A 221,332-nucleotide genomic window follows, 5' to 3' on the forward strand; every position below is an offset into this window, starting at 1 on the left:
TGGGACAGAACGAGTGGAAATAAGTGCGTCAGGGATGACTTAGAATGCAGAGTTACGGTAGTTCAAAGATTTGAACATGGTATGAACCTGAAAGTTTATGAGGATGCTTAAGATGTATCCCCAAACCAGATTTTAGTACCAAAACTCGTACCAATTTGCTCTTTTGGTTGAAATAATTAAATTTATTTTAGATATCAGGAAATTTGATTGGAATTTAGGCGTTTTTCGCATAATTCTTGAAATTTAACTTTTCATTATTTCTACAAATTTTGTATTGTTAAGAGTTTAGCAAGCATATTCGGATTCAGGGAGCTCAAATTTATCATGTAGAGTTGATTTTAAAACTAACAATAATCGCAATGAGAAGTGATCAATTTCACCCCAAAATAAGGCCCTTCAACATATTTCTTAGCACTAAAATGACATGTGTTAGAAAATGTCGGTATATGAGCCAATAAGGCTCACCTTCGTACTTGTTTTCCTGCATTCAGTTGGTTTGCATTGTCAACATTATAGAAACCAGACAAGAAAAACCGTGTAAAATAATCAATTTCACCCGAAATCACGGAAACGAGATTTTGAATATTATCCGCTGTGTGCAGTTTAACGGACAGCTGAAACACGAGCTCACTCAACTCTACGGCAAATCAAGTATATTTCAAAATCTAAAGAATGCTAGAAATTTACAATGGGGCGGATATGTTGTCATTGCTACGATGCTTGACAGAAGCTCTGCAAATATGGTGTTCGTGGAGTGCTGGTAATTAGTTGTACAGACCAAGTGCACAACGATTTAGGTTCACGCCGATTATGAAGAGATATTGTAACAAACCGAGTAGTGGGGCCTATAATAAGTCATTCAATGTTACTCATTTGGATAAATATAGGATATGTAATGCACAGCTCGATAGTTGCAACGACTGTAAGTTGTAAACTCGAGATTTGCAATAAAAAAAAGATTTTAGTGTTGTAAACCTTGTGATCCCTTCCTGATTTAATTAGGGTAGAATTAAAAGGAACAAAACTCAACTCTACTATTTTGATTCTCTTTATTGAGATTCTGCTTTGATGCTTCGATTACGTAAAAGAGTCGAGTTTTGCTCCGAATTGCCTACAACTTTTTCTTTTTAAAATTTCTGAAAAGCATTGTGTAATTAGCAATAGCCATTACGCAAATTCAAATGATTTTTATATGTACAGTGTGGATTATTCAATAAAAATCACAATACGAGGGAAAATCTACTTTCAATTTCTTCATTTTCAACGACGGAGTGAGGTAGTTTTGACCAAAACACTGTTGAACACGTCTCGCTTAATAATGCCAAAAAATAAAAGAAACAGGGTCGCGTGTGATATAAACATGTTAAATCATTTTTTAAGTTTAATGAAAAATGCTTTATTATACTCAACAACCGACTTCTTACACTACATTCTCTAAAACACGTATGGTCGCTGTGGCATGCACAAGTTATAGTAAGCCTTCTTGTCCCAGAACTCAACACCCTTCCACCCACACCAGCCCTTCGCTAAAACGGTGCCGATTTCATCCGCCCCAGTGTAATGCGGATCCAGAATCAAAAACTTCAAATCACCCGTATTGCGATCGAAATCCACCCCCAAAATGGTATGAGCCAACACACCACCTCCGATCATGATGGGCGTTCCCTGCGTTTCAAAGTGATATGCCAGTTCCGATCCCTTCATCGCCAAATCCGCACCGGAGCTGACGTGCATTATCTTGGAATCCACCTGGACGAACTCGTTCAGACACATCGAAACTTCCGTCGACCCAATCCACTGGCGAGACCCCACAAATGCGGCCGGTTTATCACCAACCCGGACCAAATACTTCTGAATGTCTTCGTGTGTCGGGATCCGAACGTCGGCATATCCTTGATAGATGAACCATGAGACGAGAGTTTGCAGCGAACGATACGCACAACCCCAGCCGTCGTCGTTGAAGCCATCCTGCATGTAGTGGTGATAACTGTATCTTCCCTGAACCAGCGACATTTTGCCTTCCGTCACTGTGAATAAGAATAGAGGGTAATGATTTGGGAATGTTTTCTAAGAGGACAACACTCACATTGTCGTTTAACTCCAACGTGTGGATTGTAAAGCAGCTTGCTGTTGCCTTCCCTGAATCGGAACTCGTTGGCTTTTCGGAAGTAAGGTCTACTGGTTGGTACTCCAAAGTGTTGATGCACGGACCTTCGTTTGTTTGAAAGGAATTCATCTGAAATGGAAAATTTTTCAATGAGCACATACTTCCTCCTTTCGAAAGTTTCAAGTACCGTCTTCCTTGATCGTATCGCCGACAGGATACACGCAAGTCCAAAAATGTCCAAGACCATCCGGATACACGTGGTAACACTTGGACACATAAATTTGCTGGAACTGTTCGAACTGTTCTAGGAAGCTATGCTCCAGTAAACGCAATGAACGACACATGCTCTCTACTAGAACATCGTAGCACAGGAGAACTTTCGTTTCCTTGTGCAACATACTTAACACGTCCACCTGGAGCGGTACCTTCATTTTACCACATGCTGAAAGAAAAGGCGTTATAAACCACTGCGATCAAGTGTTGGAAAACTCAGTCAAATGGTGACTCTCTTTGAGAACGATCTCTAAAAATAATTAAACCGGTAAAATAATTACCGGTGTGTTTCAACGAACCCTTATCTTCAATTATACATTGGATGTATGAGTTTTACGTAGTGGTTGAAAATTCTTTCGTCTTTTAATGCAATTTTGAATTTTAGTAGATCCCCACATCATCAATGTGCAGTTCTACCGAAGTCAAAATTGCTTTAAAAAACAAAGAGATCTTTAGTTCGCAGATAGAACCATTTGCCATGTTCTTACTGAAATCGACCTACCATTTCTACTATCGATCGTCACATTGCTCGCTTCCTTCGTCAGCCGTTCGTCTTGAGTGTCCTTCGACTTCTTCACCATCATATTGACGTTCAGAACCTGGTACTCTGTAGGAATCACGTTCAACGGCGTCTTTTTCTTACCACCTTTCGAGCCAAAGCCATCGTCATCCGTTTTAGCGGTCATCGCAATCAGTGAATCCACCGTGTCTTCGACATTCAACCCTACAACCTGACACCCAGTGGATCCCCCATTTAGTATAACCCCCGTTCCACTCACACTGAACGCCACATTTCCGGAGGCCAACCGTTTCCGTAATCTGAACGAATTCTCCGCAATAGACTTTTCGTTCAGCTCACAATACAACTCCAAACTGCACTGCAGTCTCAGGAACAGATAGTCCCGGAACAAATCCACCTCGCTAACCACCTCAAAGTTGATGTCCTCCAGTTGACCGTGTTTGAAAAGTGACGCCTTGACGTCCCCGTTGCCGTCGCAGTTGATCAGAACCGGATTGTCCGTAATGTCCACGTCCTGTAGAATTTCGCTCAGATGTGCCTCGGCGTCACTGCACGGTCCGAACTTGATTAAACCGCAAAGGTCAACCTCGGTAGGAAAGTTGTTCTGAGCTTTCCGATAGTTCATGGTGCTCGTCTGCTCCTTGCCCTCGTTGTCTTCCAGTACGAATCCCAGAACGGCGAGCGTACCCTGGGTCATGATGCCGAACAGTTCACCGCTGCATTGAGTCGTCACTTTGGCGATGCGCTGGAAGGATAAACATTGAAGCAAGAAAAACTCACTTTTGTAAGTAAATGAATATTTAATACATTCCTGGGAAGAATTGACAAACAGAGAACTTATGGATTTATAAATGCACATTTCAGCACAACATAATGAATTAGGGAATTATGATGACATCAAATCATCAAGCTGTTTAGTGGAATACCTATAAATAAATGAAAACGGAATACAGTACTACAGCACTTAATTCTACTAAGCCAGCCCAACCTTTTTGGGTCGCGGACCATACCTCAAAAACAATATTGTACGGCGAGCCAATGTTGTCCAGGATTTTATATAAAACATTGTAATAATTTTATTGGAAATTTTCATAGGATTTTGTCAGCACCTCATTTGAGGAACCCAAATGCCAAGGGGTGTAAGTGACATTATGATCGGTTTTGAGTTGAGTATCTTCAGTTTCCAAGTTTTCCAATGGTATTTTTAGGTGATGTTTTCGTTCAACAAGAAAAATAATAATTCGTAGAAGATTGGCTTGTTTTTCTGGCATCCCATACAATTTGTATGGAATGAAAAATTGAAGAAAAAACTTCAAAATCATTTTTTGCAAAACTTAGGGGACGGACACACGCCTCTCACGCCGAGGACCTGGGATCGAATCCCATCCCCGAGATAGTCACTGACAAAAAAGTTATAGTGACGACTTCCTTCGGAAAGCCGTTGGTCCCGAGATGAACTAGCCCAGGGCTAAAAATCTCGTTAATAAAGATATTATTTTTTTTTTTGCAAAACTGGGATTCAATCACTTACACCCTTGCTTGTAACCCCCTCATATGACATTATTTGAAAATCCTGTCCAGTAAGATTGTGTTTGGCTATTTGTCGACAGGATTTATTCGAATGTGATACAAATTCAGTCCTGTTCATTAAACAGTAAACCAGGCAATTGGAGAGATTTCTCGTATATATTTCTCATAAAATTTAGTTGGTTCTTGAAAAATGAAGCGATTCAAATTATTCAAAAAATCAAACAAATCTGAAAGTATCCAGATTTTTAAGCTAGCTATAAAACAACAAGGGGTGAATTGATTTTGACATATCTTGCCTACAGTTTTTATGGCTTGTCGCGTTTGTTGATTCATTTGTCAACAATTTTCACCATGTTTGCTATGAATTTCCAAGTATCCAAATGCTCTTGCTTTTATCTTTGTAATTCAAAAAAACTGCATTTCATTATATATTTTATTATATTATTTTAGGTGCTGTATTGTATGGAACATCGTTATCAATTAACTGATGTCAGTCGGAGTATGAGAAATTGTTGGTGCTGCTTGGAAACTCCCTGGAATAGGGATGAAAATCAATCACTTCTATTTCCGACACAAAGCATAGATGTTAATGTGTCGAATTTGCAATCGTTTTTTTTTTTAATGTTACGTTGACATACGTTACAATGTTAGCATTGGACAGTAAATTCCTATAGAAAAATCAATAGACACATTCCCCGTGGTACCTGTTATTCTCCGCTTCAACACAAACCTTGTTTTGTGGATTATTTGAATCAAGTTGATCATTTTTCTCTAGAATGTTAAAATTGTAGTTCTTATTTGTCTAGGATTTCGACAATTAACAAAAAAGTATTGCATTAATTAGGTCTTGCGAAGTTTTTTTTAAGATATATGCAACGAACATCTATGTCAAATGCTTTCCAAATATTAATAGTGAATCAGCCATCACAAAACTATTAAATGCAGTTCTAAAAAATGCGAATAGGGTGAACCGTCACTGCACATTTTGAAGAATAGAATGACTCTTCCGTGGAAGCGTGGCTAGGTATGCTGTTCCGCTCAAGAAAATTAAAAATTTCTGGGCAAGAAATGGTCAAGAAATGTTCTACAGTGAGCTCCATTTTAATTGACATTTCTTTTCAACATAATACTGCGATCAAAGAAAAATGCTTTTCTTGAGCATTTCTTGCAAGAAATTTCCCACGCATCGTGATAGGCGATTACTTTTCTGTTAAATGCATACTTCTCATTACAGCGCATCTTCAAACGACAATCGAAATTATTCCAGTACCGTGTACCCCCGCTAATTTGAACGGTACCTCATGCAAACCATCGGGGTTCATTTTTAATCTGAACATCTAGTCACCCTAGAATCGTGTTTCTGGTCACCTCTTTAACTGTTTTGTTTTGATTCTACGTTCCACAGCGTTCCATTTCACTTTACTGCGTTCCAAGAGCTAAATGACGTTTGGACCGTTTTTAATTTGAACGATGTGCAAATTAGCGGGGTACAAATTAAAAAGTGTTCAGATTAAATGTGGTCAAACCAACGGGGGTACCCGGTATAAAGTCACTACAGCTTGTGGCTACAATTTTCTCATCAATTTGCTACTATCCACTATTTCTTATTCACCTAAAAAATAGCAACACACTAGAAAAATGAAAAACATTTTTGATATTTCAAGGTCCTCAAAACAAATAAAAAAAAAATATCTGGCCTAGCATCGTCAACAACACAAATTTTCATTTCCACGAAGCTAGCTTCGATCGAGCTTAAAAAAATGTAGTCTAGGCAAGAAATGTCAGAAGGGGGTGATTCAAAATTTATGGCATGCTAGCGCAGAAAGCTGAAAAAATAATGCAGAGATTCTTTAAAAAATAGCTTAACATTGAAAAATATAATATTGTTCGAGTATAACGATCGGGAATCCCTTTGAAGAACCCCCCCGGTGTAGCATAACCGATCTTTAAACGAATTACTTCGTCACACACCTATCATCAGTGTGAAAAGGATCGGCAAATGGCTTAGACGGAGCCAAGAATTATCAATCAAAGATTCCAAATATGTGTATAATTGTTAGCTAGTATAATAAATGTGATTGTTTTTAAATAAAGTGTTTGAATGTGTAATGGACATTTGTAAATAAATTGTGAAATATTAATTTGATGTGTTGAGTGGATAAAACCCCGAGAAACCCTACCATATCGGTCAGCTGACCACCCAGTATAATCGCCGGACGTCCACTTCAGCCACCCAAGGAACCGCTATCCAAAGGCCACCAAATACAGTCCACTCAGAAGGAAGGTAAGGACCAGCTCCCAAACAAATATTGTCTTCGAATGTTCAAACCAAGGTATCTAGGAAGGAGGTAGTCCAATGTATCAGATTTCCTATTCCGCCATTTTGAAATGCCAAGTGACAGCTGGCGAGGTTGTTTGGATATCAGCTGCATGGCGTGACAAAGTAGGTATAAAATGTTTCTTTTACACCCACATCTGTGTGATATACGCGGCAAACTATCTGAATTTCTGCACTGATAGTAGAATGACTATGAACTTACGAGTTAAAGTTACAAGAATATAAACGCCACCGCCAGACGGCAACACCGTGGCACATCCTCTCTTTCATCGGTGGACCGTCGGTGGTGGATGGCTCTCACCCGTAGAACTCGAAATTTCCTCATTTACATGCATTGCATGCAGTTGTTAATCAACTTTTCAAATTTGTAATCATTTTTTCTGTGACTCAAAACACCGGAATTCTCCGGAATACTACCCGAGGAGGAAAGAATAACTCGCAATAACTTATGCATACCATATTTTGGTATCATGCCATAATTAGGTATTGTTCAATTGTCAATACCTCATTTTGGTATTATAATTGTATTTGAAAACAATGTTCAAAAGAATTAAAAAGACTTCCTTTTGGTATTCGATAGGTATTGAGGACTGCTGGAGGCATTGAACTATTATTGAAAAAAATACTTATATATGAAAATCCATCATGTATTATTTAGGTATTAGAATACAGTCGAATTTCGTTCGTTGCACTACGTTTAATTGCACTTCGTTTTAATTGGGCTCCCGTTAAGTGGGCTATAGCCCACCTAAAACGAAGACAAACGTCACTTTCTGACATAAACCCTAATTTGTCAATGTTGGTAGCGCTGAATTTCTATTGTAATCGGTTATTTGACAGCTCAAAACTTAGCCCGATTAGTAAAAGTCTTTCACTAGGTGGGCCACGGGTTTAGTGCAACGAACGAAAGTTGACTGTACCTCTTATGCAGGGCTCAGTCATACCTAATTCAGGTTGTAAGTATTGGAAATTATCTGGTATGGAATACCTCAATTTGGTATTCAGTATTTCTTCTGCTCGGGTATTGTCGCGCGCCCACCAAATCGAAACGCGCGTGTGGGACACGCAACGTATGACTCTTTCCCGACATAACCGTCTGATTACATTCTTACGATGTTTATGAACACAGCGCACTATTTAAATATTAGTCGCGACGCTTGAAGATTTAGAAAAAGTATATTAAACAAATGTTTGTCCTTATTTCTGTCGGATCCATAATACGAAAATTTGATTTGCGACAAAACAGCTCATCAACGCTTGAGTAAATTTTCACTTTACTGTATTTATGTTTGTTTGAGTAAACATTCCCTAACAACCCCATAGAAACGGTAGCGTGAAAACAGTGTTTACAAACCCGACAGCTAGCCAGCTGTCACTTCCACCTGCCCCGCAGCTAACCACACCGCGCACCCATTGACTGCTTAGATCAGTAAGCCTGTCATTATAAAAACCTTGGTTCAAACATCGAGCAAAAGTAAAGTGTCGGATCGAAAAAAAAATTGAAAATATGAAAAAATACATATATTTGTCAAACAATTTTAGACAGTAAAAAATTAAAATCAGAACAAATCCTGCTAAATCAGGACAGATGGTAACCCTATAAAGAATAGGGGTATAAGAATTGGAATATATTTTTTCAATGATAGTTTACATAATAAAGTACAGATCGAAGATAGTTACGGTACGAATAATACATTTATCCAACGAGAATAAATTTGTCATCATAATGCTTTAAGAATTGTTCAAAAAAAGGAAAATATGGACATATTTTCAATTTTTGAGAAACATTGTGTAAGGCGACATATAACTAAAATGAGTCAAGTAGGCTTTGTCGCGGTTCCATATGTTGGCTAAATTTTACATTAAAATACACTCTATGTATTCTGAACCCTCTGGGCTATTTTCCAACACATTTTTAATTGAAAAACCACCTCAATTTTCATGTTATTTGGATGAATAGATCTGGTTTACACTTGCATCAACCTTTTGTGTATGGAAAGTGTTTTATTTTGATTAAAGTTAATTTAATTATATCGGTTCATTCATGCAACCGTTACTTTTCGAATGTTATCAAAAATCGTTTTTCATATTTCTGGGTTAAAAGCGCAAAATCCTCAGGTTTTACATTGTTAATCGATGGATTGGAATAATATGTGCAAGCATATTAAACAAACAGTATCTTAGAACTTGTATCCAATCGGATGTAAATGCTGAATGTCTGAAATATATTTTTGAAGTCGAAAATATACTGGGGTGTCCAAAATAATGAAAAACAGTGCTTCACAATAATTGTTGACGTGTTTTGAACTAAACATAACTATGTGAGCATATCTATCTCATAGCGGAAGGTTTTCGTTTGGCAGGATTTATAAAAAAAATTCTATCATATCCCAAGCCATTAAAAGATCGGATTTTGCTAATGCAGTGAACTCAAATAGATTTTGAGTTCCAATGAAACTATATCACTGAATTAGGGAACACATTGGACACTAACAAAACTTGATTCTCGAAAAAAGTAACTAATACACTTATAAACAATTTTCAAAACTTTCAGACAAAGTTCAAGCCGAACTTTTTTCCTACTTTATGGATAACATCATTCTATTTAAGCAACCTAAATAACCTAAATTTGTGTGAACTGAAGTTGGGGCCTTCCTTAACCGAGTGGTTAGATTCCGCGGCTACAAAGCAAAGCCATGCTTAAGGTGTCTGGGTTCGAGTCCCGGTCGATCCAGGATTTTTTCGTAATGGAAATTTCCTTGACTTCCCTGTGCATAAAGTATCATCGTTCCTGCCACACGATACACGAATGCTAAAAATGGCAACTTAAGCAAAGTAAGCTCTCAGTTAATAACTGTGGAAGTGCTCATTAGAACACTACGCTGAGTAGCCGGCTTTGTCCCAGTAGGGACGTTAATGCCAAGTAGAAGAAGTGAGCTGAAGTTCGTCTAATTACCTAAAAAGTGGGCTATTTAAGCCAAAACATGCCTTTTTATCTGAACTTTATATTGGGTTCTCCGACATTACCGTAAAATCGGGTGTAATTGATCAGAAGGGTGAAATTGATCATCGTGTCACATGATTTTAATTATTCGTAATGGAGCACAAATATCAATGTAAGTTGCAGTAAATGAACGTTGCTTGTCGTAACTATTGTCGAATGGTGTGTTGTGAAGTTTTTTGCGTTAAAGAATGTTCATTACTATGAAAATAACGTAAAATTTCAAAATCATGCACGGTGCAGTATTGACAAACACCTATGAACTTCTATTTATAAGCAAGGATTTGAACATGGTATGAACCTGAAAGTTTGTGAGGATGCTTGAGATATATTCCCAAACCAGATTTCATCACCAAAACGAGTACCAATTTGCTCATATGGTTGAAATAATTGAATTTCTGTGAGATATAATTGAATTCTTTAGGAAATTGCATACATTTAGGCGTTTTCCGCGTAATTCTTGAAATTTAACTATTCGTTATTTATATAAATATTGCATTGTTAAGAATTTTACAAGCATATTCGGATTCAGGGAGCTCAAATTTATCATATAGAGTTGTTTTGGAAACTAACAATAATGGCATTGACAAGTGATCAATTTCACCCCGAAATGAGATCCTCTGATTTTTTATTTTTGAGGTATTTCTTAACACTAAAATGACATTTGTTAGAAAATGTCGGTACATAAGTCGATGAGGCTCACCTTCGTACTTGTTTTCCTGCATTTAGTTGTTTGGCATTGTTAACATTATAGAAAACAGACTAGAAAAACTGTGAAAAATGATCAATTTCACCCGAAATTACGGTACCCGGAAAACCATTACCAGGAATGCAATTCACCAGAAGACCATTTACCGGAGAACCATTATCCGGAAGAACCATTTACCGGAAAATAATTTCTCTACCATGTTGACCTTTTCATTAAAGTCCTTTTAATCGTTTTACGGTCATTCAGGTCAATATGTTGACTTAAAAATATTTGAAATGACCACCAAAGATAATGGACAGTGGAGGCTCTTCCTTCAAAATACATAAGCATCGAAGAGGAGTCTAAGATATATTTATACTTTATCAAGCCAATATGCACCATCGTCAAATATTAACATTTCAAATATGATTCACCCTTCTTTAACAAATGAACTTTTCTTCCACCTTATCTCTGCAGCTTGTCTTGGCTGAACTGGCTAAATATAGCTACAATTATGTAACTTTACTTTAAACTTTTTTGGCAATATGTGTTTAGTTGAAAATTCCTTAATCTCTTTTTCTTGTGATTGTTTATTGTTCTTTCTAGTTCCACACCCTGGTACTGAATTTGGGGTACAGACATTCAGAGATACGGCATTCGGAGAAATATAGCACAATCAAGCAAATTCAAGGGAAAAGTAGGTCAATTGAGGTGAAATATCTTGGAATCCAAAGATGGACGCCACCTCCTTAATCTCGATTACCAAAGCACTAAAGCTAACAGCTGCCTATAATGCTTCATTTTATAGCCTTAATTTTAAGACATAGTTTTACGATCTGTATCTGGCGATTCTTTTTTAATAAAATAAAATAAATTACACGTTCAATGAAATTATATATAATATTCGATCATAGAGCCAAAGTTACGGCAAAATGAAGCTTTTAAGAAAGATCAAGCTGAGGTTGGTAGAATTAACCACCGGTGCACAATTATTTTTGGCCGTCATATTTGACGACTCTCCAGAGCTAGTGCACTTGCAAACTTGTCAAACTAAAAAAGATTGCAAAAATGGTCAGTTGACATAGGCTTTAACTGTAGAAAATTTCCTAGAACAGCTGAGATGCCTTTGTTTCAGTTGAGTCGTAACGCCAGGCAAGAAAAAAAACCTATTTGGTCCATAGCAGTTTGGAGATGTCTTTTGAAGAATTGGTTTCGGAAACTAAGGGAGTCGAGAATGTCCATGGTTAGCGTGACATAATTTGTGCGAAGCATCAATGAAAGAAAATAAAAATTGAAAACAAATGTACTGATTAAGGTCGTTGAAAATGGAAGATTTGGTTTTCCGGGTAATGGTGCATTCCGGTAAATGATTTTTACGGGTAATGGTACATTCCCGTAAGTGGTCTTCCGGTAAAATACATTCCGGGTAATGATATTCCGGTAAATGGTATAGAATCTTTTATTGCTTGAGATGTATTCCAAAAAATTCTTCAGTGATGTTATGCCCTCTAGACTCTTACAGAAATGTATCTAGGGGCTTGTCCATGAATTTTCTTCTTCAGGGATTTCTTAACAACCATATTCAGTAGTTTCTAAAGTAAACCCATCAGAAATTTCTCAAAGGGCTTCTCTAAAAATATTCTCTGTGATAAATCTCAGAGGTAAAGGAAGTCTATAGAAGATTTTTGCAAATAATGGAAATGAATAGGTGGATAGGCGTCGGAAAGGAGCGATGAGATTAAAATTTTATTAGGTGTTGAAAATTGAGCAAGCCATTTTAATGTCAGTAAGCATCGAAGCGTCCTGTATTCTACCTAGCTTTTCTACTGGAGTAAGGTTGGCTCTAAGCTTTGAGCTTTGCTACCAACACAATAATTTCCGCAAATAATCCTCCAACAAACTCCTAGTGAACCATCCTATAAATTATCCTAAATTATGTCTTCAGAAATTCTCACAGCCTTGAAGGCTAAAAATATCAAGACTAACAAAAAACCTCCGAAATTGAATTCAGATATATTTTTTGAGCAATTCCATTTGATTACCTAGTGGCTACTATGGATAGAAGACTCAGCTAAGTAAGTAGAGTAAGCATAGATCTGCAGATGTGTCATCCCTTCTAGGATATAGTGGGATATTTCTTGCAAGAAATAGTCAAGAAAACATTTTTTCGCAGTACGCAGTTGAAAATAAATCATTCAAATGGAGCTCACTGTAGAAAATTTCTTGCCCATTTTTCCGCATAATTTTTCACTTTTCTTGAGCGGAACAGCATACTTAGCTTTAAGCTTGATTTCCTAATGAAAGTTAATTTCTTGGCCTATCTTGGTTGTGTGGGAAAATGTGGCAAGAAATCCTTTTTTCTTATCGCAGTCGCAGTTGAAAAGAGACATCAGTTCAAACGGGAGTCGCTGTATAAAATTCCGACGATAAATTTCTTGAGCGATTTCTTTTGAGCTGCAAAACAGTTTTTAAATTCAAAATGATATCCATTAAAATCTGTTCACTGCAGTCTAGTCTGCAACCGAAACATGGTGCATATATTTTCCAATGATATTCCAGTTTTGTGTAGTTCTGAATCGTTGTTGGAAAGCGGGAGCCCCACGAAAAACTTAGCATTCCACTCTGACGTTACTATGGGACTGCCGCGTCGAAGTTGTGCCATGCCTACTAGATCGTTTGATGTACGATCCGATGCTATATTCTCGAAGTTCTTATAATAAGCTTTTGATTGTCAGCCCTGTTATGATGGGTTAGAAGCCAGGATCCATTACAATGTTCATTCAGAGCCACAAGAGCCTTGAACAAAGAGCTTTTTTTAACAAACAGGATGAAATAATGATGGTTCGTTGATCGTTAACCACTTGTATTGTTGTTTTTGGAAATGTATTCTATGCGCAAAAAAGTGTTGAATCTGTCCTAAGAAAGCTTATTTAAGGATTTGAACTTTAATCAACTCTAGGGGCAAAATGCCAGCTTGTTTAAGAACCAAACCAACCGTTTGAGTTCAAATACTTTTAAAAAAATGCCGTGTCAAAGCAACACTGATATAAAATTTAAAAAAAATACACCTAAAACTGACAACAATAACTGTTTGATCCATGTAAGCTAATTGATTATATATCAATTTTGAGAAATATAACTTTTCTTTATTATTCACATAATTGACGAGATAATTGGGATTTCATAACGACGAGAAGTAACATTATCTTATGAGTTTAGGAACTTACTTTTTACAAAATACCATGTTGATTTTAGCGATGATTCAAAATCCCATATTGCATTCAGCAACGAAAGAAATGTATGAATCGAGTTTTTTTTTCTAATTAATTAACACATCCTACTCACCTTCAGCACAAAATCCGAAATTTTCAATTTCGGTGTCATCGTGGTCAACTAAAATCGGTATATTGATTAAAAATTAATTCACAAATTCGATGTACAGCCCATTCAAAACTCTCGCCAAATAAATACAATCGCCTACTACGTGTCAACAAAATACGCCCGATGAACCGCAAATGCGCTTGACTCGGACTGACAGAGGCAGCAGCTGCATTTTACTGTTTGGCAGCTGCCAGCAGCATCACACCGCCATCGAAGCAGACAAAGCGAAACATACACACGGAGCGAACTGTATTTTATGGCGACAGAGAGAGGCAGAGTCACTAAACTGAGAGACTGAATGCTGAAATGTTTCTCTCCATTTGAATGGTTTTTATGGGATCGAGCTGAGTTCGATGCATGGCTCGAAGCGTAATGAAATAGAATCGGTTTTTATGCTAACAACATCAAGGTATATATTTTTTTTCATTTGGAACTGGTCAGTAGTATCAGGTGATGATGATTATGGTAACCGCATACTAGCAACACTTCCATTATCTCCAGAAAAGTTACTGATGGTGTCGTTCACTGCCAAGTACTGCACATCTTCTGCCATACCAAAGGCATCGTCTACGCGGTTTGGCCTTATTTTCCTGAACATACTTGATATCTGGGATCTAGAAGTTTGACTGAAGCAAATCATGGCCATAATAATACTTAAAATTATCAAAAATATTCCCATGAATTCCATAGCTTTGCAAGAGTTTGATCCGATTGGTTTCGGTGTCACTGGAAACTTGAACTGGTCTTCGTAACCGTCCGCGGCAGTCGACTCATCAGGAACACAAAGCTCCACATAATCAGGACAACAAGTGTTGTCCTCGTTACAATCATTATTACAGCCGCAATGAATCATGCTTCGCTCACCAACGTCACTACTATCCGACACATCTTGGCCGCAACGACCTACACACGAGTCTATTTGAAACATATCATCATCACTTTCGGTAACCGGCTCTTCGGATGTGCCATTACTATTGCAATTACAGCCACCGAACAGTTGAACGTCATCGATTGCTACATCACTTTTGTATCGCATCCCCAACGATGCTTGAATCACGATCTGGAAGCTTTCGTTTTGCTGCTCTAAATCCAAGCAGCCCTCGATCCACGCGTTGCCTTGGTTACCACTCACACTGAACGGTGCGCTTTGCTTCGCCATTTCTCTCAAATTCACACTGAGTGGCTTTACGTAGATAGCGAGCGTGCCTGCGTCACCGAACATATGATAGAATAACCGAAAGCATGCATTTTTACTGTAGTTTGTGCTGTAGATAGGAGAAATGAAACGCGCCGTCTCGTTCATATTTGCTTGCGATGAATCTACCATCATGAAATGACCATTCAACGGCTCTCCTGTAGTGTGATCGTGTGTTGGACCGGTTTTGCGTGCCCGGCGCGACGCATCTCCAGAACTTCTTTCCCAATCTAGCCTGTGAGTGGCTTCACTCTCCCATCCGCATAGATCGCTCACTTCAAAGTCGCAGGCCACTGCCACGGTCCAATTGGTTCGACGACAACTTCCCAGTGAACGATCCCAGGCAGTTCCATTGCAATAGCTATACATAGATCCAGCCAACTTGTATCCGCTGTCGCAAAACAATGTTGCCGCCGCTTTCATATTGTTGTAGAAAATAAATCCGTTATCCACAGCCGATAGATCGGAGCAACCAGGTTCTGCAAAGCAAACACATTATGTTAAACCGCTTACTACGATATCACTTACAAGTGATAAAAATCACTTGTACATCGTCGCAATTACTTCAAATTGTTTTGGTGTCGATTTGAAGTAACTGCGACGATCTACAGGCATTTCTGGTGGTTTTTAAGATCGCCGTCGCGATAAATATTCGCGTAAGGCACAAAACACTTACTGACACAAATCGGAACTTGGGAGTTCCAACGTCCATTCTTACACAAAAGAAGCGGTAATCCCACAAGCGTGAAATCTGCGTAGCATTCAAAACGGAGATACTTTCCACGAAGTCGCATCCGTATGAAACCATTCTGAAACTCCGGTTTCGGACAGATGTTGCTGTAACTGTTCCGCAAGACCGGGCTGTAGCGGCCATCTAAAAGAACGGATGTTCAAATAAACAAACCAAAATTACGAATGCAATTTTCAGCTACCATAAGCGGAAATATCCACAACCAACGCCAAAACCACGAAGATAAACGTCTGCGATAAGCGATCGATGTTCATTTTGCTGAACCTCTACCATTCGACTGGAGGTGCGTCTGAGAACTGAACTCAGAAACTCTTCCAAGCAATCTTAAAGCGTTATCAGCAAAAATGGAGAAAGTTCTGAATGAGATGAAAACAACTACATGTCGGTTTTATCAAAAAAGAATTTATTCAAAATAAGTTACACTGCATGTCCTACGCTATCACTATTTCTTCCCCTTTTTGCTGGGTTTCTGTTCTGCGTCATTGTTTCCGTCGCCGCCTTCGACGGCTTCTTCCACTTCATCGTCCGGGAGGCTAAAATCCAGATGTTCATCAGCCGCTAGGAAGCGTACGTCTTCGAACCCTTCATTACTTCCCAGTTTGCTCTTCATGGATTTTTGCTTCAAGCGATTCAGTACGTTTTCGCCCGAATTGCGCCGGATATGTAGTACTATCAGCAGTATGACGCATCCGAACGAAACGACGCCAATTCCGGAGAATAGAAAAACTCGCGCCAAGTTCGGTTTGTTGTCGCCATATTCCAGTACGGATGCGGGGAATTCCTCACTCGAGACGTCACCGAAGCGTGCTACTAGCTTTAGTACGACCTCTTCGGTAGTTGGGGTAGACGTTGTCGTGGTCGTGGAGGTTGTCGGTCTGCGTGTGCGAACCATGGGAAGTAGCATCGGTTTGGTCGTAGTGGAAGAGGTGGTTGTGATATTCCTAGGCCTTAGATTGTAGCTTTTGGTGGTTGTCGTAGTTGGCACTTTGGGTTTTAATGTGGTTTTGATAGTGGTCGATGAGGAGGTTTGAACTGCTGTAGTTGATGTTGATCGCGGAGTGGTGGGTCTCGTTGAAGTTGTTGTAGGTTTGGTAGGAGTGGTCGTAGGCTTAGTGGTAGGTTGAGTAGTACGAATTGTCGTGGTAGTCGTCGACGTTGTTGGTGTTGTTGTTGGACGTGTCGTTTCTGTAGTTGAAGGGAGTATCTTGGTACTTGTAGAGATAGTCGAAGCTGCAAAGGCCGTTTCATTGAAAACGCATCGTTCGGCATAGTCGGGGCAACATGTTTTGCTATCAACACAGCCTTCAAAGCAATCGCATTGCACGAAGTTCACGCTTGTATCAGGAATGGTTACAACAGACGAGACATTCACACCACATCGGTTTTCACATGATCCAAGCTTGAATATATTGTCATCACTAGGTACATCTGGTGGGAGCACCTCAGGAGTTATTTCTTCATCTTCACTTTCGGCCATTGGGCGACAGTCTTCACCGTACAGTAAGCTCACATCATCAATAGCAATATCACTCTTAGCTTTCATACCCAGCGATGCTTCTATCACTATTTGAAATTCTTCTGAGAACTGCTTTAGATCAAAGTAGCCCTCATTCCACACATTACGTTGATTGCCCTTCAAACTAAAGATGGCGTCCTTTGAACTGTAACTATCGAGTTGTTGCGAAGCTGGTCTCACGTACACGGATAGCGTGCCGACACCATCTCCATACATATGATAATAGAAAGAAAAACATGCATTCGTACTGTAATTGGCTGGATACATCGGAGACAGCAAGCGCGCCGTTTCGTTGGTAAACTGCTCCACCGAATCAACCATCATGAAATGACCTAAGGTAATACCATAAGTTAACTCATGCTTATCTTCATTTTCCACTACACTCCTACTTACCGGCTAGCGCAGACCCAGTCGTATGATCGAACTTCGGTCCAGTCTTCAACGCTTTCGGGTGGACAATTCCATCGCTTCGCTTCCAATCGAAATCATGCGTGGCTTCGTTCATCCATCCACAGAGATCCGGCGCCTCAAAGTCGCAACTCGTTTCCACTCCAATGCCGGTCTCGCGACAATTTCCCAAAGGCCGATCCCAGTGGGTGCCATTGCAGTAGGCTTTGGAAGCGCCCGCCACTTGATAGCCACTGCTGCAGAACAGCATTGCTGCCGCCTGTCCGTACTCGTAGGAGATCTGTCCGTTAGCTACGAGTTCTAAATCGGGACATCCCGATCCTAAAAAATAAAAGATTTCGTTTAGGGCTTTTTTTTTCAAAGTTTAAAAAACAAAAATTCGTCTACTCTTCTGAATTCAAATCACATAAAAGGAGAAAACTCAAAGGTTGAGCCAAAATAAAGATTTAACAAGTTATGAAATGTTACCTTTAGTGGAGTATTGATAACCTTTATTTTCAACTTGTAACTGATGCTAAAGATTCACTTCAATTGTTTTGTAGAGCGTCAAAATAAAAAACTAGTTCAATGCAGTTTTTTCTACATTAATGCCATTTTGAACACAGAAATCAGCTTCATTTGAACAGAAATTCATAAATATACAACTGATTCCAAATCTCTTTACACGCTGTTTTGAAGTTGCTTAGTTATCTGCCAACACATTTAATTTAAAATTTATGCTGTCTATGAACTAAGAATAGAAACTACCCAAAACCATGTTTTTTAATAGAAACAAAATCAAATTTCTTCGAATTGATTAAGTTGTTGCGCCAAAGATAACGCTTTCACTTCTAAACTGAAGTTCATAAGCCATACAGTTATAGCTACGAGTCGAATAGTGCATTTATTTTTATAATAGATGCAAAAAGAATTTTGTCATAAAGATAGTTAAGAATTGCTTTAGTTTTAAAGTTTAATAAAAAAAACAATTTTGTTTTTGGGTAGTTCTGATCAAATTACTAAGCTAAATGATTTTTGAACTACATGTGTTATAGGCACTTTTGAAAAACAACCAATCGTCTTTGAAAGCATGTTCAAATATTTGGACTCGGTTGAGTATTTATGAAGTTATGGTGAAACAAAGCTGATTTTTTTAGTAAAATAGGGAAAAATTTGAACTATTTTTGATTTTAGGCAAATTTGATGTTCTACAAACTTATAAATTGATTTTGAAAAGAATGATGTTGAAAGTTACAAAATTGGTTAGAAAACAACAACATTATGTATACTTAACTTGATACAATATTTTAGGACTTGAAAATTTACCTTCAAGTTGCTTTCACCCTCTCTAAATCTTATTATCTTATCGGCTCAAACTTAATGGTTTATCTTTTGATGTGATTGAAATTCAGAAGTGCACACGAGTTTTTGGTTATGAGAACTTTCGAAAAGTAAGCAGCACTCTAATATTGATGAATGCGAAACCCCCACACAGTCCTCCCCAGACCGTTATCATCATAAAAAAGTATCCATCGAATCTGTTATCACCGGTCGTTTTCTACGGCCAGGCTGCATGTCTGAGTAAAATTTAAAAACCGTAAGCTTCGATTGGAAGGTACAAGCACAGACAAACAGACGTAACACCTAAATTGTGTCCATCGTACAGTGAAATAGCTAATTAAACCTATGATGCATGGAAAAGTTAGGTCGAAAGACAAAAGTTCGATGAATAAAGAAGAAGGGACATAAGGTCGCAAATCTTTTTTGAGAAGGAAACATTTCCCATCAAGCGGTTGGGTGGCAAAACGTCGAAGGACAAAACGTCGAATGCCAATACGTCGAAAGAACAAAACTTCGATGGGACAAAACGTCGAAAACAAATAAATTGAAGGAAACGCAATTATTTTTAGAATCCTCTTTCGAAAAAATATCGTGCATTCAGATTAATTTTAGACCGAAGTGCATAAGAGAAATGAAATATCATCAATAAAAGTTCGCCGAAGTTCAGCGTCGGCATTCTAACGAAGTGCCACGCCGACGGAGGCATTCCTTATGCATCAGCGAAGCACTAATAAGAATGTCGGCGCCGAACTTCGCCATAATTTTGGCTGCCGTACTTTTAATTGTCACTCGAATTGTCAATCAATAGTTTATTATGTGCAAAACGTAATTCAGAGCATATTTAATAGATTCTAATGTAAGAAAAGTTGTCTATCAAACAATGTTGCAAATTCATCGCTTTCGACGTTTTGTCCTTTCGACGTTTTGGCATTCGACAATTTAGAGAGCTACACTTTTTTTATATTAAACTTTGGGAGGGATTATTAGAGTATGTTTAAAACTACAAATGAACTTTAACACTTCACTTTTTGTAAAAAAAATAAAATACTAAAATCACTAAGGTGAGCAAATACCTTTAAACTCTAATATGTGTTGCTTATCTTGACAGATAGGCCTATTTCGAGCACTCGACACTGAAGAAGTCTGTAAGTCGCAGACGAAATAGGCCTATGAAGTCGAGCACTCGACACTGAAGAAGTCTGTAAGTCGCAGACGAAATAGGCCTATCTGTCAAGATAAGCAACACATATTAGAGTTTAAAGGGTATTTGCTCACCTTAGTGATTTTAGTATTTTATTTTTTTTGCAAAAAGTGAAGTGTTAAAGTTCATTTGTAGTTTTAATTTAGAGAGGTGTTAGAGACCACCATCAAGTAACACAATTTCGACTTTTTGTCCTTTCGACATTTTGTCGAACCCTGAAAGTTGTTCATAAACCCTGAAAGTGTTACGATTTTGAGTTTAATAAAACATTAGAGTAACGTGGGGCAAAGGTTCAAGCTTAGTGAAATAAACAATATTTCCAGAAGAATTTTAACATTGGATAAGAAATAAGTACCACACAGTGAACCTTCATATTGGCAAAAATTTTGCTGAACGAACCTGCAGGTGTGTGTCAACCATCATACCCATTTTTAGTTGTGACAGTTTTAAAATTGATTGTCTCAAACGAACTTAGAAAAAAAAGTTCGCTGACTGCAATTTCGACACTTTTGTGACACGCATGCTTAAAACCAGTCATAAGGTTTTGCTTCCAGAATAATACACTCTGAACTTTTATCAAAAATTTACCCAAAATTTGTCAATTCAAAATAGGGGAACTTACGTATTCTCGGCAGTCTAAGTCGGTGCCGTGATTCTTTTGTAATTTTGTCGCACATCAGCAGACAAATTCCGTGCTTGTCTGTTTACATTTATGCGTTGCTCAATCCTCTATCGATTCGCACCGACAGACTTGTCAAAATGCTTTTGGAAACGTTTTTTCAACGCTGCGAACATCTCTTGTCAGTGTGACTATTGTCGGCAGCCTCATTCTCTTCGGCAACTTTCCCATAAGAGCTGCTGGTGAATCTCTTCGGCAGCTCCAAAACAGCCGCATTTTGAGGCGTGTTCATTTGAATTGATGACATCTCTGGTGATGTTGTTTGTTTAGTCTCGGAGATCTCGTCAGCGAGAAGCGGGCAGAACAAAGAATCATCTGAATGTTTTCATTGATGTGTTTTGATTGAAAAATACGGTGTATTTGGCGTTTGAAATTTGATTGCCGATAATAGTCGAGTGGTGACGAAGCCATAAGTCTCCCTACCAGTTTTTCGCTATTTTACGTGAAATTTTGTTGACTTTTATTCGCATGATCAATTTATTTTAATTTCGCTAAGTTTAAAGAGAATATGTGGATTTTAGACAATTTTCCAGTTTTTCTATTGAAAAATATATGGGCTTTTATCAAAAAACTTAGACATATAAAAATCGAATATATCTTCTATTAGGCTGTCTTGATAGTGACATTCTCAAAACATAACCAAGCTGTTTTCATAGGGTACGTTAGCCACAAGGAAGGATGTTTCAAGTAATACTATTTCATATGGTATGCCCTCTTCAACATCTAATCCAATTTCTCTCGCCGTTCCCTTACGGTTATCCATCTAGTATTCATTGCTTTCTTCTCCATGCTCCCTCTTACTTCGAGCAAAATAGACCAATATGCCGATAAACAAATTCAAAATATAATTTTCATAGGATTCTTGAGGATGTTTGGAGATTCCTAGCGGACACTTGGATATTTTTGTGAAATACTGAGAATGTATAAATGATAATTGGGGACGCTGAGCAAAATATGATAATTCCTGATAAACTCTGAAGATTTCTAGGGCGTCCTGTATATTTCTAACGAGGTACTGTGAATTTTTAACGGTATTTTGAATATTTCTGATGAAATCATGGGGGATTTGAAAAGGTGGGATGTGGGATGTGGTAGCTTAGAAAAAAATAAACCTGTGAAAATTGTCATTGGAGATCAGTGACTTTTTTCCAATATCGCAGCGGAATCTTAAGATCATATGCAATAATATCAAAATTTCTAGCGAAGCATTTGTAAATTCCTGTTGGAATCCTAAACGTGATCTTGAGAATTCTAGTCGGGACCATTTGGATTCTTCACAAGATGCTTTAGACATATTCCACGCACATCTACGCCAAGATATCAAAATTTCAAACTCTGAAATATTTCCAAAGCTATGCAGAACATGAAAGACAATATATTAAATTGTAGAAAAAACATAAATTTGATTGTAAATACCGTAAAATCGGGTGTAATTGATCAGAAGGGCAAAAATTGATCATCGTATCACACTATTTTATTTATTCGTAATGGAGCACAAATATCAATGTAAGCTGCAGTAAATGAACGTTGCTTGTCGTAACTATTGTCGAATTGTGTGTTGTGATGTTTTTTGCGTTAAAGAATGTTTATTTCTATGAAAATAACGTTCAAATTTCAAAATCATGCACGGTGCAGTATTGACAAACACCTATGAACTTCTATTTATAAGCAAGGATTTGAACATGGTATAAACCTGAAACTTTGTGAGGATGCTTGAGATATATCCCCAAACCAGATTTCATCACCAAAACTCTAACAATTAGCTCATATGGTTGAAATAATTGAATTTCTGTTAGATATCATTGAATTCCTTAAGAAATTGCATACATTTAGGCGTTTTCCGCGTAATTCTTGAAATTTAACTATTCGTTATTTATATAAATATTGCATTGTTAAGAATTTTACAAGTATATTCGGATTCAAGGAGATTATTGTACGTACTTTATGACCTAGTACAAATTTCGTACAAAAAAGTCGCTCATAACGCGATTTGTGAAAAACTGATAAGAAGAGCTTTCAGAAATGTTACACTATCAACAAACAGGTAGCGAAGAAATCACCCAAAATTCATAATCTGCTCTTGATAAGTACAAGAATGATATGTGTGAAAATCAGATTTTTATCTATACTAGTCTCCGAATGACAGTATGGTAAAGTCGTGCCCATACTTTCTGGGACACCCTATACCTTATAAACATTTGAAAACAACCAATTTTTTCGATCTCTGATAACTCGGCAACCATAAGAGAAGTAAAAGTTGCGCTATTAATATTTCTAAAAGTGCTCGGAACAAAGTTTTGGTAGAATGTTTCTTATGAAAAATGATCGAGAAAAACTGGTTTTTTGGAACCACCCTAATTTATTAGATAAAAAATATGATAACTCGCGAAGCATGGAATTTCAGTTCTTCGGAAAAGTTGCACCAAAAAACAATGTACAGGTCTAAGTGCATCAGAAAAACAGTTTATAATCTGATCTTCTAAATCAAGCGGATCATCCTAATGACACAACGCTTAAAATATGTCTGAAAAATATGAAGAAATTTTCCCGAAGGCACCATATATCTAGAACTAACGGTTTAGACGCAAACAATTGGCTTTGGGACCAATGGCATAATTCGACAACAACAGGTTATAAATTCTCACAACTCGTGTATTTAATAATTTTATTGCATTATTAGACTTTTTTGATCATTACGCCTAAATGTGTTCGTATTTTATGAACGAAAAACTATGCTTGTAAAGCAGCATGATTTCAAAAATAAGTTCAGGATTTCATATTTAAGCTTATAAAACATTTCAGTCACTCAATGTTTGCATGATTACCACCTGAGAGAGACTCGCGAAGAGGAAAAATATCAACGTCATATGCAGCCCAGATTCCCCTCTCATGAAACGTCAAATGCAGCCCACCGTTTTTATGGCTGAAAAAGTGAAAAGTATTGTGTTCAAAGTAAACTATTATTAAAAACCTCAGTCGGCGGAGCAGTTTTTTCCAAAATTGCTGATAAACCTAAGCAAAATATTAATTATTTTTAATGTCTGCTACGTTTGCTGGCATGAAATCTCACTCAAACGGCTATTTATGATTCTATGTGATGCAAACTCAATCATTTTTTGCTGAGATGTTCATGTGAGGTTTTGAACAGCATGCGCATAATTGGTATAAACACAAAGTGGAATAAGAAAAAAACTCAGCAATCACAGAAAAAGAAGACCGTCTTCGCGAGTCTCGTCTCAGATTGCCACTAGCCGATTAGTGCATACTGACTTTTCCAAACGTATGACTTACACCTTCAAAATATAAATATATATACCGTAATCCGGGGTATCATTGATCAGCGGGGTAACATTGGTCGGAATGACTCATCTCGTAATAAGTTGGTATCAAAATTTATTGATGAAACATTTTCAAAGCATGAATGTTGCTTCTCTTTCTTATATTTATAAGCTATTAAAAATTAAAGTTTTTGCAAAAATTGCGTTAACTTTATGCGTATATTTGTCAAATTTGCGAAACAATGATTTCAATGGTTATGGATGACACTACTGAAGATTCATGTCTCACATAAGTTCTGCATGCGATATGTTCAAGGAGAATGTGGTTCTCACTATAAATGGCATCGCCAAAAGCGATTCCGTTGTCAAAACTTTTATAAGTATGTTCAATTAGGCTACATTAACGAATTACTATTAAGAATGTAGAATTCCCTAAGGAAATTGCCTACCCTCAGGCGTTTTTCGCTGTTCGAGGTGTTTTTAATTTTGAAATAACTCAAAAAGTGAATGAGATGTAAGCGTTTGGACGTCAAATTAGGCTTCAGGGGTCATGATTTAAGTAAGTAACGACATTTTCAATATTACCGAACGTTGTTTACATGGATGATCTATGTTACCCCATTTCAGCTAAATGAAAAAATGACATAAAACATTTCTGTAAACATGTTTAAATCTCTCAAAAAACAAAATACAGTATATAGTCACGAGCTATGGGTGGCAGTACTTGTTTTAAAAATATAAAACTCACAACATTTGCATTTTTGAAAGAAATATTTCAAAAATACTATAAAAACTGATCAATGTTACCCCAGATTACGGTAATTTAAAATCAACCTTGATGAAAACACAAAAGTTTATAATCATCATCAGACATCTCTCGACTAGAAAACATAGAATGTGATGCCAAATAAACATTCAGTATCCTTGGAAGCAAACAAAAATTGGTACCGTAAAACGGGGTAACTTTGATAATGCGGGTAACTTTGATAGCGCAAGACCCCCAATATATTAAACGAAATAACGAAGTTTCTGTCAATCAGTTAAGAAAATCGAATGCAAAAGTAAAAAGTGTTAGTATGACACTTCATGTCAAAGCTATTTTCGTTGGAATCAAGTGCATTTGAGGATTTTTATGCAAATATTAAAAACTTACAAGATTTTAGCATTTTTGCAACGCTTACAAACAATGTGTTCTACGACCACTATTTGATAAAGTCATAATGAGTTTGTCACTTATCCATGACAATCTAGTTATAGTAGAACATGAATTTGGTCTCAAATCTCTTAGCGAAACCCATTTTCACAAACTGGGACCATATTTCAAGCGTGTGCTAGAATAAGGGCGTAAGTCGCATGATCGATTTCTCTTCGTCGATCCTCTCTTCTGTGAATAAAGGTGACAAGATGCGGGTTTGTTGGCATTTTTTCACTCCAGGACGCTAGGCAGTAATGCAATCTTGCCTCCTGAGGTGAAAAACTGCTGACAAACTTGCGTCTTGTCGTCTTTATGAACGGAAGAGAGGATCGATGAAGAGAAATCGATCATGCGACTTACGCCCTTATTCTAGCACACGCTTGATTTGTAATCTAAGTCAGAAATTTCCATACATTGTTAAACGCCTGCAGGTATGCAACGCCCTACAAATGTTTCGTAATTCATTCAATCTTGTTCGATTTATACTCAATTATCAAAGTTACCCCAAAACAGAAAACCGACTTTCGATTACATGAAAAATTATACATCCATTCAGAATAAATCTTTTGGCAATCTATCAAGTGCAATCGATAGCTAGGATGTCAGTACTTGTTTTAAAAATATAAATTATAATTCTTTGAAACAGCATGCATAAATATTGAAGTTTTCTTCGAAAAAACTATCAAAGTTACCCCGTTTTACGGTACCAAAATAAACAAATTTGACCTCGTATTACGGTGCTCTGAATTTTATCTATCTTCTGATTCAAAACTTCACCCAGAGTCCCCATTTCCAATTAGTCACTTCTTTGGGGCACAGACGAACAGACGTAGCACTAAAAAAAAATCAATCACTTTAAATTGACTATGTTTCAAATCTCACAACCAGGGGTGCACGCAGAGTTTTTCTTCGGGCTTTACGCTTCACACTAGCGCCTCCTGCAGGCTTTTTTCACGAAACAGCATTTTGTGCAGCAAGATTCGTTCCAAATGTAATGTCTGTTTGTCTGTACGGGGAATTTTCAAAAACTTACTGATGCAGATCGGTATGGGAGTATCCCAGCGCCCCTTCTCGCACATGGAGTACATATTGCCAACCAGCGTGAATCCGCTGGCACACGTGAATCGAATCATTTTGTTCCTTTGACGAGGTTTGGCCACTCCATTGGGGAAGTACGGCGTCGGACATTCAGGGCCGCTTTTCAGTTGAGGCTGCTTCATCGGTCGGCCTCCCGTTCGTAACGGCGTTACTACGAATAAATCAATCATGATCGTTATTCGAGGAAAATCGAATCGTAAATAAGCAGTTCAGCTAAACTTACACCGATACTGGACCAGGCCGGTGGTAGAAGAAATTTCCAGTGCCAACCATAGCGCCACCGCCAAGATCGAAACCTCTGATAAGTGAGCAAACATTTGCAAAGGACAAGTGTAGCCAGTCAACTGATCGACTTGAAAATCGGAAGGAAACTGAACCGAGATTGGAGGGTACACTTAATGAATGGAGAAAACAGTAGGGTTTATCGTGCTTTCGGCCGTCCTTCCGAAAGAAGAGGGAAGTAGAAAGGAATGAAATTGATAAGAGTTGTTGTGTTCTCACTGCCGGAGAGAACACTAGAGTGAAATATATGCTAAACTGGAGAAACTATGCAAAATGTTTCCACCTAGATCTGTCTCTGAGGAAGAAAACAGAGATAATTAAGTTGTTTTGTTATTGGATTTGACGCATGCGGTGCCATCGATAAGTTGATACCTTCAAGAAAAACAACTGAAGCTCGAAGATGTGACTAATTTGAATATTCCCAAATGATGATGATTTCAACTTTCAGATGAACATTGAGAAGAGTCATTTTCTTAATAATAATAAATCTTGTAACTGTTAAGTGGAATACCATAAGTAATTGAAATCCAAACTTAGTACTAGACCATTTAATTCCACTAGAGTTTGTGTTCTTTCACAGATTCGCGTATTTCGACCTCAACTGAAGACGGCCAGTCCCGTCTACTAGACTCGTCTACTCTGAAGACGGCCATACAGTTGAGATCGAAATAGGGTAAATTATGTATTTTGGACAGGCTAAGGATATGTTTGGAAACGGCGATCGATTAACTGCCTTAGATACTAATATTTTATTATGTTATGATACTTATATGCTTAATTTATCATTGTTTTCTGAGTTTCTGGAGAGAAAAAGCTTACAAACTGTAGCAATAGGTGCCAAAATAGCGTTTTTTAATTGCCTGTCTGTTATACATTTCGGACATCAAATATACATTTTGGACACCCTCATGTGAATATAATTTGGACAGGGGCGTTATCTCACTATCTATTCAATGGTTTCTTAAAAGGACGATCATATCATAATGTTTGAAGAGTTTACATGTGACTTATGCATTTTTTCGCTTATTGGATGTGTATATTAGTGATAATCAATAATTTCATTTATGGAAGCAAATATCATCAGATCCACGAAATACGCCTGCAAATATGTATGCATGCGACATTCCAGTGCGTTTCATCAGATGGCCAAATTATATCTACTGAACAAAAACCGTAATCTATTTTGGACACCACCTGATTTATGCCTTATATTCTAATGATAAGATTTTAGATGAACTTTGCTTCAATTTTAGACATATTTATCATATTGCCGCCTTTAAACTTTTTATGAATGCTTATTCTGAGCGCTATTATTGCGTTTAAAGTATGTTCTTGAAACATACATCCTCTTGCATTCGTAGGTTTCACAGGTGTTCTTTTGATACAATTTACAGTTTTGATATTTTTGAAGCCAATTTGTAATTGTTATGGAATTGGCCATCATTATTAAGTAGCATAGTGTATTAATAATGCAATACATGATTTTCCGTACATAAATTCCTCATCATCTCATTGTAAATGAGCATAGAACAAGCAGCCTGTCCAAATTATATGCATGTCCAAGTTATATACGTTACCCTACGCGTATCTGTCAAAGAACACAAACTCTAGTGGAATTAAATGGTATATAGTATATATAGGTATATCCCTTACTCGATATTTCGTGTATCGATATCGAGTTTGAGAATCATAGTAAAATTGGTTTTCATGATTGCGTCGATAGTTCCTTTGATCCCACTTGAATAAAACTGCCAAAATTTCAGAATGGACAGTAGGTAGTCGTCATCAGTTTCAAATAAAACCCACCAGCGTCAATGCTTGTATCCCATTTATTGTGATGTGTGTATTTTCTAACGCAATTTTCCAACAAAAAAAAGGAATAATCCAGTAATATGCACTTTCACTACTTGTTTGTTTTGGTATGTGAGTTTTCTCTCTAGAATATATAGCTTTGTAGAAATATTAACATTGTTAGCAAGCCTGCACTATCTTTTACGGAACGCTCTCTGATCTGAGTATCCATAGCCAGAGGCTAGCGCACGTTCGCTCTACTGATTGATGTGTGTGAGTGTGTTTAGTTTGTGTCGTACATTAAGCTAGTTCAGATTGTTTCTGTATACACATGTAGGAAAGTTTACTTTCACTCTGGATTCACTATGTTTCTGGAGTCGGAAGATTCTATCATCCACAGTTCCATCATGTTTATCTTATACTTCGATACGTTCCGTCCGCTATCATATGATTATCTCATTGTTTTCAACATTCACATGTACATTTTTTGTATAGTCTTGCAAGTAACCGTGATTTCTCTATAATTGTAATTTTGTCCTATCTCAGTCCATTGCCATAGCATACTTGCAAAATGGCCGATTTCCCTACTCAACGTTTCTTAGCTACGGTTTATTTTATGAACCTATTGATTTGCAAGGATTATCGTTTACAGCCTAATGGATAACAGAACAAGATGGGGTTCCTCTAATGATTGTTTTATGTTTGTCGAAGAGCTAGGCAAAGATATACTGACGGTATTCGAGTTCATGGTTAATCATGGTGTGGAGAGTCAAGTGTCTAAATTGATCCTTGTCCGAATGAGAAAGATACGGATAACTTTAACATTTTCAATGATGGATACATTATTGCCGGTGATCGGTTATGTTTGGTTGACGAGATTTTCTCGATTTGGATAAATTTGTTACACAACGATTAGCGTTAATTCGATCGGTTTGTCTTCGTCAACGCATATCCTATTGTAGTCCTTTAGTTCTCCTTTTATGTTGCTGGTTTATTGTTACAATGATGTTCGAGCCTTGCGGCTTCGATTAGGTTACTGGTATTGAATGCTCTATGTTTGCTTTTATGCTTCGTATCTGCCCCAATAGCTAAGTTCCTTAATTGTAGTATTTACAGGGTCCTTTTTACAATTACTTGCTATTAACGAAGATTAGACTTAACTTGTAGTCGATAGTGAGGGGCTTATTATCGTCGATTTCATTGTTTGTCCCCGGCTTACTGAAGTTGATATTTTTCCATTTCTAGCAGGTGCTCGTAGAGCTGATCATGGTCCGGCGACATACCAATCACAATCCATCCGAAAATAGCACCAACACTGCGGGCTATCGAGAGCGTATTCCATATACTAAGCACTTTGTTCGTTTCCTGGAAGAAAAGTATGCCATGTTAGTTCCTGTAAAATCTAGGACGGGTTGAAATGATCGGAAAACGTGCTCTATAATCTTCTACTAAATTTTACATAAGCTTTTGGTTTGGTAGAGCGGCTGCATTTGAATTTTTTATTTTTTTTTTTTATTTTTTTTTTTGCTGTATTTGCCACACGAAGCAAAAATGGCCAGTTGGCAAAGAAGACTCTCAGTAAATAACTGTGGAAGTGCTCACAAAAACACTAAGCTGAGAAACAGGTTTTATCACAGTTGGGACGTAACGCCAGAATTAAGAAAAAGGACAGGTGTTTTCATTAATAATGTGACTATTCTGACTCAAGAGTAACTTGTGAAAAGGGCTGATGAGTTCTAAACGCAAATTATTTGAAAAAAATATAACTCCAAAACGATTAGTTTTAGAGAAAAACGATATATAAAGGAGTTATAGGTCATTACTAGATTCAAAAACCTACACTGAAAAATGTGTTTAATCACTCGAACTTGAAATTTTACAGAAATTTCGTTTTGAATTACCCTTAAATTGTCTGTAAGGGCATTTCTAGGCCTATCATAAGGTTGCTTTGAGGTGTATTAGTTTTTGCATAAATGTTTAAAAACAATTTTTGGCCCATAGTGGGGCAACAGTTCGAATCAGTGGGCAAAAGTTCCACCCATGTATAAAATCACGGAAAAATTTGCAAATTGCCTAAAATCCACATATTATCTTCAAATTTAGTTAAATTTGTCTGATCGTGTGAAAATTGTCACTAAAGTTTTACATTTCCACTTAGTTTTGCGAAAAACTGCTATTTTTGAGTATATTACAATTAACTCGGTTTTGGACAATTTTTTGATGAAAATTTAGTGTGTATTTTTCGTTAAACTTAAGTTTACGGCTGGTGTAAGGCATGCCTGTCATAAAAGGATCGATATTTTGTGTTTTAGCCAGCGAACTTTTGCCCCACATTAGATTCGAACTCTTGCCTATAAATTAAAATGCTTGTAACTTTATGAAAAATGGAAGAAATTAAATGCATCCACAAGCAGTGGACGGCAAATTTGGTATAGTTTCAGGAACTTTCTTGGTTATGCATATTGGCCACTGGACTCCGGATATGTTCCGGATTTTCCGAGGTCATGTCCAAATGTATTTTTTTCTATCGCTTGTATTTTTGTGCTGTGTAAAGTTGTATAAATGTTTATAATTTTCCTAGAAACTAGAAAAGGAAGTTGAATGCCTCCGAACGCATTAAGATTCGTTGAAAATCTTCAGAAATATGACCCTATCCGTAAAACTGGTTCCGGAAAACATGGTCAGTCATGTTTGTATTTTCGATCACCCGAAGCTATATCCAAGTGGGCATCAACCTTCAGAATGATGTTTCCAGCATGTTTTAACCATTAGATGCACAGACCACTCTATGGTAGGTTCCTAGTGCCCTGGGGGAAGTGGCCAATTAGGATCATACCTGGAATCATATCAATATGGGCATCAAACTTCATGATTTTCAAAGGTTATACTTTCCGACGCATTTCCAGCACCACCGGCTGCCATGACCACTCTATAGTAGGTTCCAGGTGCCCCCAGGGATGTGGCCAATTCAAAACATGCCCGAAAACACATCAATATGGAAATACACATCCAAATTTTTGAAGGTGATTCTACTAGAAGCATTTAAAGAGCAACTTATTTATATGACCACTGTATAATAGGTTCCAGGTGCCCTGGGAGATGTTTCGCATGGCCATGTAAATTCCTGAAACTAGACCGAATTTGCCGTCGACTCGATATTGAAGGAACCATCGAGTTAGCCATGAAAACCAACCTTTACTATGGTTCTCTAACTCGATATCGAGATACGATACATCGAGTAAGGGAGAATTAACTGTATAAGCATCCCATGTGTCTTCATCTGTCATCTATCAGTTTTAAAGAAGTTCCTTGAGTTGATATCGAGTATTGTATATGGAAGTGTAGATTAAGGGCCCTATTTTATAAGTCGAATCGATCAAAACGACTCGACTGGAGTCACTGTCGACCAAAAAAATCGCTCGACACGGCTCTATCACTCGAGTTTCTTGACAGTTGTCACTCTATGTGACTGGAGGCAGTCGGCGTGTGACATCTGAAATATACCTGCTTACTTTGATCGACACTGATTACAGACGAGTCACATGAATAATTTGATCATGTGTCAGTTAATTGTCGTCATCATGGCTCAAGGTGAGTTATCTATTTTGTGAATGTATTACTAAAGAAAATCAAATTATAAGGCATATTCCTGTCGATTTCTTTAAATACTTGAATTTCAGAGCGCACTATCTTTTGTCATAAGCTTGTAGATTCGTTTTTAGTCGGAAAGAACGTTGATCGATCCTTGGATGTTTTCAAACTGAGGATTAAGATCAAAGGTAGCAATTTGGAGATTCCTTCGGTTCTGAGAACTATTAGGTTATTGAACCTTAAATTTATGTATAAATTCCGGTGATTTACTTAAATGGAAAGCTTCCAAAAACTGTACCAGACGAATATGGCTGTGGAATTTGGATGTCTTCGAGAAAGTTGTTTATTTTATCGAAATGAACAACTTTGCGGAACATGCCAAATCTCTAGAATGTCACAGTAAAAAGTTAGATTATGGCGCAACCTATGTGGACGATTTACGAACTATTCGATTATGTCAGTAGATGATATTCTATGTTACAAAAAACTTGTTGTTTGAGACAAAACCGTGCTCCGCAGTGTAATTGAAGTCTTCTTTATTCTCCTCTTCTTAATACCTAGCCTAGCCTTAACGTCCCAGCTGAAACAGAGCCTGCTTTTAGGCTTAGTATCCAAATGAAAACATCTACTTCTAGATCCTTCTTTGCCAAATGAAGTAATTGTGATAAGATGTAAGGATAATGTAGAACAAATAGTTACAGATTTTCTAGAAATATTATTTATTCTATTTAGGTCAAACTACAGCCACATTTCACTTCAAATCCAAGTTAAATTAAGTTATTTCATTTAAATGAATACCGTAAAAAAGAAATCCAGAAGCGAAAAAATACCATGGATGATGATGAAACATAAAAAGTTATATATTTACAATACGCTTGGTTTCTAATCACCACTTTTTCGATCAAGTTTCCTGTTTGCAAGTAATTTACGTTTTCAATTATTTCCCATGCATTTTGACAGTTTTCGACTAGGCCAATCTTCCATGCGCTTGTGTTGGAAGTTTGAGAAATTTGAGAACTGAGCGTAGCGCGATCAGTGAGTGGATTACAAACATCAGTGTCGATGCTCGGTGGCCAGTGAGAGAAACTGAATGTTCGAAGGTTTATGGCCACGAATGCTGTCGCGCTGTTCTACTTTGTACTTTCTCTTCATCGAAACTAGGATGTTTTACAAAAATCTCTGGATCCTGATCATTTAGAGAGATGATGACCTCGATATAATTGTTCAGTAAGTCAAGTGCTATAATAGACCATTTCCGTGAAAAAATATTATTTGCTCATAAGCTTTCTATTAATTTACTGGACAAACTTTCCCAAGGAACCCATATGTTTTGTAGCCTCTAACTATTGAAAAACAACGAAAAACTGGCGGCACAGTAGTTTACCCCACGGTCCCCTACAATTTATATCTCTCCGACGTTTTTGGGAACCCCTTTTTCCCCTATGAATTTATCTCCACGTTGCGGTGAATTTTGATCAGCTGTTCCTCCGCGGTCTCCACTTTGTTGCTCTTCGGATTCGGATGTGTTTGTTCTGTTTTGGCATGGTGCATGGTGACGAAAAATTTGCTATCTCTGTTGCTCTCTCATCATGGCCAATTGACTGTCCTGCTCTTTGACATTTCCTGCAGGAATTGTTTACACTTTTATATGGAGTTGACATTCACTGCCGGAATCGTTGACTTTAGTTTTATTCGAAGTTTCGAGGTTATGTCAAGCGTGAAACGGTCTATCTTCTCCTTTGATGCCACTTCTATGGTGGCAGGAATTCCCACATCCATCCCAGGACACCACTTTGGTGCTGGTCGTCAAAATATCTATATTTACAGGTTCCACCATATAGGAAACATAGTTTAATTGCGTGCGAATGGCGAATACATATTTCCCCGTATTTGTTTTTTGCAAGACTCCCCCAAAACATTTGCCATCACCGAAGTTCAACTAATTTGAAGGGGGAAGAGAACCATCCACAACCATCATAACGATCCTCCATATCGTTCGCATGAAGCTACTGGTTCTCCGGTTGAATAGTTCTCAAAATGGGTCCTGTTCTTTCGGTTTTGTAATCAGATGAAAACTGACGACGAAAATACCACTGCGTGGAAGCAAATCATTCGCTCTCTACTGAAAAACCGGAGGAGTTCCTGTGCCGAGGTTGCAGGAGCTCCTCATTTGCCATATTCGAATTAGGTCCACCTTCTATGGGTATCGATTATCGAGGAATTATTAGAATATGCTGCAGCGCAGTAAAATCTTCGTGGCTATTTTCCGCCGATCGCAAAACCGAAAGAGAACAGGATCCTTGTCGAGGAATATCGCGGAGCAGCTTCAGCCAAGGAAATGAAGGCGATGTATAGGATTCCGTACTGGGGTGTTTTCATGATTCCGGTAGCGGTCCGTATTCCGTTTTGGCAGGGCTGGTAGCAAAAAGTGGTGCTGAAAAAAGTTATTTTAGTGACCAGATTTGGGAAATAAGTGACTAAATAGTGACTTCCTATCCTCGAAAAAGTGACTAAAAGTGACTTCAAAATCAAAACGTAATAAGTTTTATTTCAGTTCTATTACACTGTTTTATGATGAAGAAGAATATGATCTACTGAAGGTAGTAAGTCTCGTTGGGTACCAAATTTCGAAATTTTTGTGGAAGTACCAAATTTGGAAATAAACAATAAATTTCAAGATATTGTTTGCAATTGTTTTAAACAGAAAAGTTAACATTTACAAGAATTAAACTTTTTTAGCAGATTTTCAATCTCTTCAAAGTTTTAGAACTATACTTTGAAAAAGATCAACGTTTGTGTCTTTTATATCATCAAAGTATTTTATTTAGTAATGTAAATTTTAATACGAATTTGGCTTATTTGTGAAATTAAAACTATTGATTTCAATCCCAAACAAATGGCATCTTAAAAATTGCATGAATTGAATTCATTGTAAACTATGAAGATCCCAAAACTGTTCCATGACTTCAAATCGATAAGAATTTAAGATTTGGTCTAGAAAATTATAAGCGTATAGATGAAGTACGATCATATGTAAAATTCACAGAATACTTTCTATTTAACTTTAGTAGATTTTACTTTAACGCTTCAAGGTCAATATTTTGTGCAGATCAATATTACGGAAAATGTAATATTTGACCATTAATCATTATTTCAAACTAAAAATAAATAGATGATCGAATATGATTGAAATAATGCTAAATACTAATGTATCAAAGGCTCGTCTTTCGAACACCGACTAAAAACAAATGGTTACAATTTTCCATCAGTAAGTTTAATGGGAGGTACATTTGTTCGAATGGACATTTGCCATAAAGACGATAGGTTTAATAGGCTGTTCTTCTGAGTTATGTTGTTGAAGTAGTTATTATCACTAAGCTTCTAATATTGCAATCAAAATTACTTGGACACTTTCATAATTCACTTGGAATTGGGGATTATAGTCGGTCAAACTGTCGTAAACTGTGTAATAAAAATACTTTAATACCGCGCATATTATTGTTAAATATAAACTCAGTGCCTCCTGTCGAAGTGAATTAAAAATGGCAATAAGACTCCCCACATTTATTTGAAGAAAACATGCATGATTTCATTAACGGTTCAATAAAATCGATGTATTCTCTGAAGCTTTTTTGTATTATTATTCTTATGTATTAACCCATTAATATATGTTTTGCAAGCATTTTCAAAAAGCTTCGAAAGAGGTTCTTTCAAAATTTATTCCTAGAAACCTAGGGGAAGCGGACTTGAACATTTAGGTAGTTCAAATTGAACAGAAACTTTTCCACGAGTGCTTACCGTTGTTTGTTTGGTTGTCTCGCAGAAAACCACAGTAAAAGTGCACCCTTAAAATACTTCACACAAATCTTCAACATTTCAGTGTGGGCAATCAACCCAATAAATATACTAAATCAGAAAGTTGCTAGCCGTATGTTAGTTAGAAACATATTTTAGAATAGTTGTAAAATACTCATGCATAATTTAGATCAAGTACAGCTTTTCTTAGCAGTTGGTGGTCATATAACATTTTTTAGCGTGATGAAATCATAACCGTACATTTCTTGGCACACTCAGGTCATTTTTACGAAAATTTAAGACAGCGGCCTGGCTGCTCGTTGATTTCCAGTTTGCATCCCCCAGCTAGAAACCATCGAAAATATACATTTCCAAATAGATGCTTGAGCATGAGAAAAATGGAAGTATACTCTAGCCAAGGTCTATCCGGCCATTTTAAATGGTTAGGTTTGCAAACGAAGTCTGTCCTCAGAAGTATGATAAGCTTTTAGTCTGAAGAAAACCATTAATTAATATTTTGAAATTGACATGATGTTGTTCCGGGGATTACTTAAAACCTAATCTATATTAAAAATGGTCGATTTATTTTTTTCTTTCAAAAAATAGCTCAAAATAGTTGAAAAAAGTGACTTTTTGACGAAAAAAGTGACTTTAGTTGAAATGGCTTCAAAAAAGAGACTTTAAAGTGACTGGCTTAAAAAAAGTGATCAAGTCACTAAAAAGTGACTCGCTACCAGCCTTGCGTTTTGGGGTGTTCTTATATGATTTCGGTAACGGTTTGAAGTTATAAATCGAAAATTGCTGCTCATTTTTTCAATGTCGAGTTTGTTTTGTTGTGTGCTGGAATTTGACATTTCATCATGTCTACAAACATTCAACGCAGGGGTGTTATAGAATATTGTGGAAAAATCTCCACTCTGTATGCTCATAGGGTTGAAACAACTGTGCCGCACGACGATTTTAAGCTTAAAAAGTGGTGAATTTTCATGTTTTTAAAAAATTGTAAGAAAACCAGGACTGCATATAAATAAAATCTAAAAGCGTCAATAATCATTAAAAACAATCTTCTATAGAAGAAAAATATAAAAAGTGGGGGTAAGGTTTGACGGAAATGGTCTATTTTTCGAACTAGTTGAATGAAAATTTTGCCACCAGGTGACGCTAGTTTGCATGAAACTTTTGTTTTGCGAATAACTCAGGAACCTGACCACTTATAAAGATGGCTTCTTTGACAAATTTGTTCAGCAGCTCAAGGGCTATCTGTATTTGATCCATGAGATTGAAATTTGTTCAATCAGGTGTTGCTAGTGTGCTTTAAACTATTGGTTTGTAGATATCTCAGAATCCAGAAGAAGGTGGTTCAGCTTGTTGTTCCAACATCGAGGGCTTTGCTTGAGTCCATACAACGATTGCTCCAGCTCCAGCGAGGTTCGGAAGTGCCGTTACTTCTTCGGGTATGGTCATGTAGACATCTTCTACATGTTCACCGTACAGGAATGCGGTATTCACATCAAGTTGGTGAACGTGCATCCTTCGGTTGGTTGCTACAGCAAGGATGGTTCGTTCTTCTTCTTTCTGGCGTAACGTCCCAACTGGGACAAAGCCTGTTTCTCAGATTAATGTTCTCTTATGAGCACTTCCACAGTTATGAACTGAGAGCTTTCTTTGCCGATTGACCATTTTTGCATGTGTATATCGTATGGCAGGTACGATGATACTCTATGCCCAGGGAGTCGAGAAAATTTCCTTTACGAAAAGATCCTCGACCAGTGGGATTCGAACCCACGACCCTCAGCATAGTCATGCTGAATAGCTGCGCGTTTACCGCTACAGCTATCTGGGCCCCAAATAAAGAAAACTATTTATTATCAATAGCTCGTATTGAATAGTTAGTTAATATCATCCCTTCCAACAATTCATATTCGACCAATTTCTCACGCATTAGCATTCTCCGCAATTTTCAAGTAATTCTAAGCCCAACACATTATTGGCACATACCCATTTCCCAGATTGGTCGATCAGAAAGCGAAGAGCACAAAAGGAAGGAGCATCATATGCTATTCTAAGGTTATAAAACATGTTTGCCCGATCAGGTTTGCGGTGGCAGCTTCTTCGGGGTCCAAGTCCAACTTGGTGGGGTTTTGCTTAGGAACTGCATTCTTTTTCTCCTCCTTCTTCTCGGATGTCAGCCACAGTCACAGTTTAGGACTGCGACGGCGGCCACAACCTTCTCATTCTTCTGTGGACTGTTTCCTCTTCTTCTTCATGGGTGATGGCTTTGGCTGCGGACAGGATGTTCTCTCGGTCGGTCGACGGTAAGTTTGGATCGAGCGAAACAAGACAAACGTGTGGTCCTTCGCTATCGATGGCTGTGCCTGAGAAACACGCCCGGTCAGATCAAGCCGATCTGTTGCCTGCTGAGATGCGATCTAAGCGGAGAGTGAAAAGCAAATGACGTCAACTTTTTTCTAGCACCTTCACCAATAGATTTGCTTGAAAGCAACGTTCTCTTTTAAAACAGTCATTAAACTGTTTGGGCAGGTATGTGGGATTCAGTAAGTAAACGACATGACCCTTTGATGCCTTGTCTTTCGATTGAGGTGCTAATCAAGGAATTTCGTTAAGCCAGCAAAAAGTTATAAGAGTTTAAAAAATTTAATGCCAATGTAACGCTCTTGGTTTTGAAATTCCAATTTCACTTCTGTATAGAGAATGATTATTTTAGCATTAAACTGAGCGGCATAATCAAATGCAAACGCATTTAGTTTCCGATGGTTAGTGCCTTTGCTTTTACTGTTCATAAGTCATAAGGTGGAACTTTCCCCGAGGTTGTGTAAGCTTCCAAACCAAATGACAGATCTCCCTTAAAACCATACGATAATAGACCATTTCCGTCAGATCTAACGCCCAGTTTTTATATTTTTCTTCGAAAGACAATCATTTTTAATGAATATTAACGCTTTCAGATTTTGTGCATATGCACTCCTGATTTTCTTACAAATTTTTTAAAACATGAATTTTCACCACATTTTGAAAAATAATTCGAGATGCGGCACAGTTTGTTCAACCCTATGGGTATCAGCGTGGTGATTTCGCAACAGTTTTTCGATTCCACCCCTGCATTGGGATGCTTGTTTACATTTGCAAACGTCAAATCAGGTGCGCGCTCAAACTGACCGTGATCCCGGTCAGGGCGCCCCAAACAGGAGCACCACCGAAACTACTCAAACAAACGTTTTTAAACCAGGTTGAAACTAGCGCAACCCGTTCTGAATCACAGTTCCAACTCCAACCCGATTCAAGTCTTCCTTTAGGAAAATATATTTTCCTCCACAGATTCAAAATTCAAAACCACCCCCTAACAACAAATCTCTCATCCACCCAGCAGTTACGGTACCGCTAGTTCTATTAGAGGCTATTTTTTACTATTCATGCCGACAAATACTGTTGGCTGTTGATCCGGAAGATTTCCGCCTTGAGGCAGTAACAGCCGCGCAAGTAAATTTTGAGCGGCTGTTGCTGCCTCTAGGCGGGAATCTTCCGGCATATTCAATCCCTTCAATCCTCGTCGGCACAAAGCAGAGAGATCAGGCATCTGTCGACTACAATCCTTGCGTTACAGAACCGTGTAGTGTTCGCCGGGTGCGGTCATAACCGGCCGAAGCGGCGAAGGTGGTTTCCGCGGTGATTACGGAGACTTCGGGAGCCGTGAAGGAAAGAGGGAGCGAAAACGCAACGGAGCCCATTATGATGAATGAAAACATAAACAAAAATCATCTGGTCATGCCAGCTGATCGTAAATTCACCACAACGTGGTGGCAAAACCATAGGGGAAAAAGGGGTCTGCATTTTTTCGAGGTGAAACAAATTGTAGGGGACCGAGGGGTGCACTAACGTGCCGCAAGTTTTTCATTGTTTTCTTACAGTTAAAGGCTCCAAAACATATCGGTTCCTTAGGAAAGTTTGTTCAGTAAATTGACAGAAAGCATATAAGCCAATAAAAATTTTTCACGGAAATGGTCTATTGAATACTCACAATCACAGCACCTATCATCTATCATCAAACATCCTATCACCTGCAAAAAGCTACCGCACTGTTGTAAGAGTTTGACCCAGAATTGATCGAAGTTGTGTCCATAGTAGTCCTACGTCAACCCCGCAGTTATGTAACAGACATTACCCACCCCAATTTTTCGTGAAAGTGACATCCAGATCCGCTTCTGTCATCTTCTTCACACATAGCAGGTTCGCTCGAAGATTAGGTACGAAAAGGACATCCTTCAGGCTGATATAGTTACCTTCCCTGTTGATGCCTTTGATCGTGCCTCGGTGTCAGGAAATCAGGGATTGATCGTTCCTACGCCACGTTTATGACGACAGGTTGCTCCAGCTTCGTGAGGTGGGCCAAACAGTGCTTCACATACACAAGGTGGTCTGAGGCTCTGTTATCCAGCTTGAAGGAAACCACACCCTAGTCCTGCGTTCGGTAGCATTTTCCAGTCATGAAGGCATCGCCTAACCACCAGCTTCAGCATGCCCATCCGTCTTCAACTTTACGCGGCCTTTTGTCCCTTTTCCTGGCAGCGGTTGCACTTTCCGGCGAACTTACCAGGTTTCTGCTTCGATGCTGCAGGTTTTCTTGATAGGAAACCGCTACCCGTTCGGTTTTCTTGAGCTCCTCGGCAAGAAGGCGCTTGAGATTTTCCTCACCCAGATTTTTCAGCGCCGTAACTAAAGGATCGAACGACTCGGGAAGGGTAGCAAACAGCTTAGACACAATATCGTTTTCTACAAGCTTCAGTTGCCGGATCAGCTCTTCGAATGTTTTCAGGTGATCTTAACGGACGAAAATTCTAGCATCCGCAGCTTCGCAGGTTGCTTCCCGACGAACGTTTGCAACGAGACGGACTTCTTAGCGTAGACGGTTTCAAGGTTCTTCCAAATCCTCTTGAACGTCTCAAGGAACGTCTCGTTTCTGTAACTTCGTGAGCTCAGCCGCTTCCGCCGGAGGATCGTTCTTGATAAGAATTAACAGCTTCTTCTTCTTCTTTCTGGCATTACGTCCCAACTGGGACAAAGCCTGCTTCTCAGATTAGTGTTCTTATGAGCACTTCCACAGTTATTAACTGAGAGCTTTCTTTGCCGATTGACCACTTTTGCATGTGTATATCGTGTGGCAGGTACGAAGATACTCTATGCCCTGGGAATCGAGAAAATATCCTTCACGAAAAGATCCTCGACCAGCGGGATTCGAACCCACGACCCTCAGCATGGTCATGCTGAATAGCTGCGCGTTTACCGCTACGGCTATCTGGGCCCCTTAACAGCTTCACGGACTTCAAATATTTCACCACTCGAAAACGCCAGTTGTCGAAACCGGTGCTCGAGAACCTCTTGATGGTTGGAAATAACCAGAACACAGCAGAAAGGAAATTCATTAACTAGCTTGAGTGTAGTTAAAATTAAAATTGTTAAAATTGTTCATGATAAAAAAAAAAATATGTTCCGTGTATACTTTTACATTAATATAAATGATTAACTCCATAGAACGCATTTCTCTAAAGCCAACCGTTCGGAACGGGATTTTTTTTAAATGAATTGCATGTAAAAACTCATAGGCCATTTGAAAAAACTCTGGAGTCAAAATGGTCGCATAATAATGTAAAATTGAATACAAATCGAAAATGAGTTCGGTGACCGACTAAACCATATTATCTTACCAGTTCTTCCTCCCACACGGTCACATTGGAGGCAGACAGGTAAAGGCGTTCGTCCATCGATCCAGCCGACAGACTCAGGACAATCGTTGCTGCGTAGATCATGATGATAACCACCGATCGAAACGAAATGTTATTATCCGCCGCACTCGATAGGCTGAAGTGTGCAATGTCCATTCTGCAATGATAAGACATACGATGGATTAAATCCCAATTTCAATGCAACTGAGAAAGAAGCTGGTAGTTATGCAAGCAAATTGGCACCAGTCCAGCCAATATCGGTTGCCTACCCACCTATCGAATATCGAAACCATACAGATAATGGCCAAGCAGTAGAACGTGTTGGCGTAGACTTCCGCGAAGGCCGAATAGTGCCGAATGGATGCTTCGACCCAATCGTATGGTCTAGTGGTGCAGATCAGCAGCAGATGAGCCAGAGCCAGTCCTCCCAGCAGACCGTGGCAAACGTTGGAAATGTGCAGCCATACCCTCTGCACTGCACCGGATAAATGAACTGCGGTTCTTATTGTGTAACTGGAAGGATGGAAATAAAATGAGATATACAAAAATCATTAAATTTAGGGGTTTCCTACAAATGGCTGAGATCACAAAAGGTTGATAACATTAGGCTGAACTAGCGAAAGGCTGAAATTGTCGAGATAAAGAAATTAAAACCTTTATAAAACTACAGCATGACACATAAGGAAATGCGAAAACCGTCACACCATATTTATGGTAGTTTCATTGTGGAATACCGTTTTGACTCATATTCCGAACACTTAAGGCCAACAGTGACTTCAAATGTATCTGATAGGCATAAATTTGCTGTTATTGGCGCAAATTTGTATTTCTCCGCAAAGCTTAACTGTTAGCTGCTGGGTGTGCCGACAAAATTGTTAATTTAAACTTGTTTAGTATTGTTTTAACGTAAAAGTATCAGCCCAATTTGGCGTGAATGTCGTATAATGATCCCCGGGTAATAATAGCAGTATGATTATGCCCGGGTTTCAGCCTTATGAACATTCATCCATCTTTGTTTCTGCCTTATGTTCGAATCCCATACTTAAAATCAGTTCTCATACTTATTGCTTTCAGGGTCACCAGGTCCACCTCCGCCCCTTGGCCTGAGATGGTGATGATGATGGTACTGCGGATGATGAAGGTGCAGCTGATGATGATGATGATTGTGATACGTATTGTCTACTGGTCGATATCCGCTGGCCGTCTGTATGTACATCTTATCAATTCTAGTCGGGGCTGCTTCCGCCGTTGGAGACACGACCGGCGTAAATGGGTTGTAGATTTCCCCGTGGTAGTTGGGTGTGTCTTCACCTGGAAATAAATGAATAAAACCGGGGTTAATCTAATTAGCTTGAATAATTTGTAGAAATTAAAGCGAGATTTCAGTGAGAATTGTGATTGACAATTGGTCGGCGTTAAGTCAGAGGGGATCAAGTACAAAACATGGGAAAATTGGATTATTCTCTCATTAGATGCGAAATTACTTTACCTCCGTTTCACTTTGACCAGATTTGATTGATGCTGTAAACTGCGATATGATATAATATGTAACAAATTTACTTTGGATGATCAATAAAAATCGATAAAAGTGTGCAGTCAGAGTGGACCAAGTGCTTATTACCATAACAGCGAAAATGATCAGCGCGCTGACGAATGCGAGGAAATGAAAAACATTTTCAGAGATTTGTCAGATTTTTCGACATCGAATGATTCTTCTACTTCTCCATCATTGGAAATTTATAAATATTAGGGTGTCAATGCTAGTAATGGACCCCTTAGTAGCTGAAATTCATTCTCGACGCCTTTCCGCAATTATATATCAGGCGGATATACGTTTTGTGGAGTCTTATAACAAGTTCAATGTATTTACTTCACAGTACACCCATGCAACATACAAAATCATATGATTTTCCCAGAGAAATATACATTTGGAAAACTGTTGTCCGAATGCCTATTATGGACCCTCCCGGGGTCCATAATAGGATTGTTTACAAATTTGACGTTGCGACCTACTTAATTCGTTGCATTTGACTTTGATTTTTGACCTTTCACCATATTTGGATGAGTGGTCAGAAATTGCAACATTTTCTGTGCAGACAGAACGGACCAAGTGTTCAAAAGCACTAAACTGATTGATTATTGCCTTTTTTGAGTCAATTTCAAAGTCCGATAGAAGTTTTTAGTAGTTCTATTGTGTATGTATAGAATGTGCTAGGATCCGCTTAAGTATCACAAAGATGTGTAGAAATATTGAACCAAAATTTAAACGAGTTTAAAAATTACAGAGCTTTAGACTTTAAACCAAGTTTTCTCAAAATATGAAAAATGGCACTTGGTCCACTCTGACTTAACGCCGACCAATTGTGATAAGAATTACGCTGTAATTATAGTAAGGAATTTCGTTGAAATTCTTTGGAAGGACTAGTAAAAATCCAAAGGAAACTTTAGAAATTTAATTGATCGTCATTTGAATCTACTATAAGTGTATAAGGATCTTTTGTAGCTAAATGGTAACGTCCGTGGCTACAATGCAAAGCCATACTGAAGGTGTCTGGGTTCAATACCGGGTCAGTCCAGGATCCTTTCATAATGAAAACATATATGACTTTCTTGGGCATAGAGTATCATCTTACCTGCTTTACGATATACGAATGCGAAAATGACAACTTCGGCAAAGTAAGCTCTTAGTCAATAACTGTGGAAGTGCTCAATGACCACTACGCTGAGAAGCAGACGAGCGGTTCCACAGAAAATGACGACTTTTTTCCCAAATTTCATTTTTACATTTTTTGATTTGCACATGCTTTCTTTATGCCCAAAAATGCCTTTTTGCATCATCGGCTCGCCATTTTGACTCTAGCCTTACTTTTGAGAAATCCTTAATAATTTTCAAAAAATTATAACTTAGAAACGGTTTGTCCGATCAGTTTGGTGTCTTCCGCAAAGTTTTAGGTTTTTGTTGGGACTATCTGGAAAAAATATACACTGTAAAAAATTTTTTTTGTAATTTTTTATATATCGAAAATAAAGCTTAAAATCAATTTTCTCAAAAATCGTATTTTTGATTTTTTGATTTTTTTTATATGTTAAAGAAGACAAAAAATGAAGTCTTTTGTTTTTGGATCAAGATGGAGAAATCATGGACAAAAAAGTTATGATTTTTTGAAAATAGGTGAATTTTTGAAAATGATCATAATAAACTTTTTAAATATTTTTCAACTCGATTTTACGAAAGTACGCAAAATTTACAATAAAAAAAGGTATACGGAAAAATCAGGCTAACTTTTACCAGCGATTTTAATACAAAATTATGATATAATTTTCAATTTTCGGTCATTAAAAAAGGTTTGTCCGATCAGTTTGGAGTCTTCCGCAAAGTTTTAGGTTATTGTTGGGACTATCTGGAAAAAAAATAAACACTGTAAAAAAAAACATTGTAATTTTTTATATATCGAAAATAAAGCTTAAATTTTAAAAAATCATAACTTTTTTGTCCATGATTTCTCCATCTTGACCTACTGTGCAAAAGACTTCATTTTTTTGTCTACTTTAACATACAAAAAAAAAATCAAAAATACGATTTTTGAGAAAATTGATTTTTAAGCTTTATTTTCGATATATAAAAAATTACAACGTTTTTTTTCTACAGTGTATATTTTTTTCCAGATAGTCCCAACAATAACCTAAAACTTTGCGGAAGACACCAAACTGATCGGACAAACCGTTTCTAAGTTACATTATAATGACCGAAAATTGAAAATTATATCATAATTTTGCATTAAAACCGCTGTATCTTTAAAACGGTAAAAGTTAGCCTGATTTTTCCGTATACCTTTTTATTTGTAAATTTTGCGTACTTTCATAAAATCGAGTTGAAAAATATTTAAAAAGTTTATTATGACCATTTTCAAAAATTCACCTATTTTCAAAAAATCATAACTTTTTTGTCCATGATTTCTCCATCTTGACCCACTGTGCAAAAGACTTCATTTTTTGTCTACTTTAACATATAAAAAAATCAAAAAAATCAAAAATACGATTTTTGAGAAAATTGATTTTAAGCTTTATTTTCGATATATAAAAAATTACAACATTTTTTTTTTTTTGCAGTGTATATTTTTTCCAGATAGTCCCAACAATAACCTAAAACTTTGCGGAAGGCACCAAACTGATCGGACAAACCGTTTCTAAGTTATAATTTTTTGAAAATTATTAAGGGTGTTTTTCTTAGCCCCTTCTCAAAAGTAAGGCTAGAGTCAAAATGGCGAGCCGATGATGCAAAAAGGCATTTTTGGGCATAAAGAAAGCATGTGCAAAATTTCATCCAAATCAAAAAATACAAAAGTAAACCGACATTCGAATTCAAATGGAACCGCTCAGACTTTGTCCAGTGAGATAATATCAAGAAGAAGAAGAAGAAGACCACCGATATAACATTTTCGTTTTTGCACCAAATGAAAGAGGACCACCATCTGATAAATTTGCTCAAAATTGCTTAAGATAAACTGTTTGAGATTCCGAGAAAATATGCAGTCTTCCCTACTATTGAAAAATACAATTAAATATTTTGTTACATCCATAACATTTTAACCCTCTAATACCCAACCCCGCCTTTAGACGGGGTACACTTTGGAATTTTCTGTAGTTTTTCGTAGCTCGGACATTAAAATGATTTTATTTTTGGCTTAAACCTTGATTCATAACATGCATATAAGAAAAGTTTTTATGATTTTTGAAACATTTTTGTATTATTGAAAATTGTTTGAAAAATTGTATTCTTATATAACCTTCAAATGCCTGGGATTCATTTAACGTGTATTACAAAAAATCGTACCTTTTATATTTTTCTACGATCAACCTATCACAGAAGAAGAGCCTGATGGTATTGACATGATTTCAAATCTGTTTTTCCGTTAGTTACACGGAAAATAAAAAATGTTCCAGAAAAAAAAAATGAAAAAATCATACTTTCAAAAGAATAGTAAAAACTCTAATTTTTATTATTGTCAAAAACCAGTAACCAGAAGAGGCTTTAAGAAAAAATTGAAAAGGATAGGGATGTTCAAAAATAAAAATAATAAAAATCAAAAACCAAAATTCATAAATTTGCGAAGAAAAATAAATCATTGCCCAAACCGTGTTTAGAATGATTTTAGATAACGAAAAATTAAATTTAGATCGAAAAAAAAATTTGGGTATTAGAGGGTTAAAGGACTAGACTGATAATGATTTTTATGATAATTATGCAGAACTGTCTATACAAAGAGAAAAAAATGGAAAGAGTAAAAAATTATCAGTTTTAGAGAATTCATGATCACCAATCAAATCGCAATTCAATAAGTAATAATCTCAGTGACGTACATCATAGGTCAAGTAGGATTACGTGAAACACAGAACGACATCAGTTTTCCAGAAAATAATAAGTTTCACCGACAACTCACTCCAATCTGATTGGTGGTATTTGCTTCTATCGCCTTGTTTGTTAGCAGCGGTGCATTGTCTTTGTAGTGGTGCAAGAAAGCGGTGGTGTGGGCGGAAATGGTGTCTGGACGGGTGCGCAGGGGAGGCCAGTTACAAGGAGCAGGGTCGAAAGGAAAGAGCCCGATCAGCTTCACCAATGACGTCATTCAAATTGCGACGGTGCGGTGAGGTTTCATCGATAAGCATATACTTATGTGGGATTTTTCGTCCTCTCTCGGCGGTCGCTGTCTGCTTCTTGTCGTTAAAGGGGCTTTAGATAGGAAACGGTGCTGCTATGGCCACAAGCAGTGATGATGGTGGAAAACTGTTCGCCGTGAAATATGTAAGAATGTTGCAAGGCAATGGTGCCACTTGAAGCCTGCGGAGGTTTTATTTCGTCGTCGTTAAAAGTAGCTTTGAGGAAAGCCGTTAGCATCGGTTCTTTTCTTCTGATTTCGATGTGGGAGTTATATTTTTAGAATCCTCTTTTTGGGCTAAATTAAATCAACTGTGGCAAATCCTGTTTGAGCGGATATTCCGTGCTGATTGTTATGGGGTGATTCGCTTCGTGGCGATTCTACAAAAGGAACAATGCGATGACTCGCTAAACATCATTACGGTTTTCGTATAATATGAACAGGAAGCAGTTAAAGGCTTAATGCGTCAGACTTAAGCTCATCTGAAATACTTGTTGGTCATAAACATCTTTAGAATGAGGTAAGAAAACAGCATAGATGTTGGCAGAGGCGCCAACTTTATGAACACATTTAGGGGGCAAATATTAATATTAGAGATCGTAAAGAGCTTTTTCATTATGCTAGTTGATTTACGAAAATTGTCAAAGTAATGCCTTTGTAAGTATTGTTATTTGAGAAAGTGAATTTAATATTTTTGAACTATTCCCCAAAAAAGATCGCGACAAACAAGATAGCATTAATTTACAGCTGTAATTTGGCAGCTTATTTTGAATTTATGATTAAATTTTACATTTCATATGATTTGAAGAAATTAGTATGATTTTAGATATTCAAACTTTTGCTAAAAGCTGCTACGTATATATGATACATTGTGCAATAAAAACATGATTTGCTCTTCCAATTTTTATATAATGGTGTTATCATTTTATTTGTAGTATTTATATTAAGCCCATGAGACAAGTCTGAAAGCTGAGTTATTATTTAGAGGCCTGTGGAACGTAGAAATTGTTGGTATGGTTAGACTTAAGATTTTAATATTGTGTTTCAACGCCACTATGAAAAATTATTATTTTCAAGTTTGGAAAAAGCTACATATTTTCAGCAGATGTATTTTTTTAATGAAAACTTTTATAACCTTGCAAAAATAATCGAAATGTTGAATTTCAGACGATTTAGTCGAAAATAGTAAAAGTTTCTCTATGACAAGAAGCTCTCATACAAATCAGTCAAACTCACACGCTTAAAAAAGAGTTCTGGAAAACGTGAACTGTCAAAAATACACCATGAACTACCCTCATGTTTACGCATAAACATGATCTAGTTCACGGTGTATTTTTGCTTGTTGACGAGTTCACGTCTGCTGTTAACGGATACGAGAACGGATTTTTTTCTGTGCATATAAAACAGTCAACTTTTGCAACAATTTTGGTGAGACATTTGACTAGAGGTAGAAAATGTGTGAAGCATTTGTAATGTGTTTCGAAATTCACTACTATGCAAGAATAATTTAATTGCTCAAGCCATAAGTTCACAACTAGGGCAGAAATTTAGTCACTACCACTTAAATTTGTACATATAAAGAATTCGTGACATATATTGTGTAAAAAAATCAAAACAATCTTATTGAATGTAGTTAAGAATTTAGAAAAATATATTTTTGTCAGAATAAGTGGGAGGTCAAAATGATACTTTGCCCTCTCTGTAATTGTATTGAGGGGGCAAAAAGTGCAATTTTGATTTTGTATGGGGTTTCGACTCTTACTGGCCTTGTTGTTCATATGGTTTTTCGCGATTTTGCCGATAACTTAACTAGTGCTACGCCATCCGGATTTCAATTCGAAAGTGAATATTCAAAAAACGTAGATATTAAAAAGTGAATAAACCTCTCAGACGCGTTCAGTGTGATGTCGCTTTGGCTAATTGGCTTTGTTAATATTTGTGCATCCACGTGATTTTTTTTCCCGATTGCGTTTGTGTTTCGGTTGACGGTACTACGCCACCCGGACGGATGGTTCGGAGGAATAAAAACAAAATAATGGTTTTGTAATTACGTTAAGTAGTAAAGTTTTATAAATTCGTGAAAGTAAGAAATAGAAATAATGGTGAAAAGAAATCCAATGTGGTCTACCACCGACAAATATTATATGTGGCACGAGGAGATACCTAATCGATTGCTGAGTGGTTTTGATGACAACGCCGCATTGGATGGATTTTGGTGAGATTGTTCTGATTACATATTTATCGATACCTAAATATTAAATACGCGCCAGTTTCAAAGCAAACATCTTTGAAACAGGAAGTGTGTATGTATTATCATTATCCATTTGATAACGGTTATGCATACATGCGGGGCTTGTTGTTAGTGAAAGTGACTTCTGAATGGACGTGTCTCTCCAGCCATTCTGAAATGGGTCACAGGATCTGCAATAGAGCTATCACCTTCTAACTCCCGGACTGAAGTTTTTTGCAAAAATGTAGGATCTAAGCAGTTTTGCAGAAAACTTTTTTCCATAATACCACTGCCGGACAGTGGGGGTTAGATGGATCACACACACACACACTGGCCTTGTTGTTCATATGTAAATTTAACGAAACAGTGAAAAAGGCAGTATGAGTTTTTTTTTCTTGCAGAACCCAAAACAATGGGCGGTATGAATAAAATGTAGTAAAGTTGAGTTTACTACATTCTCGGTAGTAAATGCAACATGTGGAACACGAGTGGAATATGTTTGTGTCGTTTTAGTTACTAAACTTTCAAAAATACTACAAACAACGCGTTGATATGAATAAAGGTAGCATTTACTACAAAGCTACAGGTGTAGTATGCTTTACACGGAGAAATCAAGCTACACAAATAAAAGTTTTTTAAACACTAATTTGGTTAAACTACATTTAGTTTTTACCCACGGTTGGGCTGTTTTGCCTCTCTCGCAATGGCAATGTATTCAAAAATAGAGAGAGAGAGCCGCACAGACCCAGCGACAAAGATCAATGGAACAAGCCAAATTTGGATTCTTTTGAGTTTACCTAACATTAAGTTGTTTTAACCCACTACGGAGACCTCGAAAGCTAGCGCTGGGTAGATTTTTTTGCACTTAGTTGTATATTTTTGTTTATTGTCAAAGGAAAACTATTTAAAGATAGCCATATTTCAGTTAACCCAAATTTGGGTTATCCCATGGAAGAGCCGAATTGAGTCAAAAGAAGTAAAAGTTGGGTTGATTAGTGGCTTCGTGTAATATTGCAGAATTGTATGGAATAAATTAGTTAGAAGTAAAAATCATGGGAAAACGATGTGAGTTTTGAAAGCTATTTTGAGATTTCCATTGGAATTCCGAGGTTTCGAAATGAATTCTGAGATTCCGGTAAGTTTACCGCCAATAGGAAATTGAAGTTTCCTTGTGAATTCGAGCCTTAAGATCATTTTGTTGTTTCTTAGGAATTCAGGTATTTATAGAATAATTTTGATTTTTACGTGTGAATTCTGATATCCCGGATTCTTAGATATCCTGTGGAATTCCATATGGGGCCTACCTTAGCCGTGTGGTTAGAGTCCGTAGCTACATAGCAGCTGAAGATATCTGGGTTCGATTCCCGGTCGGTCCAGGATCTTTTCGTAATGGAACAACTGTGGTTTCTTTGCCAAGCTGAGAAACAGGATCTGTTCCGGTGAGGACGTAATGCAAAGAAGAAGAAGAAGAAGAAGAAGTGGAATTCCAAAATCTCTGGAGGAATTTTGGGATTCTGGTAGGCATTCTGGATTTTTATGATAATTCTGGAATTTTGGAAGTAATTCTAGGAATATTGTGGAAATATAATAATTTGGGAGGGTAAAAGATTCCGGTTATCAATCCCTTGCAATTCTGTGGGTATCTTTAAGAGGGTATTTTTGTAAGAATCTATTATCTATCTTTGATTTCCAGTTCCTTAGAGATCTCAAAGCCAAACTATAATATAAACCTGTTGTATGTTGGTAAATATCTTTTGGATTCCGATGGAAATTTTTGTGATATCAAGGAAAGATTATGATTTTTCAACTTCTTAGCTATTTTTTCATATAAAGACTATGAAAATCAATGAAAATCGCGTTGTACTACAGATTGCAGCCCATACAAAATGTATGGGAAAAATTTCACCGATGGAATATTTTGAAACCTTCCGATTATGAAAATATAACCCAAATACTGAACTCTAGCCGAAAAAAATCCGAGGTACATCCGATTTGCATAATCTGCTGGTTTAGACATAGCGTGCGCCGATGTGAGTCCGAACAATCCTCATGTTATTTCTTTAGACCCCACCCAAGTAACAATTTCAGTGCTTTTTGATCTTAGATGTTATTTATGGAGGTTTTGTTAAAGATGTATCCATTCCTAACAGATTTAATAAAGCATTGCAAAGTGCCAAACGTTCTTTTCGGTAAAACCCACTTTAAAATGCTTTGTAGATATCTACAAGAGCTCCTGTTAAAACTTATTTGCTGGTCACATTTTTTGATAATAAATTGTATTTTGAAGGAGCTGTGTAATGTCTATTAAAACCTATACTTAAAACCTCATCTTGCTTGTCTTGTCAAGGCATTAGTAAAATTTCTAAGACTACGCTAAATCATGTTAAAGCCTTCTTAAATCTCAACTGTCTGATGCATGTTATTGGATTGCAGTCTGCGCGTGGTTATCAATATCATTATGTTGATAATGATAATCACGTAGTTAATTATGGATTATTCAGAACGCAAATATAGAAATGACAAATATTTCTCTCGAAGAATTAACAGAATATCGCATATTTTTCCCATACTTGCCTGAACTTTCCGTTCTAGGTGGACAACTATGCTGCACACAACAGCTGAGCTACACGATAAAAGCTTTCATTTTTCAGGCACTTATCAGTTACCGTTTTCTGCATAAATACAACCGAACAAGCACGACGGGCTTTATTATAACAATTCATTCCAATAAAACAGTTAGATACAAAACGGCACACATTTAATAAAATTAATGTGGCGCGTTGCTGTAAATCGAAAAATTTTATGTCATTCCACCAGTAAATTTTTGTTGGCAGGAATTTCACGCGATAGTAAGGAAATTTTCTGCCACGCAAAAAATGATTATTTTAATTTGTTATTATGAGTCGGCAGACATCATGATGGTTTCAATATCAAAAAAAGGTTATGGTTTATAAACAAATTATTGGTTGATGTTTGTTCAATCATATGCTCTTAACATCGGTTTTATTCTGTGTATTAAGATATCGTAAAAGATTTAATACCGCTAGTTGAGCTCAATAAGGCTGTACAATAGCTCTTATGAATGATTTATAGCATACTACAAGGGTAGATGTATTCATACTATGCAAAACTAAGAAGTTTAGAAACGGTTTTAAGGTATAGTCTTAACAACCTCCTGTAGTGTGGGCCTTTTCGGGCTTAACGGAGTTTTATCAAAAGTTTATTAAGGTTATTAAGACTAATAAGTTCTAAAATGAGTTTTAACAATATGGTAGTAACAACAGCTTGTAGTAAATGAAAAAACTACAACAAGGGAAGGAGGCGCTTTGTCCGCTCCTTACTGAAATTTTTAAGGCCAGTGTTACACTGTCTTACATTCCTAAGGCGTGGCGAAAGGTTCGAGTTGTTTTTATTCCTAAAGCTGGCAAAAGGGATAAAACAACTCCCAAAGCCTTTAGACCCATAAGCCTTTCGTCTGTTTTGCAAAAGGCCAATGGAAAAAATAATTGATGATTTCATCAAGTCAACAAGCTTAATAGAAATGCCTCTTTGCAAATATCAATTTGCGTATCAAACGGGTAAATCTACTATTACAGCACTACAGACGCTAGTGAGTAAGATCGAGAAATCACTTGAAGCCAAAGAAATAGCCGTGGTTGCATTTCTCGACATCGAAGGAGCATTCGATAATGCATCCTACAGCTCCATGAGATCAGCAATGGAAACAAGGGGCTTGGATAAAAGCATTATTGAATGGGTAATGGCTATGCTCAGAGATCGGGAGATATTCGCTGATCTGGGAGGTGCGCAACTATCTATAAGATCTAAGAAGGGATGTCCTCAGAGAGGAGTATTATCGCCCTTACTTTGGTCGTTAGTAGTAGACGAACTCCTTAAAAATCTAAAGGATCAAGGTTTTGAGGTTATTGGATACGCAGATGATGTGGCCATTGTGATTCGTGGAAAATATGATGACACAATCTCCAATCGGTTGCAATCTGCGTTAAACAGTACTCTCAAATGGTGCAGAAGTGAGGGCTTAAATGTAAACCCTTCGAAAACAGTTATTGTTCCTTTTACAAGGAGGAAAAAGGTGAACCTCAAACAGCCTTTTTTGGATAGAATTCGAATTCAGTTCTCGGAAGAAGTAAAACACCTTGGTGTAACTCTGGACAAGAAATTGAACTGGAATTCTCATCTAAATAAGATCATAACTAAGGGTACAAATGCCCTGTGGGTCTGCAATAAAGCCTTGGGGAAAACCTGGGGCCTACGCCCAAACATGGTACATTGGATTTATTCAGCAATAGTGCGACCTAAAATTACTTACGCTTCACTGATGTGGTGGCCTAAAACAAATGAGGTAACCACTCAAAAGAAGTTAGCTAAGTTACAAAGGCTTGCGTGTATATCTATGACTGGGGCAATGAAAAGCACACCATCAGTTGCTTTGGATGCCCTTCTCAATTTACTACCTTTGCATCAATTTGTTAAACTGCAAGCTGCAAAAAATGCCTTGCAATTTATCCGTTACAATAAAATACTAGATGGTGATCTGATGGGACACTTGAAGATCATCAAGGAATTCAACTTGAACTCAGATATAAAAACAGTAGAAGACTGGATGATAACGAAGACAAACTATGATGTGCCCTTCAAAGTGGTTAAACCAAACCGCAATACGTGGGAATCTGGTGGGCCAAGTTTACGTCCAGGGTCTGTTGTATTTTACACCGATGGGTCAAAGATGGGCGAAAATACCGGGGCTGGAGTTTTTGGTCCCGGTATTAGTAAGTCTATAGTTATGGGATGCAGCCCCACTGTATTTCAGGCTGAAATTCAAGCAATTTTAGAATGCACAAATGTTTGTCTCAAAAGGAATTACAGGTTTGCTAAGATCTGTATTTTCTCGGACAGTCAAGCAGCATTAAATGCGCTAAAGGCATTTACATGTCAATCGAAGTTAGTGTGGGAATGTATACTCTCTTTGAAGCAATTGGCCAGTAGGAACGAAGTAACGTTGTACTGGGTTCCCGGCCATTGTGGTATTGAAGGGAATGAAATCGCCGACAATCTAGCAAGACAGGGTGCAGCTTCGAGCTTCGTCGGCCCTGAACCTTTTTGTGGAGTTCCTGAGAGTACTCTTAGGATGAAACTAAGAACTTGGGAAATGTCCATGGTAGAAACTAATTTGAATGCCACGGATACAGCCAAGCAAGCAAAAAGATTTATTAGACCCAGTCTGTCAAAAGCCCGGGCCATATTAAATCTTAATAAAAAGAATACCAGGGTAATAACCGGTCTGATGACTGGTCACTGCCCGAGCAGGTATTACCTTTACAAGATTGGAAAAATCCATTTCTCAGAATGTCGATTTTGTTTGAACGAAAACGAAACCGCTGAACACTTGCTTTGCAGCTGTGGAGCATTGTTCAATCAAAGGTTGTCAATATTTGGAAAAGGGTTATTGGAGCCCTCCGAAGTTTGGCAATGCAATCCAAACAGGGTAATAAACTTTATAAAACGAGTTGAGCCTAGTTGGGATAACGTGCTCCATCAACCATTGTCCACCACATCTCAATTGTGAGAGGATATTTGATGAGCACAAAATTAAATATGGGTCATACCACAAATGTAGAAGAGAAGTTGAAAGCCTTATTTATTAAACAAGTTTTGTACGGTATTAGTAGTTCTATTAGAGAAAATGATCATTTCCTTTTAAATTGTCCATACACTCGAAAATTGTCTCGAGTTACTCACGATTGGATTAATATCGCCATGCAATATAAAGCCATAGACTATTTAAATACGGTTTCATTAATATACGATTCTTTAATAGCAAAACAAGAACATGTCCCAAAAATTCAGTTGAAATTTCCAAATTATGATTGGCAAAATGTCTGGGAAAATTTTAGTAAAAATTTTTTTAGTTCAGAAGCTAAATCAGTGTTATATATAATTTTGAATGACATTTTTCCAAATAATGAAAAATTGTGCAAATATAAAATAAGAGGTCAGTCAGAAAACAAATGTATAATGTGTAGTAAACTTGATACTAATATACATAGGATGAAAGAGTGTATATATTCTAGAGAAATATGGAATTGGATTGAAAAAGTAGTGAGGAAACAGATAAAAGTTAACTTTAGCAGTGCTACTGAGATTATAGGAATCAATATAGGAGAAGGTAGGAAAGACCTAAAAGCAGCTCTTTGGCTAATAGTAGAAGGAATCGCATATACAACAAAGCACTATAAAAACGCTTCGTTATACGTTTTTCAACACATGTTAAGGAATCAAAGGTGGAATCAGAGGTATTTCTTTAAACAAGTTTTCGGAACACACGCTTTTGTATTTTAAGAATTTTGTTTTAAGTTTTGTAACGATTATTGGAAAATACACATTTAAAAAAAAAAAAAAAAAAAAAAAAAAAAAAAAAAAAAAAAAAAAAAAAAAAAAAAAATATGGGTCATACCACAATATTCCTAATTATTGGACGCAGTGGGTAAAAGGCTCTACAGACAAAGAAACAAAAAATGAAAAAACTAAAAATGTTACTTGGGCACTCGTCATGATTCTTTTGAGATTCTGCCATAGATTAATTCTGTGCTGTTACTTCAACAGGGCCTAACTGACATGAGCGATTTCTCTTCATCGATCCTCTCTTTCGCTAATAACTTCGCTAAATTAGATAAATCTGTAATACTTCTTGTTAATGAAGCAAGATATAAAGATTCTTTATCTTACAGCACAAAAATATGCTACGAAAAGAGAATCTGTTTTCTACAATAACACTAAAAGAGCAACGATGAATAGAAACCGATGAATGCAGATAAACCCTTATGAAAAAACAATACAGAATTCTTAAATTTGTTTCCTGAAAAAAATCTCAAAAGATTGAGAACGATGTTTTAAATTCTTTCGCGTTTTTGCAAGCCAATACGTTGATTGGCAGTGTAGATTATGTTATGAATTCAATGGAAACAGTATAAATGGCACTATTGCACATATAGGCACACCCAAAACAAATCTAATCTAATGCACGCACAGCATTAGCGAAATTCTATTTGAAATGACTTTCTTTTTCATTTCCTAAATTTCCAACGCATCAAGTTAAGCCAAGAAATAACATTTACGCAACAAACTGAACTCAAGGCCCCGTGGGAAATCATTTTTATCATCAAAACTATACACTGAGCCAAAAATACTTAGGTTTTCCATAAATCATTACTTATGAACCAGCCAAATTATGGTTTCATTGAACGTTCGAATATGGGATCATAAGTTTCATAAGTGAGAGCTTTGAATTATTTAAAAGCCATCACTCGAAATATGTTTTCTAGCAATCGCTAGAGGAACTGCCCCGCTATCGATGTTGTGTACAAGTTAATCGAAAATAGTTCACATGTTATAAAACATGTCAATTTTTGAGCACGCCTAAAATGAAAGGCATACATTATTGATATTTGATTAATTAAATTTTGCATTTTTCATTGAATTGGTTACAGATTTTCATTGTTTGACTTATGAAATTTGGTAATAAAATTCTTCAAGAACATCATAAATAAAACTTAAGAATTTCAACAATAATCGTTGTGGCGCCAGATCATAATTATTCCTTAAGAAATTATTAAGTTTTTTTGCCTCAGTGTACATTTGAAAAAGAACAGAACTTGAATTCAACTTAGCATACTGATTTGAACATATGTTTTGATCAAAAGATTTCGCATATGGAATCATAAGTTTCATAAGCGAGATCTTTGAATTCTTTATAAATCAATATTTGAAATAATTATCACAGCAATCGCTAGAAGAACTGTTCCGCTTTTGAAATTGAGTACAAGTTAAACGGAATCTAGTCACATTTTGCGGAACATGTAAATATTTAAAACATGCCTCAAGTAACGGGCAAATGTTATCATTGATTGGCAATTCGGTTTTGGTTTTTGGTTCGTTTTTAATTTTTTTCATTAACTGATTTGAAAATCAGTAATAAAATTCTTCACCAAATTCATAGGGTAAACTTACAAACTTTGACGATAAACGTTGTGGCGCCAAATCATAATTATTATAGGTGTACACTCCCGTGCATAAGTTTGGGTTCACTCCTTAAAAAACATGCAAAAGTGTTCAGTCCATATCTCTGTGATTACACGTCCAATTCAAACTCTTTAAGCCGCATTCGAAAGGCAAAGAGTTATTCTTACTTCGTATGTATTTTTCCAAAATTATTCTTTGAACTTTGTATACTAAATTTGTACTTAAAGTTGTAACATTTAAAAAAAAAAAAAAAACACACTGAAAAATCATATCTAATTTCCTCAGCATTGGGTCGACCAAAATTTCAAATCAAAGTGTCATTAATTAGAATCGTAATCTTATATTCTTTGAAGAGACCCCACGAAATTTTTGCGGAAAAATCTGGAAAGTATTCAAAATCAATGAAACAGTCGGTCAAGTCATCGTGCAAAAGTTTGGGTTCACCCCTCAGTATGGTGTATCGTGCAAAAGTTTGGGTTCACCTGAACTTACTTAAATCTGTGAAATCTCAAACCAATCATGTACGCACCATTATTTGCGCTCAAAAAAGCTTTAAACTATTAAAATCGGTTGAAAAATGGCAGAGATATTGATAAAAATGATGTGCGTGTGGCCAGGTGAACCCAAACTTTTGCACGATTTGCATCATACTGAGGGGTGAACCCAAACTTTTGCACGATGACTTGACTGACTGTTTCATTAATTTTGAATACTTTCCAGATTTTTCCGCCAAAATTTAGTGAAGTCTCTTCAAAGAATATAAGATTACGATTCTAATGACACTTTGATTTGAAATTTTGGTCGACCCAATGCTGAGGAAATTAGGTATGATTTTTCAGTGTGTTTTTTGAAAAATGTCACAACTTTAAGTATAAATTTAGTATACAAAATTAAAAAATGTTTTTGGAAAAATACATACGAAGAAAGAATAACTCTTTGCCTTTTGAATGCGACTTAAAGAGTTCCAATTGGACGTGTAATCACAGAGATATATACAGAACACTTTTGTATGTTTTTGAGGGGGTGAACCCAAACTTTTGCACGGGAGTGTATGTACGATACAATTCATCAAATTCTCTACTCCATCGGTTCACTAAAACTCAAGATTTGCATCATCAAAATTTTGATGCTAATGTTAGAGTAGGACAAATGATAAAGAAAATAATATTGCCTTACTAAAACATTCATTCATTCATTTAAATTTTGCATAGTTCGCTTGGAAATCAGTGTGAATTATCAGCGTTCGTTATAAAACCGCATTCGAAAGTTTATGATTCATCATATCAATCCAATATTGCCCTTCAACGCCTACTTGTCACACTTTTATTTATGAAACGACCATGAGACAGATATGCGTAGAAGCCCAGTACATATTAATTCCAAAAAAAATCTGACCACACTGGTACACCCCTCATCAAAGGTCCGTTCTATAAATAACCCCACACCACAGAGTCACTCGCATCAAACCATACGGGGAAGAGTTCTATAATTAGCACCTACCAGTGGGCTTCGGAGCGTTCTGCTGCTGGTGCTTCCGCTCTCGTTGTGACTTGGTCTTTCGGTGTACCCGCCGATCCTCGAGATTTTCCGGAATTTCCAAATCCCCGGAAAGCGACGCATCGTTGAAATCGGAACACTGCTTCAGATATCGCATCAGGGTCTCATTAGCCTGGCGCACTTCCATTTCACCTGCTGCGATGATTTTCCGCTCCCGCCGCCTACGGGACTCCGATTTGCTGCGTTTCCTGCGTGGGCTTTTATCCAGGCTACTGCGACTACGGGTGCTTCTCTGGGCAGGACTTTTCTGCGGATCTGATAGGGACTGCACCTTTAGTTGACGATCCATGTAGCCCAGAATTCCCTTCTGTAGTTTATCGTCCTTTTCAGGAACGACCTCAATGCAAGTCGTTTCCACCCGCTGCTGATCAGGTGGATTTTTATTAGCATCAATTGCATCATCAACATTGTTATTGTTGTTGATGTTGTTATGCGCCTTCGTACTGCTGGCATTTGTCGTCGTGCTGGCACTATCTGCATTTTCCTCTGGACCACCTGCTGGGAAAGGTGCTCTATTTTTAGCAAGTTCTTCATCTTCCCGTGGATTGCTTGGAGTTTGCTCTGCGTCCAATCGCTGATGGCCACTATTGGACGATGTTCGTCGTGAACTAGATCCGGATCGAGAACTACGATGTTTGCCTTTGGAGTGAACACGAACTTGTTCCATTTTTGGGTTGTTGTAATTTTCACTTGTCCACCTACACTGACATCTTTCACTGGAAAACTCCAACTGTTATCCCCAAACGCAGTAGAATTATGTGACACTCTATTTTCCCCCAATAGGAAAATCAATTTATAGCCATACACTTATTAAATCCGAAAATATCACAATCATCACATTATCCGATAGGGATGCCTTGGGCGTTGTGTGGGAAAGGAAAATTCAAACTCGGAGGCAAGCAACGACCGACGTCAAGCGGGAAACGAAAGTGCAGGGGAAGAAAAAACACCATTTAGGTTTGGTAGCACACGAATTTTCCAACACCGACCGAGCTTTATGCTGCGAACGTCATGAAACCTCCACGCCAACTGCTGCTACAAATGCTGGAAAAAGGTTTTCCACGGACAGTATCGTTTCACCACTAGGTACTGTGCGCCCTAAATGCAAACAGAAAGGCCCGAACGAACGGCAGCCGAAAGGACGAACAGCATGGGATCTATTACACTGGGGTGTGAGTTGACCTTTCTTGTAAGGTAATATCACTTCATGGCCTTCATGTCCTAGATCTCGTTGAGTGATAATAGAGCATTAGGTATGGGTAGAAAAAATCAAAATGCTAACCAAATTCACGGTATACACACCAAAGTAGGCTATTCTCACGTATATACACAATTTTAAATGAAAACTTGGGTCATCATTCCTATTGTCAAGTATGAGGATTGAATGACAGTAAAATAAAACAAGCTTGGCTTTTGAGGACTATGCACTTGAAAAGAAAAGTAATCGCCTATCTCGATGCGTGGAAAATTTCTTTCCAGAAATAATGAAAAAAAGCTTTTTTTTTCAATTTAGTTGCAATTTAACCAAATTTTCATTAAGAATATCAACAACATAACCTAGTTTTCCTATCAAAAAGAACAGTACTGAAAAGTGCCACTTTTCAACAGTATTTTCGGTGTTGAAAAGTAGCACTTTTAATACTGTTTTTTGAGACGTCCATCAATCAACCAAAAAACTTAACGATAGCAATGACGTCACTACCAAATGCCTTTTGCCGAGAAAAAACAAATTTCGATGATATTTTATCACGCACGGACGATTTAGAGCATAAATCGGAGTGTTCGGGTTGATACGGAGGTCAATTGGAGTGAAAATATCAACGAAAACTAAGATTTTTGAAAACCACGTTTGAAAATTGAAATTGTTGTAACTTTTAGCTCGGAAGTCTCGAGGTGAATATCGTTATGATATGATGTCAAATCTGATACCTTAGAATTATTTTTGAATGGGTTACAACCATTAATGGATATATTGATGTGTGCGTTTGAAATGCAAATTTTAAATGCAGGAGCACCAAACGCGGTAAGACTTTTCACGATGTCAAAGATAGATTCTTCTTGCTAGGGCGGCGGTGGTTTATGAAAACGTTGCTAGGTGTCCTTTGATTGTTTTGGGTTACCGCACTTGGAGCACATTTGGTGAAGATTTGCACCTCAAATGCAAACAGCAACATAATACATGTACAAAGCAAGTCGAAACAATCCAAAGCAGCTGTCAAATTGACTTTGTTATCATAAAATAAGTCGTATAAGATTGCAGAATAGTTATAAACAAAATAAATACTCTCGCATAGTATTTTAACTTTCATCATATGTTGCGCAGTTCAAATTCCTCGTTTTTTCCATCAGAAACAAGACGATATCCTTAAGGTGTTCATTTTACCACCACTTCCCCTACTATTTAAAAAAAAAAATGGCCAATGGGAAGTTTAGGTATTTAATAATAATAATAACAGAAGGGCAGATTTTGGTACAGCCAAACCTCTTTTTACGCTCACCTTTTTCACGCTCCCTCTTTTTGCGCCCCTTCCATTTATGTTCCAAATTCCAACTTATGCTCCCTCTTTTTACGCTCCAAAAATTCCAACTTACGCTCCTGTTTGATAATGACCAACGAGAACCAATGTAGTAGCGTATTTTTGGAACGGGACCGATGAGTAAATGACAGAAATCGATGTCTGACGCCATTTTGGAATCTAAGATGGCGACTTCCGGTTTGTGAAAATCACTTGAAGCCCATGCAATATGGGTATTTTTGGAACGAGACCGATGAGTAAATGCCAGAAATCGATGTCTGACGCCATTTCGGAATCCAAGATGGCGACTTCCGGTTTGTGATTTCCGTCAATCACAATAGCTAAAAAGAACCTTTCTGGGTTCGTTACTTTGCTCGAAAATTAGATTCATTCACGGCTTTGCCAATTTGAAACTGAAAAAAATCTATAAGTCAAATTTTGAAGGTCAATTGCAGAAAAAAATAAACTTTTATACCGTCAAACATTTCAAATGCAATACAGATTTCATGCAGTGTATGAATTTTTGATGAAGTATACATATTTTCAGATATTGATGGGGTGTCCATTTCGCCCCGTATGTTCATTATGCCCCTAATCCCCCTATGCCATTATGCCAGATTAATCTGGCACTGCCACGAGAAAATAGACAAAAAGACAAACTGATCATATTGCAAGACTTTCTCAAATCTAGACAGACTTTACAGCAGTAAATAAAATATTTAAGGATATTCTAATGAACATTATTGAGGTGCCTAAAACCGCAACAGCGGCATAAAAATCAAGCAACTGGTATACTAGTATTGCAGATGCAACATGTTCAATAAGTCTTGTATTTTTCTTTGACTCAGTGATTTTCATTGATATATGATGGAGTTTTGTTTTGACACATATACTTCCACCCATTTAAAAAATGATGGTTTGCAGCTAAAACTATGTACAGTTCTACTCTATTAGTAGCTCAATTATTATTTTTAAAGTTGATAAGGATTTTTGAAAACATATAACATGGCGAGATTTTCTCACGGATTCACCATTTTGGCCATACATTTTTACAATCATAAAAATCTATATGCCAAGATCTAAATAAAACAAAAGAACTAAATAGTTAAATACCATAGTTAAAATACTAAAACCTATTTCAATATAGCCTTATGCATTCAAAAAAGGTGAGGATCAAGTTTGAGCGTTTTCTATCACACGGTAAAGGATAAGCAAAAAGATGTCAATAGTCCTATTCTGACTGTAGTTTACAGTTCATTCTTGACAATATCGAAGAAACAGCTCTTGAATTCAACGTTTAGCGTTTGATTGGATTTATAAAGATAAAATAAACGTTTTTGCCATACCCAAACTTGCTCGATGTGTAAGTCTTGTATATTATCGTGACGCCAACTTACATCTGTTAGAAGGGGTTGAATTAATCTCAATGACTTTCTACACCGAGCTGTCATTGAATGTTTATCACACAAGAGGCATGATGTTCAAAATCAACGACTTTTCACATCAAAATCTAATGCTAGATACAGTAGAGCTAGTCCAATGTTAAAATGTCAAGAGATCAATCCATTCAATCGATTTTTTTACTGTGTACTGAAATTATGGTTGAAGTGAATTGAGATCATTTTTTTACATTGCATTTATTCTTTTGTTGCCGCAGAAATTTGGATTATGTAACGTTTCCGCCCAATGGTGTAACAATCAATCAGTCAATCAATCAATCAATCAATCAGTAAGTTGATCGACAGTATTTGTCATTTGATGACTCTCCATGGTATTACAGTCGACACTCCACATCTCGATGTTCTACATCTCGATATCTCCCCCTATGTCGATAATTTCATAAGTCCCTTCAGTCTGCATACATTTTCACTCTCCATATCTCGATATCCTCCTTATCTCGATATGTCCATATCTCGATGTGTTACTGTTGATTGTTTGTTCTCAATTTTCTCTCCGTATGTCGATATGACCAATATCAAAGGTTACTAGACCAATGTTTTAGGATTCCAAACAAATTAGGAGCGCAAAATGACGTCTGTTTGTGTATTACTTTCTTGGCAACGGAGTGTTTTTCAATCTAGTATTCATCAAAAATGTGTTCTTTGTCTCGATCTCTCCCTATCTCGATGGTCCCTTCGATATCGAGATGTGGAGAGGCGACTGTAACTCCAATTTGTCAAAAATGTCGAATGTGACTGTTTTGCAGTCAGATTTTGCAAGACTTTTTATTTTGAACTCATCAGACATTTTCCGAAATTTACTGGCAACTCTGATGGAAAGATAAGCAAAATTTTGAATCATGCCCTTTTGGCAGCGTAACCATCACAAGTATTGATTTTTAGTGAATAATTAAATGAGGCATTCTACCATTAATAATCATCAAATGTTCTCAAAGACAAACCGTGATAAAAAGCATTTGAATTTGTTAACAAATAACTGATTTTTCATAGGCTCAAGTGCTATAAGACATTACGGATCCAATTTCATTATGTGACTAAATTCACAAACCGTGGGGATGGTACACAAATGATGACATGTTAAATTTCAACATGTACATAACCACACGTTTTGTATGGGTCTTTTGAAACTTTTATACTACGTTTCACACTTTCCATGACCCCTCATATAATTTATTCATGATGCTTGTGATGCAAAATATACAAAAAAATAATTTCAACAAAGCTTGGGATGAAAGTATTACAATACATGCTATTTTGATTAAAAAAAACATGTGAGCGTGAGCTTGAGCTTGATTGGCCGCCCATGGATGCTACTCCAGTATCGCCAGATCAGCTGGACTTACACAAGGAATCAACCGAATGACTGCTTGGGACTAACAGGCATCCTCAGTTGTATAAGTGCTGGCGACAATGGTGCCTGCCACGTCAGAATGCAGACCAATGTGGGGAAGGGGGAGGAATTGATAATGCATTATACTGGCTCCCACGTAGACCGTATATACCACTGCATCTAAGCCAGTTAATGCGGGAGTGTATGGATTGGGGGAAAGGCATGGCAGAGAGGTTTGCTTTTGTGGTTAGCAAATCGAAAGGATTAGTACGATTTCGGTTCATGAGGCCATCGCGGTAGCCAAGAAAATCATTTTAACAAGTTTCGACGGCGGCAATGTACAACGACGTTGAGCAAGCAGATCAAATTTTCATTCAAATTTTCGAAAACATAAATAATAAATATAAAAATTCTTTGATCATTTCTGGACAAAGTCTAGAAATAGTTCCTAGAAGGATGCTTGAAAAAATCCTAAAAGAAGGTCCAGAGACAAAATCTTTGCAAACATATTTAGATGAACAGAAATCTTTTAAGGATTTACTGGAGATTTTTTGCAAAACTCCCAGGAGATGTGTCTGGGAGTGTTCTTAAAAGAACGTTCGAAGAAATTTCCTATAGAAACCCTGAAGAAATCATACAAAATCTGTAAAAAAAATCTAGCTTGATCATACGTAGAAACCTTCTGTATTCTTCTCTGAAGAACTTCTGAACAATATCTTGAAAGAATCTCTGAAGCATAAAAGCCCTTGGTTTATTTTTGGGAATTTTACTGAAAGTACTAGTAAGCGAGTTCTCAGATATTCAAATCATAAAAGCATTTCTTGGGAGTTATTACAAATATTATTGTACATTAGAAAGCCAAATACCTGGTTGAGTTCTAGGTGGAGTAATTAGCGGAAATTCTGGTATTATCTGGATGAATGATGGAAGTTTTTTAAACGATTTATTTAAGAAATTTCTTTATATTTTTGAAGGAATAATTAGAGGATTTCCCTCTACCAAAAATCGTGAAAATTAGAAAATCTAGCAAGAATAAAAAAAATACTTGCCAAAGAGGGGCTTCTGAAAAAAATATTGAAAAAATTAATTAACTCATTACGTGTGGTAAAGATGGACAAATTATGGGTGAAATTATGAAAAAAATTCCACGTGCTCGGCTGGGATTTGAACCCAGGACTCTTGTATGCTAGACGAGCGCTTTACCAACTAAGCTACCGAGCCACTTGGTGACCCAATAACTGAGTTGGTTACAAGTTTAGAATTCAAATCCCTACAGACCACGCGGACCCCTTTCATAACCAATATCCATCCATCTCATGTTCCTACACACGCGGAGCGAGCGAGTGCGATTTGTTTAGTGTTGAAACTGTTTGCCTATCGTACCTACATCGCTTCCACAACAACTGTATTGTGGAAGAGTAAAGATGTGGGAAGGCTATCAACGTGTCGTTCTCACTCAAGTGACGACATGACTACTACAGAGAGGCAGTACACTCTAATATAAACTGACACTTATATTGAGCTATTCGGTAATCCAATCCGCATGGTTATTAAATTAATTAACTCATTACGCGTGGTAAAGATGGACAAATTATGGGTGATGTAGGTACGATAGGCAAACAGTTTCAACACTAAACAAATCGCACTCGCTCGCTCCGCGTGTGTAGGAACATGAGATGGATGGATATTGGTTATGAAAGGGGTCTGTAGGGATTTGAATTCTAAACTTGTAACCAACTCAGTTATTGGGTCACCAAGTGGCTCGGTAGCTTAGTTGGTAAAGCGCTCGTCTAGCATACAAGAGTCCTGGGTTCAAATCCCAGCCGAGCACGTGGAATTTTTTTCATAATTTCACCCATAATTTGTCCATCTTTACCACGCGTAATGAGTTAATTAATTTAATAACCATGCGGATTGGATTACCGAATAGCTCAATATAAGTGTCAGTTTATATTAGAGTGTACTGCCTCTCTGTAGTAGTCATGTCGTCACTTGAGTGAGAACGACACGTTGATAGCCTTCCCACATCTTTACTCTTCCACAATACAGTTGTTGTGGAAGCGATGTAGGTACGATAGGCAAACAGTTTCAACACTAAACAAATCGCACTCGCTCGCTCCGCGTGTGTAGGAACATGAGATGGATGGATATTGGTTATGAAAGGGGTCCGCGTGGTCTGTAGGGATTTGAATTCTAAACTTGTAACCAACTCAGTTATTGGGTCACCAAGTGGCTCGGTAGCTTAGTTGGTAAAGCGCTCGTCTAGCATACAAGAGTCCTGGGTTCAAATCCCAGCCGAGCACGTGGAATTTTTTTCATAATTTCACCCATAATTTGTCCATCTTTACCACGCGTAATGAGTTAATTAATTTAATAACCATGCGGATTGGATTACCGAATAGCTCAATATAAGTGTCAGTTTATTGAAAAAATGTTAAAACAAATCCTTGGAAATTTTGCAGAATCGCTTCCTGGTGGATTCCTCAGCTAAATCTTTGAAAGATTTCTTGGAGACGTTTCTTGAAGAATTCCGAAAATAACGTATGAAACAAATATTGGAGACATTTTTAGAGTGGTTCAGGAATAATTCTTGGTAGAAATTCCCAAAACAAAAATTGGCAAAATATTGTTTACACAACGGTTTTGAAGAATTCTTGAATCAACTATTAGAATAATCTCTAGTAAAATGTGTGGACTGTTGCTGAAGACAACACTGAAAGAATCTGAGAAGTAATTCATGAATGAATTTCTAAAAAATAGAAGCTAGAGAAATTTCTCAGAGAATCCATAGAATTTGGTGAATACATGAAAGGATTTTCAACAAATCCCTACACGATATTCAGTAAGAATTCCTATTGTAAATATTTTAAATAATTTTTAATCAAAAAAAACGTCAGAGACAATTTAATAATTAGTTTCATAATTATATGCAAAAAAACTATGCTAAACGGCTTATAATTCTGTCGGATATGCCCTAAATCAGTGAGTTCTAAAGTGGGCGAATTCGCCCCCCTGGGGGCGATTTTCACACTCAAGGGGGCGAAAATTTGTAAAACAGAATTTGGAGGGCGAAAAAGCTAACATGGGAGCATTTGAAAATAAATACTCATAAGCTTTGGAGGACACACATCTGAAGGTTAATCAATTCCAAAAATAACTATTGCCAGGACTATTTTAACTTAGATCGTTACATTTCTCATCATGGTCATTTTAAAATTATGATAGACAACACTACTTGTGTTATGCGTTAAAGTCTTTTATAAATCATGTGAGTTTTAAGAATGGTCAGAATATGAGATTTTCTTAAGATTTTGCAGATGCCCAATATTTTATATGAGGACTTATTTTTGTATGTGAACTTTGAGGCATCCAGCATTTCACAAAAAATATACAGTATCATTTTTTGTGTTTTGGTTACTTTCTTTCTCATCAGCTATTATGGTACAAAAAAATTGGAACCAAAATTTGGAAAAAAAAATAGGAGACAAAAATTGAGTTCCAACGATGCCAAAGACAAAACACACTATTTATAAATTGATTTGAAGAAATTCCAGAGATGCGTCGGATTTGAACCTTCAAAACATCCAAAAAATTGCATTGGAAAATAAGAGTAAAAAAATTTTGGATTTTCATATATTTTTCAGAGTTTTGGGATTGGATAAAAGAAAGCGTTCCCAAAAATTGATTACCGTAATCCGGGGTAACATTGATCAGCGGGGTAACATTGATCGGGATGACTCATCTTGTTAAACGTTCAAATAAAGATTTATTGATGGAACATTTTCGAACCATGAATGGTGCCTCTCTTTCGTATATTCATAAGCTAATGATAATTAAGGTTTTTGCCAAAATTGCGTTTAGTTCATGCGCAAATTTGTCAACTTTTTGAAACAATGATTTCAATCATTTTCACTGACACTACCGAAAATTCATGTCTCACATGAGTTCTGCAGACGATGTGATCAAGGAAAATGCGGGTGTTACTAAAAATGGCATCGCCGAAAACGATTCCGTTGTCAAATCTTTCATAAGTTTATTCAATTAGGCAACATTAACTAATTACTATTACGAATGTAGCATTTCCTGAGGATATTGCCTACTTTTAGGCGTATTCCGCGGTTCAAGGTGTTTTTAATTTTGAAATAACTCAAAAAGTAAATGACTTGTAAGAGTTTGGTCTTCATATTCGGCTTCAGGGGCCCTGATTTTAGTAAGTAACGACATTTCCAATATTAGCGAACGTTGTTTACTTGGGTGATCAATGTTAACCCATATCAGCTGAATCAAAAAATCACTTAAAACATTTATTTAAACATGTTTAAATCTTTCGAAAAACAAAATAAAATACATATTTAGGAGTGGTGGGTGCCAGTACTTGTTTTAAAAATATGTAACTTGTAACATTTGTATTGTGAAATGAAAAATTTGAGAAAAACTAAAAAAAAAATGATCAATGTTACCCCGGATTACGGTACTCACAATTTCTGAAAATTATTGCAGTAATTTTAGAAATAGCAGATAAATCAGTATAAAATCACAATTCTCGGGGTGAGACCTTCTGAAAACGAACAATTGCACACAGAATCAATGCCGTTCACCCAATATTTATGTAAAAATTAATGCGTTTGCTTGGAAAATGTTTCATTTAGTTCAGTTTTGGAGAACTTCGCCCCACTACATCACATGGTGCCTATGTATACATTACATTTCATAAGTTGAAACTGGACTGAACTTTTATCGACTGATTCAGTAGCCTGTAATGCACGCAAGATATTGTTAAAATATATTTAATTAAATACAGTCCAATAAATCATTCCTAGTAATTGTGGGTTACCGAAATTTTAGAAAAAAAAAATATACATATTATGTATTGTATTATGGTTCTTTGGATATGTGAGTCGATGATATTTTTTGGCATACAGCGCCTAATTAAAATATTTGAATACCATATCAGGGGGGCGATTCCAGATAAATATTGGCCTCAAGGGGGCGAAAGTAGAAAGTTTGGGAAGCACTGCCCTACATTAAAAACAAGATTTAACCTTAACAGAGAGATTCAAAACGCTTATATTTTACTATGAAGCAAAGTTTTGATCGCCTCTATAGAAATTTTTTAAAGATGATCATAAATTGAAGGCAATTCTAATAATATAGTGACTCATATAGGGTCAGTGTACCCGGCGTATATTTTTCCTGTAAAGAATGGATCATAAGCATTTGATTGATTAACAAAAGTTCCTAATTTCCCCTTCATTTTGTTTAAAAGTTTCTCTTCATAGTGCAACTAAAGGTACATTAGGTCTTCTATAGTTGCGAATCTAAACTATTTATTTCTAAACTATTTTTTTTAACAAAATCAAGCTGTAAATCAATGGTCCTTACACAAATAGCTCCTGCCCTCCATGTATATGTAATAATTTGCAACGATTTATAGCAAACCGGAATTATCCGGAGTTTGAGACTCGATTATCCAGAGTATGTATTTTGATATTCTTGTTTTTCAGTTTTAATGCATAAATTTGTGATAATTTAGTATAACAATGTGAATGATTTAACAGTTTTGGACGTTGGTAAAAAAGGGGGGTTTGAAAAAGGGTATTTTTGTGAATGCTGACCAATTTTTTTCTTCTCAAGGCCCCTAATGTTCCTAGAAATAATTTCTGGGCGGTATTATTTTTTTAAGTGATTCGATTATCCGGAGTGAAAACAAATCGATACTCCGGATAATCGAGTCCGACCGGACTGTTTACTATTACTATTATTATTACTATTACTCCGACCCAACATTTAATCTAACAGTTCAGCTGGAAAATAGTGTTATAAATTACTTCTTAGAATGGATACTTTTCCAAAATCATCCACATAAGAATGATAACAAACCACCCGACACGATCCTTGTTACGTTGCAAGTATTGCGTTTTCATTTCGCGCTCGTCCTGCGCACTAGACATCACCTGTGCCTTCTGCCTACTACTCTGGTGCTGCTGCTATTCGCTCATCGCCTGCTAAGTTGTTTTTATCGATCCCGAGCAAAACATCCACCAGAAGCGGTGCACAATAAGGGAATAAGGACGAGGGGATGCATTCAAGAGTGGCGACCTGATTCGTGTACGTTATTCTTTGTGCCATTACATCCCGACTGAGACACAGCCTGTTTCCTAACTTAGTGTGCCTATGAGCACTTCCACAATTGTTAACTGAGAGCTTTCGTTGTCGTTTTCATTTTTGTATGCGTATGCATGCTCTGGGAAGTTGAGGCAATTCCCAACCCGAAAAGATCTTTGACCGACAAGATTCGAACCCATTGCCCTCAGCTTGGTCTTGCTGAATAGCTGCGCGTTTACCGCTACGGCTATCTGGGCCCCTACGTGTACGTGTGTGTCCCTTTATGGCAGTCCCAGTGAAAGCACCACGAAACGGCGATCAAAACACAAAGTTCACACTGCACTTCGCACATTTCGAATTCGCAGCACACCCAAGGCTCGGAAAGCTCATCGCCTACTGTGACATCCACGCCGTAACTACAAGGCGATTATTATTATTATTATTATTATTATTCGAGGCAGCGCTACAGACGACGAAGGATGATGCCATGCGAGCGACGAAGTGTGGGAGGGACGATTCTGCCTGGTTCAGCAGAAATCGCATTGGGAATCGCTCTTCGGTTTAAAATGTGTTGACGTTCTGACCTTTTGGGGTGGAAAAATAATCGAAACGCCAATATAAAGGGCATGAACTTTGGACTTATGCCAACGCGTCAGAAGAAGATGGCCAATGAAACAAGATACTCACATGAAAGTTCAGATGCTGTCGAACGATCTCAGCTGATAATTCTGGAAAGCTCAATCTTGCATTCAGCTGTTTCTTTCATATTCAAAAGATGGAAATAAATTGATACTGGAAATAACAATATCATTTGAATCGTTCTGATATATCTAGGGAAAGCTATTATTAGCTTTTATAGCCCTATGAATGGTTCAACTCCGAATCTTATGAACACTTGCACCAATGGCTTTTTTGCCAATTGACGTGTGGCAAAAAGAGGAGGTCTAAAATGGTTAACCCCTTCTTCAGTCTTGAGCCTGAGGCTCAATATTGGTGGGTTATGGTTCGCATTTGCGTTTTACACAGTGTATTATGTGCTTATTCGCCCATGACGACTCATAAAAATACCGATCTGGTTATGGCAAAAAACTTAATCCTGATCATAACTCTTCGAGCTGTGTTTGATTTATTAATCTCATTAGAGCTATACCATGGAGGAAGTATCATTATCATTTTCAAAATTTTATTTTGAATCCTCTGTAGAGCTGTCTTCCAAATATTTCAACAGCTAGTCCATATTAGTATATCAAACAGAATAGCCGGCCTGAGAATTGGGCTGAATATCAAAATCTTGTTATTAAGATAGAATTTTGATTTTTTGTTGAAAAACAGCAAAATGAATACAAAAAAATTATTTAAATCGGATACTTTTAAATTTTTCAGGGAATAAATAACTATATATTAGCTATGTTTTGGCATAATTTATTGAATTACTTCCCCCAAGCTGAATGCTCGTACATTTCGCTTAACACTGCTCATGAGATCTTGGGCGAGGCTTTTCCCATCTTTCTAACACATTTTTTTCCCAGTTTTTCTTCAAATCTTCATCGGTTTTGAATGTTATTAAGCTTTTCTTAAACTGCTTCTGCATTATCGCTCAAAACTTTCCGATCGGATCAAGTTCTGGTGTATTTGGCAGGTTCGCCTCCTTCGGGACTACATTAACGCCCTTCGCTTCGGCTTGGCGTAATGGTACGAAGCGAGATGTGGCCAGAACACCGTGGGACCACGGTGAAAGCGGAGGAAGGGCAGCAATCGTTTCTGCAAGCATTCCTCTCGATAAATCTGCCCGTTTATGGTGCCGGTTGTAACGGACGGCTTGCTATACCGTCCGCACTCGTAGATCGCCTGCCACAAAAAGTACTTCTTCGCGAATTTGTCCATCTTTCTCTTCTGGAACCTGCATGAGGGACGTACCGAGCAAAACTCGAGGCCGAAGATTTGTTTGATGTCCGCCTTGATGTATGTCTCGTAAAATACCAGGCTTGACCACCCACGGTACAGCTTCCGCGCACGCAATTTGGTCACCGTATTTTACTTGTCAGTCCGGTTTGGCACCTTCTTCTTCTTCTTCTTCTTTCTGGCGTTACGTCCCAACTGGGACAAAGCCTGCTTCTCAGCTTAGTGTTCTTATGAGCACTTCCACAGTTATTAACTGAGAGCTTTCTATGCCAATTGACCATTTTTGCATGTGTATATCGTGTGGCAGGTACGAAGATACTCTATGCCCTGGGAAGTCGAGAAAAATTCCAACCCGAAAACATCCTCGACCGGTGGGATTCGAACCCACGACCCTCAGCTTGGTCTTGCAGAATAGCTGCGCGTTTACCGCTACGGCTATCTGGGCACCTTCCTGACCTTATTAACCCGTAGTACAGCCCGCTACATGGTCTGCTGGGCGCACCACTTCGACGAATTGACCTATTTGGCCACGCCTCGAAGGGAAAAGTTCGGGTTTATTCTTAAAGTACTGCTTCATCTTCCGCGCCTTCTCTAGGTATTCCGTTTTCGGTTTTCGACCGCTTCCAGTCGCCGCTCGATAGTCTTCGTCTCCTGAAACATCTTCGGGAACGGGAACAACACGGGACACGGTGGAATGGTGGATTCCAAGCCTTTTGCCGATCCATCTGTGCAATCTCATCTTGTTTCGAATGCATCTTGCAAACTACTTGACAGATCGCGATAAAATTGTGCACACATAAACATAACACTCTAGTATTACCCAAAATTTCATTAATTTTTACCAACACGATAAAAAGTAACACCCAACTCAAACGTGTCGCACTTTTTCCGAGTCCAATCTTTATTTGTTAAATTTGGTTTCAATGCCCTCAATGTGATTTATTAAAATTATTTTTGTATCTAGCATGAGCCCTAGATACAACAGACGACACGCAGGCTTCTTACTTTGACGGAGATTTTTGAAACACCTGAGGTATTGTAAATTTCTCACCTTATCAGAAGCCACGATTTGTAATCGTCGCCGGTGAAACCGTCGCCAAAATCGTCGCCAGCCAACCAGCCGCTGCAAATTTGAAGTTTCACCAGTCTTGCCAACACAACGACAAATAACCTTATTCGATTCGTTTGCTGGCGACGATTTTTTGGTCTATTTAAAAGTTGGCGACACGTTTTGTTGGCAATGAAACAGACAATAACTCAGGTAAGTCGGATGTGAAAATAATGTAAAATATTAGTATCAGAGTAGTGCCTTGAGGAACACCAACTCTATTAGGAAGTGTATTCGACTTGGAGTCCTTTTGACAGATAACTTTGGATTACCCTAACAATGCATTTTGAAAATTATCATATTTTGTATTTTACGATCAAACCTTCATGACAAATACTGTCGAATGCTTTTTCTATGTCTAGAAGAGCAAGATAAGTTTAATAGCCTTCAGATTTGATATTAAATTTAATGAATTATCGGATGTCCATGTCGGAATCTGATCTATTAACTGGTAAAAATTGTATTTTGTTGACGTGGACCATCATTCTGTTCAAAATGGCCTTTTCAAAAAGTTTTCTGATGGAGGAAAGCAAACTGATTGGACGATAGCTAAAAGCTTCTGCAGAATTTTTGTCTGATTTTAAAATTGGTACAACCTTAGCATTTTTCCATTTGTCAGGAAAATATACCAACTGTAAGCATTTGTTGTATATATCAATAAAGATTCAACTAAGGATTTGGAAGGTTTGATGAGAATGTAAAAAGAATTCCATCTTCGTCATGAGCTTTCATATTTTTGAATTTTTTAATAACACTTCTCACTTCTTACAAATCAGTTTCAAAGAAATTTCTCTTGATTGAGAATGTTTTCAAAAATTTGGGTAACTTGATTTACTATTAGACTAGTAAGTCCTCAATTAAAATTGTGCGCGCTTTCAAACTGCCTAGCAAGTTTTTGAGATTTTTCGCAATTAGTTAGTGTTAATTTGTTTTCCTTTTTCAATGCCGGTATTGGTTCCTGAGTTTTTTTTTTTTCAAAATTTTAGATAATTTTCATAAGGGCTTAGAACCATTAGAATTTTAGAATTGCAATGCCCCTGGCTTCAACAATGGGATTTGTTAAAGTTTCAAGAGGGTTGTCAATATCAAGTTTTGTTTGCAAAGAATTGTTAACATCAAGATTAGAGTGAATATATGTTTCATATATATTCCAGTCGGGTCAAAAATAATTGAAAGTTGAGCTGATAGAATTGAGAATCGTTTCGAGGGATATTTGAAATATAACAGGGACATGATCAGAATCAAAATCAGCATGAGTAACTAATTGGCTACAAAGATCACTAGAGTCGGTTAAGACCAAGTCAATCGTAGATGCATTTCTAGAAGAGTAAAAACATGTAGGGCTATCAGGGTATTGAATTGAGAAATATCCTGAAGAGCACTCATCAAATAAAATTCTGCCGTTGGAATTACTTTGAGAATTATTCCATGACCGATATAAGTCAAATTTTTTTGTCATTGGTGACTTTAATGCCAAATTAAGGTCACCAATGACAAAAAATTTCGACTTATTGCGAGTCAATTTTCGCAAGTCAGTTTGGAGCAAATTAATTTGCTGTCCAGAGCATTGAATAGGCAATTAGGCAGCTATGAAAGTATATTTACCAAGCTGTGTTTCAAAAACTTTAGTTTCAAATGACGAAAACAGTTGATGTTTTATACGCCTATGAATGATAATTGCAACTCCCCCATATGCCCCATCAAGTCGATCATTACGATAAACAAAAAAGTTAGGATCTCTTTTGAGTTTAGATCCGGGTTTTAAATACGTTTCGGTAATAACTGCTATATGCACGTTATTAACTGTAAGAAAATTAAACAGCTCGTCCTCTTTACCATTCAAAGAACGAGCCATTAGAAAAACGTAATCCAATAACTATTTGATTTGTAAATTTAACACCAACTTGGACTGCTTCAGTCATAGTGGTGGCTTTGAATATTGCATTGATCATTAGATTCAATTGTTCATTTAGAAAATTAAAATCAGAGGCAGACATATCACTTGAAGTGGGTGAATTATCAGATGATTTTCCGTTAGAATTTAGAAACAATTAGAATGGGTACTCATAGTATGAAAAGGGGATGAGTTTAAATAACCTCCTACGATATCGGCAAAGGATTTTCCTTGGATAGATACATTCGAAATTAAAAGATTCAAACGGCTACCCGACGGAATGAAATTAGTTTGAGAATGAGCATGATTATGATCTTCCTGATGGATATGATTCTTGATCAAGCGATCGTTAATTGAAAAATGAGCATTGTTCGATACTCTACCAGGCAAATTCCGGAAACAACCGTTATCGTAACGGATATTACTGTTTATCTGCCTGGTACGAGCCTCGACGACTCGCCAACGTGACGGGCAACCCTAAAAATTTGACTTATTATTGCCCCCGCAATTCGAGCATATTAACTTGGTGGTATCTTCCTTCACTGGATAGACGTCCTTTGCGTGAGAAGAACCTCCGCAAATCATGCATTGAGCATCTTCTTCTTCTTTCTAGCATTACGTCCCCACTGCGATAGAGCCTGCTTCTCAGCTTAGTGTTCTTATGAGCAATTCCACAGTTATTAACTGAGAGCTTACTATGCCAAATGCATTTAGCATCCATGTGGCAATTTTTTGTACCATGACCCCACTTTTGGCACCGATGGCACTGTGTGGGGTTCTGGTAATTTCCTCCAGGTTTCTGGTAATGTTTCCATGTCACACGGACATCGAACATAAGTCTAGCTTTTTCTAAAGCTTCAATATTATTTAGATTTTTTTTGTTAAAGTGAACTAACAAGGGAAGGTCACGATGGTGTTACACGGGGTTTTCAACCGGACTATTTTTGTTAGATTCTACATGTCGAAATATGAAAAACCCCAAAGCCTTTCGGGTGATGGACCAGTGGTGTAGCCAGGAGGGACTCTGAAAGGGGCAATTTTGTACGTATATTATATTATTAAGCTAATTGGAAATTTGGCAAAAATATTATTTTTTAATATCTATTGTGATAGTAGAGAACAGAATTGATATGAATGTATGTTTAAAATGTATTTTCCATGCCATAGGCGCAATCGAGATGGGTTCAGTATTGGTATACTATTCTAATAAAACCAAATTTGTTTGAGTGCCCATATTCCATGTTAGTTACGCCAATGGCATGGAAAATACATTTTAAACATACATTAATGTCAATTCCGTTCTCTACCATCACAATAGATACTAAAAAAATATGTTTGTCAAATTTGCAATTTGCCTAATAATATAATATACGTACAAAATTGCCCCTTTCAGAGCCCCTCCTGGCTACACCACTGGTCCATCACCCGAAAGGCTTTGGGGTTTTTCATATTTCGACATGTAGAATCTAACAAAAATAGTCCGGTTGAAAACCCCGTGTAACACCATCGTGACCTTCCCTTGTAAGTAATATTCTTGAGAAAGCCGTTTCCGAACAATGAAAATTTGGGTTCTTTTTTTCATAATGATTACTTGGACTGGGGAAAGTCCAAGTAAATCTTTTATTCCATTTTTGATCTCTTCAGGTGACTTATAGTCACTTGAGAGACCTTTCAAGACTACTTTGAACAAACGTTCAGTTTTGTCGTCATAAGTAAAAAAACATGTGCTTCTTCTCTTCAAGATGTTTGAGAAGAAGTTCGCGATCTTTAAGAGTTTCCGGCAAAACGCGACAGTCTCCTTTCTTTGCAATTTGGAAGGAGACCTTGATTACCCTAATGGAGTTTAAGATCTCCTACATAAATCCTCTAAATTCGATACAACTTACCACCATGATTGGAGTCACCCTTTGTTTCCTCTTTTGAATCAAAGAGCCTGGGCTCAAACTGCTTCGATTTGATGTTCGGAAAATTTGTCCAACTATCAACATTAATCATTTCACCCTCGTAAGAAAGCACGCATTCCGGAGAAATTGCATTCTAATATAATTGTAAAGGACTAAATGAATCGGATGGTGGTAGGTCATTTGGCATAAAGTCGTTTGGCATAAAGCCGTTTGGCATAAAGTCGTTTGGCATAATGGTCATTTGGCATAAAGTCGTTTGGCATAATGGTCGTTTGGCATAATGGTCGTTTGGCATAATAGTCGTTTGGCATAATGAGTCTGAAATCAAGAATTTCTCAAATTTTCGTGTTTACGTTTTTATTGAATCTTTCTGATGACATCAGGCTTATTTTGGAGTCAATTGATAGGGGGAAAGCACTAATTTTCGACCCACAAGAATTCTGTGCCAATTTTCGGATTTTCATACAAAGTAGGCCAAAATCGTATGAATGGGTCGAAAATTAGTGCTGGGTCGAAAATTGGTGCTCTTCCCCTATAAAATGACACTTTATTCAACAATCATTCGACCTTGAATAAATTAAAGCATATCAGGAAAGTTATTGCCAGTAGTATTTTAATTTTTATCCAGAAATAATCCGTCTTTCAAATATTAATTCTTCTTTTGAGTTTCGCTATTGGAACAAATTTTTGCACTGAAGATTTTTATATATTTAGCACAAATTTACCCTTCTTTAAATTGTTTTTTTTTTCTTAATATGATGTAATAAAAATTATAGGTATGAAAACTGTTGATTTAAAATTCGATGAATTTCTCCTTCTTTTATAAATAGGCTGTTCTTTGGAGCTATATTTTTAAAGTATTTTTTTGTTTCCAACTGACAAAAGGGCGGCAATCGACAACATTGATCTGCTCAAATTATCAGCGAAAAGAGAAATCGATTACAGCAGTTACTTCTATGGTTTGTGCTACTTTTCCCCGAATGTCGGTCTCGTTTCCCCGAACGCCAGTTCCCCGAATATCCCGTTTCCCCGACTAGTCCACTTCCCCGAAAAGTTTTAGCACTCACAATTGTCGTAACTTTATACATTTCAGAGTGGTAAACGAACTGACCATCTAATATGCACCCTTCTTTATTTAATTGGCGGTTCTTTCGAGTTTTACCGTTCTCAGCATTTTTGCCAACATGTGTATAGCCGAGAATGACAGAATACTTCCTTCTTTTGACTGTTTATCGTTCTTTCTCGTCACCACTTTTTGGGGGAACCAGCCAATAATTGTTTGTGTCCATTCTTCTATTGGTTTAATTGTAAATTTTGCCTTCTTTTAAAAATAGGCTGTTCTTTATATTTATACTGTTTAAATTTTATTATTTAGTAAAGCTAAATATTTTTATATTTTGCTTTTTTATCAATTCTTGCCAGTTGTGTTGTTAGAATGATAATTATTTTAGAACCTGCCGAAATTCAACATATCCTTTTTTTTTGGGGCAAACGCGTGGTCTGCTTCCGAGATATGCTGAAAAAAATATTATTTCAATCACAAATTTTCCCTTCTCTCGATAATGTACGGTGTTTATGATGTACACTTCCAAAATTAGAATTTATATTGAACAGTTGAAATATACTGCCACAAATATTTTCTTTTAAAGATGTGTTGTTCATTTGAGCTATGCTGTTAATAGATTTTTTGCGTTAGAGCCTTCAACATTTTAAGCGATAAATAATCTGCTCTCGTACATAGGCTTTTTTTGCATTAAGTCGCATTGATTAGAGCTGTTGATATTTTACTAAAAAATCCATTCTTTTATCAAGTAATTTTCATCAAGTGTTACGTCCAAACTGGGACAAAGCTTGATCTGCAGCGAAATATTCTATGAGCGTTCCCTTGATGAATAACTGTGAACTTTCTTTGACAATTTTCTGTTTTCAAATATGTATATCGCATCAAGCTTAAAGATACTCTATGTTCTGAGATGTAGAGACCCGTCGCGAATTTTATTTAGTAATGCTCTCTAATGTCAACAATTTTTGAAATTCTTAGCTTGGATAATCTCTGAACGAACACCACGCTTGTTTAGAACCTACCAAAATTGTTTGCTATGGGCTCGGTGGTGTTGATCTCGGTAAAAGCTTGAAAAATGCCGACATTTATTTTAAGCCAATTATTATGCCAAACGGCCATTATGCCAAATGACCATTATGCCAAACGGCCATTATGCCAAACGACCGTTATGCCAAATGACTTTATGCCAAACGGCTTTATGCCAAACGACCTTATGCCAAACGACTTTATGCCAAACGGGGTACAATCGAATCGGATTACTTATGTTTGTCATGGACGTGAGAAACCAGACTCTAAGTAATATGCCAATTTGTACATTATTTTAGCAGCACGTTACACATCGCTGCATTTCTTGAAAGAAAGCATTAGTGTTTTCGATTTATCGTTTTAGCCAACAAACAGATTAAGAACGAAATCACTCTGTTGAGTACAAAAACTATGTATATGTTTCATCAATTCCATAACAAACCCACACATGGTGCATCCCAGCAGAAAATCACACAAAAATTGCAGTAAATTCGCTGTAACAGCTCAGAATCATCCGACGTATAGTTCCCTGCATCCCACTCACATACATCCCATTCCTCCCGAGTCACGACTTCCTGCACCTGCATTCCCATTCAATCAGGGCCACTCTGCGCATGCCAATAATCTCTTCCAGAACCTGATGAATGAAAATGTAGTAAACGACCGGCATTGCTCCCTGCCCTGTCTCCGACCAAGCCGGCAATATCCACAACCTACACAACACCATCACCAGCGGAAATGAAGCGCGCGCAAACCAAACTCCCAGAACACGAACCGACCATCCATCCATCCATCCATCCGTCCCTCCGCAGTGACGTCAGCTTCGGGTGATGACGTCAATGGAAAATCTTGCTTCATATTCGCGCAAAAAGGGTATCCCCAGCAACTCGCACCATTCATTTGACCCCAGAAACAGGAATGCTGTACCAGCTTCCCTTTCCACCGTCCCAACGGGGGATTTTTCCCCCAACGTCACAGTGGAAAAATGAAATCAAAACGGCCGTATAATTGCGATACTCGAAAACCTCCACATTCCATGCAAAAACATCAAGGGCAGTTTCTTTAACCTGAATCATGAAAAAGTGGTTTTCGAGAATCGCAATCAGCCGCATGAATTAGGTACCCTTTTGGGACCATTTTTTCCCACTGTTCAACGCCAGGAAACAGAGTGTTCAAGATGCTAAGCCACCTTACGCCCACAACGGCATTGGCAATGATTGCCTTGGGCTTGTTTGTCACAGTCGAGTTGAGTAGGACTTGATTACGGAATAATTACCAACACCATCTTCATCATCTTCCGTAGTCGTCACATCGGGATTTATTTTTTCGACAAAAACTCTCGCATTATCTTATTAACCAGGTCCGGTTTATCCTGCTGTACGAAATGGCCGGCACCTCCGACGATCTTAAACTCTAGATTGTTAAACTGCTTCTGCAGCAGAGGACCGGTAGCTTTCGATATGAAGCGGTCGTCCTCCCCCAGTAAATACAATCCCGGTACGTGGGGAATGTCCTTCGGTGGACGAACGTTCCTTTTGGCATTGACAGTGAAGTTAGCTCGGTAGTAGTTGATGGGTGGAGTGAGAGCTCCTGAAACGAAATATAATTAGCTATTGATCTACTTTCTTTGATGTTCATTAATGACTGTACCTTTTTTGGCGAACGTATATTTGAAAGCTTCCACCTCTTCCGTTGTGCAGCATTTGCCAAACGAAGCCTCAAACATCTTCAGGTCGTTCAATCGCACGAAAAATTCCGGCAGCTTTGGCATTTTGAAGAAGAAAATGTACCTAATGGGAAGAGTTCGACAGGTTAATCAAGGAGGCAAGGTCAACATTCATCATAAAAAGTTACCAGGACATTTTGAACTGCTCTTTGGTGCTCATCATCAGTTTGTGGGCAACACTCCGCGATGGTGCATCCATGAAGATGTACTTATCCAGCATGTCCATGTGTTGCGCAAGGAAGTCCCAACAAATCACTGCACCCCAATCGTGAGCCACCAGGGTGAACTTTTTACGTCCTGCAAAAAAAGAATATATTTCGTTAGCATGGGCCCTAAATAAACTAAATTACGTAACCATATATGAGAACAAATCACTATAACAAAAGTTAAATATGAGAGCTTTGGAAAAAGTAAAAGTTAAGTTTGATGTTTATGTTTATGTAACAAATGAAGGTTCCAAAAGCCTCAGAAAATAGAAATTTTCAAAAATGAGCAAATCGAAACTAAGAAAAAGAAAGTAAAGTAAAACGCAATCCTTCGCAATTTGTTATTGCTTGTTTAGATGCGTACAGTATTTGGAATTTTAATAATAATTTATCAACATCAAAATTGAAAAGTTAGTTGTTCTGGGCATTTTAAAATGGTATGATCAAAGATCTCATATTACACCACAATACCCTAAGTGATCAACCCCGTTAACCACTTAACTAATAATGGACTATTCAACAATGACTTGACCATTTCAAAACTAGATTTAACAACATCTAAACCTTACAAATGTTGATGTGTAACAACTAACCTCACTTTGCGCCACCCACAATCCTCGGTAAGACTCCGGAATGTACCTACTTAGGGTCCATTAATTACGTAATGGGTTATGGGGGGAGGGGGGGTTTGAGATTTCTTACGCGTCATACAAATTATTTTTAATTTTCATACGAAAAATCTTACCAAGGGGGGAGGGGGGTTGAAAAACCGTCAAAATTGTCTTACGTAATTAATGGACCGCCCCTTATGGTAAAATGTCTACATCTGATTTTGATTTTTTATCTGCACAATTGCAACAAGTAAGCGATAGAACATTCAAAACCGCAACTATGGCTGAAGTTATCCAAGGTGGACAAAAAATTTAAAACAAAATAGTTTATTGGATTACGTTTCGGTAATCGATACCCGACTAAGGGTACATAACAAAATTATATCAGCATATGTAATTATGTTATAAGCTTTTTTCGATCATAGGTTGTTACAAACTTGATGCAGGATGATGTTAAAATAACTAAAATTATAACAAAAAGTGTATGAATAGTAAGATAAACATAACAAAATGTGTTTTAATTCTATCAAAAACATATCAAACCAAGTTATAATGTTTGATTCAAAGTATCAAAATTATAATAAATGCGTAACGTATATCAACGATAATATTGTATATTATTGAAATGCCTTACTATCTATTTATTTTGTTATAAAGTTGTTAAAAATGAACAAAAAATATCTTAAAGGGAAATAAAACACATTATGTTATATTTCTGTTTTATTATGTTCTATGGATAACGGAGCCTAACAAAATTATATCATAATATGATATGCATATCATATTCTAATAAAATTTTATTATATTTTTGTTACAAGCCTCTAGTCGGGTAAAATTCAAATTTTAAAAATTTTTGTATTTGTATTTATTGTTAGCTACTGTGTATGATAACTTTCTGTTTATACAAACTTTTGTTCAAGTCAAGGAAAAACAGTTTTAGGATTAGATTACATTGGATAATATTTCCAATTGAGATGCTCGAGCTGTTTAATTTTTAAACGTTATGTTTTAATAACGTACGTTTTACAATTATTACTAAACCTGGATCCAAACTTTTTCGTTTATCAAAATGATCGCCAAAGTGAAGCATTTGGTGAAGCTGCTGTCATCTATCACAAGGTATAAAACAACCATTTTTCGTCATTTAAAACAATAGGAAGCAAATTCCGGATGAATTCCCAATCATATATTCCACTGCCAGAAAGATCAATTTTTCCGAAGGCGTCAATATTCTAGCTTATCAAGATCTCGAAATACAGAATATTGGAAAAAAAATACTAGCGCCATTAGTGGATGACAGCCAATAATCCACTGAACTACTTTGGTTGCCAAAGGCTATCTGGAACCACCTGGACTATATTCACAAATTCGTCAAATAATAAGAAGAGATTATTGGGAAATTTTGAAAATTTCAACAAAATCCAACAAGAAATCAAAAAGTTATGCACATTTTAGTGAGAAAATATCCAACCCGGAAAGATCCTCTACCGGTGGGATTCCAACCCATGATCCTCAGTTTGATCTTACTGAAAAGCTGCGTGTTTACCACTAAAGCTATATAGGCCTCTCAATTTCCGTTATTACCAAATTAAAAAAATAATATTAGGATTCGGACGCATTCGACACATCATGATTCATGTTTTGGATAAGTAAAACGGCATTTTATTGCTGTCGAATTGTAACTTTTAGCTCTAATCACAATTTTGAGAACTGTTTAAATAGGGCACCAGACGTTTTTTTTTAGGAAAACCTCAAGAGATACTTTCAGAGAATTCTCCAGGAATTATTTCGAAGATTCCTCCACCGTAATCCTTACACCAATTTTTTCACTAGGGCCAGAGATTCCTCCAGAAAGATCTTTTGTTCGCCCTGATACATTTTAGTCCGATTCCGATAGGGCTCCAGGAATATTTAGGCGATTCCTCTAGGAGTAGCTCCAAAGTTTCGATAGAGGATTTCAGAGATACCTTTATAAAAGCAAAGATTCTTGCAAAGATATCTCAAAGGCTAGACTTTTTTAAATTTTTTGAGGGATTATTAGAGTTCAAATAGTGGTTTTCATATCTTCAAGGTTCTCTAGTGATTTCTTCACTTTCCACGGAAACAGACAGATATATCCCCAAGTATTCCTCTCAAGATTGTTCCAGAAATTATTCCGTAGATTTCTTCCGGGATTCCTCCTGAGATTCTACAAGGAATTTCTGCAAGTGTTCCTCAACTCACAAATTCCTAAAAAAATTCTTGCAGGAATTCTCCCACGAGAAAAACCACGTAATGAATTATTATAATGATTTCTTCAGATAATCCTCCACAAATTCACTAGGAATTTCTCCAAAGACTCGTTCTGGGCCTCCAAAAACTCCTTCAAGGATTTCTCCAAGAGTTCTTCTTGAAATTCCTTCAGAGATTCTTCCATGAATTCCTGCGGAAATTTCATCAGAAATTATCCTAAGCATAACTTAAGGAATTATTTTAGGAATATTTTTACAAAAGCTCCTCCAGTAAATGCTCTGGTGAAATAGAAGATCCCATGAAAAGATTTTCTAAAAGAAATTAATTTCCTTTTGGAAAATCTCTTCATGGGATCATCCAGAGATTTCTCTACAATTATTCCAGGGATTTGTCCAGAAAAATCTCTACAGAGGTTTTTCCAGAAATTTCTCTACAAATTCCACCAGCAAAATCTCTACAGTGATTCTTCGTGGAATACCTAGGATTCTCTAGGAATTCTTCCAGAAATTCTTCCAGTAGCCCTTTAGAGATTCCTACAGGAGCTTCTCCAGAGACTCATCCAGGGATTTCTCTAGCAAAATCTCTACAGCGATTCCAGCAGAGATTTCTTCAGGTTTTTCTTCAGGAATTTCACAAATGATTGCTTAAGAAAAATCTCCAAATGATATCCTCTATAAATTGTTCCAGGGATAAGCTGGTAGACAATCAACTGCATATTTTAATTATAATTATAATAAAAGTCTGGAAAACTCTTCGCCATAAACGTGTTTCGACTGTGAAATTGAGCATTGCATGTTAGTCCGTCGTCTGGTCCCTATGGCAATTCATGAAGTTATTTCTTGTAGAATCCATTGATGAATTCCTCCAGAAAAATTTCTGGAGTGATTCCGGAGAAAGTATCAGGAATAATTTCATGAAGAATCTTGAGAAAACCAGAGGAAATTCTGAGGAAATATCTGGAGTAATCCTTGAAGAATTCGTCGTACTGTAATTTAGAGAAAGCCTTCAAGTCATCTCTGAATAGTTCTTCATAGAGATATTCCTGGAGGAATCCTTAGGAGAGTCTCCGATCAGTTAGAAGTAACAAAATGTGTTGCTCTGATATGATTTTAAAACAACAAAAAATCTAAACAAATTTAAAGAATTTTAGTATAATCAATCTTATCAAGAAATGATTTGGCGGTGCTACGCCACGTGCCAATGTTCTGTAGAAACATGTTTTTCGAAGTGATAGATGTGTTTTTTATCGAAGATTGTATATGAAGATGTCTTGTGAAGCCTTGTTTTTTTTTTTTTTTATTTTATACGATTTGCTTGCGTTTTGCTCGAGAGTGCTTTGTAATGGCACCATCAATTGAATTCGATTCGCGTGACTTTTTTTTTATCTCCCGTGCGTGTTAATTTAAAAATTGAATGTGTTTCGTGAATACTCGATTCGGGATGGATTAAAAACTGTAGTGCGTGCATTTTGATGGGCAGTGCTAAGTTACGGCTCACGCTATTGTTCATTATTAGAGAAGCGACAGATTGCAGCGAATTTTTGAAAAAGGAATTTGGTGAGTTTGTTCTGATCAGCAGCGCATAATAACAATGCGCAAATACTGACCATTTGTCGGCCAGAACGTCTACCGAACGTATCCTATGGCACTACCCTTTCCATCAACATCTCACAACATCCCGTAACACCTATGAGAGGTCGTAGAGTTCTCTGCATCTTTCTTAAGTAGGTGTTCAATCAATCATCCTTTCCCATTCCCCAGCTTTCGCAAGGACGTGGCCAGGACAGCTCTCGATTGTTGGAGGATGCGTCAATCTTGTCTAAGAGTTAGAGGTTATTCCCAAATCTCTGACTTTGGTAACGGACGGGACGGAGGCAACAATGGTCTAGGACTGTGCCATCTACGAATTTGTGCGAAATGCTTAATGCTAATGCTAATCAATCTTATCAAGAAATACCGAAGGATGGCTTCAGAACCTTTGCTACAAATTTCTTGAATTGTTGAAATAATAAATAGATTTATTCATACTTACAATTCCTCTTGGAGGACAACCATTCCTTCTATGTTTAACTCAAAATTACTTAACCTCTGAAAAGTTCAAAGTTTTTCATAGTAATTCAACCAAAAATTCATTGATTCTGTTAAATCTTACACTGAGAGTTTTTGCTGAAAGTTTTACAAAAAAAATCAAGTAATATAGTTTTTTCAAAAAATTTATCACAAATTTTTTAGCAAAGTTTATTAAAACTTCTTTGGAAACATTTGCAAAACACATACCAAACCGCATCGGAAATTCTTCCATGAATAATTTTGTTTAATTATTTCTGTTTCTAGTCCCAGGATCATTACAGAATTATCTACGAAAGGTATTTTTGATAGTCCTCTTGCGTTCAAATTTTCAGGGTAAATTTGTTGAAACTCCCCAAGACAACTTTTGCCTCCGTAATAAGCATAGCGGTAAAGGCAGAATCCATTTCTGGAATTTAATTCTTGCGCAAATTTCCCTAAAAGGTTTTCTGTCAGTATTCTGAGGAATCTAGAAATCGAGGAAAAAATTCTGCTAGATTTCCAAAATAATTTCTAAAGAAGATTCTAATGAAACTTCGTGAGAAATTTGTTTTAATTTTTTTCGAATTCATCAGAGAGGTGTTTATTAAATAGTTCACCTCTAGAGAATAGATTGTAAATAGTCACATAATTTTCCAATTCTTCCGAAAGAGGTGCACTTTGCGAAAAAGGACCACGTGATTATTGAGCTGAAATCGAATTCAGGTTAACTTCTGCGTTCATGAGTCCTCTCATGGCGTAGTGGTAACGCGCCCCAACTAGAGATCGGGGAGTCGTGAGTTCGATTCTCACTGAGAAGACGTGTAGACTTTTCGCAAATCTTCACATCAATTTGTCCATCTAATCCAATTGCAAATTATATGTAATGTTTAGCTTTTCTGTAGTTGTTAATACTCTAAATTTCTTTATAAAAAATGGTGAAATCTAGAAGTTTAGGAAAATTGCAGAATTTCTATACGTATGGTTCCTGACATCTGAAAGTCTATCAGTAATTCCTCGACAAACTTTTGAAGTAATGCAACAATTTCCTCCAAGCTTTGAATTCAGTAAAAATTAACATTACGATTTTTCCATAAGACATCTTTGACAATTTTCTCAAAATAACCACCAATATTTTCGCATTAAACGTCAACACTTCTACCTTCTTCTTCTTCTTTTTGGCATTACGTCCTCACTGGGACAGTGGCTGCTTCTCAGCTCCTCGTAGTTCATGCAAAACATTTTCTAAGATATTAGGTGCAATTATTTCCATTTTAGTAGACAAAGAACAAGATTGTTTGTTGAAAATCCTACAAACACCAGTTAGGCTTTTGCGTGAGGTACATTGCCAGGAATTTCGTCAACAAGTTTTAGACATTCCACGGTGAGTTCTTGAGTTTTCCGGAAGATATTAAATTTTTTTTCAATTTCAAATTTCTTCAGAAGTCCTTCTATTTATATTTAATTTTTTTGAATGTGTTACTCACGAAATCTGATAAAAGAGATCCCTAAAAAAATATTCAGATAGATAGATTTTTAATGGAAGAATCCCGGGATTATCATTCGGAAAAGTTGATGGAGTAATTTCTTGAACCCAAAAGAATATCTGAATACTTAGAATGACTAATCTGTTGAAAAATTTCTTTATAAATAAATCAGAAGACTCTCTAATGATTTTTTCCTGAAAAATTCCAGGGGAAACAATAATACAATTCTCTACAGAAATCCCTGAACAAATTGCTGGAGAAATTTTCGCTGAAAAGTTTTTGAAATAATAATTGAACTGGAAACTTCATAGTAATTGAATTGTTTGATTTTTTTTTGTGAAAAATATGCAGATATACCTGCGGAGAACTTCTCAGAGAAATTACTTAGAAAGTTTTCCCAACAAAATTCTGTTTAATTGCTTAATTAATTTAAAATCATTTATTTTTATTTTTTTCTAAGGAAAACCTAGATATTTTTATGCGAATTTTTCAAGTAATCTTTCGGGAATTTCCGAGGAATTTTCTGAAAGATTTGTTGAACGAATCTGAAGAAAAACTTTAGGAAGAACCTCAAAGTCAATGTTGGAAAAACTGTTGGTGAATTCTCTGGAGAATTTGTGGAAAGAATCATTGCTTGCTGAACTCCTAGTGTTCCTTGTACTATTTCTTGGAGAAATCCTCATTAGTTCCAGAAAATCCTAAACAAATTACACAGCGGAACACGTTTTTGTCTAAAGTACTAAAGTACCACTATTTACTTAATTGAGAGCTGCTGAATCCATTGCCGTTTGCATATGTCATAGCACGTCTAGTTTTTGAAATATTGTCTGTTGGAAATGCAGAATTTGACTATTTCAGCCTACTTGCATGCATGCCTACTTGACAGCTTGTATGGCATTTTATTTTTTGCTCAATTTACCACAGAAATCAATCTTCATAACAGTACTTATGAACAAAGTTCATAATACTTTCGTTGCTCAAAAGTTTTTTTTATGTTTTAGAAAACCATTGTATTTTCTTTAAAAGACAAATGATGAGTTTTGTATGGAGATTGCAAGCATGATGAAATATTCGATTTAATCTAAATTTAATCGTGAAATTTTAACCAAATTATATCTCAAATTAAAGCTAGAGACCTATTTTGCATGCTTGATGGATTAGATCACAGAAAAAATTGATAAATCATACTTTAAAATGTATGAAAACACAACTTCGGCGACCTGTAGGTAAAAATTGTGACGTGCTGCAACATTTCTGAGAACGGCATCAGATTCAGCAATCCCAAATCTACTAGAGACATATAGTTCTTGAGATACACACATTTTTGTTACGCTGTATTATTAATGAACAATTGGATGATATATTAAACTAACAATTGGAATTTATATGTAATAAGTACGAAAACGATCTTTTTGAAGAAATGTGTAAAGGTATTTCTAAGGCATTTTCAAGCGGAATTCCTCAAGAGACTTTTCAACAACTTTTTTGATAAGATCAGAGAGCCTAATGAAATTTCAGAAAAAAAATCTGTTGCATTATTACTACTGATCCCGGGAATAATTTTCCGTGTTAATTCCAGAAAGTACTCAGTGAAAACAAGTAAAGTACAAGAGCTCTTGTAGAAAGCAAAAGTCTGAAAAGAAACCTCTTAAAACCACCTGGTTGAATACCAGAAAAGTTCGTAGATGAATCACAAATCATATTCCTCGTGAGTTCTTTGCAAGAATTTTAGAAGGTTTTTTATTGTGTTAGACAAAGAACTAATATTTTCCGTAGTAAAAATTGAAATCTGTACTGCCGTTCTACGCATATTTGTCCCGCGGTCCATAAGGCATACATAGAACATGGGACAAGTAGGCGTAGAAGGGCAGTGTAGAGATCGTGAAGAATTTCATTTTGAAGAGATTTGTCGTAATATAAGCTATCGCTATAACGAACATCGATTTTATATGACATTTCAAAAGGTACGCAGATTCCTTAATTTTGCCCAAATCTGAGTTTAAACCATTTTGGACTTAAACCAATTGAGACAGGATTTCAAAACCCTACTTTGGAAGAAATTCGTAAACAAATTATTCGTATCAAACATTATCAAGAACATCTACCAGAGATAATCCAGTAATCGGGATATTTCTGAGAAATCAATAAATCACTCAAGGGATGTGTGATGGATTGCTGGAATGCCTTTTAAAATTTCTGGAAGAATTTGGGCGAATCCTAGAAGTTTGCCAGAATATTTGTAGGATTCGAAAGGATTTTTTAACCAAATTAAACTACATCAGGGGATGCTTGCTAAACGTTTACATCGATAGTGCACTAAATTGTACAAAATATCGAGGGAGCATTTCCATGAAGATTATCCTACTGAGGTTGCTTTTGACAACGACTTCCTTGATACCAATGTGAAAGCATAGAATAACTTATTACTAATGGAATTCTCTTTAAAATAAAATTAAACTAAATCGGGTTGGTCCAAAGACCAACATTATGTATTATTTTCACACACCCTGTAAATCTGATTTGGTGCTGATTGCTGCTTAATTTACTCAAACTTCATGACGCACAGTGATGCTTCGTATTTCGGAGCTTCTTTATGTGTCATATACCTACTTTGCAAAACAGAAGATGGAATCATCGCAGGGAGGATTTTCAGCATGTGTTAATGTTATGCAATTGATGTGTTAGTCCAGAAAAGGCCAATTTTGCGCGTATCGAACTCAACTTTGCGTAATTGGTTTAAGTGTGTTTATAAATTTCCTTAAACCAACCTGGCTCTCGAAATTCATTTGAGCTGCAATTTAGCAATTGAGTGGTTGCAGTCATTCAAGAGGATGGCTCATTGCCATGATTTTGGAATTGCACTATCATCGGTTTTCTTCTTCTTTCTGACATTACGTCCCTACTGGGACAGAGCCTGCTTCTCTGGTAAAAATATACTCTTTGTTCTGGAAGGTGAAAAATGTTCCTATTCGAAACGATCCTCGACCGGCGACATTCGAACCCACCACCCTCAGCATGGTTTTTCTGAATAGTTGCATATTCACCGCTACAGCTACTTGGGATCCTGTTTGATCATACATTCGCCATCGACACTTCATCGACAGCAAATATTCATTGAAGTGGTTTTCTTCAACTCAGATTGTCTGGCTCCAGCCAATTCATACCTGACTGATGAAAGGGAATTGGCTGATGACGTAGCTCAAACTTAAAATCACATGATTTTATTGACCAGCTAAACCAGTTATTTCGTGCTGACAAAATAAACCTTCGAAACAATTAGTGCATTCGCGAAAACAGTCAAAATAAAAACTGTGTAGTTCAGGCTAAAAACTGCAAGAGCTTCCCTAGCAATTTGCGCAGACATCCATACATTTGGTTCATAAATGCATTACAGATAAAATGTGTCTTATTTGACATCTATTCAACCTTCTGAGTGTTTGGATGTATTTCCTAATTCCAGAGACACAAACTGATAAGATATATGTGATTTGATATCAGGAGAATCAAATCCTCGACTTACCCAATGCCGTTACAAGCTCTTTTATATCCTTAACCATCTCGGGCACTTCATAGGCACTTAGATCTTTCGGCTTATCCGATTCCCCATAGCCTCTCATGTCCACAGCAACCACCCTAAAACAAAGCAAGCCATTTCAAGAGTGCATTCCAACAAAAAAACGCATCATACCAGTAGTCTTTGGCGAATTCCTTCAGCTGATATCGCCATGAGAACCAAAATTCGGGGAATCCATGTACGAACACCATCAGCGGCTTACTTGGATCGCCATTCTCCACGTAGTGCAGTTTGACGCCCTGCGTATAAGATTCAAAATACACAGAAATACAGATACAATCGCACATTTCGACAATTTAGCTCAATTAAACAATCACCGCGATTCAAATCGCCAACCGGCGCTGATGTAACAACTCACATTGACTGTGATCAGCTTGTTGACTCCGTAGTCGTGCTTTTGGAGACATTGCGGCGGATATGGCCGCTTCTTGACGACCCAGAACTGCGAATGTGGCTTGCGGAAGAACTGCACCGCAATGTAGAACAGCACCTGGACAGAATAGAACAGACTCAGAGCCCAGATGGCAACGGGCATCAAGGTTGCCTTGAGACAATCCATCTCTCGCGTGTGATTTGGTCGAACCGTACTCGAATGGAATCATCAAATGACTGAACGCGAAACGCCGCTAAACGGTTATCTGCGTACTACTCTACTGATGCGGGGCTCTGTGTTGAGGGTGGTACGGTCAACACACACAGTTGAATCAACCACAATTTATGAATCAGTTGATTTCAAAGGCTATATAATAATCTACAAAACATCACAAAATCATTTCTATTAATAAGCTACACAATTTGTGAAAAACCTTAAATATGATTCCTAACTGAGGTACCAGTGTAAAATATCACAAACGAAAACGTCGTTTCGGAGTGGAATAAGCACCACCCCGATGCGTCGGCGAATCAACCGCTCAAGCGATAATTATGATGCATCGCACCTCAAACCGAACAAACAATGAACTTGTGTAGATAAACGAATTTGTGATTGTGATAAACCAGATAGGTTCCTATCGTGATTTTGCAAAAACAAAAATGTTATCTGATCATGTTCCCACATATGACATTTACACATTGAGCAATGGCTTCACGGGGTGCGTATTGAACGACGGAATAAGTTCTAAACAAACACGTGCTTTCCGTCACCATAGCAACGCAGTCAAAACAAAATTGACACGTATCTTATAAGCGATGACCTTCCCACTCAGGCAATAAACGATTAGATGTTTGCCTACTGTATTATCGATACTGGAGATTATCGCTGGATGGTGGCGGTGTTGTGGTTTTCGAGAAATATGACCGCAACTGCAATTTCATCGGTTAAATCACAGACACTTTCAGTCAAGTTCCCCTTACTCGATATTCTGTATTTCGATATCGAGTGTGAGAACCACAGTAAAAGTTTGTTTTCTAACTCGATGGTCCCTTGGATCGAAGTTGCGCTGGTTTTGTGTTCTGTAACTCGATATCTTTCTAACTTGATGGTCCCTTCAACATCGAGTTATAGAGAGTTGACTGTGTACGTATACCACCAATCTTTGAGAGAGAGTTTCTCTCACTTGCTGAGTGGAAGTAATTATTACGACAACCACAATACTTTTAAATTTGAGGTGAAATGCATCCAACCCACATAAATATTTTCGTTTCAAAACCACTGAATGTAATCATCTCATAATATACAGTATTGTGAGTTGTAAAACATTTACAACTTTTTCGATTTTTCATATTCTTTTCATTACTAACTTTAGAGGGTTAGATCTGAGTTTTTAATTGATAGATTTGAACGAAATTTTCACAGTTCTTCAGGCATAATTTGATTTTCAAAATATAATGGATGTTCATTGGAAAAAATATCGTAGAACTTTTTTTTTCAAGGAATCGAGTATTTTTTATTGAAACATAATGTTTATTCTTAAAAAAAACGTCAATGAATATTGGAGAAGGGGCCCTGATCAACCGTACGACGCAACAGAGTCGCCACTTTCACAAGACAACGCCGTCCAGCGGCAAAAAAAAAACTCTGTACTGTGCACACAAATAATTGGCGTACCAATTATACGAAGCAGTTGACCACGAGGATCTGGAAGATGAAAGATCCTTAGTTTTCCAGATTTGGATGCTCGTTTATTTCTCTTAACACTGCTCATGAGATCTTGGGCGAGGCTTTGCCGGTTTTCCTTACACAATTTTTCCCAGGTTTTCTTCAAAGTTTCATCGATTTTGAATGTTTTTCCACTTTTCTTCAACTTTAAAAGACACCTACACGTTAATGATTCCAGTGGACGATTTGCCCTTTGAAGGAATTACCACACTAGACTACGGACTAGCATGCAACGCCCAGTGGCACAATCGGAGAACGTTCCTGACGAAAAGTTTTCCGGACTGAAATGGGAAACGAACCCATACTCCTTGACGCGATGCGGATAAATGCTTGGTAACACTAACCGCACGGTCACGAAGCCCAACTTCTCCTTCTTTATCGCCCAAAACTTTTCGATCGGACGAATTTCTGGTGTATTTGGCGGGTTCGTCTCCTTTAGGATCACATAAACATGCTTCGTTTCGTACCAATCCATTACAGGCTTGGCGTAATGGCCGGCTAGAACAGCGTGACATCACGGTGAGAGCGGAGGAATGGCAGCAAGCGCTTCTGCCGCTTCTGCAAGCATTCCTCATGATTAGATCTGTGCGCCACCACCGCCGATCAATTTTACGTCACGTCGACGCTGATTGATGCATCGGTGGCGCGTTATATACCGATCAACGTCATGCCGTCGATTTTGAGTTTCACGCCGATAAACGTTTCAACTCGAAAAATTTAATAATAAGTATTAAAATAAGTACCCCAGGACATATTGTATTGCATCAGGAATTCTTCCAGAGAATCTTACATAAATGAGTCAAGGGATTTCTCCAAGGAATTTCTCTAGGGATCTTGGGATTTCTCTAGGAATTTTTCTACGGATTCAAATTTTCTTGAAGATACTTTGTGGATTGTGGATTTATTGAGAAATGATTTGAGTAGTGTTTGATCCTTTGATCTTGTCGCTTGCTTTTGTGGGGCGCACTTTTTCAGCGTTCAATGCTTTTATCGAGCAATATCGCGAATCCGCCGAATCCGCGCAATCATTTCAAATAAAATGTCTATCGTTTAACAAAATGAATCCTTTACCCAACTCTTTCCCACATCCAAATCCCAATGTTTACTGTTGGAAGTGCAGAGTTTCCTCAGCTTCCATGCCAAGTAACACGTCAACATATGTATACCTCCCATCCTCAAATTGACCTGCATTCGGACGCAGCCGGCGCCGTTATTGTTTGTTATAATAATGAGAGCACCAGTACTTACACATTGAGGATGCTACTGATCCTGAGTAGCATCTGTGTGTTCCCTGTGTAAGTACATCTGTTCTTGCAATAACGGAGTAGCAACTGCGGGCGATCAATCATGCTAATGCTTATGTGGATTTATTGAGAAATGATTCCTGGATTTCATATCGAAAGATTTAGTTCTTTTAGAATTCCTCGTGTTTTTCAAATATTTCTGGTGTCTCCAAATTCTTCAAGAAATTGTTCCTCTAAAAATTCATCCGAGTTGATATCCAGATTTTTTTTTTCTAGAAGGTCTTTCAAGAATTTCTCCAAATACCATGACCCCACAGTTATGGATCAAATAGTGTGGAGTCCAACCTATAAAATTCAATAAAACGACATGGAAAACGTAAAATTGTAATTTAAAAGCACGAATTGAATCGTTTCAAATAGGATCTTCGGATAGTAAACTGTTTTGAGTATAATAATTAAATAGGATTGCATAAAAATTAAAAATTGTGTTGGTTTCTGAAAACCATATTATGGATCAATTTTCATATTAAGGGTCAAATTGTGACATATTACGGATCAGTGCGCAAAATCAAGAGATTTTCAACCCAATGCATCTGTTTTGCATGATTTGGCGAAAGTTGACAATGTGTCACATATTACTGCAAAAAAAAAGCAGTGTTAGAGCTGGAAATAAGGTTAAAATGCCATTTTTTGTGATACTGCTTTGTAGTAAATGATACATGTACTGTTTTCGCTCTACACCAAGTTTTCCACCCATTTTTGTCTGCTAAAATATGAAATTTACAAACCTTGATGTTTTATTAGTTTTATCCTTAGTGCTATTGTCTGAAAATGTCGAATCCAATGTTTGAAATGGCAGAAATCTACATTCTTTGGAAGTGATCCATAACCGTGGTAAACAATCATTTCCTGGTCCATATTATGGATCACTAGTTAGAAGTGCTAATATTCGGTATTTAGTATCATAATTCAAGAAAAATGTTTTCCAGAGATGAATTTATACTAAAACGAAGCGAACGAGCATGTTTTATGCTATAACATTTGAATTTTACCACTTGTGGGAGCTTATGAATGCTGACGGCACTTCTTACAGAAAACGAACATATAATGATAGCCTTGTGGTACCATCTAAACATTTGTCAAAAACACAGCTATTTAGCGATTGAATGTTATGCTTAACATTACAAATGGTAGAAGACAAATAGTATAACTTGGAAAAAATATGTTTTAACTCAACGTTTATGTTTTGAGCGAGTTTTCCGATGTTGAACACCAAAGTGATCCGTCACTGTGGGTGATCCGTAACTGTGTGGGCATATTACGTTGTTTATGGATTCCTCTTCAAAAATATTTTCAAGTTTTCCTCGGAGCATTTTGTTACAAATTCCAAAGTTAAAGGATTTTTTTTCCGGATTTAAAAGATAGTGAATTATTTGTGGAATTTCTCATTCGATTGCTTAAAAACCTTCCGAGGTTCATGCATATTTTTTAGATTTTTCTTCATTAATTATTCTTTGTATTCCTTAATGAAGTCCATCTGCAATTCATTCCAAAAACAATCCAATAACTATTGCTGAATAAACATGCATTTCTCAATGCATATTCTGCAGGAATTCTCAAAAAAGTTGAAAGAAAAATCTACAAGAATTTTTACGTATATTTCTCTATGATTTTCAACATGCACATAAATCCACAATTTATCCAAAAGAATGTCCAATGAAATCATCCTAGGATTCCTACAGAGATCTCTTTAGCTATTCTGTCAAGAGTATTCCATGGATTGTTTTTTTTATTTTTTGCAGGGTTTTCCAATGATTACTTGAATATAGGATACTTGATTTTCATCGAGGATTTTATGTATGTGGAAGAAAATCATCCAGGGCCTCTCTAGGAATCTTCAGAAAATTACCAAAAGATTCTTCTAGGAGTTTCTTTATGGATCCCAACAAATATTTCTTCAGGAATGCCTCCAAGAAACTGTCAAGGTTCACAAATTGCTTTTTCATAAAAAATTGTTCAAGGATTGTTATTGGATTTTTAATGGATTTCTGGATTAATCTCTTCTTAAATAGTCTTACACATACCTACTTCTTAGAATAATTCTGGTTATTCCTTCAGGAATTCTTTCAAGATGTTTATTAAGGATTTTTTGAACGATTGTACTATGAACGTTTGCAGGAGTTCTTCCTAGCACTTCTACCAAAAATGTTTCTATGATTCTTGCAGGGATGTTCAAAGATTCCGTTCACCTTCCAAATGCATGATTGTGAGATTGTCCTAAAATGACCACAATGAACTATGAGGTTACATAAATTACTACTTATTGATTCTATCAAAGGTGCCTGGAAGAGTTCTTCTAGATATATTTTCTAAAAGTTTTCCTCCAAGTTTTTTCTTAAGGAATCCTGTCCTGTCAAAAATTATTGCCGAAATTTATCCAAAAAAATGTGTCAAAAATTAGTTCACTATTGCATTTTTTCAGTAACAACTCAATACAAGGGGGGTCCCGTAGCCTCGAGGTTACGCTTTTGCTTCGTAAGCAGAAGGTCATGGGTTCGATTCCCAATCCTCCCTCACAAAAAACTCCGTCCAGTCACCAGAAGACGCCGCACGAAGGACCGTGTATTGGGGAAACACATCCATCCTCTGTCAAGTATCAGATGGTGACTGAGACAAACTGACCCTCTTTGTAGGCTGTTGCCTCACACGACACGGAAACATGGCAAAATGAACCACCGCACACCAATGGACTACGGCTATATGGATATGGATTGGACCAACGGCAGCTCTCCTCTACCTGCTCGGTATGAGAGAAATAGCAATAAGGATACAGTGAGAGGCAAAATAAAGTCCCCACCTTACCAGTTTTCGAATTTCTCTCATTGATTTGGTTCAAATTAAAGTTAACACACCTAAATCTTTTGTGATATTTTATTTTTGATGTTCTTTTAAAGTTGCACTTACGAAATTTTGATAAAAAAAAGAATTTTACTTAAAGAAAAAGAAAATCAATTTGTATTGAAAAAAAAGTAGTGACAAAAATAAGTGCCCACTTCCTTCTTGGCCCCAGAAAAGATGATTTAAGAAAAATAAAAAGCAATTTAATAGTTAATGTGTCCTCCTTTGGCCTTAAGGACTTGCTGGAGGCTCTTCGGCATGCTTTTCACCAGGTTTTGTAGGTGTTGTGGATCTAGTTCTTCCCAGGCGCGCTCCAAGGCTTCAAAATAATTATTTTTGTTGGTAACACCAGTTTTTTCAACCCTGGCATCGAGAATCGCCCACAAATTCTCGATGGGGTTGAGGTCTGGGCTTTGTGGAGGCCATTCCAGCGGTTTAATCCGACAAGACCGGAAAAAAGACTTGGTCTTCTTTCCAGTATGCTTCGGGTCGTTGTTCTAGAGAAATATGAATTTCTCTTCAAGGCCCGTCTGGATCAGCGAAACCTCCAGATTTTCCAGCAAGATGTTAATGTAGGAATCTGCCATCATTATTCCGTCGATTTTCACGAGGTTTTCTACTCCACTCCATGAAAAACACCCCCAGACCATCACATTTCCTCCTCCATGCTTCACCGTTCCTTGGATGTGGTGCTCTGCATCACACACGAGCCCGCCGCTCTCGGTTAGACAGCTCGAGCTTCAGGAGCGCCACATCCAAGGAACGGTGACGCATGGAAGTGTGATGTGATGAAATGTGATGGTCTGGGGGTGTTTTTCATGGAGTGGAGTAGGAAGCGTCGTGAAAATCGACGGAATAATGACGGCAGATTCCTACATTAACATCTTGCTGGAAAATCTGGAGGTTTCGCTGATCCAGACGGGCCTTGAAGAGAAATTCATATTTCTCTAGAACAACGACCCGAAGCATACTGGAAAGAAGACCAAGTCTTTCTTCCGGTCTTGTCGGATTAAACCGCTGGAATGGCCTCCACAAAGCCCAGACCTCAACCCCATCGAGAATTTGTGGGCGATTCTCGATGCTAGGGTTGAAAAAACTGGTGTTACCAACAAAAATAATTATTTTGAAGCCTTGGAGCGCGCCTGGGAAGAACTAGATCCACAACACCTACAAAACCTGGTGAAAAGCATGCCGAAGAGCCTCCAGCAAGTCCTTAAGGCCAAAGGAGGACACATTAACTATTAAATTGCTTTTTATTTTTCTTAAATCATCTTTTCTGGGGCCAAGAAGGAAGTGGGCACTTATTTTTGTCACTACTTTTTTTTTCAATACAAATTGATTTTCTTTTTCTTTAAGTAAAATTCTTTTTTTAATCAAAATTTCGTAAGTGCAACTTTAAAAGAACATCAAAAATAAAATATCACAAAAGATTTAGGTGTGTTAACTTTAATTTGAACCAAATCAATGAGAGAAATTCGAAAACTGGTAAGGTGGGCACTTTATTTTGCCTCTCACTGTATAAATAGATATGATAATCGGCATAGTAGTGGCCAGGTGCACGGAGTGCCTAATAAATAAATGAAAAAAAAACTCAATACATATTTTTAGTATTTTGGAGTTTGTTAAGGGAGTTCCGCGATAATTTCTCCAGAAGTTCTTACAAGGTAGTCTTGGAATATTTCCTACATAAGTTTCATGACACTAGTTTCCATGGATGGTATTTGTAGAATCAATTCAGGGATTGCATCAGGATTTTTTTAACATTCGTACAAGAATTCCTTTAGAGCTTCATGCAAAAAAATCTGAAACCTAAAAAAAATCGAGCAATGTCTTAAAGAATCTGTTTAATAAATCCTCCAGCAATATCTGAGGAGAATCCTGCATATAATCCTTGGAGGATTTCTCCAGGTTCTTCTATGATTTTTCAAGCATCTATTCAGGCACTTTTTCTAAATTTATCCTATATTTTTTGTTAAGATCCATGCAAATATTACAGTCGACTCTCTATAACTCGATATTCAAGGGACCATCGACTCATAGAGTTATCGAGTTATAGAAAATATCGACACAAAAAATCCTAAAATCAAAGAATCGAGTTTCCGTATTTCCAATACTTTTGTGATCACTTTTGTAAGAGAACAATATTATTTAGTTGAAATTATATTCGAAAACTTTTTTCAAAATGCTTTTCTTTACTTTAAATTATTTTTTTTTGTTTTCATGTTTTTTTTTAGACTTTCATTACAACTTGCAAGTCTTTATTCACTTCCAAACCAAAAGTATTCCATGTTTCCCTGTATAAAAGGATTTTTAGCTAGATCTCGAATTATGAAGGGAAATTTGCTACACACATCGACTAATGAAGACATCGAGATATAGAAATATCGACTTATGGAGAGCATGATGTATGGGAATTTGAAGGGACCGAAAAATCCATCGATTTATAGAATATATCGATTTATAGAATATCGAGTTGCGGAGCATCATTGCATTCAAGCAAATGTTGCAGATATTCCACTAAAGCAAACTTCATGATTCTCATTAAAAAATGTAATGTTGCTTTGAATTTGTCAGAAAAATTTTCATAAATCAATGAGTCACTGGTCACTCCTAAAATAGAATGTCATAGCATCTTTCCCTTCATTGTAGTGAAGATGGGCGTGGCCCGCAATGGAAGTTGACGTGTCTTTTTATATCCAACTTCCGATTGAAAAAGGTAACCAGAAACATGTTTCTAAGGTGACAATATGTTCAAATTAAAAATGAACCCCTATGGTTTGCATGAGGTGCCGTTCAAATTAGCGGGGCGCACTTTAGTATCAACCTAAATATAATAGTTTTATTAGCGTTGAAATTAGGACATTTTCTTTCATGTAAAATTCCAACCTTTGAATATGGCTTACCAATATGGCTAAAAATTTTATAGACCTCTTTTCTGATCATAAGAATTGTAAGATTTTCAAACTTTTCATTTTTGTATTTGTACACATACGGTTTCAAAATTTATATTGTCGATTTTGTATGCTCAATTTTCTCCACGCAGATGTACACCGCCGTCGCCGCCGCCGAAAATTATCAATGAAGTGACGCCGAGGACGCCGCCGCAGGTGCAAATATGCTCTCACGCCGCCGCCGATTAAAAATATTTCGGCGCACAGGTCTACTCTCGAAAAATCTGCCCGTTCATGGTGCCGGTTGTAACGAACTGCTTGCTCTACCGTCCGCGCTCGCAGATCGCCTGCCACAACATGTACTTCTTCGCGAATTTGTCCATCTTTCTCTTCCGGAACTTTTCCGGAACCTCCATGCGGGACACACCGACTAAAACTCGAGGCCGGAGATTTGTTTGGTGTCAGCTTGACCAGCTACAGCTTCCGCGCACGCAATTTGGCCACAGTGTTTTGCTTGTCAGTCCGGTTTGGCGCCTTCCTGACCTTAAAAACACGTTGCCCAGCCCGCTTCATGACCTGCTGGACCACTGCGACGAATTGATCTTTTTGGCCACGTCTCGAGTGGAAAGGTTCGGGTTATTCTTAAAGTACTGCCTTATCTTCCGCGCCTTCTCTGGGTATTCCGTTTTCGGTTTTCGGCCGCTTCTAGCGCGCCGCTCAATGGTCTTTGTCTTTTGGAACATTTTCACAACGCGGAACACGGTGAATTGACTTTTGCAGATCCATCTGTGCGACTGACCAGGGTTATTGATCACCCAACCCAAGATTTTCTGGCTTAGCTCTTCTTGTTTCGAATGCATCGTGAAAACTACTTTATAGATCGCGATCGAATTTTTCACACATAAACATAACACTCAAGACTAGTATTACTCAGAATTTCATTAATTTTTACCCACGTTAAGTAACACCCAAAACAAAGTGTCGCACTTTTTCAGAGTACAATATTTACACATTAAACACTTTTATCAAGGTTTTTCTAGAATATAAGAGCAAGATCTTATGTAGTTTCATTGATAAAATATGTCAAAGTTAGAGTTTCTAAGAAAAATAAATCATTCAATGCAAAAATAAGGTATACTTTTAATGCAATGTACTGCACATTCATAGTATTTTATATAGATCTACATACATTGTTCGAAAGCTTATTCGAAAGCTATCTGAGAAAAAATAAAATTAAATGAAAATTCGCATTTTAGTTCGAGTAAATGTGATCCAATTCTCATCGGATATTTAAATATCCCATACTTTTTGTACCAAGTTTTCCCAGGCTGAAATCTATTTCCAAGAGAACTATAAGATGTAAACTAAGGGATAGTGAACAATTCAGCTGCACATATTAGCACTTTTTTCATCTAGTGTAACGTCCGCAAATTACGTAACGTCCTAAGGGTAGGAGGAGTAGGTTCAAGCGTTACGGCTCATACAAAAAGCGTTACGGAGGGGGTCAAAAATTTCCCATTTTAGCGTTACGTAATAACTGGACCTGCCTTCAAAAACAGCTGAAGATTATTTCAGAGGATAAGTGAATATTGCAATATTAGTTATATCATCATTATTATGTGTGTTCCAATATTAATATTGTTTTTTTCTGCGTTTATCGCACAAATGCCCTATATTCATCTTTACTAAGAAAACTAATTTTTCCACTATAGGATCTTTTCAAAATTTGCCACGAAAACTTGTTTTTCGAAAACAAAACATCAAATTTGCATCATAAAGCTCATATATAAGGCATGAGTTGACAAAAATATTTTTAACCGCCAGCCTACATGGGTATTAGCCAAAGTTTGGTCCAGATTTGAAAAGTCAAAAACTACACATTCTAGATGAAAAGTGTCTTGGAACATTATTTATAGATATAGACTCTATTTTGGGCATAGTCACCATCTTATAATTCTTATGCAGTCAACCCTCCATGAGTCGATATCGAAGGGACCATCGACTCATGGAAATATCTAGTCATGGAACAGCAATGGTATGGAAAGCCGTTTGAGGGGACCATCATAGTAACCATGAAAATTGATTTTTAGTACGGTTCCATGAGTCGATATCGAGTAATAGAACATCGACTCATGGAGGTTTAGATGTAGAACAAAATTCTAACACTTTTTTTGTTTTAATACAGTGTTTTAACTATTTGATGTTGTAGATAAATGCTGGACTTTGTTTTTGAACCTCAACGTATGTTTGAAAATAGGGTTTCTGATAGCATTTTAAAAAACAGATATTAACAGAAATTTTCGGCGTCGCTACAACCATACTAAAGGGTAATCCCAAACTTTTACACGATGACTTGAATAATTGTTTTTTTTTTTAACTTTATTCAACACTCCCTAACTCAAGTTCCCTTCAATATCGAGTATCGAGGTATCGTGTTACAGAACACAAAACCAGTGCAATTGTGGTCCGAGGAACATTCAAGGTAGCCATGAAATCAACTTTTATTATGGTTATCTAACTCGATATCGAGATAGAAAATATTGAGTAATGAGAAGTATGCGAAAGAATAGTAAACGCCAATCTAGATGCGTGGAAAATTTCTTTCCAGAAATGGTCAAGAAAAGTACGATCGCAGTACGCAGTTGAAAAGAAATGTCATTTCAAATGGAGCTCGCTGTGGAGAGTGTAGGGATTATGAGAGGTTAGAAGCAGAGTATAGTTAAAACAAAAAATGTTCGTGAGCCAACGAACTGTTTAACTAGTACTGAAAATGAAATCAATTCAGATCATAGTAGGCATAGGTTTACGAAAGGAAAAGAGGGATCAGTTTGTTGATGTGTTCTGGTAAAGATAAACGTGGTTTTAAAATGATGAAGATAGTGTTAATTATTTAGTCTAACTCGATTGAAATTCTAAGGGAAGCGTGATCGGAAAAGTGTGTAAATTCAGCTCTACATTAACATGTTTAACAATTTTATAATAAAATTAAATAACTACATATGGAGGAGTATGAAAAAAAGTCTATAGGGTTACTCATATTATCCAAGTGGTAACAAAAATAATATTTAATTATCGACTAAATTGCAAGTGATTGAAAATTGACTTGTTGTGCTATAAGCCCAATTGTAAATTGCTTGTTTTATATAATAACATTAATTTTTCTGTCTATTGCTCCAAATATAAAGTTTTGTTAGAATTTTCATATATTTGATCAGAAACTCGTAACTGGATGTGTTATCCCGTATATCAGACAGTATTATAGTTTTTATACGTTGTATCAAAAATTATAACTAAGTTTGATATGTTTTTGATAGATATAAAACATATTTTGTTATATTTATGTTACAATTCATAGAACTTTTCGTTATTTTAAAAACATCCTGCATCAAAATTATACCAACCTATGTTGGATAAAATCTTTATATCATAATATCATAAGATGATATAATTTTGTTATGTACCCATAGTCGGGAAGCTACGAAAATATCAAGTCCCCTGAGAGGGTAATTTACAAAAAAAAAACAAATGAGCTAGGGAAGCGAGTCCCCTGAGAGGGTAAGCTATGAAAATATCAAGTTCCTTGAGAGGGTAAACGACAGAAAAGCAAGTCCCCTGAGAGGGTAAGCAACGAACATATCAAGTCCCCTGAGAGGGCAATTTACAAAAAAAAAACAAATGAGCTAGAAAAGTGAGTCCCCTGAGAGGGTAATCTATGATAGTATCAAGTCCCCTGAGAGGGTAAACGACAAAAAAAAAGCAAGTCCCCTAAGAGGGTAAGCTACGAACATATCAAGTCCCCTGAGAGGGTAATTTACCAACAAAGTAAATGTGCTAGAAAAGCGAGTCCCCTGAGAGGGTAAGGTATGAAAACATCAAGTCCCCTGAGAGGGTAAGTTACAAAAGAGCAAGTTAGGTAGAAAAGCGAGTCCCCTGAGAGAGTAAACAAAAAAACAAGAGCAAGTCCCCATGAGAGGGTAAGCTACGAAAATATCAAGTCCCCTGAGAGGGTAATTTACAAAAAAAGCAAATGAGCTAGAAAAGCGAGTCCCCTGAGAGGGTAAGCTATGAAAATATCAAGTCCCCTGAGAGGGTAAACGACAAAAAAAGCAAGTCCCCTTAGAGGGTAAGCTAGGAAAATATCAAGTCCCCTGAGAGGGTAATTAACAAAAGAGCAAGTGAGCTAGAAAAGCGAGTCCCCTGAAAGAGTAAACGAAAAAAGCAAGTCCCCTTAGAGGGTAAGCTACGAAAATATCAAGTCCTCTGAGAGGGTAATTTACAAAAAAAAGCAAATGAGCTAGAAAAGCGAGTCCCCTGAGAGGGTAAGCTATGAAAATATCAAGTCCCCTGAGAGGGTAAACGACAAAAAAAGCAAGTCCCCTGAGAGGGTAAGCTAGGAAAATATCAAGTCCCCTGAGAGGGTAATTAACAAAAGAGCAAGTGAGCTAGAAAAGCGAGTCCCCTGAAAGAGTAAACGAAAAAAGCAAGTCCCCTGAGAGGGTAAGCTACGAAAATATCAAGTCCCCTGAGAGGGTAATTTACAAAAAAAACAAATGAGCTAGAAAAGCGAGTCCCCTGAGAGGGTGAGCTATGAAAATATCCAGTCCCCTGAGAGGGTAAACGACAAAAAAAGCAAGTCTCCTGAGAGGGTAAGCTAGGAAAATATCAAGTCCCCTGAGAGGGTAATTAACAAAAGAGCAAGTGAGCTAGAAAAGCGCGTCCCCTGAAAGAGTAAACGAAAAAAGCAAGTCCCCTGAGAGGGTAAGCTACGAAAATATCAAGTCCCCTGAGAGGGTAATTAACAAAAGAGCAAGTGAGCTAGAAAAGCGAGTCCCCTGAGAGGGTAATCTATGATAATATCAAGTCCCCTGAGAGGGTAAACGACAAAAAAAAGCAATTCTTCTAAAAGGGTAAGCTACGAACATATCAAGTCCCCTGAGAGGGTAATTTACCAACAAAGTAAATGTGCTAGAAAAGCGAGTCCCCTGAGAGGGTAAGGTATGAAAACATCAAGTCCCCTGAGAGGGTAAGTAACAAAAGAGCAAGTTAGCTAGAAAAGCGAGTCCCCTGAGAGAGTAAACAAAAAAACAAGAGCAAGTCCCCATGAGAGGGTAAGCTACGAAAATATCAAGTCCCCTGAGAGGGTAATTTACAAAAAAAGCAAATGAGCTAGAAAAGCGAGTCCCCTGAGAGGGTAAGCTATGAAAATATCAAGTCCCCTGAGAGGGTAAACGACAAAAAAAGCAAGTCCCCTGAGAGGGTAAGCTAGGAAAATATCAAGTCCCCTGAGAGGGTAATTAACAAAAGAGCAAGTGAGCTAGAAAAGCGAGTCCCCTGAAAGAGTAAACGAAAAAAGCAAGTCCCCTGAGAGGGTAAGCTACGAAAATATCAAGTCCCCTGAGAGGGTAATTTACAAAAAAGCAAGTGAGCTAGAAAAGCGAGTCCCCTGAGAGGGTAAGCTACGAAAATATCAAGTCCCCTGAGAGGGTAAACGAAAAAAAAGCAAGTCCCCTGAGAAGGTAAGCTACGAGATAAAGTGAGTTTCTTGAAAGGGAAGAGAAAAATAGGGAGACCTGTGAAAAAATAACAGAAATAATACGACTACCTGAATTGATAGGTGACAAAATGAGTTTTCTGAAATAGCCACTGTAAAAAATAACAAGAATCCTGAGAAAATAGTTTTCACAAAACAAGTTCTCTGAGAGAATACCTTTCAGAAAGCGAGTCCCAAGGAGAGTCCCCTTTGTTACAAAGTAGATAATAGTAATCTCTCATACTTTAAAGTAATGAGCTAGAAGAACAAGTATTTACGTTACATATATAGCCAGTAACACAAAATGAAAACGGGTAAAGAGCTTAAAAAAAACTTTTATAGGTAGTATGCTAAGAAAATAGAGCACCAGTTACAAAGGATTAGGAAGTGTAAAGCATATTATGCTTCTTAAATATTGGAAGATTTCGATCAGTTAAGCACACATTGACAGTATGAGCCTGAAAAATAGAAAGAGAAAATAGAATACGAAGCTACAACGTTTTTATTATTTAAAAGAAATAAAAATCAATGCAATTGTTAAAATTAACATTTTTAAAATTTGTTGTGCTAGCTTAAGTTCGAGTGAATTCGATTCAAAAAAGTCATAAAAAATGAAAATAATAATTAAGTTCATAATTGAGATCAAAATAACTGTTCTGAAAGAGTCTCCTAAGAGGGTAGCTGAATTGAAACAAGTACCCTGAGAGGGTAAACTAAAAAAAAAGCGAGTCCATCGAGAGGGTAGCTAACAAAATAAAACAAGTCATCTAAGAGGATAAACTAAAAAAAACTAGTCTGATAAAACTAAATCTGATAAGGTAAATTTTCGATAAGTGAGACCTCGGAGAATGTAACTGGCAATAAAAGCAAGTTTATCAAGAGATTGGCTGCGAATGAGCGTTATGAGCATGGAAAACTCTTTTCGAAGTAGCATTTTTCAATCTCTTATGCTCACTGTCACGTTATAAGCCTGGAAAACTCTTTCCGAAGTAATATTTTGAAATCCCAGATAGACAATTAAATAGAGTTAAAATGTTAAAGCGTTTTTGCTGTTGAAGTATTGGAAAATTTCAATCTATTATGATCACTTTTACGTTATTAGTCTTAACTTTTCACGAAGTAGCATTTTGAGAACAATGATAACCAGTTACATAGAATAAGAATGTGTAAACATTTTGAGCTGCTGCACAGTGGCGGTCCTTCATACAAAGGTCGGACAAAACCTCAAATACGTCTCAAATTGCTTGATAATGGTAATCTATTAATTATCTTGGATGCCTGATATCATCCCTTTGGAAATAACAGTCAAATTGAAAATTCGATTTTCTAGTGAAATTGGTCCAAATTAAGTTTTTTCATTTAATCGTATAAAAAGGCTATTACTACAATTTTTGTTGTGGTAATGCAGAAGTTTGTGCATAAACCTGAACTAGAGGTACAAATTTAACTTCCAGTTAGTAATTCCACTAAAATTTCAAACGAATTATGACAAATCATAAAGATTTGAATAATGAAATCGATAAATAATAATGAAAAATGAAAATGGAATTTACATCTCTAGGGGCAAAAAGGGGCAAGAAAAACTATTGCACGTTTAAAAGTATGGAAGATTTGCTGGTTCATAGTGAGTGACTCATTTTCCCGAAACACTTCACATAAAACGTACGAAATTTTGAAAATTCAACAAAATTTTGGAGAAAGGTTGTTTGAAACTATTTTTGTTACAAACAACAACTTGATATGTTAAAATCTATATAACTATAGCCAAAACTAAGGCTTATAACTACGCTTTAAAATGGAACCTATTGAGCTTTAATCGGTTATGATTTCGTTGAGATACAGCTGTTTGAAGTTTGCTAGGTTAATCATAGTTGATGAATTTCGAGCAGTCCAATTTTGCTGACTTTCCCACACTTACGATGCTGCCAAAAATCGAAAACAGAACTGATCAATCTCAAATTTTGAGAAATTGTCGCTCAATAGTACAGAAGTCTATAAAAAATATTGACGGTTGATTTTGAGAACATGAATTTTTGGGGTTTTGTCCGGCCATGCGCCACTGTGTGCTGTTGAAATTTTAGAAAATCTCGTTCTACTATAATCACATTGACATTGGAACCTGTAAAACTCTTTCATTATACTTTAATTATTGAAAATAGGTAGAGCCAGTTCAATAGAATTGGAATGTTTAACGCGTTTTGTGCTATTGAAATTTTAGAAGATTTCGATGTTTTATGCTCACTTTGACGTCACGAGTCGAGAAAGCTCTTTCCAAAAGCATAGATACTCAGTATAATATGGTATTTAAATGTATAAACCGTTTTTTTGCTATTGTAATTTTAGAAGACTTTAATTTTTTTTATGCTCACTTTGGTGTTAAGGAATAGGTATTATGGAAGTAAAAAATGTTTCGATTGTAATTCAAGACAACGCAGAAAAACTAATTTTAACCTTGATTTTTTCTAGGAGAAGTAGGTATCCGAAGAAGAAACAATTTGAATCAAACGATTATGGATTATGAGAGGTTAGAAGCAGAGTATAGTTAAAACAAAAATGTTCGTGAGCCAACGAACTGTTTAACTAGTACTGAAAATGAAATCAATTCAGATCATAGTAGGCATAGGTTTACGAAAGGAAAAGAGGGATCAGTTTGTTGATGTGTTTTGGTAAGAATAAACGTGGTTTTAAAATGATAAAGATAGTGTTAATTATTTAGTCTAACTCGATTGAAATTCTAAGGGAAGCGTGATCGGAAATATGTGTAAATACAGCTCTTTTAAAAAGTCTAGTCACTACAGAGAGAATAAGCTATTTTTTTAAAGTATGGATTTGATGAAATGTCACATTTTTTAGCAAAACTTCAATAAAAAACAATTCAAAATAAAATCGTTCAAAATACCTACAAAGTGAGATCAACTCAATGTCTTTCAAATGAGCCACTGACTGCTTCAAAAAGACGTGTAATCACAGAGATATGGACAAACAATTTAAGTGGGTACGAGTAACTGACACTGAAGAAGATTGCAAGTGGTAGTCGAAATACGCGTATCTGTCAAAGATAAGCATTTTGGGCGGAATTAAAAGGTACAAGGTACCCCAATCTACTTTTAAGTTTCTCTATTGAGATTCTGCTCAGAGGATTCGAATACATTAAAAAGAAGCAATTTAAGATTTTTTTTTTGCTGGCTTCAAGTTTTTGCACGGGAGTGTAATTGCCTTCAATTTGTGTTAATCATAAATGTTTGAGATATTTAATAAACTTTGTAGTAGAGTGGACGAGATAGAACCGTAACGGCACTGTAAATCGATTCCAATAATGTTATCACTGAATCCACTTTCACACCACACTCCAAAAATGGTTTCAAGGACACAAGCCCGTTCAGAAATGCATCCATTCGTTTCGGAATTGTTCAATTTCGATTGACACGAGACTCGATGGGGCTCTTCCATGATTCCCAATACGATAGTCCCACTCGCAAAGGAATTCCTGTTCGTTACGTCCTCACTGTGGTCGCCTTTCCCCAACATGCAAGGGTAACTGAACTGAACCGAATGCAACACGCAAAAGTTGTAACTCGGCATGGCTCATGGCGGAATCCAGTTACCCTGACAACACTTCAAGTTTGTTGAATTTCCATTCGGTTCCAGAAGAAAAATAGTTAATTTTGGTGAGAATAATTCGATTTACTTTTGCGTTTCATTATCGTCTCCGTGCGATTCTATCGCATGAATACTCCTAATAGCCATGCCAGAGCAGCAAATTCCCGCTTACGAGAGACCATCCTCGAGTTCTTCGTCGGAACCCGTGTCCCAGGAGCACTCCCTCGGTGTCATCGACGAGCGCAGAAACAACGCAAATGACCGCGAAAATCAATTTGTGGCCATTCGCAATCTGATGAACAATAATCGCACTTCCCGAAGTGGTATCCGGCCGATGTTTCCACATGTTCCATTCGAGCGATCATTCATTCCCGCGCCAACCCGATACTATCCGATAGTGATCCCCGCGGAACCGACCATCGAAGATTTACTGGTAAGTATCTGGCCCTATAGGATCAATTCGGCTAGAGTATAGTTTCTCAAACTATGGATTGCGACTCCCAGAATTTTATTTTTGTTGAATTGTGCCAAAAGAGTTTTAAATTTCGACAGAAAAAGCAGACGATCTGTTTGTGTTTCATTACTAAAATTCACTTAGTAGTACAGTCGACTCTTCGTAACTCAACATATTCTATAACTTGATGGATTTTTCGGTCCCTTCACCTTTCCATACACCGTACTCTCCAATAGTCGATATCACCACTAGTCGATGGCACGTGAGAAATAAATTTCTCTCCATAACTCGATATCAAAGCAGCCATGCTGAAGGTGTCTGGGTTCGATTCCCGGTTGGTCCAGGATCTTTTCGTAATGGAAATTTCCTTGACTTCCCTGGGCATAGAGTATCATCGTACCTGTTACACGATATACGAATGCGAAAATGGCAACTTTGGCAAAAAAAGCTCTCAGTTAATAACTGTGGAAGTGCTCATAAGAACACTAAGCTGAGTAGCCGGCTCTGTCCCAGTGGGGACGTTAATGCCAAGATGAAGAAGAACTCGATATCTTTTTGAAAATCTTTCTTATTCGCGTAAATTTGGAGTAATTCTTGATTTGAGGTGAATAAATACTTTGAAGTTGTATTGAAAATTGAAAAATAGGAGAATAAAAATTTTGATTGCATTGCAATAACATGATTTTTCTGGCATTTTGAAAAAAAAATGTTTTCAAATAAGGCCGTTACAAATTTGACTTTGACATTTTGACGTCTCTGTCAGGTCGCGAAAAATAAGTCGTCCAGCTAAGTGGATCTAGAAAATTTTGAATCCTATGTGCCGGAGGATAATCGATTCTTTTACTTTTTCAGCGTCAAGCAGCCGGAACCAGCGAACTGCACGTGGTGACTGAAATCAAGCTAAAGGTAATCTCCCACATGACCAGTCTGCAGCGAATCCCGTTTTTCATACCGAATTTGCGGGCTCTCACGCTGGAGGGCAGCATTGTGACGACCTTGAGGGATTTGGGTTGCGATATGACGTCGCTGGTTTACCTGAACGTGAGCCGATGCAGTTTGAAGAACTTGGATGGCACTAGCGGGTTGGAAACCCTGGAGGAACTGGTGGCTGACTACAATGCGATCGAGGAAGTCGGTCCTTGCACTAACTTGACCATGATCAAGAAGATTAGCTTGAAAGGGTAAGTTGAAATGGTTTTGAGTGCTATTTTTTTAACCTTATCAACGAGATTTTCAGCCCTGGGCTAGTTCATCTCGGGACCAACGGCTTTAATTCCCTTCCGAAGGAAGTCGTCACTGATATTTTTAGTGACTATCTCGGGGATGGGATTCGATCCCAGGTCCTCGGCGTGAGAGGCGTGTGTGCTATTTGCAAATAACATACAGTTAACTCTCCATAACTCGATATTGAAGGGACCATCAAGTTAGGGAGGTATCGAGTTACAGAACACAAAACCAGTGCAACTGCGATCCAAGGGACCATCGAGGTAGCCATGAAAACCAACTTTTACTATGGTTCTCTAACTCGATATCGAGGTACGGAATATCGAGTAAGGGAGGTATACTAGATGGCCCCTTCAATATCTATTTATAGAGAGTTGGCTGTATATCGTTGCAAAATGTAAGGTTCATATAGAGTAATTGTATTTAAATCTCACGTTTTCTGTAAGAAAACCTTAGTTTTTCTGTATATCCAACAATATTTTACATACATTAAGATCATAAGATCTTAATTTGAGTATACCAAGTGTCCATAAAAAGTACAAACGTATAATCGACTATCACGGATCTTTAGAGCGTATTGTAGAGCTTAATCTTTGTCGGTCTTGGGCGATACTTCTCCAGTTGCCCCGATCGTTTAGGGTCGCCAGGTCCTCTTCCATTGCGTACACTTAGCGTATTCGAGATCTTCCACGAAGTCGCCGACCTCTACCTGGTTCCCTGCTGAATATTATTTTCGCAATTCTTACTTCCAACATTCGCACTAAGTGACCAGCCACTGGAGTATGCCTTATTTCACACGTTTGATAATATTCGCATCTTTGTACACTTGATACAACTCGTGATTCATGCGTCCGCGCCGCAAATTATTTTCGAGTTTTCCACCGAGTATTGCCCGCAATACTTTACGCTCAAAAACACTGAAGACTTTCCGGTCTGCCTTTTTCAACGCCTTTTATACAGGGTGAATTATGATTCCGTTTGCAAGTTGTAGGACCTAAGCTGGTTGGGTAATCCATAAAAGGTTCTATTTAGAGTCTCAACACGTCTTTATATTTCACGGGAATCGTTGTTGTCACATGTGTTCCAATGTAAACAAATTCTTCAACAACTTTAAACACATCCTTATAAAACAGTACCTCAGCTACTACACCACTACGTGCCTCTTTCTCTACCTGCAGCTATGTATTTCGTTTTAAAAAGTCCAGTTTTATGCCGATCGGACCACCTTCATGGTTGAAAATTTGACAATCAAGATTTTGTTTACTTTCTTATATGTAAATCTTCAAAACTTTAAGACGTAGAGAAAAAAAAACATTCAGCTATTTTTGAGAAAGTTGTTTAGCAAAATATAATTTTGTGGATAAAGTGTTGCCAAATGTAGTTTTTTGGAGAATGAACAATTTTTGATTATAAAAGAAAATCAATATTTGTATCAGCCTTACTTTGAAAAATCATAACTCAAGAACGAAGCATCGTAGAAGTTTTTTTATGAAAATGAAAGCAAATTTTCTCAGGAATAAAAAAAATATTAACTGGAAAAAGTTTTCCACAAAATTTTCCACCGTTGAGAAAATTCATAAAGAAAAGTCGGAAAAACTATGCTCCAACTCGTGGAAAATTTTCAAAATATATATTTCTGAGAAGATAATTTCATAAGCTTTAATCGCTGAAATTTTTGAAATGGTATTTTTTTTCGTTTTGAGTTATGACCAATTTTGTAAAAAAAAATGTGCAAATGTGCCATTTTGAGCCTTATCTTTGAAAAATCATAACTCAAGAAAGAAGCATCGTAGAAACAAAGTTTTTTTAATGAAAATGAAAGCAAATTTTCTTAGGTATGAAAAAAAATATTAACTGGAAACAGTTTTACACAAAATTTTCCACCGTTGAGAAAATTCGTTAAGAAAAGCCGGAAAAACCATGTTCCAATTAGTGGAAAACTTTCAAAAATATTTTTTGAGAAGGTAATTTCATAAGCTTTAATCGCTGAAATTTTTGAAATGGTATTTTGTTTTCTTTTTTCAGTTATGGCCAATTTTGTGGAAAATGACCATATAAGCCTTTTCTTTGAAAACCCATATTTCAATCGAAGCATCGGAAAAACAAAGATTTTGTATCAAAGCAATTGCAAATTTTCTAAAACATCTGAAAAAAGATATGGGATTGGTTTTAATGATTCATTAAAGGTTGCGTATTGATTCATTCATTCAATTTAATGAAATATAAGTCGGAATGGATGATATTTTTCATGAAAAATTACACCGCTAAGAAAAACTGAAAAAACTGTTTCTGCCTCAATTTTTCATTACACTGAAAAGGGATTCTTTATTTTCTATGGAATAAATAAGATTATTATTTTTTTTAATTTTATTTATTCAATTACATTTTCATCTTAATACTATCTATTTTTTCAACCGGGAAGATTGTCTTTGGTTGCTAACACCAGATTTTCGTTTCTTTGTATTATTAAGAACAAAGCATGCTGTATTTTCTTGGTTTTCATGTGCATCTGAGAATTCACTAGCAAAAATGCTTCGTTCGTCTTTTGGTATAAATAAATGATATTTTTTGTTCCAGGAATTGGAACAAGGTTAGAAAATCTTTCCGGAAGCAATTTTTCAGCCACTGATTAGTCATTTTCAGTTGCATTGATAAATTCCCAATCTTTTTTAAATTGGTCTTTCATCTTTTGCGACACAGCCCAGTCGAAAAATTGTTTGGCGTTATTAATTTCTGCTGACTTTCTAATACTAGCATCTCTAGCCATTCGCTTAATGTTGCCACCGATACCATCACAAGGACCTTTTCCATGTGAGGTTGGAAAAAAGTGCCATTCTGCTTTAATTCTAAAATCATTTTCATGTTTGCATACATTTTTAAAATTGATTTATTTTTGTATTGCTCTCCGCAACCATCAGAAAGATAAATGATTTTTTCAAGCTCCAGAAATTTGTTTTTCAATCTTGAAACTAGTTTTCTTTGAAAAGCATAAACTGTTGTCGTGTTATGCTTTTTAATGTCAGCAATTACAACAAAATTTAAGACTTTGATCGAAGATCTTTGTAATACATTACAAATGGATGTATTGTTACTTGAGGTCGTACGAAGTAATGGCTTTGAATGGAATCTTGTATCACGCACGAATAATTTTCCGCGAAATCCATCTGGCACATTATTTGTTTTGTTTCTACAAGTGATTCCTTTTTAGATCTTATAAATTAATTTTGTTTTACTACTTTAAATTGATGCACAAGAAACTTCTTGGTCAGATTTTGCAAGTTTTCAATAAAATCATGTACATTTTCCTCTTTGTTGATAATTCCACAACGGGGAGAAATAATCGAAAAACAATACTTAACTTCATCAACGTTATTTTCATCTAAACGATTGGCAACAAAATCTAATTTCTTTAACATCAGTTAACATTTTTTTCTATTCCTTAGAAAATTTGCTTTCATTTTCATTAAAAAACTTTGTTTCTACGATGCTTCTTGAGTTATGATTTTTCAAAGAAAAGGCTCAAAATGGCACTTTTGCACATTTTTTTTCAAAATTGGCCATAACTCAAAAACGAAAAAAATACCATTTCAAAAATTTCAGCGATTAAAGCTCCTCAAAAAAATTTTTTTTTTTGAAAATTTTTCACGAGTTGGAGCATAGTTTTTTCGGCTTTTCTTTACGAATTTTCTAAAAAAAAATGAAAAATTTTGTGGAAAACTTTTTCCAGTTATTTTTTTTTATTCCTGAGAAAATTTGCTTCCATTTTCATAAATAAAAACTTTGTTTCTATGATGCTTCGCTCTTGAGTTATTATTTTTCAAATTAAAGTAAAGTATTTATAAAAATAAAATTGTGGGCTTCGTAGCCGTGCGGTTAGTGTCACCAGGCATTTAGCCGCATCGTGTTAAGGAGTGTGGGTTCGATTCCCGCTGCAGGCCGGAAAATTTTTCGTGAGGAATGTTTTCCGACTGTGCCACTGGGCGTTGCATGCTAGTCCGTTGTCTAGTGTGGTGCTTCCTTCAAAGGACTAAAGTCCACTGGAAGCATTAACGTGTCGGTGTCTATTTTTTTAAAAAATAAAATGGGTAGGGAATTACGTTTACACCTAGTTTTGATATATAACGTATGCATACGATAGTTTTCTTCAAGTCGAGTCTAGTACATGACACTGAAGACGGCCTTACAGTTGAGGTTGAAATACGCGTATCTGTCAAAGGATACAAACTCTAGTAGAATTAAATGGTATAGTACTAAATTTGGTTTTTTATCTACTTATAGGTATTCTACTAAACAGCTCGAGGATTTATTATCAACAACAAACAAATTCATTAATATCTCTTCTCCCATTCGTCGTTTTGAGTTACTCTCTTCAGTAATTCAGTAAGCCTAATAAAGCTTTGAAAAATGAAACTCTATTCCGCTATGATATGCTGATACTCTTACGTGTTTGGAACATTAAAAAAATCCATAGTAATTTCTATATAAACCAACATCGTCTTTGGGACACCATCGAAAAATCCAAAAATTTACCAGATGACTACTGCCCATACTCGCATTATAGTCCCATCAAGAAAATCATAATGTCGAGAAAAACGCATTTCAAAATTATTGCAAACGTTTTCGTTACACTGCTACTTACAATGAAACTCCTAGTGTAAACGTTTACCGAGTCTCGGAAAAATAAGTACCAAGATTCGGTATTTATTGAAATTTACCGGAATCTTAGCTGTTGGGTTCTCGGCGAAACGTTTTGCTAAGGTCAGGGAAATAATTTAAGTGTGCAGTATGAGAAATTGTTCAACATCTAAAATATAAATAATGCGTTTGATTTTGATGCTCAACTCCTAAATTCTCTCAAATGGGACTTGTTATCCGAGGATATCAGTCCCAGACATGGGACTAGCTTACTATTTTATCGCGTCCCCCTGACACATTAATTTCCAAAATTACAATAGATTTCAAGACAAATTTCTTTTAATTGCAATAGTTCCTTGAATTTATTAAACTATATGGCAGTAAAAGTGATAATGCAGAAGATTACCTTGGGTTTGTTTTGAATCGTGCGGCCGGCCAATACTAAGAATGCTCTGGATCCACATGTATCACGCTGGATTTGACACATATCAAGGTGTATAATCGAGCAAGTTTGGAGCGAACTAAATTCCCTAGATATGGATAAACCTGCAGTGTTCTGGACCCTCTTATCTTTCAGCATTGGATGTCGCAATTACTCAATTTTACCAACCCTATCTGATGTGTGTATTCATATGCTTCATAAAGCCTCACCCTAAATGTCTTTAGAAGACGAGCCTGCCGGAGATTGCGTTCACAATTGGCCGAAGTACAAAGTCTCAGAAGTAAGCTTCAATATGCGGCTCTACAACAGAAGGCATTATGAAAAAAAATCATCTCATGTGAGAATATTTTCAAAATCTTCATCTCATGTAAGAAAAATTGTATGACTCCTTTTTCTAATAATATGAATACTATGCTACAAGATTACAGAAATCATAAGAGGAATAGACTTGCTCAAATTTCGTCGTAATCGACTAATAGGACCGTTATGCGGGTACTTTCAATATGGGATGCATATGGTTTGGTATTTTTTTCGCATTTTGTTCATACAAAAGTATAGTTTAATGAATGTTTCCAAAAAGTACACTATTAATAAACACTATTCATGAAGTTAACTCAAAAGTGCCGAAAATTCGAATGGGACTGTTATGCAAGTGTGGGCAGCCAATTTTAACAAAAGGATGGTAAAAACTGTATGGGAGATTGGATTTTAAAACATTTTTGATTTTTGAATCGCCCTTGTGAAACACTTAAAATTTGGTGTTGAAACTCACGTAGATTAAATTAAAGTTAAAAAAAGAAACGATAAAAATTTTAAAATCTATCAAATTAATCATCTAATCTAGTTAATTATATTGTATCCTCTAATATTACCAACCCATCTATCAATTTCTTAATTTCAGCAACCGGATAATTGACCTTGGCAGTTGCACCTTCCTTGCACTTTGCGAACACCTAGAAGTGTTGGACCTCCGCGAGAACTTCGTTTCGGAGAATCCGTCATTCCGTCACGTGCTGAAGGAAAACATTCCGCAGCTTCGTTGCCTGAATGAGATTCCGTTCTCCGAAGTGGCTCGAGAGGAGCATTCGGACATGTCCAGCTCCGAGTACAGGTCCAGCTCTTCGAGTAACGACGATGACCAACGTGGTCGTTGGGATGTGAGAGGTGCTGGCGACGGAGCTTGGAACGAACGACAACTTCGACCGGCCACAAGTCACCAAGAACGAACCGTTACCGTAGAACTGTTGGACGACGCCCGTCCCGCATCAGCTGGTAATTGAATCATCACTCAAGCAAAGAAGAACCTCAAGACTCAAGATATGTATATTTTGTTACCTTTTTTCGATCAATCAGATGCAACTAAAATAAAGAGCCAGTTAACGTCCGGTGAACCTATTTGCGGCACGATCGTTACAAAAGCGCGCCGAACTCGAAGGCAACGCACCGCTTGGGGAGAATCCACTTCTTGTTCCAGTATGAGCAGTTCTGATTCATCGTACTCGAAAGATTTCCCTGATCGGCTACCACAAAAACACGTTGATTTGGAGCTGGGTGTTATCGGAATGCAAAATCAACCGAGCGTAGCAGCAGCAGATGTTACCGGCGACGACTCACAAAGTTTGCTTCGAGCGGCGCGAATGTGGCGTCAACGATCGCTTCAAACGCGGGAAGCTATTCGTGAACAAGACCAACTCACACGTCAAATGAGTGACGGTTAGCATTTCACGTGATTTTAAACTAAAGGCTTTGTTGTTGAATACACATGTACAAATTTTATTCTTACTAATAAACACTACACATTAGTTAAAAAAACGGTATCAGTTTGGCAGAACAAGGAAGTCACGAATTATCTTGTTAACGAGTACAGGATGATCTTGTTGCATGTAATGTCTGGACCCAGGTATAACTCTGCATCGCAGGCGAGGCATGCTCTTCATCAACAATTGTCCACTTTGCATAGTTATAAATTGATCGTTCTCAGCCATCAAATAGAGCCCTGGAGCATATGTTTCTATTATTGGCAGTTTTTCCTCCTTCCGCAGAAAACTAAAGTTTTCTCTGTAATAGTCGATTGCCCTCGTCAAAGATTCAGGTTTTGAAAATGTATGCTTGTACACTTCCAATTCTGCTTTAGTTAGGAAATCTCCCATGTTTTGTTCAATGTATCGGAAATCTCTGTTTTTAACGTAAAATTCGGGCAACCATGGCATCAAAAAGAAAAACGTATACCAAGACATCCGAAACTGCTGCCAACTGGTGGCCAACAATCTTCTGGTGACATCCAACGATGGCGCTCCCATCATGACATACCGATCAATCATGTCCATATGTTTCTGCACAAATTGAAAACCTATGATCGCTCCCCAATCATGCCCAACTAATAACACTTTTTCATAGCCCAGCATAATCACAAAACTTCTCACATCGTCTACTAGCAGATCTAATTGATAACCCGATCGACTACTCGGGGCACTTGATCTTCCGTATCCTCGCATGTCCAGTGCGATCACTCGATAATCCTTGGAAAACTCATTCATCTGATGACGCCAACTAAACCAAAACTCTGGAAATCCATGAAGAAACAGCATCAACGGTTTGTCCGGATTCCCTTTCTCGACATAGTGCAGTTTGACGCCCTGAAAGATCATATCGTAATCACTATCGATTTGTCACCAGAGATCGATTCACAGCTCACATTAACCTCGGCATAATGGTGGCTTCCAAAAGAGGGATCATCTAGCAAGGCAGGCGTTAATGATCGAGTCCTTGGCGGCCAAGGGTAGGGATCTATCAGATACTCGAATGCAGTTCTGACCATAAACAGAACCGCGTAGAAGCTACTGATAGTGTAAATAATAACGGCCTGGATCGCTCGCAACAGCAACTGCATGATTGCGTGTATAATCGGGTAAAACTCGGTGCTCGACTGTTGTACTCCTTTGGTGAAGCAGGTATACTTATGGATGGATTTCTAGAGCCGTTGGTCATTCGCCACTTTTGTTGAAGAGCTCATAAACAAAGCACCTGAAAGATCGATTGCTGTGAGAAACGACGCAGAACAATGATGATGTGAGAGAACGATCAATCTATATTAGGTAGGTATAAACAATATTAGTTATCCTTTTGTGCATTTTTAGTCACCGCTCATATTTAAAAATGTCAGCTGAACCGTGATGTTGTCTCAATTATTTGGAACGCATTCTAGACACATTGTCTATCGTTATTTTGTTGATGGTTCCTATACACAAAATTAGGATTTCATTATAATCTTACCAAACAACAGCAAAAAAATATAAAACTATTTACAAGATACGACTTTGAAAGCAACACAGAACCATTTTGGATATGGGTACGGTTCAGTTCCAAAGTTCAAAAGCAGTCTAGAAAACAAGAATATTTTCGTTTAGGATCCGAATGCTCGAAAAAACATTGCGTACCGACTCTCTGGAGTTTCTCAAGAAAGACTGGAACATGTTAGACTGATATCACAAAATGATGAATAATACATAAGGCTGAAACTTCGAAAGGCTGGGAGTATCGTGAGACTTTCGTGATTTAATGAAATCGTCATTTAATAAATGACAAAATTCATAATTAGTAAAATATATCAAATGGATATATTCAAAGCAATATAGAGAGAGATCCCTCAGTACCGGAAGAAAATTGGATAAATCATGGTCCAATCGAGATGATGTATTAGAAGAAAAGCGAGCTATTATGAATAGCGTAGAATAATGCATCCTTGATATATATGCCTTTTTGAAATTGTAGAGATGCTTGAAAATCGTTAAAAACTTGACGTATTACCCTAAATTCAAGTATAATTAGTATTTACTTGCAGTATGGCAAAAAACCGGCAAGCATGATCGAACATAATTATAATTTGAAAGTATGCATGTATGTTGTACCATATTTAAACTAAATTGGGACAAATTACAATTTTGTTCAAGCCCCCCTGTCTCCCAGTTTCGGACAGCTTGATTAATCATATGATATATTTGTATTTTTTACACCATTGTTTCAAAATACATTCATTCTCCTTGGGTTCCGTCGATCATGGAATGCAATACACATTAGAAAAATTAAAATTCAGAACAACATCGTAAAATGTGTTATTTTACATTATATATGAAAAAGGTTTTTGATGGACATTTAGAAAACCAATTGAAAATTTAAAATTGAACCAATATTTTTCTCGAATTTTGAATTTAATGGCTTATGTGTCCGGTACAGTGGAATCTCCCCCTACCGTTCTGGACATTTGATTAAGTTGGATCAAAAGGTATGAGAAAAAAAAGACAAGACAAACAAGTTTGTAGATTAAAATTTGTATTGAAATATATAATTTTTAATAAATTTCAAACTAAATGTATACCATTTTTAGAAATATGAGACTGGTAGCCAAAAAGTTTGTATGTTAAATATTGTGAATTTATTGCTGGATGAAATTCAGGTTATTATGTATGAACTGCGGTGCAAATTTCAAGTCAATTGGATCAATACAAGCCATGCTCCAGGCCTTCAAAATTAACAATTTTGCATGAGAAACAGTAAATGTGTGCTAAATTCAAAAATTCTGGGGAAAGGGGATCTAAAATTTAAAAAAAATGCGTTAAGTAATACTTGAATGCTCCTTAAGAGGAAAATAATCGTCATCGATTTGCAAAATAAATCAAATTTGGATTTTACGCTCAAAATCAGAGAACATGACGCAATACGAACATTGGCGTTTTCAAAGGTAAGAATTGATATTTGTTCACAATGTTATGCGCAGATAACTATAGAATAATTGATCATCCAGTGAACATATTTAAGTCATTTTCTAGACGAATCTATAAAAAATCGAATGTTCGGAATATGAGTCATGGTCGGAATTTGAGACAAAACGGTATTCTTCATGACAATTTATCACTGCTCTTCTCCCGCTAAATGCATAGCAGTTAGCATTTTCATGCAATTTTGAACAAAGAGCTGGCTTCCAATTTATGATGCCAATCAATTGTCAATCATTGAATGATGGAAACTTGAGCCTTAATTTTAGTTATGTTACATCATGACTCTAAAGAACTGCCAAAATTAAAAAAAAAATCAGGGTTTAAATTATTAGCTATTTACAGAAAAAATGCAAATATTCACTACGGCAGTTCAGCTGAAAAGCTACAAATCTGCGAAAAAAGGAAACATCAAAAATCAATACAACACCATAGCTCAATAGAACTTCCAAAGAACGCAAAACCACTGATGAAATTTTAGCTTAAAAGGTGAGAAGTTGTATGTTCGACAGCTTTGCTCTCTTCACAGTTCGAACGAAACGTGTAAATTTCTCAGACATATAATGCACATAATTGGAGCGTGAAATATCTTGGATATTTACATGATATGTCATGTAAACTTCAATTATATGTCATGTAATCCAGCAGGATCCTGTGTGATTAAATGACATATAACACATTCTTACATGATTTCAGACTTAAATTTACATGACGACATGTTTACATCGCATGAATGAAGTTTACATGACGTGTAATCTTCATTATTTTTAACTGTGTTCTTTTGAGTTTTTGAGTTCAAAATTCACAAAAACATACTTTGCAAAGCCATCAGATCTCACTGCCAAATATCAGATGTTTTGGTCAACAAAAATCAATGGTGAAAATAATAAAACTGGCAAAAAAAAATCCTCAAGTAACCGAACAGCACTTTGATTCGCCCTCCGTACTAATATAGGGCTTTAATAGAGCTGACATACCCTATATTAGCCGTATAACAGCCCTATAAGCCCAAAAAGGCGAATTAGCGGGCTAGTGGTTACTTGGGTCACAAGTTATAAAATTTTCCAGAGTGCAGCTCAAAATAAAAATCCGATGACTTCTTGTCAGCAACTGACACTCCCGTGCAAACTCAAAAACATACAACTTTGTATGTGTTTTGACAACATTTTTCTGGATTTTGTTTACTTATTTTTCTTAAACTTATGTCATTTAAAAAAGCAGAAAAACATGACTAATTTTCTCAGCATTGTATCGTACTATTTTATTCTTCGTAGATCACTAGCGAAATGTTGGTGGAACTGAAAACTATTTATTACACTGTGGAACACTTTTTTGTCTCAAGCACCAAAATACCGTTATTTACTAAATAAAGTGTTGCTGTTTTCATTGCAGTTTTCAAAAATATCATAACACGTCTAGTTTTTGAGATATTGACTGTTGAAAATACAAAATTTGACCATTTCAGACAACGTGCATGCAATTTTGTCAGCTTGTGTAACAATTTTTTTGCTTAATTTGCCACAGAATTAAAACTTCATGTGTATAACAATACTTATAAACATGCTCAAAAGTTATTTTTTTAGAGAAACAAAGAATTTTATATGGAGACTGCAAGCATGTCGAAAAAATCGGTTTAATCTAAATTTAATAATGAAATTTTCACGAAAATATGTCTGAAATGGAGGTTAAAGTTATATATTTCATGCATGGTGGATTAGACCACAAAAATTTTGGATAAATTATTCCTTAAATTTCATGTAAATATCAATGAAAACATTGTTTTATACAACTTTGGCGACCTATAGCTAAAAATTGTGACGTGCTGGAACACGGCGTCAGATACAGCAATCCCAAATCTACTACAGACATATGTATGGTTTGATCCTTGAGACACGCAAAAATGTAACTTTTATTACGATGTGTTAATAATGAAATAGCAATTTCAGTCATCATCTAAAAGGTTCTCTAGAACTTATTAAACACACGAAATCTGTGAAATCAAATACCAATTTTATGCACCCAACTATTAACGTTTCAATATATCATTATTAATTGAAATTGGTCGAAAAATAACAAAGATGTACATATTTTGCAAAATCATGAAGTTTGATACGTCACAAGCTAGGTTTCGTACATGATTGCAAATTGTCCACTTCCCTGAGGGCACCAGGTTCCCAGAGTGTCCATAGCAGTGGCCAATGTGGCCAGAAAGGCTGGAAATGGTTCCCAATGTACATATTTTGCAAAATCATGAAGCTTGATACGTCACAAGCTAGCTTTCGTACATGATTGCAAATTGTCCACTTCCCTGAGGGCACCAGGTTCCCGGAATGTCCATACTGGTGGCCAATATGTTCAAATAGTCCGGAATCACGGTCATTATCGGAAAGTTGACCACAGTTCTCAAAACTAGAAGAATTTTGTGATCGATCCATGAAAAAATCTTCAAAATCCGTTGGAAAACGGCAGAGAACCATTAGTTTGAATTTTAAAATTTTAGTCGAAAGGGGGGTTGGGGACGTACGTGTTAACGAAAATCTAAAATAATTTGCATGCCCCGTACGGTTCTAATTATTCAGAATATGTTTTGAAAAATGTCACAAGTGTAAGTAACCAGTAAACTAAATCAATAAATGTTTATGACAAAATACCTACGAAGTAAAACGAAGGCTACAATAAGGATCGATCATTTGTCAAAACTGAGATAGCAGATTTCTTTAAATTGATCAACAAATCAAGAAATCCAAGAGCGTCCGTATATCATAACTGACAAAATGAAGAAACGGACGTTGTTGTTTTTTAGATTTTTGTCCGTTTGGAACAAAATTGCAGTTTTTATTTTAGCAATTTACCGATTCTAAATGGGATGGTACACAAATTATGTCAAGCTAAATTTCGACTTTTTGACCCCCTCCCCCCCTTTGTCACGTTTTTTGTATGAGTCCTTCGAAAATTTTGTGATGCTTGTCACACTTGGCTTGACCCCCTTGGAGCGTGACGTAATTTGTGCATGACCCCAAATAGAATCATCGCTTTTTGAATGCTTTATACTGCCGTGAATCGCAAGTCAGTCCCATCTGCATTTTCGTCAAAATTGAGTTGAGTTCAGTTTTCAACATCTCTTCCAATGCTCTTTCAGCTGCACTAATGAAATAATATGATTTGTTCGGGAAAATTAGGAAAAAACAGCAAGTCAAATTGTCCCATAATGAAAAGTAATCGCATATCAGTCCCACTACAGACTTTCGCACCACGGAACACAAAAATGGAACTTGTTTTGATGATGTTTATGTTTTTTTCTCGGAAAGATATCGTAGTGAAAAACAAGTTGTGAAAGTTTCAGAAGGATTGGAACCTGTCCCAATCCTCTGGAAATTATTGAATATTCGTATGGAAAACGAGTTTGAAAACTTCACAGCCCATTTTCTCAATGCCTACTTTTTACAGATGGGACTGACTTGCGATTCACGGCAGTATAGAGAGATTCAATTAGACGTGTAATCACAGAGCTATTGACAAAATACTTTTGTATGGTTCATAAGGGATGACCCCAAACTTTTGCACGGGAGTGTATATTCTCAGCCTTTTCTTATTGATCCTATTGTAAAATATTATCAGTTTCACCCTGATGAGCTTTCAGCCTTTTGTGATACAGCCTAATGTTGGAATCCTCTCCTCTGATCTTTTTCTATGGAATAGAGGTAAACTTTCGGGTCCTCTTTTGTAGGGGTTTGCTTTGTTTCAAATCCATTGTGGTACATGATCTGGTCACATGCGATTGTTTCCCACTTCAGATTGTTATCGTTTCTCTAGATCAGCTGCTAGAATAAGAACCTATTGTCAGTATCATTAGATGTATTTCCAGGAGGTACCAACCAAGCTTTAAAGTTTCTGACGATGCTGTCGATATCCGGCAATCACTTAATAAAATTAGGTAAGTATAATTTCATGCACTCAAAAAAATCCAGGCTATATTTCAGCAGTTTTCTGAGTAGAGCGTTCCAATTTAGGATCACAGTTTCTGGATACTGAATGTAAGCTTAAGTAAGTATCAAGACAAATTCGAAGTAAGGAACTGAGAATTTTAGAGAGAATTCAATTCTCTGAGATGTTGGAAAAAAAGCAGGAAAACCTGATTAGAGCAACGAGTTTTTTACCATTAAAAAACCAACCCGTGTTTGAACGGGGTATAATTCAGTAATAAGTTCCAAATTATTAGGCTGAAATAAATTCCGAATTGTAAAGTTGAACAACGTTCTACTCGATGTCATTAGACATATGTGGGGACATTGTTAACGCTTTTCTATGCACCACACGATATACTTTTAATTTGTATTTTACTGCCGTGATTCGAAAGTCAGTCCCATCTGTAAAAAGCAAGCATTGTGAAAATGGATTGTGAAGTTTTAAAATTCGTTTTCCATACGAATATTCAAAAGTTTGGAACATGTTTTAATCTGAATGAAACTTTCAGAGTTTGCTTTTCACTCCGATATCTTCCCGAGAAAAACATAGAAATGATCATAACACGATGATTTATGTGTTACAAGGTGCGGTTACATTTCATTATGGAACAACCCGACTTTTTTTTCTATTTTTTCCGAACAAATTATGTTGTCTCATGGAAGATTTGTTGAAAACTGAACTTAACTCATTTTTGACTAAAATGCAGATGGGACTGACTTGCAATTCACGGCAGTCTAGATGAGCAGAACGTAAAAAAAACATGCAAGAAAACTTTTCCTTCTCATTTAGAGATAAAGTTCAAAAATCTAAACGTAATAAAAATTAATTTTGAACGTTTGATCGCACATAACGTCAGAAACATCACAGAAAGTTAACAAAAAACAGTTGAATTGTCGCATGTTTTTTACATTGAAAATACTTCTAATATTATCTGAGAAAACAAGTTATTCAGATCCTTGGAAATAAAAAAAAAACTTGGATCTAATTACAAGTCTTATATGATTTTTATCCAATCAGCAATTTGTTATCTAATAAACAGTTCCAAATAAAAACAAACATGGATATTTTTGAAAATAATCTAATTTTGTCAATCAAGATTCAACACAAGTTGATTGCTTCCTATGGAATTCTGCGTGACTCTATCAGCGATTGTTCAAAAAAAAATGTCCTATGGGACTCTGCATTGTTTTGATTTTGTATTTCATTTTGACTTTACAAATTTTCTGGCAGAGTGAAAGAGAGAGCAGAATTTTTGTGCAGAGCCCCATAGTTTGCCTAAGGATTATAACAAAGTTGGTGAAAAAAGGTGTTTCATTAGTTTATTCAGGAGTAAATCCAGCAATATCTTCAATAATTTCTCAATGTTATTTCTGGATTCAACCAGGCAATTATTTGAGAATAAGAAAATAGTCCAGTGAGTTTTAGAGGATTTTATTTTGTGATACTTTCTGATTCTACTACATTCAACTCTGCTTAACTCGATATTGAAGGGATCATCGAGTTAGGGAGGTAGAACACAAAACCAGTGCAATTGCAATCCAAGGGACCATCGAGGTAGCCATGAAAACGAACTTTTACTATGGTTCTCCAACTCGATATCGAGACACCGAATATTGAGTAAGCAAAAGGTGACTGTAATGGAGGGGGTTGTAATGTAGCTCATTGACTTTGGATTATTGAAGAGAAAAAAGTATATTTGAAACCGGCCCAGAGCGATCCGTTTCAAAAAATCATGTCCAGCACAATTGTGCTGCTTCATCCCGAAAGGGATATAAAACTTAACTACGTCCTTGGTAGGCACTAAGAATCTTAATATCTCTTCTTAGCCTCCTGGTTTCCTAATCCCATTTCATTTTGAAGTTTTTAAAATATTCAGTTTCTCAAAATCGCCAGCACACTATTACGACATCAAAAAACCCAACTGAAGGTGTCTGGGTTCGATTACCAAAGGATTTTTTGTAATGGAAACTTCCTCGACTTCTCGGGATATCGTACCACTCACCTAAAATACAAATACAGAAATGACAATTTTGGCTATAAAAAGCTCTTATTTAATATCTGTGAGCGTGCTCATAGAATACTAAAAAGTGAAGCATGCTCTAGTTTCCTTGAGACGTAATGTCGATGGGAAGAAGAATGTTATGACATGCAGTACAAATAGCCAACGACATAAATGACAAAAACCAAAATTCAGTACTATACCATGCAGTCGAGTCTAGTGCACGGCCTTACAGTTAAAGTCGAAATACGCGTATCTGTCAACGATTATGTTCATTCTTAGCTAATATGTGCATATTTTTAGTCCATGCATTTTTTTGTTTCTTATTTTCCTTTCCATTCTCAATTTTATTTCACTGCTATCAATCTGATACACTCACATAATTTCCTATATGCATGTGCTACAAAACCTACCGCAATCAGTCCACCATCAAATGTTGATATTTGCAGGACAAAATGGCTCTGTGTCATCATTTCATAATTCAATGGTTCATTTATGCCATCCACGGGGACACCTATTGCCGTTGATCCTGTGCGCCACCCAGGACTGACTAGGAGGTACACGTCGGTATGTAACTTCATTATCTGCACGCAACCCAACCGGCGGGGGTTGACCGTTGATCACACTCTCACTACCTCTCCATTAGGTCAGGGATAATATTGGAAATTATTTTTTTATTATTATACAAAGTCAATGATAGCTGGAAGTGCATTCGGAGAATGACCACATATGTGCAATTTTTCCGATGAATGCGATTGAAAAAGAAATACAGTAAGTTCGGGCAAAAGTTCAAGTGTTGAAACTTTTATTACCGTTTTTGAATGAAATTTTTTACTTGTGTATGATACTGTTTTTTTTAACATAAAAATTTACAAGGGTCAGCTATACATAATTTCGAAATGAATTCGGGTCTATCTATCTATCTGTCTATCTTTCTATCTGTCTATCTTTCTATCTGTATATAGACATAAAAATAGAGTGGTTTTTGTATGTCACGAAATGGTTTGAGAAGTTACTACTATGTTTTTCATTTTTTTTTTCATAATTTTATGCTTTTATCGCTCCTTTAAACCTCCCTCAAATGTAACATGCATGTTTACCAGAAAACTTCTTAGGAATTCTTTCAGGTTTTTTTTATGATTCAAGAATTCAACTAAGAAGTACTTTAGTCGCACTTTTAAAAACAGTTTCAGATATTCTACGATTTTTTTTTCAATGATCAACTCTGTCTAGAGTGACTTTGCCCAAAAAGGTTAAAAATCTCTCTTATTTTTGGTGGCTGTTTCGCATTATTCAAAAGAGAAGGGTTTACTCAACATTGCAGAGTAATAAGTTTCCGGTATATGGTCTTTGTTTTCCAGTAAGTGTTACTTGCATTCCCGGTAGTGACGTAGAACCCCACTGCTAGGGACCACCCTCCAGTACATTATACAAATAATGTTGGATAAATATATACCGTGATTTCAGTGGTCCAATGTTGTGGTGCAAAGCTACGCATCAATCAAAGCTCACTGTACAGTAGGTAAAAAGTATCAAGGTCCATCGTAAAGCAAAAAAAAAATGTATTAATTCCAATATCTGCCATACACAATCATACATATACGACAGTCATAAAATGTGATGATTCATCGAAGTCCATTTGACTTCCGTTGGGCATTTGGCCAGCACATCAACGCCACCCATCAGTTCCTTGTGGACCTTTGATTGATACGGACGCGAACCGGAAAGCAAAGAAGCACATCACGCAAACAGGACACGAACCCTGCTTTTAGTTGCGCGCGGTGCCTCGTACAAATTTAGTTGTCGAAATTTTTAGTTTCCGTTTCTTTCATTTCCGCCGAACCGCCAAACTTGTTTCCTACTCATTTCAAAAAAAAAAATAGTGATTCAAACACGATTCTGAAACTTAAGGATTTCAACCTGGAGTACAAATTTTCTGGAGAATACAAAAAATGTCCCACTCAAGTGCCATTGTTCTCAACCATGAGTGCCAGTGAATCGAAATCGAAGGGCAAAGTTGTTAGTGTAAAGAAATCTATCTGTTTCCGGTGGCCCTTTCGGCTGCTTTTTGCCTTACTATGTTTCAATCTGCTGGCAACGGTTGTGGAAGCGGACGTGCCGGTCGTCCAGCCGGAACGGTTCAACCGACCACGATCGAAAGATCCCATCAGTGCCGGATTCTACCAGAGCGAAGAAAAGAACAGCCAGGATGTCAAGGACGCCTTCATGGAACAGTTGGCTAACGAGCTGAAGGGACGGATGCTCAAGGTGACCACACTGGAGGTGTGTAAGATTGTTATATTTTTTTTATTTTACAATCAAGCCTTGATGCCAAACACTGTCGAATGCATTTTCCATGTTCCAAGAGCAAGACCACTAGCCTTCTGATTTGTTGGAACGAATCATATTTGTTATACGTAAAAATTGATGAGTGGTGGAATATCCATGTCGGAATACGAACTGTTCATTGAAAAAAAAAAAATGAATTTTCATTTATTTGGACCATCTTTCTGTTCAGAATTACCTTTTGCAAAAAGTTTACTGGACGGAGGAAAGCAATCTGATTGGACTATAGCTAGAAGCTTTTGCAGGATATTTGTCCGGTTTTAAAATTGTTGCAACCTTGGCATTTTTTCATTTGTCAGAAAAACATTTGTTGGAATTATCAACCAATAATGATAAGCTACTATCTGGAAGTTTCTTGATGAGGATGACCAAATCCCATCATCGCCGAAGGCCTTTATATTTTTGATTTTTATTAATATGTAGTTCTCATTTCATCCAAATCAGCCCGCTAGGAATTTTCAAAAACGTTCTCTTGATCGAGTATGCTTTTGAAATCCTGAGTAACTTGATTTTCAATTGGACAAGTGCGTCCTAAATTAAAATTGTACGCGTTTTAAAAATGGAAAGCAAGTTTTTGAGCTTTTTCGCAATTAGTTATTAATAATGTGTTTTCGGCTTTCAATATCGGAATTGGCTTCTAAGGACTTTTATAAAATATTAGATAATTTACAAAATGGCTTAAAGCCGATTAAGAATTTTTTTTAAATATGTTTTGTTTCTGAATTGGGAAAAACGTTTTTAAATATTTTTTCTGCAGATCCAGCCATATAATTTTACATCACGTTTTTAAAAGGGATCAAGAGTTAAAGATCATCGTATACGGATTAAAATTTTACTTCATATTTAGGTACTGCAATTCCCCTTGCTTCAATAATGGAATTTGTGAAAGTTTCGAAAGCATTGTCAATATCAAGTTTTGTTAGCGAAGAAATGATAATATCAAGATAACTATTGATGTATGTTTCATATGTATTTCATTCGGGTCGTAAACAATTTAAAGTGGAGCTAAAAGGATTGAGATTCGCTTCAAAAAATATTTTAAAAGACACGGACACGTTAATGCTTCCAGTGGACGGGTATGTCCTTTGAAGGAAGCACCACACTAGACAACGGACTAGCATGCAACGCCCAGTGGCACAGTCGAAATACTTTCCTGACGAAAAGTTTTCCGGACTGCAGTGGGAATTGAACCCACACTTCTTGACTTGATGCGGCTAAATGCTTGGTAACACTAACCGCACGGCCACGAAGCCCACAATTTTTTTTTTATTTGATATGTAACAGGAACATGATCAGAATCAAAATCAGCATGAGTAATAAGTTGGCTTCAAAGGTGACTAGAATCGGATAAGAACAAATCAATCGTAGAAAGGTTTCTAGAAGAGGAAAAAAGGTAAGGCTATCCAAGGTATTGAATTGAGAAATATCCTGAAGAGCACAGATCAAATAAAATTCTGCCGTTGCAATTACTTTGAGATTTGGCATTCAAGTCACCAATGAAAAAAATTTAGACTTATTGCGAGTCAATTTTCGCAAGTCAGTTAGTTTGTAGCAAATTAACTTGCTGCCCAGAGCATTGAAAAGCAGCTATGAAAGCCTATTTACCAAGCTGTGTTTCAACAGAAACACCTCAGTTGACAACCGTTCTCCGTGCCCGACAGAGCCTTTTCGTACGTAGCTCTTACCAATCGTTAATTGAATCACCCGTGACACCTGCTGCGGAAGAGTTTTGTAGTTTATGCAAAATGTCTTCCTACAGGAGAAACACTCTTGTCGTCGACTTCAGTGTCCTGCCAAGACGGCCAGGAATGTCCCAAGTGGAGGAATTCATCAAAGACATCCTCAAAATCGACATGGCCGATGTGAAGAACATCCAGATCCACAACCTGAAGAGCTGCGTTTACATGGAAATGAACGACCCAGGCATCGCACCACGACTACAAAAGCAACACTATCTGCGGCACTGGTTCAATCATGAAGGTATTAATTACCATATTCCAGTGTATGTAGATGGACCAACTACAACTTTGAGGATCCACGATCTTCCACCGCAAATGTCCAATACTGTCATAATGGACCATATGCAACAGTACGGCAGAGTGTTGTCCATCCACAACGAAGTATGGAAGAAGTTTTTCCCAGGAGTACCGAACGGCGTACGAGTGGTAAAAATTAAGCTAGAGAAACCGGTACCGTCTCATATTGTGATCGACAATCAAACCACACTTGTCACTCATCCGAAGGCATGCGAACAGTCATCTCTCAACGACAAACAGAAACAACTCCCCACACCACGAAGCGCCGAGAAACAGCAAAGTAGAAATGAAGATAACCAATGCGGCATTGTTGATCCACTACCGGACCAAAGCGACACTAGTGGATCGGAGTCAGATGACGACACGGCAGAGAGCAACAATAAAAAAGCAGACGTGCACCGCACTGCAAATGAAGCGGAGATAGACCTAGAATGCGGCAAGAGGCGGTTGTCAACTGGAACATCGAGTGGGTCGAAGGAAGAGAATGAACCAAAACGATCGTGCGCGCTGAATGGCAATATAGATGATGTGGAATGGAAAGTTCATTATACTAGATCCAAGAAGAAAAATACGAAATTGTAGTATAGAATATTATGATATTATAATTGAATTTAAAATACGACACGAATGCACTTCTCAAGTGTAAAGTGTCGAAAATAAAACAAACAAACAACAAACAACAGAAACACCTAAATTTTCAAAAACTTAAGTTTAAAATGACGAAAACAGTTGATGTTTCATACGCCTATGAATGATGATTGCAACTCCCCCACATGCCCCATCAAGTCGATCATAACGATAAACAAAACAGTTTGGATCTCTTTTGAGTTTAGATCGAGGTTTCAAATAGGTTTCAGTAATTACTACTATGTGTATGTTATTAGCTGTTAGAAAATTACAGAGCAGCTAGTCCTCTTTACTATTCACAGAACAAGCATTCCAATTGAAAATATTTAAAAAAAAATATTTGGATCCATTGGAGAAACGATAACAATTTATTAGTTAATTTTACACCAACTTGAACTGCTTCAGTCATTGTGGTGGTTTCAATCAATCATTTGATTCAATTGTTCAGTTTAAAACCGGTTTAAAAGAGGAAGACATTTCATTAGAAGTAGGTGCATTAGAGTGGTTCAAAAAATTGTTTTGCTACACACCGCTCATTCGATGCTAGATCAAATTCTGAGTGTCCTCCCAAAATTTGAGCTCATTTGGATGGAAACTGAGACTGCACAAGCCCTTTAAAATTTATACGGGAAATGCTATGAGAAAAGTAAGCAATTCATTCAATTGGTCATAGTGTTTGTCCATATGCTCTTGGGGATTAGAACTATGTTGATACTGTGAGGTACAATAATCAGCTACAACTTTGCCGAAGACCGTTTTTAAATCGGACGCCCCAGTAATTAGTTATTGATTTCTGAATGAGTTGAAAAACTTTGGCTATAATTAATGGGCTGTTCTGCAGGCATCACTGGATATAAGCAGTAACACATAGTAGCCATGGTTTGTGCGTGCTACACTGAAATGAATTTTATTGTAGAAACAACTGAATCCATGGTAAAATTAAGAACTGCACCAACGACTACATTAATCTGTTAACTCTACCATAACATAGTCAACAAGAAAATATATTCTGTTTATTTAACCAGAGTTGTAGTATTTATGACTTGAAACATTCTAGATTTGACAAGTTTGGCATTGTACTTTTCACCATACTGTGTTGTACGGTGGGTGTCACGGATTGAAATACAATGCTTTGTAGTCGCGGCTACTATGGACATAGTCACATTTACTACACGACTCAGTGATTTTTACCAGATTATAGTAAACTTAACAGATTTTTGTAGTCGGTTGAAAATCGTTGGTGCAGTTCTCAATTCTACCATGGATTCGGTAGATTATACAACAAAATTTGTTTGCGTGTATCTTTCGCGCCAGGTGCGGCAATGCTGCCTGTTCAGAAGTTACAGTCAGTGACATAAGTTAGTGACCAAATACTGTTTTTCCATACAAAATGCTCAAGTTTGGGGTGCCGTATCTCAGCTTCTGGTAGTCCGAATTGGCTGAAATTTGGATGACGAACTACAAATAACTTGAAGTTCAACCTGTAAAGGAATTATTACATTGCAGCCATTTTCCATAGAGTTTCAGAGGATTGTTCAAAGACAAAAGTAAGTAACCGAGAGACTTTTTAATTTAATTCGAAAACGGTAAGTCTTGGGAAGTTGGTGTGTTCTGCAAATTTGTGTGACTTCTGAAATTGAACAACTTTGTGGAACAGACCAACAAGCCTCAACTTACCGTTTTCGAATTAAATAAAAAAGTCTCTCGGTTACTTACTTTTGTCTTTGAACAACCCTCTGAAACTCTATGAAAAATGGCTGCAATGTAATAATTCCTTTACAGGAAAAACTTCAAGTAGTTCGTCATCCAAATTTCAGCCAATTCGGACTACCAGAAGCTGAGATACAGCACCTCAAACTTGAGCATTTTGTATGGAAAAACAGCATTTGGTTACTAACTTATGTAACTGACTGTAAATGAGCACTGCTTAAGAATTTGTGACTGGATGAAAATCAATAACTAATTACTGATGCGTCCGATTTGAAAACGGTCTTCGGCAAAGTTGTAGCTGATAAATGTATCTCGCAGTATCAACGTAGCTCTAATCCCCAAGAGCACATGGGCAAACACTATGACCGATTGAATGAATTGGTTGCTTTTCCCATAGTAATTCCCATATAAACTTTAAAGGGCTTGTGCAGTCTCAGTTTCCATCCAAATGAGCTCCAACTTTGAGAGGACACTCAGAATTTGATCTAGAATCGAATAAGCGGTGTGGAGCAAAAACGATTTTTTGAACCACTCTAAGGTGCATTTTATGATGATTTTTTGTAGGGATTATTTTTCAATGAAGAGACGGAATAGGAGTTGCCTGCAGCGGCAGGGCTTGGAAGATAATTTGAAGGGGAGTTAATGAAGAGCGGCACGAGGAAGAACACTCAGAGGAAATAACACACCCGAGGGCTTTCTCAGCAGCGTGCAAGAGAAATACCTTTCTGCTTTGGAAGTTCAACTAGTAGTGATATTTATTCATCATCAAAAACAGTTACAGGGTTGCCAGAAGGGCGATTATGCCAAGGTAAATAGAATGAAGGGGAATCAGTTGGGTCATACACTGTTAATAGTTAAGACTACCTGCTACAATATGAGCATGCGAGTTTCTTTGGGTAAATCCATTCGAAATTAAAAGGTTCGAACGGCTACCCGATGGTAGACAATTGACTTGTGAATGAGCATGATTATAATTTACCTGATGGGTATGATTCTTAAGCAAGGGATCGTGAACTGAAAAATGAACATTATTGGAAATTCTGCATGCGATATTCCGGGAACGAAAAATGTTACCGTTCATCCGCCTGGTACGAGCGTCAGCGATTCGTTGGTGAGAAGGGTAATCCAACAAGTTAGACTTGTGGTTGCCCCCGCAATTTACGCATACAAACTTTTTGGTATATTCCTTCATAGGACAGACGTCCTTAGCGTGAGAAGAACCTCTGAAAATCATGCATTTAGCATCCATGTGGCAATGTTTTGTTCCATAACCCCACTTTTGGTACCGACGGGGTTCTGAAAATTTCCTCCAGATTTCTGGAATTGTTCCCATGCTATACGGACATCGAACATATGGCTTGCTTTATCTAAAGCTTTAATATTATTTAGCACTGTTGTTGAAGTTAACTAAATAACATTATTGAAAAAGCCCTTTCCGAAAAATGCCAGTTTGGAAAAAATCCAAGGAAACCATTTATTCCATGGACCGATGCACGAATTCACTAATTTGACGTTTGAGCGGTGCCGAATCCACTGGTTGCCATGGTCCCATAAATAACACGGCACCGCTTAAACGTCAAATAGTGAACTCGCGCATAGGTCCATTTTCGATCTCTTCAGGTTGTTTGATAAGGGGGACTTTAACCCGAGGGTCATTTGTCCATTAGCTCTCTTCAGGTGACATATGGACTAGTACATGAGTTCATACGTGAGCAACGAGTGAGTTTGGCACCGCTCAAACGTCAGATTAGTGAACTCATGCATCGGTCCATGAACCGATGCACGAGTTCATTAATTTGACGTTTGAGCGGTGCCAAATTCACTGGTTCCCATGGTCACATAAATAACACGGCACCTCTCAAACGTCAACGAGTGAGGTCGTGCATTGGTCCATAGTCACTTGAGAGACCTTTAAAGACGACTTTGAACCAGTCTTCCCATGAACCGAACCGATGTGCAACTTTGGTTTGAACCTTGCAACTTGTGTTGAACCACAAACGCGCTTCGTCTCTGTACCAGTGTATCAAACCGAACCCGGTACATGTGTGCTTCGGTTCAAACTTGGATTGGCACAAAGCAGGCAGACAGAGAACGATTAAAATCCACGCGGATAAATTTCTACGATCATATATGGAACTTCTTGGTTCAAATCGCCAGACCTTTGAGGCTTGAATAAATGTTTCATATAAGCAGATCAATTGAGATCAATACTTTGAATAACATTCAGAGGTAACTTTATGAAAAAAAACAAGGATTTTACTTAATCAAACAACAAGACACGATAAGTAGAAATTGATAAGCGTGGATATTAACAATTTTCTGTCTCTCCGTTTGTGTCATCGTTCTGAACCTCGGAAGATTCAACCCCCTGAAGAAAGCGCTAGTTCTTGAAGCCTACACGGAGAAATATTTTTACCTAATTTTTGAGTTTACTTTACCCAAAATTAAGTATATCGATTATAGTTTCAACCCAAAATCTCTCGGTTTTCTCTTTCTCCCACACGAATGTTGTCAAAAATAGAGAGAGCTGCATCTACCCAATAGGGGTACTTTGGCCCAATAAGCCAAATTTGGGTAAATGCAACTTTTCTTATGTTTGGGTCGAAAGAACTCAATTTTGCGTTAAATCAACCCAAAATTGAGAATATTTTTCTAATGGAATTAAAGCCAAACTACCTAGTGGGGACCTTGGAAATTTAGCCAAAATTGAGTTATTGGGCTCAACTACGGAATTGCGTTGAAACAACCCAAAATTGAGTTGAATTCCGTCTCCGTGTACCACAATCTGCACGCAAAAAAATTGTACGGTAAAAACTACCATTTTAGGGGGTTAACTTAAGCGCTCGCACCGGCAATTTTAAGCAGACCAGAAATGCGCTTGATTTTACCATGTCTGTAGTTGGAATCAGATTGTTGTAAATTATTTCTGTCAAATGTACCAGTAATGCGGTGGGGTGTACCGTAAACATAGTAAATTGGTCTGAATTTCCATGGTAGTTTTAAGAATGGGCGTAGTCAGCTATAATAGTTATTTTTACTACAGAATTTTTTCCCGTGTGTGTGGCGCTAGTGCTGGAGTAAACATATTTAGGCTTTGCCCTCATCAAACCCCGCGCGGAAGCGACAAATGTCGTATGAGAAAAACACTATACTATTGATAATCGTTTATCGTTGGGCCTAATAAAATGTGGCTAAATTATCTAGAAATTACAGAAAAACTGGATAAAATAATACACCCTAAATACCAGATTGGTAGATAAAATATGAATGTCGCATTCGAAAACGAGTGTGTCTCGTGCCTAAAACGGTATTTTTGGACGAGCTGTCAAATCAGCAGGGCTGCCACATATGCAGATTTTCCTGTATTACACAGATTTTTTTATTCTGACACAGATTCAATTTGTATGGAACACAGATTTTCTTTCGACAATTTTTGCATGGACACAGATTTTTTTGTATGGGACACAGATTTTCTAACCTGGTAGATACAGGTTTTCTATCAAATCATCTGGCAGCTCTGCAAATCAGCACCTTCTCCAGCACCAAATTTTTGGCTTCACTCCACTTGTTCGTGGATGGCAGCCGTTTCAGTCCTGTGGGAAGATTAGCACCAAAATTTGAACCACGGTTGCAATCGAGGTACAAATGGACCGGTTTTCGAACCGGCGTTTGCACCGATGTTCACTTTACACTTGTTTGGGTTTAGGTTCAGTTTCGAGCGTTTCGGTTTGCACACGAAAACAGAGTACAAGGAGAGTACCGAAACCGCCAGAACCAACGTGTTCGGTGTTCGTTTGGGAAGACTGCTTTGAACAAACGTTCAGTTTTGTTATCACAAGTAAAAAATTTGCTTCTTCTCTTCAAGAGTTTTAAGAAGAAGTTCGCGATCTTCAAGAGATTCCGGCAATGGATCAATGCACGGGTTCTCGATGTGACGTTTTAGCGGTGCCGTGTTATTTATGGGACCATGGCAACCAGTGAATTCGGCACCGCTCAATCGTCAAATTAGTGAACTCATGCATTGGTCCATGGACCAATGCACGAGTTCACTAATTTGACGTTTGAGCGGTGCCGAATTCACTCGTTGCCATAGTCGCGTAAATAACTCGGCACCGCTCAAACGTCAAATAGTGAACTCGTGCATCGGTACATACGCGGCAGTCTCTTCTCTGTGCGATTTGGATGGAAACCTTGATTCCTCTAATGAAGCTCAAGATCTCTTGCCTAAATCCTTCAAATTCGGAACAATTGCCCACGTTTGGCAGTACTCTTTGTTTCCTCACTTGAATTGAAGAGCCTGGTCTAAAAACTGCGTAGATTTGGTATTGGAAATTCATCCAAGCATCGAACTGATTGCTCATTTCGATGCAATTATCAGCATTAATCTGTATTCCGGAGATACGTCTTTTCTTTCATTATTCATTTAAATTCATGGATTCACCCTTCCTTTTGTTTGTTGTTGCAACCACACCTTGGACTTGCCCTATTTGAACTGCAGCGATTGACAATAGACTGGATGTCCCGGGCCCGATCCATCTGACAAGCTAATCAGGCCCTCTGTCCCATACATGTTGATAGCCTGGTTGCTACCATGTTTCGTGAATAAACGAAAGAAGATGTGACCTTCTAAGAGGATTTTTCCCAAGACAGTGTCCAAGAAGGATTACCACCGCTAGCTTTCACTAACGGGTCCAACGAAAAATCGGAGGCACGAGTCCGAACAAAACTCGAAAAGAGATCGAAGATAGAAAAAAATAGTACTGAAAAGTACCGTTCTTGTAGCACTGAAAAGTACTGTTTTTTAGCACTGAGAAGTTGTTTTATTGCTTTAGGTAGTGTTCAAAATTTCTGAGAGCAGAAAGAATTTCTGTACGTACAGCACGAAAGTACGATGCGCACTGCTAAGTAATTAAAACTTTATATCAATATTCTCAATATTTATGAGATATTCCATATTTTGCTCTGGCCCAATGTAATCCCGTACTCACTTAGATATTTTTAAATTCCAGGAAATTTTACTGCAATCTCGACAGCTGAAAAGTTTTGTGTATTTTTTTTTTTGCAATTTATCATCGTAATAGGCTGTTTTTCATCACGTTAATCTGTCATGAAACGGCCTACTTTCCTACACTGAAGTATGCAGTGCGGAGATAGTCATTACGCCACTGAAACCAGTGCTGTAATGATCCATTACGCAGTGCTTTTTTATTACGCAACTGTTTTGAGCTGCGTAATGAATCATAACACAACAATTTTTCAGAAATTGTAAATTAATGGTGAATGCATTCCGATATAATTCCTGATACCCTCAAGCGGTCTTCTACGAAATTGCAAAAAATGTTGTACGTAACTTGTTGCAGAACTTGATTTTTACAGCACTCTTCGTAATTGTAACACTCGGCAAGCCTAGTAGGATAAATTTACGACTCGTGCTGTAAAAATCATCATTCTGCAACTTGTTCCGTAAACTACTAATTCCGTCCTCCTCTTGGTATGAAATGTCCTCCTTTATCAAAGTAAGCCAATGATTCAACCCTATATTACATTTAACTTTACGTCTTTGTTAACATATCATGACATCTTGAACATGATATTGCTGTGCATATTAAGTCTAACTGGGCTTAAAATGCGGTAACACAAACTAACCAAAGGATACTTAGCAACCATGATCCATATCACCGCCAACTAGAGTGTCCATTATCCGGCCATTTTACTTGTCTCGGGATTCGGGACAAAGATCTAAGTTTGCCCCAAAAATTCCCGGAATTCATTAAATTGAAAAAAAAAAAATATAAAAACTAGTATTTTGGTTGTAATGGTGGTACAAATTGAACAAAACAATGTTGTTTCAATGAAAAAAAAAATAATACAGTCGACTCTCCACATCTCGATGTTCTATATCTCGATATCGCTCCCTATGTCGATGATTTCTTCGATTCTTTCATCCTGCAAACATTTTCTCTCTCCATATCTCGATATCCTCCGTATCTCGCTATCTCCATATCTCGATGGTCCCTTCGATATCGACTTCCACATGTGACTGTACAAAGTGGGCCGAAGGGTCTCAGATTTTCATGAAACTTTTTCCACAGGCAGGGCTCATCAATATATGAATAAACAAAAATTGAGAGAAATTCAGGGTCGCTTATTTTCCCGGAAAACTCAGTTGGATTTTTATGTTTTCCTCTGACACTACTTACTTTGAAAAATCATAACTCAAGAAAGAAGCATCGTAGAAACAAAGTTTTTTTTTATGAAAATGAAAGCAAATTTTCTCAGGAATAAAAAAAATATTAGCTGGAAAAAGATTTCCACAAAATTATCCACCGTTGAAAAAATTCGTAAAGAAAAGCTGGAAAAACTATGCTCCAATTAGTGGTGTTAGCAACCAAAGACAATCTTCCCGGTTGAAAAAATAAATAGTATTAAGATGAAAATGTAAGTTATATACTGAATAATTGAATAAATAAAATTAAAAAAAAATAATAATCTTATTCGTTCCATAGAAAAGAAAGAATCCCTTTTCAGTGTAATGAAAAATTGAGGCAGAAACAATTTTTTTCAGTTTTTCTTAGCGGTGTAATTTTCATTAAATCCATTAAAACCAATCCCATACCTTTTTTCAGATGTTTGCAATTGCTTTGATAAAAAATCTTTGTTTTTCCGATGCTTCGATTGAAATATGGGTTTTCAAAGAAAAGGCTTATATGGTCATTTTCCACAAAATTGGCCATAACTCAAAAACGAAAAAAAAAGTACACTTCAAAAATTTCAGCGATTAAAGCTTATGAAATTACCTTCTCAAATATATAATTTTTGAAAGTTTTCCACTGATTGGAACCTAGCTTTTCCGGCTTTTCTTTACGAATTTTCTAAACGGTGGAAAATTTTGTGGAAAACTGTTTCTAGTTAATATTTTTTTTATTTCTGAGAAAATTTGCTTTCATTTTCATAAAAAAAAACTTTATTTCTACGATGCTTCTTTCTTGAGTTATGATTTTTCAAAGAAAAGGCTCAAAATGGCACATTTGCACATTTTTAACAAAATTGGCCATAACTCAAAAACGAAAAAAAGTACATTTCAAAAATTTCAGCGATTGCTGAAATGCTAATGAAATTATTTTCTCAAAAATATTTTTTTGAAAATTTTCCACGAGTTGGAGCATAGTTTTTCCGGCTTTTCTTTACGAATTTTCTCAACGGTGGAAAATTTTGTGGAAAACTTTTTCCAGTTAATATTTTTTTTTTATGTCAGAGAAAATTTGCTTTCATTTTCATAAAAAAAACTTTGTTTCTACGATGCTTCTTTCTTGAGTTATGATTTTTCAAAGTCTACTTACTTCAAAAAGGAAAACAAAAAAAGTCCAACTGAGTTTTCCGGGAAAATAAGTGACCCTGAATTTTTCTCAATATTTTTTATTCATATATTGCTGAGCCCTGCCTGTGGAAAAAGTTTCATGAAAATCTGAGACCCTTCGGCCCACTTTGTACGGAAATTAAAAAAATCCCCCATACTGACATTAGAACACTAGTGAAGATAAAATTCTAATTTTTACACATTTTATTACTGTGCCCAACAAGAGAAGACCGCGATTTTTTATGAATAATTTAATTATGACTGTGTTGATTACGTCACATTTATTTAAAGCATCTCTTGTCAGTCTAGCACAAATCGCGTTATTTTTGAGCGACTTTGTTTTACATAATTTTTTCTATGTCAGAAAGTACGTATAGTAAAAAACTGCAAAAATACATTTTTCAGCGACGATATGATAACTGATCGGACTATCACTTATTCAAATTGAAATTTATAACTTAAGCATGTAAAATTTGTATTGGAACTAAAAATCCGATTTCAGCCGTGGTAGATTTGAAAATGGTCAAAAAACATCCTTATATTTACGTAAAAACATGCACAAATCAAAAATTAAAGTTGCCTACCCAAGATAATAGGGATTAACCTTTCGTAATTCTGAAATGTATTATTTTTATTACTTCGTGATGTTGTTGTGGAGAGAAACATGCGACATTTTTCGAATTTTACCATTTGTTTTTCAATTGTTCTTTAACAAAGCCAAAAAAATATTTCAAACAAAAATTCATGTAAAACATTCTTGGTACAATGTACTTAAACTCACCACGGCGAAAGATTTTGATAAGAACATATTTTAGTAGTTATTTTTCAACAAAAACAAAATGTAGGGTCTGTGCTGATCAGATAAGAATTGTTATTCTAAAATCAAAATTTTCAATGTAAATGATTATTAAATCAAACAAATTTATCACAGATGCTGGTTGAAATAGCCTATAGAAAAATACAAAAATATAAAAATATTTGATTGTTTGCAAAAGTACTATGATTTTCATTATCAAAGTCGTGCCCATACTTTTTGGGACACCCTATATTATTGTTATTATTATCTTTATTAACGAGATTCGCAACCCGAGGCTGGTTCATTTTGGATCTATTCGCGTCTACGAAGGTAATTACCACAGTTGACCCTATGCGTGAAGCTCCGATTATTTTACATGGCAAAGCATAGGAAGTCAATTTTCAAATGCTTCTAAAAAATTCAAAACACTTTTTAATTAAATTCTGTTAAGTGTACGGGGTTAGACTATTGATCAACTATAGAATCAGCAGCATATTGAGAAAAAATATAAAACTAAAAATTATATGCCTATAATGTAGCCCATCAAAAGTATATCAACATATACTGAAAAGATTTTAAATAACTATTGTAGTTAATTTTATATGAGCATTTGAAATTTCGCTTCCTATACCTTGCCGGGTAAAATTTTCGACGCTTCACGCATCGAGCAAACTTTTCCCAGATGGCAGCACCGTACCTTCGTTTACTCGAATATTGTAATATTACCAGGGATTGAATCCTGAGAAAATTGAGAGAATCTCTCCAGTACGCTCTCTTTAACTATCATAATATGCAGCACATTATGAGATACTGTTTATCGTGTACTACTACAACTTTGATAAGATCGGGGGATAGCAATGCATGATGAAACCCCTCTAAACAAGCTCGAAACCTGGGGGACACTATTGCTATCGGAAGTTCGGAGACTGTTCATCGTGCCAGTAAAGTAAAACACCTATCCCCAACGGTAAATAATCGAGAAAAATGGATTTCATCATCACTCTCTCTTTGAGATTCTCGTTCGCTGCTCCTATTTATCAGACTTGTTACAACTTGCGATACATTGCCGATCGCGAACCGCAACAGATGGGATGTTTTTCTTCGCTTGCTTTGATCGTATCGTGCTTCAAAATCAAATGAGAGCGAATTCTGCAATGCCTGAATATAACAGTATAACCATACAACTTTGATTTTGACGTATTGTTAGGATGATAGAGGATATTCGATTTTCATACTTTTCGATAATTTGAGCCGATCCAATGGCCACATATATCGTTGTAGGATTGCGCACGCTGACTTTTTCATTATTGATATTTTCTATGATACTCCATTGTAAAAAAAATCCGCCAAACATGCCTCAGTATAGGTGAAATATTCATGCAGGAAATGTTTAAATTTTCTTTATAAATTTATCCTAAAACTCCTTTATGTTTTCGAGAAATTACACTGTCAACTCCGTTTGAACTTAATCATGAAATCCGTCTGATTCTTTTAGTTTCATCAGAATTTAAGCCGAATATGAAGGTCAAGCTTAAATAATCAAATAAATGATTTTTTTATCTGTTTTAAAATTGAAAAGTAAGCAATTTCTTAAGCAATCTTGCATTTCTACAGCTTCTACAGTAATTCGTTTATATTTCTGAATTGAAATTACAGCAAAATCGTTTACGTTCTTTTTCAAACTTTGACTACTGATGTTGATTTTCTTCTTTTTATAGCAATAGCTTATAAAATACTTAATATATTTATGAAATTGTGTTTAATACTACCATAATTAAAATATTTGCATCTCTAATTGCATCGAACTCTCTTTCCCACGTTCAACAGGACTGGCCGCTGAGTTACACCGAACGTCAGAATGGTACTCTGGTCGGACGCGGTGTGGCCTTTGAACTACTAGAGTTCCTGATGGAAAAGTTCAAATTCAACTACACACTGGTCATGCCGGAGCACAACATCGTCGGATCAACCAAGGATATGGAAGGAAGCATCATCGAACTGCTGGCCACCGAGAAGGCGGATATTGCTGTGGCTTTCCTGCCAATCCTTGCTGATGCCCGACAGTACATTCTCTACTCGGCCGGTCTAGACGAAGGCGAATGGATGATGATTATGGTGCGCCCAATGGAATCCGCTAGTGGCTCTGGCTTGTTGGCTCCTTTCAATCGGGACGTGTGGATTTTGATCCTGGTATCGCTGCTGGCCGTTGGTCCAATCATCTACGGAATGCTGATTGTGCGGTACAAAATGACCAAAGACAAGGAACAGGTGCTGTACACATTGCCTCACTGCGTTTGGTTCGTCTACGGTGCGCTGATGAAACAAGGAAGCACCCTATCGCCAACGGGAGGTGAGTACCGTTAACCGTAATAGGAATAACCGTTAGTAATTCATACAATGTCATACTAATTTCGAAAAAACCAGCACCGTTAAACTGGGGTAACTTTGATAGTTTTTTTAGACGGATTTGGATGAAATCTGATTAGGTATTCCTGCATTCTGTTTTGAAGCATTTTTCTATTTTTAAAATATGTACTGGCATCTTAGCTATCGATTGCAGATGAAAGATTGCCGAACGATTCATTTTGAATGCACCTACACGCTTACTGGGAAGTATCCATTAAAGGGTAAAAAGTAAGAGTATAGTCGACTTACCCATTAAAGAGTATTCTCTTCGAACTTCAATTTGGGTATTTTTCACCCTTGATCTTTGGTTCAAACATGGGTAGTAAAACCCTATTATTTTATGAATGCTACTGGGGTTTGAGGTTAGAAATTCCAGAAATATACAGAAAAGAATTTGTAAACGATTTAAATCAACGCAAAGGCATTTATTCCGCGTATTTCACACCGTACTACATAGGGGAACTTACGTATTCTCGGCAGCTTAAGCCGATGCCGTGCTTCATTCGTAATTTTCTCAGACATCAGCAGCCAAATTCCGTGTTTGTCTATTTACATTTATGCGTTGCTCAATCCTCTATCGATTCACACCGACAGACTTGTCAAAATACTTTTGGAAACGTTTTTACAACGCTGCGAACATCTCTTGTCAGTGTGACTATTGTCGGCAGCCTCAATCTCTTCGGCAACTTTCCAAAAACAACTGCGGGTGAATCTCTTCGGCAGCTCCAAATCAGTCCCATTTTGTGGCGTGCTCATTTGAATTGATGACATCTCCGGCGATATCATTTGTTTATCTCGGAAATCTCGCTAGCGGGAAGCGGGCAGAACAAAGAATCATCTGAATGTTTCCACTGATGTGTTTTGATAGAAAAATACTGTATATTTGGCGTTTAATATGTGGTTGCCGATAATAGTCGAATGGTGCCGAAGCCGTAAGTCTCCCTATTAATAATTTGAAATTACTCATGTATCTTGGTATGCCTTGGTTTACATCGCAAGAGCTCTCGGATTTCAGTCCTTGTCCAAATGCAGTTTTTCTCAAGCTGCTCTAAACGCTCTGGAATCCTACACGAAAGGTACCATCTTGCGGACTACCCCATATATCCCGGAAATCATTATAGTGGACTGTATACGAAAGCCATGAGCTTGTCACTCAAATATCTGAAACAAGAGAGAAGATTTATTTATTTGTATTCAATATTTTTCTTTTGAATTTATTTTTTTTCTCGCGGTGAACCCATTTATTTTCGCCTGTGAATTTTATTTTTTCCGTGATATTCACTCACTTACCGGTCGGAACCAACCCGGGAGCATCATGACAGCTGCAGTACAACGTCAATGTACCGAAAAAATTTGGTCCGTGGTACTGTCAAACTCAATGAAATCATGGGGTGTGCTCAAAATAGGGCGTAAACTAGAATTATGCTTGATGGACATAAACAAAGTTTTACAATTTTTGTTTGGCATTTGTAACATCATTATAAACGAGTGATCACCAAATAGCGATTCTATTAAAGGATTTGTACGGTCATCGGGAAGATTTTGTATGGCCCACGAGCGAGTTTTGGATAGTGGTGTGATGTGGTCCGCATGCTGTAAGATGCTTATAGTAACCGTTCCTTTGTTTACGAAATTATTTTTTTGACCACTTGGCAATTCAAAGTAAGACAAATTTGTTAGGGATCGCTCAAATATTACGTAACACAACAAGGGGAGGTATGGGATATTTTGAAGTGTTTTGGTCCATACAATAAATTGAAATTTTCCATACAAAACCTGTTATTTCAGGGAGGTTTAAATTGGCAAATATCTTCGTTACGTAATATTTGGATCATCCCTTGGATATTAACGATAATCATTAATTTATGGGAAATTGACTGTAGTTATAAGCTTGAAATCAATCTAAGATCATATCAACTCGCAGTACATTTTCTTTTGCGGATTTGAACACTTTTTTTTCTCATACTCACCACCAGATGTCTAAGTTTAAATCAGATAAGCTTATTGGATGAAGTATCCCGCTTTTACGAACGCTAATATCACCAAAAATTAGACCACTTTTACAAAAAGGGATCTAGTGATCTGACGTTTGATTGGGTCGCTTGATATGGACTTATCCTCCAGTGCACTAAATTTACTCAGTCCAAGAATTTTGACACTTGACCGAAACACGTGGGAAGCATCTAGAAGCGTGACCCGCTAAAGTGTAAAATGTTTTTAACCGAGTGAATTTATCACACCGGTGGACAAGTCAATTGACCGGACCAAAGCCAAACGTCAATATGTTGGATCCCTACCAGAAAGTAAGCTAACTTTTGGCGGCCATTACCGCTTTTTGAAAGCTGGATAGTTCATCCAATGGTCTTCTTTTCTTGTCCATTTTTTCCGATCTAAATTTGTTTACATAAAATGACATCCACGCCAACACGAATGTTCACCGGATGAACAATGCGTGGATGAATGTGCAACGAAATCGTTCATTTTTCTGTATACATCGCCCACAGTAAAGGTTTTCTTCACGCTGAAAGTTGCAGCGTGACGTCATCGTATATTAGATCATAGGCTTATTTGATTGATACTTACACTGACGCAAAAATACTTAGGTTTTCCATACATCAAGACTTATGAACCAGCCAAATTATGGTTTCATTGCACGCTTAAACATTTTGAAAATGGGATCATAAGTTTCATAAGTGAGAGCTTTGAATTCTTTAACAACAATTACTTGAAATAATTATCGTAGCAATCGCTATAAGAACTACCCCGCTTTCGATCTTGGCTACAAGTTAATCGAAAACAGATCACATGTTATCAAAACATGTCAATTTTTGAGCTCGCCTGAAATAAAAGGCGAATAACATTATCGATTTATAATTCGAATTATGTTAAAATCATTGCGTTTATCACCGAAATTCATTAATTGACTTATGAAATTTATTACTGAAATTCTTCACCAAAATCATAAGTAAAACTTAAAAGTTTCAACAAAAATCGTTGTGGCGCCAAATCATAATTATTTCTTAAGAAAATGTTAAGTTTTTTTTGCCTCAGTGTAGACCTCTGGTGGTGAGTATGAGAAAAAGTGTTCTAATCCGCATAGAAAAAAACTGCTAATAAACAAATTATCACTTTCCGAATTGATTCGATCTCAAATAGAAAGATAACGACACCGTTTTCAGCCATTTAGTTGCACGGAATGTAACTTAACACTAGACAATGGACAAGCATGCTCCAATAGCACAGCCGAGAAACATTCCTGACGAAAAGTTTCAATGGCTGAAGCGGGAATCGAACCCACACCCCATGACACGATGCACTTAAATGCCTAACGACACTAACCGCACGGCCACGAGGCCCACAATATTTTATTTTATTTTATGTTACGGCCAGCGCTTTCTTTTGAGGGCATAAAAGCGATCCACAAATCCGTTAGGCTGTATTGTAAGTAATTTCTTATGGATTACTTTTCCGCAAAAAAAAGCACTAACAGGTCATTTAATCTTTTCACCGAACGAATAGGTACGCTCACAAGTTCATTTGGTGCTTAAACTTAGTGATTTTATTGAATTTATTTCCATTGGCAGACGAAAATATCAGACTCGCCCTTATTTCATGTCATTCCATTCGTTGTTTTGCACCCGTCAACAACGAAACAAAATTCCGATCTGCCATAGTGAAAAATTGTGCCGGCAGCAGTGGATGGCCCCATTGTTTACGTTGAAAGTAGGTACGTGAAAATTGCGTTATCTGTCACTTCGCGGGGGGGTTGGTCGGAACAAACAAAATCTGAAAATGACGGTTTTGTTGTTTATTCGAGTTTCGGAAGTATCATGAGTAATATTTACCCATTATTTTAACCGGTGATGATACTTCATAATGGGGTTAAAGTACCCTTCTTTATGTCATTGAAAAATACCCTTTTTCTGACAACTTCATACTGATCATAATAATGGGTACAAGGAACCCATTAAATGAGTACTTTCAAGTTAGCGTGTATAATTTTTCATATAATCGAAAAAAATCGGTTGTTAGTGGGTATAGAAACACATGGAAATCCACAATTAATTTACTATTTGACATAATTGCAGTTGGAAATGGATTGAAGAATATTAATAGAGAACGTGGATTAGATTTTATGCATCACAGTACAGAATTTAAAGGAAAAAATCACCTACAAAATAGTTTTAGTTGACACAAACATGATAAACACCACTATATGGCTATAAAAACATGTATTAAATTATATTTCTGAATACATATGAATTGATTCTCATATTTCAACATTGAATTGAACAAAAATCAATCGTTTTAGGAATATAAACAATTATTTATTATTATGAAAACAATTATCGAATGAATTACGATTAACATAATGCCCATTTTCGCAAAGCGGTCCCGTGTTCTATGGGCATATATATGCAAATATAGGATTATAGGAGGATATAGGACGTTGCATATCTCTAGGCGTTTAGCGTTATATGGAAATTTCTGACATTGATTTGAAAAATAGCTCCAAAGTGTAAAAATGCTTTTCGCTAAGAGATTTAGGACAGGATTCAAGTTCTACTATACTGACCATACTCGCATAACATCCCCATTCATAATGAAAGTCCCATAGAAAAATTGCTCTGGGCAGTATAACTAGGCTATCAACGATAAGTGACCAACTCTTCAAAACGTCAACGAATCGTAGAATAGATTGTTTGAAAGCGTTTCAAAAATGCTAAAATCATACAATTTTTAAATTTCGAATATAGAACCTCACATGCACTCAATTCCAACGAAAATAGCTCTATCACTAAGTGTCATACTTATTAATACTCTTTACTTTTGCATTCGTTTTGCTTAAAGACATGTCGAAAAAAAAGACTGATCAATGTTACCCCGGTTTGGGGTAGATCTTTTCATACGAATCACATAACCTACAGACAAAACTGTGAAACCATTATGTTGGTAAATTATTGCCCGACGTCATCGGGCCTTGAATTGCTAGGTCAAATTCCACTGGCCCAGCCTAAAGGAAAAGCGATACCGCGTGCTACGAATGTGTGTGCGATTCCGAGGTTAGGAAAACGAGGGGGTCCTCTATTTGCACCCAGAAGCAAAATGAAAAACCACGATAATTACAAAGTACACAAATGGGATTATCGGGGAGTAACTTTGCAATTGTAAACTGATGGGACACCCATTCAGATAGAGGGGGCTGACAATAGTGGGTTATTGCGTAAACACATGGGCAGTGGAATGATGGCAGAATGCACATGTTTTATAATGATGACTTTCCATGAATGATATCAGTAAACTTCAGCAAATTGTTTAAATCGATGAAATTGCTTTAATGAAGTCATACATTATTTGTCATTAGCAAAGAGGATACCCCGGGTGGAATGGATATGAAACTACGCTTTATGATGAACAATATGGAAAGATCATCGCAGAGAGCCACGTATGTAGTTGTTTCCAATGATGCACTAAGTGCAATGAATATCTTATGGGATATTCAAGGTTAAATTGAATTGAATTCCTTTATTAAATATTCAAATTTATGGTCGAACTCAAAGAAAGACATTAAAAAATGAATAATTCTTCATTGCTAAAGTATATTTTACTTCTTATTCTTAGTAGATCTACTTCTACAAATTTGATCTTCTTTTTCTTGGCATTATGTCCTTACTGGGACAGAGCCTGGTTTTCAGCTTAGTGTTCAATAAGCACTTTTACAGTTATTATCTGAGAGCTTTCTTTGCCAAAGTTGCAACTCAGATTTCCCGTGTGCCATTCTCGCATTCGTATATCGTGGGGCAAGTACGATGATTCTCTATGCCCAGAGAAGTCAAGGAAATTTCTATTACGAAAAGATCCTGGACCGACCGGGAATCGAGCCCAGATACCTTCAGCATGGCTTTGCTTTGTAGCCGCGGACTCTAACAAGGAAAATTTCAAGAACACAAATCTAGAGAACCTCACAACCGTTCACGCAGAATTTTTTTTCGATAAGTCATTAACACGAGTGAGTTAAATTTTCAGCACAAATGGTTAACTGGTTCTTTAGATTTGTGCACTTGAAAATTCGAGGTTTAGCTTTTATGCATCTTCACCTAAAAAAGCAATGTAGGTTTTAGGCAATTTACATTTTTTTTTTTCATGAGATAATACAGGGCTCGAACTTTTACCTCGCTTTTTCGAACTTTGGAACCACTATGGGCCGTACAATTCGTAGTTTCAACTTCGTGATGGACCAGAATAATCAGGACAGGGATTGTACAGGGAATCAACTGATGCAGGTTGGAAGTAGCATACCATCTTCAATGTAAACTTAGTAATAATAATATTTTTGCCAGCCACGATCATCGAGGAAGGGAAGGAATGTTAGTATGACGTCCATTGCTACTAGAGACCGAGATCACCTCTGCATCTTGTAACTCACGGCTGATCACCGGCAGCTACAGTCAGCTTAAGGAGAGTTCATAGAAGATGATTCTTCCCAGCGGATAACAAGACTCCATATTAAACCGTCATCTCTAGGATCGGCATGCTTATCCCTTTTGTTTCGCGGAATTCAGGAAAACAATTGAGTTAGCTCTTTTACACTCCTGTTTATTCTTCTTTTTATTCTTATTATTATTCTTATTCTTCTTCTTCCTCTCTCTGTTCTCTTGCCTAGCCTCGCTATCTAACTTTCTCTCTACTTCACCCACTTTCTTAATACTTGACCTTCATTGTTTATTTCTCATTTGGGGCCCCTCTACCGATGTCCTTGCTGTTTCCGCTCAGTCCATGGTTTTCTTGGCTTCGTTTTTAACTAGAGGCTTCATAACACAAAAGACTTAGAAAATTAAACAAAAGTTCATGCAATAAAGTTAAGAGTAAAGCTTTTTCTTAAGAAATCGTTTGTAGGTGAAATCATATTGGCCAACATTGAATCAATTTAATCAAGCACAAGAATAAGATCCAACTAGAGTCTTAGGTCAAAATTGTGATCGTTACATTGAACAGAATCTATGGAGAACTTCATAAGCCTACTTAATCTATGAAATAAATCCCACGGAAGATTTGAATTGCATATGATCTTTCTTGAGGGACCTTCCTTAGCCGAGTGGTTAGAATCCGCGGCTACAAAGCAAAGCCATGCTGAAGGTGTCTGGGCTCGATTCCCGGTCGGTCCAGGATATTTTAGTAATGGAAATTTCCTTGACTTCCCTGGGCATAGAGTATCATCGTACCTGCCACACGATGCAAATGGCAACTTTGGCAAAGAAAGCTCTCAGTTTAATAGCTGTGGAAGTTCTCATAAGAAGAATACTAAGCTGATAAGCCGGCTCTGTCCCAGTGGGGACGTTAATGCCAAGAAGTAGAACAAAAATCTTCTTTCAATTTTTTAACTAATTGGAACTTCCCGGGCAATATAGGAATCCCGGGAAACTGAAAACTATTTCTCGGGAACCGGAAACCCCGGAAAATCTCATTTCCCGGGATGGAAACTCTAATTTAACCCCTCTATTAGCAACATCATTTTTCACAACGAAAAATATTTATTCGCAATAACTTTTTTGTTTTCCGATATTCTAGCACCATTTTTTTTTCAGATGTTCTTAAAAAACTTTTAGTTTTAGAATCTATGTCGATATTGATCATTGATCACCTGGATCCAGAAATATTCCTAAATTCCTTGAGGGACCGACGCGTTGCCACGTATGTAAATATCTAAGGCTACATGATTTTTATCGAATATCGTACATTATTTCTTCGGTACATTAATGAGAATATGTTGTGAAAAAATGAAGTAATTCTGTTCAGCAGTTTTTGAGTTATGAACATTTATGTGTCTGGTACAACGCTTGTCAAACAAAGATCTTGAAAACTTCGAAAAAACATAATATCGTAATGCTCAGATATCTCCAAGAATACCTACTCAACCGATTTGTATGATTTTTTCTGAGTAGCTCCTTATTATCCAACATTATATAGCCCACATTCCGACATTTTTTTTTTTTTTTTTGATAAATTGAAGTAAAACAATATCGCCGCCAAAGATATTTTATACGGGCACGTTGGTTCCCAAGAAACATCGGAATATCTTAAAATTCAGATTATCAATATCGATACGGATTTTTAAACTAGAAGAGTTTTTTGAGAACTTGTGGAAAAATGGTTCCAAAATATAGAGAAACAAAAAAGCTATCGCGATTTGAATATATTTTTAGCGGTAAAAAATAAAGCTGCCTGTAGAGGGTTTAACCCGTATAGGCCTGAGTGGAGGAAAAATTACTAAAACTCTCACCGGTCAGCAAATACTTAACGGATTTCAATTGTTTTTTGTCAGTATACTCGTACACATATCTAGTTTCTAAAAGTGGTCAAAGGATCTCGAGAATGTTCCTGTGGCCGGAGTTATTGCAGTGGATCACTGTTTTTTAAGAAGTTTTAAGAAAATCGCATCAGCGTAAACCTTCTGATAATCGATAAAATTGAATAATTATGTCAACTGCATTTGGTAGATCCTACAAATGACCATTTTCGGGTCACCGGAATGCCTCAAATTTATGATAAAGTGCACAATTAGTATCTTAACATCTGTGCCAAGCTTATGGGAACGCATTTCAGTGAACTATTATGTTCGATCTATACTTTTAGAGATTTTAAACGGTTCAGTACCTAACAAATCTAGAGCCGGTTCTTCAGGGCATAAGGTCCAAGTGACCGCATCTGGTACACTCTAAATGGTGGAAAACTATTCATTTAGAATGTTGAATATCAGATCTTAATTATTTATTTACCCCGGTTTGGGGTAGATCTTTTCATACGAATCACATAACCTACAGACAAAACTGTGAAACCATTATGTTGGTAAATTATTGCCCGACGTCATCGGGCCTTGAATTGCTAGGTCAAATTCCACTGGCCCAGCCTAAAGGAAAAGCGATACCGCGTGCTACGAATGTGTGTGCGATTCCGAGGTTAGGAAAACGAGGGGGTCCTCTATTTGCACCCAGAAGCAAAATGAAAAACCACGATAATTACAAAGTACACAAATGGGATTATCGGGGAGTAACTTTGCAATTGTAAACTGATGGGACACCCATTCAGATAGAGGGGGCTGACAATAGTGGGTTATTGCGTAAACACATGGGCAGTGGAATGATGGCAGAATGCACATGTTTTATAATGATGACTTTCCATGAATGATATCAGTAAACTTCAGCAAATTGTTTAAATCGATGAAATTGCTTTAATGAAGTCATACATTATTTGTCATTAGCAAAGAGGATACCCCGGGTGGAATGGATATGAAACTACGCTTTATGATGAACAATATGGAAAGATCATCGCAGAGAGCCACGTATGTAGTTGTTTCCAATGATGCACTAAGTGCAATGAATATCTTATGGGATATTCAAGGTTAAATTGAATTGAATTCCTTTATTAAATATTCAAATTTATGGTCGAACTCAAAGAAAGACATTAAAAAATGAATAATTCTTCATTGCTAAAGTATATTTTACTTCTTATTCTTAGTAGATCTACTTCTACAAATTTGATCTTCTTTTTCTTGGCATTATGTCCTTACTGGGACAGAGCCTGGTTTTCAGCTTAGTGTTCAATAAGCACTTTTACAGTTATTATCTGAGAGCTTTCTTTGCCAAAGTTGCAACTCAGATTTCCCGTGTGCCATTCTCGCATTCGTATATCGTGGGGCAAGTACGATGATTCTGAATGCCCAGAGAAGTCAAGGAAATTTCTATTACGAAAAGATCCTGGACCGACCGGGAATCGAGCCCAGATACCTTCAGCATGGCTTTGCTTTGTAGCCGCGGACTCTAACAAGGAAAATTTCAAGAACACAAATCTAGAGAACCTCACAACCGTTCACGCAGAATTTTTTTTCGATAAGTCATTAACACGAGTGAGTTAAATTTTCAGCACAAATGGTTAACTGGTTCTTTAGATTTGTGCACTTGAAAATTCGAGGTTTAGCTTTTATGCATCTTCACCTAAAAAAGCAATGTAGGTTTTAGGCAATTTACATTTTTTTTTTTCATGAGATAATACAGGGCTCGAACTTTTACCTCGCTTTTTCGAACTTTGGAACCACTATGGGCCGTACAATTCGTAGTTTCAACTTCGTGATGGACCAGAATAATCAGGACAGGGATTGTACAGGGAATCAACTGATGCAGGTTGGAAGTAGCATACCATCTTCAATGTAAACTTAGTAATAATAATATTTTTGCCAGCCACGATCATCGAGGAAGGGAAGGAATGTTAGTATGACGTCCATTGCTACTAGAGACCGAGATCACCTCTGCATCTTGTAACTCACGGCTGATCACCGGCAGCTACAGTCAGCTTAAGGAGAGTTCATAGAAGATGATTCTTCCCAGCGGATAACAAGACTCCATATTAAACCGTCATCTCTAGGATCGGCATGCTTATCCCTTTTGTTTCGCGGAATTCAGGAAAACAATTGAGTTAGCTCTTTTACACTCCTGTTTATTCTTCTTTTTATTCTTATTATTATTCTTATTCTTCTTCTTCCTCTCTCTGTTCTCTTGCCTAGCCTCGCTATCTAACTTTCTCTCTACTTCACCCACTTTCTTAATACTTGACCTTCATTGTTTATTTCTCATTTGGGGCCCCTCTACCGATGTCCTTGCTGTTTCCGCTCAGTCCATGGTTTTCTTGGCTTCGTTTTTAACTAGAGGCTTCATAACACAAAAGACTTAGAAAATTAAACAAAAGTTCATGCAATAAAGTTAAGAGTAAAGCTTTTTCTTAAGAAATCGTTTGTAGGTGAAATCATATTGGCCAACATTGAATCAATTTAATCAAGCACAAGAATAAGATCCAACTAGAGTCTTAGGTCAAAATTGTGATCGTTACATTGAACAGAATCTATGGAGAACTTCATAAGCCTACTTAATCTATGAAATAAATCCCACGGAAGATTTGAATTGCATATGATCTTTCTTGAGGGACCTTCCTTAGCCGAGTGGTTAGAATCCGCGGCTACAAAGCAAAGCCATGCTGAAGGTGTCTGGGCTCGATTCCCGGTCGGTCCAGGATATTTTAGTAATGGAAATTTCCTTGACTTCCCTGGGCATAGAGTATCATCGTACCTGCCACACGATGCAAATGGCAACTTTGGCAAAGAAAGCTCTCAGTTTAATAGCTGTGGAAGTTCTCATAAGAAGAATACTAAGCTGATAAGCCGGCTCTGTCCCAGTGGGGACGTTAATGCCAAGAAGTAGAACAAAAATCTTCTTTCAATTTTTTAACTAATTGGAACTTCCCGGGCAATATAGGAATCCCGGGAAACTGAAAACTATTTCTCGGGAACCGGAAACCCCGGAAAATCTCATTTCCCGGGATGGAAACTCTAATTTAACCCCTCTATTAGCAACATCATTTTTCACAACGAAAAATATTTATTCGCAATAACTTTTTTGTTTTCCGATATTCTAGCACCATTTTTTTTTCAGATGTTCTTAAAAAACTTTTAGTTTTAGAATCTATGTCGATATTGATCATTGATCACCTGGATCCAGAAATATTCCTAAATTCCTTGAGGGACCGACGCGTTGCCACGTATGTAAATATCTAAGGCTACATGATTTTTATCGAATATCGTACATTATTTCTTCGGTACATTAATGAGAATATGTTGTGAAAAAATGAAGTAATTCTGTTCAGCAGTTTTTGAGTTATGAACATTTATGTGTCTGGTACAACGCTTGTCAAACAAAGATCTTGAAAACTTCGAAAAAACATAATATCGTAATGCTCAGATATCTCCAAGAATACCTACTCAACCGATTTGTATGATTTTTTCTGAGTAGCTCCTTATTATCCAACATTATATAGCCCACATTCCGACATTTTTTTTTTTTTGATAAATTGAAGTAAAACAATATCGCCGCCAAAGATATTTTATACGGGCACGTTGGTTCCCAAGAAACATCGGAATATCTTAAAATTCAGATTATCAATATCGATACGGATTTTTAAACTAGAAGAGTTTTTTGAGAACTTGTGGAAAAATGGTTCCAAAATATAGAGAAACAAAAAAGCTATCGCGATTTGAATATATGTTTAGCGGTAAAAAATAAAGCTGCCTGTAGAGGGTTTAACCCGTATAGGCCTGAGTGGAGGAAAAATTACTAAAACTCTCACCGGTCAGCAAATACTTAACGGATTTCAATTGTTTTTTGTCAGTATACTCGTACACATATCTAGTTTCTAAAAGTGGTCAAAGGATCTCGAGAATGTTCCTGTGGCCGGAGTTATTGCAGTGAATCACTGTTTTTTAAGAAGTTTTAAGAAAATCGCATCAGCGTAAACCTTCTGATAATCGATAAAATTGAATAATTATGTCAACTGCATTTGGTAGATCCTACAAATGACCATTTTCGGGTCACCGGAATGCCTCAAATTTATGATAAAGTGCACAATTAGTATCTTAACATCTGTGCCAAGCTTATGGGAACGCATTTCAGTGAACTATTATGTTCGATCTATACTTTTAGAGATTTTAAACGGTTCAGTACCTAACAAATCTAGAGCCGGTTCTTCAGGGCATAAGGTCCAAGTGACCGCATCTGGTACACTCTAAATGGTGGAAAACTATTCATTTAGAATGTTGAATATCAGATCTTAATTATTTATGCAAATTAAAATGATTGCCATTGGAAATAAATAAGGATAACTTGGCATGTCCCAAAATATTGCCTTTTTCTACCCGACTCGACCCAGTAACCCACTGCAATAACTCCGGCTACAGGAGTATTCCCGAGTTTCTCTGGCCACTTCTAGAAACTAGAACTGACAAAAAATATTTGAATTCGTTAAGTATACGTTGAGCGGTGAGGGTTTTAGTATTTTTGCTTTCACTCAGGCCTATACGGGTTAAATGTTATTTATTGTAAATAAAAAAAAAAAGAATTGGTAGGTTCGTGTATCTTTTTTATATAAAACAGAAATACGGGTAATAAAACTTCGAGCTGTTTAGTGGAATACCTTGAAGTAAATAAAAAACCGAATTTAGTATCACATACATGAAACGAGCTCACCAGTTGGTAATCCTCGACTGAAGTCATTTCCGCGACACAGGAAAAAACAAGAAGTGCACTTCTGACAAAACGCGAAATTCGGATAAAAAACTTACAATCCGGCGACGCACAAAAAACACCTATGAGCAATAATTGATTTCCAAACAAAGGTTCCTTAAGATTGGCCTTGCTAAGCCCCTACATAAAAAAAATCTAATAATATTTGGCCGTCGTTAAGTCAGAGTGGACCAAGTGACATTTTCATATTTTAAGAAAAATGGGTGTAAAGTCTAACGCTCTGTAGATTTTGAAGTCGTTTAAATTTTGGTTCAATTTTTTTACACATCTTTGTGTTACTTTCAAATAATTTAATGTGAAGTGATAAGCATGAAAAATCATAATCCAAACCTCTGATAGAACTATTGTCTGATGGACTATGTGTACTTGGTCCACTCTGACTGAACTTAAGCCCACCGTTCAGTGAATGAACCCAAACTTTTGCACGATACACCATACTGAGGAGTGAACTCAAACTTTTGCACGATGACTTGAATGACTGTTTCATTGACTTTGACTAGTTTTCAGAGTGTTCCGCAAAAAAAAGTGAGGGCTGTTCAAAGAATATAAGGTTACTATTCTAATGATATCTTGTTTTAAAATTTTGGTTGATCCTATGCTGATGAAATTAGCTTTGATTTTTCAGTGTGTTTTTTGAAAAATGTCACAACTTTAAGTAAAAATTTAGTGTACAAAATTCAAAAAATGTTTTTGAAAAAATAACATGAAGTAAGAATAACTCTTTGCCTTTCGAATGCGGCTTAGAGAGTTTCAATTGGACGTGTAGTCAGAGAGATATATAGACTGAACAGTTTTGTATGTTTTTAGGGGGTGAACCCAAACTTATGCACGGGAGTAATTAACTTGAACAAACTGTCCCAATGATCGATTGGCATTGTATCAGTTGCTACTAACATTCAAGTTTTGTAAAAGTGGTTCTTAACGTTCAACGCTCCGTCATCGTAATCATCGTCATCATCGAAACTTCAAAAGCAGTTTTTCCGTACAAAACTAAAAAATATTCGATGAAAATATGTTCATTGTGTTTCGGTTGAAGAATAGAATACTGTGAACACATTTTCCTATAAATTTTCTTGATTTTGAACGAAAAAACTGCTTTTGAAAATTCCGAAATCAATGACGGATCCTGCCCCCTTAAGCTGAAACTGCCCAAGAGTCATCAAAAGATCCACTAGCTTTTGAAGTTATAAATAATCTAATTTTACTAAATTTCATCAATATTTTACTGGGATTTGGAGATTTAGTCGTTAAGTTTCTAGCTAGTAGTTTAGTAAATTTTACTGAGTGTAAGTGCTCAATTTTTCAATTCAACACGACAACTTGACGCATAATATTACTACCATTTTAGTCTCTTGAATACTTAAAATAGTTGTGAATTCACATTGCACAGTGGTCCAGGAATCAGTTTTACGCGGAAAGATGCATTTTGAGCTTTAGAATGAAAAATTAGACGAAAATGGTCTTCTATAAAGCTGTTTGGATTAGTTAAGCCCTTTGTTAGGTGTTATTGAAAATTAGGGTGGACTACATTTTCATAGAAAGGGGTCATGCACAAATTACGTCACACTCCGAGGGGGGGAGGGGGTCAAAAAAGTTCAAATTTAGCGTGACATAATTTGTGTACCATCCCAAATTGTGTAACTAACTTTCTTATTTGTAGAAATTATACTATACATGCTTCAGCAAAATTGTAGACCGCTCAATTTCAAGCAACTTTGCCAAAAAAAGTTTTTTTGTATCTCTCAAATTGACCGATTCAGAGCTATTTTCCTACGGTGACATAGGGTGGTCCGAACTAAACTGGTTTTCTGGCTCTAGAGTTTTCAATTCAAATTTCTCATCAAAGTAGTCTGGGTGGTAAATGACTGGACAATGCGTACCATTGGTACTTCGCGTACCTGCAGGTATAAAATAGACCCCATTTGTGGTCCTTAGCCTCTTGTCCAGTAACTCCTATCCCTACCTCCCCGTGGTGCCGCCTGGGATACGAGTAACCGTAGGGAAGATCGGGTAACCAACCCTGGTGGAACCTTGGTCGTATGCTGACAGGGAAGGGGGGCTCCTCTCTTCTGAGGGTGTAGCTTATCAGAGCGTCTGTTCTCCATGTTAGGGGCGGCTCAAAACAGCGTCTGTTCTCCATGTTAGGAGCGGCTGATCATCGTCCTAGTGCCAGCGTGGGACTCTAAACAGTGCTGTGCACGATGATCCTCCGGCGAGACAGGGGGTTGGTGCAGGCCTTACAAGCCAGCCGTAAAAACCATCAGTACAGGAAGCATACAATGTAAATTCGGACCGGAACAATCGGCATAGACCCAGGCATCGAAAACGGACTAACGATTGGAAACTCGGATCATGGAACTGTAAGTCTCTCAATTTCTTGGGAAGTACCCGCATTCTTTCCGAATTATTGAGGGTCCGCAAGTTCGACATCGTAGCGCTGCAGGAGGTTTGCTGGAAAGGGTCGACGGTACATACGTATAGGGATGGTTATACCATCTACCAGAGCTGCGGCAATACACATGAGCTGGGCACAGCTTTTATCGTGATGGGTGAAATGCAGAGGCGCGTGATTGGGTGGTGGCCAATCGACAACAGAATGTGCAAATTGAGGATCAAAGGCCGTTTCTTCAATATCAGCATAATCAACGTGCACAGCCCTCACCTAGCAAGTGACGATGACGATAAGGACGCTTTCTACGCGCAGCTGGAACGTGAATACGACGGCTGCCCAAGCCATGATGTCAAAATCGTTATCGGAGATCTCAACGCTCAGGTTGGCCGGGAGGAGGAATTTAGACCGATTATAGGGAAGTTCAGCGCTCACCAGCTTACGAACGAAAACGGCCTTAGACTGATTGATTTCGCCGCCTCCAAAAACATGGCCATACGTAGTACCTACTTCCAGCACAGCCTCCCGTATCGGTACACCTGGAGATCACCCCAACAGACTGAATCACAAATCGACCACGTTTTGATTGATGGAAGGCACTTCTCGGACATTATCGACGTCAGAACCTATCGCGGCGCAAACATCGATTCGGACCACTACCTTGTGACGGTTAAAGTGCGCCAACGACTCTCCGTTGTGAACAACATTCGGTACCGACGCCCGCCCCGGTACAATCTGGAGCGACTCAAGCAACCCGAAGTCGCAACTGAATACGCGCAAAGCCTTGAGGCAGCGTTGCCGGAAGAGGGAGAGCTCACCGAAGCCCCTCTTGAGGACTGCTGGAGTAGTCTCAAAGCAGCCATAAACAACGCAGCGGAAGGTGCCATTGGGTTCGTGGAAGCAAATCGACGGAACGGTTGGTTCGACGAGGAGTGTCAGACGGTTTTGGACGAGAAGAATGCAGCGCGGGCGATGATGCTGCAGCAAGGCACCCGTCAAAACGTGGAACGATACAAACAGAAGCGAAGACAGCAAACCCATCTATTCCGGGATAAAAAGCGCCGCCTGGAAGAGTTGGAGTGCGAAGAGATGGAGCAGTTGTATCGTTCTCAAGAAACACGTAAGTTCTACAAGAAACTAAATGCATCCCGCAAAGGCTTTGTGCCGCGAGCCGAAATGTGCCGGGATAAGGATGGAGGTATCTTGACGGACGAACGTGAGGTGATTGAAAGGTTGAAGCAGCACTACGATGAACACCTAAACGGCGCAGAGGAGGAAGATCTAGACAGCAGGAGGAATGGCTTCATCAGTACGGCGGATGAGGGAGACGTGCCAACTCCCACAATAGGTGAAGTTAAGGATGCTATCAAACAGCTCAAGAACAACAAAGCAGCTGGAAAGGATGGTATTGGAGCGGAACTTATTAAAATGGGCCCGGACAGGTTGGCCACTTGTCTGCACCGATTGATAGCAAGGATCTGGGATACAGAACAGCTACCGGAGGAGTGGAAGGAGGGAATAATATACCCAATATACAAAAAGGGTGACAAGTTAGAATGTGAGAACTATCGAGCGATCACCATTCTTAATGCAGCCTATAAAGTGCTTTCCCAGATCATCTTCCGCCGTCTATCGCCACTGGCAAGCAGATTTGTTGGAAGTTATCAAGCCGGATTTGTGGACGGGCGATCGACGACAGACCAAATCTTTATGTTGCGGCAGATCCTCCAAAAGTGTCGCGAATATCAAGTCCCTACGCACCACCTATTCATCGATTTCAAAGCGGCCTATGATACCATCGACCGCGAAGAGCTATGGAAGATTATGGACGAGAACGGTTTTCCCGGGAAACTGACTAGACTGATCAAAGCAACGATGGATAGTGTACAGTGCTGTGTGAAGATATCGGGTGCTTTATCGGACCCGTTTGAAACACGCAAAGGACTTCGACAAGGCGATGGTCTTTCCTGCCTCCTGTTCAATATTGCGCTAGAAGGTGTTATGAAACGGGCGGGCTTCAACATGCGGGGCACGATCTTCAATAAATCCAGCCAGTTCATTTGTTTCGCTGACGACGTGGACATTGTCGGAAGAACGTTCCAGGTGGTTGCTGAACAGTATACCAGGCTGAAACGTGAAGCAGATCGGGTTGGATTGAAGGTAAATACGTCGAAGACGAAATATCTGCTGGCTGGAGGAACCGAGCGCGATAGAGCTCGCATAGGCAGACGCGTGACGATCGACGGGGATGAGTTCGAGGTGGTGGACGAATTCGTCTACCTCGGATCATTGATAACGTCGGATAACAACTGCAGCAGAGAAATTCGAAGACGTATCATCGCCGGAAGTCGTGCTTACTATGGACTCCACAAGACCTTGCGGTCTGGTAAACTTCACTTTCGTACTAAGTGTACCATGTACAAGACGCTAATAAGACCGGTAGTCCTCTACGGGCATGAGACGTGGACAATGCTCGAAGAGGACCTGCAAGCGCTAGGAGTTTTTGAACGACGTGTGCTTCGGACGATCTTCGGCGGAGTATGTGAGAATGGCGTATGGAGGAGAAGAATGAACCACGAGCTTGCGCAACTCTACGGTGAACCCAGTATCACGAAAGTCGCCAAAGCTGGAAGGGTACGATGGGCGGGACACGTTGTGAGAATGCCGGACAACAATCCCGCAAAAATGGTGTTCACCTCAAATCCGGCCGGTACAAGACGAAGGGGAGCGCAACGAGCTAGGTGGTTCGACCAAGTGGAGCAGGATCTTGGAAGTGTGGGGCGATCGAGGAATTGGAGGTTAGCAGCCATGGACCGAGTTAGTTGGCGTAACATTGTGACGCAGGTCATGTCTTAAAGGACGTAGAGCCAGCAAAAGTAAAGTAAGTAATCAAAGTAGTCTATGAAACACTTTTAGAGCTTTGAAAAATGCGTAATTTGCGTGAGTGAAGAAACTCACTATCTCCTTCCGTTTGGTAGTTATTGTTGTTTTTCTCTCAAAAACATGCCTACTTTGATTGACAATATCTCTGATTGGGGCAAACAAAAAAATCTTTTGACGGCATTCAAAAGACAAAATAAAATTGTATATTATATCAAAAAACTACAGATGTGTTATTTTTGTAACTCTAATAAAATGCCTTGAAGAACAAAGGATTTTAAGCAGAAAAACTTTTGAACTAAAATAGATATCATCAATATTTTTGCATGAAAATTTGCGTTTTGTTATGTTCTTAAAGTCGTTAATAGACCGCTTTGACGCAATTTCTGAAAATTTTTATGCAATGGTTTTTTACACAACTCAAAAGAGTTGCGTAGTTGAAAGCATTATGTAATTATTCTTACGGCACTGCATAATTCATTGAAGGAAACTAGACCATTTCATCACAGATTGTCGTAATAAAAAAACAGCCTGTTACGATGAAAAATAAAATAAAAAAATATGTTGTACGCATCTTAATATGATTATGATTTGTACAGCATTCGTTGTAAGTATTGAATTTAGCATGCCTAGCATTGGGCGAATATGAATCGATGTTTTCATTCCGATCAAAAGATTTTTTGAATCGATGTTTGGATCATCTCAAATCGGGTGAATAGATTTTCTTCATTTGATTTTTGATTCGATTCAATTTGTTGAAATCGTTAAATATTGCTTAATGAGGTTATGAAAAAGGAATCGAATTTTGTACTAACCTTGAAGTATCAAATCTTAACAACTGAATTTGAAAACTGATTTAATCGAAAGATGTTAAAATCGAATGCAAATGCATTTGGTCTCATTTCAAATCTCATAAATTTTAATTCCAATTCGATTCAAAAACATCAATTCAAAGATTTTGATTATATCGGCGAATCAATTTGGCAGTTTAAATATAAATCGATTCAGTAACACCGATGTTATAGAAAAATTTGCCCAACGTTAACCACGTTGGATAAGTGTACGACTTATGCTGTAAAAATCATCGTTCTGCACTCTATTACTATTTTATGAATTAATAAAATAGTTAACCATTTATCAATTGAATCTTTTTCCAGATTCAACGCGCATCCTTTTCGCCAGTTGGTGGATTTTCATAACCATACTCACCTCGTTCTACACGGCCAATTTGACTGCTTTCCTGACGCTGTCCAAGTTCACGCTGCCCATCAACAATGCCGAAGATGTCCGCAAAAAGGAAAAACAATTTGTCACCATCCGGGGCAACGCCATCGAGTATGCCATCAAGAACGTAAGTACCCGCCATAAATCTGACGAAAAGGTTGGTCTTTCCTAAAAAAGAGTAAGGAGGGCTCGCCGAGTCGTAAAACAAGCACAAGAACAAATTGATCGAACTGTTGTAGTTGCACCTGCTCACGACGTGAAATGTAATTAATAATTGATCAATCTAACTTGGTGCGAGCTTTCGACGCTTGATGAGCGCCCATAAATTGAACCCTCGTTTTGGATACCGTGTGAACATAGTAAATATTTAATCTAGTCGCTTTGGTACGAGATTTCTACTGTTACGAATAGAAAAGCGGGGTGTCTGCCTTTCTTTATTGAAATCAAAAATCAACAACTCGCCGTCTATAGTGGTTACACGTGTTCGCCATTGGCGTAGACCAAAAATAAATAGAATTTTCGATTGGGTCTATCACACACCCATGAGCAGTTAGACAAAAAAACTTATTGGTGAAGGTATAAATCAATGCACGTCAGCCTAGACAACCTTTCCGAACCTTATCCCCTGCCCCCTTCCTAACAGTTGCTGTTTTCATAGAGCGACGAGACCCTGAACTCGTTGAGTTTTTTGGTGGACAAACACTTGGTGGAGTTCACAACCAACCTGAACGATAGCGACATCCTGATGACAACGGTGTCCAAGAAAAACTACGTCTACGTACGGGATCGACCGGCCATCGAACATCTGGTTTACAAAGACTACCTCGTTCGGCGCAAGGTGAACCCCATCAACGAACGTAGCCATTGTCCGTTTGCAACGGCTACAACACCTTTCCTGAAACGGGTTCGCGCCTTTGCCTATCCCAATACCACACGCTGGAACACGCTATTTGATCCACAGTAAGTTCTACTAAAAGTATAACAAAGACGCCATGTATAAACCATTTCTTCGTTCTACGCAGACTACTCAACATGGTCGAAGGAGGCTTGGTGAAATTCAAGCTTCTGGAGAATCTACCCAAGGCCGAGATCTGTCCGCAGAACTTAGGAGGCACTGAGCGTCAGCTGAAGAATCGGGACTTGGTCATGACATACTTGGTGATGTTGACCGGCTTTGCCACGGCAATTGCTGTATTCGTTTCGGAGGTAACTACATCTGCTTGATCACAGCTCTAGTAGGCCGTTAACAATATTCTTCTTGTTGTCTTCCTATAGATGTTCTTCCGCATCCTGAACGAGCGCAAACTGAACAAAGAACAGTCGGAAGCTGCCCGGAACCGTGGCACCGATGGAGTTACCTATGTGAATGCAAAGGCCATGGGTTATGGCGATTCACCGCCGCCGCCGTATGCGGAGATTTTCAGCCGCCATGCTAGCGGTGGAAGCATGTTTGGAAGCAGTATTGACAGTGGTAGCGGTGCATCACGGAGGATGATCAACGGCAGGGATTACATGGTCGTCAAGGAGCGAAATGGGATCGGTTCGCAGCTCATACCAATTCGGGCGCCGTCAGCTGCAATTTTTCAGTACACTTATACGAATTAAGGTGACTTTGGAAAGTAGCCCCACTTTTTTGGTATAGGTATTGTTCAGCATCAATCATAAATAGTTAACCTTCAAGAGTCGCTGTTACATGACTCGATATCATGTAACGGTTGTCGATGGAAAGTATGCAAAGTGCTGTTTGTCTGTTTTAGAGTTAAAATTTCATAGTTACTATGATGGTCCTCTCTCAAATAAGTTTCCAAAACATTTATATAGATCTAGAGTTTTAGTAAATGTAGATTTTCGTTATCTATCCAGACCAGTACCGGAGATTTCATTTTAAATCTTTTTATTTGGCATAGCACACTGTATTACACTTATCTAAATATGGAACGAAAAATTGCAGTGACTTAGGGACCATTGTGCATACGAATTCAAATACAGTGAACTCTCTTTCAATCGGTATTGAAGGGACCATCGAGTTAGGGAGGTATCGAGATGCAGAATACATATTTTTCAGTTTTCAGTTTCAATTTTAGCTTTAAAACATTAATTTTAAAAAAGCGTTCGAAATAATAGTTTTAACGTTAAAAATTAAAGAATACTAAGCAACACTTTTTGAACAATCTTGAAAAACTTCAGATTGTTTCATCCTTAAATGGGTTGTCAACCTTAATTTTACAATGATCATAGTTAAAATTTTTGAAATCTATTAACATTCGGAGGGTGTATGAAACTTTTCATGTAAACTTCGAGTTAGATAGATATAAAGTTGCAGGAAACTAGAACAGATTACATAGATGTGCTTATTCTGCGCGACGTGTGAGTCGAGACGAGTCGCTCTCACCGCGAGTGACGTGAGACGACTAATGTTAATAAAATGGGAGCGAGTCGACAATTGTCACCTCATTCGACTCATCTCACCTCACACGCCGCGCAGAATAAACACGAGAGAGATCAAAGTATGCTAGATTGAAGGGACTGCACATTCCATCGGATTAGGGAAAATATCGTGTTACAAAATGTCGAGTAAGGGAGAGCTGACTTTATTGCCAATAACTGCAAATTAGTCACATTTGACATTTTTTACCATTTCGAGTTAATTGTGCTTATTCTGCGCGGCGTGTGAGTCGAGACGAGTCGCTCTCACCTCGGGTGACGTGAGACGACTAATGTTAATCAAATGGGAGCGAGTCGACAATTGTCACCTCATTCGACTCGTGTCACCTCACACGCCGCGCAGAATAGGCACGAATACCATGCAGGGTCATCAAATGATAAACACTTTCGATCCACTTACTGAGCTCTGTGAGATTGTTCTAGAAAACTCGAAAAAAAAAATACCAAAATGTTTTGTCACATTGGCAATGGTAACCGCATAACAGTCACATTGAGATTATATATGAGCCTCGTAATGTAATGAAATAATGAAATTTCTATCAGATTTTTTTCTGGCAATATCGCATATATGAGCTGTACGAAATTTCAGCATCAAATAAGCACTTTTGTGTTTTTGGTAATTTTAAGATATTTTAGTATCTTCCCATACTGCACACTCAGTTGAGCTCGGCTAATTTTCATTCTTTTGCCGAGATCCGCACAGCTGAGCAACTGAATAAAGTGTGTGTTATGGGGCTTTGCACGAAAATCCATCCCTCTCTTTCACTATGTGCTTTCACTCTTCCATGAAATTAGAAAACATCAAGACCAGTAAACGTCAAAATCCCATACAAAATCAGAAACTTCATAAAATGCACACTTGGTACTCCATTTACTCAATGCCTACTTTTGTTGAATGCTTCAAATATGCAAGGGATCGATCAGGTATCTGAGGAATTTTTTTCAAGCTCACGATCAAAAGCTACACACGTGCTCATATTTGTGTCCAAGTTTTTTTTTCAAATACAGGCCTTATTCGAAGCTCAATTGCATAATACGCTCTAAGGAGCCGACTTTTTAATTGTCCTAATATAGTAGAATGATGCCAAGGTACTAGACACAACTCAATTTTCTTAGGATACGAATATGCTAGGATGGATAGGACAATGATGTGTTAAAAAGATTCACTGGAGCTCTTCTGAGTACATCTTAGCAGCTTTAGGTAAGAGACAATCCATAAGCCACGTGGTCATTTTTTTGGGTTGTAGTCTTTTGTTCAAACAGAACATTTAAAATTTGTGTGTCCACCCTAAGTGAGCACGTGGTTTATGGACGACCGCGAAGGTAACTTGTGTAGTTTCGGCAACTTCATTAGCTTCTTGGCTCAAATTTTGCATCAATATTCTTCGCACATATATCAGATTAGTTACTCTAATTAAAGTGGTTTCAAAAATTATGACATTTCTACCGAAACCGGCCGGTTTTAGATACATTGTGTGTTTGGAACTTTTTCATCCTAGTGTTATCAAAACGCAAGAATTTCAAGTCAAAATTTCAGAACAATGCAAACAAGTGATAAATAGTTCACCATTTTTAAACTTTCTTAGAAAATAAAACAAATGAAATTTTATAGATGTAAGGTAGATGTACAAAAAAATATTTCCGTCATTCAATGTTACCATATCCGATAGCGCATCCGGGTGTGGTAGCATTCTGATAAAGGTCACTACTATAGTAAATTCTACATCCAGCTTCTGGGCTGTAAATTGTGTCGACAAAGGAATGGACGGCACCAAACATGATTGTTTAGTGATGATAAAGTTACATTTTTTGCAGCTTGATCGGATGCGCTCATTTTTTCAGAGTATACAACAATTTTGTTACGCTTAATTATATAAATCTTAGCTAAAATTTTTAAAATCTTGAATATGAGGTGTGGTGCCCTGCATTATTAAGATAACTTAATTGATATGTCACGCTAGAAAATATGTGTTAACCTTGATATTGGAATGTTAACACCTTGACACAGAGGTTAGCATTAACACTAAATTCGACAGAATACGCGTGGACCGTGGTCAGGAGTATCACATGTGGAAAACAGGGTACTTTAGGAGATGCAATTTTACGTATCACACGTGTTTTTGATAATATTGAGGTTTCCCTTTAGTTGTCAATAGATATCGTTTTGTTCAATTATATTCCTTAAATTGGCAACGATTTCAAGCAACGTTTAAGGCTAGGATATCAATAATAATTCACCCGTAATCTATCTTGATCCGTAGCCCCCTGAACTACGTAGTAATACACTATGTATGTGACCTTTAAATTGATGACTTTATTAAATCAATTCAAACAACACGTTACTACTCGAAAAAATCAACGAAATATATATTTATTCGAACATTGAAATACGTTTGAACAATCATATAAGGAGGAAGACATATTTTAAGTACTTAAAATGTGTTAGATTTTTAAGCAGCAAAAGTATTCGAAGAGATACCAAAAATCAAAAAAAAAATGAGAATAAAATATAACTACGCAGCGAAAATGAACAGAATGCCTTTCAGGAAAGGAAATGTACAAGATAAATTTGAATTAATCAAATAGGAACAATCACAACATGAAACTATGTATATACACATGAAATTAAAAATATATTCAAATATCAAACATTGCTGACTATTTTGTTTAACAAATGGTGTACTATTTATCTCAGTAACTTTTATGATTAAATTCGTATTGCGGTGCAATATTTACGCTATAATTGAGCAAAACCAGGCCGCCATCGACACACATCGTTAGAATTCCAATTATATGTCACTAATCGCTAGTGTATGCTGAAATTAGAAGGTCATGAAGGTTTTCTAAAATTGTTGGACCCCTCCTACGCCAGCTAACTAAACGGTTAGCGAAAAAGCCCATTTTTGATAAACCATAGGTATTTGTTCACGTGATATGTTCCATATTCCCATATATCCATATATCCCATGATTTTCTAAATAAAGTTCTACGTATATGACCCCTCACTAATTCGAGAAAACTGAAAGGACCACCCTCTAATTTTAGCACATGCTAAAAATCAGTTACAAAAAATTGGAATTCTAACGATGTGTGCCGATAGCGGCCTGGTTTCAACAAGAATTGCACAATGGAAGAGCTGTGAAAAGTGAATCGAGAGCTTAGCTTTGTGGTGAAAATCCATATTAGCTTAGATTACAACTGTGAACAAAGTAATTGAAATAAATTTATTTTATTCATCTGTTATTTAAGGTGAACATGAATCGAAGCCAAAACTAAAAGTTTCAAGAGCGCGAATCTGGAGAACCAGACATCCGTTTGAACTAAAAGCTTAATCGATTGGTCACTAGCTGGCGATTATGTTTTCAGCTCAAACGGATGTTTGGTTCTCCAGATTTGTGCTCTTGAAAATTTGAGATTTGGCTTCGATTCATCTTCACCTTGAAACATAATGGGAAGTAGGTCCTTTAACAGAAAAGTAATCGCCTATTTCGATGCGTGGAAAATTTCTTGCGAGATTTCTTTGATCGCAGTACGCAGTCGAAAAGAAATGTCAATTTAAATGGAGCTTACTGTAGAAAATTTCTTGACCATTTCTTGCGTAGACATTTTTACTTTTCTTGAACGGAACAGCATACCCAGCTTAAAGGTTGGTTTGCTACTGACAAGGAAAGGAATCGCCTATCTCAATGCGTGGCAAATTTCTTCCCAGAAATGGTCCAGAAAATCACATTTTTCTGATCGCAATACGCAGTTGAGAAGAAATGTTATTTCAAAGGGGGCTCTCTGTAGGCAATTTCTTGATTCATCCAGTCAAGGAATTTCTTTACTTTTTACTTTACTTGAGTAAAACAGCATACTTATCTTAATAATGTAAACATTTTTTTGATTTCCAACAAAGCATATTCTGACATCGCTATTTTTATACGTTATGTACAATGGAATACACTTAAAAAAAGGATATAAAAAAATATCAGAGTAACAAAAAGCATTTCCAGTTTTAGATCGATTTTGGATTATAGCGCATATACAGTATTTAACAAAAACATTTGCAACTTTTTTTTTTATTTTCCATGCAAAATGGTTTAATGGGTGGGATCTGAGATATTTAAAAACCGATTTGGATGAAATTTTCAAGTTTTTCAGTTATAATGGGGATTTTAACATATAATTTTGAGTATCTTCTTCAATCACGAGTTCAAAAGCAGTAACGATTTGAGTAAAGTGAGATTTTCGACATATTTGATTAAATTACTTAACGCAGAAAGTTGGAATAACAGTTTCATGGTATCTTCAGCAAAGTGGTAGATATAGACGAGATAAACAAATTTGCTAGACAGTTTGTACCGTATGCGTGAAAATGTCAAATAAGGCGCTCGTTGCACCTGTGTATACAATAGGTCGTATGAATAAACTGAGTAAAAGCTTTTACTTTACTCACACCCGCCTGTCAGATAATTTTCTTGAGCATTTACTCAAGTTGGTATGATAAAACTGAGTACTTGAGCATTTACTTTTCGAACATCCAAATTGGTATGAATAAAGGGGAAAAAGCTGAGTAGATGCTCTGAAAATCCTGAGTCACCTGCTGACCATGCTCAGTTGAGATTTTCAAGCTTGAAAATTCAATTTAAAATAATATAAATGACGGAAGTACACGGAAGCTGATCCACATTATAATCAATTTCACAAATTCACGGGGGAATGGGTGGAGGAGTGCCGAAAACAGTAATTTTGGAGAAGTGTGATATAGGGTGGAAGTGAGGAAGTGTTGAAAGTAGTCATTTTTGCGGGACGTATTTAGGGCCCATTCTGAAATTGCACTAATTTTTCAATTTGTAGGTACCTCCAATCTCAGTCCTTTTTTAAAAATTCCTGCTAAAAAATCGGCAACGAATTTCTTCACATATGTTTCTTAAATATCACAAGGAATTATTTCAAAAAGTGATCCAAGAACTCTTATAAATATCCATAAACTCATAACTCCATAAACTGGAAAAAATATTTTTCTAAGGATAATTTGAGGGGTTTTTCTTTCATGTACCTGTAGTGACAAACGGTCAGGATGAAAAAAATACCACTGCACTTGCCACAGTACCTATTTACATTTGCATTCCACTACTCACACCTCTATTGCCATGTACTTTTCGAAACTTCCGTCTTTAATTTCTACGAAAATTTCTATATTTCAGAAATACTTTGAAGTATTTTTTTTCAGAAATTCCTGAAGGAATTCTTGTAGTAATATTTTTGGTAAGTTTTGAAATAGTTGCAGAATACATACTTCAGGTTTATTTGAAATTTAGTTATTAGCAGTACTAAGATATCTCTAAAACAATTCTCAAAACTTTTGGAGAAGTTCCTGAAAATATTTTTGAAGAAAATAAATAGATCTATAAGAATACTTAAAAAAAAATCTTGAATTTATGCTTGGACTTATACTAGAAAAAAAATCGTTGAGGATAAGTTTCTGGAGCAAACATTCAAGGTATTGTTAAAAGCTTATCAAGGGTGATTACTCGAACAATATGTGAAACTGTGGTTATCACCTTAGGAATGGTACACAAATTATGTCACGCTAAATTTCAACATTTTTGACCCCCCCCCTTGTCACGTTTTTTGTATGAGTCCTCCGGAATTTTTGTAAGGCTTGTCACGCTTGGCTTGACCCCCCCCCCTCGGAGCGTGACGTAATTTGTGCATGACCCCTTAAAGGTGTGTCTTAAGAAATCTCTAAACAAGTTTCTAAAAGTGACTCTAAAAGAATTCTTGTGAAATCTAAAAAATCTTTTCTTCTGCTGGGGAGAATATCTAGAAACGTCAATGCTTAAACTTCTCGAGGAATTTCATAAATTCTGGAATGAGTCCTTAAGTAGAATGTGATAAGTAGAATTTTAAATTAATATTTAAAATAATTGTTTGAATTTTTGAGAAGTTCTCAAAGTAGTCTCTTAAAGAATCTTTTAAAGAATTTCTGTAGCAATGAAGAAAGAAATTGAACAATATTTAAGGGCATTTCTTAAGAATTCCTTGAAGAGTTCCTGGATGTAGTCACAGAGAAATTTTTCTTCAAATATTCATAATAACTTTTTGAAAACGCTCAAACTTATTACTTATTTATGAATTATTTTCAAATATGTATAACTTTTCAAAAACTCCCATGCTTTCGGTGATATTACTGAGAAAATTGAAAGTTGGAAACCTTAAAGGTTCCTGCACGATTCCTTGAAAGAAACCTGAATAAATTTGTTCTGAGATAACTATGGTTAAATCATTACTTGGGCTTTTCCATGATTCGCTTTGATCTGTTTTTTTTTCTCAGCTGAATGATGTATATCGTGACCAAATAAGAGCGCTGTAGCGTTTAAAAATTCGGGGCATCCCTTAGCCGAGTAGTTAGAGTCCGCGGTTACAAAGCATTGCCATACTGAAGAAGTCTAGGTTTTTTTTTTCTTTTTTTGGTCCAGGATCTTTTCGTAATGGAAATTTCTTTGACTTCCCTGGGCATGGAGTATAATCGTACTTGCCACACGATATACGAATGCGAAAGTGGCAAATTTGGCAAAGAGAGCTTTCAGTTAATAACTGTGGAAGTGCTCATAAGAACATAAGCTGAGAAGCAGGCTCAGTGGGGACATAATGGCAAGAAGAAAAAACTTTTTAAAATTAAAAAAACCCTGTCGAAGTGAACCAAACATACGAAGAATAGGATCATCAACCATTTATTTTTTCAACAAGCAGGTCGTGACATATTTCTACCGACAATCTGTCCTTTTGAGCAACTATTTTTCGGTATGTTCGCTCATCGCACTGGTGGGTTTAACTACGGTGTCGTCTTTTTGTTCCGTGGCTCCTACACTTGTTGCCAATCCACTTGTTGCAGCTGAATTGTCCGCGTGAGTTTTTGCCGGTTTCATACATCTTCCTTGTTCAGTGTGACTTCCCGTTGATATTGAGGTGGGCCCATTTTGCCGAAGGGAACTTAAATTACTGCTGCTGGTGTTGACGCTCGTCAACTATGGAAATCGATTCGCAGAGATCGGCGTTGTCGATGCTTTTTGGTTTCTATTGTGCACAATTTCCGCTGGAGGCACAATTATCTGCTGGTTCGAATTCCGATGAGAGCTAATTGGGAAGGACAGAATTAGTTATATTTCAGAATATCACAAGTGCAAAACACTTACCGTTGCGAACGTATCGGTTACCATAACACTGCGGCAGCAAAATCCTTAGTTGCGTGTCCATCATATTCCTTGCAGGTGGCATAGGATGGTTTATATTTGTCCCTGGTTCAATTTTATCGGGGTGTTTGGCTCCATCAGCAGCCGGACAAACGGCAAAAGACGGGCAATTCCCTGGAAGGCACTTCTTTCATACCGCTGGGATTCCTCTTCGTAGCAAAAATCAGATTAATCAAAACAAAAACAACATTTTTGACAGAGTAAAAGCTAAGTTAGAAATTCGAACTTACTCTGAGCAAAGTACTGTTTTATTCATACGGTTTTGAGTAAATGCTCAGAGACTTTACTTTGATCAAGCCAGGTTGAGCATGAGCAAGTACTCGGTTTTATTCATACGACCTAATGCCTTGGTTTTCTTTGCATGCACGTAAGCTATAACTCATACCACAGTAGGCTGCGAGTAAAAGAAACCGATTTCTCTAGTTTGACAGTTCTACCATGACGAAGTGGCAGCGGATTCGTGATTTATCCCACGCGCAAATGTCGCAAAAAGACATTTCAATCGCCGTGGGAGTGTCCCGGTGGACCGTGAAGAGGATTTTAGACCGAGAAAAGAAAGGACAACTATCCACAAAGGTGGCCACAGGTCGTCCGAGGTCAGCTCGGGTCCCTAGGATTGTCGCTGCCATCAAACGGAAGATTCGGGCAAATCCAGTGCGTTCAATGCGGAAAATGGCGAAGGAACACGGTATCAGTGATTTTTCGGTACGGAAGATCGTGAAGGACGATTGCGGGGCGAAGTCGAAAGCACGAAAAAAAACTCACATGATTACCAACCGCATCCGGGAGCTACGAGTCGAGCGATGTAAGAAGATCATGAACTACCTCAAGCGAAAAAAACGGTTATCCTGTTCACCGACGAGAGCATGTTTACCGTCGATCCCGTATCAAATTCCAGAACCGACCGCTATATTAGTTCTCTCCCGGTAAAAGACGTGCCCGACGTATATAAAAACGTGTTTCTGACCAAGCATCCTGCCAGCGTTATGGTATTTGGATTGGTGGCTTCTGATGGCAAAAAAATGGACCCGGTGTTCATTCCAGAAGGCGACAAGGTGAACACGGAGGTTTACATCGGGATTTTAAGTAAGCATGTCCTTCCGTGGATCAAAGAACAATACGGCCCGAATCCAAATGTTTTGTTTCAACAAGATGGGGCTCCGTGCCACACCTCAAACCGCACTCAGAAGTGGTTGCAAGAACATCTGCCGTTCTGGGCAAAGGATATGTGGCCGCCATCCAGCCCCGATCTTAATCCGCTGGATTATTCAATATGGCGCGTCATGAAGGCCAAGGCCTGTTCTAAACGCCACCCAAGTACAGCAAGCCTCCGACAAACATTGACCCGTACCTGGAGAAAAATGGACCCCCACTACATTATTAGGACCTGCCGTGCGTTCCGAAAGCGGGTGGAGGCCGTAATTGCAGCAAACGGAAACTCGATCGATGATTAGCATAGTTTAAGACTCAAAAAACATCCCCCCTTTAAATAAATAAAAAACATAAGAACCGAAATTTTTCAGATTTTTTTTAATTTTGACGCAGCGCAATGGTGCAAACATTTTCACGCATACGGTATAGAGTTTTCTTATTTAAGTGTATGTAGCGATAAGTGTAATGTTTGATCCTTCGACTTTGACGCTTGCTCTTGTGAGGGCGAGCGTTGAGGGCAGGATCGAACCAGAGTCTATGAATGGAGAGTTGTGCAAAGAGAACTGGCAACAAGTTCTTCTATCACAAATCATTCAGTTTTTCTGGCCACCTATTTTACTGTGTGCGCTTTCCAGTGACTTCACTCAAATGCACTCTCAATTCGAATGTTTTTTTTTTACAAAGTCGCAAAGAACGAAATTGAAATTGATCTCTGGTTTTGTAATTATAAAGTAATAACAATGATATGTTCAATATAGAATTGCTACAACACATACGACAAACAGCATGAACTCAAAATTTTGATCTTTTTCGGTTTCCGCGCGACGAGCAACTGAAATAACAATGAATTTCTCTTAGACGTTTGCCCTCTGGGAATTGACCGAAAACAGCCGCATCTTAAGCGTAAATCTGGGTTGAATAACTAATATATAGTTTTCAAACTATCCAATTTTGTTTTTTTTTTTAATTTCAGTTGCATTTCAACTATGAAACGGAGTTATATATTTCCACTAATGGAGGGAGATTACTTACATTACCGTTACACTATATGTAACAAGAAGGGGGTTCATTGGTGACTCCCAGATCTCAACCTTGTCCCACTAACCCAATATCCTTTCCATGACAACTGTGGAGATGCAGAGGTATACTCGGTCTCTAATAACAACGGTTGTCTAACTAATATTCCTTCCTTTCTTCGATGACAGTAAGGACGTGGCCTTTTATTGACATTTAAATTTTGAGCTCTCGATTTGTGCACATTTAGAATGGTTAAATCTCTGAGCAACTTCGATTGTTCTGGTGAAACATGGAGTAGCAACTACGAATTATACAGTCATGCTCATGCTCAGGGTTTTCTTATTTTCAGATAAATTGTTAACTATTTTTCGTCAAAAAATAACTTTAGTCAAATCGTTATAACGTTTGAACTCGTGTTTGGAAAAAATACTCAAAAATATATGTCAAAATTCATTGTTTCAGACATGCAGAGAAAATTTCATTCAAATCGATCCATAAATTATCGAGATCTAGGCTACCAAAGTTGATCATTATGTACGGAAAATCGAAAAAGTTGCACATTTCCCATACTGTACGCAGGACGAATCCATATTCCATTATGTCAGTTCCAGCACTAAACGAAAGGGGAGAGGAGTCCAAACCTGCAAAACTCGATATTTCCATCAATAGTTTCAAATATCATAAATTTGAATATTGTTACTTTACTCATAGTACAATTGAAGGTTGACAATCCATTCAAGAAGGATAAAATGTAATTTATTTTGGTCGACTGTTCAAAAAATGTCATGGGTACTGGTATTTCAAAACATTTATCTATATAGACTTTGTGATTAGTCAAGAAGTCAGAGGAATGTCCAGGAAAGTAATACTATTCAGCAACACAAGGATGTTTACTCGGTCTTTTACAGCGTTACCATAAACCGTGTTTTGATTGGAATAGTTGTTTCGTACTCAATATCAAATATCATTTTTTAAGGGGCATCCACAAATATCAGTCATGAATGATAAAAGCATAGACAATTCTTAATTTTTGGACCATCTTGACGAAGAAATGATAAATCTAAATGACGGAATAAAAACACGAATGATTTTTTAACCTGTCCGATCCTACACCAAGTGATAGATATTATAACATTTTACTGAATAATTCTGAATCATCGTACTGCTTTTTTTTTCGTTGAAAAATTAACTCTCCTCAAGATCAAACAAAAAAACATTGTAGAGTTGCATTGCATTTGGCACCAAATCATATTCCTAAGTTATCAAAGACAACATTTTTTTTAGTTAGACATTGCAATATTTTAAACATCGTAAAAACACACCAAAATACGAAGTTATCATAATTTTTATTAAGCTCAACATTGATTAAAATTTAGGTTAATATGAAAGTGTTTAAAACTAGTTAGTTGTGACGAAAAGTGTATTTTTAAATTACCAGTCGCATCAAAGATAATGCTGGAAAATTGAAAGGCATTCAAACACCCACTATATTATCTATGATCACAAAGTGTAGTCTGCAGCAACACACAAAAAAGAAGTTTGTTAACGTTTTGTTCTTTCTAATGCAAATACAAAAAATCGGCTTGCAATTTCGGTTGGAATGCGCAGCAAAAATCTTATATTTGTTTCATTCATCATATAGATAATAAATCATAAACGAAAATCTTCTAGCATCTATGGACAACATCAGCGTAAAAACAGAATGAACACACATAAAATCCTAAAACTGTCGATATCACAGGTGGGACCCTTTTCGATCGAACGACCACGAAGTAGAAGACTGCTGAAACCACTGTAAACCATTCCTTTCACATTCCGAACAATTGCTTGAGATCGTCGATGCTGAGTTTGCTTCCCTTCTGCTTGGTACCGGTCAGCACCTCATTGGCAATTCCAATTTTCTTCTCCTGAAGCCCTCTGATCGCTTGCTCCACGGTTTCGACACACATGAATCTGTGGAAGTGCGATAGAAATTATTATCGAAACTCAATGCATTCAATTCGAAAAAATACATACTTCCACACGAAGACTGTCTTCTTCTGCCCAACTCGATACACGCGATCCTGAGCCTGGGCTTCCAGCTGGGGATTCCAGTGCAAATCCAGCAACAGCAAATGATTGGCACCCACGAGATTCAAACCAACTCCACCGGCGGTCAGCGAGAGAAGCATCACCTGAAAGATGAATGTTAGTGCGAATATTACTAATAGTTTATGCTATTTGATCGAATGCACTGCGGATTTGTTTTGTCTCAAGCACCAAAACATCACTATTTTTTCAATTTAGAGTAGCTAAATCCATTGCCATTTTCAAAAAAAATCAGCACGTCTGGCTTTTTGGCTGCTGAAAATCCCTTATTGACCAATTTCAGTAAACTTACATGCAAGTTTACTAGCTTGTATGGGATGTATGCAATTTATTTGCTCAATGTACCACACATTTCAAAGTTTATATGTTAAAAAAAGGTATCAACATATTTCATAATACATTTGATGCTTAAGAAAAGTATTGTATTTTGCCATATGAAAGCCAAATTTTTCAAGTATACTGCAGGCATGTACAAATTATTAATAAAAATTTAATCGTTGAATTGAAACCATGCTGGATGGATTAAATCACCTATAAATTTAGTAAATCATAATTTTAATTTCATGTGAACATTAATCTAACCAATAGTCTCTACAGCTTTGGCAACCCGTAGCTCAAAATTGTGACGTGCTTAAAACATTTCTGAGAGCGGCATAGGATTCAGCATCCCCAAGTGCATTAGAGACACATGATTTGACCCTTGAGATACGCATAAATGTTATTTTAGTTAAGCTGTGATGTGAACGAATCGATAAGATGGCAGTTGAAAATCTTTGACATTACTTTATTGAGTGGAAACACTGCACTGCAAAAAAAGCTTAATTATTAATGAAAAAAAAAGAACATCCGACTTGGAAAGTAAAATTATTTTTTCTTTTTGCCAACGTTCTCCATCTCCATGCGGGCTTCGTGCTCCATTTCCATTTGCTTCGAACGACGCCGACCGAGGGGAGTCTTACACCACCAGTACATGAAGGCTTCTTCCTCTTCCTTGTACACCGGTTCCAGTGCGCTTCAAATAGAGAACAGCAAAACCGCTTGATCAGAAATCTGATCCTCCCAAACATGGAGTCTCACATCCAATCCAACCCACCTCAAAGCATTGATCAATTCCAGATGGGTCAATGGTTGCGTTCTGAGCTGCAGCATCCGCTTGCACGTGATCACCTCACGAATGCATTTGGCAACCGAACCGATCGTATAACCGTCGGAGATTTTTGCCATCGCGCCCGTATCGAACTGCCGTGGAACACCGCTATAGTGGCTCAACATTTCCTTCCAGGCGTACGATAACGCACCGTAATCTGGCCGAGGAATGTACACAAACCTTTGGTATGTCTGCACCATTAGCTTCATATCTGCCTCCCAGGGACAGTTGGAAGTGCCTATCAGCATGATTCGGTCTTCTGGTTGGATATTCTTGACCAGTTTCGGCAGATCCTTCTTCAAACGTTTTGGATCCGTGCGATCGGTTTTCGGAACCTTCTTCATAAACGGCTTCTCAGCGTCCCCAAAATAGATCACCGATGGTTGAAGCAGTCGAGAAACCTTCGATACCAAATGCATCAACATGATCAAACCCGATTTTCCTGGATATTTGCCTGCAATATTGGCTGGGGATATATCGAACAGGACGGAACCTGTTTCTGTACAGATTGCGTGAACTAGAGATGTTTTTCCTGAACCCTTTGGACCGGCTACTAGCAATGACTTGATGCACGGTCCAAAATTGCGGATGGTTTCAGAACCCAGTGGAAGGATGCAGTACTGTTTGATAAGGTGACGAACATCTCCTGGTGAAGGATTTAAAGCACTTCGAGCAGCGTAGCTCAAATCCCCCACATAGGCCTCGATTGGAGTTTCGGGGAACTTTTTGATAATCCCATTCGTGAGCAACTCCTCAAACAGAGACTCCGTCGTGCGATCTGGGGTCAAATCTTTCTCACGTTTCTTCTTGCCCTTCTTACCGCTACGACGGGCCTTCTTACTGCCCTTCTTGGTTTTCTTTCCCTTCTGGGCTCGGTCTCTATCCAACGCAATCTGCAAAAGATCCAACTCCTGCCGCATTATGTCGTCAACGATTCGTCGAAGTTCCGTCTCGACATCCGCGTACTTTTCCTCGTAAATCATATCGTCGTAATAGGTCTGTCGTAGGTTATGCGACTCATCTTTGCCCTTCCAAATCTCAATATACTCGTCGATCCCATTTTTGATCTCCGGAAGAAACGAGGATTGCATCGGTTTGAACGCTTTATCCAATCCTTCCTCGAGCGAAACCTCCCCAGGTCTCTTCTGTTGCAACTTTGGATCCTTGGAAGATTTCAATTTACTCTCCCGAGAGGACATTACGGACGACCGGCTCATCTCACTTTCTGTCGCCTGGCGGCTCAACAGATGGCGGGAACCACCGGCCTCCTCCGAGGGAAAATCCGGCAAACGTCCAGTTCGCTTCTGATACTCTTTAAACCAGGTGCGGATTTCATCGGCAATGTCCTCTTTCATAGCAGCTCCCTGCTTGGAGTAAATTTCCTCCTTGACGCGAATCAGCGAGTTTTCGTAATCCTCTTGGAAATCTTTCTGCTGTTGGTATCGCGCCATTTTCGCTTCTTCCAACTCGTCAACTGCTGTTCGCGCTGTAGTGACCTGAGGCGGTATCATTCCGATCAGGATCATTTCTTCCATCTTTCTACGTCTCGTCTGTCGTCTCGTGGCGTAACCTCTCCAGACCTTTTGGATCTTCATTGCGGCATTCAGACCCGTCGTTGACTTGTCTCGACTCTCTGGTTTACCTTTTTCCTTGAGGAGTTTCAACTCCTTCATGAATTGAGCTCGCAAACGGCCCTGCCGGGCTCGTTCGTGTGTTTGAATGATCTTGATAGCATCCAACTCCGACAATTCTTCTTCCACAATCTCCTCATCCAACGCGCCAATTCGCCTCAGGATATCATCCATGAACTTTCTTCGTTCATTTAACATTTCCTCCTTTTCCCGGCGAAAGTATCTTGGCACACGCAGCTCCATACTAAGCGGAGTCAGTCCCAGCTTCTCCACCACGGCGTCATTGTAGCTGAACTCCATCATATCGATCACCACCAAATCATGCTTCAGCTCGAGTACTCGCCCCAAGCAGTTGTCCAGCAGCTTCCGAATCAGAATGCGCTTCTGGGGCTGCACGATCTGGTCGTAAATTTCTTCCAGCTTGTTGGCAATCACTATATACCGCAGGTATAGTTCGTACACCTGGCCCTGGATTTCAGCGCGATCGTGCTGAGCTTCGATAGCCTGGTATTCGAAATCGTTGACCGCTAGCTTTTCCAGATCCTTTTGGGAACTGGTCCACAGACGGTTGAACGTGCGGTTGGACATTTTTTTTTTATTTAAAAAGACAAATCTCAGAATCACCAGAATACGATAGCAATCGCGAACAAAAGTGAAACTTTTTCCAATGGAACTGGACCGTTTTGTTTGCTCCGGATAAACGAGTTCCGACCATACGCCATGGCAACCGTTGGTAGGTTATGGTAGGGCGCACATCGGAGGGTTGAGTGTTTTGTAATCGAAGGGATAGGCGCCGAATATCGATAACAAATATCAACAGGTGGTTGTAGTCAGGGTGTTCCACGTGGTATCCAACGTTGTTTGACTGACCTACATAATAGTGGTTCAACGTTGAGTTTCAAGTTTTTGATTTTATTTGCAATTGTTTCCCTTACTTCTCCCTTTGTTTTCCTCGGTTTACCAGTCTGTTTTTTTGATAGCGACCGATATCGATTCGTTCTGAATCTACAGTGGTCCAATTTCATATTCGTACAGGATACTGTTTCCACATCAAGTTAGTAAAAAACAATTAAATGAAGTATTGAGCTACAAATACTTTATCCACATTGAAGGTAATAGGTGTCATCTATTGTTCGCCAATCACAAAATGTTTCCATTTACATTCATCTTTGGATTAATAGAAAAGTATTGAATTGATGTCTAAAATTCACCCAATTCCATATTCGTACACCTACCAAAATTCAAACGCACAACGTTCAAAACTAAATTTAGAAGCTCTATTTGATTACTGAAGTGCTTTATTATGATGTTCAGATGTAGTGAAATACATTTGGACAATTTATTAGTGGACATATATGAAATTTAGGTAAAGTTATGAGAAATGCCAGTTTTCCAATGATTTTTGCTATAAAATCCAATAATTCGAACAATAACGTTTATTTTTGTCATTGGATCCAATCTATAGATTATACTCGTAAGCTCTGATAGAAATTTAGTTGAAATATATACAGTTTACAGATATCATAAACAGTTTTTATCCCTTTTGAGTTCAGAAAATTGTTGTGCCATAAGTTCAAAACTCTTCTAAAATGATATTTTTAATCAATGTAAACCAAATTTTCATTCTAAACAACAGGTAAATGTTAATTTTGAATTTGTCTGTAAAAATAATTTGAACGACGACCTTCGTTTTACAATGAAGTACCTTAAACTACGCTGTACATACCTCCACATAATTGATGACATCGTAATATTCAATTATCTTTGAAATAATATTCAAATTATATTCAAAATTGCACCCTATTTTGCAATTTGTTGATTTACAGGAGGAAAATACAAAATAACTTGAATGAGCAGAGAGCATTGATATATCATTTAATAGAATATATCCTGTTGTTTTCATCATTATAAAAAAACGTTTGTGTTGCGGTTATGGCAATAATATATTTTCTATAAATCTCTGTAATCATGTTTGGTAGTAAAACGTAAATTAAAAATGATAATTACGCAATGTTTTGATAGGAACATTAACTATGGATTATGTATATACATTAAGGGGCCAAACATAAAGAAATTGACTAAAATTTTTGGTTTTGGATTTATTATAAATGTAATATTACCTAAGATTCAAAAGTATAAGTTGTCGATATCCACTCCTAGCTACTCTAAAACTGATTATAATTTTTTGAAACTTGTGCAATATTCGCAGTTATCATTCTTAAGGAAGTGATGTTGAAAAAAATGCAATTTATTGTTCGACTTACCGAATATTTTAGCAAAAAACATGGGAAAACTGGTAGTTTTCTTAAATTTACTTAAGTTACAAATATGTCCGCTTATTAATTTTCCAAATGTATTCTACTGCATCTGAACAACACAACGAAGAGCTTTAGTAATCATCTAGTTCATTAAAAATTAGTTCTGAATGCTGTATATTTCTTTTTTGTTAGATGTACGAATATGGAATTGGGTCAATTATAGACACAATCTCAATACTTTTTCATTATTCCCAAGATTTAAGCAAATTATTACAGTTTGTCATTGCCAAACAATAGATGACACCTATAACCTTCATTATTGATAAAGTATATCGAAGTCCATGCACTATTTAATAGTTTTATACCAACTTGATATAAAAACAGTGCCCCGTACGAAAATGAAATTGAGTCACTGTATAAAAAAATTGTTGTACTGGTTGCTCGATCGGTGCTCGAACAGAGCCTGTTTCTCGGTCTATAGTGTTCAATGACTCCTTCTTCAATTATTAACTGAGAGTTTTTTTTGTCAATACACCATTTTTTAAATGCGTAAACCATTAGCGTCAAGCATAAAGATATTTCATGTTCTAAGACACGTTTGTTTACATCGTTGCTTGTCGGATCGTTTCTGTTTCTCGCACCGTAATCGAACAGTTTTTCCCGTGTAAACAGTGTATTTTTCACCTGTGTTTAGTTTATTTTCGTTAATTATCGATCTGTGCTCTCCGGCATATCTATTATTCTGGTGTTCTCAGTGACAATACGTAGAAAACGTCGATAGCATAATCGTCTCGAGAACAACGGCGGATTATTTTCCTTCACGCTTACAGTGACTCGAATTCATATTGGTACAGGTGCGGTGTTAGAGAATCTCCATCATGTCTGATGCATGCGATCCATGTGCGAAACCGGTCAGAAACGATGACGAGTATATTTCTTGTATGGCTTTCTGTGAACGGATGGTGCATATAAGATGCTCGGTTACGAAGCTCAACAAACCGTTTGTGAAAATCATCCAGGAAAGCCCGAATTTGATTTGGATGTGTGATGAATGCGAGAAAAAATCGGCCAGATTCAAATCGGTCGTTTCGTCGTTCGGTGAGGCTATTCAGTCTATTACCGAAAAACAAGAGTCAGTACACGCTGAAATCAGAAAGGAACTGGCCAAACAAGGACAGCAAATCGCTCTTTTGTCTAAACGAATGGCCCCATCTTCTCCGTTTTTGCGCGAACCTGGCTCGTCTTTTCAACAACCACCTTCCAAAAGACGGCGTGACGAAGAATTGAACTTTAAACAGGTCGCTACTAAACCTCTGCTCGGCGGAACGAAAGATACAACTACCGCCAGCATACTCACAGTCCCCGAACCGGAAGACTTATTTTGGCTGTATCTTTCCCTCGTCCATCCAAATGTTAAGCCAGAAGCAATCGAGAAATTGGCCAAAGATTGTTTACAATGCGATAAGCCCATCAAAGCAATTCCGCTTATAAAACGAGGGACTGACACAAGCCGCTTGAGTTTCATTTCGTACAAGATTGGAATCGATCCTAACTTTCGTGATGCTGCACTGAGCCCTGACACTTGGCCCAAAGGAGTTTTGTTCCGAGAATTCGAAGACCAGAGTTCAAAAAACATGTGGTTACCCCGCCTGCATACGCCGACCATCACGGTCTCCCCGGAAATAGGAGCTTCACAGTTCTCCACTCCCACGAGTGTAGTCAACTTAGCGAACTAGATCTGAACAACATGCAACGTAGCAACGTAGTTACATCTGTCACCAAATGCCGTAAACCAGAACGCTTTGCCTGCCGCATTAAGGGAGCTCTTGATCCACTCGACACAGTCGCGCCAGCTTGTTCCTGCCATCGAAGTCGTTCTGGTCCTGTTGTCGAGATCGGTAACGGAGTCTCCCAACCTTCTATCTCAGGCAAGTACGCATGCTTTTGTAGCAATTCTCTGCCTGATCAGCTCCAATATTCCAGTTTTCCTTCTGAACTTGTCGATTACAATAACATCGATACTAGAACCCAGTATTCCATACAGCTAAATCCGAACAACCAGTCTACTCCGACGACAACAGAACATCAAGTGGAAAGCAGTTTTACGTCAAGCTCACAACCAGGACGCAGTGCAGCTAGCATTTTGGAAGTCTCTGGATCCTCTAGCTCAGTCCGGCCTTTTCCAGCCAGCGTTCTTCACAGTCGTCCTGGTCCTGTTGCTAGATGTGGTTCAGAGATCTTCCAGTCTGCTCTGCTAGGCAAGTACACTCAAGTTTCCGCTTTCCCGATGCCTGATGCGGTTCCAAATTTCAGTATTTTGGACTCGACCGACGCAAGTGATGCTTCTTCAACACTTACTCATGCACACCCGGAACGCACCGTAGAAAGCCATATGGAAGCCCTCAATCCCTCCGACGCAGTCCAGCCCCCTGCCGCCGTCGTTCTCCATAGTCGTTCCGGCCCTGCTGTCGGAAGTGGGCGAGGGTCTTCCAACCACTTAACAACGGCGAGTACTCCACTTATGTTAGCTCTCAATCAATGCCTGATGCACACGTGCCTTCCAGAAATATTGGCGTCTCCAAAGTGTGGCGGAAAGAAGACATCGTTATCTACTACCAGAACGTCGGCGGTATGAACTCGCGCGTAAACGACTACCGAATGGCCGTGTCGGATTCCTGCTTCGACATTATCGTCCTGACAGAAACTTGGCTTGACTCGCGAACGCTATCTAGTCAGGTGTTCGGAATTGATTACGAGGTGTTTCGCTGCGATCGTAATCCTAACAACAGCAGGAAGCTCACGGGAGGCGGCGTACTCGTAGCTGTTCGTTCCAGATTGAAAGCAAAGTTAATCGAAAAAGAACCGTGGAAATGTCTGGAACAAGTTTGGGTGTCCATCAAGCTTGGCGATCGATCTCTTTTATTGTGCACGCTCTACATTGCTCCTGATCGAGTTCGTGATAATGAGCTCATGGAGGCGCACTGTGACTCAGTCATCACTGCAATGGAATCCGCCAATCTCGTCGACGATGTTTTCATCTTGGGCGACTTCAATCTACCAGGCATTTCGTGGATATCATCTCAAAACGGCTTCCTTTATCCAGACCCTGTACTCTCTTCTATGCATGATTGTGCCGTCAGTCTTCTAGACAGTTACAGCGCAGCCACACTAGCACAAATCAACCACGTGGTCAACGAAAATAATCTTTGTTTTGTTTCTGTGCAAGACCAAGCTCCATTCATTGAAGCGGCGCCCTGTGAGCTTGTAAAAGCAGTACCGCACCACCCTCCGTTGATTATTGCCGTTGAGAATAACCAGGCCCATGATTTCGACAACTGTCCTGTTGGTGTGTCATATGACTTTTCTAAGGCGGATCACCGTAGCATAGCAGCCGTATTGGCCGACATCAATTGGGATAACGTTCTCGATCTCAGAGACATTAATACTTCTGCGCAAACTTTTTCTCACATCTTGACATACGTCATAGACAGACACGTGCCGAAGAAAGTTGTCCATCATGACTCCCGCCCTCCATGGCAAACTAGCGAATTGCGAAAATTGAAATCAGTCAAGAGAGCAGCTCTAAGGAGATATACAAAGTATCGGACACCTTCATTGCGAAGCTACTACCTGAGAGTCAACTACGAGTACCAACGTGTCAGTCGTCACTGTTTTTTGCAGTACCAGCGGAGCATAGAACTGAAATTTAAACGCAAACCAAAATCGTTCTGGAAGTACGTAAATGAGCAGCGCAAAGAATCGGGCTTTCCTTCTTCGATGGAATGGAATGGCAAATCCTCGTCCTGTTTACAGGAAATCTGTCAGTTCTTCGCTAGCAAATTTGCCAGCGTATTCAGCGGGGAAAGTATAAGCAATGATCAGGTCATTTGTGCAGCCAACAATGTCCCCATGAATGGCCAAGCTTTGGGGAGTCTTGATTTGGGTATCAATGCTGTATCCAGGGCCGCTTCGCAGTTGAAATCGTCCAATCATCCTGGACCAGATGGAGTTCCCTCAGCATTTCTCAAAGAGCATATCGGAAATTTGCTTGCACCGCTCTGCTGTTTATTCCGATTATCTCTTTCTTCCGGAATTTTCCCTTCCTGTTGGAAAGTGGCAAACATGTTCCCGGTGCATAAAAAAGGAAGGAAACGCGACGTGGATAATTACCGTGGTATTACGTCCTTAAGTGCTGTGTCGAAGTTATTCGAGCTCAGTGCGCATCGTACCTTCGTGCTGTGCGTACACGAATTCTCTCTGCTCTTGGAAGTTTTCTTAAAAACTACCTAAAGCAATAAAACAGTACTTTTCAGTGCTACACAAACAGTACTTTTCAGTGCTAAAATTAAAAACGGTACTTTTCAGTGCTACTTAAACAGTACTTTTCAGTACTATTTTTTCTACTATTGATCCCTTTACGATCCTTGTTTGGACCCGTGCCTTCGATTTTTCGTTGGACCCGTTGGCGTAAGCTAGCGGTGGTAATCCTTCTTGGACACCGTCTAGGGAAAAAACCTCTCGAAGGTCACGTCTTTCTCGTTTATTAACTAAACATGGTATCAACAACTAACAAAAGGAAGGGTGAATCTCTGAATTCACTACTTCCTTCCAAAAAAGTGGGTTTTAAAACTGTCACTACACGTGGCAAGAATGGAAGAAAGGACGCTTCCCCGGAATGCGAAGTTTCTTCCAAGGGTGAAATGAATAATTGTATTGAAATGAGCAATCAGTTCGATGCTCTAGACAAATTTTCCGAACACCAAATCGAAGCAGCCTCTAGCCCAGGCTCTTTGATTCAAGTGAGGAAGCAAAGAGTGCCGCCTATCGTGGTCAGTTGTTCCGAATTTGGGGGATTTAGGCAGGAGATCTTGAACTCCATTAGGGGAATCAAGGTTTCCTTCCAAATCGCAAAGAAAGGAGACTGTCGCGTTTTGCCGGAAACTCTTAAAGATCGCGAACTTCTTCTCAGATATCTTGAAGAGAAGAAGCACAAATTTTTTACTTATGACGACAAAACTGAACGTTTGTTCAAAGTCGTCTTGAAAGGTCTCTCAAGTGACTATAAGTCACCTGAAGAGATCAAAAATGGAATAAATGATTTACTTGGATTTTCCCCAGTCCAAGTAATCATTATGAAAAAGAGAACCCAATCTGGCATTGTTCGGAAAGGGCTTTCTCAAGAATATTATTTAGTTCACTTTAACAAAAAAGAACTAAATAATATTAAAGCTTTAGAAAAAGCTAAACTTATGTTCGATGTCCGTGTGACGTGGGAACATTTCCAGAAACCTGGAGGAAATTACCAGAACCCCACTCAGTGCCGTCGGTGCCAAAAGTGGGGTCATGGTACAAAAAATTGTCGCATGGATGCTAAATGCATGATTTGCGGAGGTTCTTCTCACGCTAAGGACGACTGTCCTGTGAAAGAAGATACCAGAAAATTTCAATGCGCCAATTGCAAGGGCCCTCACAAAGCTAACTTTTGGGAATGCATTTCAAGCAAAAGAGTCGTTGAGGCTCGTGCCAAGCAGATGAAGGATAATATCCGTTACGATAACGGTCGTTTCCGGAATTTGCCTGGTAGAGTATCGAACAATGCTCATTTTTCAGTTAACGATCGCTTGATTAGGAATCATACCCACCAGGAAGATCATAATCATGCTCATTCACAAACAAATTTTAATCCGTCGGGTAGCCGTTCGAATCTTTCAATTTCGAATGTATCTACCCACGGTAAATCCTTTGCCGATATCGTAGCAGGTAATTTGAACTCTTCCCCTGTTCGTTCCATGAGTACCCATTCTACTTGTTTCAAATCAAATGGAAAAAACCCTACCGCCACAGGTAACTCCTACCCCGCTTCTTCGTCTACCGAAAATTCCAATGGGAAATCATCAGATGATATGTCTGCCTCTGATTTTAATTTTCTAACTGAACAATTGAATCTAATGATTGATGCAATGTTCAAAGCCACCACTATGACTGAAGCAGTCCAAGTAGGTGTAAAATTTACAAATAAAATTGTTATTGGATTACGTTTTTCTAATGGATCCAAATAATAATTTAAATATTTTAAATTGGAATGCTCGTTCTCTGAATGGTAAAGAGGACGAGCTGTTTAATTTTCTTACAGCTAATAACGTGCATATAGCAGTTATTACCGAAACTTATTTAAAACCTGGATCCAAATTTAAAAAAGATCCTAACTTTTTTGTTTATCGTAATGATCGACTTGATGGGGCATGTGGGGGAGTTGCAATCATCATTCATAGGCGTATAAAACATCAACTGTTTTCGTCATTTGAAACTAAAGTTTTTGAAACTTTAGGTGTTTCTGTTGAAACACAGTTTGGTAAATATACTTTCATAGCTGCCTATTTGCCTTTTCAATGCTCTGGACAGCAAGTTAATTGGCTTCAAACTGACTTACGAAAATTAACTCGCAATAAGTCAAAATTTTTTGTCATTGGAGACTTTAATGCCAAACATCGGTCCTGGAATAATTCTCAAAGTAATTCCAACGGCAGAATTTTATTTGATGAGTGCTCTTCAGGATATTTCTCAATTCAATACCCTGATAGCCCTACATGTTTTTCCTCTTCTAGAAATCCATCTACGATTGACTTGGTCTTAACCGACTCTAGTCATCTTTGTAGCCAATTAGTTACTCATGCTGATTTTGATTCTGATCATGTCCCTGTTACATTTCAAATATCGCATGAAGCGATTCTCAATCCTATCAGCTCCACTTTCAATTATTTACGAGCCGACTGGAATATATATGAAACGTATGTTGACTCTAATCTTGATGTTAACATTTCTTTAGAAACTAAAATTGATATTGACAATGCTCTTGAAACTTTAACAAATTCCATTGTTGAAGCCAGGAGCATTGCAATTCCAAAATGTGAAGTAAAATTTGAATCCGTGATTATAGACGATGATCTTAAACTCTTGATCCGTCTTAAAAACGTGAGGAGAAGGCAATTTCAACGCACTCGTGATCCTGCTATGAAAATTATATGGCAGGATTTGCAGAAAGAAATCAAGAAACGTTTTGCAGATTTAAGAAACAAAAATTTTGAAAATAAAATTTCTCAATTGGACCCCGGCTCTAAGCCCTTTTGGAAATTATCTAAAATCTTGAAAAAACCTCAGAAGCCTATACCGGCATTGAAAGAGGAAAACAAATTATTACTAACTAATTGCGAAAAAGCTCAAAAACTTGCTATGCAGTTTGAAAGTGCGCACAATTTTAATTTAGGACTTACTAGTCCAATTGAAAATGAAGTTACTCAGGAGTTCGAAAATATTCTCAATCAAGTGAACGTTTTCGAAAATGCCTGGGAGACTGATTTGGAAGAAGTGAGAACTATTATTAAAAAATTCAAAAATATGAAAGCTCCTGGCGATGATGGAATTTTCTACATCCTCATCAAGAAACTTACAGAAAGTAGCTTATCATTTTTAGTTGATATATTTAACAAATGTTTTCAATTAGCATATTTTCCTGACAAATGGAAAAATGCTAAGGTTGTTCCAATTTTAAAACCAGACAAAAATCTTGCAGAAGCTTCTAGCTATCGTCCAATCAGTTTGCTTTCCTCCATCAGTAAACTTTTTGAAAAGGTTATTTTGAACAGAATGATGGCCCACATCAACGAGAATTCAATTTTTGCCAATGAACAGTTCGGATTCCGCCATGGACATTCGACCACTCATCAACTTTTACGTGTAACAAATTTGATCCGTTCCAACAAATCTGAAGGCTACTCTACTGGTCTTGCTCTTCTAGACATAGAAAAAGCATTCGACAGTGTTTGGCAGGAAGGTTTGATTGTAAAATTGAAAAATTTTAATTTTCCAACATACATTGTTAGAATAATTCAAAGTTATCTGTCAAATCGTACACTTCAGGTTAATTATCAGAACTCCAGATCTGAAAGACTTCCTGTAAGAGCTGGTGTTCCCCAAGGCAGCATTTTGGGACCAATATTATACAATATTTTCACATCTGACTTACCTGAGTTACCTCAGGGATGTCAAAAATCTTTGTTTGCGGATGACACAGGCCTCTCCGCCAAAGGACGAAGCCTGCGTGTCATCTGTAGTCGATTGCAAAAAAGTTTGGATATTTTTTCTTCATACTTGCAAAAATGGAAGATTTCTCCTAATGCTTCCAAAACTCAACTAATAATATTCCCACATAAACCAAAAGCTCTTTATTTGAAACCTTCAAGTAGACATGTTGTCACGATGAGAGGGGTTCCAATTAATTGGTCAGATGAAGTTAAGTATCTAGGACTCATGCTAGATAAGAATTTAACTTTCAAAAATCACATTGAGGGCATTCAAGCCAAATGTAACAAATATGTAAAATGTCTCTATCCCCTTATTAATAGAAAATCAAAACTTTGTCTTAAGAACAAGCTTTTGATATTCAAACAAATTTTCAGGCCAGCCATGTTGTATGCTGTACCAATATGGACTAGCTGTTGTAATACCAGGAAGAAAGCTCTGCAGAGAATTCAAAATAAAATTTTGAAAATGATTCTGAGGCTTCCTCCCTGGTATAGTACCAATGAGTTACATAGGATATCCAATGTTGAAACATTGGAACAAATGTCAAATAAAATAATCAATAATTTCAGGCAAAAATCGTTACAATCTTCTATTGCCACGATTAATGCGTTATATGTTTAGGTTAAGTTAGGTTAAGTATATTAAAAACTTTTTTTTTTCTCTTATAAGCAGGTGAAATCAACTCACCTGTAAAAAATCTGAACTGCTACGGCAAATGAAATGTAATATGTTGTTAACAAAATGTTAATAAAATCTTAGATTTGTTTTACCAAATTAGGATGATAGTGTTGTCTAATAACACAGAACACCTAGATATAAGAAATAATGAATGTAATGTTTGGAATGATACTAATAAAGAAATTAAAAAAAAAAAAAAAGTTATTCGAGCTTGTTGTAATGGAACCCTTGCTCTCTCACTGCAAGCACCTGCTGGATTCCGATCAGCACGGATTCACCGCCAGCCGCTCAACAACCACTAACCTACTGTGCTTCACCACTTTCATTACCGACAGTATGATCGCTCGAATGCAGACTGACGCTATATATACTGACCTGTCGGCCGCTTTTGACAAGTTGAATCACGATATTGCTATTGCCAAACTTGACAGATTTGGCGTCTGCGGTAACCTTCTGAGCTGGTTCGGCTCTTACCTAACCAATCGTCAGCTAAGAGTTGTGATAGGCGATTGCAGTTCCGACAGTTTTCACGCTACATCCGGTATACCACAAGGAAGCCACCTGGGACCACTGATTTTTCTGCTTTACTTCAACGACGTTCATCTCGTTATCAAAGGCCCCCGCTTATCGTATGCAGATGACCTGAAAATATTTTTACGGATATGCTCTGTTGCCGACTGTTTATACCTACAACAGCAACTTGATAGTTTCGCCAGTTGGTGCTCGCTGAATGGAATGGTGGTTAACCCCACCAAGTGCTCCATCATCACGTTTTCTAGAAAAAAGCAACCAATCACGTTCGATTATAGTTTGCTTGGCACGAAAATTGAACGTGTGAATCACATCAAGGATTTGGGCGTGTTCCTTGATTCATAGTTAACGTATAAACAGCATATCTCGTATACCGTCAGTAAAGCGTCAACGACTTTGGGATTCATCTTTAGAATCGCCAAGAATTTCTCCGACATCTACTGTCTAAAATCACTCTATTGTTCTCTCGTGCGTTCCACATTGGAATATGGTTCCGCTGTTTGGAGTCCTATTTATTATTATATTATGGCGCAGAAAGGATCGAATCTGTTCAACGCCGATTTCTCCGATTTGCACTCCGTAAGCTACCTTGGAGAGATCCATTCCGCTTGCCGAGCTATGAGAGTCGATGCCGATTGATAGACTTGGACCTCCTCCGGAACAGAAGGGACACATTCAGAGCTTTAACAATTGCAGACGTTTTACTGGGTCGTATCGACTGTGGGACAATCCTGGAGCGAGTCCATCTAAATGCCCGTCCACGCTCCCTCCGGAACAGCGTCATGCTGAGATTGCCTCTAACTCGAACCAACTACGGACTTCACGGAGCACTTAGTGGTTTGCAGCGAGTGTTCAATAAAGTCGCATCATTGTTCGACTTCAATACCACCCGAGAGATGCTTCGCCGAAGGTTTTTATCATTTTTTGACGAACGAAGAGTTTAGTTTAAGTTTTATCTCTTGACTGTTTAGTGCTTTTGTTAAGTTTTTGTCCTCTGATCGTTTTATATATATTTTAGACATCATTGGGGCTACAATTTGCCTGTTGATGTGTTTCGAGTAAATAAATAAATAAATAAAAAAAAAAGACGGAGTATAATTTCTATAAATAATTGCGACAGATTCGATGTTACGCAACAGTTTAGGTTGAGACTACCATTTCTGTGTGGGTGTCTGGATTCGATTCCCGATCGGTCCAGGATTTTTTCGTAATGGAAATTTGCTTGACTTCCCTGGGCAGAGAGTATCATCGTACCTGCCACACTATATACGAATGCAAAAATGACATCTTTGGCAAAGAAAGCTCTCAGTTAAGGCTAAATAGCCCGTCATTCGTTTTGGTAGCAATGATTACTTTTCAGCTTGCAATTTCAAAGTGATAAAACTCAGTCTTAATAGTTTATATTGACTTGAAAAAGTATCACTATATGCGCTTACATGCATAAAGTATGCTGATACTTTTTCAACTGTGTCAGTTCAAAACTAACTGATTTTCTTTGATTAGGAATCGTGCGATGAATTAGCAACAATCATCAACGACGCATACAAATTTCAATGACGGCTTACTTCTCCTTAATAACTGTTAATCAGTTAACGCTGTGGAAGAAGAAGAAGTCCATTGCCCTTGCGGTGGTTCATTTTGCCGTGTTCGTGTGTCGTTTGAGGCGGCTAGCCTTCGAAGAGGGTCAGTTTGTCTTAGTCACCATCTGATACAGAAGATGATCTGACAGAGGATGGATGTGCTTCCCAAAGCACGGTCTTCCGTGCGGCGTCTTCTGGTGGCTGGACGGTTTTTTTTTGACGTTGGATAACGTCCTTCGGCAACATATGGGGGTACAATTTCAAAAAACGAAAAATTGAGCATGTAACGAAAAATGGTCAGGTTTTGACCGCTAATAACTCAGCCATTTGTCGATAGATTTTCAATATTTATACATCAATCGATCGGAAATTTATCTACGCGTCGATTCAAACGGAGGACACTATTGATTATTGGCAACAAACTATTGAAAAATCGTAAAATGTTGACCTTTCTTATCTAACCAATCACGTTCAAGCACATTTTTGGGTTCCGCTTCCCACTATAAAAGCGCACCGGTCCTGCTTCTTCCCTCAGTCTTCTTTTTGCGGTCGGACTGTTTACACGGTCGGGCGAGTCATTTTCGCTTTGCGTTTGCTCCCGCCGTCACAGTTCAATTTGTGTCGTCGGAAGAGGAAGACGCAAGGTTGATTTGCGGCGGCGATGACGATGGCTTGGGCGCTTCTCCGTGCAGCGAATTACTGCCGCTCGGAAAAACGTCCAAGCCGTCGTCATCGCCGCCGAAAATTTATCCGCGCTTGCAGATTTCGACTTTGAATTCAGCATCGGTGGTCAAGAAGCAAGCCCGCTAGGAACGAAACAGGCCCTCTGAGTTGCTGATCCGAGGAGCTGCTTGTAATCGAGCGTCGGACTTGTGAAATCGCTCAAGATTTTAAAAGTGAGCATCGTTTGCAGATTTCGACTTACGCCCGGTACTCAACAATCCGTTGCTCTTGTGCGCCATCCACGTCACGTCATTGAGCTGGTTCGTCGTATAAGCAAAGCGGCGCTTTTCAGGGCCATCAAATGTGTTGAAAAGAGTTGAAAGAATAATATTTTCGACCTTATTACATCTTATATCTCTCAATCAATCTCACAGCTTCATACAAAATTTAATTTGTCAGGAATAATTGATGGCACGACAATTTGATACTGTATTCGTGGACGCTGCTGCAGTGCCGTCACAACATTTCACAACAATTGTAAAATAGAGTGGCATTTCCAACAGCTTCTTAGACTTGCCATATTTTATGAGAACATATGTAACAAAATTGCGACATATTTAGAATGCTTCTGAAAAGAAATTCTCATTGAACAATTTTCATCATTTTGGCACCCATGGATCAGAAATTTTCCTTCATACAAAAGAAAACTATTGATTATCAATAGCTAACCATTAGCTATTAGAATTTTTTCTACGAATCGACTCCAATAATTAAAACTATTGATTTTCATGAATAAACTATTGAAAAATCGATAAATATCAAGGCATGTCTTATTTTCCATAGAAAAGCACATTTTTCTTGTGTATTCCTAGCACAGACATCATTGCTCGATATCTTAGCCACTTTCGCCATGCAAAGGGAAACGCCCCTTTCGGCCTTCTTCTTACTCCTCTTTATTCTATCGTGTTCAGTCGAAGCCAACCAAGCTTCAATGAGCCCCGCGCGCATCAGTCAATCGTCGACCAGCAACCGGAGAAGGACTCCTATCGGAATAAATTTTACACATTCGTCGCTGCCGCTGCTTCTGCTCTTGTTCATTCCCAACCCAAGCTAAATGCTGCTGGTTCCGTGAAATCGCTCATCATGGCCATGGGCATCCAGCTAGACCATTAAATTCGTGGAGAACTCGTCTAGAAACCTTGAAAATTGCCGTCGGAGGAGTGAGCAAACCAACGAAAACAACGAATCGTCTTCGGTAATCTTTTGCTGTGTTTCTGTCTAACAATGGATTGACAACCCAGTTCGATCGACGGTGACTAGCCCCAACCGTCCTTTTCAGGACGACCATTTCATTTTGAAAGAGTTGTGAGAATTTTCTACCGTGAAGAGTGACATTACTGGTGATTGGATGTGATTGATTCAGATTTTGGTCAGTAATTTGCATGCAATCATTTATCACGGCTAAATAATGCTTCTCGAGAATCACAGTGTCAAGAAATAAAATTCCCATTGAGCGCGCGGTCAGGTAAATCTCGAACGGCACTTGAATTAAGAATCCATCACGGTTTGCCTCGCAATCAGGCGTTGCAGAATTCGCTCTCATTTGAGAATGAAGCACGATCAAAGCAAGCAAAGAAAAACATCCCATCTGTTGCGGTCCACGATCGTCATTGTATCGCAAGGTGTAACAAGTCTGATAAATGGAAGCAGCGAGCGAGAGCCCCAACGAGAGAGCGATGATAAAATCCATTTTTCTCGCTTGTTTACCGTTGGGGATAGGTGTTTTTCTTTACTGGCACGATAAACAATCCACGAACTTCCAATAACAACAGTGTCCCCCAGGCTTGGAGCATGTTTAGAGGGGTTTTATCATGCACTACTATCCCCCCAATCTGATCAAACTTGTAGCAGTATACGATAAACAGTCTCTCATAATGTGCAGCATGTTATGATAGTTACAGAGAGCAATACTTGAGAGATTCTCTCAATTTTCTCAGGATTCAATCCCTGCTCGCAATTAGTGATGATTGAATGATGCCGTTGTCGTCGTCGCATGCTAGAGCGATCAGTATCAACTTGGCGAACAAAGAGCTAAAACTTATCAGCAACAGCTTTGTTGACGTTTTGATTTGGTAAGAAATTGTCGATCGAATCGAAATACACACACAGAGAAGACTGCAAAAATGCTACCGCCACCCGACCCGAGCAACGGGAATCTAGATAAAACTTTGTTTGCCATTTATCTCCGTTGAAAACTTATCATTCGAAATTACAATTGATTACAATTGACAAGAGCCTCAACCTCAAACTGGCTTCGGAATCCACTAAAGCAACCAATCTTAGTGGATCATGAATGGACCTAACGTTCAACCGGTATATTTGTTTGGAGAGCAAAAGTTACCGCTCATGCTTCATCTTCCATCGACCGGTTCTATCGGTGTTGAAGTGCTAACCGGACCAACCAAATAATAACACTCAATGTCCATAATAGATCAGAATTGACATGCAACAAATAGTTTGAAAATTGATTAGATTTTTTGTCAGTACCTAGAAATCTTTCATAAGTTCGTGACGGTCCTAAATCAGGAAATAGAAGAAGCTAACGTTATCCAACGTCAACTTGGCGGTCGTATCTCGAAAACAACCTCTTACTTTTTGTGGAGGGGCTAGGAACCGAACCCATGACCATCCTGTTGGCAGTACGACATCTGTCCCCATGTCTATGGGCGGCAATAAAAGTGTAGCTTCAGAGTATGTTCAATATATCCCTCAGTCCATTATTAACCGTCCGGGAATATACAACTATTAATGATTGTATAACATTTTGCGGTAATCCACTTCGCGGTGTACCATTTCGCGGTTTGTCATTTCGCGGCACGACATTTCGCGGTTAGTACCATTTGGCGGTATGTCATTTCGCGGTCAGTACCATTTCGCGGTGTACTGTTTCGCGGTTTGTACCGAAATGTTTCATATATCTTAACAGAGCAATTTGAAGAACTGCAAGTATTCAAAAGAAGGGTAAATCTCCGATGAAAATATTATTGATGATAATGCCAACAATTTTCAGTGCAACTCGTAGGAAAAACCACACCGCGAAATGGTATAGACCGCGAAATGGCATACCGCGAAATGGTACTAATCGCGAAACGGTAAACCGCAAAATGATACACACCGCGAAATGGTACACCGCGAACTTGTTGACCGCGAAATGGTTAACCGCGAAATGTCGGACAACCCTATTACAGTCGAAGCTCGTTATAACGACAACTTTTATAGCGACAAATCTCTCTATAACGACATTTCCGATGGTCCCTTCGAATTCCCATACTAATTTCTACTTTTATAGCGACATTTCTCTGTTTCGACCGTTCTCTATTGTGACATTAGTATTATATTCAATAGTCACTCAATATAACGACATTCGTTAAGCTATTTTAGTACATATTATGATCGTTTTATTCCTCCATGCTCCATAACGACATCCAACTTCTTCATAACGACGATTTTATAGCGACTTCTCCGTATACCGACGGTCCTTTGCGATGTCGCTATAACGAGCTTCGACTGTAATCGTATCGCTCGTCTTGCCACTGTATTACGCGGTCTCCGAAAGTACCCCGGGTTATCGGTCTTGTCCCCGTCGGTGGTGATTCCGCTGCCCTGTGTTGTCCGTAGTGACTGATCTATCCTACACATCCGCTTATGAAGCGAATGCGTAACCTCAAGGTTACGGACCCCCCTTGAGACCTTCTATTGAAAACACTTACTTTTTAGAGACGTACATTGAAATAGTGACCAAGTCTCTAAAAAAATAATTGCAACCAGTCTCATGATACGCTAACGTAAGAATAACATGACATAAGACGCTTTGTGAGACATAAGTGTGAGAATAGGAAAATAATAATACTCACCTTCGGACCACTTCCCTGCTTGTTGAACTCTGTGACGATATCGTTTCGGAACTTGACCGCCACCTTACCGGTCAGGGAGACGTACTTGACCCGTTTGCTGCTCAGATGATGTGCCACAATGTCCAGCACGCTGCTCCATTGAGACACAATCACCGCTTTATCGTCACCGCATAGGATTTTCTCGTCCAGCAGCTCTAGTAGCCGAGCAATCTTCGAACTCATTCTCGTCAGATCGAACACCGGATTAGAACGGAGCATCACCTTCGAGGATGCCTTCGTAATGGCGGCCGTATCTTGCGATGTGTTCCCACTGATATCAAGTTCAACCTGTGCCTCAGGGCCATCCACAGCCGCATCAGCAGAATTATCTGTTAGCTTGAGCTTGTTAAGCTGTGCCAACAAATCGAGTTCTTGTGCGTTCTCTTCCTCGACAGTGCTCATGTCGAAATTACCGTCGTCGTCCTCGAGCATCTGGTGGATCAATCCCGGATGGCAGCAGATTTGCCGAAGACGGAGCAGTAAAACCAAGATTTGAAACTGTTTTACTTCCTCATTTGCATGCATCTGTTTCAATTTCTGATGCACCCGATCGAAGGCCATGTTTGGAAGGCGATTTTGTGCAAAGGTCGGAACGTTCCGTTGATTTGCTCCCATATAAGTGTCATGTTCTTTTTCCGCCCGTTGGTGAAGAAACTGACCGAAGAGCGTCCTTGAGTAGAGAAGTACCTTCTGGTAAACGTTCATCTCGTCTTTCTCCAACGTCACTTCAACGAGTTCAACGTTTTTCTCCGGAAGACATTGAAGAGAACCTTTTTCCTGTAGCTGTTTCTTAGTTCTACGAAGCATAAGCGATTTCATGATCGTTTGTAGCCTAGCCATCCCGCCAGCAGTTTTGTTGTCGATCCATTTTTTCCAGTGTGTCAAATCATCAAACGGAGTACAGCGTAGGAATTTCAACAGCGCATACATGTCCATTTCTTTGTTCTGTATGGGAGTGCCTGTGAGGACCCATCGGAAGCGACCCTTCAATCGGCAACAAGCCTCAGACATGGCACTTTTGTGATTGCGGATCATATGCGCTTCATCGAGTATTATCCTCTCCCAGTTAACGCCAAAAATTCCAGATCGGTCAGTTTTCGATTCCCGGGAAGCAATATTGTATGTCGTTATGAGTACATCGTACTTAGCCAGGTGTCTAGGTTTCATGTCTCGGTTTGTTCCGTGATAAACATTGACGGCCAAACTGTTCCTAGCAACTCGATTTTTGATTTCTCCTTCCCATTGTCTCATCAACGAAGCCGGACATATTATCAACGTTCCTCCGGCATAGTAATCGCGCCTTCCTTTCGCTGTCCATCCATTGTTTTCCTCTTCTTCATCATCGCTTGAATCATCGTTTTCCTTATCTGGGTCTTCAATTTCTGCTTTTTTCAGTATAAGAGAAATCATGCTGAGCGTTTTTCCCAAGCCCATGTCATCAGCGAGAATACCTCCTCTGGGTTTTAGACTCTCACGCCAAAGCATCCAAGCTAATGCATGTCTCTGGTGGTCCATCAGTTCTATTCGCAATAGCTTCGGTGGATCTGCAAAAGTGTCCTCACTGGGACATCCTTCAATGGATTTGTGCAACGAGGACAAACTATCCAACGTGATGGTTTTCTGCGTTTCAAAAGTAGCTATACCCTGCTTTCCTGTATGCTTCGGCTGGATCTTATCAGCTTCCTTTTGAATGTCGTCCCACGAAATGTTAACCACCTGGTCATTGCCATTCGACTTACGATCTTCGCCGGCCGATTTCCTCCCATTGGTACTGAAATGAACAAAACACGTTTGTGTTAGATAGCATTATCATCATAGTCGTAAAACTAAATTTTATTTTCATTTAGCAGCGTTTGGTGGGGGCAATAAGAGCGCAAGTCATCCCAAAGTTGGGATCAGGGAATGGTGATTGCCGTAACATGCTATGCAGACCACATGAACACCATCGCAAAGAATAGGAAGGATTGGGATAGGTAGAAATCGGTAGACTTGACACAGTAATGCAATTAATGCTGCAAAATATAAAACATTTCATTCGGGATTTGCTGAAGGAAATCTTTGGATAACATTGGACGATGACATTTGTATTGGAATGGTTGGAGAAATAACCGGAATTATTTCTGTAGTATTTACTGGTTTGAAGCCTAGAATGAGCTTTTGAAGAATCCATGGATATTTCTCAAGCAATGTTTGGAAGAATTGCAGGAGTAGTCCTTGGAGGAAATGCTAGGGAAATTTCGGGAGGAACTTTGCAGCCCTTCACTAACGACAGTGCGTCTCGATGAGCGAAAAACGAGCAAACTTCAGGGTTAGGGATGTCATCGACTTAGTTTGGAAAGCCATCCACGTACAGCCGACACGTACTCGATGTCGAAGTTGTTGCACAGAAGCGTCAGGGCCCAACGTTGAAGGCTGGGCTACAACGATGTGAGCGGCAGCGCGGCGCGGCAGGTTTTGACAGATACCTAACCCATATTGTGCTCTGCAAGATAAATCCACGTAATGCGATTATCTGAAAATGTCGATATACCGTCGCAGTGATAATGAAAATCACCAAATGTTTCAGATTTAGCAAATTTGAAACATTTGCGTCCTTGAAGAACGAAAAAATCCAAGCCTACTTGAATTGTGACGTTGCGTTTGAATTGCGCGCATATCTTCTGCGCGTTACCGCCGCTGCTGGATGTGGATTTAATATAAGCGCCGCAATACATTTTCTATCAAAAACTGCTGCGCCACATTGCCGCTCACATAATTGTAGCCCAGCCTAAATGTATAGCATCCTATAGTGCATCAGCAGCAAATCCGAGTGGAGTACCTCTTTGAATCGCTTGAGAGATTTTTGGCACTCACTGTTCCATACGAATTTGGCTTCCTTCTTGATAATCTTCGGGACAAACTTCGCAAAGTAATCGACAGCACCGAGGAACAAACGTAGAGTTGTGACAATTGTTTGCACACATAGTTAGTAGCAGCAACGCCCACGACAATTTGAGGTTAGGCTCACTTTTGACCGGTCTTGGCTTTAGCACTCCTCGCTATGCTCCGGATCTACACAGTTCCAAACCCGAAACACTCGTTTCGTATCGAATCCACGAATTTACGTAACTTTCTCATGGTTGCTCGCAGTAGTCGAAATGGACAACATGATCCTAGCAGATACATGGTTGCTGTTTCAATGAGGATTTTGAACAGATTGATTTCAATCAATGTATTTTTTGTAATTTTAAGTTTCAACAGTTTATTTATTAGTTTTACATTATAAGTGTTCATTTAAGTATTTTTTCTTGTAATTTGTCTATTCTGATAGTACCTTCGAGCGATATGTTAAACAGCAAGTTAGAAAGAGTGTCAAGTTAGAAAAACGTCAGATGTTTCAATTCATCTAAAGGTTACGAACGATGACGAAATCTCGTCTACCACCCGCACGTTTGGATCCATCAAGCGTTGCACGAATCAGTCTAATCAGCTTCGCCGGAAAGCCATGTTCCGAAATAATTTGCCACAACTCGTTTCTCTTCACTGAATCGTACGCTGCTTTGAAATCTACAAACAGATGATGAGTCTGCACGTTGTTCTCTCGGAGTTTGTCTAGGATATGAAGCAGGGTAAACATTTGATCCGTCGTTGATCGGCCTTCTCGAAAACCAGCTGGGTATTCGCCGACAAAGGACTCATTATGCGGTTTCAATCTGTTGAACAGAATTCTAGACTCGATTTTGTACGTCGAATCAAGGAGTGTTATTGCTCGATAATTAGCGCACTCGAGTCGATGCCCTTTTTTGTACAAAGAGCTAATGAGACCATCCAACCAACTAGTAGGCATTTGTTCTTCCTCCCATATCCTCGAAATGATACGGTGAAGGAGTTCGTGCAGCTACTAACTTCCCTGTTAGAGAAGGTTCGACCGGCATCTCGTCCTTCCCAGCAGCCTTGTTGTTCTTCAGCCCATTGATAGCTTTCTTCCCCTCAGCTAGCGTGTGAGGTTCCACAGCCTGTCCATTTGAATTCTGCTACCAGATACACTTTATTCTTTACTTATCAACAGGCTTAATTGAGCCCCAATGATAATCTTAAATCTATGTTAACAATAACACAAAAGCATGAACAAACAAACACGAATATTAGGGATGACAGGTAACTTGAATCAACAAAAGCATAAGTTTAAACAGCTTCCACAGTGTACATATGTTCATTTTAAAATCGGCACGGCTTCCATATGTTTCTCGGACGCTCGATGAATTCTCTGTATTTTATTCCGATGGGCCAGGCATCTTCTCGTAGCAGCAATCGTTTGTACTTCCCTTCGACTGTGACTTTGAAAGAAGCGTAGTCAGGCGGCTCATCAATCTTCCATTTTGGGACAAGCTTTTTGATACGAAACGTTCGATTTTCTTTAAGACCACATGACTCTGATACCAAAACATTGATTTCATCCTCTGTTACTCGGCCGTCGATGTTAGTTAGAAACAACGAAAACATTTCCTCGCTATGATGAATGGGGCTGTCTGAGTTAGAAGTATGCTGGAACGAATTCTCTTGTATCGAACGGCTGGCATTAATCTTTGAACCATCATAGAGCTTCGTTGAACGTATAGGTGTAGAGTGTCGTGGAACAGACGGCATCGAAGAAATTGAATCTCTCGGCTGGGCACACATGGTGGAAAGTGTCTTTTCCATGTTCGCAATTTTAGATTTCATGTCGACCAACTCTTCATAAATTTTTTGCGGTGCATTATCATCGGGCTGAGCAGTATACTTCTTCTGTTGATGATCATGAAAATCAGCAAGGCAGTCGTCACATAACCAAATGATATTTTTCCTGATGCAGCGTACACTATCATCGGAAAGACCAACACAAGCACAATGAAATGCTTGCATGCATATTCCTTCGCAGACTGTAAAAACGTCGGTGGTAGAGTTGATCGGCTGTAAGCACTTCTTGCACACCATTGTGTCAATCCAATATGACGGTGAACGATACAGACGAGAACAATAAGGCCAGTTGAAGAGTTGTTCACTGTTTTGCAGAGTTTAGCATAAAGTGTTTCAAGAAATCACGATCAAAACCACTTCGTGAATGTAACAGATATCAGCTTATTAGTTTTCACGAATAATACTACGAATATTTACAAGCAAAAAAAGATTTAAATCGACCGCACAAAAAACACATGTCTAAGCAGCAGGAGACGCACACAAGTATTACACTTCCATTATTTCCGTTCTACAATGACTCGAAGTACTGTTTCCACCTAACGGCAACCATTATCTTATACGTCAGCAAGGTTCCTTAGCGGTCGTTGCACATGGCGGGAGACGGCGCTGGTTTTCTCCGAACACCATTGACAGATTCGTAGAACCGTCGCTTGTCGTTCTGTTCCATGGCTTCTTGCGCCTGAGCAATTGCTGCCTCTTCATGCTCCTTTTACTTTCTGCGACGGATCCGTTTTTCGGCTGCTCTGACGGGTACCAGACACCAGCATCCGGCTTCTAGCCACGTTCTTCTCATTCGTCATTCTCTGGCACTCCTCGTCGAACCAACCGTTCCTTGGTCTTCGTTGAGCAGTACCAACCACTTCTCGCGCTACTGTGCTCACCGCTTAGTGGACTGACTCCCACAGATCGTTGAGGTTGATGGTCTCGTTGATTTCGCTAATCCGCTCGTAAGGCTTCTGATGGTAGACCGCTGCTACACCATCTGCTGACAGGCGTTGGATATTGAAACGCAAGGATCTTCTTTTTTTTGGCGTTACGTCCTTACTGCGACAGAGCCTGCTTGTCAGCTTTTTATGGGCTCTTTCACAGTTATTAACTGAGAGCTTTCTCTGCCAAAGTTGCCATTTTCGCAATCGTATATCATGTGGCAGGTACGATTATACTTTATGGAAATTATGGCAGACACCTTCAGCATGGCTTTGCTTTGTAGCCGCGGACTCTAACCACTCGGCTGTAGAAGGCGGGAATGATGCATGAAGTTTAAAACAAAATAGTTCATTTTTACATAGATTTAATATTTTTCCCTCGGAGCAGCAAATAAAATCTTTCAAATGAAGCATAAAGATCATCTCTGGGACATTTTTTCATTTTTATATATCTATTTAAACTACTGCTTCCGTCAGTACGTCACGACGGCAACTATTGGTGCAAGGGAGCAATTTATTTGCTTAAACTCAATTATTTATATGACTTTTTGATAAAATAGAAAGCTGAAATTTGGCAAATCGACTAAACTAGAGGCGATCTATCCACCAAAAATAGCGCAAACGTTTTTATCGAAAAAAGTACGTTTTATTCCATAGTCCAATCTACTGGTACATTACAACCATTGGTACCGTTACCCTATGTACAAAATCAAGAAGAATCCTTCCCTACTTTAGGCGATAATCTTGCGTAAGAAATGTAAACAGGATTCCGTCAGCATTTCGTCCAAGATTCAATTTACAATGTTCCATGGAAATGTGTAAGGAATTCAGATTTCCACACACAAATTTGTGAAAATCCTTCTCTGAACTTTATGAGAATTACGTCCCAGATCCTGGCTAAGATAGTATCATTCCAAACATTACATTCATTTCTTATATCTAGGTGTTCTGTGTTATTTGACAACACTATCATCCTAATTTGGTAAAACAAATTTAAGATTTAATTAACATTTTGTTAACAACATATTACATTTCATTAGCCGTAGCAGTTCAGTTTTTTTTACAGGTGAGTTGATTTCACCTGCTTATAAGAGAAAAAAAATGTTTTTAATATACTTAACCTAACTTAACCTAAACATATAACGCATTAATCGTGGCAATAGAAGATTGTAACGATTTTTGCCTGAAATTATTAATGATTGTATTTGACATTTGTTCCAATGTTTCAACATTGGATATTCTATGTAACTCATTGGTACTATACCAGGGAGGAAGCCTCAGAATCATTTTCAAAATTTTATTTTGAATTCTCTGCAGAGCTTTCTTCCTGATATTACAACAGCTAGTCCATATTGGTACAGCATACAACATGGCTGGCCTGAAAATTTGTTTGAATATCAACAGCTTGTTCTTAAGACAAAGTTTTGATTTTCTATTAATAAGGGGATAGAGACATTTTACATATTTATTACATTTGGCTTGAATGCCCTCAATGTGATTTTTGAAAGTTAAATTCTTATCTAGCATGAGCCCTAGATACTTAACTTCATCTGACCAATTTATTGGAACCAATCTCATCGTGACAACATGTCTACTTGAAGGTTTCAAATAAAGAGCTTTTGGTTTATGTGGGAATATTATTAGTTGAGTTTTGGAAGCATTAGGAGAAATCTTCCATTTTTGCAAGTATGAAGAAAAAATATCCAAACTTTTTTGCAATCGACTACAGATGACACGCAGGCTTCGTCCTTTGGCGGAGAGGCCTGTGTCATCCGCAAACAAAGATTTTTGACATCCCTGAGGTAGCTCAGGTAAGTCAGATGTGAAAATATTGTATAATATTGGTCTCAAAATGCTGCCTTGAGGAACTCCAGCTCTTACAGGAAGTCTTTCAGATCTGGAGTTCTGATAATTAACCTGAAGTGTACGATTTGACAGATAACTTTGAATTATTCTAACAATGTATGTTGGAAAATTAAAGTTTTTCAATTTTACAATCAAACCTTCATGCCAAACACTGTCGAATGCTTTTTCTATGTCTAGAAGAGCAAGACCAGTAGAATAGCCTTCAGATTTGTTGGAACGGATCAAATTTGTTACACGTAAAAGTTGATGAGTGGTCGAATGTCCATGGCGGAATCCGAACTGTTCATTGGCAAAAATTGAATTTTCGTTGATGTGGGCCATCATTCTGTTCAAAATGACCTTTTCAAAAAGTTTACTGATGGAGGAAAGCAAACTGATTGGACGATAGCTAGAAACTTCTGAAGGATTTTTGTCTGGTTTTAAAATTGGAACAACCTTAGCATTTTTCCATTTGTCAGGAAAATATGCTAATTGAAAACATTTGTTAAATATATCAACTAAAAATGATAAGCTACTTTCTGGAAGTTTCTTGATGAGGATGTAGAAAATTCCATCATCGCCAGGAGCTTTCATGTTTTTGAATTTTTTAATAATAGTTCTCACTTCTTCCAAATCAGTCTCCCAGGCATTTTCGAAAACGTTCTCTTGATTGAGAATATTTTCGAACTCCTGAGTAACTTCATTTTCAATTGGACTAGTAAGTCCTAAATTAAAATTGTGCGCACTTTCAAACTGCATAGCAAGTTTTTGAGCTTTTTCGCAATTAGTTAGTAATAATTTGTTTTCCTCTTTCAATGCCGGTATTGGCTTCTGAGGTTTTTTCAAGATTTTCGATAATTTCCAAAAGGGCTTAGAGCCAGGGTCCAATTGAGAAATTTTATTTTCAAAATTTTTGTTTCTTAATTGAGCAAAACGTTTCTTGATTTGTTTCTGCAAATCCTGCCATATAATTTTCATAGCAGGATCGCGAGTGCGTTGAAATTGCCTTCTCCTCACGTTTTTAAGACGGATCAAGAGTTTAAGATCATCGTCTATAATCACGGATTCAAATTTTACTTCACATTTTGGAATTGCAATGCTCCGGGCTTCAACAATAGAATTTGTTAAAGTTTCAAGAGCATTGTCAATATCAAGTTTAGTTTCTAAAGAAATGTTAACATCAAGATTGGAGTCAACATACGTTTTATATATATTCCAGTCGGCTCGTAAATAATTGAAAGTGGAGCTGATAGGATTGAGAATCGCTTCTTGGGATATTTGAAATGTAACAGGACAATGATCAGAATCAAAATCAGCATGAGTAATCAGTTGGCTACAAAGATGACTAGAGTCGGTTAAGACCAAATCAATTGTAGATGGATTTCTAGAAGAGGAAAAACATGTGGGGCTATCAGGGTATTGAATTGAGAAATATCCTGAAGAGCACTCATCAAATAAAATTCTGCCGTTGGAATTACTTTGAGAATTATTCCATGACCGATGTTTGGCATTAAAGTCACCAATGACAAAAAATTTTGACTTATTGCGAGTTAATTTACGCAAGTCAGTTTGGAGCAAATTAACTTGCTGCCCAGAGCATTGAAAAGGCAAATAGGCAGCTATGAAAGTATATTTACCAAACTGTGTTTCAACAGAAACACCTAAAGTTTCAAAAACTTTAGTTTCAAATGATGAAAACAGTTGATGTTTTATACGCCTATGAATGATGATTGCAACTCCCCCACATGCCCCATCAAGTCGATCATTACGATAAACAAAAAAGTTAGGATCTCTTTTGAGTTTAGATCCAGGTTTTAAATACGTTTCGGTAATAACTGCTATATGCACGTTATTAACCGTAAGAAAATTAAACAGCTCGTCCTCTTTACCATTCAGAGAACGAGCATTCCAATTTAAAATATTTAAATTATTATTTGGATCCATTAGAAAAACGTAATCCAATAACAATTTGATTTGTAAATTTTACACCTACTTGGACTGCTTCAGTCATAGTGGTGGCTTTGAACATTGCATCAATCATTAGATTCAATTGTTCAGTTAGAAAATTAAAATCAGAGGCAGACATGTCATGTGATTTCCCATTGGAATTTTCGGTAGACGAAGAAGCGGAGTTACCTGTGGCGGTAGGGTTTTTTCCATTTGATTTGAAACTAGTAGAATGGGTACCCATTAGAGTGGTTCAAAAAATCATTTTTGCTCCACACCGCTCATTCGATTCTAGATCGAATCCTGAGTGTCCTCCCAAAGTTTGAGCTCATTTGGATGAAAACTGAGACTGCACAAGCCCTTTAAAGTTTATATGGAAATTACTATGGGAAACGCATGCAATTTGTTCTTCGGATAGTTCAGGGACGAAAAGCAAGTGGACTGTATTTTAAGAATTTTATTTAACGAAAACAAACACGTCTTAACTCGACGGAATTTTCTACTTTTAGTGTAACATACTCCCCCGGGTGAGGCGAAGGTCTCACTTCTCCTTGGACTCTGCTTGATCCGTGCAGTCATCGATGGGAAGCACAGCGATCTGGGTCGTCGGTCGCTTGTAGATGCTGTTGCTAATGCGGATCGTAACCACACGTACCACTCCGTCCTTACCTGGGTGCGTTTCAACAATGCGACCCAACTTCCAGGTCTTAGGTGGCATGTTGTCCTCTTTCAGAATCATCACCTGCAATCCAGTGCGCAGCAACGTAGGGTCCTTGTACCGTTTGCTGCGCTTCTGAAGACTCGTCACGTACTCATTCGACCACCGTGGCCAAAAATGCTGCATTCGTTCTTGCACCAGCTGGTACCGTGACAAGCTCATCTCCTTCAAATCACCGTACAGTGGTTCTACTACCGCCATCAGTTCCCGTCCAACTAAGAAATGTCCTGGGCTCAGCGCTTCGTAATCGAAGGGATCATCCGTCAGTTCCATGAAGTGGTTATTCTCCGACAAAATCATCGGGTGCTTCTGGTCTTTCGGCAGGTCGGAGTTCCTTATGCGACCGCCAACTCGCAGCAGCCTTTCGTTGTCGTCGTAGATTGGGTTCAAATTGCGCAGTTTTCCCTTCACTGATTGATTCGCTTGGATACAACTGATTTCTTCCTTATAGACCACCAGCTGGACAATGGTCACCATCGCCTTCTGTGCTTCGGTGTAGTCTTCACTATTCAGTGCACCACTTCTGCGCGTCGTCTTGTTTCCCTTCAAGCGGCAGTTGTGTAGGAAACGAACCACGTACCCGAAAATACGCTGCAGCTTTCGATAACTGCTGTACTTCAGGATCACTTCGTACGGCTCAAGTTGTTTCTTCGGTATTATAGAATCACGTTCCGGTACCAAAGTCGTCACAATTTGGTGGGCATATTCTTCCGGTTCCACCACACCACATTCATCGTCTTCAACAACAGGAATCACACTTGGGCCAAACCACCGTTCTTCACACCGCCATAAATCCTCAGGGAATACACCACGTGACACCAAATCCGCTGGGTTGTGCTGAGTCGAAATATAGTGCCACGTGTGCCACGCAAAAAGTTTTCTTATTTTCACTACGCGGTTTTGTACGAACACTGGGGTATTTGGCTTCATTTGTTTCAACCAGTTCAACACTATTTTCGAGTCCGACCAAAGCACCACCTTTGCGGTTGTTAATGCTAAGGTTTCGCGCACTTTATCCACTTGTTCAGCCAGCAGCAACGCAGCGCATAACTCTAACCTCGGGATCGTCATCTCATCAGGGGTTGCGTCCACCTTGATGTCTCGTTGTAGTTTTTTCATTGGGGCAACTCGTGACTTGCCACAAATCAGTCGAACTTCTGCAGCACCATCACTCTTCACGCTTCTCATATAGATGCAACATCCGTACGCCACCTTGGAAGCGTCAGCAAATCCATGCAGCTCCACAGCAACCGTATCGTCAATAGTAATCCGCCGATCGATCCGGAGGGAATTCAAACAGCAAAGCTCGGATCTGAATCGGTTCCATATACGAAATTGCTCCTTTGGAATCGCATCATCCCATCCTACGTTCTGTTGCCATAGCAGTTGCATTATCAGTTTGGCGATGAGTACCACCGGTGCTAGTAAGCCATGAGGATCGAACAGTTTTGACATATCGGACAGCACTGACCTCTTCGTGGGAAATTCAGAGCCATCTCTAATTGGCTTCACGTGGAACAGGAATTCATCGCTGGAGGGATCCCAAAGAATGCCAAGAGTTTTTATCACTCCGTTGATCTCGCAGTCTTCGAAGTTCATCTGCTTCTCCCTGGCATGAGATGGAATGTCCTCGAGTAACGCCTCATCATTCGCACACCATTTGTGGAGCTGGAATCCACCTCTATCCAATAGTGCGATCAAATCTCGCTGGAGCTGCCTAGCATCGCTAAGTGTGTCAGCACCAGTCATCACATCATCGACGTAAAAGCATTTCTCAACTGCCTCGCTCGCCGCTGGGAAATCTTCTTGCTCGTCTCTAGCCAACTGGACAACCGATCGTGTCGCCAGGAAAGGCGCTGCAGCTGTACCGTAAGTAACAGTATTTAACTCCAACTCCTTCATTGGCTGATGTTTATCTTCTCTCCACAGAATTCGCTGATACTTTCGATGAGCCTCGTGAACCATCACCTGCCGATACATTTTCGGGATGTCGGCGGTGAAGACGAATTTATGCAAGCGAAATCTCAATATCACATTGAAGAGTGACTCTTGCACTGTGGGCCCAATCTCCATCACATCGTTCAACGACAAATCTGAACTACTCTTCGCCGAAGCGTCGAACACCACTCTCAGCTTGGTAGTTGAGCTGTCCGGTTTAATCACGCAGTGGTGTGGAAGATAGTAGACAGACTCAGGCCTATCGCATTCGGAATCCGTCACAACTCGGCAATGGCCAAGTGCCAGATACTCGCTGATGAAATCAACGTACATTTGCTTCAACTCCGGTTGACCTTCTAAGCGACGCTCCAGAGACAAAAATCGTCGCATCGCTTGGTTTCGGGATTCTCCGAGCTCTCCAACATTATCGCGGAATGGCAGCATTACCACGTAACGGCCATCCTTGGTTCTACTGTGCGTCTCCTGGAAACTTAGTTCACATCTATCGTCTGGCCTTGGCGACGCATCACCTCCAAACTCGTCGATAGTCCAAAACCGCCGCAGCAGTTGGCACAGTTGCTCGTCGGTTTCCTCCGATTTTCCAGCTTGACACACCTTCACGGTTCCGATCACCGCAGAGTCGGACACCGGTCCAGAAACGAGCCATCCAAGCTGACTCTCCTGCAACAATGGTAGATTCGGGGCCAATTTGATCTTACCTTTTTGCAGCACTTCGAAGAACAGCTCCGCACCGAGTAGCATGTCAATGCGACCTGGTTCGTAGAAATGCGGATCTGCTAGTTCCACCGACTTGGGAATCTGCCAGCTGTGTGGGTCAATCTTAGAAGCCGGCAATGCACCGGTCACTCGGGGCACAACCAGATAATCCAACGATGATTGGAAACCAGTTGTTCTTGATGCCACTCTAGCGTTCACTCTGTACTTCACGACAGTCTTCATCCCATTCACTCCATCGATTGGGATGTTGGCACCCTCCTTTCGCAGTCGCAACAATTCCGCCATTCTGGTTGACATGAAGTTTGCCATCGCTCCGGAATCCAGCAGCACACGGCACTTATGCGCTACTTCGTTGGAATCATACACCATCACGATAGCTGTCGCCAACAAAATCTGCTTCAGCTGCATTGGCTCGATTGGAATTGTGCACTTTGCTGCAGTCAGTGGATGTGAGGAACTCGTTGCTTGCTCTGCCGCAGGTGGCTGAGGGGATTCAACTGAAACAGGCTTCTTCTCTTCCGGATGCATCAGTGCATGATGTTTCTTCGAGCAAGTTGGACACGTCTTACCACTCTTGCAGGCTACCGTTCGATGTCCTCGTAGCAGGCAGCTGAAGCATAATCCCAGCTGCTTCGCCTTCATATACCGCTCGTCAACATTCAACCTTTTGAACGCTCCACATGCATCAATCGAATGAGCACTTCCGCACATGGGACATCCATCGGTTGTCTTCGAAATCATCACAGTGTGCGTCTTACTGGTAATGATAGATGGCTGGGTCTTCATCGGCACGATCTTGCTCTTGATTGGCATGACATTTTGCTCACACCGCTCCAGAACATGGCAATGCTTTCGCAGGAATGCAATCGTGTCCTTATATACAGGTAACTTACCGTGTTCACAAAATGCTTCCCAGCTTCTTCGGGTACTCGGATCCAACTTCGACGCTAGCAACGTGATAACGATAGCTTCAGACATCGTGTCCATCTTGAGCTTGTGGAACTCCAGGGACTCCACACGCTTCGTACAGTCGTCGATCAACGTTCGCAGTTCCACTGACGACTCCTTGGCCATCTGCTTCAAGTTCAGCAACCTTGTCACGTGGCCATGAATCACCATCGAGAGGTTCTCGTAACGTTCGACCAGAATTCTCCATGCACCGTCGTAGTTGTTGTCGTTGAGGGTCTGCTCATCGATTGCCCCCTTCGCTTCTCCGACCAACGCCTTATCCAAATAATGGAGTTTCGTCGCCGGGGAATCCTGGGTGCACCGGTCGACAATATCGCAAAATCTCGCCTTGAACTTGTGCCAGTGCTCGTATTTGCCATCGAATGTTGGCAATGGTGTTTGCTGCAACAACAACGATGGTGGCATTCTATACGGCACGACACTTTCCGGTACGCCACTGGATCCAGCACGATCACTGATTGCCACAGCATTACCTTGAAACTTCACAGCCAGCAGCTGTTTCTCTCGCTCCAACGCTGCCTCGTTCGCAATGGCCTTCTCGATGTCTTCGTAGTGCTGTATCATCTCACAGAGGGAAATTCGAACGAACTCGTACAGCTCTTCAAATTCGACGAATTTTGGCTCGAATTCTTCTCTCCTCTGTGGATCGGTGAGGTAAATACGATTCTGAAAATTGTTGTAATCCTCATAAGAAGAATCGACCGTCTTCAGATACAGCTTCAAGCCATGATGCGTGAACTTTTCAGGATCCTGTTCTGCATTCAAAATGGCCGACTTTATTCGCACCACTTTCGACCTTGCAGCGTGGCAACACTGTTCCAACGCAACAACACTTTCCGCCATTTCCTTCTCTTTCTGCCGCTGTTCAGCTTCCTCCTTCTGCTCACGCACACTACGAAGCACACTGAATTCACCGGTCGGGGTTGAAAATGGCGTCGACGGAAACAACACTTTCTTCTCTTTACCAGAACGCAAAAACATTACATGTGAATAGTTCTTTTAGTTCTTTTTCTCACTACCACACAATTTTCACGCTCTTCTTCTTCGTTGAGGCTTGACCTCCACTTTTCAATGTTCTATTCTGCCGTCCGACTAGCAGCACACACTTCTGGAACGCGCAAGTAACCGGAAGCTTTCTTCGACCACTCAATCGTGAACAGAATTCGATTTCCGACCACGTTTATCGGAAAACACTATCCGATGCAACGCATGCAATCGGATTCACTTCGCGATTCGACCGTCGCAACTGCCGAAACTCGCGTCGATTCTTTCTCGTTTCGCGCACGAACCGAGAATCTAAACTGCTTCCATCTACTAATCCGACATCCGGCACGATCGGACCAAAATGTTCTTCGGATAGTTCAGGGACGAAAAGCAAGTGGACTGTATTTTAAGAATTTTATTTAACGAAAACAAACACGTCTTAACTCGACGGAATTTTCTACTTTTAGTGTAACACAATTCATTAAATCGATCATAGTGTTTGTCCATGTGCTCTTGGTGATAAGAGCCACGTTGATACTGTGAGATACATTTATCAGCTACAACTTTGCCGAAGACCGTTTTAAAATCGGACGCCCCAGTAATTAGTTATTGATTTTTGAATGAGTTGTAAAACTTTGGCTATAATTATTGGGCTGTTCTGCAGGCATCATTGGATATATACAGTAAAACATAGTAGCCATGATTTGTGCGTGCTATCTTTCGCGCCAGATGCAGCAATGTTGCCTGTTCAGAAGTTAAATGAGCACTGTTGAAGAATTTGTGACTGGATATAAATCAATAACTAATTACTGAGGCGTCCGATTTGAAAACGGTCTTCGGCATAGTTGTAGCTGATAAATGTATCTCACAGTATCAACGTGGCTCTTATCCCCAAGAGCACATGGGCAAACACTATGACCGATTGAATGAATTGCATGCGTTTCCCATAGTAATTCCCATATAAACTTCAAAGGGCTTGTGCAGTCTCAGTTTTCATCCAAATGAGCTCAAATTTTGGGAGGACACTCAGGATTCGATCTAGAATCGAATGAGCGGTGTGGAGAAAATACGATTTTTTGAACCACTCTAGTACCCATGGATCGAACAGGGGAGGAGTTCGAATTTCCTGCTACGATATCGGCAAAGGATTTACCGTGGGTAGATACATTCGAAATAGAAAGATTCGAACGGCTACCCGCCGGATTAAAATTATTTTGTGACTGAGCATGATTATGATCTTCCTGATGGGTATGATTCATGATCAAGCGATCGTTAACTGAAAAATGAGCATTGTTCGATACTCTACCAGGCAAATTCCGGAAACGACCGTTATCGTAACGGATATTATCTTTCATCTGCCTGGCACGAGCCTCAATGACCTTTTTGCGTGAAGGACAATTCCAAAAATTGGACTTATGGTTAGCCCCGCAATTACAACATATGAATTTGGTGGTATCTTCCTTCACTGGACAGACGTCTTTGGCGTGAGAAGAACCTCCGCAAATCATGCATTTAGCATCCATGCGACAATTTTTTGTACCATGACCCCACTTTTGGCACCGACGGCACTGAGTGGGGTTCTGGTAATTTCCTCCAGGTTTCTGGAAATGTTCCCATGTCACACGGACATCAAACAAAAGTTTTGCTTTTTCTAAAGCTTTAATGTTATTTAGTTCTTTTTTGTTAAAGTGAACTAAATAAAATTCTTGAGAAAGTCCTTTCCGAACAATGCCAGATTGGGTTCTCTTTTTCATAATGATTACTTGGACTGGGGAAAATCCAAGTAAATCATTTATTCCATTTTTGATCTCTTCAGGTGATTTATAGTCACTTGAGAGACCTTTCAAGACAACTTTGAACAAACGTTCAGTTTTGTCGTCATAAGTAAAAAATTTGTGCTTCTTCTCTTCAAGATGTTTGAGAAGAAGCTCACGATCTTTAAGAGTTTCCGGCAAAACGCGACAGTCTCCTTTCTTTGCGATTTGGAAGGAAACCTTGATTCCCCTAATGGAGTTCAAGATCTCCTGCCTAAATCCCCCAAATTCGGAACAACTGACCACGATAGGCGGCACTCTTTGCTTCCTCACTTGAATCAAAGAGCCTGGGCTAGAGGCTGCTTCGATTTGGTGTTCGGAAAATTTGTCTAGAGCATCGAACTGATTGCTCATTTCGATACAATTATTCATTTCACCCTTGGAAGAAACTTCGCATTCCGGGGAAGCGTCCTTTCTTCCATTCTTGCCACGTGTAGTGACAGTTTTAAAACCCACTTTTTTGGAAGGAAGTAGTGAATTCAGAGATTCACCCTTCCTTTTGTTTGTTGTTGATACCATGTTTAATTAATAAACGAAAGAAGACGTGACCTTCGAAAGGTTTTTTCCCAAGACGGTGTCCAAGAAGGATTACCACCGCTAGCTTTCGCCAACGGGTCCAACGAAAAATCGAAGGCACGGGTCCAAACAAGGATCGTAAAGGGATCAATAGTAGAAAAAATAGTACTGAAAAGTACTGTTTTAGTAGCACTGAAAAGTACCGTTTTTAATTTTAGCACTGAAAAGTACTGTTTTTGTAGCACTGAAAAGTACTGTTTTATTGCTTTAGGTAGTTTTTAAGAAAACTTCCAAGAGCAGAGAGAATGCGTGTACGCACAGCACGAAGGTACGATGCGCACTGATCCTGGCTAAGATTATTTTGCCCAACATTCTGCGAAGTTTTCCACAAGTTTTCCGTGAAAATCATGTCCAACATTCTGTAAGGATCCCCCCCAAAATTTTGTGAGAAATCTGCCATTTGAACACGTTTGACCAATTTGACAAATTCGCAAAACCGTTACAGATCGATAGAACTGCAGTTTTGTCTGTCAAATATTGGAGCAGGTAGTGGGAGAAAAAAATCCCGGTCGAGCTTCTCAAGCACGGAAGCGAGCAGCTTTACCAGTCGATACACCGAGTACTTCTGAAGGTATGGGAGGACGAAGAATTGCCCACCGGCTGGTTTAATGGCAAGAAAGGGCACAGACTGGAGTGTGCCAATTACAGAGGAATTACCCTGCTGAATTCGGCGTACAAAATTCTGTCGCGCATCCTGTTTAACAGACTGAGACCGCTCGAGGAGTCCATCGTCGGCGAATACCAAGCTGGTTTTCATGAGGGCCGTTCGACAACGGATCAGATGTTTAGCTTGCGAATGATCCTAGACAAATTCCGGGAGTATAACTTGCAGACTCACCATCTGTTTATTGATTTTCAAGGCGACGTACGACTCAGTGAAAAGAAATGAGCTTTGGCAGATAATGTCTGAAAATGGTTTTCCGGCGAAACTAATTAGGCTGATACGTGCTACGCTGGATGGTTTGAAATCAAGTGTTCGGATCGCAGACGAGGTGTCAACCTCGTTCATGACGTTAGACGGATTGAAGCAGGGAGACGCACTTTCGAATTTACTGTTCAACATTGCACTCGAGGGTGCTATTAGGAGATCTGGCGTGCAGAGAAATCGCACATGCTCCTTGGCTTTGCGGACGATATAGACTTAATTGGAATCGATCGCAGGTCAGTGGAAGAGGCTTTCGTGCCTCTGAAGAGGGAGACAGCGAGGATAGGCCTGACCATCAATTCTACCAAAACGAATTTGTTTACCTAGGAACTCTTGTGACATGTGACAACGACGTTTCCCGCGAAGTGAAAAAACGTGTTGCGGCTGCGAATAGGGCCTTTTACGGACTACGTAACCAGCTTAGGTCCCGCAGCTTGCAAATGGAAACAAAATTCGCCCTGTTTTATTGATTCTTCCGGTATGTTTGCACCATTTCTTCACAAGTTCTCAAAAAACTCTTCTAGTTTTGGAATCTTTGTCAACATTGATCATTGGTTATCTGGATCCAGAGATATTCCGAAATTCCTTGGGGGACCGACGCGTTACCTGAATACCCCGTTAATTCCTCAGGCTACAGAATTTTAATCGTATTTGGATAGTTACGCTTCGGAACAATACATTGAAGAGAGCATTTTGTGAACAAAAATGAAGCAATTTAGTGATTCCGTCTTTGAGTAATGAGCATTTATGTTGCAGTTACCAGGCTGGCCAAATAAAGATCTTAAAAACTTCAAAAAACATCATATCGGAATTTTCAGATATCTTTAAGAATACCAATTTGAATGATTTTTCCAAATTAGCTCCTTATTACATGGTTTTTTATAGCCCACATTTCATTTTTTCGATAAGTTGACGTAAAACAAAATGGCCGCCTAAGATGTTTTATATGGAAAGTGTCGGTCCCCCAAGGAACATTGGAATATTTTTAAAACCATATCAGCAATCATCAATATCGACACGGATTCTTTAACTAGAAGAGTTTTTCTAGAACTTGTAAAAAAATGGTGCAAAATACCGAGAAACAAAAAAGTTATCACGATTTGAATTTCTTTCTTGCGGTAAAAAATGAAGCTGCCGGTAGAGGGGTTAATAGTAACTTTTCAGAGACTTACATTAAAATAGTTACCAAGTCTTTGAAAAATGCGATACGCACTCAAGTTCGTTAATTACGCGTATGAATGCCCGATATGAGTTTTTGGTTGTTTGGTTTGGTTGATGGCACCTTATCGTTGCTGTTGTTGTTGCTCTGCTTTTATTGCGAAATTGATGTGTTCATACGTCGATTTAAATGTTCTCGTGTATATTAGTTGATTCGTTAGAGTTTGTTGCATTTTTGGAACGTATCAATCAACACAATAATAACTAAAAATCGTTGGAATTATCAGTAATATTTCCTAACTAAGAAACGTTCTCGCTTTTTCGCCATGGAGGATGAAAACAATTGTCTGAAATGCTCTCAGAGAATCGAATCAAATGACGACTGCTTCGTTGTTTGCAAAGGAAATTGTGCCGGCTCATTCCATTGCATCTGTGTTGGACTACGCGGTATTCACTGGAAGACTATCAAGGATCTTTCACGCAACGTTCTTTGGATGTGCGACGGTTGTATGGATGATTTCATGCTAAGAAAAAATGATCATTCATCAGAAATTGTCGCTACGACGCAAACAAAAACGATCGACGAAGAAGTGAATGAGTTGAAAATTGCAGTAGCCAGTATCATCGACACTATTGCTATGATTACAAAAACTGTACCTGCGAGATCAGCCACCAACTCTGAGTGTCTACAGTCTACGTCACGTTCAACGATATTCAACGGAACAGCATGCGAAGAAGAAGATACTACTACGAAAGAGGATGGAAGTCGATACTCAGATGACGGAGATAATTTCTCTCTTCTGCTAACAAACATCAACAGCAGTTGCACAGAGCGTGACATACAATGGATGGTAGCTCGTGCGCTTGGTTTATTGGATCCCGAACGCATTAACGTAACAAAGTTGGTGTCAAAATGGAAATCGCATTTGAATTTGGACTTCATTTCATTCAAAGTTATATTACCTTCGAAATTGAAATTGCGCGCTTTAACCCCTACAACGTGGCCTAGAAATGTACGATATAGAGAATTTGTACGTACGAATAATACCTGGAAGCCTAGCAAATCATTCGTTCCTAATTTCTCTGTATGTAGCTCCAATTAATCTCCGATTGTTTGTATTTGTTGTAATTCGGTTTAAACGATTGTTTTTAGTTTTGTGCAGTTAAAAGATTTGTAGTTGTTCGATTTATATACGTTTTGTTTCATCATTAGATTAAGTTATTCAATAAGACTTACATCAAGTCAGTTGAATTATACCAAATAAAGAAAGAATAAAGAATAATATTAAGAATGCTCCTACCTGGCTACAGAGCTGTTGGCACTATCCAGCACGATCCTCCCGCTGGCATCGATAGAACTTTCGAAGCTTCTCTGGATTTCATCTCGAATGCCTCCCAAGTTGTTAACCTCCAAGTTGGCAATCTCACCCTTCAGCTCGGATATCTCCTTCCTAAGGTTCGCGGCCGCCTTCTGCAGCCCAACGCCCTTGTCCGGGAGATTAATGTTCAATTTGGAGAGATTCTCCAACTTTTCGTGCTTCTTCTGAAGGTCCGCTAATTCCCGTACTTTGTTATCGTAGAACTTTTGCGACACTCGCTGCTTGGCAAGAACTGCCTTAATTGTTGGTTGCACAAGTGGTTTGATTTTGACCGGCTTCTCATCGTCACTGGAAACTGACAAAATTTCATCGGACTTTTCCAGCATCACGACAGAGGAACGGTCACTGTCGCTCCGATTGGCACCCTCCTCTTCCACTTTAGGCTCCAAAACCGTGGAAGACAGCTTAGTTCCGATGGACATTCTCACATCACGAGACAAACGCCCTTTAGCTACGGATTCATCGTGAGCGTCCTGCGAGAAGCCTGTCGAAGACAACTGGGGACTTGTGGAACCGCCTTCAGCATTGAAACTCTGCAGCGGAAGACTTTCATCGAAGGAATCACCGTTTTTCTGTTCCTCTTCCGTCTCATCGTCGGATATCAGGACATTGCGTTTATTTTTTCGTCCCACCAGAACCACATCTTCATCATCATCCTCGTCGTCATCTTCATTGAGATCCGGCGGGGGAATTCCGGATAGGCTCAAACGAGTGGCCGGAGACAGGGCCCGACTTTCGTCTCTTCTTTCCTCCTCGCTTGTGTCCCCGTCGCTAGCAATCGAGACTTCCACCCCTTCCTTATCGTCGTCGTCGCTTTCGTCCGAACTAACATCGGAACTTGTTTGCCGCGGGTGGAACGACATCCGGCGACTTTGGCGCTTCTTTATCCGCTCTCGGATGGCCTTTTCCTCCTCGTCTTCCTCATCTTCGACTTCAGTTTCCGCTGGAATCCACAATAATATCGGTTAAAACGAGTTATTTACCAGGGTACTTCAAGCTTACTTTCTTCGATCAGAATCGATTCCTGTGCATCCTGACGACTGCTGGAGGACAGATAATCTGAAAGACCCAAAGAAACACATTGGAAAAACTTCTCCACCACAGATTGCCCCAAAAGCTCCTACCGGTCCCGTCCGACGAGTTGTCCGCAAAAATATCATCGCATTGGGACATGGTGACGATTTTTACACAAGCAAAGTAAATCAAAAGCTCAAAACTGCAGGGAAATTTCACAAAAACTCGAAAATCACAAAGAGAAAACCCGGGGCAACGGGAACCGACATGAAAACCGTGAAAACGAGCGCAAAACTTTTGAATTTATTTATGCCGACAAACGAGGCCGGACGTATTACCGACAGCCGAATTTGACATACGGGAGCATTGGGCGATCCGGAAGAAGCATTTCCTCGAGTACGTTTTCAGAAAGAAATTTAGGTGTCCTAACGATATTACGGTCAATACCAAAATTTAATAACATTCATACGAAAAGCGTTACAAAGGGGTGGGTGGGTGTCCAAAATGGCCAATTTCAGCTAATTATGCTATTTCGCTCAAGAAAAGTAAAGAAATTCCTTGACTGAAAGGGTCAAGAAATTTCCTACAGAGAGCCCCCTTTGAAGTGACATTTCTTCTCAACTACGTACTGCGATCAGAAAAAAGTGATTTTCTTGATCATTTCTTGGGAGAAATTTTCCACGCATCGAGATAGGCGATTCCTTTTCTTGTCAGTAGCAAACCGGCCTTTAAAGCGAAGTACAGTGACACCTCCATGAGTCGATGTTCTATGACTCGATATCGACTCATGGAACCATACTAGAAACAAAATTTCATGGTTACTTGAAACAGCTTTCCAAAGGATTACTGTTTTATGACTCGATATTTCCATGAGTCGATGGTCCCTTCAATATCGACTCATGGAGGTTTCACTGTGTGCACTTCAACAGAAAAGTAATCGCTATCACGATGCGTGGGAAATTTCTTGTAAAAAATGCTCAACAAAAGCATTTTTCTTTGATCGCAGTACGCAGTTGAAAAGAAATCTCGCGTAACTTTTCAAAACGGCCTATCTAACAATTCACACATTTCGAGTAAATCGAGCTTGAAGGTTGTGAAAATATATTTTGAAACTGTATCAAAATGAAACAATTTTTCCCCACTGTGTTGCTTGTAGAGGGAAGCAGTGTAATAGAGTTCAACGTATGAAATGAAATTTTGTCAATTTATTTGGAAATTACACTGA

At 38.1% G+C, this 221,332-nt stretch overlaps 9 protein-coding genes and 2 long non-coding RNA genes across 16 annotated transcripts; 2 read left to right on the top strand and 9 right to left on the bottom strand.

The window, feature by feature from the left end:
* Positions 1–1,371: 1,371 nt before the first annotated feature.
* On the bottom strand, positions 1,372–13,973 carry LOC5567902 (probable Ufm1-specific protease 2). Of its 2 annotated transcripts, none has more exons than XM_001651891.2 (5): positions 13,803–13,973; positions 2,883–3,645; positions 2,295–2,549; positions 2,087–2,236; positions 1,372–2,027 (listed from the first exon to the last, which is right to left on the bottom strand). In XM_001651891.2, the coding sequence occupies exons 1-5, from the start codon at positions 13,839–13,841 to the stop codon at positions 1,435–1,437; spliced, it is 1,800 nt and encodes a 599-aa protein (XP_001651941.1). In that variant the 5' UTR covers positions 13,842–13,973; the 3' UTR covers positions 1,372–1,434. The 2 variants fall into 2 exon arrangements, with proteins under 2 accessions (XP_001651941.1, XP_021710625.1); XM_021854933.1 differs by lacking the exon at positions 13,803–13,973 and adding an exon at positions 13,685–13,778.
* Positions 13,974–14,089: 116 nt separating this feature from the next.
* On the bottom strand, positions 14,090–16,107 carry LOC5567901 (MAM and LDL-receptor class A domain-containing protein 1). Its single transcript, XM_001651890.3, has 3 exons — positions 15,966–16,107; positions 15,710–15,907; positions 14,090–15,512 (listed from the first exon to the last, which is right to left on the bottom strand). Exons 1-3 carry the CDS (start codon positions 16,036–16,038, stop codon positions 14,299–14,301), a joined length of 1,485 nt encoding a protein of 494 aa, XP_001651940.1. The 5' UTR covers positions 16,039–16,107; the 3' UTR covers positions 14,090–14,298.
* A 59-nt stretch (positions 16,108–16,166) lies between these two features.
* On the bottom strand, positions 16,167–26,951 carry LOC5567900 (MAM and LDL-receptor class A domain-containing protein 2). Its single transcript, XM_021854932.1, has 4 exons — positions 26,703–26,951; positions 26,415–26,630; positions 17,694–18,029; positions 16,167–17,632 (listed from the first exon to the last, which is right to left on the bottom strand). The coding sequence occupies exons 1-4, from the start codon at positions 26,794–26,796 to the stop codon at positions 16,227–16,229; spliced, it is 2,052 nt and encodes a 683-aa protein (XP_021710624.1). The 5' UTR covers positions 26,797–26,951; the 3' UTR covers positions 16,167–16,226.
* Positions 26,952–28,572: 1,621 nt separating this feature from the next.
* Positions 28,573–60,230, bottom strand: LOC5567899 (hybrid signal transduction histidine kinase B). Its single transcript, XM_001651888.2, has 5 exons — positions 59,104–60,230; positions 42,738–42,987; positions 41,950–42,189; positions 41,659–41,833; positions 28,573–29,917 (listed from the first exon to the last, which is right to left on the bottom strand). Exons 1-5 carry the CDS (start codon positions 59,825–59,827, stop codon positions 29,768–29,770), a joined length of 1,539 nt encoding a protein of 512 aa, XP_001651938.1. The 5' UTR covers positions 59,828–60,230; the 3' UTR covers positions 28,573–29,767.
* A 20,524-nt stretch (positions 60,231–80,754) lies between these two features.
* LOC5567898 (epoxide hydrolase 1) lies at positions 80,755–92,281 on the bottom strand. 2 transcript variants are annotated; one of them, XM_001651885.2, is made up of 7 exons: positions 92,183–92,281; positions 91,708–92,100; positions 91,464–91,588; positions 91,296–91,408; positions 81,323–81,491; positions 81,119–81,258; positions 80,764–81,058 (listed from the first exon to the last, which is right to left on the bottom strand). In XM_001651885.2, exons 2-7 carry the CDS (start codon positions 91,906–91,908, stop codon positions 80,787–80,789), a joined length of 1,020 nt encoding a protein of 339 aa, XP_001651935.1. In that variant the 5' UTR covers positions 91,909–92,100; positions 92,183–92,281; the 3' UTR covers positions 80,764–80,786. The 2 variants fall into 2 exon arrangements, with proteins under 2 accessions (XP_021710627.1, XP_001651935.1); XM_021854935.1 differs by lacking the exon at positions 92,183–92,281 and having other exon boundaries at positions 80,755–81,058; positions 91,708–92,008.
* Positions 92,282–109,545: 17,264 nt separating this feature from the next.
* LOC5567897 lies at positions 109,546–118,406 on the top strand. 2 transcript variants are annotated; one of them, XM_021854941.1, is made up of 5 exons: positions 109,546–109,631; positions 109,754–110,043; positions 110,917–111,245; positions 117,267–117,637; positions 117,719–118,406. In XM_021854941.1, the coding sequence occupies exons 1-5, from the start codon at positions 109,598–109,600 to the stop codon at positions 118,081–118,083; spliced, it is 1,389 nt and encodes a 462-aa protein (XP_021710633.1). In that variant the 5' UTR covers positions 109,546–109,597; the 3' UTR covers positions 118,084–118,406. The 2 variants fall into 2 exon arrangements, with proteins under 2 accessions (XP_021710633.1, XP_001651934.1); XM_001651884.2 differs by having other exon boundaries at positions 109,585–109,678.
* LOC5567896 (epoxide hydrolase 4) lies at positions 118,111–119,801 on the bottom strand. The gene is made up of 3 exons (XM_001651883.2): positions 119,639–119,801; positions 119,061–119,389; positions 118,111–119,001 (listed from the first exon to the last, which is right to left on the bottom strand). The coding sequence occupies exons 2-3, from the start codon at positions 119,253–119,255 to the stop codon at positions 118,183–118,185; spliced, it is 1,014 nt and encodes a 337-aa protein (XP_001651933.1). The 5' UTR covers positions 119,256–119,389; positions 119,639–119,801; the 3' UTR covers positions 118,111–118,182.
* Positions 119,802–128,753: 8,952 nt separating this feature from the next.
* Positions 128,754–165,965, top strand: LOC5567895 (glutamate receptor ionotropic, kainate 2). Its single transcript, XM_001651882.2, has 6 exons — positions 128,754–129,385; positions 143,802–144,324; positions 163,931–164,124; positions 164,656–164,957; positions 165,020–165,203; positions 165,273–165,965. The coding sequence occupies exons 1-6, from the start codon at positions 129,086–129,088 to the stop codon at positions 165,600–165,602; spliced, it is 1,833 nt and encodes a 610-aa protein (XP_001651932.2). The 5' UTR covers positions 128,754–129,085; the 3' UTR covers positions 165,603–165,965.
* LOC110679623 lies at positions 145,291–145,709 on the bottom strand. Its single transcript, XR_002502652.1, has 2 exons — positions 145,671–145,709; positions 145,291–145,541 (listed from the first exon to the last, which is right to left on the bottom strand). It is a non-coding gene; the product is annotated as an uncharacterized LOC110679623 (long non-coding RNA).
* Positions 165,966–173,145: 7,180 nt separating the features above from the next.
* LOC110679625 lies at positions 173,146–174,081 on the bottom strand. The gene is made up of 2 exons (XR_002502653.1): positions 173,624–174,081; positions 173,146–173,564 (listed from the first exon to the last, which is right to left on the bottom strand). It is a non-coding gene; the product is annotated as an uncharacterized LOC110679625 (long non-coding RNA).
* A 2,598-nt stretch (positions 174,082–176,679) lies between these two features.
* LOC5567894 (transcription termination factor 2) lies at positions 176,680–220,431 on the bottom strand. 3 transcript variants are annotated; one of them, XM_021854946.1, is made up of 6 exons: positions 220,218–220,431; positions 220,096–220,152; positions 219,016–220,036; positions 198,422–200,231; positions 177,866–178,023; positions 176,680–177,802 (listed from the first exon to the last, which is right to left on the bottom strand). In XM_021854946.1, exons 1-6 carry the CDS (start codon positions 220,264–220,266, stop codon positions 177,658–177,660), a joined length of 3,240 nt encoding a protein of 1,079 aa, XP_021710638.1. In that variant the 5' UTR covers positions 220,267–220,431; the 3' UTR covers positions 176,680–177,657. The 3 variants fall into 3 exon arrangements, with proteins under 3 accessions (XP_021710638.1, XP_021710640.1, XP_021710639.1); XM_021854948.1 differs by lacking the exons at positions 198,422–200,231; positions 219,016–220,036; positions 220,096–220,152; positions 220,218–220,431 and adding exons at positions 178,823–178,949; positions 179,031–181,711; XM_021854947.1 differs by lacking the exons at positions 176,680–177,802; positions 177,866–178,023; positions 198,422–200,231; ... (1 more) ...; positions 220,096–220,152; positions 220,218–220,431 and adding exons at positions 178,701–178,949; positions 179,031–181,585; positions 181,651–181,722.
* Between the last annotated feature and the right edge of the window lie 901 nt (positions 220,432–221,332).

The sequence above is a fragment of the Aedes aegypti genome, chromosome 3 (genome assembly GCF_002204515.2).
Source record: "Aedes aegypti strain LVP_AGWG chromosome 3, AaegL5.0 Primary Assembly, whole genome shotgun sequence".
NCBI lineage: Eukaryota > Metazoa > Arthropoda > Insecta > Diptera > Culicidae > Aedes > Aedes aegypti.

What these genes read in the sequence shown, in the direction of transcription:
- LOC5567902 (XM_001651891.2), bottom strand. Translation starts at nt 13,841, where the DNA reads ATGACACCGAAATTGAAAATTTCGGATTTTGTGCTGAAG. An exon ending in TTTCGGATTTTGTGCTGAAG is followed by an intron (nt 3,646 to 13,802) that starts GTGAGTAGGATG and finishes TTATCCTTCCAG; the next exon opens with CGCATCGCCAAAGTGACGAC. An exon ending in CGATACGATCAAGGAAGACG is followed by an intron (nt 2,237 to 2,294) that starts GTACTTGAAACT and finishes TTTCCATTTCAG; the next exon opens with ATGAATTCCTTTCAAACAAA.
- LOC5567901 (XM_001651890.3), bottom strand. Translation starts at nt 16,038, where the DNA reads ATGAACATCGATCGCTTATCGCAGACGTTTATCTTCGTGGTTTTGGCG. An exon ending in TGTGGATATTTCCGCTTATG is followed by an intron (nt 15,908 to 15,965) that starts GTAGCTGAAAAT and finishes CCGTTCTTTTAG; the next exon opens with ATGGCCGCTACAGCCCGGTC. An exon ending in CCAAGTTCCGATTTGTGTCA is followed by an intron (nt 15,513 to 15,709) that starts GTAAGTGTTTTG and finishes TTTGCTTTGCAG; the next exon opens with AACCTGGTTGCTCCGATCTA.
- LOC5567900 (XM_021854932.1), bottom strand. Translation starts at nt 26,796, where the DNA reads ATGTTTGCTCACTTATCAGAGGTTTCGATCTTGGCGGTGGCGCTATGG. An exon ending in TCCCATACCGATCTGCATCA is followed by an intron (nt 18,030 to 26,414) that starts GTAAGTTTTTGA and finishes TTTATTTTTTAG; the next exon opens with GATCGGGATGTCCCGATTTA. An exon ending in GACTGGGTCTGCGCTAGCCG is followed by an intron (nt 17,633 to 17,693) that starts GTAAGTAGGAGT and finishes GTATTACCTTAG; the next exon opens with GTCATTTCATGATGGTTGAT.
- LOC5567899 (XM_001651888.2), bottom strand. Translation starts at nt 59,827, where the DNA reads ATGGAACAAGTTCGTGTTCACTCCAAAGGCAAACATCGTAGTTCTCGA. An exon ending in GAACGCTCCGAAGCCCACTG is followed by an intron (nt 42,988 to 59,103) that starts GTAGGTGCTAAT and finishes ATTTATTTCCAG; the next exon opens with GTGAAGACACACCCAACTAC. An exon ending in CCGTGTGGGAGGAAGAACTG is followed by an intron (nt 29,918 to 41,658) that starts GTAAGATAATAT and finishes CTTTTCTTCCAG; the next exon opens with GAAACGAACAAAGTGCTTAG.
- LOC5567898 (XM_021854935.1), bottom strand. Translation starts at nt 91,908, where the DNA reads ATGGATTGTCTCAAGGCAACCTTGATGCCCGTTGCCATCTGGGCTCTG. An exon ending in AGAGCTTGTAACGGCATTGG is followed by an intron (nt 81,492 to 91,295) that starts GTAAGTCGAGGA and finishes CTTTTTTTGCAG; the next exon opens with GACGTAAAAAGTTCACCCTG. An exon ending in GAGCAGTTCAAAATGTCCTG is followed by an intron (nt 81,259 to 81,322) that starts GTAACTTTTTAT and finishes TCTTCCCATTAG; the next exon opens with GTACATTTTCTTCTTCAAAA.
- LOC5567897 (XM_021854941.1), top strand. Translation starts at nt 109,598, where the DNA reads ATGGCGGAATCCAGTTACCCTGACAACACTTCAA. An exon ending in TTACCCTGACAACACTTCAA is followed by an intron (nt 109,632 to 109,753) that starts GTTTGTTGAATT and finishes TACTCCTAATAG; the next exon opens with CCATGCCAGAGCAGCAAATT. An exon ending in AAGAAGATTAGCTTGAAAGG is followed by an intron (nt 111,246 to 117,266) that starts GTAAGTTGAAAT and finishes TCTTAATTTCAG; the next exon opens with CAACCGGATAATTGACCTTG.
- LOC5567896 (XM_001651883.2), bottom strand. Translation starts at nt 119,255, where the DNA reads ATGCAGTTGCTGTTGCGAGCGATCCAGGCCGTTATTATTTACACTATC. An exon ending in ACCATTATGCCGAGGTTAAT is followed by an intron (nt 119,002 to 119,060) that starts GTGAGCTGTGAA and finishes ATGATCTTTCAG; the next exon opens with GGCGTCAAACTGCACTATGT.
- LOC5567895 (XM_001651882.2), top strand. Translation starts at nt 129,086, where the DNA reads ATGAGTGCCAGTGAATCGAAATCGAAGGGCAAAGTTGTTAGTGTAAAG. An exon ending in CACCCTATCGCCAACGGGAG is followed by an intron (nt 144,325 to 163,930) that starts GTGAGTACCGTT and finishes ATCTTTTTCCAG; the next exon opens with ATTCAACGCGCATCCTTTTC. An exon ending in AACACGCTATTTGATCCACA is followed by an intron (nt 164,958 to 165,019) that starts GTAAGTTCTACT and finishes CGTTCTACGCAG; the next exon opens with ACTACTCAACATGGTCGAAG.
- LOC5567894 (XM_021854946.1), bottom strand. Translation starts at nt 220,266, where the DNA reads ATGTCCCAATGCGATGATATTTTTGCGGACAACTCGTCGGACGGGACC. An exon ending in CAACTCGTCGGACGGGACCG is followed by an intron (nt 220,153 to 220,217) that starts GTAGGAGCTTTT and finishes TGGGTCTTTCAG; the next exon opens with ATTATCTGTCCTCCAGCAGT. An exon ending in ATCGATTCTGATCGAAGAAA is followed by an intron (nt 220,037 to 220,095) that starts GTAAGCTTGAAG and finishes TGTGGATTCCAG; the next exon opens with CGGAAACTGAAGTCGAAGAT.